General features: G+C 45.5%; 6 protein-coding genes and 1 pseudogene across 6 annotated transcripts; 4 read left to right on the top strand and 3 right to left on the bottom strand.

The window, feature by feature from the left end:
- Nucleotides 1-54,864: 54,864 nt before the first annotated feature.
- LOC120843284 lies at nucleotides 54,865-64,356 on the bottom strand. Its single transcript, XM_040214601.1, has 5 exons — nucleotides 64,258-64,356; nucleotides 62,359-62,519; nucleotides 59,893-59,978; nucleotides 57,384-57,464; nucleotides 54,865-55,013 (listed from the first exon to the last, which is right to left on the bottom strand). Exons 1-5 carry the CDS (start codon nucleotides 64,354-64,356, stop codon nucleotides 54,865-54,867), a joined length of 576 nt encoding a protein of 191 aa, XP_040070535.1.
- A 35,150-nt stretch (nucleotides 64,357-99,506) lies between these two features.
- Nucleotides 99,507-206,423, bottom strand: LOC8036606 (putative uncharacterized oxidoreductase C513.07). Its single transcript, XM_040214593.3, has 8 exons — nucleotides 206,352-206,423; nucleotides 118,041-118,245; nucleotides 116,423-116,604; nucleotides 115,076-115,231; nucleotides 113,032-113,126; nucleotides 110,822-111,023; nucleotides 108,426-108,677; nucleotides 99,507-103,198 (listed from the first exon to the last, which is right to left on the bottom strand). The coding sequence occupies exons 1-8, from the start codon at nucleotides 206,374-206,376 to the stop codon at nucleotides 102,867-102,869; spliced, it is 1,449 nt and encodes a 482-aa protein (XP_040070527.1). The 5' UTR covers nucleotides 206,377-206,423; the 3' UTR covers nucleotides 99,507-102,866.
- Nucleotides 206,424-206,614: 191 nt separating this feature from the next.
- LOC8036605 (ras-related GTP-binding protein A) lies at nucleotides 206,615-217,144 on the top strand. Its single transcript, XM_002411916.4, has 8 exons — nucleotides 206,615-206,796; nucleotides 207,615-207,714; nucleotides 210,105-210,235; nucleotides 210,461-210,619; nucleotides 212,554-212,649; nucleotides 214,111-214,233; nucleotides 215,156-215,363; nucleotides 216,653-217,144. Exons 1-8 carry the CDS (start codon nucleotides 206,764-206,766, stop codon nucleotides 216,751-216,753), a joined length of 951 nt encoding a protein of 316 aa, XP_002411961.3. The 5' UTR covers nucleotides 206,615-206,763; the 3' UTR covers nucleotides 216,754-217,144.
- Nucleotides 217,145-221,332: 4,188 nt separating this feature from the next.
- Nucleotides 221,333-235,732, bottom strand: LOC8036607 (ADP-ribose pyrophosphatase, mitochondrial). Its single transcript, XM_040214592.3, has 5 exons — nucleotides 235,533-235,732; nucleotides 231,022-231,204; nucleotides 228,264-228,375; nucleotides 223,872-224,013; nucleotides 221,333-221,674 (listed from the first exon to the last, which is right to left on the bottom strand). Exons 1-5 carry the CDS (start codon nucleotides 235,700-235,702, stop codon nucleotides 221,442-221,444), a joined length of 840 nt encoding a protein of 279 aa, XP_040070526.1. The 5' UTR covers nucleotides 235,703-235,732; the 3' UTR covers nucleotides 221,333-221,441.
- A 1,509-nt stretch (nucleotides 235,733-237,241) lies between these two features.
- Nucleotides 237,242-254,054, top strand: LOC8039143 (probable ATP-dependent RNA helicase DDX27). Its single transcript, XM_002413165.3, has 18 exons — nucleotides 237,242-237,385; nucleotides 237,680-237,823; nucleotides 238,877-238,940; nucleotides 239,077-239,147; nucleotides 239,233-239,316; nucleotides 239,754-239,859; nucleotides 240,573-240,746; nucleotides 241,426-241,576; nucleotides 242,011-242,110; nucleotides 243,550-243,691; nucleotides 245,855-246,090; nucleotides 247,081-247,163; nucleotides 247,401-247,495; nucleotides 250,724-250,930; nucleotides 251,755-251,825; nucleotides 252,150-252,279; nucleotides 253,673-253,763; nucleotides 253,908-254,054. The coding sequence occupies exons 1-18, from the start codon at nucleotides 237,338-237,340 to the stop codon at nucleotides 254,002-254,004; spliced, it is 2,094 nt and encodes a 697-aa protein (XP_002413210.3). The 5' UTR covers nucleotides 237,242-237,337; the 3' UTR covers nucleotides 254,005-254,054.
- Nucleotides 254,055-262,297: 8,243 nt separating this feature from the next.
- Nucleotides 262,298-266,033, top strand: LOC115317032 (annotated as a pseudogene).
- Nucleotides 266,034-281,174: 15,141 nt separating this feature from the next.
- LOC8039142 lies at nucleotides 281,175-284,941 on the top strand. Its single transcript, XM_029976606.2, has 3 exons — nucleotides 281,175-281,647; nucleotides 283,319-283,541; nucleotides 284,897-284,941. The coding sequence occupies exons 1-3, from the start codon at nucleotides 281,175-281,177 to the stop codon at nucleotides 284,939-284,941; spliced, it is 741 nt and encodes a 246-aa protein (XP_029832466.2).
- Nucleotides 284,942-288,358: the final 3,417 nt, after the last annotated feature.

Raw genomic sequence — 288,358 nt, 5'->3', positions numbered from 1 at the left:
GAACGCCGCAAGTTAGTGCATACAGTTCAAATTTAAGTGATGGCCTTTAACGTTTTTACAAACTGCAGCGTGTTATTGTTAAATATGTCGAGTGTTTCAGAAAAAGAAGAATTATAAGTATGCCCAAGTCTGGACACAGGATCGTGGAGGTTGAGTAGACGCCTGTTGCAGAAGGACGCATTTTGCCTTGTTGTTTTTAGAGGAATTTTTAAGAGTACTCTTGACGTCAATACCGTGCAATCAGTGACGGCGTGGACAAGTTTGTATAAAAATAAGATATCGGCAAGTTCTCTCCTACGAAGCAGGGTAGGTAGTGCCACGCTACGCTGAACAGGGACAGGGACATCAGTAGTGGTGGGCACAATGCGCGCTGAGCAACGATGTCTATAGATGGAAAGAAACTTGTTCTGAACCCGTTCTATTTTCGAGGAATTTGTGGCACAAATTCCATTCCATACAACAGAAGCGTATTCAAGCTGTGGTCGACACAATGCACTGTAGAGTATAAGAAATGTGCAGGGGTTAATAAACTCTTTAGTGATGCGGCACGCACTCCCGAGCGTGCGTGGAGCTGCGTTCACGATGTGATCCACATGACTGGAGAAGATTAAGGTGCTGTCAAACACTACGCCAAGATCTTTGATTCTGTTCATACGTTCCAAAAGGTCTGTCTGAATAACATATGGGAATACAATGTTATGTGTCTTACGAGTGTACGACACGACTTTCGTTTTAGAGCTATTTATCTTTAGGTCATTCCCCCGGCACCATTCTTCAAAAGCATCAACATCTCTCTGTAGCAAAACACAGTCTCGGTCTTCTCGTACCTCCATAAACATCTTAATATCATCTGCGTACTGAAGAAATGAAGAGTGACGAATCACAGTCGAAACATCATTAACAAAAACTGAAAACAGAAGAGGTCCGAGAACGGAGCCCTGAGGCACACCCGTTGTCGCCTCATAAGTAGCAGAAAAATTACTATTCGAGCTAACAAAGCACTTCCGGTCACGCAAATAACTTTCGAGCAATGAAAGCAATGAGTTGTGAATATCTAGCTTTGACAGTTTAGCCAGTAACATTTCATGATTAACAATGTCAAACGCTTTACTCAAGCCAAAGTAAATCACATCAAGCTGGCCTCTGTTAGCGACGGCGTGAGCAGCGGTTGACATAAAACAGGCGAGATTAGTTGTGGTCGAGCGACCCGCCATAAATCCATGTTGGTTAGGGATAAGATAACGCTTGAGATTGAATGACAATATTTTGTGTAGTGCCACTTCGAGGAGCTTCGAAAATGTGCAAAGAAGAGATATAGGTCTGTAGTTCGACACATTTGTTTTTGGACCGGACTTATGCACAGGTACAACAAGTGCCGTTTTCCACATGGCGGGAAAGACCTCATTCTTTAGGCAGTTGTTAAAAATCTGTACTAGAACAGGAATAAATATGGCACTGTATGCCTTCAAGAGGACTGACGGAATACCATCATGGCCAGAAGACACTGATGGTTTCATTTTTTTTACACACTCATGCAGTAGCTCCTCGTCAAAGAGTGCAATACAGGATGCATTCCCAGAGACAGCTGGCGCGGCAGTAGTTGAAGGGATTGGATGATGCTTAAAAACAGACTGGAAGTGGCGTGCAAAAATTTCACAAACATCTGTCGTCGAGTTTCCCTGTGAGTCCAGCAGGGTGATCTCTCCTCTACCTTTTTTCTGGGACCGAGAGCGAACATACTTCCAGAATTCTTTGGGATTTTTAGTTAGCTGCAACTCGACGGAATCAGTGTACGCCTGACGATCACGTTTAAAAACTTCCTTGCAGAGAGACCTAAAGTGCCCAAATTCTGATTTTAATTCGGGGGTATCGTTCTTTTTAAACTTTCGATGAGCGCGCAATTTCTTATTCATTAAAGTACGTAATTCCTGCGAGAACCAGAAGGGAAACTTTGAGCCTGATGTTTTACGAAGCGGGATGAATTGATCCATTCCTTCTCGGACGATTCGAGTGAAATCGCGAACCTGTCGATCAACGTCAGAACACAGGATAATTGAGGACCAGTCGTAATTGGAGAAATGATCGTACAAACTAACATAATCTCCAGCGCAAAAATTGTGTCTATTCCCTTCAGGATGTTTCCGTGAACAACGTCTCATGCCCTGTCGGACAGGTATACTAATCTCCAAAGGGGGGTGATATCCGTCGGGGGGAACCAAGCCTGACGCACCCTCAGTTACATCTATGCAGTCAAGATCCGAGAAGCAAAGATCAAGCATGTTGCCCTGGGTGTTCGGGATACAGTTATATTGTCTTAAGTTCGTAAATGATGCGAAATTAAGCAAAAGATGAGATTTTTGAATAATATAGTAATGATTTGAGGACGCAGAGGCTGTTTCCCAACCCTGTTGGAAAATCTCGATGATGGAAAGATGACGGAGAAGGCTCATACAAGCGTAACCGTAATATGGGACATCCTATACAAGCGAAAAGGCGGCTCCACTATAGTGGAATAAGGCGGAACGATACAGGTAGGCGGAACCATACAAGCGTGTCGTATTATGGGACATCCTATACCAGCGTAGTGGATTATGGCGGAACCATGTAGGCGGATGGAACCATACATGCATAACGTAATATGGGACATCCTATACCAGCGAAAAGGCGATAACAGCATGGTGGAGCCACATGGCTCCAGCATGTTAGTTTCGCCTTTTCACTGTTGTAGAGGGCGATTTAGTATTAAGCTTTACATATATGTTTAGAAAGGTCGTGAAAGCTAAATTAATGCGGTTTGTGCAGGCGAGTTATACGGCCAGGCGTACGTAGTATAGGGACCTAGTCGTAACGATCAGTCAGATAATTAAATACAATTTGTTAATTCACTTTTTAATTAGTGAAAATGAAAATATGGTTTCAATTAGAAACTTGCTGAGTCATTGAAAACCACAAAATAAACTTCTTTTAGAAGGATATAATGCAGGGGTAGCATTTTATGCGTTCTGTAAAAAGCTTTATTTGGACAGTTTCTAGGTTTCAGTTTCTTATCAGAGCACATCTCTTCGCCCACGGTCCTGTTCCCCAGGGGCTTAGACACGCAACACACCTGCGCCTTGCTTCCCTTCATCCTACGAGGGAGGCGAGGGGGCGGCTTCGCACTGCGGTCACCGGGCAGCTGGACCGCAGGTGCAAAGATGTGCCCTGGTAAGAAACCGAAGTCTGGAAACGCGTCCCCATTGACCATTTTTTTAGAACGCCATAAAACGGTGCTCTTGTCTGATATCTTTACAAAGAAAATTGATTTAGTGTGTTCTGATGATGCTTAGCAAGTTTCTAATTGGAACCATGGGTCTATTTTCACTGATTAAAATTTCACCAACATACTATACTTGGAGAGAAGCTGAAGCAGTTTTGTATTTGAGAAAACACTTAAATCTTCTTCATTTGACCTCCAGAATCTCAAATATCAAAATTATTTGGTAATTTAGTGAATTGAGGCTGCATAGTCATTTTTAAAGCGCTGTGAAGGCACTTTCCCGGAGAGCGACGCCACGAAAGCAGCTTTCGAAATCTTTGCTCACGCATCTTCAGCGCCTATCAAAGCTATGCACGCACATGTTATTTTTTAATAGGGCAGAAAAATGTGTCACGACTGGTGCCAATGCCGGAGAATATACCTAGAAAACTTGCGATTGGACGCGCGGCCCTTAAGCGACACACGCTTGGCGGCCGAAAGATCTTCTTACGATGTCACTACTGGTCGGATGTTTTTTTGTGTTTTCTCACGTTTAGTTATATCTTTGTGGAAAACGAACGGGATATTCAGATTCGCGGGATAAAACTACGCTAGAATGAACCTCCATCTAGTTTTCTGAAAGAAGTCTGGCACATCTCTGTAATAAGCCGACTGATCATTACAAATTAGCCTTTTATACTATGCCGCCCTGGCCATATAACTCACGTGCACAGACCGCGTAAATGTAGCTTTTACGGCTTTTTTTAAAAAATCTGTAAAACATACAAAAAAACACTCTGTAGGATGTCCCCCAATACGATACGATTGTACGGTTCCCTCCCCGCTTGCATTGTTCAAGAAAGACTTGTGGACATCCAGCGTTTCATTGGAATGCTGGATGTCAGCGAGTCTCTACATCAGTGAGTGGTTTCAAAGAAGCATGATGTTTGCACACCAGTAAGCTCTTATCCGAGGCTCACCAGGAGCATTAAGAGCAGAGGCGAAATGTCGTGACCTGGTAAATTTGGTTGCAGGTATTTATTTTTAGAAGAACTGCATGCAGCAAAGCTTAACTTTGCTCAAAACAAGATTATTAAAAATTCAATACTGAACAATGGTGTCCCTTGAGCTGTCAGACCAAACTCCCACTCTTGCCACTCAGGAGTTCCTAACTTGTGCGTAGAGGATCAGCACAACCCAGATTTGTGCTGCGAGCGCACCTGCAATATAAAAGTTGAATAAACATGAGATGAAATATGAGACATTTACAATTCTCTGTAACGTGAAATTAGAGCACAGATCTTGAAGAGGAGGATGGGAGGGTATGCCCCTCCTCCCCCTCCCATCCTCCTCCTCTGCTCCCTCCCATTTAGCAAGAAATTTTCTTGAATTTAGCGGGAAAATTTCCCGACTAAATTTAGCGCGGAAATTGATGTCACATGGGACCTCAACACAAATGCAGTTTTCCCGCTAAAAGTAGCAGGGAAAATGACGTCGCATGACTGTGTCACGTCATCGATAAAAAAATTCAGTTTCTCAGCTAGACTTAGCGGAAATATTAACGTCACATGACCGCAACATTAATTCAATTTCCTGCCAAGTTTAGTTGGGTGGTTACGCCGACAGCGACGCCACAAAACGCGGAAACGGGTGCTATGAGCTCCACTAAAAACTAAATGCATCAGGTGAAATAAAGTGAACATTAGAAATAAGAAAAAGAAAAGAGAATCTAAGATACCGTTCTCAAATCCTTCCTTTTGTTCGTTCTCAAATGTTTTGATTTCAAGAAATGTTTATATCTTTATTCATACCCAGAGAACCCCTCCCAGTTTCAGCATGAATGCAATAAATCAATGCAGACTAGACCTTGTAAACTATAATGCACATGAAAATGAATGTTCGCCACATAGTCATGTATGAGTCAGTGGCTCAGATCTCTAAATACATTTGTATTGAGGAACATTCTTGAATAAAACTTCTGGGCTTTGAATTCGACAGTTTGTACTTCCATAAGGAACACTCTATGGCACTGATTTTTTTTGTGACACATCAGAAACAGCAGTGTCATCCTTGCATACCTAACAAGAATTTGTATTTTTTTTTAGCATGGCATGTGCTATTTTAATGCTTATACAGCCTCCTTTAACAAAATTTCCTTTGTAGAGCTTTTTATTGGTTCTTACTTAACTCGCACGACAGATTCGGGACCTTGAATTCTCACTCGGCATCAACAGTTTTATATATTAATGTAATAGTGAAAGACAAGATTAATGGTCTTGAGTACGGCTCGACAAGCACAGATGTTGAGAAAAGTACTGAAAAAAACTCAAATGTCAAAATAAAAATAAGCTGGAATGTGGAAACAATTAAGGATATGGTCATGAATACAGTAGCAGATTCAATATGAAGAATACGTGTTAGACGCACACTCAAAGAAACCTGTTGCATCTATATTCATGCAAATTACTTCGCAGAACCCAGCGCTGCAGTCTCGGGTGCGAGTTCGCTGAATGAGTCCACTGAAAATGAGTGCAGACGGAAAAAAGCAGTTTGATCTGCGACAATGAGCATTACATAGGCAAGTGACATGTCATTGTTACTGTTACAGTGCCGAATGTTTCAAACTGCCAGTCGCATCACTTTGGAATTCCATCCGTATATTACAGGGTTTGGCTCTCTCGAATGCTTTGCGAGAAAAATTATGAACTGGAAATGTCTAGCGTAGTTCTATAAAACTACTTCCAGAATCCTATCTCAGCATCGTAAAGAATATAGAAAGTTTCTAGAGATAAGGTTAGTGCAGGAGTTGAATAAACTAAATACTTAGTTTTGTGAAACCTTCTTGCCGTAGTAAACGTATAAAGTTCCCCTAGGTAAAGCTAGTCATTACGGATGATTGTGCCCATTGCATACCATAAAAATTTAATTTGCGACCTACAATATTTACAGACTCAACCAACTCTCAATAAGTGGAACACTTGGCATTAAAGATTGGTCTCACCATGACTGTCTGCAAACATCCACATAATAATAAACCTATGCATTTCAAGAAAATATTTGGAGCGAGCTGTTTAAACTGCCTTAACACTTTTTAACACTAATAGAAAGCCTGTACTGGGCCACAACTTAAGCAGTTTTTACTTCATTATGAAGGGCAATAACAAATATGTGAAGCTTAAAACTAGGCCTGCACTGAATTGCTTTCTTAAGTTGAACGTGCAATGCTCGGGTTGAACGTGCTATGCTCGGTTCAATATATTATCTTTGCAGAGCTGACAATGTGCAAGTTCCCATTTTTTTATATTTCACATCTCCCGACTGCTGGATGGGGTAGGTACACAAGATTAATGACACCAACGTAACACAACGATTATTTTAAGAATTTGTTTGGGTATGGCACTAGCGAAGCCATCTGCGGGAAGTTATTTCTGTGACTCCGTCGAACCTACATCCGTGGGCTTTAAGTTCACATGTGAATCATGTCTGCAGACGCCTTTTTGGAATTGGAACTTCATCCAACCCGAGATTTGAATGTTTTTTGCATTTTAGGCTTAGTAGTGCTTTTGCTGTTTCACTTCAAGAATAGGTAAGAATGTTTATTTCGAGTAGCATACCTAACACTTGGTGGCATGAGGACTCCCTTGTCGTGATGCTAATCGAAAGTCACAGGCAGGGAGATACTGTGACGCTCTTGTTGCTGGGATTACCTCCCCCATGGTCCTGGCCGGACCACAGAAGAAGATTGAGTCCAAGCTTGTGGCCACTAGGATCTCCAGATATTGAGGCAACCAAGTAGCTGGAAATAAAAACAAATCACAATCAAGTACTTGGCAGAGCTACATTAGAATGGCTAGCATATTCTTTCATGATCAGCACATAGATCCTTTTGTTTTTATACTTTGTACTTGTACCTATTAAAAAACTGCTCCTTCACAGCCACAGTCATAGACACACCCCAGGACAAGGCCACACAGGCCTTGAAATGATGGGTACCGAATTAAGGCGAATAATCAAATGCATTCATTTAACCCTCTTTCACCCCAACCTGGAAGATTTCTGTCAAATATTCACATTTAACTCTAAAGACTATAAAAAAAACCTACTACTGCAATGCAGAGCCGTATAGTGGGAGAGTTTAGCCAGTGGGTGTGGTGACAAAGGTGCCAGAGAGGAGGAAAGGGAGGAGAGCGCCGAAGGAAAGAGAGAGAAGGCAGAAAAAAGGAGACGACCGCTATTTTGACGCAACGCTGTTGCCGCGGAGCACTGCTGAGGCTATGTGTCATCTGCTACTGGCTTAATTCATTTTTGCCTTTATAAAAGTTTGCGTTTAAACATGGAGAAACTTCTTTCTTTAGGTATTTAAGCCACCGAGGAATAACACTATATTATTTTATTGCCAGAGCCTGCCAAATAAAAGCAAAGGGCAGGTGTCTGGATAGAAAGAGTTTAGTTGGCGCACCAAGAGGCTAACCAATAAAAATGGGTACCACTCTGCGCAAAATGCCTAAAAAGCGTGCATCTCTACTTGACACTAACAGCGGCACACACTATCTATTTTACTGACTAAAGGGTACTAGATCATTATTTTCAGCTAACTAGTCAAAGTAGACTACGGCTAAAAAAAAAAGCAATGGCAAAACCAACAATCGAATTCGCCTGCTCTCCAGTAGCACGACATCTATAGAAGGCAGACCTGCAGAATGAACAAGCAGTCTAAAGAAGAGTATGTCCCATGTATAATTTGTTTCCATGCTGCAAAGCAAGTGCTGGAAAGAGGTTTCACGACATTAACAAAATTTCTTGCAATCAGTTGAGAACAAGTTAGAGCAGTGAACTTGTCCTTGCCCTTGGCATAACGTTGTTGCCCATGGAAACTCAAATAAATTTGTGAATAAAAACAAAAAAAGACTAACCTTCATAAAAAAAATCTAACTTTCGCAAAGAAAAGTTATCTTGAACAAAATATGCGGGATACAGTTGTACAGCATCCATTTTTGTGCTGAACCAATTTTGAGGCAAATCTGCGACAATGAAAAGAAAACGCCCGAGTACAATTAAGGGAAAGACAGAAAGGATGCATACCTACAACAAAAAAATTTAGAACGACCACGGGCAGGAACCTCTGGTGAGGCTCTCGGAGCGACTCCCTGCAATGGGCCTGCGCAGACCAGAGAACAAGATCGGTCAGAGCTTGCAGCCATAAGGTGCTTCATACCGTGAAGTTTCAGAAGTAGCTGCACTTGGAAGCAAAGTGCATTTCATTTCTCTGCAGAATGGAGAGTTTAATAGCTAGCATGCATTCATAAGGTGATACAGTCACGAATGCAGATTTTTCAATGCAGCACTATATCACCAAATTGTTAACCGTGCCGGGCAACACTAAAAACCGGGAGCATTATTCCAAACTATCTCAGTTTAAAGTTAACCACGGCAGAAGCTGCAAGCCATGTGACCTTCTAGTTGGATGCCATGGTATGTCGAGCTTATAATCATGTCTCACACTGTTTTTGCTGCAATGGCTTGTAGTGTCAAAAGTGGTCCAGCTTAAAAGAGATGCAAAGTATAGACGTTTGTGAGTGGGGCCCTGACCTAGTCTTCAGCTACATTGCGAGGTAGGACGTTCCAACCGGGATGTTTGCTGCCTGTAACCACACGACCAGCTTGTGCAGAGCGATTGCTCGAGCCGAGTACAAGTCCTCGACAGTGCCATTATTTGACAAGCAGTTTTATGAATGTTAAACATGACTGACTTGCAGAGAGACTGCATCTCAACGACTAATGACTTGGGATACCTAACTGAATACTGATATATTAACTGAATGCAAAACAAATTACCTGGCAGGCATTAAATTTATCAACAGGGTGGGTCGACTCCGCATTAAGTTGGAGTCGATGCGTCAGGCACGTAGCCAGGATTTTGTTTCAGGGGGGGCCCCCTCATAACAAAACGCTGTAAGAGGGGGAGGGGGGAGAGGAGGACCCATGCAAAATGGAAGATATCGGGGGGGGGGGGGCCTCATAAGCTTCCCCCTGGCTACGTGCCAGCGATGCGTAATAGGACAATACAAACAAAGATATGCCTTACAATTCCTTTTGCACCCCCAAAATGATGTGTTTTTGAAGGTAAGATACACAATGTTCTTGATTCAGAAAGTGCCCCAGCTGTACAAATGCATATGCAGTAAGGGCACTCGCCAAGCCTATTCTCCTCAGCTCTGTGCAGGTTAAGCTAAGTTAGAGTATAGAGGTACACGCTCACTGACTGCATGAGAAAGGCAGGGAGAAGTCTCCGTTGTTCCACCACCAGCCCGTCTGCTACCTTCGATGACGTTTCAGCGCCTCATGAGCCTGGAGCAAGCACATCTGTCCAAAGCGGGGTGAAAAGCACAACCACGTGCTGGAGGACGCCCAGCCATTCTCTTTTTGTCATCGGCTATTCTACATATTTTAGTATGACATATTTTTAAGTGAGAAAAAGTATTGCAAATATGCAGTCCAACTTTGACCATAATACAGAAGTCTGATAAAGATAACAGTTGCCATTCACCGTTTTCCAAATAAGTGCTCCCACCTATCGGAACATCTACACATGTGGTGCGTGAGTGGGTTCAGGACTGAGACGCTAGAAAACGAAGCGCTCACAAGGCTTGTCTGGCCCTTCCAACCATGCGAGTACATTCATCGCAAATCCCAGATTTTTAGACAAAATGACTTAGAATAAGCAAATCTTGTCTACGCCCGAGGTAGAACATTGAATTGTGATTCCCCCATATTGTGCCAACCATCCTTCAACCTGCGGTACCACCTGCAAATGAACTAACTATGTTGTGCTGCGGCACGCGTCCATGCTGCCTGCTTGAGAATGAAACCACTGCTCGTGTTGAAGACGACATCCCACAATGTACAGGCAACAATGTTTAACGAACTAAAACAAAATTGATATCATTCAATAGACACAGATAGGCTTACAAAGTGTCGACACCATGATTGTTGTTGTTGGTTTTACTCCTGCATACAAACATAAGTGACTTCCTCTTTCCTCCGATGTAGAGTAAAACCCCCTTATCTTCGTGGCCCCTATTTCTTCTCGAATCGGTCACAGAGGACATAATCGCAGCCACTGAATTCTGCAAAATTAAAGGCCGCGAAAATTAAAGGTTCGCCAACAATTAAGAGTTTACTGTTCTTCCGTGTGTCACATAATGTTAACATTTCAAGGAGGCTGAAGGTATTGGTTTAAGGAAAAATTGACCTATGAAAAAAAATGCCCTTCTCCAGGTTAGGCACGCGAGGTTCTTTTGCACTACCTATAAGGCGGCAAGTTTGTTTCGGCAGAGCTTTTGGTTAAACGGAGTCACAAAAGTAGCTACACTTGAGTCACCTATTTTGTGCTGCATTATAAAGCTAGAGTAAATTCCACTGTGCTTCTGCACAGCACTGTTTGTTGCGAGAACATATGTGGTTTAGTGTTGCATCCCATTTGCATGATCTAGAGAAACTAGCGCTGACAGAGTTAGAGCACTCAAAAAAAAAACAAAAAAAAAACAGCCGACTGTGGAAACACTGAGAGATGCACACATGCGAACTGTGCATTTCTTAAAAGTGGATTCGAGCAAAGGTAAAAACAATATTTATAATTACGGCGGCCATACTTGCCTTTCCCAAGCACGACCACTTTTCCCTCGGTAGCACCATCCAGTAAGCACCAGCAACACGCCCATGAGACGCCGCCGACTCCTGGATTGAATGACGACCCGCCTGAGGTCTTGGAAGGAGATCCGGAACACTGCTTTAGGCCAGATGATGTATCTGGAGGGGGCAGGGACTAAAAGTAAAAATTAACAAATTTATCTGATGCGCTACATTCCTATAGCACAAACTCTAGGATAGCAGTATTTTTTTTTTGAGGTCAGTGATGCATTTTAATTAAACACAAATGATTGGTTTATATGATGAACCAGCAGCCCCTATTTTCCTTAAGTGTAACGGAGTGTCTAACGTTACGTCCGACGGAACCCGAAATAAAAATTAAAGTTACGCCCAACGTAACTGTCAAGCATTCGAGTTGCGTCCGACGTAACCCAAAATAAAAATTAAATTTACCGTATTTACTCGAAAATAGGTCGAACCCTATTTATTGAATCCACCAAGAACAAAAAAAAAAAAAAAAGAATTGAAATTTAGGTCGATCTTTTTTTTTTATTTTTAAGAACAGGGGAAATTTTGGGCAAAAGAAAGAAAAAAACCTTTATTTGCATCACTCTCAGCTAAATCACGGGGCGATGCCAAAAACTTCATCACCGTCAGAACTTCTGGACATGTCATCGTCGTCCCAAGCTTCGTCAGCTGGGTAGACATCCTCGCAAATTCGCAGCAATACTTCACTGACACCTTTGTAAAATGACGACAAGAAACGAAAAAAGGTGCGAAGCGACGGAAGACCTACAAAGACGCAAGCAAAGCCGCCGTGTCGCCATGAGCAAGACGCGAGCCGAGCCGCCTCAAGCAACTAACAAAAATAACATCTGTTTTTTTTTAGTAATGCTATATGCACTGCGGAGTGCAGCTCGGCCGGAAATTGCTATATGCACTACGTTTTCTTTCTTTCATTAAACTTTCAAGTTGTATGATAAAGCCTCAAAGGCAATACAGTGTCTCTGTCAGTTACTTCAAAATATCTGTATTCCTTGGCAGTCCTGCATTTTCCGTGCGGATATTTCGAAAGTCTGACTGATTATTGAGTTTTCCAACCGGTGGCATAGCGTAGGGGTTAGCGTGTCTGCTTCGTACGCAAGTGGACGCAGGTTCGAATCGTGGTGATCGTACCTTTTTTTTTTCTTTCTTTTTTTTTTTCTTTTTTTCTTGAACGTTGTTTTGACGAGGCATTTGGCGATATTTATATTTCTTTTTTGCGATGAACACTAAAAAAAAAAAAAAAAAAAACACCGAATGTTGTCGACGAAACTTCGCAGACTTCGCAGATCCGGGACAGTGGGGCTTGGGTTGCCGGCTGGACGCCGCGAAGCGGCGTGTACTGGTTAACTTTTCTAATTAGCAGCCGCATACTGTCGCCGCGAAGCGGCGTGAACGCAGGCGGGGGGCTGGGTTAACGAGCTCCCCAGTGATACACGCGCAGTTCGAAAAAGGGTGGCCCGAGCGGCATGAGCTCTCAGCGTAGTGCATATAGCAATTTCCGTCCAAAGTGCACTACGTAGTGCATATAGCATCGCTCTTTTTTTTTTTTTTGTGCGCGTTTGCGAGGATGGAGGGTAAAGTGCATGGCGCATCGCGTTCCTCTCCTTACCCGTTGCCCAGCAAGGGGAACGCTAGAGGCGCGATTTCGAAATCCGACGCCCGACCGGCCACCGCGGGCGGCGAGCCATTTCGGCAACCAAAAGCTTTTCGAAACAAGAAGCGGCGCGGCTCTACGGCAACGCCGGCTCGGTGACTCGATAGCTTCATGCCTCCGGTAGGGTCGCAAAATTTGGTCGCGAATGTAGGTGTCGAAATTCTTTAGTCACAATTTCCAAAAAAAAGAAGAGAAAAAAAAAAAAAAAAAAGGTCGATTTATATTGAATAACCACGGCAGTCAGCCGCGCGACGAGACACACATTATGAAAGCGATTGGTGCGAGCGACCGAGGCGATGAGCGACGTTTTCTAGAAGCCCAAGAACCGAGCGGCGTAAGCAGCGAGAGTGAGAAATCTTCGGCGCTCGGCGCCGGCTCTCGTAGCTTCTCGCCGTCGCTCGTCTCGTTGATCGCTATATTGCTAACATGCCGTTCAGAAAGGCGCTCTAAGTGCTTACCATTGCATTGGGACCAGCCTCCCATCCAACCGTAACCAGTCTTTTTTTTTTTTAGCCGCCCAGGTAGAAGTTAACATCGTACATACACCGTTTTCAAGCATGGCTCCTCGTTCATTGCTCGATTTACATTTTCGGCAAATGACCGCAATGAAGCACAATTATTCTAGTTCAAAATTGTCACGAACACTTGGCACGCATGCTTATACTGTAGCGCACCTAACGTAATTTAAAAGTAGAACGAAAACGGGACGAGATTCGCTTACCGTTTCACGGATCCTAGGCCTAACGGTCGTACTTGGAAGTCGCCTGCGGTCCGGCGATCGGACGAGTCGAGCCGGCCTGACGCAGGCTGACCACGCCTGGTTGAACTATGAGAGGTGCTGTCCAGTTGAGAGCCAGAGACGCAGTAGAAACGGACCGCAAAACATCTGTCCCGTAACCGTAAACGAGACAACGACCCCCACACCGCTCTATCTTCGCCATGTCCGCGACGACCGGAAGTGGAAGCCGCGAAGTTATTAGAAAACCCGCGGCAGCGGAAGCCACTGGGCGGAAGCTTTAAGTTTCGGTTTCGCTTTTCTCCAACGCAGGCTACGGTCGCTACGGTTTCGGGCTGGTGGGTTTGTCATGTTTGTGGCTGGTTGCGACGACGCGAGGGGCCACGAAAAGACGCCAAGTTGGCCGAGTACGAGTCACGGCTCACGATACGAGCAACGGGCCGTTTGCCGCTGTCGACCGGCGATGAGGTATCCGCGGCTTGGTGTCACGATCGGTTTGTTGCCGTGCACGTTGACTCAAAGCTCGAAGTTATGCAGTTCCGTTCCGGCACCAGCCGCACCACGTTTTCCGGTGCATCGCACGTGGAGGCCTTTCGACGCATTCAGTGAACGTAAAGATCGTGCCCGCCGTCTTCGGTGCTGTGGAAGAAGTTGGGAGACGGAAGGCGTTTAGGACTCCAGGCCGGGCCGCCGGTTCACTCTGAACGAGAGGCGACGTGTGTGTGCACGCTTTGAGGAAGCCTCCGCGTTTCGCCGCGCTAGACCTCGCCGATCGCGACCGGACCAACCGGACCCCGAGTCCGAGAGGCTCTTGCGGAGTCAGGAACTGCACCGAGGTAGGAGCTGCTCGTTCTGCGCTACCATGCAGTGCTCTACAGTGCTCGGAGCTCTCGGTGTCATTCGTGCTTGCACTGAAGCCTTTGTGACCCCTTCGGACGCGCAAGTCGTACTTCGCAAAGGTTTGGACGGGGCCGCCCTCACCGAGCAGCTCCGCTATATTCCGCTTACTTATGATCGCAATAAAAGCTTGCGTTCTCGGGAAAAAAATTGCGGCACCGCTCTTCGCGCCGCCGACGAGGTTGGCCGCCGCCATGTTCTCAGCTGTTCACTCGCTCCCGCAGCGAGCGCCTTCCGATAATCCTCCCCGTTCCAAAATGCGATGCGCTTTGCGCATTATGCCGTTTACATGACCGCATATTGAATGCGGCAACTGGATTCAATGCGACTAAGTCGCATTCGTGTAAACGTGGCTTATGTTCTTTTTCGACATGTATGGTGTATGTAACGATAGCGGTGGTGAACGATGGACGTTTTTGTTGGAAGATGGCGGTCGTCTTTCTGCATGTGTGATTTGGTTATACCGGTGGTCCTGTGGTATAAGCGTTTTGTTGGAAAGACGGCAGTCGCCAACGTCATCGGACGCAAAATCATACCAGCCACACCGAATCATGTCGGCAAGCAAAGTGGCTGCCAGTATAGACAGACCCGGAGCCATAGCGGTGCCGGTATCTCCAGTTATGCAGAACGCCAAACCAAACTAGCTGCATGCGTAACACAAAGAAATTATGGTGGTGTCATACCAGAACTGTACAAGCAGCAGGTTTGTTTCTTCTACGTTTTTCCAATAGGGCTGCCACTGTCTCGTGCAACTGTCTTTTTTCTTTTCTCTTCCTCGTGACAATGTGCACTTCCGAATTCTTTTACTGCAGGGCCTGGTCCCAAAAGCCCATGCTGGCTTTGACCGGACCCGTAATTCCATTGTTGATTCTACATCAATGCGTTAGGCGTCCAGATCTCGAGACATCATTTGAGTCAGTGTGGGTAGAGGTACAATGCGCTAATGGCGAGCGTATCCTTCTCGGCTCTTATTACTTGCCCCCTGATACCTCTCCTGATGATTTTAGCCAATGTCTACTAGGCATTGAGCGCACAACCAACGCCCTTGAAAAATTTAAATTTATGGTTCTTGGCGATTTTAATGTCCCCAACATATGTTCCCTATTGGAAAAATGTACAAGAAACAAACCTGCTGCTTGTACAGTTCTGGTATGACACCACCATAATTTCTTTGTGTTACGCATGCAGCTAGTTTGGTTTGGCGTTCTGCATAACTGGAGATACCGGCACCGCTATGGCTCCGGGTCTGTCTATACTGACAGCCACTTTGCTTGCCGACATGATTCGGTGTGGCTGGTATGATTTTGCGTCCGATGACGTAGGCGACTGCCGTCTTTCCAACAAAACGCTTATACCACAGGACCACCGGTATAACCAAATCACACATGCAGAAAGACGACCGCCATCTTCCAACAAAAACGTCCATCGTTCACCACCGCTATCGTTACATACACCATACATGTCGAAAAAGAACATAAGCCACGTTTACACGAATGCGACTTAGTCGCATTGAATCCAGTTGCCGCATTCAATATGCGGTCATGTAAACGGCATAATGCGCAAAGCGCATCGCATTTTGGAACGGGGAGGATTATCGGAAGGCGCTCGCTGCGGGAGCGAGTGAACAGCTGAGAACATGGCGGCGGCCAACCTCGTCGGCGGCGCGAAGAGCGGTGCCGCAATTTTTTTCCCGAGAACGCAAGCTTTTATTGCGATCATAAGTAAGCGGAATATAGCGGAGCTGCTCGGTGAGGGCGGCCCCGTCCAAACCTTTGCGAAGTACGACTTGCGCGTCCGAAGGGGTCACAAAGGCTTCAGTGCAAGCACGAATGACACCGAGAGCTCCGAGCACTGTAGAGCACTGCATGGTAGCGCAGAACGAGCAGCTCCTACCTCGGTGCAGTTCCTGACTCCGCAAGAGCCTCTCGGACTCGGGGTCCGGTTGGTCCGGTCGCGATCGGCGAGGTCTAGCGCGGCGAAACGCGGAGGCTTCCTCAAAGCGTGCACACACACGTCGCCTCTCGTTCAGAGTGAACCGGCGGCCCGGCCTGGAGTCCTAAACGCCTTCCGTCTCCCAACTTCTTCCACAGCACCGAAGACGGCGGGCACGATCTTTACGTTCACTGAATGCGTCGAAAGGCCTCCACGTGCGATGCACCGGAAAACGTGGTGCGGCTGGTGCCGGAACGGAACTGCATAACTTCGAGCTTTGAGTCAACGTGCACGGCAACAAACCGATCGTGACACCAAGCCGCGGATACCTCATCGCCGGTCGACAGCGGCAAACGGCCCGTTGCTCGTATCGTGAGCCGTGACTCGTACTCGGCCAACTTGGCGTCTTTTCGTGGCCCCTCGCGTCGTCGCAACCAGCCACAAACCCGACAAACCCACCAGCCCGAAACCGTAGCGACCGTAGCCTGCGTTGGAGAAAAGCGAAACCGAAACTTAAAGCTTCCGCCCAGTGGCTTCCGCTGCCACGGGTTTTCTAATAACTTCGCGGCTTCCACTTCCGGTCGTCGCGGACATGGCGAAGATAGAGCGGTGTGGGGGTCGTTGTCTCGTTTACGGTTACGGGACAGATGTTTTGCGGTCCGTTTCTACTGCGTCTCTGGCTCTCAAATGGACGGCACCTCTCATAGTTCAACCAGGCGTGGTCAGCCTGCGTCAGGCCGGCTCGACTCGTCCGATCGCCGGACCGCAGGCGACTTCCAAGTACGACCGTTAGGCCTAGGATCCGTGAAACGGTAAGCGAATCTCGTCCCGTTTTCGTTCTACTTTTAAATTACGTTAGGTGCGCTACAGTATAAGCATGCGTGCCAAGTGTTCGTGACAATTTTGAACTAGAATAATTGTGCTTCATTGCGGTCATTTGCCGAAAATGTAAATCGAGCAATGAACGAGGAGCCATGCTTGAAAACGGTTTATGTACGATGTTAACTTCTACCTGGGCGGCTAAAAAAAAAAAAAGACTGGTTACGGTTGGATGGGAGGCTGGTCCCAATGCAATGGTAAGCACTTAGAGCGCCTTTCTGAACGGCATGTTAGCAATATAGCGATCAACGAGACGAGCGACGGCGAGAAGCTACGAGAGCCGGCGCCGAGCGCCGAAGATTTCTCACTCTCGCTGCTTACGCCGCTCGGTTCTTGGGCTTCTAGAAAACGTCGCTCATCGCCTCGGTCGCTCGCACCAATCGCTTTCATAATGTGTGTCTCGTCGCGCGGCTGACTGCCGTGTTTATTCAATATAAATCGACCTTTTTTTTTTTTTTTTTTTCGCTTTTTTTTTTCGGAAATTGTGACTAAAGAATTTTGACACCTACATTCGCGACGAAATTTTGCGACCCTACCGGAGGCATGAAGCTATCGAGTCACCGAGCCGGCGTTGCCGTAGAGCCGCGCCGCTTCTTGTTTCGAAAAGCTTTTGGTTGCCGAAATGGCTCGCCGCCCGCGGTGGCCGGTCGGGCGTCGGATTTCGACATCGCGCCTCTAGCGTTCCCCTTGCTGGGCAACGGGTAAGGAGAGGAACGCGATGCGCCATGCACTTTACCCTCCATCCTCGCAAACGCGCACAAAAAAAAAAAAAGAGCCATGCTATATGCACTACGTAGTGCACTTTGGACGGAAATTGCTATATGCACTACGCTGAGAGCTCATGCCGCTCGGGCCACCCTTTTTCGAACTGCGCGTGTATCACTGGGGAGCTCGTTAACCCAGCCCCCCGCCTGCGTTCACGCCGCTTCGCGGCGACAGTATGCGGCTGCTAATTAGAAAAGTTAACCAGTACACGCCGCTTCGCGGCGTCCAGCCGGCAACCCAAGCCCCACTGTCCCGGATCTGCGAAGTCTGCGAAGTTTCGTCGACAACATTCGGTGTTTTTTTGTTGTTTTTTTTTTTAGTGTTTATCGCAAAAAAGAAATATAAATATCGCCAAATGCCTCGTCAAAACAACGTTCAAGAAAAAAAAAAAAAAAAAGAAAAAAAAAAAAGTACGATCACCACGATTCGAACCTGCGTCCACTTGCGTACGAAGCAGACACGCTAACCCCTACGCTATGCCACTGGTTGGAAAACTCAATAATCAGTCAGACTTTCGAAATATCCGCACGGAAAATGCAGGACTCTGCCAAGGAATACAGATATTTTGAAGTAACTGACCGAGACACTGTATTGCCTTTGAGGCTTTATCATACAACTTGAAAGTTTAATGAAAGAAAGAAAACGTAGTGCATATAGCAATTTCCGGCCGAGCTGCACTCCGCAGTGCATATAGCATTACTAAAAAAAAACAGATGTTATTTTTGTTAGTTGCTTGAGGCGGCTCGGCTCGCGTCTTGCTCATGGCGACACGGCGGCTTTGCTTGCGTCTTTGTAGGTCTTCCGTCGCTTCGCACCTTTTTTCGTTTCTTGTCGTCATTTTACAAAGGTGTCAGTGAAGTATTGCTGCGAATTTGCGAGGATGTCTACCCAGCTGACGAAGCTTGGGACGACGATGACATGTCCAGAAGTTCTGACGGTGATGAAGTTTTTGGCATCGCCCCGTGATTTAGCTGAGAGTGATGCAAATAAAGGTTTTTTTCTTTCTTTTGCCCAAAATTTCCCCTGTTCTTAAAAATAAAAAAAAAAGATCGACCTAAATTTCAATTCTTTTTTTTTTTTTTTGTTCTTGGTGGATTCAATAAATAGGGTTCGACCTATTTTCGAGTAAATACGGTAAATTTAATTTTTATTTTGGGTTACGTCGGACGCAACTCGAATGCTTGACAGTTACGTTGGGCGTAACTTTAATTTTTATTTCGGGTTCCGTCGGACGTAACGTTAGACACTCCGTTACACTTAAGGAAAATAGGGGCTGCTGGTTCATCATATAAACCAATCATTTGTGTTTAATTAAAATGCATCACTGACCTCAAAAAAAAAATACTGCTATCCTAGAGTTTGTGCTATAGGAATGTAGCGCATCAGATAAATTTGTTAATTTTTACTTTTAGTCCCTGCCCCCTCCAGATACATCATCTGGCCTAAAGCAGTGTTCCGGATCTCCTTCCAAGACCTCAGGCGGGTCGTCATTCAATCCAGGAGTCGGCGGCGTCTCATGGGCGTGTTGCTGGTGCTTACTGGATGGTGCTACCGAGGGAAAAGTGGTCGTGCTTGGGAAAGGCAAGTATGGCCGCCGTAATTATAAATATTGTTTTTACCTTTGCTCGAATCCACTTTTAAGAAATGCACAGTTCGCATGTGTGCATCTCTCAGTGTTTCCACAGTCGGCTGTTTTTTTTTTGTTTTTTTTTTGAGTGCTCTAACTCTGTCAGCGCTAGTTTCTCTAGATCATGCAAATGGGATGCAACACTAAACCACATATGTTCTCGCAACAAACAGTGCTGTGCAGAAGCACAGTGGAATTTACTCTAGCTTTATAATGCAGCACAAAATAGGTGACTCAAGTGTAGCTACTTTTGTGACTCCGTTTAACCAAAAGCTCTGCCGAAACAAACTTGCCGCCTTATAGGTAGTGCAAAAGAACCTCGCGTGCCTAACCTGGAGAAGGGCATTTTTTTTCATAGGTCAATTTTTCCTTAAACCAATACCTTCAGCCTCCTTGAAATGTTAACATTATGTGACACACGGAAGAACAGTAAACTCTTAATTGTTGGCGAACCTTTAATTTTCGCGGCCTTTAATTTTGCAGAATTCAGTGGCTGCGATTATGTCCTCTGTGACCGATTCGAGAAGAAATAGGGGCCACGAAGATAAGGGGGTTTTACTCTACATCGGAGGAAAGAGGAAGTCACTTATGTTTGTATGCAGGAGTAAAACCAACAACAACAATCATGGTGTCGACACTTTGTAAGCCTATCTGTGTCTATTGAATGATATCAATTTTGTTTTAGTTCGTTAAACATTGTTGCCTGTACATTGTGGGATGTCGTCTTCAACACGAGCAGTGGTTTCATTCTCAAGCAGGCAGCATGGACGCGTGCCGCAGCACAACATAGTTAGTTCATTTGCAGGTGGTACCGCAGGTTGAAGGATGGTTGGCACAATATGGGGGAATCACAATTCAATGTTCTACCTCGGGCGTAGACAAGATTTGCTTATTCTAAGTCATTTTGTCTAAAAATCTGGGATTTGCGATGAATGTACTCGCATGGTTGGAAGGGCCAGACAAGCCTTGTGAGCGCTTCGTTTTCTAGCGTCTCAGTCCTGAACCCACTCACGCACCACATGTGTAGATGTTCCGATAGGTGGGAGCACTTATTTGGAAAACGGTGAATGGCAACTGTTATCTTTATCAGACTTCTGTATTATGGTCAAAGTTGGACTGCATATTTGCAATACTTTTTCTCACTTAAAAATATGTCATACTAAAATATGTAGAATAGCCGATGACAAAAAGAGAATGGCTGGGCGTCCTCCAGCACGTGGTTGTGCTTTTCACCCCGCTTTGGACAGATGTGCTTGCCCCAGGCTCATGAGGCGCTGAAACGTCTTCGAAGGTAGCAGACGGGCTGGTGGTGGAACAACGGAGACTTCTCCCTGCCTTTCTCATGCAGTCAGTGAGCGTGTACCTCTATACTCTAACTTAGCTTAACCTGCACAGAGCTGAGGAGAATAGGCTTGGCGAGTGCCCTTACTGCATATGCATTTGTACAGCTGGGGCACTTTCTGAATCAAGAACATTGTGTATCTTACCTTCAAAAACACATCATTTTGGGGGTGCAAAAGGAATTGTAAGGCATATCTTTGTTTGTATTGTCCTATTACGCATCGCTGGCACGTAGCCAGGGGGAAGCTTATGAGGCCCCCCCCCCCCGATATCTTCCATTTTGCATGGGTCCTCCTCTCCCCCCTCCCCCTCTTACAGCGTTTTGTTATGAGGGGGCCCCCCCTGAAACAAAATCCTGGCTACGTGCCTGACGCATCGACTCCAACTTAATGCGGAGTCGACCCACCCTGTTGATAAATTTAATGCCTGCCAGGTAATTTGTTTTGCATTCAGTTAATATATCAGTATTCAGTTAGGTATCCCAAGTCATTAGTCGTTGAGATGCAGTCTCTCTGCAAGTCAGTCATGTTTAACATTCATAAAACTGCTTGTCAAATAATGGCACTGTCGAGGACTTGTACTCGGCTCGAGCAATCGCTCTGCACAAGCTGGTCGTGTGGTTACAGGCAGCAAACATCCCGGTTGAAACGTCCTACCTCGCAATGTAGCTGAAGACTAGGTCAGGGCCCCACTCACAAACGTCTATACTTTGCATCTCTTTTAAGCTGGACCACTTTTGACACTACAAGCCATTGCAGCAAAAACAGTGTGAGACATGATTATAAGCTCGACATACCATGGCATCCAACTAGAAGGTCACATGGCTTGCAGCTTCTGCCGTGGTTAACTTTAAACTGAGATAGTTTGGAATAATGCTCCCGGTTTTTAGTGTTGCCCGGCACGGTTAACAATTTGGTGATATAGTGCTGCATTGAAAAATCTGCATTCGTGACTGTATCACCTTATGAATGCATGCTAGCTATTAAACTCTCCATTCTGCAGAGAAATGAAATGCACTTTGCTTCCAAGTGCAGCTACTTCTGAAACTTCACGGTATGAAGCACCTTATGGCTGCAAGCTCTGACCGATCTTGTTCTCTGGTCTGCGCAGGCCCATTGCAGGGAGTCGCTCCGAGAGCCTCACCAGAGGTTCCTGCCCGTGGTCGTTCTAAATTTTTTTGTTGTAGGTATGCATCCTTTCTGTCTTTCCCTTAATTGTACTCGGGCGTTTTCTTTTCATTGTCGCAGATTTGCCTCAAAATTGGTTCAGCACAAAAATGGATGCTGTACAACTGTATCCCGCATATTTTGTTCAAGATAACTTTTCTTTGCGAAAGTTAGATTTTTTTTTATGAAGGTTAGTCTTTTTTTGTTTTTATTCACAAATTTATTTGAGTTTCCATGGGCAACAACGTTATGCCAAGGGCAAGGACAAGTTCACTGCTCTAACTTGTTCTCAACTGATTGCAAGAAATTTTGTTAATGTCGTGAAACCTCTTTCCAGCACTTGCTTTGCAGCATGGAAACAAATTATACATGGGACATACTCTTCTTTAGACTGCTTGTTCATTCTGCAGGTCTGCCTTCTATAGATGTCGTGCTACTGGAGAGCAGGCGAATTCGATTGTTGGTTTTGCCATTGCTTTTTTTTTTAGCCGTAGTCTACTTTGACTAGTTAGCTGAAAATAATGATCTAGTACCCTTTAGTCAGTAAAGTAGATAGTGTGTGCCGCTGTTAGTGTCAAGTAGAGATGCACGCTTTTTAGGCATTTTGCGCAGAGTGGTACCCATTTTTATTGGTTAGCCTCTTGGTGCGCCAACTAAACTCTTTCTATCCAGACACCTGCCCTTTGCTTTTATTTGGCAGGCTCTGGCAATAAAATAATATAGTGTTATTCCTCGGTGGCTTAAATACCTAAAGAAAGAAGTTTCTCCATGTTTAAACGCAAACTTTTATAAAGGCAAAAATGAATTAAGCCAGTAGCAGATGACACATAGCCTCAGCAGTGCTCCGCGGCAACAGCGTTGCGTCAAAATAGCGGTCGTCTCCTTTTTTCTGCCTTCTCTCTCTTTCCTTCGGCGCTCTCCTCCCTTTCCTCCTCTCTGGCACCTTTGTCACCACACCCACTGGCTAAACTCTCCCACTATACCGCTCTGCATTGCAGTAGTAGGTTTTTTTTATAGTCTTTAGAGTTAAATGTGAATATTTGACAGAAATCTTCCAGGTTGGGGTGAAAGAGGGTTAAATGAATGCATTTGATTATTCGCCTTAATTCGGTACCCATCATTTCAAGGCCTGTGTGGCCTTGTCCTGGGGTGTGTCTATGACTGTGGCTGTGAAGGAGCAGTTTTTTAATAGGTACAAGTACAAAGTATAAAAACAAAAGGATCTATGAGCTGATCATGAAAGAATATGCTAGCCATTCTAATGTAGCTCTGCCAAGTACTTGATTGTGATTTGTTTTTATTTCCAGCTACTTGGTTGCCTCAATAACTGGAGATCCTAGTGGCCACAAGCTTGGACTCAATCTTCTTCTGTGGTCCGGCCAGGACCATGGGGGAGGTAATCCCAGCAACAAGAGCGTCACAGTATCTCCCTGCCTGTGACTTTCGATTAGCATCACGACAAGGGAGTCCTCATGCCACCAAGTGTTAGGTATGCTACTCGAAATAAGCATTCTTACCTATTCTTGAAGTGAAACAGCAAAAGCACTACTAAGCCTAAAATGCAAAAAACATTCAAATCTCGGGTTGGATGAAGTTCCAATTCCAAAAAGGCGTCTGCAGACATGATTCACATGTGAACTTAAAGCCCACGGATGTAGGTTCGACGGAGTCACAGAAATAACTTCCCGCAGATGGCTTCGCTAGTGCCATACCCAAACAAATTCTTAAAATAATCGTTGTGTTACGTTGGTGTCATTAATCTTGTGTACCTACCCCACCCAGCAGTCGGGAGATGTGAAATATAAAAAAATGGGAACTTGCACATTGTCAGCTCTGCAAAGATAATATATTGAACCTAGCATAGCACGTTCAACCCGAGCATTGCACGTTCAACTTAAGAAAGCAATTCAGTGCAGGCCTAGTTTTAAGCTTCACATATTTGTTATTGCCCTTCATAATGAAGTAAGAACTGCTTAAGTTGTGGCCCAGTACAGGCTTTCTATTAGTGTTAAAAAGTGTTAAGGCAGTTTAAACAGCTCGCTCCAAATATTTTCTTGAAATGCATAGGTTTATTATTATGTGGATGTTTGCAGACAGTCATGGTGAGACCAATCTTTAATGCCAAGTGTTCCACTTATTGAGAGTTGGTTGAGTCTGTAAATATTGTAGGTCGCAAATTAAATTTTTATGGTATGCAATGGGCACAATCATCCGTAATGACTAGCTTTACCTAGGGGAACTTTATACGTTTACTACGGCAAGATGGTTTCACAAAACTAAGTATTTAGTTTATTCAACTCCTGCACTAACCTTATCTCTAGAAACTTTTTATATTCTTTACGATGCTGAGTTAGGATTCTGGAAGTAGTTTTATAGAACTACGCTAGACATTTCCAGTTCATAATTTTTCTCGCAAAGCATTCGAGAGAGCCAAACCCTGTAATATATGGATGGAATTCCAAAATGATGCGACTGGCAGTTTGAAACATTCGGCACTGTAACAGTAACAATGACATGTCACTTGCCTATGTAATGCTCATTGTCGCAGATCAAACTGCTTTTTCCGTCTGCACTCATTTTCAGTGGACTCATTCAGCGAACTCGCACCCGAGACTGCAGCGCTGGGTTCTGCGAAGTAATTTGCATGAATATAGATGCAACAGGTTTCTTTGAGTGTGCGTCTAACACGTATTCTTCATATTGAATCTGCTACTGTATTCATGACCATATCCTTAATTGTTTCCACATTCCAGCTTATTTTTATTTTGACATTTGAGTTTTTTTCAGTACTTTTCTCAACATCTGTGCTTGTCGAGCCGTACTCAAGACCATTAATCTTGTCTTTCACTATTACATTAATATATAAAACTGTTGATGCCGAGTGAGAATTCAAGGTCCCGAATCTGTCGTGCGAGTTAAATAAGAACCAATAAAAAGCTCTACAAAGGAAATTTTGTTAAAGGAGGCTGTATAAGCATTAAAATAGCACATGCCATGCTAAAAAAAAAATACAAATTCTTGTTAGGTATGCAAGGATGACACTGCTGTTTCTGATGTGTCACAAAAAAAATCAGTGCCATAGGGTGTTCCTTATGGAAGTACAAACTGTCGAATTCAAAGCCCAGAAGTTTTATTCAAGAATGTTCCTCAATACAAATGTATTTAGAGATCTGAGCCACTGACTCATACATGACTATGTGGCGAACATTCATTTTCATGTGCATTATAGTTTACAAGGTCTAGTCTGCATTGATTTATTGCATTCATGCTGAAACTGGGAAGGGTTCTCTGGGTATGAATAAAGATATAAACATTTCTTGAAATCAAAACATTTGAGAACGAACAAAAGGAAGGATCTGAGAACGGTATCTTAGATTCTCTTTTCTTTTTCTTATTTCTAATGTTCACTTTATTTCACCTGATGCATTTAGTTTTTAGTGGAGCTCATAGCACCCGTTTCCGCGTTTTGTGGCGTCGCTGTCGGCGTAACCACCCAACTAAACTTGGCAGGAAATTGAATTAATGTTGCGGTCATGTGACGTTAATATTTCCGCTAAGTCTAGCTGAGAAACTGAATTTTTTTATCGATGACGTGACACAGTCATGCGACGTCATTTTCCCTGCTACTTTTAGCGGGAAAACTGCATTTGTGTTGAGGTCCCATGTGACATCAATTTCCGCGCTAAATTTAGTCGGGAAATTTTCCCGCTAAATTCAAGAAAATTTCTTGCTAAATGGGAGGGAGCAGAGGAGGAGGATGGGAGGGGGAGGAGGGGCATACCCTCCCATCCTCCTCTTCAAGATCTGTGCTCTAATTTCACGTTACAGAGAATTGTAAATGTCTCATATTTCATCTCATGTTTATTCAACTTTTATATTGCAGGTGCGCTCGCAGCACAAATCTGGGTTGTGCTGATCCTCTACGCACAAGCTAGGAACTCCTGAGTGGCAAGAGTGGGAGTTTGGTCTGACAGCTCAAGGGACACTATTGTTCAGTATTGAATTTTTAATAATCTTGTTTTGAGCAAAGTTAAGCTTTGCTGCATGCAGTTCTTCTAAAAATAAATACCTGCAACCAAATTTACCAGGTCACGACATTTCGCCTCTGCTCTTAATGCTCCTGGTGAGCCTCGGATAAGAGCTTACTGGTGTGCAAACATCATGCTTCTTTGAAACCACTCACTGATGTAGAGACTCGCTGACATCCAGCATTCCAATGAAACGCTGGATGTCCACAAGTCTTTCTTGAACAATGCAAGCGGGGAGGGAACCGTACAATCGTATCGTATTGGGGGACATCCTACAGAGTGTTTTTTTGTATGTTTTACAGATTTTTTAAAAAAAGCCGTAAAAGCTACATTTACGCGGTCTGTGCACGTGAGTTATATGGCCAGGGCGGCATAGTATAAAAGGCTAATTTGTAATGATCAGTCGGCTTATTACAGGGATGTGCCAGACTTCTTTCAGAAAACTAGATGGAGGTTCATTCTAGCGTAGTTTTATCCCGCGAATCTGAATATCCCGTTCGTTTTCCACAAAGATATAACTAAACGTGAGAAAACACAAAAAAACATCCGACCAGTAGTGACATCGTAAGAAGATCTTTCGGCCGCCAAGCATGTGTCGCTTAAGGGCCGCGAGTCCAATCGCAAGTTTTCTAGGTATATTCTCCGGCATTGGCACCAGTCGTGACACATTTTTCTGCCCTATTAAAAAATAACATGTGCGTGCATAGCTTTGATAGGCGCTGAAGATGCGTGAGCAAAGATTTCGAAAGCTGCTTTCGTGGCGTCGCTCTCCAGGAAAGTGCCTTCACAGCGCTTTAAAAATGACTATGCAGCCTCAATTCACTAAATTACCAAATAATTTTGATATTTGAGATTCTGGAGGACAAATGAAGAAGATTTAAGTGTTTTCTCAAATACAAAACTGCTTCAGCTTCTCTCCAAGTATAGTATGTTGGTGAAATTTTAATCAGTGAAAATAGACCCATGGTTCCAATTAGAAACTTGCTAAGCATCATCAGAACACACTAAATCAATTTTCTTTGTAAAGATATCAGACAAGAGCACCGTTTTATGGCGTTCTAAAAAAAATGGTCAATGGGGACGCGTTTCCAGACTTCGGTTTCTTACCAGGGCACATCTTTGCACCTGCGGTCCAGCTGCCCGGTGGCCGCAGTGCGAAGCCGCCCCCTCGCCTCCCTCGTAGGATGAAGGGAAGCAAGGCGCAGGTGTGTTGCGTGTCTAAGCCCCTGGGGAACAGGACCGTGGGCGAAGAGATGTGCTCTGATAAGAAACTGAAACCTAGAAACTGTCCAAATAAAGCTTTTTACAGAACGCATAAAATGCTACCCCTGCATTATATCCTTCTAAAAGAAGTTTATTTTGTGGTTTTCAATGACTCAGCAAGTTTCTAATTGAAACCATATTTTCATTTTCACTAATTAAAAAGTGAATTAACAAATTGTATTTAATTATCTGACTGATCGTTACGACTAGGTCCCTATACTACGTACGCCTGGCCGTATAACTCGCCTGCACAAACCGCATTAATTTAGCTTTCACGACCTTTCTAAACATATATGTAAAGCTTAATACTAAATCGCCCTCTACAACAGTGAAAAGGCGAAACCAACATGCTGGAGCCATATGGCTCCACCATGCTGTTATCGCCTTTTCGCTGGTATAGGATGTCCCATATTACGTTATGCATGTATGGTTCCATCCGCCTACATGGTTCCGCCATAATCCACTACGCTGGTATAGGATGTCCCATAATACGACACGCTTGTATGGTTCCGCCTACCTGTATCGTTCCGCCTTATTCCACTATAGTGGAGCCGCCTTTTCGCTTGTATAGGATGTCCCATATTACGGTTACGCTTGTATGAGCCTTTTCCGTCATCTTTCCATCATCGAGATTTTCCAACAGGGAGTGGCACAAGACAAAACAGAGGCACGAGATAAAAGGCATAGTTTCATGAATCCAAACCATCACATGTTGTAGGCTGAGCACTATGCACACGATGCGTTGACCCCGTTGTCTGAAGGATTGTAGCTCGAAGTGATCGAACGACGAGGGATCACTGACACTCATGGACACGAAAGCTTGCACATACCGTAGATTGTAACTGTGTCGCTGTTAAGGTGACATCGCACACACACACCAAAGTACCGAAGTAAAGTGAAAGAAAAAACAACCATGAGCACATGGAGACTATTGTCTATGTCCTTGATGGGTGCAGGCCTGTGTCAGACGTCTATTTTTGGTATTGATAGCCATCATAAAAGACAACATAGTACAAGGTGCCGGTCCATATCTGAAATTAGGGTTGTATTGGATGCGCGCTGGCCAAGAAGTATGGGGTCAAAATTTGATACCAATTCCGCGTGCTTTATATCATTGCATCGATACGGCCGAATACATCTTTCTCAAGCTTTTCGTCAATGTTTTGTTGGAAGTAATTGCCAAAACCGACTCAGGGATGCTATTGAAGACATTAGGCACATAGAATATACGCAAACTTTCACCATAATGGGTCCTTACATGAGGAATTTGGAAACGAAGATAATTTCTTAGGTCACGAGATGGTAAGGATGGTATAATAAACTCACTGTCCCAAAAATGTCTTCGTATTACAGTCTGAAGGAACAGGGAGTGAAACGTAGGCAATTCCAAGAACGAGAACAGGTTGACATTTTTTTAACATTCTGTGTTGTATGCAATGCTCTTTAGAGTATTTCGTAGAATTCTGTCAATTCTTGACTGCCATAGAAGGGGGCAATTAAAAAAAATAATGATGCCATACCTCAGGACACTGTAGGTAAGAGCATGCATTAAGCGCGAGACACATGCGCGAAAAAGCCATGCGATCCGACGTGCGAACCGCCGGAACGACGTCCGAGGGCGAGGGTTTTCGTCGCACCGGAGCGTCGGACGGGGGCTCCGTCCGGCGCCCGCATGCGTCCAACTTGCCAGATATCGCCGCACGCACGGTCCGATTTTCGGAAGGCCGCAGTGGCCGCAGCCAATGAGCACGGATGGCGAAGGTCATGTTGTCAAGTGACTTTCGGACCGATCGGGCGAGGAGGCGCAATGTGGTTCGGGGAAGCGGATGTGGCGGTGCGCGGTGCGTCACGCGCGGCGAGTCGTGGTTGTGAAGGAAACGGACGCCATCGAGTTTTCCCGCGCGCACAAAACGAGCCGCTGATTTCGAGCGCCAAAGCAAGCCTGCCTTCTGGGACCGATCGAGTCCGTCGAAACCCGAATATACTCCGTTTCACCTTACGATGGACAGCAGCGGACGCTACGAGCCATTCCAATGTCATGTGAGCTTCGGGAGAGACGCAGTTATGTGCGCGGTACGTAGTCACGTGATTTTTACGCTGTGCTCGTTTCTCTGGCATGGCTCTAAGGTCCGCTGCGGTCCTTCGCGATTAAGTGATTTTGAGCAGAAAAACAGCCTCACGGAAAATCTTCACACACGCACACTTTAATAGAAGGTAATAAAAATACTATGTTTGTTTTAAAGTCAGAAAAACCAAGAAGGGCGAGGGAAGTATTTTAGTGTTCTAGGCTAGGTGGCGCGAGCTACCGCCCGTTATAAATATAGCCATTAGCATCCATCCATCCATTTAGTAGAGGGACACCCGAAACTGGGCGGAGCTGAACGGAGCGACGCAACGACGCGTCGGAAACCATGTGTCGCGAACCGTCCTGTGCGGTGATTCGGAGCAGCCATCTTCCCGACAGTTCGCACGCCGGATCGGACAGTTTTGACGCGCATGTGTCTCGCGCTTTATACATTTTCTTATAGTTAGCGGCATATATGCCTTAATATGGTACATCATACAAGCGACTGTTCTCAGCCGTTGACATAGGTATGACATGTGAGTGTTCCAAGATAGGTCGCAATCGAAGTGAATGCCCAGGTACTTAATCGTGTTAACATAATGAACAGGCTCACAGGTAGAACATGAGCAGCATGAGTTATGAAGAAAGAGTGGGGCGGTTAAACTCACGCTTTTTAAAGGGTTGCGGAAACAAATAAGCTTTGTTTTGGTAGTATTTACTCGAAGTTTGTTTGCCTGGAACCAGTCCATTACCTTATTGGCATCTACTTGCAGCATGTTAACCGCATGGTGATATGAAATATGTTGAGACAATAAAACTTTGTCATCTGCAATAATAATAATAATAATAATAATAAGTAAAGTTTTCGCTCCGCCCTTTCGGGCATGCGATTTGTTATTATCGCGGCTGGCTCCACTTGCTTAGGCGAAGCTGGCCACGGGGGCCGGAAGGGCGGAGCGAGTACTTTACCGGCGCTCTTTTTCGTTTAGTTTTGGTTTAACGCCGTTTACCAAAGTGACATTTTTTGACTTCGTAGCACCTACTACAAAGTTTTTAACCAAAATTTGATGGCATGGCTAGATTATATTGAATCGAGCTTCAATTCTCTACATTCATTATGTGCCCTCAAGTGAAAAATTAGGAAGTTAGTTGAAATATTTCAGTTAATTAGCTAACTAATTACCTAATTCCCCCTTTTTTCACGAGGCCGCCATGGCCGTTAACAGTTCCCTAGGGCCTAAATTACTCCATCTCCCGTTCCGTGTTTTTGAAAATTTGGTGCGTCTAAAGAAAAAAAAACCTGTATACGACCTGTATCAAAAACTCTGCAAGCCTAAAAGTTTCTAACAACAAAACTTCAATAAAATATATCACTCCCATGTCAAGCGGAATCTTACATGATATAAATCAGACAAGAGCACTACAACTGCAGCCTCAGTGCGAACACTTCTCCGGTGGGTGAAAGCTTCACTGTTAAACGTTAACCGGACAATAGTTTCATTAATTCGTGAATTAAAATATATGCCTGTGTTAAAGAGAGACCATACGACGTTTAAGGCTATCATTATCTGTCCGCAACAAATGGTTAGTGTTTAAAAATAATAGACATATTTTATTCATATCAATGCCCCTGTTCTGTTGTTTTTCGTGCTCACCAACAGCTCAAAGGCTTTTGCGCTGTTAGCGTGGTGAAGCACGAAAACATATATAAATTCGTTACCTCTTCATACAAACAAAATGATATATACTTAATGAGCATATATGTAAAAAAGCTCGAATGCCAGTTCTGCTTTTATATCCAAAAACACAAAAACACAAACTTTTATATTGCATCGCAGACGCACTTAGCGAATCGCTCAACCGGTAGTGATCAGCTGGTTACAGTGTGTATGAACCCGGAATGTGTTTATAGGCTGGATTTTATGCGAAAGGTATCACGCTCAAGTGAGACGAAAGAGGTTTGCAAACATGCCAGGGTAACATGAAGCATACAAAATTCATAGTAGGATTCGCTTAAGATTCCAAAACGAAGGCAAACTGTAATTAATTAATCATTCGTACTCATAATGAGGCTTAATTAATCGTAACCTGCGGGATTTACCAAGAGGTCAAATACGAATAGAAAACTGGAACGTTCGATTCGCAGCTTGATGCTTCTGATGTGTACCAGGTCACAAGGTGAAGGTAAGTGTAAACAGCGGGACCATGTATGACCCACGAGAACCTGCGCGAAAAGGCGACCGCCTGTGCGCGCCGTTGACTCCCGACCTACTGAAGAAGCGTAGCTCCCCACTTGGTCCCATAACGTCACGGGAAAGATTTTAACCCACATACGGTTACCGCAGCGGGCGTCTGACGGTACACCTTACCACGGCAGCCAACAGATAGATTAGCGGGTGCGACAAAACGTTTCCCGTCCCGATTACTTCAGTTACTGCACGGGACTCAATTCTCGAAATCCAAGAGCACCAAAGACTCAAAGCACTACACGGACCCTCCGAAGATGCAGAACCCAAATACTTTCAAAGGATAATAAGTCAACTTCGCTCATTTGCACTAGAATGCGCCCATTTAGCGCCAAATTCGCCCCGAGTGGAATGCATGCGCATCGCCCTGTCGTCGCACTCGAGTTTCCGTGCTGAGCCGAGGGAGCGGGTTGCCGCCAGTGCACTAATAGCTAATTCCATTGGCCGCCTCCGCCAACGAGCCAGGTTATCCGCAGTGCTGCCAAAAATACGTCGCAATTGGCTTGCAGCCGGCGCGAGTGCAATTTTCAAGGGAAGACGTAGAAAACCCTCCACAGATCCGCTTCTACTATCTCGCCATCCATGAAATGACATGCGAGATGAACGAGAGTGGGAATCGCTGGAATCGTGGAGTACTCAGGTCTTCACCACCCGGACGTTGTAGTTGGATGTTGACCACGAAAGCGACGATGCGCAGCAGTTCTGAGTTTTCATGCTATACCTATTGCGCAGGCCAGTGAATCACAAATGTATTTCTAGCCTCCTTCGATGATAATCAGTGATTTGCTTTGGAGGGCTTCAGTTACAACTGACAATGAATAAAAGAAAATGGGTCGACGATAACGTTTTGTTGATAAATGTGCCACCCTTCCTCGTGTCGTATAATCATTTTGACCTGGGCTCAATCGGCACGGATTTGTCACGATATGCTCTACTAATGTACATCTTAAAACGAGCTCAAGATACCTTTGGGCTGCTGATCGAACGTTGCGCTAGAATCGCTGTCACGCGATTTCAAGACGCCGAATCGAAGCCAGTCGTTTCGATCCCTCGCAATTTTTGTAAATTTCAATCAATCAAACTTCGAACAACAAGAGGAGCACGTCTTCGGATGACGACGCGCTAAATCACTGTCCTTTCTCCCATTTTTAGACGGCAAAGTATTCGCCGCTCAAAGATTTATCATTCGCTCGCATTGAATCGACCAGGAGGGGGAGCGGCAGACGAATAGAGACGGGGAACGGGCCTCCGTGATTTGTGACACTCACGTCGCAGAAATGAATAAACAACCCACACCGCAATGTTTTTCTATCATAAAGGTAGCGATATCAGAACCGTAACTTTTTTTTCGATTGGGCGCCGCCATATTGAACTGTGAGCAAACCTGTCCATTTATGCGGTGCGGCGCCGTGCACCAGCCATGCCCACGCTTGCCATGCACTCCGCGAATGCAAGTAGCTCAGTGCGGCTGTCCGGGTAGCGTGCGCCTCAAAGGAAGATGCGATACCTCTCCGGTGCGCACAGGGTGCGCGCCCGTGGACCCATTGAAAGACGCTGTAAGATACCGGACTCGCCAAGACAGGAGAGACCGCTGCTTCGACTTTCTCAACGAGTTTACATTAGGGTACATTGGGGGCAGGTACCCTCCCATTTCAAAAGGGAAAACCTCAATGCTCTGCGCACCTATCCGTTACAATTACGTAAAAAGCTGTCGGCGTCAAGATCATTGTATTTGTCCGGATGTATCTTTTAGGAAAGCATTTGAAGTTTACCTGACATAAAAAATGTCAGGTAAACTTCCCATCAAAGCGTTCTTCTCACGAGCTCCAGTATTGAATAAATTTAAACTAGTCTTTACTGATATGAGAAACCCCGGTGAGCAAATGAGGGTGTCTTGTCTGCAACGCATCACAAACCACCAAAAGCTCCCCTTAACCAAGCATAACTAACCATAATTCGCGCATATTGCACGCAAGGCAGACTCTATGCTCCTCGGGTTTATCAGATTAATCGAGACAAGTTTTTGTTTTCATTATTTTCTGATTTGAATGTTTCTTTTTACACAACTTAACGGCTTGCTGCAAACATTCACGACGCGTTATTTTTAGGATTTTCCAGAAAATCAAGGGAACCGATCGAATTCGCAAATGAAGAGGACTGTTTTCACCAACAACCAAAATACGTCCATTGATAATGTCGGGGAGGTTGTTTTTAAGCATGTATGAAAATGTGAGGTCAAAAGATGACTGAAAAATGTCAGGCAAATGTCGATTCGAAATAGGAAAACAACAACAAATCTCAGTCACGCCAGACCTGACATTTTTCCGCTTTGGATTCGACATTTGTTCTTGCCCTTTCTTTGGAGCCATCGTCAATCCGTTAGTTTATATCCGGTTTAAGAATTCTCCGGGACGACCCGCAGAAAGCCTTTTCAGCTTCCGAGGTACATCGAGAGTCACTCAAATCTTATGAAGCGTGTGGAGCGATAATTATCGCTATGGGGGTCGTTACAAGTCTACGGAGCGATAATAAGGCTCCCGAGAGCATAATTATCGCTTTATAGCCTTGTAACATCACATTATTTCATACAGTTTTAACGATATATATGCAATAAAAAGATTTGTATCTAGATCAGGACAGCCCAATTATCATTTATTAATTTTTTTCAAAAGTTGTTGCAGACATATTTTTCACTAACCATACAGTCTAAAAAACATCAACTCGCCAAGAGGCTCTATGACAATCTGTTGAAGCCGAAATTGGCAGTGGCGAGCTGTTGGTTTTTCCCAAATTTGCTTTTAAATACCAATCTATGATGATTCCAGAAACCCAAAAGAACACATTTGTGGCTCGAATTTTTTGTTTCTTTTTATGTTAAAAACAAACGGTTGATAATCACGTCTTTGTCGCGTCAGATATACTGTAACTCTTTTTTTATGGTGATGTGATAGTGCACAGATGATGTAAAATACAGTAATACGCCCCATCTAATTTCCATGTTCACACATATAAGCATTAGATTTAGAAGAAAGTGAACTTTATAAACATTGAAACACCAAAAACGGAATCATTAAAAAAGAAAACAAAAACGTGGACTTTACAGTCGATGATTACTGCCCTAGATTATGACGTCATAATGCCTGCGGTGGTTCTTTGATTCCGGTTTGATTTTTTTACTAGTAAAAAGGTTACTCTGGAGTGAACTGAAATTTTTTGTTTTAAAGCGATATTATCTACACGTGCAGCACAACGTGCTTGAGCATCACCGGCAGTAAACCGGAACCCACGGCCTACAACAGAAATCCCCCCTCCCCCAGTTGCTGCCATCTTGCGTGTTCGCCACATTCGTGGTCAGGTGAAGTCAAGATGGCTGCACCCAGAGGTGGGACAGATCAGATTGGCCAGATCTCGGTCACCAGATTGGCCCACTGGGGCTGTGTTCCAATCTTACTCGAATGGATCCGAGTTTCTCCGGCGGATCGCGTCACGTGACAAGACAGATAAAGTAAATGGACGGGGTAGTTTTTCGAACGCCAAAGTACAGGATCTTTACCCCAAGGTGAGATCGAGCAAATTTTGGAATACCGCCCCACTCACCGTGATCTGGCCAATTTGATCATACCCATTTCTGGGCTCTGCCATCTTAACATCACGTGATCACTCATGTGGCAAACAGGCAAAATGGCGGCAACCGGAGTGGTGCCATTTTCGGCCGCCGGTTTACCGCTCTAAGGTTACTCGAGCTCGTTGCTGCAGCAGGCAATAGCCACGTAGAGAAGAAGACAACATCCCTTATCGATGTTATTTCAGCACACATCGTGCACACCTGAAAGAATTGTTTTTCCCCGGTATCTCCACTGCGCGTAGTACTTTTTTTATATTGTGAGCTTCCACTTAACCCAATACTCACTAATTTTTACAGGACCACAAGATAAACTTAATATAGTCACAACTCAACGTTATTGTTAATTTAATTATATTTAGCGAATTGAAAGGGCGAGCTAAATACATTTCAATGCCATATTGCGACAGTAAAGTTTGAGCTAGCTGATACACACCTCTAAATAGATCGGCTTGAAATTTAGAACTATTCTGACTTTTCCTCTCCTTTCTTCGTGTTTAACTAAAAATCTAACGTTCAAGCTGATCTATTTACACGGTATAAAATGTTGTCGCGAATCGTGGTAGGTCGCATAAAATACTCCCGATTAGTATAACTAGGTGTCGCAGTATTAAAAGTTAAATCGTGATTGTGTCCTTGAACTAAGGAAATAATAAGAGCACGTAAAATCATGAAACGGGCACCTCGTGGCCATACATATCTTGAAATATGGTTTATGAAATACATTTCACAATATATGTATAAGGACGAAACAACTGAGCTAAAAGCAATAAAATTTTCAAAATGTCACGAAAGTTTTCGGACAATCTCTTTCAGTTTACCTTTTGTAGAAGCACCGAGCTGCAATCGCAACGCTTGTTTTTGTAACAAAACATTTTTTACACTAAGTCCAAAATTACACTAAGCCCAAAATAGCGTTTGCCGAAATGAAAGTAAACATTTTCTTATACAGGATAGGCCGGCATAGCCTGCCTGTTGTGGTTTGTTCTTGACAAGATACCGGTCACATTAATTTGCAAATAAGTATCACACAAGCTAATTGATGGTTTTAACGCGGTAGCGTTAAGGAGCTCATGTCGCAGAAAAAGCCATGCCGGTGGCGTGACTGGAAAGTCCTGATTGGTCGATAAGGTCATGACGTCACAGCTACATGCGCTCGCGCAGATATTTCAAACAACCCACAATGCTCACGTGAAACGTGACATCACGCGTGGAATGAAGGTGATTAAAACATGACATGTAATGCGAATTCAACGTCGTCGTATGTCTCAAATGATTTCACTTTGTAAAGTAATTCCTTGCCTTAAAGATAAAAAATTAAGAATTCTAGGGGAGATTCCAACCCACGACCCTTCAGTTGCGAGTCAGACACGCTCCTGACTAGGCCACGCGAGGCAGGCTTGCACGGCGAATGAGAAGGCGATGCAAACGATAGCGTTCCACTTTTAAAGGCAAAGCTTAAGCGTCCTCCAAGATTATCTTTTGTTAATTAAAACGAAGTAGTATTTTATGTTCTAGTCGACATGGCAGCTACTTAATTGGACATTTTCTGACGGTTTCCGCGCGTAATCGTCATAGTTCCGACGCGCGCCCATGTGTACTTCGTTTTTGTCCAGACCACAGAGACATAAAAATTATGTTCATGACATAAAAGAGGCAATAACAGACTTCTATATGTTTGATAAATAATATGTGTGAAGTACACATAGTTATTTAAATTACCTTCAAGATCAAAAATGTGTGTTAGGCTGTCCCAAATCACTTACAACGTCCCTGTTGAGGATAAAAACGACGTAAAAGATTTGCAGAACCCCTTTCAGATCATTTTTTTTTGGGGGGGGGGGGGGGTGGTGGGGGGGGGGAGGGGCATTGCTTTGGGCGGTCGGCCTTTTATTTATGTTGTCAAATATTCACTTAGAAGTGATTAAATATATTTTTTAGAGTGATCAGTAAATTTTCCTGTATAAAGTTCGCATAACCACTTGAGACCGTCACGAAAGGACGATACTCGAAAGTGATGAGTCTGCGTAAACGTGTTTTTTTTTTTTCGCTGATCGGCAGTGTGAAATATCGGGTTGCAGGGCACGCCAAATTAGACTGTGTGCTCACATTATAGATCGAAAGGAAAACACACGAAATGTGCAGAAAGACAGAGATAGTTAATGGTATTTTTCGAAATAATCCCTTACAGAACGCCTTACTGCAAATAGATATGCATAAAGATTCATGAAATGAAAATCCTAATTTTACATAAATAGCGCGAAGGACAGACAAATACTCTTAATATCTTAATATAAATCACATTTCATCAGTTTGTATGAGCTTGAAACTTTGTGATATACTGCCTCGGGAGGCTAATGTTATATTCGGTTTTACCTGCACTTGTTTTGGGCCATCTCTTTACAACACTATGCTTCAATAGTCATGCGCTCTAACATTTCTCTAGGCTGCCGTATATCACCGCGAGACGGCTATAAATACTGCACAACTTTACAGTTAGGACATCTATGGCTAGTGTTGCGAACATCGCAATTCACCAGAAAGCTGAACTGTTTAACATGGAATGCACCTGACGTCATCACACTATGTGCTGGTGGTGCATGTGACTTTTTACGGGTAAAACAGCGCGAACAAGGACACAGGACAGAGAAGATGCACATCTCTGTGCCTTTTTTCTGTCCTGTGTCCTTGTTCGCGCTGTTTTACCCGTAAACATGCTTCACCTACTAGCCAAAATTTCAACAGTATTACGATCGTGATTTCTGCTTGCTCAGAAAATCAATTGCAATGGTGCAAAATTCACTCTGAAGGAGGTTCAAGCTCAGTAAAAGCCAAGTATTTAAAAGGTACGTCGTGCCAGGCGCTCCCGCCGTTCCTCACGACGATACACTAATAATATTAAGTGTATCGTCGTGAGGAACGGCGGGAGCGCCTGGCACGACAAAAAACCTGCTTTTTGGCAAGAGTGGTTTTGCAAACAAACTAGTTTCCGCGGCCATGCTTTTTGGCCTACGCCAAAGATGCGGGGAAGAGGACCCTTTTCAACACAAAATGTTATTAAAACACACACACACAATTCTTTTTTTTTTTTTTTTCTTTTGTGGCTGCTTAAGAAAATCTTTTGTATTCATGAGGACTTGCGTCCTCCGTTTGGGTGTGCTAATTCGACAATTTTATTTGTCACTCGTTAAGAGCAACCCTCCACTGCTTTTATTTTTCACCCCGATAAGTTTAAAGGGGTCATAAAACGATATCGGGTTGAAATGTTCATGACTTTTGAGAGGCGTATACCGGTCCTAGTTTTGCTCAAGTATACTCGCACAGGTCGCCACTGATTCAGAAGCTTCTATATCGCGGTAAAAGTGCGAAGATAAAATGAGACTATTTCTTTTAATCTTGCCTTCGCAAAGATTGATGTCGTAATTGTAGGATCAAAACCACCCGCATGACGACAGTTGAGCGTGGCTCATGGATTGGGAACGAGAACTGCGTGAGCACTGTACATCGGCTCATAACAATCAATGCCTCGGCGGACACTTGGGTCGTGGCTCATGTCCAACCACTGCGGTGCTAAGAATAGCCGAACTCTACTGATGCCTCGAGCTCAGCACGCGTTTTCTTTCTTTCCAACCCCAGCGCTGGGGTATGATTAACGCTGGCGGCATAGAATATGCACCAGGCCACGGAACCGCTTTTGGATCCGAGTTGAGGGGATGAACGACGCTCACATTTCTCTAATTTTCTTGGCGACTGCCATTGCCTAGAAAGAAGAGAAAAGTCAAGTTTGTTAAGTTGTTAACGTTAGAGAGTGATTCTAAGTAGTGTTTAGTGTATGTATAAAACCATTTCATGGTCTCTTTCCTTAAAATACAGACATGGTCGAAACTTGGGCCATAACTTGATAACTACGCTGGTGTGAGACTTAGAGCGACTGGCAACGTTCGGCTGTCCCTCTAAAGCCACTAGACTGTCCCTCTTAAGTGCCTCCGGCCCAAAGACTCCACCTTGTCTTCCAGAGGGCCAGTGCCGGGGTAACACCGACAATGTAAGACCAGAGGAAAATTGACGACTCCCTCGCCGGAGGGAAGAAGCAGGGGTGAAGTTTTTAGTTTTTTTGCCCGATGTCCCAAAGGTCTTCCTGGATATATCACACACCACCTGGTGGTAGTTACGAAATTGAAGAGGGTAAGCAAATTGGCGAAGGAAAGGAATCATACTTTTGGTTCTTACTTTCTAGGCTAGGCGGCGCAAGCTACCGCCAATTATAATGGGTACAGCTCTTAGCATCCACGCACTCATCAAGCGTCATTGGAAACACGAACGTAGCAGTTGTCTGCAGTTAACATAAGTATTAAATAAATGTTTACATAACATATATCTTGCGTCGTAATCTCGGTCGACGGGGCACCCCTTTAGATAAAGGCAGACTTCATTCGTTATTAAACATTTTGATTCAGGTAAAATATATGTCACTGGTAAACAAAGGGATCTTGAGTCATATGAACATGACGTTGTGGATGTTAATGTAGATTTTCTTCTACTGTTGCGTCGAAAATAAAAAACTGATTTTCATATTTTTGGTACCTGGAAACAAAAGTGAATTGCACAGACGATGAACGAAACTATTTACTTAATCGTTTCACGGCGTGAATAGTGTCTATTGCCAGATCAACGTGGAAAATATATTCTGAATTTAGCGATTCAAACCGGTTCGAACCGTTAATTTTTGCTCCCCGCAGCTGAACCGGAACCGAACCGAAAGCTGTGAACCCGAACCGGAACCGAACCGCTAACAATTTCGGTTCGACACTCTGAGGTCCGCGTCCCAGCAGCGGCGCTGGATGTGGCAAGCGCCTGTTGTGCTGAAGGTCGCCCTTCAGCTTGACAGTCGGCGGAAGCTTCGGAAGCCAGGAGTCGGGACGCCGCGACGACAGCGACACTCGCGTTTGCTCGAGCTTTTCACCAGAACTTCTACTACAAGCCGCCAGGATCGCAACATTCCGCAGCACAACACCCAGGCCTTTCTGGCATCATTTGTTACAAATCGAATCCAGTCGAATTCGGGGGTTCTTTACGCGCCAAACCAACGACGGGCATCGGACACGCTCCATCGGAGGACCGAAGATTAATTTCGACCACCTGGAGATCTTTTAACGTACAACCGAAAGCTCGGTTACACGACGCCCTCTCCGCAACAAGCCCCCGTCAGATTGCGGGCATCTCGCCGGAATTTGAACCCGCCACCTGGGGACTCTAAGCCGGCGCTTTGCCTGAAAGCCAACGAGGGGGTTATTTATATACCGTTGGAACCCCTCTCGATGCACGCGCTGAATAGGACGCTGAGCACACCAGGCCCCGTAGTTTAGAATAGCTCAAGCAATATTTGTTCTGTCACTGCTTCTACCAAACTCGAACTCGTTCGAACCAACTCGTAACCACACCTTTGATGACGGCTACCAACGCGCTTCCTCCGATTTCTTTTGTATTAACACGATACTTGCAGTAGCCCAGCATGCAGATAGTTTGTAATGCCTCAACCACACAAAATTACTATCACACATCGTCTTCTATGGGACCTCAAGAGTGCAGCTGTACCCGTTTTCGCTAATAAAACTTACTTGTCTTTGCAGCTGTGAAATATTTCTCAGGCAATTTTAATTATAATGATGCTTGTTGCATTCGTAGGTGAACATACTTATTAATAAAACAGTGTTGTCGGCATAGGACAAATTTGCAGTGTCTGATAAGGCATTGTCTTCCAATCCGTGTACGTTTACATTTGAAGCTGCGGTAAGTTGGAGAGAAAAAAAAAACACGTGGCAACAGTAACAGACATTTTGTTTGACAAACGTTTCGGAAAGAAACTTTCCTTCTTCGTGTGTAGAAGTATTGCACTTAGGTAAGGATTCGCCCGGTCCATCTAAGACCATCCCCAATCAAGCGGAATCATCTAGAACACATCTGTGGTGCAATTCACTATAATAAATAAGGAGAGGAAGCGTGTAATCCTGCTTCTCTTTACTGATCTGTATGAAGTATTAATATGTCCCTTTCCGTATTCAAATACAAAATGTTTAAGTGTAATCAACCGGTAGTCAGTACTAAAACAACGCTCGCATTGCGGATTGAATCAAATGTTTTATAAACGATTATAAAAACAGGCCATACGGCAAGATTTCTTTTGAGAAACACACACGAGGTTTTTTTTTTCTTTTTAACAGTTTCAGATTTATTTTGTAAGCTCCACTTAATGAAATCTAAACTGTAACCAGTTGGCCCCAAGCATAATATATGCTTCCAAACCAACTCCCTGACACATCGGATGGGATATTCTTCGTAGAGTTCCACGCGGATAAATTGAAACACTTTAAAGAGACGTTTAACGATATTGAGTTGGAATGTTTCTCGCTTTACGCCTGCTTACTGGCACTAGTGGAACTCGAGTTCACTCGCACGCAACTCCACTGATCAAGAACTTCCTTGGACGCGGTGTAATCTCAAGAAGAATAACGGACCTTTCGGGCATTTTTGTATTTTTCTTTTCAGTTTCGTTATGGTTATGATATTTGAGTGCGGCTCTTAGATTGTTCACGGGTACTGCGTCGAAATACTGACGATCAGTGTCTGGACTAGCAGCTCGTGTCCAGTCACTGAAATGGTGAGGATAGCTGAACCCTACCAATGTCTGAAACCGAGCGCGTACCCCGGACTTCACCAACCCTAGCGCGTGGCTATGATGAACATTGGTGGCCGTAAATTTTCCGGTGCAGATTTATAAGGGAAATCGGCAGATGTTTTTCGGCGTTTATTTGCTGTTGCTTTTCAAATGTCGCTGTATTTTGAGTATCTTTTTTTCGAACTAATGCTAAGAATGCTGATTACCAGTGAAAAATTTAAAAAGAAACCTGAGGGATCGGGTGTAATAGCCAAGGGTTTCGGCAAAAAAAGTCCTCGCTGGTGCAATAATTTGCAGAAACTGGTGTTTATCGGTTATTACCAATTGAGCAGTCTTGATATGAACAGATTATTATCTGTGTTTATTGATTTAATATATTTTCTATTTTTGACACCAAGGTATGTTGATTACGGTCTCTCCGTTAAAACTGGAAAGTCCACAAACTAAATACATTTTATCGACACCAGATCACGTTGTCGCTTGTTCCGACAGCTTGTTGATCGTGTGAATACTGCACATTTTTCTCGTAGCACTAGTGAAATTTGGCCGAGTTGGTAAGTAAGAAACTAAAAACAGTGTGAAGATGGATGAAGGGAAAGCATGCATGCGCAACCAAAGTGCTGACTGACAACGAATTTTTATTAGAATTTCACCAAAACGCCGTGATAATCCAGGCATGTCCTCAGCATAGATGACGTTGTAGATATGTTTAATAAAAATCAGTTATAATTGTCAGTCAGCACACTATTTGTGCACTTCTGTTCGTCCTTCGTACGTCTTTGCACTCTTTCTGTTTTATCGTTTTTCTTTTATTTGTTCTATGACTGCCCTTTCGCGGAGAAAACAAAATAACGCGCGTTTCATAGGTTTTGAATGTTAAGTGTTAATTCTAAGCGGTATTTTTTTTTTTGCAGAGACACTGTTATTGCACAGCTTCTTTAAACAATAAAAGGGCATTTCGTTTCTGTTGAGTCACCTATGAATTTTCTTTCCGATACTTCACCTCATAAACATTTCCGAAACTGTAGATTACAAAATTCCCACATAGTAATAATCGTGGATTCAGGCGTGAACTTTCAGTGGCCCTTCCATACATCCGCGTCTGTGCGAATAGAAGGGAAACGAAAACATTTCCCTTGTATTTGTAAAGAGGCAAACATGCCGCTGCACTTCCATTCGTACACCCGTTAATGTCGCTTTCGCAAGACTTCCTCGTAGCGTCTATCGAAATGTGATCCACGAGCCTACGAACCATATAGTTTAGAACCTCAAATATTCTACACAATACAAACTCTCCGCCGAAGAGTATGGTTATCAAATTCAAACAAGAACAAAAGAATGGCAAGTGTAATACCCACTGTTTTTAAAATTAAAGCAGTTGAACTTTAATAGATAGAAAACCTCACAACCCATCAACAGAAATGCCGGCGGAAGTGCTTCTCAACCGGAACACGCTTCAGAAGACGGCAAAGGGCTTCGAAAGTTTAAAGCGTAATACATAGATTTCATTCATTTTGGTATTGGACACCTGCCGATGATCCGGGTTTATTGTTCGCCTGTACGATGTTACCGGCCACAAAATAAGTCACATACGTCAGGCCGCTTTCTCCCTCGTACCGACTACCGGCATCTCTATGCAGGCGGCCAGTACCCCATGCCGGTGTCCTATAAGCTCCACGTGTCGGTTAAATTTACATAAAGAAAAAAACTTGTACTACAAGCTAATTCTTTTTTATTATGCATAAGCACAAATACAAAATTTTTCATTCTATATACAAAAAGTTGAAGAGAAATATGTCCAAAATCATATAAAGCATTAAACGCATTTTCTAAGCAGCGGTCGTTTACGTTTGCTGAGAAGCTATTTCAGAGTCGCTTGAGAGCAAAGAACAGAGTATTGTTGATTAATTGCCATGAACATCTACTACATCGCCATACACTTTAGCAAGTGTGGTGACTGTAGTGGGAGAGCTGGGACATGCACCTTTGCTGGTGCACGCATAAAGTCATGCAACTGGCGTAGAGGTACAAAACAGGGCTGCGGACAAAGTGGTTCTGGGTTCGATTGCCGGCGGGTGATGATTCAAAATTTAATTTGGGTGATTCATATTCCAAACCAATCAAAGGGATTTGGCACGTCCAAGCGAAGTACTGTGGATTAATTTCGATAACCTGGGGATCTTTTGAAGTGCCACCAAAATCTCGATTACACGGCGCCTACTCCGCGATGAGCCTTCGTCGGAATGCGGGAATCTCGATCGGAATTGAAAACTGCCACCTGAGGATCCGTATATGACTGATGACGTATGAGTATGTACTGGTCGAATTCTGAGTGCGTGTAACTAGCTGCATACATTCTTTATCTCGTGTTGCTGTGGTCACCAAACTGCTTGTGCTGTCATGCCCTGCCGTTGCGTATGCACGGATGAAAGAAGGGACGACCGGACGAAATTCTGGGAGTATGGGTTCAAGCATGAAATAACTCATTTCATGCCTTAACATCAATGTTGGTCTTTCCTCTGTTCTGCCCAAATGGCATAAAGAAATATCGTATATGGTGGTGATCAGCTTATTAGTGTTGGGATTACATTAGAGTCCAAGGGGTTGACCAGGCTGACCCGGCCTAAGAGCCGCAAACAAAACAACGAAACCTCCAAGAGGCGCATGCGGGAGGGGGGAGGGGAGAGAAGTTTTGTTTAGAGAAATAAACGAAACTTCAACTACTTTCAATCTATCCGAGTCAAAAGCAGTCCAACTGTACGTAAGGTACACTGTAAAAAATTGTTGCCCCATTTTACGGCAAAAGTTGCCGGTTCAGTATTGCCGACATGTTTTCCGTAATCCAGAATATGGACCGTCTGTAAAAACAAGACATATAATTTCGTGAAATGACGAAACGTCCGTAGCTCACTTTACGAACAGTTATTCATTTTCCATTTTACGGGAAGAGTTGCCGGTTCAATATTGCCGACATGGTTTCCGTAATCTAGAAACTGAAAACGTCCGTAAAAACAAGGCATATATTTCGTAAAATGACGGAACGTCTGTAGCCCACTTTACGGACAGCTATCCGTAGGAAATATAAAAGCTGTTCGCACTAAGTAACGAAGCACTATACCTTTCCCCCTTATATGAGGCCAAAGCTACGAGCCATTTGTACCACCTGCACCTCCGATACATCTGCAGACTCCCCTCGCAAAGCTCTAGCCCTGCCAGGGGTTTCACCTAATGTATCAAAGGTGCAGGACTGGTGCAGACAGTTCGTAGCTATGGCCCTCAAAAAGACAGAAAGGTAGAGTGCTTCATTACTTAGTGTGAACAGCTTCCATGTCCAAGTAAGCCGAAGTTACTCGAAGCTTTGGGGTACAGATTGGTATGGAGAATTCATAGCTCCGTCATTCAATATATGCACTTGTATATTTTTTCATCCTTAGACAAAACACACAAGATTTGATGTTTTGCAAAAGAAAAAGAGCACACAACCTGTACTACTCCTTGCCAGCATTATGTTGTGTGAGATCAGCTGTTCCTATAGGCAACAGCTGAACAAACAAAGCAATTAAGAAGTTTCGCCACAATACCTTTATTGGAAGAAGGCATGCCTTGCTTTAGGTTTGGAGAAATTTTACATTATAGTTGTCCTCGCGCTGGCCATCTAGATGCCCCTCCATGCTTGTGCTTATAGTTGTCCTTTGATTGAAGACTTCTTCAGTATCTTCATAGTGCATGTAAGGGCAGCTTGAAATAAAGAACAGTAGAGGATTCGAAATCAATAGACAATCACAACAAATTGTATATGACATACATGGTTAAAGTCGGCAAGCAACGTGCTTATCAACTATCCCAGCTACCCACCTTTCTACTGTACATGACATATAAAACAAACCTTTCATAAATTGAACCAAAATAAAAATTTGCATTGACTTGAATACCTAATACAAGTGTTTGAGAAATAAAACGAGCAAATTAAAATTGCACAACTATTCAGTGATATTCAGCACATTGAATTCAGCCGGATCTCCCTTAGTTTTCACAGTAGGCTCGCAATAATTCAAACTCAGATATTTAATACTCATGGTCAAACAAATTTCAAAAACTTGGCTTGCCCCGCTACGTTTTCAATGTATTCATAAGCCGCTTAACTCGAACGGCGCTTTCGTGCAATTCATACTTTTTGTTCTCGCGGCACCGTTGAGCGCACTTCTTTCTGAGCACTGGAGCACTGTGGAGAAGGTGTTGCTTTTCCGCAGTGCACCGGTGCTTGGTACGAAGTGCACTCAACGAGGCTAAAGCAGAGTAGAGCTGTATATAGACTGTTTTACTGAAAGAGGGGGAGAGGAAAGAGGAAAGGGCTACTGGCGTTTTCCCCCTTGCTGCAGCGTTTGAAAGAGTGAAAATCCCAGATGAGAGGCTTCGCCGGTGTTGGGCGTAGGCACTGCTCGCACTTTGTTTGCGCTTTCTTCTCTGTTTTAAATTCCCAAACTTAATTAAAGCCACGGGCTTTGATAGCGACAGTCATCGGGACATCATTGCTCGGTTATAGGCTGCACGAAGAACGACAGAAAGCGTCGAATTCTGCCGAGGACCTATGTAGCTTGCATGGAATCTGGCGAGTGCGGCTGCAATGTCTTTAAGCCCCATCTCTTTCCACATGACCCCAAAAAGACCTTTCCCCAACGCCATCCTCTCCATTGTGCTCGGAACATTTTGTGAATGGAGCGTGCACCGCACTTAATGCTGTACCGTCAATGAACATGGAGTACGCTCTCAAGGTGCATGCAAGTGTTCTCCTGATAATTGCTGTTTCAGCTTGTAAAATATTGTAACTGAGTTTATCTTAATATTGATATTTTGAAGTATTTACAATGATTTTATTTTATTATCTAGAGCACTTAGTTGAAGGCTGAATACCGCCGTTGGGTGTGGCTGGAAATTGTCAAAAAGTTAGTCCTATTGCTTTTGCCTGAATCGCGATCTCCTCCGCGATACCAGAGAGCCGTGAACCTCTGTTGACCGTCACAGCGCGACTAGATTATTTTTATTTTCAAAATTAGTACCTATTGTAGCTGGAAAGAAACCTTCAATTTATGTTGCTGAAAGTTGAAACATGCTCATGCATCGATGTTTATAAATGTAGAAACATGCTCCTTCATAGGTGTTTATAAACGTTTTATTTGAGGATCCCGTGGCGACAAGTGTGTCTTTTGTCGAGAACTGAAAACAGCAAATCCGAGAAGCGCCTATTGCCGGAGCGAGTCGATCAATGACTCAACGATTCGAAATTGATGCATGAGCATATTTAAACGTCAGCAACAGAAATTGAAGGTTTCTTTCCGGCTACATTATGTACTAATTTTGAAAACAAGAAGAATCCAGTCGCGTTGTGACGGTCTACGTGGGTTCACGGCTCTCTGGTATTGAGCAGGAGATAGCGATTCTGGAAAACTGATAGAGCTAACTTTTCGACAATTTCCAGCCACACCCGGCGGCGGAAATGAGCCTTCAACTAAGTGTTGTGGTCGATAAAACTGAGTCATTGTAAACACTTCAAAATATCAATATTAGAATAAATTCAGTTACAAAAAGTTACAAGCTGAAACAGTGATTATAAGGAGAAAACTTGCACGCACCTTGCGAGCGTACCCCATGTTCATCGATCGTACAGCGTTAAGTTCGGTGCGCACTCTATTCACAAAATGTTCTGAGCACAGTCAAGAGGATGGCATTGGGGAAAAGTATTTTCGGTTTACGGATGCAAACCACTGCTGCCGGAAATCGGGGTCACGTGGAAACAGCCGCACTCGCCTTGCCGAATTCCGTACAAGTACATAGGTCTCCAGAGAGTATTCAACGCTTTTTGACGTTATTCGTGCACCCTATAACCGACCAATGGTGTCCCGATGACAAGGGGACCGTCGCCATCGAAGCCCGTGGCTCTAATTAGGTTTGGGAGTTTAAAACAGAGAAGAAATGCAGGCACCCAACACCGGCCAAGCCTCTCATCCGGGACTCACTCTTTCTAACGCTTCAGCAAGGGGGAAAGTGCCGGTAGCCGTTTCCCTTTTTCTCTCTCGCTCTCAAAATGGCTCTACCCACGATGAAACTGTATACAGACATCTTGGTCAATGAAAGGAGCGTGCAGAGCCAGGGCACGCACCAGACGCATATAGAGGGCTTGAAAAGCTCTCTTTTGGCCAACCAGAAGCATAAAAGAATCTCCTAGCTATGGTAGCGAGAAACAGTTTTAATAAGTGTGTAAGTATTAAATGTAGTAACTCTTCATGGTTATGGTACACGCAATGTTTCGATTATGGCTATGCAAGAGGATGTAAGAAAGGAATGTGTCACTTGATCTCTGTTTTGGTCAAAAGAAGTCTGACCATTTCGACGGCAAATTCCTGGCACTCGGCGCCTGGCGTATGGATTATGTAAAATGTTCTGTTGGTCGCGCATGCTTTTTATATCTTCTATATCTTTATCTATCTTCTACGTGATGTTGCATGACGGTGATGGAAACATCATGTGCACCATATTTCCAGTGATCAAGTTACTTTGACACACTCATTAGTTGTGTTTCTCGCAACCACCACCAGGGCATTATGTGCAGCTTTTGGTTGGCCACAATGCATTTGTGAAAACGCTCTGGAACACGCCCAGCCCACCTTCAGCCAATGGTGCTTCCTTATTTGCCTCGTATAGATCCCAATGAATGGTTAAACTCTCTCTATGTACGTCTCTGAACCAGAGGACACATGAGCGACAAAATGGGGTGCTGCGCGGCAGTTTCCACAGCGATTTGCGCGGATGCTGTGATGAGGAGGCATGGCTTTGCGTCGCAGCGTTCATGCAAGTTGCTATAGAAACTGCAGCGCAATGCCCGTTTTCATTACTCATGGGTCCCCGCTTAATAGTCTATAACAGACAACTTTTCTTGCTGGTTAAACAGACTTAATTTTGTTTTGAGGTGTAATGTGCTGCCTAAACAGTCCCTGATAAACAACATTCTTGAGGGGTGAATACACTTGTGTCATAAATTTCACCATGTTTCATAGTGCCATTCCCGCTTATGATTAGTAGGCCTGTGTAGAGGAAATCATCAAATATCTGTTTTGTGTGTGTAGCCATTCATATAGCAAATCATAATTTATCGAGCAACATATTTAGGTGAACTTCTGACAATTCGTGCTTTTGATAATTCATGCAAAATTCGTGGCTTCCTGGAGTTCGAAATAATGAGAGTCTACTGTATGTCACATTCAAATTAATGGTTTAGCTTCTTGGGCTTAATGGGATCTGAACCCTTCTCTACTGGCAGTGCATTAAAAGCAAAATAGTACAGCAATGTATTTCTTCTAGTTTCGTGCACTGGCACAGGCTTGTGCAACTAAGTCAAACTAGCATCAAAGGGAAGCTGAAGCACTTTTTAGGAAATCTGAGTTAGGAGTGGACTTCCATAGCATTTTGTCCCATGAATTCAGTAATCGCACAACGGGGCATGCAGTGAGTCTCTTTTCCACCTGTAATCTGTCCAAAGCGTCGTGATGTCATTGTTGGCATCCCCAAGTCACCTTAATGGTGAGTAAGGGTTATCGGACCCTGACGATGACGTCACTTTCGCTAGTTTTTTTCTTTGTTTTCGCGCTCTGCTTTTTTCGGTGTGTCGCAACATGCAGGGCTACATGGAACTTTTAATTAACGATTACGACGCTCCTACTAACAATTATAAGATAACTTTAGACACCACTTTTAAGGTGCCCTCCCTAAACTTTTTTGTTTTGAATTCAAGGACTTTTTTAGTGTTTCTTTAAACATGGTGCCTATGAAGTACTTCATGAACTTGAAATACTATACCCGTTTTTACCTCAAGAACTGTAGTAAAACAAGATTTCCCACTCTATTGTTAAATTAAAACAATGAGAGCAAAGTTGTTTCGTTAAGAGGTGCTCACCTGATAGGCACCTGTGGAATCAGGCATTGACTCATTGCTCCCAGAACTGAAGAGCTGGCTCTGTAAAAAAAACTATTGTTCACCTTCCTGTGAATATTTTGTACAATTGAAAGAGACAAGAGATATTGTTAAAAATTAGCAATCCTTCTGGGCCCGTTTGCTCGAAGCGCTAACCGCGGCTAAAGTTAGCCGCAGTACCTAGGAGAGGGATTTTGAAATCACGTGACGGGCTCGGTAGGGATGCGGGGAAACATGGGCGGTGCCCCGGTGACTGAGCGCCGCTCGCTTTGGAACTAATATGTCGTTGTAGCTGCAATATCGGGCGCCTTAGTCAGCAACGAATGGTGCAGGAGGCTTTCGCTTTGCCTTACCTCACTTCGATTGCAAAGCAGGAGCAATGACCTCGCCGCATTTTTTAGATAGTCTTTCGATTCTCTCAATTCCTAAGCCTAATGAACGCGATAATTGTCGTCATGGCAACGTCTTTGGAAAGCGGATTGCCTTAACGGGTATTTATAGCACACAAAAGCAGACAGCGTCCCAATAGACCTTTTTCTAAATTACCCAAGCATCGAGGAGAACGCTGGAAGTGTAATTCTACGGTCTGCACGCGCTGGCCTCCCTCTTATAAAAGATTCAAAGTATATAATCATAATAAGGCTTTGACGAACGCACGTGCAAGGCAAAATTTGTTTTAGACTTTTTGCTTTTGAACAATTACTACTGCAGACGCCAGCACGTGCAACGTGTGTAACTACACTCGTAGCGTGCACCTCAGTGCTTGGGAAATTTAGAGAAAGGTTTATGGGACGCTGTCAGCTTTTGTGTGCTATCAATACCCGGCCGATTGAGTCAAGGCAATCCACTTTCCAAAGACGTTGCCATGCCGACAGTTACCGCGTTCATTTAGGCTTAGGAATGGCCAGAATCAAAAGACTATCTAAACAATGCGGCGAGGTCATTGCTCGTGCTTTGCGATTTAAGTGAGGTAAGGCAAATTGAAAGCTTCTTGCACCATTCATTGCTGACTAACGCGCCCGATATTGCAGCTACAGCGACATATTAGTTCCAAAGCGAGCGGCGCTCACTCACTGGGGCACCGCCCATGTTTCCCCGCATCCCTACCGAGCCCGTCAAGTGATTTCAAAATCCCTCTTCTAGGTGCTGCGGCTAACTTTAGCCGCGGTTAGCGCTTTCGAGCAAACGGGCCCAGATGTGCGAACTTTACTGTTCACGGCTGCTAGCAGCAGTTTATGACACTGGTGTTCAATAAAAACAATTAGAGAAAAGTTGTTTCTTTAAAGTAAAAACATTATTTAAAATTGGAAGTGACTTTTACCTTCAAAGTGCTATAACTAGGGGTGTGCGAATACCGAATAGTATTTTTGGAATCGAATACCGAATCGAATCAAGAAAAAAAAGCCTAATATCGAATCAAATATCGAATCGTGATTTTATTTGTAGGAATTTTTCAAAGTGTGCTGCAAATGAGACTATTATATGTGCAGAGTATGCGCCTGGTGTAGAATATGCATCTTGTACGGAACAAAGGCAAGAATGTAAAAAAAGTTCTGGTAAAAAAATAAAAGCAGTTGCTGTTGGACGTTGGCCACTAAAGATCCAATTTTATGGCGCAAACATAATCTATCTACCCTAAACGTCACAAAAGAAAAAGTTACAGCCACGCGTGCTTTTTTTTTTTTTTTTCTCGTTAAAAGCACAACCTAGCACCGCGACTTTTTAAAAAAAAAATATTTGTGTATCTCAGAAAAGGGGCATTTTGCGGTATTTGGTCTCCATTTTAAGGAAGAAAAAAGACAACGGGGGTTTTATTTCGCCTAAATAAACAGATAGGCGTTAAATCTGAGTAAACAGGCTTAAACAATATAATCTGAAGCAAGGAAACAAAACTTGGTTAGGTGGCGCAAGTCACCGTCCAACTGCCACTATGCATCCATTTTTCCGTCTATCTATCCTGTTTTAGAGAGCTTTGATTTAAAAGAGGGAGAAAGCGAAACTGAAATTACGAAGACTGCTCCAGCGCAGGTTGGTCGGAAGTGCGCATGTGTTGTGTTGTCGCGTGGAAAGAAGGCGAGCAAACAAAAGAGCGACGACGCCTGCCCTGCCAGCCCGATCCCCATCGACGCTTTCGTCTTTCTGTCACCTTCTCGCAGTTCGTAATTCAAACGCGGCTATTGAACGGTTGGAAACCCTCTCAAATCTAGGCACACTATTTTTCCGTTCCGTTTTGTTCCGAATCAGAATTTGCGGCTTGCGGCTCCAAAAGAATGACGACGATAACTCGGCTGGTTTCATCGGCGTGGTTAACGTAGTTTTCTTTGTGTGATCGTGCAGTCGCCGATTTCCGTGAATGCGGAAAGTGTGTTCTACATCGGCGCTCGTGAAAAAAAATTAGGCATGGCGCGGCGTAACGGGATGTTTCGGTTGTGATTCAAGGGAAGATTTTGTCACGATCGTGAGTAAATCTGCGTGCTACAAAGTTCGTGGCGTTCGTTAATTTTCTTTTTTCTAACCTGCGCGTTAGATTTTTGTGGAATGGTAGGAACAAGAGGTGTTTCTCGCATGGTCTGTCTAATATCACGGCGCTTACATCGGGAGAAAGAACGGCTTTTTTGTCAGCTCCGCGCCGACCGCGCGTCTTTGGCCAAATATATCGAATATTCGAGTGACCGAATACTAGGAATTCGATTCTCGAATCGAATTATTCGGGAACTTTCTATTTTATTCGAATTCGCATATTCGAGTATTCGCACACCCCTAGCTATAACATATGAAATGTAGTGTTTAAGAGGTTGGTTTTTTTTTTTATTTTAAACTGAATGTGTGTATAGGCCACATGACGTCAGATCAAGCGACATCAATTTAGTGATAACTCTCTAAAGATATGTGATGACCTTTGTGGAGAGGATAGCGTCTCTTGTGTCATTGATGTAGCTCCGTAGGCATTGTACTATGGGCTCAAGGTGCTAAATTGACAAAGGCAAAAACTACCTAAATCGGAGAGGATACGACAGACACGATAAAACAGCCATTAGACCCTGCTTTATAAATTTCTGGAAAGAGGAGAGTAAAGCGATCCGGGCTGTCGAACGATTATGCATGTTCCACTAGAGAAGCAAACATTTATTTTAAATTAAAGTTCAATTTCTTTTCTTGTTGTTGTTGTTGTTTTTTTTTTGTTTGTTTCATTTGGCGAGGGTAAGAGAGAAGGTGCTCACAAAAACCAATGACAGATAGCTATGGCATAGCACCATCTGTGTAAGGTTTCTGGTGCCAGAAGACTATGGTACTGAACGTGTCGGCTTGTTGATTATAAGGTCACTGCGGTTTCGAAGGGATTTGAGAGCAATAAACTTTTATGGTGCTGTGTTGCAGTATTTCGACATGAGATTATACATGTCTTTCACCTACATAACATGACGATGTCCAACACCGGTAACCGCCGTGCTGGTGGTTGAGTCGATGGCTATTCACAGCAAGAGTCATTGTAAATGGTGCAGCGCTCGGCTGTAGCAATCACTACGTATCGCGGCCATTGTTTCGTCGGCATGCCCAACGACAATGTAGCCGTCAATAAGAGAAAGTTCTAGTAGCTGGGAAGGGATGCGGCCCGGCATTACTGAGTTTGCGGGACGCATTTCATAGCGGCGAGCGATGGCACTTTTCTACCGCTGTTTACGGTCGTGCAAGCCTTTGCATCTGCTTTGCCCGTTCGTCCTGTTGATGCCCTTGGACTTTCATTTCATCACGCTGTTCAAGCGCGCATTTGGGGTTCTTTGCCAACTCAAGGCGAGAGTATTGCGGCACGAGCCAGGCCAGACACCGATCGGTCGGCGGCGGCTCCTTGAGCATGCCCACCGAGACAGCGCCGCCGGAGCATCTGCTTGTGCCGTCCGCGACACGGTAACCTTTGCAAGGAGTCAAAGAATGCAGGTCTGTCGGTTAGGAAATATCATAGTCGAAACCTGGATTATTTGTTTTTATTTTTTTCTTGTGGTTTAGATTGTGTCAGTAACATTCCATTGTTTACCACTATTTCGAATAAGCGTAATAATTTTACAAGCACCTCCTAGAGTCGTTCGTCAAACGCTTTGGCGCGCAGTGAAGCTTTTTTTTTTACGATACGATAGCCGTTCACGTTAAAACTTCATCGGCAGCATATCAAAACTGTGTGCTCATTGCGCAATCGCACCCAAGCCGAAAGATTGCGCGCGTGCTCTACGTCATCAAGATAAACCTCGACAAGTTTTTGTCTCCATTTCACGTGTAAAAAACTAGGTAAGTACCTTTGTTTAAAATATGGTGCATGTCAGCGCTTGTGCAGGCAGTTAGCGGCATCCTACGCCTTGGTAAGTACATCCGCGCGCTGTGAACTCAACCACGAGCATGGTGCCGCGCCCTGTCCTTCCCTACCGTGATGTCACTAGCAACGGATGTATTCAACGAGTTAATTGGCAAGAATGATGTGGGCAAACATCGATGGAATTATCAGTTTCTGAATATTTGGTGCAATGCGTGAACATATATACTTAGTGAACATATATGTTCACAAAGCTTAGGTTAACTTGATTTTACCAAAAACGCACTAATGCGGCCGCTGGTGATGTAGCGGCGTCCTCGTCCTCATTAATGGCATCATACCCACCGCTCTCGTCGTGTTGGTCGGCCATCGCACACTCGATGCAGCTCCGCCGCTCCGCCGGCTTCGCGATATGCTACAGCCCTCGGGTACTTCGACTAAGCGCAATTGTAAATCGCTGACACCTCCAAGTGGCAAAGCTTGTAACTACGGTACGCTTGGCCATTCATCGCATGATGACGCCAAGGCCGCGCTGGGTCTGCCGCATCTCACGAGATGCATCGCGCTCTTCGATGGCTGACTTTGAAACGCTCGCCGAAATAAAGGCATTTAGAACGAAAAACATGGCCATCCGCTTGAAGTACAACCACGCTATTATCAATTACAGGTACAGCTGATGCTAGAAGACTTATTTCTTAAATTTTTTGTTTATTCCCTAATTCGATTCAGCATATCTTCAATCCCTTGACAGCGATCGTGAATTTATTTTCATGACCCGCCTAGTTGCCAACTGTAATAGTGCTTGCAACTCTTGTGGTACTGTAGCTTCGTTTGGCCCCCGCACTTGTCATAGGCTTTTTTGCACCGCTTTGGAGGATCATTGTCTACTGTTGGAGCACCCATCCACAGCGTACAGCCTGAAAGAACAGAGAGAGAGAGAGAGAATCATCGATGTAAACAGTTATACGGAGCAGTCATTTTACGTAAAAGTTGCCAGAATGTGAGATGTAACCAGTGTCTAGGGAAGTGTACAATAATATCAGGCAGCATACAACGTGCAAGTGTTCGAGACTGAGACCGTCAACAAGACAACCACCACATCCCGGTCTTGCAACTCACAAACATACTTTCCATGCTGCACAAGGTACGCCTTAGCGGAGGGTTACAGCGCATTCACTGAGCGCGACTGGCTTAAACGATGATAGCAGAAACCCAGAAAGACGACGATCGCCGTGACGGTGCATTTTTGCAACCGCTTAATTGACAGACTCCGTCATATAATAGAATCGGCCGTGGTGCGACTTTAAATAAAAGCAAGTATATATCTTTTTATTTTTTACAAGAACCGTGCTATGCTGTGTTGATGTGCTACAATAGTTTATTTATTTTTCTTTTTTTTTTTTTTTGCAAATCGATTACGAATATACGACCTCTTCAAATCAGATACTGACATCACGAGCAATATTCGGGCGTAAACTAAATTCGTATTCATAAAACAATGAGCGGAGTGCATTTAAAATGTTCACAAAGGCGGTGCATTTATCGTACTCAAATTTTATGAGTGTAAGTATCTGGATAAAAACCTTTGAGCCTAAAATAAGCCGTTTATTTCTATGTAGAAAAAGGAAAACGGAAAAAAACTTTCTGGTTGACGCTGCTACTCACAGAAGGCGCCACAGACGTTCGGGTTTCGTGGATCTACTTTCGGAAATTCATCTTAAAGAAGCTCTCAGGTTTTTGCTTTATGTTACGCCATTTGTGAGTGCCAGCGTCAACCACACGGTTTTTTGCCGTTTACTTCCCTGTGCATAAAACAAATACGCTTTTGGACTTGGTCTTATACCCACACTTATTAAATCTGAGTATGCACCACCTAAAGACACCTTTGTGAAAAGTTTTAATGCACTCTGCTTGTTGCTTTAATTGTACGAACTTTTTTATACGCCCGAATAGCGCTCGAGAACACTCGGTAGATTGCGTTCCTACTGCCACGACCACGTTCCTGACACGCTGGCAATGTCTAAAAACTTAAGCCCCTTTATCCTGGAAAAAGTGGCGCCATTCATTGTTGTGCAAATGCTCGAGACACGTGCCTTGCGCCACCTCTGGGAAGAACATGGCTTCTGAAATCTAGCTTAGTGCTGCGCTGTGGCGCCACTATGTTCCCAAGAGCAGCACGATGCACGTGCCTAGTGAATCGACGCACCTTGAGCTACTTTTCCAACATGAAGGGGCTTTACTAACAACGATCGCACTGCTCCACCTTTACACCCTTTCACCTTATAGAATGGCCCACATAAGGCTGGCTCACACATTTGTGCCGCTTGCGTTCTCAGCAACTGAAACGACAGCAACAAAACGTCACCGAGACAAGTGTTCTCCGTACTCAACGTGGCCAGCAGTGCAAGACGTATAGTTTGGCGAAGCCATCATAAGTCACGATTGTCACGGTGTTCTTGTCGTTTCTGCCGTTTTGGTTGTTGTGAACGCAACTATCATAAACGTGCGAACCAGCAATTAAGAAGTACCTTCAAAATTTTCGATCACACTTCACAGGGCGTGATCACGGCTTCTGGAGTGCTAGTTCAATGACCGGTGCAGGCAGTAGCATTGCCAGGGGTGGTTCTTTAGGGTTTCAGCCCCCCCCCCCCCACACACCCCCTATTCACCTCCCTGGCTACGCAACTGGGAAAAGTTTGCCAGAACCCACACTGTCTACTTATTGTCGGCACAATCTGGGTGCTTAGTGTCAGGCTTCTAAACAGTAGTTTAGACCAAACCACGATATTGGTTAAAGCCTAGGTCAGCTGCTAAACTAACTTCTTTAGTGAGCTGACAGAAGGAAAAGAACATTAATAAGCGACGTAAGTCTCGATTTTATTTGCTTGTCTCAAAGTGTTACCATGGGATCGCCCAGCTACTAAAACGTCCCGGTAAGCACAAGACGGCAATCTCTGCTCAAACCCCTTCTTTTTATACTCATTTGGCTTCACCTGCCTCAAACATCATTTTTTCTTTTTCCCCTTCCATTCACTTGGATAAATCGTCAAGTGATACGCTCAACGATTTCTCACGACGTTTTCCATAAACGCGAACGAACCTTCGACAGATTTCTTCGTGGCTAGGTGGCGGCAAACTTTAGGGTGCAAGGAGCAGAGAATTACTAAGAGGCGATGGCTGTTGCTACATCGTGAACTCGCATCAATATTTATTTGGTATGCCTCGCGATGCTGCTGCTCCTCTCACGGAGGTTAGCGGTACCTCGGCTTTTCATTAGTCAAACTCACCTGGTCCGTTTCCTGTATTATAGGTTTTTGTAACTTGACACTGCTCGGATACGTTCATGTATATGAGTTTCCGTTTTTGTTCTGTTGGACGCAAAACAGAGTACATATATGACTTCTTTTCAAAATTCGTTCACAAGCATTACTTGCAACAGGATCAACTCTACACACGAACTGGTTACGAAACATCGTAATCAAAACCCGTGCTAATTATTTTAGTTATATGAGGGCTAATTATAGTTACTTACGGGACGCTGATAGGAAACAAGATGACAGTCACCAAATGCAATGGGAAAAGTTTTCAAGAATAAGAAAATTTCAGCAACTTTTTTAATACATTTGTGAAACATCAAACATGTCTGCAGTTTTGGATTGCAACCTTATTTTTATTACATTTTTGGGGGCCTTAGTGTAAGAAAATGGCTCCCTTTATTTTAGTCTGAAGACTTACTAAGCCCACCTGATCTATCCTATAACACTTACTTTTATCATGCCCAAAAATAAAACAAGTATGTACGTAACTAACCTTCCTGTAGTCACCTACTAATCTTGGCGCAAAGATATAGTCGCGCTGTGAGTCAAACCCCGGTTTAGAATGCACATAACGAACCTAGTCGACGTATCTTTGTGAAATCACATTTTAATGTCTTCGTATTTGATCAACATATCTTTTAGGTAGCTACATTGATTATCGCTAGGCAGCGTTTAAAATAACTTCGAGATATAACTACAGTTTATTTAAAAATACGCATACGTAAACGGGACGAATATACCGGGTGTTTTTAAGAAGACCTTCCAAATACCCTAAAACCAGTGCGTTTGAGAAAAAAGAAAACTCTTTTCATAAAAAAAAAAAAAAATCTTTGGGACCCCCGTCTGAATAAGTGTAATTATCTAACATCTTGTGTACAAATAAAACACATTTTGACTTTGACTTTTGACTTTATATCTATCTATATATATATGTGTGTGCGTGTGTGTGTCTGTGTGTGTGTGTGTGTCTGTTTTAAATGCGTTTAAATGTTTTAGAAAAAGAATGGTAAGGTCGTTGAAAAAAATCTCGACAGATTCTGACGACTCTCAGTTTCGCGCCTGCCGGCCTAGGCCTTGAAGCACTGAAAGGGGTGATCGCAGGCTATAGACCGACACGCTGTTTACAAACAAGCCGGCGTTTGCCCACACCTGGTGTGGGCACTGGGCATGCGCAGAAACCAGGTTCGCGTGAACTGAAGCGTCTGCGCATGGGCAGTACCGTCAACAGCGCCACCGCAGCTGCGTGACGTCAGGGCCGCGTGTTGGTCTATACGGAGGGCAAGTCGTCTGCTTCCTTTGCAGGGGTTGTGGTAGCGTCAGAACGCCGTGCTCTGATTGTTTCGAAATGAAGGATAGTGGGTAGACCTCAAGGCAGCTTGCTTTGTGGTCTACCCACTATCCTACTGTCACAACCAATCAGAGCTCGGCGTCTTTCTGACGTCACCGCAACTCCTGTGCCAGATGCAGACGACTTGCTCTCCGCAATGTCCATGACAGATTAAGACGTGCACGACGCGGCCTATTATGATCACGCTTTGTGCTCCATCCATCAAGTAGCACAAAAATGTATTCCGAACCTCCATGAAGCTTAGCTATTGGCGAGTGGAATAACCTTCCTGAAAGCGTGGTGTGCAGTCCTGTTAGCGTTTTTATTTAGAAATGCTTGCGAAGAACTATTTTGCTAATTTTGTTTGTATGCATGCAATTTAAATGAGTAGTTACTCTTTACTTTTTATAGTTTTGTGTAATCCCAATTTTTGATTTTTTGAGTCTCACGTATTTTGTGTAATACAATGTGTTTGCACTTTTTTCTCCCCCCTCATGTAATGCCCTCGGGCAATTTGAGGTAATTCAATGAATTATTGAATTCGGTCTTTGACGTCTTTTTTTTTTTTTTTTTTTTTATCGGCTCATATTCGCAATCTTATTGGATAAGAAAATGCTCCGGGCTCTACGCGCCTTGCATTTTGTAATCCCTCAGTGACTATAAACTACGCAGTTTTCTCATAAAATACGGTTACTCTGTAAAGAAGTATAATATTTCTGGAAAAAATGGGCATTTTAATTATGTAAATTCTTTAAGGTCGATTTCCTTACTTTAAATAGAATGACATGGATAACATTCTCTTACTTTCAAAAACTCCATTATACTGCTGCATTGCATGCAAAGTGGCTAGCTTGATTAAATATTGAACTTCCTTTTCTTATTTTACTTAACGAACATTTAAAGTGAAGGCAGCATTAGTACATTCATAGAATTTCTCAACAACGTTTTCGGCGAGAGTCAGAATGCCGCTTAGACCCTGAAAGATTCTACAATGATCCTCCACATTGAGAAACTGCAATCTAAGAATTAACGCGGCTCCAAATAAACTGCAAGATAATTGGTATTTGTAGTTCTTTGCATTTTGCATGGTTTCCAGCATGGGGAGAGCGAAAGGTTTGCAAAAAAGAAAAGCCCTTTGAGAAATCAACTTACGTTTTCTTGATTCTCCGTTATCATAGAAAAAAGCATTGCTTTCCTTTGCGTAGAAGCCTACGACAACATCGTCCTGCTTACCTAATCTAAAAAAAAGATTTAATAAAAAGTTAAGGGATGTATTGGCTTCCTACACACACAATACGTACCGGACGTTGGAAGACCTAGATTTCATTTCCTGGCTCCACTTTTATTTTGACTTTCGGCGGTTTCGTAAAACTTTGATTCCTTCGATCAAGTACGATTTATACAACGGCATATTTTCGAATATATTTTTTCTCTCTCTCTCTTTTTCTGTTTTATTTTTGTTTCATATCTATGTCTCCCCGCACTGTCTCACATAACTACAGCCAAGCGAGGCGGCGGCTCACTCCATCTGTGCGTAAATGAAACGTTTCAACAACATGGTACGCCGCCGCGATTAGGCCGACCATCCCCGTACAAAGATAGGTGCCAAGCGGGCCATTAAGGCACGTAGAAGCGCAAGGTGACACAAAGCTCTAGGAAATTAACTTCAGATAACAAAACAATCATTAGAAAACTGTACATTGCATAGACTAGCGTAGCGCTGAAGGAGGCGTAATAAAAACTTTCAGGAGATCGTCTGCTGATCTGATTAGGGCGATCCGTGCGGCGACACTTGGTGCGTATCTTGAGCGCCTGTAGGGGGTCGGAGTAGGTGCCCATCGCTGATGTCTTAACGTTCACGAAGTAGCTGAACGCATTTAAGGACTTGTAGGTTTTGAGTCGTTCTCAAGTAGATGGGTCAAGCTGGTTCGCAGCTGGTTGGTGAAGGTTCCCAAGATGGTTCGTGAAGGCTTGCCCAAAGTACCTTCGGTAGATTTGTCATTTTTTGAGGAACAGGTGCTCGTTCTTTTCATCCAATGAGAATAAGTGAATTTTTTTAGATGTCGCAGTCGCTCATCGGTGGTGAGACTATTAAAGGACGTGCTACTGACTATGGGTCCTCAAAAATAAGTATAAACAATGGCCAACCGGAAGCGACATACTCCCCCTTGAAGATGGTTTATTTGTTTGTTTTCTTCACAGTTGAACACCCTGTATAACATAAAACATACCTTCCCGAGAAAACTCGTTCGTTTCGCAAGAAACGAAAACTACCCTATTTCGCTTCCTTCACTGAGGAGTTATGTGATTGCACATACGATAGAGAGTCGTTTTTGATACCCTCAAATATAATAACGAATACAGAAACCAAAAAAGGACCACACGTTATTATAGGAAGAAAATCTAGAAATCATTATCGCCCTATCAATTATCTCCTAATCTTTTGATATTCTAAGCGCAGCGCCTGCAGCATGTTTTCTTTTGAGTGTTAAGGAACTGAAAAGAAATATTGTCTTTGGTCAAAACATGACAATTCATAAATTGCATTCTAGTGCAGATTGTGTATATCTGCTTTTATTTGTAATTTAGTTCTATTCTAATCCTAAGTGTGAATCCTAATCCCATAAGTTTTATCTTATATGATTTGTTTGTCCTTTACTCTTCGTGGGTTGTAAATGTCAAGCGAACGTATTTTATGCATTGCAAAGTTTTCTCGAAGTAACTCTCAAATGGTTTTCCTCCCGCGACGCCTTATCCCCGCAGAGGACTTTGAAGGCGCCCACTCTCTATGTTTAATACATGTGCTTTAGCAATATGTTTCAATAATATTGAACTAGATTACGTTTAAACCCCGACCTGTCATAGACGGTGCATGCACTTCCGAAGGGATCCTCTGTGAAGCTCTTGAGGAAGTGCACATCGGCCGCGGTGCTACCGCCGTCACCGAATTTAATGCGTGTTCCAGTAACTCTCTGGCATGACGAAGCATGCGGTTGCGTTCCACCATCATTGCTTTCACTTTGGGTTCGCAAACCCACCTTCTCCTGGGCATTGGTCTAATGTTTTCAAATAGTGGGATTTTTTTTTCTTCATATTTTCGGAGATACTCAAAGCTAAAAGGCGCAGGGAACGAAACGTGGCCTCTTCTTGAACTGCATGTGCGTAATTATGCGAAAAATAGGCTTACCTATATTACAAAAAAAGATGGAGAGTTTCTGGCAGGCCCCCATTCAAGTATGAATACTTATGTTTGTCGTACGCAAGCTCACTGCCGCAGAATAGTGCGAGAAATAACGGAAATGATAGACAGAATACTATAAATAGTTTATGACAGTCAAACATGACAGTCAAACACAATGTTCTTTCTTGAGCTGGAACTTTTGAAAGAGGCCGAATTATAAGAATGGCGGGAAGGGGGGGGGGGGCGCTTGAAATTTAGTCATGGTTTACGTGCGAAGGTCAGTTTTCGAAAATGACCTGCGGTAGTCTGGAACCTTCTTCAGGTAAAGACTTCGTTCTGATCAATGGTTAAACTCAAAAGTTTTATTCAATATTTACCCTTCAAGTTAATAAAAAAAACTGCAATTCATGCCCTGTAATTTTCAAATGCACACTTACGGGTCTCTGCTGTAATTTTCGAGCCTGTATAGGATTTTGATGGGATCCTCTTCCAGTTTGTCATCTCCTCCCCACCTTGACACACATGAGTAGTTGCCAAATAATCTATCATTGGTGTAATTACGATACTTCATGTAGTATGTGCCATTCGTAAGGAATGCCTGAAAACAAAAAGGCCGGAAAAGATTACCGAGGCACGTGGAAAAACATCGTTTTTAGGGGGGTGTTTTCTTAAGCCCATGTAAGGTTATGATTATTCCCCACCTCGCGATATATTTTTCTTTACCAGTCTAAAATATCACCAAATCACCACTTTTTTTTGTCTCTTATTTGTCTCTTTGTCTCTTTAACTACGAATACTGCATGTATTTACGTATTTTCATCAACACACCCGACCGGTATTCTGAATATCCCCAGTACGGTTTGCGCTCTACAACATATTGCTTTTCATAATTTCTGTACCTCAACAGGGATAATGTTCGTCTCTGCGAATCTAAAATGTTTAAATTAAGAAGACTGAAAAACAATGTTGAAAATTACTTCTATATGTCAGTGTATTTCATGCGTTTCTTTTCTGGTGATCAGATCGGAAGCGGGGGCGAATTTAAAGGGGGGCGGGGGGGGGGGGGGGGGGGGGGAGGGTAATCTTCCACACTCGCACACACTGAAGGTGAATTTTTTTATAAATAAAATCGCAAAGCCACTTTTGTTTTCACAAATTAATTACTCGTGAATGATAAAACGTTGGCCATCTCTGTTTGTGACATCACATCCGGCAGTAATCTTATATTTATCCATAGCTTCATTTCTTCACACACCCTGATCCCCCAAGCCTGACTCATAAATTCGTTTCTGTTCAAAAGTGGGAACCGGATGGAGACTATTTTATACTCTGCCTAGCAAACTACGGGAACGATACTGATGTTGTGGTTTTGACACTCGTAATTCCTTTGGGCCCGTATAGCGTTAACTTTATGACTAACCTTCCAACATATACAGCGTTTTCCCAACAACTGAGGATAAGGCTTTAAAAATATCACTTTAAATAAAGTATGTCATCGTAATAACGATATCGATGTCAATTTAGAAGTAGGTGTGAATTTAGTGGTGAAAGCTAATAATTAAAACTTTAATCATATAAAAGCTTCTAACTAATTTCTGAAATGTTTACCTTAACTGGGACACTTCAGATATTTGTTCGTCGTCATAATATGCATAGCAGTTGTTAGAAAGAAGCCCTAGAATGATTCGCTTAGTCAAAACTTTTAAGTTTGCTAATATCCTATTCACATACGCTAAACACGAATTTTGTTAATTTTTTTCTTTGTTCTACACCCCTTCTCATATCGCATGAAATGTAATTCGGTACGCAACTGCATGCTCGATGAATTGTTACAATTGCACTCTAGTAAATATATTTCATTAGCCTTTACTCTTCATTTTACTTACACGCTTTTGTTTACAGAAATATGAAAGATCAATGAAGTAGTATTCTAGAAATATGTAAACCAGTTCGCTTATTCTAATTTCTGGTGGCAATGCGAAACTGATGAGCACTTTTTTATGCGCTCTAGAATAAAGGTTTCAGGAAGCTCGCACCATAGTGAAAAACCTCGGAGACGATCGATGGGACACCAAGAAGTTTACAAACACAATACCGTTTCTTAGTTGTGTTTGTCCCCTTTTCTGTGTGTTTCGCCTCGTCTCCTCTTTTTTTTTTTCAGGAGGATTGTTTACTAGTTTTACAGCACAATCACCCTGAATTTAGCAAGCTCGCTTCCTATAGACGTAGAAGACATGGTTGAGCAGCAATATTAGATAAAAACAAGCAGCTACAGATATCAACGCTATATATCGACTGAAAACCGTTATTTTGAACGAAACTATAAGTCGGCTTACCTCAGTTGCATTATATCGTTGCCGTTTTACACTCGCTTCATGCGAACTGAAGATGGACCCCGCCAGAACAAAGCAAGAAACGAACAGTGATGTGCTCATCGTAGTTTTGGATTTAACCGCTCTCCGGTCAACTGACTTCGTAGTATACAAGGGAAGTACGCTATACATGTTAATGAAAAACACAGACTTTTATATTCCCGATTTTGAGTTCCTTGAACCAGGATCTCTGAGCAATGCAGCGTTACTAATACCGCCCACTCACTTGTAGACGTGTACCGTATTGCGTCGTGTATCTTGACGTAAGAAATATTGCGAAACTGTATGTTCTATAAGTCTTCCATTCTTCGTCTATTTTTTGTGGAACAATGATAGTTCACATTCCTAGAAAAAATTTCGTTTCTGCCCTTATAACGTCATGACGAGTAAAATAAAAGTCAGTTTCACAAGTGCTTACACGGGTATCGCTATTTCGTAAATATTCTATGTCAAAGCTTCCACAAGACAAATTTGACTTTCTTGACTTTATATTTGTGCACAACAAAACCTTCAGGCAACAATAAACCCTCTTTTTCTCGTTCTAACTTACCACATTTCCGCCATATGATTTACCTTCTGCCTAATATCGTTCAGGAAAAAAATTTCTGACCATCATATCATGCTGAAGAACAAGCACTATTTGCTGAAGTGCATAGTTGCTTTTCTGACTACTTAATAAAACGTTGCTATGTTCAATAAAATAAAAATAGGAAATCGTCTTTTTTTTTTTGTTACCTCGCCCTGAAATGATATAGAAAAATTTTAGCACAAAACTATGATAACTGTGGGTTTCGCTGTAAACAACCGAGGTTTGCGACTCGGAACATAGAGGAAACAACAAACAAACTGTACTTGTGAATACTCAGGCCCGGCGAAATGTTGCACAGGTGTAGAAGAGCACCGCCACGTCTACGACATCAGGCTGGATCCCATCAAGCCATTTTTTTAAATATTCATTATTTAGGAATACTGCCAATCTCACATGTAGATTCTGGCAGGTAGAATCACTGTAAAAAAAGTAACACAAATAGGAAAGAAAAACAATATAGGCAAAACATTATATGCAAAATTTATAAAAGGTAGACCAAGAAAGCATATAGATTCAAAACTGTTTATGCGCGCGATCCGCCAAGAACGCTTTTGCGAGGTGGTAAATTAGCATCTCAAAAAAACACCAAAACAGAAACGTGTCGCCCAGGCATATACAGCGTCCGATGAAAACTACGTAACGTTGAATAGGTGACGGCTAGATGAGCCATACGTTGCTTGAAAACTAGTAACTTCTAAAAATTCGGCATATGGGCAACATTCATACCATTCTGAATATAATTAAATGCAATTACGCCGTTGTGTAAGTTTTATAGACAGCCGTAAATCAAAACGTAATGTCTGTCAAAAAGAAAAGACGGACATGTGTGCCTTATGATAATGTTTACTTCGATAGATGCAAACTAAAATTAAAAACTGGAAAATAAGCTACTTTCAAAAAGTTCAGACATCATAAACACTCATTAAAGGAAAGAACAGAGAAAGTAATCCAGAGCCTCAAATGTATCTAGGTTTATTTTGCAGAGAACGTTACAAATGCTCGTGAGGAAGAAAGCATGGAGTTTAGAACAGAAACACACTCTGGCGTAGGTTCTTAACAGAACCTCTCTAGAAAGGTGGAAAACTTCATAACTGACACTACACCAAAGAAAGAAAATGAGTAACCAAGCACTCAATTATACAACGTCCCTCAAGTAAAACAGGCGAGGCCAACTCAAAAAGCTTTGTTTTTCTTTTGTTTTTTTCCTCTTAAAACAACTTTCCCCTATATTTTGCGAATGCGCAAAAAAAATTCAACATCTAGAAAAGTAACAAGGTTATTCACGAAAAGAAAACTTGCGCGTTCCATTAATACTGAAGACAGCTTTGACAGCGTTCTACCCCATGCAAATCGTTAAACGTGTTTTTATTCGCACAACAATTGGGGGTCTTTCCATAAAACAAAGCAGAAACACCACGATACATTATTTTGTTTCAATTTAGAATGGTGAAATTCTTTTTACGATCTTGCGGAGTATGGCAGAAAAGCATCCATGATATATTCCAGTATAATAAAAGGAATCAGGGAGCGTGCATCCCTGGTCCCCATTCACGGATGCATTTCAGTGTGTTTAATTTCATCCGTTTTTATATTCAAAACCAACGGTACAGATGCACTCAACTGGAAATTGGTAGTAAATATAACGCTCACACTGCCGTTTGCATCCAGAGTTTCTAAATTACACGAAATTCATAAAAGCTGGTATTTAGAATATGATTTCTTTCGGCAACGATCGCGTGGTTGTTTACCACTTCAAGAGCTGTTTGCCGAACTCGACTCAATAATACCAACTGCTTAGAGTTAAGTTCAACTGTAACCGGTTGACATAAACATATATCTGCTTTCTTAGCAAATACTCCACACAACGATTACAATATTTTTAATACAGCACTAACCAGATAAAATGACAGGATCATTTTTTTTTTCACATAATAAAAGTGCCCAGCATTTCAATTAAGATCTTTTTGCATCATTTTTTCCATGCTATCGTTTCAAACCTGAATATTTACCAACTGTAGACAAATATGTAACTCCGTATTAATTGTGGACTCAGACATAAACTTCAATTCCGGTGTCTCCACAACCATAAAGGTCTTAATTTTACTTGCGAAATACTCACACGTAAGATATGCAGGGTGTTTTTTTGTTTGTTTTTTGTTCTTTTTTTAGCTGCACCGAATTTTCAAAAAAAAGGGAACGTGAGATAGAGTAATCTAAGCCCCGAAAGAAGTGTCAATGGCCCTGGCGGCCTCTAGTAAAAAGGTGAACTTAGGAAATTAGTTAGCTGATTAACTAAAATGTTTGAACTAACTTTTTAATTTTTCACTTGAGGGCACATAATGCTGCCAGATATCGCCGCACCGTTGTCCGATTTTCGGAGTGCCGCAGCCAATGGCAGCACGGATGTCGCGAAGGTCGTGTTGCCACGTGACTTTCGGACCGATCGGGTGAGGAGGCGCTACGTGTCTCGGGGAAGCGGATGTGGCGGTGCGCGGTGCGTCACGCGACGCGAGTCGTGGTTGAGAAGGAAATAGACGCCATCGAGTTTTCCCGCGCGCACCAAACGAGCTGCTGATTTCGCGCGCCAAAGCATGCCGGCCTTCTGGGAACGATCGAGACCGTCAAAACCCGAATATACTCCGATTCACTTTACGATGGAGAGCAGCGGACGCTACGAGTCATTCCAATGTCATGTGAGTGTCACGTGAAGTTCGGGAGAGACGCAGCAATGCGCGCGGTACGTAGTCATGTGATTTGTACGCAGTGCTCGCTTCGCTGGGATGCCTCCTAAGGTCCGCTGCGGTCCATCGCGATTAAGGGACGTTGAGCGACACACACGCTGAGGTAGCATAGGGGATACATTTCAGAAAAGAGAAAGAGAGGCATCTATTAGTCTGTAATCCAGGCCAAGGTTACTAGACTTGGAGTGCAGTGGATGATAGAGGTAAATAAAAATTGATAGGAATGCATAAAAAAGACTCTGGAAGCACAATAATGCGCAGGGTAGAAAAACAAAAGGGTTCCAGTTTTCATTGACCACACAAGAGGGAGTAATTTTAGAGGGGGAGGAGGCAAAGGAATTTAGATGAACAATCGAGGCAACATTCGCAGAACTTGGAACGAACGAGATTGGAGAGAACACAAGCAGCAACACGGCGCATGACGAGAACGCTGTCGAGACGACTGAGACGACCACGGGGAGAATGGGACAGAACAGAAAGTAAAGTACCTGCTGGACCGGCGACAGACTCAGATAGCATAAGAATGAGATTAGTCAAGGCACTATGAACAAAAAGCAAATTAAAGGTAAGGCAGGCAACTGATAGAATAAAAATGGGGGGGGGGGGGGGGAGAGAGAGAGGTGCCCAATGACTGGAGACAAAGCAAGAATGAGATGACTATATAAAGGCAAGGCAAATAAGTATAGCATAACATCATACCGCCCAGTAACAGTAACCTCGGTCCTGTACAGACTAGCAATGCATGTGGTAAAAAGACGAACGGAAGAATGGGCCAAAACATTTAAGGTGATCTACAGAACGGGTTCTGATGAGATTGAAGGTTAGATGATAACTTATTTATCATCAGTCGATCTATAGAGGCGGAACGAATGAGTAAAAAACCGTTATGGACAGCATTTCTTGACATTAAAGAGGCGTACGGCAACGTGAGTCAGAAAAGAAAACTCAGTACAGCTGAGAGAGTATGATTTAGACGCACATTTGATTACGCTTTTACAGCAGGAATACAGAAATAATAAGGTTGTTATAACACGGAAAGCAGAAATACAGAACCGACAGAAATAAAAAGAGGACCGTATCACGTCTGCTTTTGATGATATACCTGAGTAAAATGAAAATAAATTAGAAGAGATAAGTTTAGGTTTTTATGTGCCATGTATGTAGAGAGGGGGAAAAGTAATATTTAAAAGGTTAAAACAGTTCGAACGACGAGGGACTAGAAGCAGAAGGACACATGCACAGCGCTTCTCGTACCTCGACACTTGCGTTGTTTTAACCTTTTATAGATGTCAGCTCAACTAGTCCAAGCTTCAACCTTAGCCGGGAAAGGAAAACCAAGTTATACCAGGAATGTTCTGAGCCGACTACATTGTACTGTAAGCAGATATCTGGGGGATAGGTTGCAGGAGCTGATTAAGATCCGTGGAGAGGAAGGAGATTCTCTGGGCCTGGAATGCAGTAGCGACAAGGTGGTAATAAAGGTTTATAACGAAGAGAAGGGAGCCTTCAGAACATTCAAAATGTTTAAATAGAACATCCAGAGAATCGTAAATACCTAGAAGTGCGACTGAATGAGGGAAAACAATGCTTAGAAGAAAATAAAATATGCTAAAAACCGAAAAAAGGAATGCAGCAATTATGAAGCCCAGGACACTATGGAATTGGAAAAGGACACGAAGTTGTTAGGGGAATATGGAAGGGAGTCACGGTGCCGTGGTTGTCTTCTGAAAATACGGTATTATGCATGAACTCTGAGGTCCAGTCGAGCTAGAGGCTCGGCAGAGCACTCTCAGAAAAAAAAAAAGGGTATATTCTCACACCCCTTTCCCATCTACTACACCCCAAAGCTTCATTTCGATGTACAGCGCGCTGACGTAGAACAGACGGCCCCAACTTTTACGAGGTGCTTGAGAGCGGTGAGATATACCTCATTAAACAGCGAAAGTGCGTATCAAAGACTACGCTAAAGAAACACTGAGGTTTTGCAGTAATACTATGGTGCCTGGAACGCGTCTCCGACTGGTGTGTTTACCCTCTCCAAAAAAGTGGTCCCACGATTTCCACCTTATGACGTCATAGAACTGTCATGCTGTCGCCGATCGCGATCCTGGCGGCGTCTCAACAGTTGTGGTGTATATGGCAGACGCCTGTTTTGCTGTAAGTCGCTCTCCACTATGACAGTCCACGGAAGTTACAACAGCGCGAAGTTGGCACGCCCGGGACGCCGGCACGACAGCGACACTCGCGTTCGCTCGTGCTTTTCGTCAGTATTTCTACGACCAACCGCCAGGATCGCTACAGGCAACAGCATGACACTCCGGCTTCTGTGACGTCATTTGTTGTCACTTTGGGACCACTTTTGATGTATGGGTGGGATAGGACGCTAAACACACCAGTTGAAGACGATCTCCAGGCAGCATATATATAGTAATACCAAGAAAACTCCGATTACTTTATTCTGTAGTCAATAACACGTACATTAGCTATTTCAGTAAGTTGTACCACTCGGCTATCAAGCCGCCTGTGAAAGTTGGGAACGGCGGTTCGACGTGAGCGCGCTGTACGACAAACTAGAGTTTTGGAGTGTCGTATTTGGGACAAGGGGTGTAAGAACACACCCTTTTTTTGAGAGTGAGGTGCGTGGGCAGACTGGCACTGGGGGCGCATGGGGAGGCACCAAATAACGGAGTGCAGGGAGACATGGGCTGGGCGTCTTTTGAGGCCAGAGAGGCGATTAGTAAGCTGAAATTCCAAAGAAGACTGGACACGATTGGGGGTATAGAATGGGCGAGAAAGGTATGTAAGCATTTATTCATAAAAAGTTTGAACACCCAATGAACAAACCGAACCCGAATACTAAAATTCAAATGCTGACAGTCAAGTGAGATGGCAGAATAGACTACCTCTGTGCAAAAGAAAGTAAAAGGAACCTAGAGAAAGATAGCGGGGGGGGGGGGGGGGGGGGGGGGGGGGGGAGAAGGCAGAGAAAATCAGTATCAACTATGGACAGGAAACGAAAACAAGAAATAATTGACGGGAGAGCTTGGTATTATTTGAGTCTAGAACAGGAGTGTTGAGGGCTAGGATATATAGGACAAAGTATAAGGAAATGAATACGCGGTGTGCTTGCTGTACGCCAATGGGAAGACGAGACAATAGAACACGTGGCGTTGAGGTGCACAGGCCTACCTCCCGCCTTCCCGTAGGGGTCGACGGATTTAGCCGGCGCTCTGGGGTTTGCCAACTAGAATGGAAGAATGGGTGATAAGTGCATTTTAATAACAAAAATGAGATTGGAAGACTGGTGATAATTATCTAGCAGGAATTGAATGACGTACAACTAACTGACACAGCTGGGGATAGTCGGGACAAAGGAAAATTGGGACTCCCTCCCACGTGGCTCTGGCCGGAAGACTCCACCCTGTCTTCCAGTGGCCCAGTGCCGGGGTAACACCGCGACTATGTATGACCAGAGGAAAATTGGCGACTCCCTCGCCGGAGGGAAGAAGCAGGACTGATGTTTTTAGTTTTTTTGCCCGATTTCCCAAATGTCTTCCTGGAGATATCACACACCACCTGGTGGTAGTTACGAAATTGAAGAGGATAACCAAATTGGCGAAGGAAACGAATCAAACTCTGGGTTCTTAATGTCTAGGCTATAGGTGGCGGAAACTACCCTCAAATATAAAGGGTACCAGCTGGTGGCATCCATCCATCCATCGAGCTTCATTGGAAACGCGAACGTAACAGTTGTCTGTAGTTAACATAAAGTATTAAATAATAGTTTACATAACATATATCTTGTGTCGTAATCTCGGTCGACAGCACCACTTTAGATAAAGCCAGACTTCATTCGTTATATGGCATTGAAGTGTATTTAGCTCGCCCTTTCAATTCGCTAAATATATTTAAATTCAAAATAACGTTCAGTGGTGACTATATTAATTTTATCTCGTGGTCATGTAAAAATGGATGAATATCAGGTTAAGTGGAAGCCCACAATATACAAAGTACTACACGCAGTGGAGATACCGGCGAAGATCAATTGTTTCAGGTGTGCACGATGTGTGTTGAACTAACATCGATAAGGGATGTCGTCTTCTGCTCTACGTGGCTCGTGCCTGCTGCAGCAACGAGTTTGAGTAACCTTAGAGCGGTAAACCAGAGGCCAAGAATGGGACACCTCCGGTTGCCGCCATTTTGCCCGTTTGCCACATTAGTGATCACGTGATGTTAAGATGGCAGAGCCTAGAAATGGGTCAGATCAAATTGGCCAGATCACGTACGGTGAGCGGGGCCCTATTCCAAAATTTGCTCCATCTAACTTTCGGGTAAAGATCCTGTACCTTGGCGTTCGAAAGCCTACCCACGTCCATTTACTTTAAGGTCTTGTCACGTGACCCTATCTACCGGAGAACAACTGATCCATTCGAGTATAATTGGAACGTAGCCCCAGTGGGCCAATCTTGTAACCGAGATCTATTCAATCTGATCTGTCCCACCTCTGGGTGCAGTCATCTGGACCTCACGTGATCACTAATGTGGCAAACACGCAAGATGGCGGCAACTGGGGGAGGGGGGGGCATTTCTGCTGTAGGCCGTGGGTTCCGGTTTACTGCTCTACGGCGATGCTCAAGCACGTGTATAAAATATCGCTTCAAAACAAAAATTTCATTTCACTCTAGAGTAACCTATTTACTATAAAAAAAAGTCAAACCGGAATCAAAAAACCACCACAGGCATTATGACGTCATAGTCTAGGGCAGTGGTCAGCCACTAAAGTCCGCGTTTTTTTTGTTTTTTTTTTTTTTAATCATTCAGTTTTTGGTGTTTCAATGTTTATAAAGGTCACGTTCTACTAAATCTTATACTTATATTTGGAAATATGCAAATTAGATGGCGTATTACCTTACTTTTGTATCATCTGTGCACTATCACATAACCATAAAAAAAGAGTTACAGCAGATCTGATGCGCCAAAGACCTGATCATCAACCGGTTGTTTTTGAGCAGAAAAAACACAAAAACTTTGAGGCACAAATGTGTTCTTTTGGGTTTCAGGAATCCTCGTAGATCGGTATTTAGGAACAAATTCGTGAAAAACCAACAGCTTGCTACTGCCAATTCCGGCTTCAACAGATCGTCATGGAGCTTCTTGGCGAGCTGATGTTTTTTATACTGGATGGTTAGTGAAAAATATGTCTGCAACAAGTTTTGAAAAAAATGATAATTGGACTGTCCTAATCTAGATGCAAATTTTTTTATTGAAGTTATATCGTTAAAATAGTATGAAATAGTGTGACGTTACAAGGCTACAAAGCGATAATTATGCTCTCGGGAGCCTAATTATCGCTCCGTAGCCTTGTAATGACCGTAGCGATATTATCGCTCCTCACGCTTCATAAGATTTGAGTGAGTCTAGATCTACCGCGGCAGCCGAAAAGGCTTTCTGCGGGGCGTCCCGGAGAATTGTTAAACCGGATATAAAGTTACGGATCGACGATAGCTCCAAAGAAAGGGCAAGAACAAATGTCGAATCCAAAGCGGAAAAATTTCAAGTCTGGCGTGACTGAGATTTGTTGTTGTTTTCGTGTTTTGCATTGGCATTTCCCTGACATTTTTCCGTCATGTTTTGACCTCACATTTTCACACATGCTCGAAAACAACATCCCCGACATTATCAATGGACGGATTTTGGTTGTTGGTGAAAACAGTCCTCTTCATTTGCGAATTCGACCGGTTCCCTTGATTTTCTGGAAAATCCTAAAAATAACGCGTCATGATTGTTTGCATCAAACCATCAAGTTGTGTAAAAAGAAACATTAAAATCAGAAAATAATGAAAACAAAAATTTATCTGGATTATTCTGCTGAACCCGGAGGAGCATAGAGTGTGCCTTGAGTGCATTATGCGCCAATTAAGGTTAGTTATGCTTGGTGGTTTGTGATGAGTTGCAGACAGGACACTCCCATGTGCTCACCGGGGTTTTTCAGATCAATGAAGACAAGTTTAAATTTATTCAACACTGGAGCGTGTGAGAAGAACGCTTTAATGGGAAGTTTACCTGACATTTTTATGACAAGTAAACTTCAAATGCTTTCCTAGAATATACATCCGGAAAAAAACAATGATCTTGACGCCGACAGCTTTTTACGTAATTGTAGCGGATAGGTGTGCAGAGCCTTGGGGTTTTCCCTTTTGAAATGGGAGTTTACCTGCCCCCATGTACCCTAATGCAAACTCGTTGGGAAAGTGGAACCAGTCATCTCTCCTGTCTTGGCGAATCCGGTATCTTACAGCGTCTTTCATTGGGCCCACGGGTGCGCACCCCGTGCGGACCGGAGAGGTATCGCATCTTCCATTGTGGCGCACGCTACCCGGACAGCCGCTCTGAGCTACTTGCATTCGCGGAGTTCACGGCAAGCGTGGGCATGGCTGGTGCACAGCGTCGCACCGGAAAAATGGCAGGTTTGCTCACAGTTCAATATGGCGGCGCCCAATCGAAAAAAGGGTTACGGTTCTGATATCGCAGACTTTACGATAGAAAAACCTTGCGGTGTGGGTCGTTTATCCATTTCTGCGACATGAGTGTCACGAGTTCATGGCGGCCCGTTCCCCGACTGGATTCGGCTGCTGCTCCTCCTCCTGCTCGATTCAATGCGAGCGAGTGAGAAATCTTTGAGCGGCGAATACTTTCCCGTCTAAAATCACGTGACGTCATACCATCAATGCATGCTTTCAAGTAATGTCACGTGACCCTGTAACATCGCGTGACTCACTGCATCAAATCGATTTAATTTGTGGAAGCCACTAGATGGTGTTAACCTTGTTGACAACGTGACGTTACATGACATCATGATTTTACACCGAGAGTCACGTGACACCGTGACTTAAGCGATTTTCATAACCCCGAGTCCAGTGTTCGGGTTAATGACAATCAGCATCGCCTAACATTCGCGTAACGGCTCATGTTCAATTAAATATGATAATAGCCCAACTCTAACAATATCTGACGCTCAGCCAAAGGTTTTGCTCTCCAAACCCTAGCGCAAGACTATGATGAACACTGACGGTATATAATTAGCGTCAGATCACGTGGCCGCTTGTTCAAATTGCGAGTTTAGGAGAGGATCGACAGATGTCTCTTTCCTATATTTTTTCCTCATTTGCTATTGCGCAGAGGGGAAAACTAATGGATGTTTTCGCAAGCTATCAACGTCAGGGGTTACTTCTTAACAGTATTTACTGAACGTACAAAAACAAATGTTGCACGACCAACCATCATTGAGGCACCCAAAGATTTTTTCGTTGTTGCTGAACTGCATATCCCGAGATGGCCCTGAGATGGCCCCGAGAATAGAAGTATTGAAATGACTAAATGCGACTTATTAATATGACGTTACATAGAACTACATGTGGGTACAAAAAAATGCATGAAAAAAAATCATAGTGGCTTTAGAGGGAGAGCCGAACGTTGGCAGTCGCTCCAAGTATCACACCAGCGTCGTTCTCGTTATTGCCCAAGTTTCGACCCCCTCAGTATTTTACTTAGGGGAACCATGAAATAATTTGATGCATTCACTAAACACTACTTAGAATCACTCACTAACGTTAATAACTGAATGAACTTGGCTTTGCTCTTCTTTCTAGGCAATGGCAGTCGCCAAAAAATTAAAGAAATGTGAGCGTCGTTCATCTCCTTAACTCAGATCCAGAAGGGGTTACGTGGCTTGGTGCCTATCCTATGCCGCCAACGTTATTCATACCCCCGAGCTGGGGTTGGAAAGAAAGAAAACGCGTGCTGAGCTTCAGGTATTATTAGAGTTCGGCTACTCTCATCGCCGCAGTGGTTGAACATGAGCCACTACCCAACTGTCGGCCGAGGCATTGAATGTTACGAGCCTGATGTACAGTGCTGACGCAGTTCTCGTTCCCAATCCATGAGCCGCGCTCAACTGTCGTCATGCGGGTGGTTTTGATCCTACAATTACGACATCAATATTTGCAAAAGCAAGACTAAAAGAAATAGTCTCATTTTATCCTCGCAATTTTGCCGCGACATAGAAGCTTCTGAATCAGTGGCGGCCTGTGCGACTATACTTGAGCCAGACTAGGGCCGGTATACGCCTCAGAAAAGTCATGAACATTTCAACCCGATATCGTTTTATGACGCCTTTAAACTTATCGGGCTGAAAAATGAAAGCAATGGAGGGTTGCTGTTCACGAGTGACAAATAAATATGTTGAATTAGCACTCCCAAACGGAGGAGGCAATACCTCGTTAATACAAAATATTCTCTGAAGGAACCAGTGAAGAAAAAAAAAGAATGGTGCGTGTGTGTGTGCGTGTGTGTGTGTGGGGGGGGGGGCGTAGTCTTAAAAACATCCTCTGTTGAAAAGGTTCCTCTTCCCCGCATCTTCGGCGCAGACCAAAAAGCGTGGCCCCGGAAACATCTTTGTTTGCAAAAACACTCTTGCCAAAAAGCAGGTTTTCGACGTGCCAGGCGCTCGCGCCGTTCCTCACGACGATGCACTAATAATATTAATACCTGTCTTTCAAATACTTGGCTTTCACTGAGCTTGAACCTCCTGCAGCGTGCATTTGGCACCATTGCATTTGATTTTCTCAACAAGTAGAAATCACAATCGTAATACTGTTGAAATTTCGGCTAGTAGGTGAAGCATGTTTACGGGTAAAACAGCGCGAACAAGACACAGGACAGAGAAAATGCACAGAGTTGTGCGTCTTCTCTGTCCTGTGTCCTTGTTCGCGCTCCTTTACCCTTAAAAAAATCCCATTCACTTCCAGCATATAGTGTGACGACGTCACGTGCATACAATGTTATACAGTTGAGCTTTCTGATGAATTGCGATGTTCGCAACACTAGCCATAGATGTCCTAACTGTAAAGTTGTGCAGTATTTATAGCCGTCTCGCGGTAATATATGGCAGCCTAGAGAAATGTTAGAGCGCATGACTTTTGAAGCATAGTGTTGTACAATGAGGGCCCAAAACAAGTGCTGGAAAAACCGAATCTAACATTAGCCTCCCGAGGCAGTATATTACGAAATTTCAAGCTCATGCAAGCTGATGAAATGTGATTTATATTAAAAGTTTTGGAATCTGTGTCTGTCCTTCGCGCTATTTTTGTAAAATTAGGAATTTCATTGCATGAATTGTTATGCATAATTTTTTGCAGTAAGGCGTTTGTTTTGTAAGAAATTATTTAGAAAAATACCATTAATTATCTCTCTGTTTTTGCAAACTTCGTGTATTTTCCTTTCGATCTATCATGAGAGCACAGAGCCCTTTTTGGCGTACCCTGCAACCATTTTACACTGCCAATCAGCGAACAAAAAACACGTTTACGCAGACTCAACACCTCGAGTAGTTTCGAGTATCGTCCTTCTGTGTCGGCCTCAAGCAGTTATGCGAACTTTATCAAGGAAAATTTACTGATCATTATAAAAATATATATAATTACTACTAAGTGAATATTTGACAACATAAATGAAGGGCCGACCAACATTCCTTCTTAGTGTGTGCAAGTATAGCACTTGTGTAATGATTCGCCCGGTCCATGTAAGACAATCCACAATTAAGCGGAATCATCTACAAAATTTATGTGATGCAATCCACTATAATCCGGAGAGGAGGCGTGTAATGCTGCTTCCTCTTACTGATCTGTATAAAGTTTTAATGCGTCTCTTTTCGTTTTTAAATACAAAATGTGTAAGTGTAATTCATCGGTAGTCAGTACTAAAACAACGCTCGCATTGCGGATTGAATCAAATGTATCATGACAGATTATGAAAGCAGGCCATACGGCCAAATTTCCTTTAAGAAACACACACAAGGTTTTGTTCTTTTCTTTTTAACAGTTTAAGATTTATTTTGCAAACTCTACTTAATAAAATCCAAACTGTAACCAGTTGGCCCCAATCATAATATGTGCTTCCTATACACCTTCCTGGCACATCGGACAGAATATTCTTTGCAGAGTTCCAAACGGATAAATTGTACACTTTAAGGAGTCTTGCAACGCTGTTGAGTTTATTTATTTGTTTATTCAAAATACCTCAAAGGCCCGGTGGGCGTTACATGAGGGGGGGGGGGGGGGTATTTTCCAACAAAGGCATATAGTACAACGCAAAAACATTGAAACAAAAGAATAACTGAAATTAGAACATACTGATGTGCGACAAATGACGACAATAAGCACAGGACAATAACTAAAAGTAGTTAAATCAGTCATGGTAAACCACTTTGGGATAAAATAACATAATACAATGCTAATAATAAGGGAGCACCGAAGAATGTCAGCTTGCATACTAGCCTGGGATGAGAAAGAAGTTAGTAAGTGCACTGCGAAACATTTTTGCATCAGATATGGTGACAATGTCGTCGGGAAGACCGTTCCAGTGTTTGATGGCTTGAGGAAGTGCTGAGTTATTAAATGCTAACGTTGAACCAAAAAGGCGTTTAAAGCTTTTGCTGTTATTTTGACGATGTGACACTCTATTCGGTGGTTCTAAAAGTGATGAGCTGGAAAGACCGGGGTTATAATGCAACCGATGAAGTAAGCAAAGAAGTGCGATTAGTCGACGAGTCTCGAGGGGATGAATAGAGTTATTTTGCTTAAGAAGGGAAACGCTGGCAAATCGGGAATAAGATGATGATATGAATCGGGCGGCACGGTTTTGGACAGATTCTAACTGGTTAATTAAGTACTTCTGATGAGGATTCCAGATAGGTGAAGCGTATTCTAGTTTTGGGCGTACGTAGGTATTATAGGCTAGATGGCGTAGATGCGCGGGTGCGGCTTTTAGGTTTCGCTTTAGGTACCCGAGAGTACGTGACGATTCAGCAGTTGTAATGTTAATGTGGGTAACCCAAGACAGATTCGAGGTCAGTTGCACGCCGAGGTACTTGTAAGATGAGACAGCAGGTAGAAAAGCGTTATTTAGGGCATAACAGAAAGATGAGACTGAGCGTTTCCTAGTCAATGAAACCAGGTTACATTTATTTACGTTTAGTTGCATTTCCCATTTTACACACCAGTCGAGGACCTTGTTAATATCACTTTGTAGGATGTCATGGTCAGTTTGGTTGTTAATTTTTCTATACAACACACAATCGTCAGCGAAAAGCCGGATTGTAGATGACACGGTGTTTGGAAGATCATTAATGTAAATCAAAAAAAGAAGGGGCCCAAGGACTGTGCCCTGTGGGACACCAGAGGTTACATCGGTAGTCGTAGAGTGAAAGTTGCCAACCACAGTAAATTGCTGTCTAAGGGTTAAAAAGTTACGTAACCAAAGAGAGCGTGAGGGAATCCAGGTTTAGAGCAGAAAGTTTGGATATTAGGCGACAGTGGGGTACCCGGTCAGATGCTTTAGTGAAGTCTAGGAAAGTAGCGTCGGTTTGAGAGCCGGAGTCCATGTAAGTATGAATATCGTGGGTGAACTCGAGCAGTTGTGCTTCGTATGAGTAGCCCTTCCGAAATCCATATTGGTACTTGTAAAAGAAGTTGTTGCTTTCAAGATGTCGTATGGAATGGGAAAATACTATATGTTCTAACAATTTTGACACGACACTGGTTAAGCATATGGGGTGATAGTTAGCTACAGATGATTTATTGCCAGACTTAAAGACTGGAACGATCTTCCCAATTTTCCAGTCCTCAGGAATGGAACAAGAAGACAAAGATTGTTGAAATAACAGGCACAGTAGCTGCGAAGAAATTTCACTGGTATTTTTCAGGATTTTAGAACAGATGTTATCAGCACCAGACGACGTGGATATATCAAGGTTACTTATAAGTTGACTAATACCGGAACTTGTGATAGAAATGGGATTCATGAATGGGTAATCAAAATCTGCCACAGGTGGAACGTTCGATTGGTCCTCTCTAGTAAATATTGATGCGAAGAATTCGTTAAAAACGGAGGGACAGAGAGCATCAGCTACAGGGTTCCCGGTATTATCGGATAAGGAAATAACCTGGTGAGATTCCTGCGGTGATATTATTTTCCAGAATTTTTTGGGGTTGTTAGTTAGAAGGGAGGGTAAGTCGGAGCCGTAATATTTTTCTTTGGCCAGGATAATAGTGGAGTCGTATTCTACCTCGCAATTTTTATAGTTTGCCCACGCCTCTGGAACATTTGACCGTTTAGCAAGGCGAAATAGTCTTTTCTTTTTTCGGCTTAGGATTTTAAGGGATTTATTGAACCATGGTTGGTTGCTATTGGAGTGAATGTGGACTAATGGGACAAATGCATCGATTAGTTCAGATATTTTAGTCTTAAACAGGTGCCAGTTTTCTTCAACAGCTCTATTTTGAAATCCATCAGCATAAAATGGAAAAAGAGAGAAAGTGCTTCGTTAATTGAGGGAAAGTCGGCTTTGTTATAATCACGAATTTGCTTAGTCACTGCTCGCTCTATATCGGTATGAAGATTAATGCTGACATTGATCAACTTATGATCACTGAAACCGGTAAAAAGCGACAATGAATGAACAGACTCGGGATTCGAGGTAAGAACTAAGTCCAAAATATTGTCGCCACGTGTCGGTTCATTCACAATTTGTACCAGGTTAAGGTTTTGACATACATCCAGGAAGTTTATTTCCTGCTGACCATGTGAAGTTTGAGTGGACCAATCAATAAGTGGAAAGTTGAAGTCACCAAATAAAAACAGGTTCGCGTTTGGAAAGGCCTGGTGTAGGGCATAAAGTTGATCATGAAGTATGTTGATAAATTCGGGGCCACTGTCAGCGGGACGATAACACACACCCAGGATGTTCTTTTGGAATGAGGAATAAAAGCTAACCCAGATTATCTCTAAACTACAATCATTTGGAATCTCGTATGAAGGAATCTGTTTTTTAACGGCAATTTTAACCACCTCGCCTGTCCGGTCTGTCTCGACGATAGAAGTTAAACTCAGAACCATTATTAAGGATTTCTTTATTTTTAGTATCAGGTTTCAGCCATGTCTCAGTAAGAATCGCGATGTCAGTATCAGTGTCGTAAAGATAGGAAGAGAATGCATCGCGTTTCGGTATCACACTTCGAATGTTTGTGAATGATACAGTAAGTGCAGGGGAGCTTATGACGGGGAGAGAATTCGTCGAAACAGCACGTCGTGAGATCGGTGGCTTATTTTTCCTAAGCTATCTTGGCATGAGTTCAAAGCAGTCTGAGTCAGGGTTGTACATATAGATAGTGTTATCAATTTTTAGTTTGTCAAATGATAGTCTAAAAGAAACGTTTCTATTCTTAGCGAATTCGATTAGTTTCCTCCTTGCGTGGCGGACTGAGATAGAAAAGTCTTCTCCAACAGAAAAGGGTGTTCCTTTCAACTTGAAACCTGAAGACAGGATGCGGTCTTTTTCTTTGAATCTGGAAAACTTTACAATGATAGGGCGTTTCTTCTCAGTGTTAAACTTTTCGATTCGGTGGGCTCTTTCGATACTATCTGGGTGGATGCTGATTTCAAAATGATGGGAATAAAAATCTATCACCTTCCCTTCGGACGAGGCCCATGTTTCATTTGCATCATCGATGATACCATAAAATAGCAGGTTAGACCGACGAAGCCGATTTTCAGTGTCATCGCATCTATATGCCACATCATGCAACTTTGAAGAAATGACAGTGAGTTCACCTTCGGAGGCAGGGGTATTCTGCGTGGCTGTGCATCTCGTCAGTTCGGCCTCCAATTCAGCAACTTTCGTAGTTAGTCTTCGTATCTGCCCGTCCGAGACTTTTTGTTGTTCCTTTAGGGTTTTTATTCCCGCGATAATTCCTGCCTGACCATCTTCTATTCTTTGAACGGTAGCCAATATTTTTTCCTGTATGCCCGGGCTGTCAGTGACAGGTCCGGGGTTATATTCTACATCGCCCGCCACTAGCAGCTGGGAGTGAGACAACAAGGAAGCAAAGAAAGATTCAAATAATGCATAAACACATTGAAGAAAGGCTAGGGTGTCGGTGGGGCATGACACAGCAATCAGACAGTAATTACTAGATCGGCAACAAAGACTGGTGGTCCGATAACTAACCTGCAACAGCAGAAACGATGAGCGCTCCATCTTGCGCGTGTCATGCCCCAAGAAGAATGCGTTCGGGGCGTTCTTCTATACGGCCCCGCCGGTGGCAGACCATCCAGGTTGCCTGCACAGTGTCGCCAAAGCATCCAGAACTGGGTTTGGTGTCGCCGTTGTGTTGAAGAAGTCGGTAGGGGATCTGGCCGTGTCGCGTAGTCCAGGCTTGGCGCCGCCGCACAGTGAATTCAGAAAGACGAGAACCTGCAACAGCAGAAACGGTGAGCGCTCCATCTTGCGCGTGTCATGCCCCTTCTTACTTCCTTACTTTACGCGTGTTTACTGGCACTAGTGGAACTCGAATTCACTCGCGCGCGACGCCACTGACCGAGAAGCTTCTTTGACGCGGTGTAATTTCAAGAAGAATAACGGACCTTTCGGGTCTTTTTGTATTTTTTCTTTTCAGTTTCTCTATGGTTACGATATTTGAGTGCGGCTCTTAGATTGTACACGGGTACAGCGTCGAGGTACTGACGATCAGTGTCTGAACTAGCAGCTCGTGTCCAGTCACTGAAATGGTGAGAATAGCTGAACCCTAACAATGTCTGAAACCGATCGCGTACCCTGGACTTTACCTACCCCAGCCCGTGGCTATGATGAACATTGGTGGCCGTAAATTTTTCGGTGCCTATCTATAAGGGAAATCGCAGATGTTTTTCAGTGTTTATTTGCAGTTGCTTTTCAAATATCGCTGTATTTCGAGTATATTGTTTTTTCGAACTAATGCTAAGAATGCTGATTACCAGTGAAAAATCTAAAAAGAAAACTGAGGGATCGGGAGTAAGAGCCAAGGGTTTCGGCAAAAAAAGTCCTCGCTGATGCAATAATTTACAGAAACTGGTGTTTTTCGGTTATTGCCAATTGAGCAGTCCTGATATCAACAGATTATTATTTGTTTTTATTGATTTAATAGATTTTGTATTTTTGACACCGACGTATGTTGATTGTGGTGTCCCAGTTAAAACCGGAAGTCCACGACCTAAATACATATTATCGACGCCAGATCACGTGGTCGCTGGTTCCGACAGCTTGTTGAGAGTGTGAATACTGCTCCTTTTTCTCGTTGCACTAGTGAAATTTGGCCCGAGTTGATAAATAATAAACTAAAAACAGCGTGAAGATGGATGAAGGGCAGGCATGCATGCACAACCAAAGCGCTGACTGAAAACAAATTTTTATTAGCATTACACAAGAAACGCCGTGATAATCCAGCAAGTCCACAGCATAGATGACGTTGTAGATATGTTTAATAAAACTCAGTCGTCATTGTAAGTCAGCACACTCTTTGTGCACTTCTGTTCGCCCTTCGCTCGTCTTTGCACTCTCTATTTTCTCGTTTTTCTTCTATTTCTTCTATGACTGCCCTTTCGCGGAGAAAACAAAATAACGCGCGTTCCATAGGTTATGAGTGTTAAGTGTTAATTCTAAGCGGTATTTTCTTTTTACAAAGAAACCTGTTATTGCACAGCCCCTTTAAACAATAAGAAGTCGTTCCGTTTCTGTTCAGTCATCTATGAATTTTCCTTCCCATATTTTCAGCGCACAAAACTTTACCAACTGTAGATTGCAAAATTACCACATAGTAATAATCGTGGATTCAGGCGTGAACTTTCTGTGGCCCTTCGAACATCCACATCTGTGCGGACAGAGGGGAAAGAAAACATTTTTTCCTTGTATTTGTAAAGAGGTAAACATGCCGGTGCACTTCCATTCATACACTCGTTAATGTCGCTTTCGCAACACTTCCTCGTAGCGTCTATCAAATGTCACCCACGAGCCTACGAACCGTATACTTTACAACCTCAAAGATTCTACGAAACACGCACTTTCCGCCGAAGAGTATTGTTATAAAATTAAAACAACAACAAAAGAATGGCACGTGCGATTCCCACTGTCTTCGAAATGAATGCAGTTGAACTTTAATAGATAGAAAACCTCACAGCATCAACAGAAATGCCGGCGGAAATGCTTCTCGACAGGAACACGCTTCAAAAGGCGGCAAAGGGCTTCAAACGTTTAAACACTAATACGTAGATTTCATTCGTTCTGGTATTGCACACCTACCGATGTTCCGGGTTTATTGTTCGCCTCTGCGATGTTACCGGCCACAAAAGAAATCACATGCGCCAGGCCACCTTCACCCTCGTACCGCCTACCGGCATCTTTATGCAGGCGGATAGTATCCCATGCCGGTGTCCTATAAGTTCCATGTGCCACTTAAATTTACACATAGAAAAAAACTTGTATTATACTATACGCTTTTTTTTTTATTATGACCATAAACACAAATTCAAAATTCTTCATTCTAAACACACAAATTTGTAGAGAAATACGTTCCGAGTGATATAAAGCATTAAACGCATTTTTTAAGGAGCGGTCGTTTACATTTGCTGAGAAGATATTGCCACGCGCGTCAGCGAGCAAGCGCTTGCGTTGACGAGCTGTTCCACTGCAGCATTAGAAAAACTCCAATGCGTACTGGGTTTCGCTAGTTGAGGAAATACGCGAGAATGCTAGTAAATGGAGTGGTCGGGAAATGTCCATTTTCACGCGCGCAACTGTGTGTAACATTGTTTTACTTGCGAAATTTTTGTATGTTCTTCAGGTTTTGGCGTGCTCTAGATTAAGAAGTTGCACCACGTGTTCGCTGTGTTTATTTGTCAGTCTGGATGTGAAAGTGTGCGTCGCTATAATTTGTTTTTTCGCGTTTGTAAGGGTGGACTGTCATTGTCTCACGTGTTTGTTAAGAAATTACTTTCGCGTTTTATGTTTCTTAGAGAGCAAACCAACCCCTTTCTTCGTGCTGTAATTCAGAACAGACTGCCAGAGCACCTACCTATGCATGTTGTTTCTCCGTATTGTGGCGAGCAACGCAGGCTTGGTAGTTTTCTTCGTGAGGTCATCGAGGCGTACCGTTTTCCATCCGCACGTTTGTCCCAGGGGTATTTGGCGAGTGTAACGCGAAAGCGTTTAACGCGTGATATTATTGATAGTGTCTTTTCTATGCCTGTGTACCGCGCTCTATTTCATGCAGGTCCCGGGCAAGACGTTTTGTCCAGAGTCAAATGATGTCAGTCGCACCGTGTATAAAAACTTTTTCTTTAAGTTACACAATCTGCCCTCCTGTGAAAGATTGGCTTGACCAAAGAAATATTTTTGTTCCATGTGGTGTTAACTGTTTTTGTGTAAAAGACCGGAAACTATTGAACACGTATTCCTAGAATGCTGGGACGCTTTACTGTTCTGGGACGTCCTCCAGCGGACTATCAAAAAAGATTTACCGTTAACACCACGTGGTATTAGGTTCCTTCCCGTGGAGGAAAATAACGAAATTCCTCCGAATCTTGTCATGCTCCTGGGTCTGCATGCAATATGGCGTAGCAGAATGGCGGTTAGGCATGCCGATGTGGACGTGCGCCCAGTAAGATTGTATTGTATAGAATCTGTCTGCAAAGTAAAATCTGTCTATTCCTCTTTAGAGTGCCCGCCTGACTCGATGCCAACTCTAGATGTACTGGTGAACTTAAAAAAATTTTAGTCCATGCACGCGTACTATCTACCGTGTATGTGATTTTAACATTGTGTGAAATTTTTGTTTTTTGTGAAAGCAGGCAATAACAAAACAAAAAGCGTGCGTGGCCGAGTGGTTACCGCGCTTGACTTTCGTGCGGAGGCCCAGTGTTCGATTTCTGGGAGTTCCGCGTATTTTATTTATACTTTCAGTTTAATGTTCTGGTGAACTCGAGAACATTGTTGTTTATTTTAGGCCCGCATGTACTGCGCGTCGAACCTTCTACGCCGATTATTCCAGAAGCCCACGGTGCACATCAGGGGCTTCGCGTGGCGAGCCAAAGTCAGTTTCGCCCCAGCGTTCGACTGTGCTGTCACGCCGACTTCAACGCCCGAGACGCTCTGCTGTTATCTTCTGTTTCCTTTTTATTTTTGGGCACAAGTTCGCCCCATTAAACGTTTAGTTTCTTCAGTTATTATCGCCTCATCAAGTGTTATTCGTGACAATATTTCAGAGTCGCTTGAGAGTAAAGAACAGCATACTGTTGATTAATTGCCATGAACATCTACAACATCGCCATGCACTATAGCAAGTGTGGTAACTGTGGTGGGAGACCTGGGACATGCACCTTTGCTGGTGCGCTCATAAAGTCATACAACTGTTGTATAGGTGCAAAACCGGGCTGCGGATAAAGCGGTCCTGCGTTCGATACCCGTTGGTGATGATTCAAAATTTAATTTAAGTGATTCATATTCCAAACCAATCAAAGGGATCTGGCACGTCCCAGCGAAAGACTGCGGAAAAATTTTGATCACCTGGGGATCTTTCGAAGTGCCACCGAAATCTCGATTACACGGCGCCTTCTCCACGATGAGCCTCCGTCGAAATGCGGGAATCTCGACCGGGATTCAAAGCTGCCACCTGAGGATCCGTAGATGACTGATGACGCATGAGTATGTACTGGTCGAATTCTGAGTACTAGTAAATAGCTGCATACATTCTTTATCTGGTGTTACTCTGGTCATCAAACTGCTTGTGCTGACATGCCCTGCCGTTGCGTATGCACGGCTGAAACAAGGGACGACTGGACGAATTTCTGGGAGTATATTTTAAAGGATAAAATAACTCATTCGATGCCTTAACATCAATTTTAGTCTTTCCACCTTTTTGTCCAAATGGCATAAAAAATATCGTATATGGTTGCGATGAGCTTGTTAGCGTTTGGAGTACATTGGGCCATGCTTCCTAAGCGTCCCCGGCGCGTGTGAGTGCAACGTTTCCATATCAAGAGAGCCCTTCATATCCGTGAATCACCCGCGGATCATCCGCGGATATACGCCGTTAACAGGTGAAAACGGATAAAAATTAACCTGATTTGTCGGATTTATGGTCGCAAGGCCACACTAGAAACCGACCATTGACCATTGATCTCAATAGCAAAGAAAAGCATTGGAGGCATGCCACCTCGGCTGCAGCGATTTTTTATTCGTCTGATGAAATACGAGTTTGACCTGTGCTATCTACCTGGAAAGAACTTGGTGCTAGCCGACACATTGCCTTGCGCACCAGTGAAAGAGACCAAGATGAAACTGGTATACTGGGATCATGTCGAAGTACACGCTGTCAACGTAGTCTCCACAACACTGTGTCAAGCGACAATTCAGAAACTGCAAGAGACCACCGAGAGTGATGACGAACTACAAGGAGTTATCGCACGCACCTACCAGGGTCAAGAACATTACAGCGACCTTAAGGGGTGCACATCGGAGTTGACTCTGGTCAACGGTGTCCTCTTAAATGGCTCAAGAGTAGTTGTTCCTAAAGCTAGCCGTGCAGACATAATGGCAAGACTGCATGAAGGACGTTTAGGCATGAGCAAATGCAAAGCTCGTGCTAGAACTTTAGTATTCTGGCCAAGAATGAATGCCGACATTGAGTCATACATATCAAAGTGTGCAGCTTGTCGAACATTTGCATACCAGCAACCTGCTGATCCACTCATCGTGAGAGAAGTAGCCAGTAAAGCGAGTGAGAGAGTTGGAGCTGATCTAGGCCAACATGCAGGATCGTCGATCGTACGTCGTGATATATCACGCCTACTCCAATTGCCCTGAAGTGGTGCACCTAACAAAGACTAGTGATGCTGCAGTGATAGACCATATGGGAAGTGTTTTCTCCAGGCATGGGATCCCCAAAGAAGTTTGTACCGACAATGGTCGACAATTTGCAAGCAGACGAAATTTCAGCGTTTGCAAGGAAGTGCGATTTCGAACGTATCACCTTGAGCCCAAGATTTCCAAGAGCGAATAGGCTCGCCGAAATAGGAATTCAAGCAGTCAAATAGATTCTAAAGAAAACTCAGTATGCCAAAAAAGATTTTTAGTTAGGATTGCTCAACTACAGGTGCACACAACCCCAGAATGTACGGTAACCTTGCAAGGTATCTATGGCACGACGAATGAGGTCTTGCCTACCAGACTTCTCAGATTCATACTTGGGTAGTCATCCGATTACAGTCATTGAATTACTGTAATTTAATTACTTTTCCTGGTACTTCGTAATTTTATTATTTTACTTTTGGCTAAACTTATTTTTTATTGTAATTTAATTACTTTATAGAGTCAGTAATTGCAAAATTTAAGGCACAATTATAATTATTTTTGCAAGATTTTGCGGAGTCGGCGCTGTTCCCCCCTGACCACGGAGACGACAGCAAAGCCAAAGCGACAGTGTAGAGGGTGCATCCCAACCTGCTCAAAAGGAGGAAAGGAGGAATGGGAAAGAGAGGCTCGGATCAGTGGCGGATTTAGTGGGGAAGGGGGGGGGGGGGAAGGGTCCGGATGTCCTGAACCCCCCTCTTGAATTCTGCATGTGTAAAAATTTAGGGCGTGGAGCGGGGGAGGGGAGGTTCCTAAACATATGGTACGCTGAACAACACCTGACCCCCCTCCTTGTCCCCTCTGTAAATTCCTGCATCCGCCCCTGGCCGGGAAAGAATGGAATGCACAGTTTTGTAGACTGTAAAACGATTTAATGAAAACTTCCAGAAGTAATTTGATAAATGAGGGCTATATTCGCGTCCATTTTCGTTTCCGTCGTAGTTGAATCTGTCTCTTCGTCTCGTTCGCTTCCTGTTGTTCGTGTTTCTAGGGTTCTTTCTTATTTCTCCTTCCCATCCGGGGGCATCGGGGGCCGAAGTCGAGCTAGTTGGACTCCGATCACATCATCCAGTCAAGGCGGGGAGGTTTGTTCGAGGTTCTCCTTACGCGTCCTCGCCGCTAGCATATTCGCTTACATATTTTAGTCAAGGTTATGAATTTTTATTGTCAATTAAATTATTCCCTTTACGAGTTTTTGACGTCCCTCTTCTCTAGCTCGTCTGTTGGTACCACTAACAGTAAGTTGTGCTACTCTAACATCGAGGCGAAGAAGCAGCAGGTATCGTTAACAAGACTTACCCTGCCTTACTTACAACCGTTGTTGCTACACTGCTCTTCCAACCGTTGTTGCTACAATCCTCGTCCACCGTTTTGTATAAATTTTCATTCTTTACTGTTTGCTCTAACCCCTAACCCTTTCAACCGTTTCTCAACCTGATTCGACGAAATTCCGAAACTCTACAAACCGCGGTTTTAGACTGTCAGGAGCTTGTTTGTTACATTTGTTTTTCAATAAAGCATTTCTTCTTCTTCTTTTTTTTTTTTATAGAGGGATTTTCACGAACGTGTTTGTCTTGGAGCGAACCGGCGTTATTAGCTTTTAAAGACGGGTTAAACAGCACCTAAATCCCCCTGTCCCATGGAGCGAACCCTGTAGTCTGTAGCAGTGAATTGGTGGTAAACTCCCATTGGCAGGCACGTGGCATAGTTCCAAGGAACGCCACACCACAAAGAAGCCCTCTCCGTGGCGCAGCGGCCGGGCCGCCGGTAAGAGAAAGAGGTGGCCGGCTCTGCAGAGCAACCGGCCGCAGAGCCCTCCGGGGCAGCCTCCGCAGAGGTCGCCTGAGAGCCGCTCAGCGCGGCGCGCTGCTCGTAGAAATACGCTATGTATACGAATGCTGTCGCACTCCGACATGTTAGCAATCTTAAGTGTCTTTGTAGTTTATTGTTGTTGTTTTTTTAATTCAATGTACATAATTTAGAATAACATGAAACGTTTGTAGGTGTATGTGGTCGAATTAGTCTGTGTCACCCGTAGTTTATATTACCACTAATAAAATATTAATGTATGACTAATTGTCACATTTTATTTGCCTGACTAACAAGTGTGTAAATACAAATTTACTTAGGGATCTGGCGTCTTCGAGTATGTAAAATATTTTTATTGAGAATATGAGAATGTAGGAGTTCATTATTCCAAACTATCAAGTTTTATAATTCATTTAACAAATTTCATAAAAGGTAACTACAATACGTGACATTTATACAGCGGCAATACTTATAACTCGTTTAAAGTTAAATGGCCCAAAGTGGGTGACTCTCAGAAAGAGTAATTGTAAAGTGATTGCATTACTTTTTGAAGTAATTTGTAATTGCAATGATTTACTCTTCACGTAGGGGTAATTGTAATTGTAGGTAAACTACTTTTGGACCAAAGTAATTGTAATTGTAATTAAATTACATTTTTAAAGTAATTTACCCATGTCCTAGCAGCACTAGGACGGAAAGTGGCAAAACACAAACAAAATGTCAGTGCTGGTAGGCATTTGAAGCCACTGGGCAGTGGACAGACGGTGCGTCTGAGAGATGACGGAAATGGAAAGTCAAAGCACAAGCCAAAGAGCAAGTGGCGCCAAGATCCTATGTGGTGCAAGCCGAAAATGGTGCTGTGTACAGACGAAACAGCCAGCATTTACTTGAGAGCAATAAAGCATTTGAAATAACCATCTCTTACATGGAGGTCATGGATGTTCCACCACAAGCGCTCAACGACGACAATGTGCAGCACCAAGAAACTCGTGACCGTGAAAGGGAAATAATGGATGGCCCTACAGACCATCCAGCGCCTGTGTTTATGCAACCTCCCACTAGAGTGACAAACCACAGAAAATGAAAGTGAAGCTCACTTATGATGAACACTTCAACCAGGCGTGTTAGTCACGTTGTAGTGTTTCAAGTTTGTTCTTTGTTTAGAAAGGAAGATGTATCGGATATGATGTTAATGCCCAGTTTCAGCCAGCCGTAAAGAGCAGTCTGGCAACCTCGATAAACCAGTTTCGTTACAAGGCAAACTCAGTGCCGTGTCTAATGACACGAAAAAACTATCAAGCTGCGACGGCAGACGCAGAAAATAAGAAACATTTGTTAATGCGGTAAGTGATTTGTAAAGAAGCATGTAGCATCTTTATTTATCAATATCTTGCGTGACGGTTGCCGTGCTGAAAACGCTATCTGAAAATGTAATTACGAAATTGCGTTTTTACGGAATTCGGTAGCCCGAACTGAATCACGCGCTTGAAAGCTCTGTCCGAAGTCCGTCACCCTGAGCCCGCTGTGCTGCTGGCCGTAGAGTGCCTTCATACACACACGCGCTTTTGCTTGAGTGGTGACATCTCAGCCAGTTTTCCGCCCAATCGTTTTTAATGCATTTTGAAGTGCGCGCAATCCAGTGTCACTCAGCTCGATCTGCATTTAGCTTTGGCTGAATGCAGAGACGCCAGTTTACCGCCCAAGTCACACCCCGAGTGCGCGAGAGCATCACGCGCTGGCACATTCATGGCAACAATGGATGTCTTCACCCTGAGACAGACAGACATGTAGACACCCTAGCTGGCCGGCATTAGTGGCGCCATCTCTGAATAAGCTGGGCAAACAGGGCCGTCGTTTCGATCCGACTCCGACAGCTGCCGCTCCACCATTGGAGAGTTAGGAGAATCCAGTTTTCGAATTATCATTTTAATTTTATTGGAAATAGAGAACTGAAATTTTAGTATGGTAGTTGGACCAGGGAGAGGCTTTTTTCAGAAAAGTTACCAGTTAATACACCTAGTCACTGATTTACGCAGCCCATTTTGGCGTGTAAATTTTATTGGGGACACGCGCCATACTTCGCTGCGGTGAGTGACCGCCTTTCCCCTCCCGATTTGTATTGCTTAACCTAAACAAACAGTCTTATTAGTATGTGCTTTGATAATTTGCATGTTTAGAAAGTACGCGTCTGCTTAAAATGAGTGCTAAAACAAAACAAAAATATTGAAATTTCCTTTTCTTTTCAGGCAGTATGGCAGATTCTCAGGACGATGTCATAACTACGATTAACTTTCCTGCAACGCGAAGTTATATCCGGAAAGATGATCGCGTATGATATCAATTCGATAAAACAGAGTACAATGAAGTTAATTTCACCGTATTCTGACAAGAAAAGCGTTTTGTACAAAGATGAGCAAACGGCTTACGAGTAGGTTTTCGCGTTTTCGGTGAATACCGATAAACCCCGAAAATTAACCTCCGAGCCGGTTTTTATCAAAATCGGGGAAAACCTAAAAACCACATATTGGAGCTTTCCTTCACTACGAAAAACCCAAGTTTGTCGGGTAAAAAAAAAATATATTTAACCACAATCCTATTTTGTGGTTATCTCGAACACAGCCAAACTAAACTCTCCCGCGAGGCTTTTTTTTTTTTTTTTTTAATTAGATTATTTATCTTGTTTCCTTCTTTTGTTGCTTCGGGACGTTTTCCAGGTATGCTTCTTCAACATAAGGCCCGATAAACACTGATTTCATATCCAACGGCAAAAATGGACACGTAAAGATACCAAATCTCTTGTAAAAATAAACCCCGAAATAACACCCCCGAATCCGAAGCAAGATAAACCCTGAAAACATGAGGCCCTACTTATTAAATATCAGCCAGAGGTTGTTGTTCTTCTTATTGCTGTTTTTGTTGTCGTCGTTGTTGTTGTTGCTGTTGTTGCTGTTACTAAACTGCTAATGTACTTATCAGAATACAAAAACAAAACTTTTAGCGGAACCAACAAATCCTTGGGTGTTTTCATGCAGCCCTTAATTCGTACATTAGCCATTTTAATAAGTTTTATCACTGGACTATGAAGCCGCTCGTGAAGGTTGGTATCGTCGGTATGACGTCAGTGGACTGAACGTCGAATTCTAGAATTTCAGGCGCTGTATATGGGGCAAGGGGTTACACCCCCTATTTCTGAGAGTGTAGGATTGCGCCAACAGAACAGATCATAAAGCCTGAATGCAAAATAAGCAACGCCTTTCTATAGTAAGTTACAGGTTAAGCTGATATATCCTTCCGCCAACTCCGCATCCAAGAGCGTCCCATTGCTTCCGTGACGTCGCGGCCAGGCGCCGGGACTTAGCATTGTGGAAGCTACGAGAGGGAGATTAGAGTTTTCCCCCTCCGATGGAAACCAATACGACTTTCGGGGATTAGCTTCCCCCTCCAATGAATACAAAGATCGCTTTCTTAAAAAGTTGGGGTCGAAGACAAGTTGGCAGCACTCTGTGGTCATTATCTATTTATTGAAGCGGAACAAGGAGCGTTTCCAGTGAACTCTTCTTTCGACTGCGGAGGGATTTGAAACGGGTGCATCACGCTTGTGGGAGGGGCTTCTCCTACCTTCTTGACTTGTAACCGACTATAGTGATGTTACACTCCGTTTTATTTTAGGACTGACCACCGCTCACGCAACGATCTGATGGATACAATCGAGCTGAGCCAAATTTGCTTCGTCACGGGGCTCTTAGCACATGTGTGCGTTTGCTATCACCGACATATCACGCACGGTAAATACGCCGATATTCTGCGCTTTTTGTAGCGTGAGCTACATTGGCCGAGGTTCAGCAGTTTCGCGTGGCTCGCATAATGAGCCGTGCTCCGTGCTGCGCAAGCGTGAGGAGCAGTTACGTCACACGGCGCACAGCTGGCGGGGTGGAGCCGCCGTCGCCGCGGGCTCCGCCGCCACGGCGCGCGCCTCGCCGGTCTGCGCGAGCGCGAGGTGCAGTGACGTCAGATGGCACACAGCTGGTGTGCCGGAGCCGCCGCCGCCACGGGCTCCACCGCCACTGCGCGCGCCTCGCCGGTCTTCGCATTCCAGAGGAGTGACGTCATAGCCGCGACAGACGCACTGGCGCCGCCGCGTGCCCAGCTGTGTGCCTCCGTTGCGCAGTAACCAAGTCTGACGCTGCATCGGAGCTGCTTGAAAGCGCCTGTCATTTTGTGCGCATATGCCCACGCTACGCATATCCTAGAATAGCCGAGCTAAGCCACCGCAATTTTTTTTCTCTCCGCGTGTTGTTTGTGCATGTGCGTGACCTGTTCTGCCACCAAGATCTTGAAATGCGCCAGCATGACACTCCGGCTTTTGTGACGTCATTTGTTTCCACTTCTGGACCACTTCGGACGCTTGGGCGGAGTAAGACGCTAAACCATGGAGATAGGAAGCTTCTGGAGGCGACATGGCGCTGTGGAGTGGGACTCGCACCCAAGAGACGCTATGGACGAAAATCAGAGCTGACTTGGCGCCAAACCCTTTTCCTCCAATAGCGTCTCTTGGTTTTGGTGATCGTTTGCGGGGGTGTCATTTTCCACAGCGTCATATTGCCTCCAGAATGGCTTGCTACATCCATCTGCTAAACAGTCTAGTCGAACACGAATTCCGGGCGGTCCAATTAGGATCTATCTATGTGTCTGGCTACAAGTATCACAAGATCATCAAAGGCCGCAAAAAGTAGACAGGCAGTCGCAACTGGAGGTGGTGGAGTAATACGTTTGTGAGTGTCCACTTTAGCCACCGCCCCAGAGGAAATCACACAACGAGATGTACGAAGGATTTACTGTCTCATAGTTGGAGGATCTGGAGGCAGCGCCCTGTTCTTTCACCGTTCCGTTGCCGATCATCCTCGAGCTCGCTGCTCCAGCTCTGCCTCGTGCCATCGTTGTCTTCTTCTCACCTGGTACCCGTGAGCCCATGTCCGGCCGTCTCGTGGCCACGATTCCCATACTGCCCCCCCCCCCCCCCAAAAAAAAAAAAAATTCAAACGTGGGACTTGGGGGGGGGGGGGGGGATTTTTCTGAGCCCGCGAACAGGAAGTCGCCGGGAAGCCGGCGCGTTCTCAACGGCCATTGGAGCAGCGACGCGACGGGCTAGAACGGGCCGGAAGCGGAAGCCAACGGGTGCTGTGCGGCGAGGGTTGTGGGCCGTGGACAGCGCGTGGTGGCGGCGTGGCCCCCAGAAGGCTGAATCAGGCCCCGGGCTTCGGGTACCAGCAGCTCGGGCCTGTCTCGTTCGAGAAGATGGACTGCGGCCCCCACGTCCGTAGTGGGAGACAGCGTCTAGCCGCTCCTGGTGCACGCCTCCAGTTTCGTGTGTCTCCGGGTGTACGAGGGGGACGTCGCACAGCCAGCAGCTGTTCCCCTGGTCCAGGAGGCTAGGCCAGAGGGGGTAGCGTATTCCCTCCGAAGGGCGGTGGGATGGTGTCGCCGGGCTGCCCTGCCTCTGGTTTCGGTTATTATTTCCATCGTCGTTGACAGACGAAGTTGACTGCCCCAATCTTTCGGACGCCGTCCTCGTGGCCACCGCGTTGCAGAGGAGCCTGCTCCAAGCTGGTCCCCCCGCCGCGGACGGGGTTGACCCGTTCTGCAGAAGGTTCGCTACGGCAGGGTCACATGAATTTGCTCCCGCCGGGCTCGCAAGGGGGCTCTGCCTATATCAACCGGCTACACTACCGTGCCTCCTCCGTAATGGCCGCCTCCATGGTTTGGCGCCCTGCGAGTCGGACCACGGGAATCCAGGATGTCCACCCTGGTTGACTGGGAAGGCCCTGTGGTCCACGCACTGCACAGGTTGGCTCCCCCTATGCACGGGCTGCCCATGAGTGGCGCACGTCGAGCTCCTCCCCGCCGGTCGTTTCGGGTGGCCATTCTCTGTGACAGAACGCTGCTATATGCCTGCAGAATCATTGCACTCTGCTCCACCCGCTTTTGCGAAGGCCCGACCTGACCACCGCGCTCGTGGCCGCGAGCAAGAGGTCGCTGGAGCAGGACGCTCCCCATCTCCTGGTCGCGAAGGAAAAGCTCCTTCAAATCGGCGACGTAAACGTGCCCAGACTCTTAGCCGAGTGAGTCCGTATAGGTAACACGCGGCAGTTGCGTCGTCAGCTCGGGGCCCTTCCCACTTTGAAGCCAGCGAGGTAGCGAAACCACAAGCCGCGCTGCTCAGTGCGCGGGTTCTTCGTAAGACCCCGTCCCCGGCATTGAATTCCAGGTGACGATGACTCTTATTGTCACACGCCGCCTGCTCGATCTTTGCGGTATCGGCATTGCGACCGGGGGCTTTGATGTTGTAGACAACCACCTTACACTGATAGTGACTCTTCATCGGCGGCACCAAACCCGGAGGCTTCCCGCCTCTCGGCTTCGCTTTTTGGTGAGCCGGCCATGCACGAGTGTACCTAAATACGCCCAGGCTCATTCCCGGCCAGGTCGCGGCGCGACATAGCTTATAAAACGTCTTGCTGCCTCTGCTATAACCAGCCAGTGCGGAGACGTGGAAGTACCCGATAGTAAATTGGGACCCTGAAGGGAGACTATTACCCTCCTTTACATCGATCGCCGGGATGCAGCGAAGCAACAAGCCGTTTTCGCCCAGCAGATATGAATCAAAGCTAGCACTTGGATTCATATCTGCTGAACGTATTCAGGTACATATGAGGTACACGACGTATTCTCATCTACTTTCTGGGCCTCGACAATCTTTTCCCTGCTTACCACTTCACCCCAAAACCCTGCTCTTTCGTGCAGCGCAGACTCCCGATCTGGGAGTCTGCGGTCTCTCTTGTCCACGCGCAGACGGGATCCAAGGTGTCCTCAGCTGGTGGAGGTGGGCTATGTGCGCATCCAGTTCCTGTAAGGAGTCGTGGAATTCCCGATACTCGCGAGAGCGGCTCGAACATTGCCGTCATATCGCGCATCAGCTCACCAACATCTCCCTCGCCCGCCGATAGAGCTGGAGTCCCAGGCTTCGACAGCATTCGGGAGCCCATGACACCGCTCACCAGAACACGTCCGGCGGCGACCGACCCCGCTGAGCCTCACTAGGAAACCTGTCCCTATTCGCAGTCATGCTGGACCTCCCATCGACGGGCAACGTTGTTTCTCACAATAACGAGCGTTCAGAGAGTTAGGTGCGTCATGCCCCCAAAATGATTGAGGAACGCGTCGAGTGTAACCTTAAAAGGACGACCGAAAGCGAGAACCAGGTGATCGGGCGCCACGTTCGAGCGCCAGATAATGTGGGTGTCCACCGTAGCAAAGGCCTGATCAGGCCCCGCCTCGACCGCACTGAAGGAGATATCACAACGTAAGGTACTATGGATCTACTAGTTTGACGATCTGGAGGAAGCGTCTTGTCCTTTCCCCGTTCGGTTGCCGACCATCCTCGATCTCGATGCCCGAGCTCTGCCCCGTTCCATCCTAGACTTCTTCTCACTTGGCCCCCACGGGCCTAAGTCCGGCCCCCTTGTGGCAACGATCCCCACAAGTTATAACCTGGTTTGAACGAGTACGAGGGAGTCAGTAGCTGAAACAATATTGTAAGTGTTTAGCTGAACCGGAACCGAACCGAAACAAAATACAATGCTACTAAATCAGGTGATGTGATTCAACAGCCTGAACTATTAAATCATATCACTTAACTAAGAATTGCCGTCATTTGGCTAAACAAACCTGAACCATATATCGATCTCTCCTAGAATGAGCTTCAAGAGAACGCCGACAGTATTGATAAATAAGTAATAACATTTAACAAAAACAATCTAGCTTATTTTTTTTCTATATCATAGGGCTGATGTTAAATGATTTGCAGAAATAGCAAAGGTTTGTCAAGCCTTAGAAACTAAAGTAGGAACAGTTTAGGAGGGTACGTTGTCTGGCTAGTTGGTTCATCTTAGTTAAACATATAAAATAGCGCAAAAAAAGACAAGGACAAGATGTATACAAGACAAGCGCCATCGTGGAAAAGACAAGGACCTGTATGTATACTTCTTGTGCTTTACCTTTTTTGCGCTATTTTATGTTTCACTAGAAACAGTTTTTTCGATGCGTGTAATCCCTGTTCTGCTGAAAAAAAAAAAAAATAAACAGTTCTAAAGTTTATCATCCTTCAAGTGACACAACAAAAACAAATTTTATGGCACACATTTTTCTTTTTATAATTATTCTTTACTCGACGTCATTCTCTTGCTGCGCTGGCGGCGAGGGCCGCGGCCGCCATCTTCGAGGTCTCTATGTCTCATACTGCGTAGCGTTCCGCCTGCCGTTCCGGTGTCAAATGAAAGCCGCGATTGCCACAAGTTTACTGGTTTCGAGATGTTTTACGATATTCAAGGTTCTGTTTCTATTTTAGTGCTTTTCTCTCACGTTTGGATTATTTCCTGCTTGTTTTTTGTTGCTAGCGCATCCAGCCACTACGGCGGTGCGACAGTGTACACTACCGTGCTCCTCCGTCGGCTCGCTGCCTTGCCCACGGTGGTCGTTTCTTTGCACAAATGCACGGCGCGGCTTCTCGTGTAAGCAGGGAATATTAATGCGGCTACGTGAATTAGCGGAGCGACTTTCTGGGCGAGAAAAAGATAATTATTTGAACAAAGTAGGGCGTTGCAGCGGCATCGACCTCCTCGCCCTACGAGACTATGACATGGCGCGTCAAATGCAGCCTGTTTCTGTATGTACAGTTTATTAACGTGAAGAATTACCTCGCTTATAGAACGTGCTTCCTGACAAAGCGCGATGTGATCCTTTTGTAATGAGCATCAGACTCTCCCTCGTCAATGGCCGCACCCGGATTGACGGAGCACCCACTCGGCCCTTCTCTTAGACGTTAATGCCGCTGTTTTCTCACACTGGCTAGTAACCACGTAGGGGATGAGGAAAAAGCTAACCTTCCTAAAATTTTCACCTGCAGGTGTTTTTCTTTTTTCTTTTTTTTTTTTCTGTGCGGTTAGAAGAAGTTTAACGCAACACGGTTAACAATCTCTCAAATTGATATGCGGTGCGAACTGTTCCTCCAGCGGCAGCAAAGAAAATTAAACGAGCCGCCGCCATAGGCATTTTTTTTATTTTATAATCAACGAAGTGACTTAAGATAAAAAAAAAAAATTGCATTAACGCGCGATTAACCACACGACCGCCCAGTCAAACCGCCAGGCTTCACCAGCCATAATATATTTTTAAATAAAACGCGCGCAAAAAAGTCAGGAACAAAGAGAGAAGCAAACAGGACGAGCGCTGCCCCTGTTTTTTTGTGCGCTGTTTTTAATTTATAAGTCATGAACCAACCCGCCCGCATTGCTACCTTCAGTTCACCAGCCAAATGAAAAAAAAACGTGAGACGCGATCTCAAAGATGGCGGTTCGACGGTGGCGATCCCTGGCAAAAACCAAACCTGCCAGCTCAGTGAAGATGATTGGCCGATTGAACCTGAACGGCTGAGTGTTGCATACGAACGAAGATGGCAGACCAATCATGGAATCGTGACGACTGGCCAATCCACTCCAACCAAGAACCACCGACAGCTCGAGAAACACCAGGTGGGGTCTCTTAAAATCAAGCTCTTCGCCTCGGATTCCTTCTTCAGTGCTCTTATCGTCTGATTCTGCACTCTTATTAGCCACGGAACGATAATTATATTTCCGGAGTCGCCACGTCTTTTGTTTCTTTAACTGTCAGGTACTATAGCAGTGTGGCGGGAATTTGAAAGCTCCTTCGAAGATATTAGAACACTCCTGGAAGGCACAGAGAAAGCAAGACCCGGCAGGGCAGTGGGAACAGCTGCCAGGAACTAAAAATCTGCCCTCACAATCACCGTTTTTTTTTTTTTTTTTCTTTAGCGTGTTTGCGTTTTTTGGCGGAAGAAATTCCGACGTCTTTCAATCACTTCCGGTCGTTTTACATCGTTTTTCAGCGAGCAGGGTTTCAGTAAATTTTTCTGTTGCTCTTGAAATCGGCTTATAACGAAGGTCATCGAAAATATTAGCCACGTGGCGAGCTCTTTGCGAAAGTTCGAAACCAGCCGGAATTGGCTGGAAGACGTCGTTTCTTGTCGCCTAAAAACGCGTGCACGCGGAGAGAGGGGGCAGGTATATGCGAGGGCAGTGGGGAGCTTACCTAGGTAGTTCTTCACTTTTTGTTTTTTTTTCTGAATCGGCCAATCAAACATTCTCCAATTCACGCAGGATAGGCAAGCAACATCACCGAGATCGGGCCAAAAAATCACGAAAGAAAAGCACAGACCGCAAGATTGCCTCTATTGTTTTTGTTCCTCGTTTATTAACAAGCATACAAATACACGAGTAGACGGCATACAGCTACTATAAGTATTTTTTTTCTTCTATGGAGCATACAAAGCTGAGCACACAGATTGCAGCGTAAAACAAATAGGGGAACAAATGAAAACGCTGCCGTGTAAATTCAGATAGCCTCACTTTGTTACTGTGGTAGTGGTAGTAGTAGTCGCAGTACAGAAGGGAGGCTGTCACATCCAACGACACACCCTGTACACAAAGATGCACATCTTTTTTTATCTCCTCCCTTTCTTGTTACTTTCCAATTCTTTTCTTTTTCGATTATTTTCTTCTGGCATCATACACGCACAATATAGGTGGCCTCATGAGCGTGTAAAAACCTGCAGCGTGAAGAATATACACATACATAAATATGAAACAGCGACTCCCGCTTGCATCTGGCGTAAACTCCTCTAGTGACTAGGTTGAATGGGCCTACGGTCGTTTTTTGCTGGGAGCTTGCTGCGAAAGGGTCTGACCGCTTTTTGCTACACGGGCTCCCAACTAAAGCTCAATTTCTAGCTCGTGGCGTTAGGAAAAGCATCACTAATAGGAAATTTATCTCTTCTCTACGGCTTCGTAGAAAAAGCCGATAGAAAGCAAACGCATTAGATGGCTGAATTGGATTTGGAGACTTTGACTTTGTGTTGACACTTTGCATACATCCGTCACCACACGAAGCAAGCCAGTTGAACCAGTGGCAAGCAAGAGCGAGGGAAAAGGACATGTTTCTTTGTTGTTGTTTTTTTCATGGCATCACATTTGGAGATGGATCGCGTTTCAGTTTTTATTTAATGCATCCGTTATTTCATGAGTATAACGCCTTAGTAAAAAAAAGAAAAAAAAAATAATTTTTCGAACAGCCAGACAGCGAGACGCTCCAGCAATATCTAAGAGAAGTTGCGTCTTCACGATAACAACTCTTAGAAAAGGATTCTAGTTTCAATTATTATCTGACGTAGGTATAACACGACTGTAATTACACCAGCTAATGCAGCACATTGACAATAGAAACATATGGCCAGCTGTGAGTTAACAAAAACATCAACGGCACTATCCACATGTCAGTCAGGAAGTACAACTTTAATTATCCGCATTTTTTTTTTTTTTTTTTACTACCCACGTCTGTAGGATCCGCCGCATATATTTTCTCTTCACAATTTAATCCCAGAAGAGCGTAGATGCAATGCATTTACACCTTCTTACATTCTGTCCTCATGTAATGAGTGTAAAATTTCAAAGATATGTCATGTGTCCGCATACACAGCTCGCACTTTCCTTCCGAACGGCACGTCGCCATTTCTTGGCCCCCAGGGTTGTGAACATACTACCTAAGTTAGCAATATCACAACACTTCTGAAAAGGTGTCCACTGGCAGATTGAACCCAATCATAGAGCTTGCCACTATGTAAAGTGGCATATCAAAAAGGAAGGTAGTTGGTATCAAAGCTTATCCTTGGTTACTCGCTAATGTTTGTTGATGAGACTTTGCAGTTTGAATACTATTGTATGAAAGTTACCTAGACAAGCGGAATACTCCCTATAAATTCATAAAAAAATTGAGCAGAGTTGAAAAAAGTTTGCACCAAGCGATATTACGAGAGACGCCATTAAATGCAATGTTTCGACTCGGAGATTTTTTGATGGGAGGCTTTCCTCACCTGCTAGTCAGAGAAACGAACAGAACTGCAAGTAACAATCTCGTTAGCACAAAAGTAACGTCTTTGGAATATAAAACCTTAATACTGAGAATTTCACTTGGGACGTCACGAGTATGAAAGTACGAACATAAATAAAAACCGTTATAATGGCTTCGACTACAAAAGTCTATAGGCTTAAAATGCTCCGCTAAGCTGGCACTGACATCATCATCTTTGGTGGAAATAGGTATAGGTAGCAAAGCATCTAGAATCGCTTGTTAGGTGCCAGGATTTTTCCCATAAAAAACCCCGTCACCCCTTTTTAAAAGTGTAGAAGTTGAGACAAAAAAAAAGAGGGACTCTGAAAATTTTGCGCTGACAAATTCACACACTGTCGGTGAGCACGTCATAAAGGCCATCCGCGTTTGTGTGTGTGTCGAGACGAGGGTTACAGGTGGCGAGAGAGAACATCCTCATTTTCAGAGTCTGAGATGGTCAGACAGTAAAAATGGCAGTAAACTTCACTACAGACGGTCGTTACACTACAATTATGGATGCGAAAATGTATGTATATAGCATGTATACACGAATAGCACTAGAGATAAAGCCAGTGCTGCTGACACACCGCGGTGCCAGTACGGAGTTAGAGGAGCAGCAACCGCATGACCATCGTCGCGGCGCCGGGCTCGAAAGCCAAGACACAGGGGAAAACTTATTTACATGGCGGGGAAAGCAAAAGCCTCGGTGCATGTACAATGCTCTTTTATTTCTGCGCCAAGCGACCTGTTCTTCGTTTCCTTTGACTCCAACGAAACCTGCAGAAGTCCGAAGAAATGATACCTCCTCGTTTCTTTTGACAATGAAGTGTGCATCTGGCAATGTACAGTTGGAAGTACTTCGTGGAATTACCAAAAATTTTGTAGAAAGGAGCGTTTGATAGGGTTGCCACTCTCTCCCCGCTATCTACAGACTAGAAGTGAAAGCTTGAGAACCAATTGTGAGTGCCGCAGCCAGTCGACCGAGGACTGCGGGCGCGGCGGGAGAAAAAAAAAAAAGCTGTAGCCTCTAAAAACTGGGAGCCTCGGACATGCGCACTTCCTACCTCTTTCCCTGCCTCTCATAAAGACGGGAGCACCATTCTAAAAAGAGAAACAAAGAAAATCATTTGTAGACTCAAACGGGCGACGTAACCAAGTGAGGCTGGAACGTCGGCAGTCCCATATTCAGGGATGGGAATGCGAAGGGGAGGGCAAGCACCGTACAAAGATTCGATGACTTTAGAAACGTGCAGTCAAGCACGCTTTCCCCTCCCTCCCGCCCCTCCCATGAGCAAAGCTCCCGCCAGGACGTGACCAAAATTCCTACCCCCCCATCCAACAAAGACTCTAATCTCTGTTCTTCCAGGAATAAGCGCGGTACCGCGGCCAAATGAGGGGAAAAAGCGCGCCGAGGCGGGTGTCTTCTTTTTCTTTCGGTGTTTGTGTGTGTATGTGTGTGTGTGCCCGGCTAAAACAAGGAATGAGAGATGCCTCTACTGTTTCGAAATAAAGACAACACATCTTCTGAGAGCAGAGATACAGATTCGTACAAATGACGACACTTCCCTCTCTGAGACAAAAAAAAAAGAACAAAGGGGAGTGGCCCCCTCGCCCCCGGAAGAGGGCCTGAGAGAGGGCCTTAGTTGGCGGCCACCTCCACCGCCTGAGACGGTGGCGGCGGTTCCGCCGCCTCTCCGTTGAGCTTCTCGACCTTGTCCTCGGGTTCCAGCTCCTTGGTCTTGTCTTCGACGGTCGTGATGACCTCGTCCACCTTTTTGCAGTTGGTGACTTCCACTTTCTTGGTGACTACCTCCACCTTTTTGGTGACCACTTCCACCTTCTGCTCGGTGACCTCTTCCGTGTTCGGGGCCGACTCCTTGTCCTTGGGCTCTTCCTCCTCGCCCTCCTTCTTTTTCTCCTTCTCGTCCTCCGCTTTGTCGCCGTTCACCTCGCCGTTCACTTGGCTCTCCCCTGCAGAGCCACGGATGAATGGATGGTAGATATTAACGGCTGTACTCTTTATAACAGGCGGTAGCTTGTGCCACCGAGCCTAGAAATTTAAAACATGTGGTTCCTGCCCTCTTCACTCAACGTGGCTCAACAACAGTTGTCAGAGCGAGCACATTCCACGCAGCTGTCTTTTAAGCATAACATACTCTTTTTGAAAAGCTGCTTCTACTCAAGCATGAGTAAACTGCCATGAATTCGGCAATTGAAATCTATCGATCCCAGTACATTATTCTCGACCTTAAAGTTAAAGTTTCTCACTCAACTCAAATGAAGATACCAGAAAATAACTCGTGAATCCTTTTTGGTTATTGGAACAGGTGTCAAAAGTATTCCTATATACAGGTATGGCAATTGCATGACCCCATATATGGATATCTTGGACAATTCCAGTGCAATCCGTGATTAATCCCCACGAAGTTCCTTAAACAAAACTTGCAGATTTATATACAATAGTGTGGTTTAATTTTCCCGTTATTATCTGTAGTTATGTCAAGGTCAGACCAGTTGGAGACAATATGCTCAGCATGCAAGAACTTAAATTTGTCTTATGGAACAATTCAAACTTCATCAATGCTAATGTACAAATGTTTTTTCTAGAAAAGCCTGAAATGCTACGACTCTAAAGGTTCTACCATAAAAGTAAAATAAAGTTCAGAAATAAAGTTAACTAGGAAGCATATTATTTTCAATAATAAAACATTGTTAAACCAGATAGCAAAACATCCAAGCAAAAAAACACACACAGTAAGCAACCAAGCCAGCTTGGTTAACCCTGTTAGCATTGAATCACTGTAATTAGTCAATGATAGTCTCGTTAGCAACATTTTACGTCGTACTATTGAAGACGTCTCACTCTTTGCTCTAGCTACTATTTTTGTTACCATACTCAGTTTGTATAAAATTTCATTCAAAAATCACAATAAGTTTTGCATCCCTTTTGCTAAAAGACTTCAATATCGAAGTTCATTGCTTTCGCCAATTCATGAGATCACGAAACTAAGTATAACTTTGTTGATAGGTTATCGGTCACATTTTTCCTGCTATTAAATTCATGTACGCTGGTTTCGTTGAACTTCCATATGAATATGTGCATTGATTCCTTGTCTGTTGCGTTTGTTTTTCCGCCTGTTGCGTCCAAAAACTGCCGTCCGACGCGGCTGACGCGGCAGGTTGAACAACCCAGTTGGGCGCGTCGTCTTCTCTCTGGTTCGCTCTATTAACGATAGCCATCTGTGCTTCTGACTCTTCTTTCGGGGGGGGGGGGGGGGGGGGGGGGGGGGGGAGCGGAGCGGAGGAAATGACGCTGAACTAGATTTGGAAGGAATTAAGGCTTTTGGAATCAACCGTTCACCTTTCTACTTCGTGGGCACGCGCTTCTGCACTTGCTTAGCGACAATCCCCAACGCTGTGCAAAGGTGCGCACGTCAAGCTTCCCTGCTTCCCACCGGCGTGCTAGGGGCAATTGCAGTCGCGAGGGAACACCTCAGGTGCTCGATGGTCTCAGAAACGTTGCTGGCACTTCTTAGATTAATATAACAAGTCGGCCCCTAACGGCAAGGAACAAAAAAAAATCCATTTACAATTGAATATAAATGGCAGTTCTCCACAGCCACTGAAATCCATGTAAAATAGATTGCTCGGTGTCAGATTTGCTTCTTGTCTCATCCATACGTTTCCGAAAGCATCATCGGTTGTCGCGTTTTTAGAGAGCAGCTCTTATGGTACGTTTAGACTTGCGGATCCGCCAGCGGATCCGCCCAGCTTTTGCCGCTGGGGCGAAACGCTCGGCGGAAAACGCGGCGGCGAGCCGTTTAGGTCCGGGATCTATTTCTGCCGCCGAACGAGGCGTTTCGCTGACCGGATGTGACATTCTTGCGCAGCGCGACGCTGCCTACGTCACGAGTACGCGTTCTTCCGGGAGCAGCAACGCCCGGGAGAGAGAGAGCCGAGGCGGGAACTCTCGCGCCTTCTCGTCATATTTGACGAGACGTTGCGGGAACCGCTGCCGCAGCCGGCGCTGCCGCCACTGCTCGAAGGAAATAGATGTAAACACAACCCGCTCGTCGCCGCCACCGCCGGGAGCGGATCCGCTCCCGCGGCAGCGGATTTCTTTCCAGGTGTAAACGTACCATTAGGCGCCCGTTTCCGGCTTGAGAGGCGTCGCCGTTGCCGTCGGTGTAACCGCGTGGTGCATTATGGGAATTATCCCATAATGCACAGCACGGGGAGAAGGAGGACGGAGCAGGGGGAGCAGGACGAGGGGGAGGGAAGAAGGAGGGGAGGAGGAGAAGGGAAGAGGAGAGGAGGAGGGATAAGGAGGAGGAGAGGAGGGAGGGGAGGAGAGGAGGGAGGAGGAGGAGAAGGAAAGGATGAGGAGGAGGAAGAAGAAGAGGAGGGAGGAGAAGTAGCAGGTAGGATGAGGAGGTGAGGACGAGCGAGGAGGGTTTACTCTCCTCCCGATACCCTTCCCTCCTCCTCGTCGAGCTGCGCTCTAATTCGGCGTTACAGGGCTTTCATTTTTTTCTGGTTCATGTTTTCTTTAGTTATTTTTTACAAAATCGTATTTCTTTTTATTAGCCGAAATGATTGAAAACGAGACCTAGACATTACCATCAAAGCGCGAAGCTTGGGAACTCAGTATTTGAGAAGTACAAAATCAAGCTCCCAAAGCCGAATTTGAAGTTCCCGCGCGATCTGCCCCAGTGCAGTGACATCAAAGTTTGAGTGTTCTTGCAACTCGAATTTCTCTCACGCCTCCGAGCAGTACTGACCGGAAGTGCCGTGGTCACCCGCGTACCGCGGTCAACCGCTCTTCTCCGTGCGTGCCGCCCATCGCTGTGAGCAGACGACGCTTCACTTTGGAGTTTAAAGTTATTTTAGGGATCCTTTCAGCGATCTCAAATTATTTTAAACGGAGTGAGGTCGAAGAGGACGCGCAGTGGACATTTGTGAGAGACGTGAGGATCCACGTCGCGCCTGTTCTGCGTAAAAGGCTGCTCCGGCAGAGTCAAAACCGAAACTACGGTACACAGACACCAAACCAAACCCAGTTGATTTGAACGTTTGACGATTTACTTTTCGAAGTCTGAGAGGTCGTCGGGCACCTAAAAAAGATGATTTCGTCCGATTCCCCGATTCATAAATCATGCGCAGTGCTACATGTGCCAAGCGCCACCGCGCCGCCATGTTTTCCGAGGGAGGATAAAAAGCTAGGATGCGATATCACTCTGGATTCCATTTTTCGTATTTCAAAAAGGAGGGTCACAGTGCGTTCGCAATGGAGTTAAAAAAATGTTTTACAAATGACGTTATCAAATATTAAGGAACGCCGCTTACAAAGCTACTAACTTTCATAACCGATTCTGTCACAAATAAAAATAAGCGAGGACGTTAGAAGAGGGAGAGAAGACCGTCAAAAAAGAAAAAGGCGCGCGAGGGCAATTTTTTTTATGCGTTGTGTTTTTTTTTTTTTTTTTTTTTTAGTGTTTATTACTACAACTTGCATCGTATTAGAGAACAAGAAAAAAGAATACGACGTTTAGGGTGTCACTGTCCCTTTAAAAATGCAGCAGTGATATTCTACACGTCTTGAAGCTTTGGTTGGCGAGCTAGTGTATTGAAAAAACTTCAAATCCATAAAGCAAAAAAACTAGAATTCGTTTTTTTTTTTCATTCTTTTGCATGTGCATAATCTAAGAATCCATAAGACTTAAATTTCACTTTTTGTTTTGACCAACTGTCTTCTTTAACAAATCAACATCCAAATGCAGACGACATTCCCAGTGCCATTAAAAAATTCGTAATATACACAGAAACACAAACTTAGAAGACTAATTTCTCAAGAATGAATAACTTGCTCAATCTGCAGCATGTAAACTAATGCTTCCAACACACTTTAGACAGTGGCAAAATTGGTTTCCTAGCGTATCGCGCTGCGATTTACTACAGAGGTGTCACTAGGTGGTGGAAGCATGGAGGAAAAATAATAACGGATGACATTTACCTTGTTCAATAAACAAAAAACAGAAACCTGTTTTGAGCTATCTATTTTGGGCATCCACAGACAAGGTCATGGTCGGACTGGCCTAGTTGAATGTGCTGCCAAAAGATGGCGCAACGTGAGACAGGAGAGTAATGCGGTACCTCGACCGATCATTTCCGTACCAAATATAGGGAGCCACGAGGGATTTAAATCCTTATTTTCTTATTAAGTTCATATAAATTATCGCACAATTAGATTTTAGCGTTAGCGAGACACGCGCTGGGAAGTTTGCGAAGATCGCCTGCTAAGCTCAGCGCCGACGCGATCGACAATTCCAACATCTGTCGGCGGCAGATTTAACTAGGTGAGCCCGGTCGTGACGTCGACTGCAAATTCCGCGGCAAGCAGGGTTCTTTTGTTTCTGTTGTCTTTTTTTGAGCAAGATAAGCTTATCCGTTGATATTTTATCCCCACGCTTTCACTGCTTGGTTGCAGCTCTGTGGTAAATCGCAACGCGACACGTTGAGAAGCCGATTTTTGAGGGCTATCTAGAGTGCCTTAGAAGCGTTAATTTACATGCTGTATAGGGGTTAAAAGCGCTAAAAACGACGGACGAGTAGGAGAGACACACACCACAGAGCGCTACTGGCAACTGGTTTATTATTGGAAAAACCACACGTACCGCGAAACCAACAAGACACACATCCGTTCCGCGAAACCAACAAGACACACATCCGGTACGTGTGGTTTTTCCCATAAGAAACCAGTTGCAAGTAGCGCTCTGTGGTGTGTGTCTCTCCTACTCGTCCGTCGTTTTTAGCGCTTTTAACCCCTAAACATGTTCAACCAACTAGCCCAAATCCAAACCCTTCTGTTACATGCTGTATTTCACTGAGTGCGAAACAGAATATCTGCATTAATACGACCTCAGAACTAAAATTCCTAAAACTGGACGTGCCACAAGAAAGTAAGGATGACATCATAATCGTGTAATCTGATGAAAGGGAAACAGATAAGCTGGTTCCCCACCGCCAGCTACTGTTTCATAGTCCCACTAACCCTTGCAGTTTATGTGGTTTCCTGGATATCTTCAGGTTATCCCTACATTTTATAGATTATGTCCTGCAGACGTTCATAAAACATCTGTGCTACTTGGGAACCGACGTCACCCAACCTCCCCATTCTCAGGGAAGAGGCGAGGCTCACCCTCAGTGGACATCTCCTGCTTCTTCATCTTCTTGGACTTCTTGACGATGCCCAGCTCGATCATGCTGTAGGCCGTGTCCAGGATGGACTGCTGCACGTCCCTGGGCTCAATCTCCAGCACCTCCCGCATCCGGCCGTTGTCGTAGGCGCTTGGCTTGTTCAGCTTGGACATGAGCAGCTTGGAGTTCTTGTCCACAAGGCTGTTCAGCCACATCAGGAAGAAGGGCGGCCCCGCCGTGGAGATGCTGTAGCCTGCGGGGGACGGAGCAGACGTTAGACCAGTCAGCACCTGTTGCCGCTACTATGGTCTCCGACAGTTTAAGAAACACAGGGCATGGCATGTTCAGACATAGCCTGCTTTATGAAGGAAAAGCCTGCGCCTTTCGCGCCAGAAAAATAAACTGCCGGGTCCCGGGAAGAGTGAGAGGAAAAGTACCAGGCCCGGGGGGACTATTTTGAAGGCAGCGCCACTCAGGAATCCTAGGGGAATTCTCAGGAACAACATTTCTTTTCTTCTTTTTCTCATTTGGAAGAACAAGTAAGTAAAGAAGAACCTGGCTTCCTCCATAGTACCTTTCTACAACTTAGCCTTCTCTCCTAGTGGGAACGGGAGCAAGTGAGAGGATGCGCCCTGGCACAGGAAAAATAAGGCAAGTCGTAGGTGGGGAGAGATATCAGACAAATGTTTTTTTTTTTTTTAAACAAAAACAGGAAAAGATGACAGTTTCGGAAAGTGCCTGTGAATTAGTGAGGGCACCACCCACCATATATCTTCTTTAGGTCATCTCTCGTTCTCTTACTCCCAGTTTTGTGACTGGATTTGGTGCAGAAGGCGCAGGCCTTCCCCCCATATAGGAGTCTACGATTCAGAGCACCTTATCATCGCTCCGCAACGATGATAATGATGCATTAGCCCGTAAGAACGCCAAGGAACAAACCGCACGCAAAAAGCAAGAACATAATAACTCGCGCCTTGCGTCTAGTGAATAGTGCAGAAATCTTAAGCTACATGAATATGTCCATCGAAATATCCGTAGTGGATATTTGGCGCGCAAATTGAGACATTGCAGCTACTACTGCATAAATATCTACTAACCTGCTGTGTTCGTTAAAATATTTTAAATTAATACCACATATCTTTGTCAAAAGATATACATCTATATTTAGTGTACTAACCTAAATGTTGCCACCACTTCTGCAGAAATTATAAGCCACCCGCATATGTTCGTTAAAGCATCCCTTGAGCATGCACACTCAAATCAGGCGCCTCACAGGAATATTTCGTCGCCCTATCCATATTGTATTAACTTAGAGGTAGTGCATGGTTCGATGACCAATGCCTAACGCATGGACTGTATTTGTCTGGGCTAAAACAATATCCAGCAGGAAGGAAGCAATCTATGTTTACAGATTCTATACCCAACTGCACCTGATGAATGCACCATGAGTAAAAGTACTACAGATTAGGACCGCAAGGATGACTTACGACCTCCAGATGACAGTGGAGATCTGATGTTTTTAATTATGCGTTAGCACTCTAATAGCTTTGATCAAAAACTTATCAGAGTAACCTGATGATAGCGTGCCTAAACTGAATGTATACGATGTTCAAAAGAAAATGTGTCGTGTTCAACCAGTCAGTAATATAGTCAATACGGGAGAACTGTGCTCCCTTCATCCCCTGATGCACAGGCAATGCCGATAGACAGTCTGCTGAGCACTGGAAAACAAGGGCACATGGCTGCAATTACTTAAAATAAGCAAGAAATAATATAAAATCAAGTTCATTTGTAAGCTGTTTCTTCTTTTTTTTACATCTTAGGCAAAATTTAGGGTAATTATGTGCTCATGCATGTAAGCCTCGCATATTTCTATATCGCACTAAAGAATAAAAAGTTTCACTTTTTCTATTGTTTTATAGACTTAACCGTCTAAAATACAAATTTCGATGTCAAGTTGATTTATTGCAGAGTTATTTACCGTATTCTCTTTACTATAGTAGGCACCCGGTCTATCATCCGCAAAAGCATATCTAGGTTGAAAAAAAATGTTTTTCCTTACGTAGTCTGCACCTGGAGCATAGTCTGCACACGAAAACCTCTGATACACGGCACACCTTAACACAAAGAAACTGCTTTGTATCATAGATAAATCATCAATAATGTACTCTGTGATCCATAAAATTTGCTATATCTCATCATAATAAACTACTTAGGAAAAGAAAATTCATGTATAGTCCGCCTTTCTATATAGACCGCACTAGATAAAATTTCAGCTTCTAAACATGTACATTTATTTTGCATACATCATTTTGAAAGATATGGTAATTTCACACTAATTTAGCAACATTTTTAGTCAATGATTTGACACTGCAAAGGTGTGGCTAAGGTACCAACCGTGGGGCTTGAATTCCTTGGCAAGAGCTGTGGCCATGTCCTTGACGGAGATGCACTGGTTGGTAACAATATGCCTGTTTTCAGCAGCAGCTGAAGCAGTCAGTGCTCGCACGTGGGCACGAGCCACGTCCCGCACATCTACCACGCTCAGTGTTGCCGGAGGGACCAGGGGGATCGACCGATCCATGAACCGCTTGATAACCTGCAAGACAAAGGCATCACTTAGGGCTACCCTTCTTCGTGTTTCTTCACACAGGAAATATCCTTGCATTCCTACAATTAACCAAAAAGTTTTTTTCGAGCAAATTGGTGCTCTGTGTTAAGTATACAGTCATGTATCGTTTACATGGGCCCCATTAATATGGATACCTCGCTGTCTGGTCAAGATCTTTATAGACCATCAGCGTAAATACGAGTTTGTTTTAAATCTCATTATTTTACATTTTTTTAGGAAAACGAATATTAACAAGACGTGACTTTATCTAAAAGTTTAATAGATACATTAGCTGGCAATACCTGGGCCCCTTTTCACCTAAACATGAAATGGTGGAGTGGGAAAGGATGTGAGTAGATTAGCATGCTGATGTGATCATTATAGAGGCAAAATTTTTAAGTTCTATATTTATTTTGGTAAAATTATGGTTGAGCTGCAATTAACAAATTAATCTAGACACTTTACACTGTCATTTTGTCAAAACTTGGTATAGGATATAAATCATCATCTGTTACATGAGCCAAATACATATTTATTCTTAGTATACTACTTGCATACCCTAATGAGCCAAAGGGAATGGGATTTCAACCTTCAACCCATAAGCATCAAGCAATTTTTCTCGGGATGACATTTTTTTCTATTTATGCAATATTTACCAGACTATCATTAAAAAACTTATAAATATCAAAACTGAAATAGTCCAACTGTATTCACTGAAAAGTGCAAGTACTTAACACAGAAATGTTGTTACAATATAAATCACAGATTCAGCATCCTATTGCAAGTTGTAGAACTCTAAATGAACAGCGTTAGAGATTATAATATGCTTCTACATTTAAAAGGCTTGTTAAGCAGTAGGTAATATCACTACTAAACTCGGGAATGCCAGCATTGACAGTACTGTCTGTTGCAATGTTAAACATATGCTTTTTAGAATTATGTTTTAAAAAGATTTTGACGAATAATTAACCGACCCCCCCCCCCCATCCCAACCCCTCCTTTATCCTAAATGTGAGTCCCAAAATTATAATGAATCATAAGTTCTTCAAATACAAAGAAATAAAATGTAACATATGTGTTATCTATTGAGTGTTCCATAATGTAAATAGAAAATCTAAGATCTCTTGACACTTTCGTGACCGTTACTAAGATCTCGACTGTCTCATGACCGTTACACAAAGTGCCATTGTGTGCCTACTGAAGGGTGACAAAAACAAGTATTATGCTGATGCAATTGTAGTAGCACATGGCACTCACACCTCTCACTCTCAGCTTCTTCCTAGTATGTTGCAAAAACAGAAGAGCTTATTGGCACCAACTCAAAACATCAGGCCTTGTATACTGCATGATACAAGAAAGTCAGAAAGCCGCAAAAGGCCATTTTAGAAAATGGTGCGGGATACCAAATTGAAAACCCTTTTTTTTTCTTGACAGATAGTCCCCAAACATTGACACATTTATCCCATGTCTTTAGCAGTGCCCGAACGCCTGTTGCGTAAAATACTTTAAGCTGCTGCCTCGGCCGCGTGCGTACCTGCCGCATTGTTGCTTCTAACGCACTCTCAACATGACGTCAACAACATTTCAGTGCCCTTGGGAAAATTTCTCAACCCAGTTGTGCACCGCTTCATTTACTTCTCAACGTAAACAGGAAAAATTTACTTGCGATTATCCTATGCAGGATACCCTTTTGCCCACAAAAAATGCACAACAGCACACTGCTCTTCTAGAGTGCACTCCTCGAGCACAGTTGCCATTTTTAGACTAAGCTGCGCATGCATGCTAATGTTACCTACTAGTTACTGCACAGTGTATATTATGAAGCTAGATTGTGCTGCCACCTTTTAACGTATTTGGAAACGAATCACAACTTATATCAGAGATTTTTTGTCAGTTTGTGACTTGCTTACTTTCCCTCGTATATGGCCAATTCTTTGCTGAGCCAAAGCAATGCATTGCACAGATTTACGAATTATTGTAAAGTAAGATTACCAACCAAAACACTAGTGGGAACTCCATGAGTTGTCTTCTGGAGCAGAGGTCCAATGCACAGTCCAGGGTTGATAACCACCAGCTCAAATTTCTTGTCATCTGAAAAAAGAACAAAGCGATAGTGATGAGATCATCATACCTCTCCTTCGAAACCCCGCAATAAAATAAAGCAACAAATGCCAAAACATGCTAAAAGGTCAAGAGAAAAACATTAGTCTGGCAGTGCACAAGAGATACCCCCCAAATTATGCCTGCAAAAACAGGCATAATTCGCAAATATAAAACACCCTCAACCTTAGAACCTTGCCTAGCCACATGCCATGACAACACATTAATCTTGATGACAAACAAATAAGCACTGCTAGTTATCTTGAGAAATCATTACAGCTGAAATGCTGACATACATCTTCAGTGGCACATTGCATGGCATCCCATGCCAGACTCATGCGGTGAAATAGGTGAATGCCCTAACACGCCTTTTGTAAGCCAAATGCAAATTTATACTACTACACCAGATAGGTCTGTTCAGAAATCCCTTAGGTGGCTTTCATACACATGTGCTTCAGCAAATGGGTGGTTGAGCTGTCAGCAGCTTTCTCTGCATTGTTAGTACAACTAGCAGTTTCTTGAACTCAATCCGCTCCTAAGACTGGTGTTAGTGTACCGTTCATCTGGTGCACTGGCTTGGCTCCTTGTAGATATGTATGGTTTATGGCATCACATAATGCACATAAAAAAACGGCATGCAACAAAGCAGCATGCATCAGAACAAGACAACGTCAGAAGACCACAACATAGAAACAGCAAAGCAGCGAATGAGCGTGTGTTTGAGTAACTCAAAAACAAAAGGTCGCCGGTGTGGTTGGTGCAGTATTTGGACAGCATTCATTGAAAGCAGCAGTTTTATCCTCCCAGCACAAATGCATTTTATTTTTAATGTGCACTGAAGCAGAAAGCATGTCAAGGCAATGGTATACTTACGGCAAGACAATTATGTATTAACTTTGGCATGCAGTTTTAGTTACATAACTTACAAAGTGCGGTTAATTTGAAACCATCTTTAGATTTTTTTAATGGCAATTGTCTCACATAGACAATACAGCAGTCTTTGCTTTGTGAATATCAATTTATTGCAGAACTTGAATGCTCCAAATGAACCTTAGACAATACCCCTGCCACTTCAAATAAAATTTAGTCATATACCTGATGAAGATTTGAGCTAGCAGAAAATCTGCATGCAATCCTGACTCTGCACATTTAATTTGGCATGTGCTGTTTGTCGGCCCTTGAAACTGCAACTTCGACCCGGCATTCGGTTTTTTTATGTGAAGATAATATTCGCAAGTTATTATGCAGATATCTAAACAAAAATGGTCAAAGTCAAGACTACTATATGTTGGCAGCAAAAATCACATATTGAAGAAAGTAATAAAAGAGGAAAAACAAACTTCCAAAGGTCTCTGACTACCCATCATTTTCAGCTATCTTTATTGTGTGAAAATTGTTGATATATGAAGAATTTAGACTGCAGTATATAAATCAATGAGAACCCGAGATGGCCATGTTAGAAAAAAAACTACCTCAGAGTTTTTCCATTCTGCCCAGGGTGAATACATCTCAGACGCTTGCTGGAAGTATTGCTTGCAAGTAATGTTGACATTTACATAGTGTCTGTGAAGTTTTGTGCCTAAAACACCATCCTCATTCCATATTATCTCTATTAATGGGCAAAAAGTAATACATAGTTTGAAAACTATACCTGTCTTGCAAAAAAAAAAAAGCTGCACGAAAAAGTTGGTGCAGAGTATACAGAAAGATATTTACTCCAGTAACATTCTCGGCAAGATGTGCATATTTTACTGACTAAGTACTATGTACGTATTTGGCAAAACTGCCATCGTCAACTGCCACATTTGCGCTGCATGCCAGACTGACAATCACGAGCGTTTAACTGGTGCAATTTAGTGCCATGTGAAAAACGGATGTCTGGGCATCGATAAAGCAGTTTGCAAGAGTAAAGGAGTAAAATCTTTTGTCTGGGCACTTACCTGAGAGTTCCTTGACAAAGTCCCAGGCGGCCTTCTCTTGAAGGGTTTTTGCCTTGCCATAGACGTCCATGGTTGCCGACTCTACATTGCTCCAGTCACTCTCTGTGAATGGCTTGCCCTCACGCTCGCTCAGGGCACTCGCTGGCTGAGACTGGTCTGCAAAGTATTAAGTGGAACGGCGTGAATTGGTTGGATGGACCTTAGTTCACAACAGCCCACACCTACCGTAAAATATCAAGAATGTGCCCCTGACACAATAAGTGTCCACCCACTATTTTTAAGTAGTCGAAAATTAAACAAGAAACATATATCGCGCGCAAAACCCCAAACTTCTGAACGTACAGAGCTAAAATGCTCCACCGCGCCAGCCTCTTCCACGAACACGCCAGGTTGCGACGCAGAAGCTCAACTTCAATTTTTTTTTCACGCGAGAAAAAACATTATTTTGATAAACCCTTTGCTTATGAAGGCAATAAACTCTCCCTCTAAAGTCGTTATTTTTCGTATTTTTCCTTAAATCATCTCAGGGTCGAGGAAACGGCTGCAGCAAAACTGACCTTTTCACAAATTTATAATATTTTTCTTCTGTGAAGTATTTTGTTTTATTGTTTTAAACCTTTTTATTTGTAATACATCCAGAGGGCTTCCAACAAAAAGAAATTAGAATTGTCAGGCGGAAATTGATAATTAAACAGAAAATTCAGAAAAGTGCAAAATGTTTTTCATTTTGTTGAAAAGTTTGAAAATATTTTAACAATAAAAATGTCCTAATCACCACAACATAGTAAAATAAAAGCCGTTTGAATTTAAAGAATAAAATGTGGGCTTCTCAAAAGAAAAGTGATTTTTACTCAATTATTGAACGATGCCTAGTTTCAGCTAAAAGCTAAAACCATGCTCACACAATTAAAAACAATTAGGCGAAACTATTTGAAGAAAAGGTTACAAAGTTTAGAAGAAAAAGTCATTAACATTCTTTTAAAAATCAGAAATGGTAAAACAAAAAATCTGGGATGTTTGGCGTGGGATGACCCATAAAGAACCGGGAACGCCAAAGTACCAAACGGGCAACTGCTAACATATTCCTATAGCTGCTGAATGGGGCCCTCCTTCGTAAATGTAGCGGCTCGAAAAATGTGTAAACAGAGCGTAAGGAGTGCCACCCTCGGTTTATATATTAAACATACTTTTCATCGTTTACTGGAAACTACCGAAGGACATCGTGGTTCATTGAAAGGTATCAATGGCTGTATTCTATAAATTTGTTGACATATCAAATATCTCCGTTGACTGTAGCGCTAAGTTTAACGATATGTATTGAGCCTAGGTGTGAATGTCCTCGCTAACCGGAGACTGCACTGATGGAGCTGGTGAGCACGACCCTCTTGACGGTGCCAGCGTCTGCACAGGCCTGAAGCACGGCCTTGGTGCCATCCACTGCCAGCTTGAGTGCATCCGTGTCCTTGGAGAGCGACGAGTGTGGTGTGGGACCAGCAACATGGACCACATATGTGCAGTCCTTCACAGCACTGTAACAAAAAATGTGAAGAGTGAATCTTAGATCATCCTTGGATTAATGTGAGGAGACAATAGTAAGACAAGGAACTATGGCAACTGTACCAGAGACCAGATGTTGTCCTCGTTGACAGTCGTCTATTGTTATGAAGAACAACCCTGCAGGTAATGTTACCTCTCGGCTATAGCCTATCAGGCAAGTAAGTACTACAAACCATTGGCGGTTTTAGTGGGAGATGAAGGGGGTCAAGATGCCCCGCCCCCCCCCCCCCCCTTGAATTATGGATGTAAAAATATTTAGGGCGGGAAAAAGAAAAATATTTAGGGCGGGAAAAAGGGGGAAGGCGTATTTTTTTAAAGCATCTTCTACGCTGATCCCCCACTCTCCTCCCCCCTCTGAAAGCACCGGCATCCAGACCTGCTACAAACTGCAATTAAGTGGTTGCTGAGATTTCAGGAGATGTGCCTTTAACATTCACGCAAGTTTATAAAGCCCTGTGACTTAACTCTATGAATGTGATAAACAATACCAAGAGAGTTTTAGTCAATAATTACTATGAGCAAATCCAGAAACCTGGAAAACATCTGAAAATACCGTCTATTAGTCCCGTGGTTCTCAATTTATCTACGCACACCCCTGCAATGACACCGTCATAAAAAAAGGAGAGTGATAAAGTGCTTCTATTCAAGAAAATGTAGTATACTTTCCTATATTGCAGATCTGCTTTAGAAAGTATATACAAATGTGCAGGTTTGAGTGCTAAAACAAGAGAAGTCATGTAAACGATTCGGCCAGAAAAAAAGATATTTACTTTTACACATCGCATAAATAAATAAAGTGGCAATATAAAACTTGTTTTCATACTTCGCATAAGGCCGACTGACACAGAGTGCATCCGGTGTTCATGTCGGCATCCCTAACATTTACCCAAAAAGACAAAGAGGTGAAACCGATCTAACCAGGTCGTAGCACGTTGTAAAATCCCACGCCGCAATCCACGTCAATCGGTATTATGCAAATTACTTGGCAATAGGGTTCTTTCTTCTTTTTTTTAATACCACTTTATAGTGCGCCGTGATGGCTGGGCGGTATAGTAAGCTAGGTCCATTGACAAGTTAACAAACGAGGGGCGTAGTTTACTACGTTCACACTCCTTACTTCGCAATTGGTCCTCTGTCCTCGCGTTTAGTTGTCGGTAACTACGCACACACAAGTCAGGGAGGGATTAACTGCGCCCGAGTATAAACGTTTGCAAGTACGGCCCCTGGGTGCCGCAATCCTGCTACTTCGTGGATAGATCATCTGATAGTCGATCATTGCTGCGGCGTTCCCACGGTGTCCAGACTGGCGCCCGAACAAAGCGTTTTTCATCCGCGGTGGTCAGACTAGCTCTCGAAGCGCGATTGCTTGCAAGCGTCTATACTACTAGGGCGGAATAAGTAACTCAACTCTTTCCAGGTGTCCTCCTTGAGCAGGTCTGCCTGCACCAGCTCGACGGGGTGCTTGGCGTCGGGCACCAGGTCCTTGAGGAACTTGACCTTGTCCTCCTGGTCGAGGCTGCGCACCACGGCACGCACCCGCAGCTGTCCATCCTCCAGCAGCAGCTTCACCACGTGGGAGCCCACGTAGCCCGTGGCTCCCGTCACCAGCACCACTGCAGAAAACAAAAAGAACGTTGAGGATATTCCGTCCTGTATTTCTAGATTGTCAGCAGGGATATTAATTATGGAATAAGTAATCTATGGCCGGAGAAAAAAACGAGACAATTATGATACAATTTTTTTTATTTTTATATCATGTAATATGTATAACATGCATGCATGTATTGCGATTTTCCTTACGTATGGGTTAAAAAAAATACGAAGTGCAACAAATACAATATACACTTATGCAAAATTAAATATATGCATAGAGCGTCATATTTCTCACATAAAAGCAAGCGTATGCATTTCATATTAATTATAATAGCTTATTTTTCGCCTGCGTAGGGGCTCTGTCGTTTTCCAGACGACATTGGTGATTTTCTTAAAGTAATCATGGTATTCCAGTTTGATTGTTAGCACATATACAAAATTGGAAGCCACAAGGGCAGGTGCAAATAGGGAATAAAGAACTACGAAAAAGAGAGGAAAGTATAGTCGTCAAGTGATTATTTTATTTGCATCAAAGAAGTTATTCAATTTGCCAACAGCTGTGGATCATTTCGTTCACTCGATTCAAAGCATATCAGTCATTGATGCACTACGCATCACATAAACTACGCACTTCCCTTCTTCCTGTCTTCTTCAGCTAACGTAAATATGCGAACATCAACAACAAAGTCCGTATAAAACATGCACATGAAAAACGCTTATTCGTTATTGAAAGAAACGGTCTAATAGAGCTACAGCGATGTTCCCAGAAGAAAAGAAGCGATACCGCCGGCACGTGCGACCCGACTCGCCAAACGCACACATGCATTCATAATCAGGCAATGGAGAGAAAAAGTGCATCTCCCCCTAAACCTACTTCCATTCATCACTCCAGGCCAGCGAGACGCCGCCGCCGCCCAAAGGAAGCATACGCCGAACGCACGCCCAGAAGAACCGGCGAAAGAAAACCGGCATCGCCCCTAGCACCACGTGACACCGCCATCCCTACTCCGAGAAGCGGTCGCCATGGCAACCCGCGGAGCACCGGGAGCGGCAGCCATGACCTTTGCGGGAGTTCACTGCTCGCATCGGGAGGCTTTGCCATGGCAACGGGAGGAGACGATACCACGTGACCCGGCGCTTCTGGTTCCCTTCCTTCCCGCACCTCTGATAACGATTAAACGTGAGCGACGGAGCTTCACTCCTCTACGGGATGCAGCCGCGGACGCCCGCGACGTTGGCCGCCAGGGAGGAGTGCGAACGTCTGCCGCCGCCCCCCCCCCCCCTCCCCCCCCCCCCCCCCCCCCTCCGTCTCATGAGCTAAACGTTTATCATCGGAATGGGAGGTTTTACGGCAGAATTAAGCCCGTAACGACGTCTTCGTTCACGGGTTTAAGACGAGAGTGTTTGCTCGGCACGAGCACACGGGTCAAAAATACCCTTTGGCTCAAGGAGCGCTCGACATCTTCACTGCGAGGGTTTGTGTCATCCAAGGGTGGCTGAGCACTGCACTAAAGAGAATCTTCGTAACAGCAAAAGGATGAAAGAGAAATAAAAAAACAAGCTGTAAAAATCTTAAACAACTATGCAAACGGTGTTCGGGCTGTGCTTCCTTTTCGTTTTTCTTTACTTTGCGTTTGGTAATTCTTCATATTAATTTTCACCTTAGAGTTGATTCACGCGAAAGATGAGAGGACATAGAGACGACGCGGCAGTTAGGCAACACCGAGGTACATCCGTTTAAATGTCACAATCTGGATAAGGTGCCATAGATGAACCGAAGGTAAGAAGAAAGCAAATATTAATTCCATTAGCTGGAAATGTCTAACGTGACCAAGCCAATTATTAGATGCGGCTAAGAAAGCTTGCGTCAACGTTTTCCCTTGCGGTGTAACAACTCGCGAATACTTAGGTTTGAGCTAGCTGCGTGTTTCCAACTGTTCAGATTATTTATATTTTACAAAGACTCACTTGAAATTTTGAAGTTATTTTATAATACTTTATTTTTAACAGCGCTTGATTTCTAAAGGACTTTGACGGATCTTTGTGCATGTGTCCTATTTCGCAAAAGCAGAACGCAAGAATAAAAAAAAAAAATACTTGTTTTTTTTTTATTTTGTTTCAGAGCCAACCGCTAATGGCTTCCCCTTTCTTTATTGTTGTCCCGCGATGATCAACACAAAACTGACTATTATCTGAAGCACGTTTTTATTACTATATATAATTTGACTCATAAAAGTAATTTTTATGATTACCGAATATCCTAAAACACATTGATGTAAGAAAGCTTGAACGCATAGTCCAGGGGAGTGAAACCACTGTATATTTTATGGAATGCTTATTTAACTACAGGCTAACAACCCCGACTCTAAGAAGGATCATTCACCCCACGACCAGGCGAGAGTTATTATCGAACTCGTCCCACCAACACGCATACAACATCCAAAAACTGAACAAACAAAAGCTCCCAAAGCATGCGAGGCCTACCTTCACCGCATAACACGGATGTCGAGCGGCGAAGACAGTGACGCCTAATCGCGCCATAAAAGCGGCTGCGGCGACCACGAAAGCCCCGAGGGCAAGGCGACACGCAGAGGCGACGAGCAGGGAACATCCATCCATCACCATTCTCTCAGCAGGAAGTCCTCTCTGCCCTCTCGAACAAAAGCGCGGAGCAAAACGAGCCACGATTGGTCGACAAAGCTTTCCGGCGCGCGACAAAAGGGAGTTCAGGTTCGATAACCCAACCAATAATCCCTCATCCCCTTCCCGACTCGGTCCCGTGTACGAGCAAAAAAGATGCAATCCTCCCCACCGGGCGGACTTAAGCCGCCATCTCACCGTGTGCCATGAATCAAAAGTTAACTCGGCGCAACTGTCGAGGCAACTTGTCCACGGGGATCGTCATTACTCGACAGAGCTGTATTAATAACCAAGTTCCGCTGACAACCCAAAATTGCGTCGCTGATCGTCGGAGTTAACGTGACAAACGATTACTCGGTGTAAATAAGGATCATGGGCACTGTTGTCGAACTGGAGGCTGAGGCAAAGAGTTCGTAGATTTGATCCCGGAAAAAAAAAAAAAAAAAAGCGCCCGGTCAAAGGCTGTATGTGTGTTACCTGCATCAAAACTCAAGCAAACGTGGCGGTTGTTTCCTCATTCGCGTTACAGCGGTCCATTTCTTCTAACAGTCAAAGCAAAGCCTAACTGTATTAGTCGATCGGTCACAAAGTCTGTAAGGCCTCTCAGGCCACGCCAGATAACGATTGCCATGTCTCTTTACCACTCAGCAAACGTCTTCCAACTGACCGACCATAAGGTCCACTAAGGTCCTCATGGACACGTAACGTTAAGAACTAAACCTAGCCACGGTTGTCTACAGACGTTGAGGTCCACTGAGGTCCTCACGAACGCATGTAGAAAAACATAACAAAAAATTAAAGACGTTTACAACGAATATGTCAGTTCCGATAAAACTCCATTGGCGCCGGCTTGTTCTATTGCTTCTTCAAATCGATGCATTTCAGTAAGGTCGACAAGTTTCGACAAAATCTACACGTGATACATTCCTTTCTCACGGCCCAAATAAGGTAATGTAAGGCGGCACTGGGTGCATAAATCGAAGTAGGTGTCTGTTTGTGTGTGCGTGCTTGGAGAGGAGGGGGGCGACGGCGTCGCATCTCTTGATCCGTCCATCCACACGCCGAACCGAGAAAGGCCTCGGGGAAGGTCGCGGGTGACTCATGGTATACCCCTCCCACAGGTGGTGAGTCAGCGCAGAATGCAGCAGCAGGTTGCGATCCCCTCTCGGAGCTCGCGTGTCCCGTACTCCGGTGAGGCAAGCCGCGATACCGATAGCAGAGTCAAGGACGCGTTCAGCCGAAGGGCCGTCCATCGAGCACGTCTGTCGTTCACGGCAACGTCATCCTCCGGCTTGCGCTGGTCACGTTGGGCTTTTATGAAAAGAGCAGCACGCTAAGAAGAAAGCGGCTGCCTGCTGGAGTTTATCGATAGCATCTGTTTCAGAGGCGCCGAGTGCTTTGAAACGGGCAGCTTCTAGCATGCAACTGGCGCGCGAGTGTTTGTCGATAAATAATGATATTTTAATCTCGCCTTTCTTGCCTTGTAGGAAATATTAAAAAAAAATAATTTCATTTATGTGTCGTCCTTTCACTAAAGGCACCGTACATTCTCGTTTCGAAAAATAAGACCGACGAACTGGTGGAAATTGTGGCGTATTAATAAAAGGAATAAAAGGCTGCTAGTGTGTACTGTCACGCTCATGATGAACGTAATAAAGCGACCTTTAATGTTAATTATGTATATACTTTGGACTTAAAGCTTCTAGAAAACATTGGGAGCGACATTTATCTCTAAAGTCCCGTTATGCACGAAGCGTAATATTTCAGGAGCGATCGTCTAGTTTTGTTTAGAACAGAATAAACATGATGTGGTACTAAAATATAAAGTCGTGGTGTCACGTACTTTACGGGCACGTCCTAGGGTACTTTACATCACGTGCAGTGGGGTAGCCAGGCACTGCTTGTTTGTTTTTAAAGGGGAAAGGGGGGGGGGGGGGGGGGGGGAGCACGCCACTGTTCCCTTGACGTCACCTGTCATTTGGGGGGGATGGGGAGGGGTGCGTCCGGACGAACAAATTTCTGTGATTAGGGGCGGTCTTTCATTGTATGGCCCGTTCCACGCTTTAAAATTCTTGCAATCATCGAACCTTTTCCACCTAACAAGCGCATAACATGCCAGTTTCGAGTACAAAAACATGAAAGTCCTGCTTACGACCTCCGACACGTCATTCGAGACACTCGACAGTGAGCAGCCCCACAAATTCGCCTAGCTGAGGACGCAACTTGCTCATCCGACACAGCATAAATCCAGTTGCATCCTCCAAACCTCCCTCCCCCCCCCTCACCATTTTGGGGTTTACGAAACAAGCCCAGTAGGGTCGGCAGGGCGCGGGCAATCGACAAGAGGGCCGCGTCCATTTTCCAGCTCGTCGACCGAGCAGCCGCGGCTATCAGCCCGGCGAGTCGTTTAGGTCTAAATGCCCTCACAAGGGCCGAGACAAACGCCGCGGAAACAATAAACGCCACCCGAGCGAAGCGGGCCGACCGGCCGCCGCCGACATCGCAACAGAGCCGTCCCAGGTTGTAAACGTCCGGTGCCACAACTAGGACCCCCACGGGCCGACCAAATCCCGTCGCATGGAAGAACATGGCCGCACTAATGATCTTTCGGTCCGGAACGCAGACAACTAACTCTTTGAGGGTCCTCCTCGTGAAACGGCCGGCGAATATACCGCGTTTCACCTCGCGATGGACCGCCACAGACGCTAAGCCGCGGTCGTATACAGACGACCGTCTGCAGAGACTGATGTACCAAAACAGCTGGACACCAAGACGCGGCTCTGACCGGGAGGGGGAACTATATCTCGTATCAACCTACGCTGGACTCTGGTTCGAGCTACGGGCCGTCAGCGAGCGCCAATACGCCCGTCTGAGCAATGTACCACGTGACTTCAAACTGGCTCGTAATTGGACATGACGGCCACTAGCTTTGACTGTGGCCCATCGTAAGATGAAACTAGAGCCGCAGCGTCAGCATTTTGTTCACTAATACAGAGCGGGCGTAATTGACCACAGTTCCGATTTCATAATGCGACTTCTTGAGGTTCCGATACGGGGTCAGCCAGGAAGCTCGAGCGATACCGTTTAGTCATGTAGATGACTGCCTTAACACTTCTGGAGGGTGGAAATACGTTTGCTGCGACTGAGGAGTTCATCCCCAATTCAATCGCGTACTTCGGATAACTGGCAACCATGATTTGAAGCACCAAGCTGGCTGAAGTGTATTTACTCTCAAGCGCACCCTATTTAGAGCTCTAGGTGAGACGAAGTATAGGTGCCGCTTCTGCCGCCTCGTCTGCGTTGTTCTGGGATGGCTTTCGCGTCGCCGGCATCGATTGGCCGCGTCTGCGGCACCGTCTGGCACGGGACGCCGCGGGCAGCGGCGCGTTCTTCCCGGGGTTCTCGCCACCCGCGACAGATGGCGCTGATATTAGCGGATCGGGAGAGCTGGGAGTTTCCTCGTATCGTCGGGCTGCTCTCGAACGAACGAAGGGAGTGCCCCGACCGACCTGACAGTGTTAGCCCAGTTCGGGTTGACGGGTTGTTGCCCCGGCACGCCCTCTGAAACGCAAAGCTGGTGTGGGATCTGACAGGCGGGGATCCACCTACGCGAAACTTGTACAGCCTTATGGGAAAGAGTACCACTGGACGAGGCTAGCGCCAGAACAAGTCTAGAGGTGGGTGGTCGCTCGGCGTAAGCCACATGTAACAGTGAAGCGAGCGGTATAACTTGACTTGTAGCCCTCTCTAGCAATTCGATCAACAGTGCGGGAGCGCATGTGCTCACCCGCCTCGAGCGCCGATTAATGTTGCGCACGCGCTCCTCATCCCTTCGAAAATGCTACAGAAAGCAGTGTCATTTTACACTTTAAAGGGGTAAAACTTAGATATTTTATAGATTAGTTTCACGGCTGTAACAAATGGCAAAAATATTGCAGAAAATTGTTTGAATCTTAGCAGATTATTCATTCGCTTTATAGCTGCCGGTTAATTTTATTAATTTTTAGGGGAGGAGGGAGTATTTGTGCTAGACTGAGACCCCCAAATGCATGCATAAGACTTGCTGACGGTTCAGTTGTCGTATAAATAACTTGACAATGAATAACAAAGAGTACAAATCTCCCAATATGGTATTAATATAATAAGAAATCCCGAGTTAATGAGCAATATATGAAAGAAGAGATACCACTTCCGTAAGATCGATATTCTTAGCAGACACGCGACCGCGGTTCAAACCACCATTCGGACAAGATGGCCACCGTCCACCCATTCTCAAAAGCCGAGCAAGCGGACGTTACGCACCCACAAATCGCAACCCTTTCGGGGGAACGGGAAAGTACACACATAGGGGACAAGTCACCGAAAGTGCCGAAGCCCGCCCTGAGAGATAAAAATGAACCATTTTCACGGCTCCCACCACCCATCGAGCAAATCGAACAGCGGTCTCTCGTACAGAACAGCCCAATCCACGCCGTAGAACAATCGAAACACAGGCTATTAGAGGGAGAGTGGGGAAAGGGGTGGGGAGAGATATACGAAAGTACCCTATTAATTCGGCGAAACGAGCTTCAGACACAATCCCACTCTCCCGAGAAAGAAAAAACAAAAAGATGTAAAGAGGCGATGGCTCATTCTGAATCGTCGAGACGGCTGCAAGCAGCGGGCGACACGCAGTCTAAATGGCGGCGGCGGCGGCGGCAAAAGGAGATGTCGTGCGCTCCATGAGGCAACGCGAGGGGCCAACCGTCGCTCCGCCGTCGTCGGAAGGGCGTTGATGGCGGAGAGCCGAACTTGCTTGGCCCTCCGGCGCGTGCATGCAGCTGCCTGCTGCTCCCGCCCGCCGCGACTCCCCGCTCCATCATCCCGCCCCTTCCATCTGCAGGACACCGAGAAAACCGAGAAACAATTGCTCGGCCGAAAACGGGGGCTTATGAAAATGGGAGCGGGCTTGTTCTTCCCGTGCGCAGCGGAGGCGGCGGGGGTGTGGGTAACGTACGTGGTGCTCGTGCAGCAGGGCTTGCTTCAGTGTGGACGAAATTTGGAACAAAAGGGTACGGAGTGGTCAGTCTTGGCAGTGGCGCGTTCTTGGAGTCGTACAATATTGCACGCCCGTAAGTGATGTGGGAAAGGGAACGGGTGTGCGATCGTGGCTGACTCCCGAATATATCTCTAGAGATGCGAGGAAACAGCGACGGCGATTCAAGACGTTAGTGAGAAAACGTGCTTCGCGTTGCTAATTTTGAGCTGGTGGTTAGTTCGCGCGAGGGTTTAGATTAGACGAGAACTCAAGGACAGCCCCCATCTATCAGGACGCAGTGTTATCTTAAAAACAAAAGCCTACATAGCCCGTTCCCCGTCCTGAGCGCTGTCTACACCTGTTTTTCTTTCAAATTGGCTTTTTCTCTACAAGTACATTTTGGTCAAATTGACCATCATTATTTAATTTATGTTGAATTAAAGCTGTTATGCAGGTGGCGCATGCGGACAAACATGTTTATTTTATTTTATATTTTTTGCTTGCTCTTAGAAACTGCCATTGTATTGAATGGCTGCGCTTTTAGAAGTGCGACATGTGATCAAGCGGGGACTGGCATAAATACGTTAAAACGGTCGGCGGAAGGGTGCTACATGTGACGCCGTCCCATGCGGCCCGTTATGACGCCGTCATACAGCGTAGCTCGTGCAATACAGTTCAAGGTATGAGGCGAGCTCTTTACATCGTGCTCTTTCAAGTACACCCGCTTCCCCACCGAGCGCCTGTAGCTTTATGGATGCCCCAGTATAGTTTAAATTGTTGATCTGGGCGTTGATAAGCGCGTATTACAGCTCGTTTGCCACTCTATTGCACCTTCGCTTGGCTACGGTAGCTTTATATTGAGGAAGACATATATTTCTCGTGTACAGACGTCTCCTCATCCTTCATTAACTTTCTGGAAGCTGGATTCGTGGCCCTTCTAAACTTCATCTTATGTCATATGCTAGTGGAGAAACTGAACAGGAGACCCCCTGCAGTCAGGAAGAGCGTTAAAGACCGACGACCAGTTCGCGCTTTCCACTTTTCCCCGCTCCCTCCTCTACCTTCTTCTACCCTGTTCACCATTACCTGTTTCCTTTTCTTCCATAGTAAGGAGGATCTTCTGCCTTGCAGAGTTTAGAGTCTGGTCGTCGGCCTTTAAGTCATGTAACCGTCTCCTCCCCGGGTGCATCGATCCGAGTGCCTCTTCACTATTTTCCATGGTGCTCGAGAAGATTTTAACAGACAAGCGGAACCGTACCATCCATACCATTTGTATTAACATCAATCAGACCAGGCACGTAGCCAGGATTTTGTTTCGGCGGGGGGCCGCCCATGACAAAATGCTGTATAAGGGGCAGGGGGGAAAGGAGGTCCCAGCAAAATGGAAGATTTCGGGGGGGGGGGGGGGGGGGGGGGGGGGGGGGGGAGCGGACCCCATGCCCCCCCCCCCCCCCCCCTACGTGCCTGAATCGGACGAAGAAAAACAAAAACCGGAAGTCTTCTCGCACCCAACACCAGCTTTTCTTGGACAAGCTCGATTCCTATCTTGTGAAACAAAAATCTCGGAGTGAGTCATTCCCATTTTTTCAACAGGGGCACCTTCCAAGATGGAAAGTCCAGCAGTCAAAAACATGTCAGCGGTCAAGCCGAACTCGCTCAGTCATCGAAAGAAAAAAAAATAATAAACGCTCCGTCATACACCGTTTGGACCGGAAACCTCGTCGGAAGAACGAGACACCATCTCCGTTTCTCGCAAAGACCAGCAGAACTGCCATCAAAGCCGACCAGCTGCCCCAAAGTCACAAACCAGACCGATCGAGGTCCGTGAGAGAAAAACAAAAGCGAAGAAAAGAACCTCAAAGTCCGTCAGTCAGCTTAAAGACGCCGTCTTTCATCGCGGCAATCGTCTCCCAAGACGACGAACCCCTAAAAACGCCACCGCCCGCTTCCCCTCAAGACCACCGGGCTCGAACCCGTAGTCCGTCCTGCCGGCGGCGTATCAACCCTCCCAGGTCCGGCAAGCCAGCCAGCAAAGACCATCGACTCACTGACAGACAGCAACGAGTCATTGACCGGCGCAGCGGCAGCAGCCAAGCCCCAGGGCGGATTGTTTCCGTTGGTGAGGGAAAGGGAATCCCTCCTGACGAAAGCCATACCACCAGCGGGGACAGCTAAACGCACCCCCACAGCAAAACAAAAAAAGAGATCCCTCCAAAAAAAATTCCACCACCAAAGAAGATACAAGCGATCCACCCACGCGGGGATACACCAGGCAGAGGCTTCTGCCGCGGCGTTTTCAATGTCGGGGTCTCCACACTGGGGGCTTAGGCCACGGAGCCCGCATTGCCAGGGCATCCCCGCTCCCTCTCCTGGTCCGTATTTAGAACCCGTTAGGCAGGGCGGGGGTCGGCTCCTCGTTTATTTATCGGGGTCGACGAGTGAGCCGGCCGGGCGACCCCGATGCTACTACTTCTTCTTGTTCGGTCGGATGCTCGCTATCCCCATTACGCCCTGCGGACGGCCCAAAGGAATAAAGCGACGGGCCGCCCTTGAACTCGGCCAAGCGTGTATATATATATATATATATGACGGCGGGGGATCGCCTTTCGGAGGCCTGTCGCGGTGCCGACGACGGAGACGCGGCAGACGGTCAGCGGGGCCTCCTGCCCGAAAAACTAAGAAGACGCTTTCGGTCAGCGGAGCGGTGATGGTTCGCGTCGCTGCTCGGTTCGAGTCGGGTCGCTCGCCGATTGGGCGCAGACTCTTTTTTACGCGTGGGACGAGACCCACGGCGGTCACTGGGACACCGTCATACCCAGTTTGAATTTCTTCTTTTCTTTTTTTCTTCGTCTCCCACAACTTACAAGATGATAGATACCCCTTTAAAAAAAAAAAAATGTGAAAGAAATAAAATCGGGGAGTCGAGGTTGCTCGTAGGGGATTTCCTGGTTCAATCCTCGTAGAACAAAGAGAAAAGAAAACAAGCCTTCGAAGAAATTTCGTGCGTCTAAAGTAACTGACAGCTTAAGAATCAGGTGCAGGTCGCAGCCAGCGTCGAGCATCTTCTTGTTGCTCCGCAAGCAATAAGATGACGGCACCAGCCGATGAGGACAGCGGGGAGCCAATCACAAATCAAGGAGCGCGATCACGAAGAGAGGCCACGGCCCGCGCTTCTGAAGACGCGGTCGCACTGCCTAAACGTCGTACAAAAGACGATCTGCAGGCCCTGCCTGAGGTTAGAGCTTCGGGTATTTATTAGAAGCGCTTTTCTAGGCGCAAAAACGAAACGCGGCTCGGAGACACCCGGGAATGTCGTTTGTGTTTTGTTCCAGGCCCGGACGTGAATCCGACGAACCTTGTTGACCCAAGGGAAAGGGGAAACAAAAAAGAAAAACAAAAAAACGTTTCCGGTTGAACACGCGCAGCTCGAGTTACGAGGGCTGTCTCAAACGCGAAAGAGCCTCCAAACATCGGCGGAGCTGTGTATTGTCATAGGGCCCACGGGTTCCGAAACTATACGCTGCCGAAAATTCCTTCGGGTCCCGTCGTCAGTTTGCGAGCACACTCCCGAGTCTGTCGAACAGGGATAAACCTACACGGGGAGAAACTAAGGGAGGAGGAGGAGGAGGAGATCAGAGAACGCGGGCAAACTTCACAGCGCCCAGCTCTGATTGGAAGGATCAGTGGGTCGACGCAAAGGTCAGTTGTCTATACATCTTTCATCGCTGTTCAAACGCGTTCAAACACCGAAAGTAGGCGTCCGGCGTTCGAACGCGAGGAGAAGACAACACTCTTGTCCGCTCCGATTGAAAGGGAGACAGTTCGTAGAGACAAAGGCAGGTAGCCCTTTGTGTCTACCCCCTATATTCATTCCAATTACAGCTCCGGGCTATGATGTCTACGCGCTCTCTCATGTCCTCCTCCCCTTCCGTTTCTCACCGTATAGAAATTTACCTGGGATTTGAGCTACAGGTTGTTCTAATTGTGGGGTAGTACTATAAGTTCAAGATTAAGATGCTATAGTATCTAGGGCACTCTATAGTCTCATCTAGATGCGACATCGGGACTAGACTGTACAGGTGCACACAAAAGGTATTCAATAAGAATAACCTGAAGGGATGGTTTTTGTTCGGCCTTTCGTCTCAGCTGCTTCGGAAGAGTGACTCATCTTAATACTGAATGACGATATCTTGAATAGGCGTCTTTAAACTTTTTAGGGCATTGCGTTCGAAGTGCTCAAGTTACAGTAAAATCTCTCAAAAACATCGAGATCCGGTAATTAAATCATGTAGTTTCGACCTTTTTATTATTACTAATTATGCTACAGTATTGAGATCTATACAAATATACTAAAATTTCTACAAAAATATAAGATAGAGCGATTGAGAGACAGAGATAATAAATTATTAGCTTGGAGGGTATACATAATCTGGCAACACTTTTTCCATGGCTTTTCTGCAGTTGTCCCACATGCTTTAGCTACATTTCCACATCTTTATACAACGAGTTTGCTGAAATATTAAACTTAATTTGCAATGCCGTCGCGATTGCTATGTAGAAAAAACATAGACGTGATCGATTTCGCGCCTTATTGCAAGTGCTTATATACATAATCATGCAAAGTAAACGCGCATACAACAAGTGAGCTAGGTGCTTCTATAAAAAATATGGTTTTCAAACGTTCATAAGAGGCCCATCTGGAACTGAACAGAGCTCATCATTAGACAACAACGACCACCAGTTCATGACGCAACCGATGAGCCAATAGCTAAGTCACACTCTAACTCAAGTTCGACGCCCCTAATTAAATCCCCCCCCCCCCCCCCCCCTTCTCTACACCACTGATAGGAGAGCAATTTTATAGAAAGGCCTCGGCTCCTAGGCAGCATGCAGATCCAACGGTGCAGCAAAAGGTTTCTCAATGCGGTCTCTCGCGTACCGAGGCTTCGCAGTGCGGGCTCGCGTTACGGTCAGGAAGACTACAATTACCGTAAAAGCCCCAGCGGCGACCGCACGAGGTAGCCTCCGATAAGAAACCATCGGGTTGAAGCCGGCACTCCGTGCACCGTTAAGCTGATGTGGCGGTCGAAGCTACGTCCTCGTCGTACCAGCTATATGCCTGTCTTTCACCACGTGATCACGCCCTCCCCGCGTGTACCCACGCGGAAAGAGCGGGGGTGAGGTGATGAAAGGGGACCGGTTGATTGGTACGCCGAGTGCGTAGCTCGATCCCCGCTGCACTGTCAGCTCGGGGGTGAACGGAGCATCGTGAGCGGCCGGCAGGGCTCACTGAACCGTGGTTATCAGCAGAGGCGCGGCTTCCCGGCTGCTGCGTGTGCGCCTTTCCCTCCAACATTGGTTTCCGAACGGGCCGCCGCGGGGCGCCACGGTACTTCCGGTGGCACCGGAACTCGGCGGACATTTCTCGAGCACGCTTTAATAGAGACTTTTTTTTTTTTTTTTTTTTTTGCGACGGCGCTGTGTTTTGTGGTCGCCTCTTCTTCAGGATGGGTGCTTTCATGTTCTTGCTTGCGTTTTCTTGCTTCTAGATATCATCCTGCGCTCTTTGAATTCGTGAAGCTATTTTGTTTCTTGTTTTCTTGGATTTGGGTTTTTTTTTTTTTTTTTTTTTTTTTTTTTTTTAACTCTTTCGATGGCCTTTCTGTTCCCGGAGTTTGGTCGAAATAAAGCGTAAGCAAAAGCAACCGCTGATATCATCTTTCTTTTTTTTTTATTATTATTATTTCCTGGACCGCTTTCTGATCGACCCAAGTTCCTTTTTTATTATTATTAATTTTCATGTAACAAAGCTCGCTATATTTTTATTTTTTGAGAGTGTACACGTAACAAAACAAAATCTCGCGAACGGAGTTGTAAGCGCTCATATTTAAAATTGAAATCGGGCTGGCTATTCTTTCTCTTTTGCGCTTTGTTTAGCCTCAAGATTTCTTTTGTTTCTACTTTTATTGCAGGTGCTGCAAGATTAGAGCAGAATTATTTCTAATCCTTCGGAGTAAGAAGCCACGACCGTTTCTTCCGGGTTGCTGCGCTTTATCCCTCGCACGCGATACGTCGTGAACTGAACGTGCATCTAATTGAACATGACAGGCGTCATGTCGCAGGTAAAGGGAAGTAGAACACCAATATATTCAGTCATCATCATTCAAACCGCCTTCATTCACCATCGGGTGGCCAACTAGCTCCGATTAATAGGAATCAAATATTAGTTACAACTAAATGCCAGACCCCCCCCCCCCCCCCCCCCCCCCAATTTTGTGCGCAAGTTCATGTATCGTAAAAGGTGTCAATGGTTACCGAGTCGGTGCATTAGTGCTGCGCTATCTCTTTATGCCGTTGCGAACGCAAGAACAGACGAAGTTTCCGAAAAATGTTTTAGCTTCAATGTCACGCGCTCGCCCGCCCAGACCAAAAATTAAAAAAAAAAAACGAATACGGTGGAAAGAAAAACCAAACTGTAGCGAACTTGCCCCAGTTTCGTCAACTCTCCAAGGCAAAAAAAAAAGACCGCTCCGGTAACTGTCTCGCACAGCGAAGTCTCTCGCTGGTCGTTGACGTGAGCCCTTTCCCGCACCTCCTTTCGCGTCCCTCGCTCAGGTTGGGCGCTCCTCATAATGCGCTCACACAAGGGCGGGTGTGACGAAACAGCAGCGAGGGCGACAGCGCTAGAAAACCGCCAAACGGCAGATTTGGCCTCGGCAGCCGATTTCACCGCGGTTCGAAACCAAGCCGCCGACTGTCGCAATGGCTTCCGAGTGCCTTGAGACTTCTGGTTGGTGTCTCATGAACCGACGACGTTATTTATAAAAATTCCTCTATTTTTTCTTTATTTTATTTTTCCCTGGCCAAGTAATGTTGATTTCCCCAGGGTATTTCACCGCAATGAGCGTTCCATTTGTCACTACTCCCCTCGACTTCCAAGTTCGACTGTACCCGACGCTACCATCCAATGCAGAGCCAGTCAATCATCGTCACGGCATTTCTTGTTTTTGTGTCTTTGCTATCACCACCTAAAGCGATCACGCGCAGGAAAGCTTGCCTACGGTGTATAGAAAATGTCTCGTTTTGTCACGTTTTCGACGGTGTTAGCTTCGCTGTTCCAAGATTTGTTTTTTCACGAACTTCCCTTAAATTTGGAACTAACGAAAACAGGGAGCTTATGTACGATAGAGATCGCTTTGCTCAGCTTGTCGGGATGGCGTAGCACGTCGATACGTTCCTTCATATTGACCCCTCAGAGCGCCCAACTCATTAGCGCTTCGATCGTTTTCATTTAGTTATTGTTATGCTAGATATTGCGTGTTCCGGCTTTGTCAGCACTAATCGCCAAGCGGTCAATGCCGTTCCAACTCTTTCAGCTTGATACATTCGTATCGCTATCGCAATTTTCGACGTGGTAATGGTGACACACAGTAATTGCTTCTCACCATTCTACCGGTATTCTGCCGGCGACAATAAATATTGCGCCGCAAATAAATCCATAGCCCTTTATACGTCGTTAACTAAGGCATTTTCTATTCACAAGCGCGCAATACAGATAAATGAATGAATAGATGAGCTCGCTCGCAGAGCACAAGCGTGGAAACTGCACTCATTGCGTGCTGGCATTTTTCTGCGTTACATCTCTTAAAGTGGGGAGCACCAACCTTGCGATCGAATCTACCAGATACAGCAGACAGACATTGAGACAAACGAATATTAACGCGAACGATTGCGGACACTTCTTCGAATTCCATGATTTGAAAAAGCTTCGCCTCCAAGTACAGCACCGCCACGGCAAAGACCTCTTCGGACATTCACCATGCGTTATTCCGCGCTGGAAGTATCGCCGACCTTGCTCATACAGCGCTGTCTTCGCGCTGTATTAGTGTTACAGCGATGCTAGAGTGTTACATGAGTGCCAAGTTTCGATCAAGTCAGCGCTGAATTAGATCTGTTCCTAGCATTGATCTACCGCTTCGATGAGTGTGTAAGTCGGTCTTGCGTGCTCGTGAATAGCCCTGAGACCCGCTACATTCAATACGCCAGTATTATATCAGTACACTCTATACTAAATAAGTATAATATGTATATCCAATTCGAAGCTCGCGTACTTTTCGAAAGAAACGCAGTGCCGGTGTGGACACAAACTCGATAGCAGAAAGTCGAAGCGTAAGGCATGTAACGCGCGCGCGGAAGGAGCCGGCCGTGACAGCAGTCAACAGCAATTCACGGCGCCCATAAAGGAACAATAACAACAAACGACCAAACACACGAGAGTGGATTCGGTGTCAAGGCCGACTGATCACTCTTTCCGCTGCCCCCCCTCGCGGACAGCTGCTAGTGACAGTGGCAGCGGCGACGACACAAAGCGCCTTTAATACACACGCCGTACTATATACCCGGGGTGCTCGTTCCAACATCAATAGCAGCGGACTGCGAAGGCCAAGATCGGGGCCCGGCGCGAAGAATGTTCCGAGGGCGAAAATGAATGGAGTTGGGCGGCGTGTCACGCGCCGGGCTTTGGCACGTTTTCTCGCGGAAAGTCCGCGGCGTCGACACACGCTGGGAGGAGGTGACATGGACTTATCAAGCGAAGCGAATCTGACACACGAATTGGACAAGAAGGGAAGTTGGTTTTGGCAGCAAAAGTCCGTCCGATATTGATGTCGTTGTTCTTCTTTTGTTTTAAAGCATGAAATGCTTTTTAACGCTACTTCCCAATCCCAAAATCTTTTCCGCGTCCGTCCTTCCTTCCGTGCATTTTCCGCTAAATCTAGTGTCAAAAGTGGCATCCCGTGACGTCACGTGACATATATGCCAATTCAGTTACCCGCTAAATTTAGAGGTAAAATTCACGTCTTGTGACATGCGCACTCCAATCCAGTTTTCCCGCGAAATTTAGTTGGGGGAAATTGGCGTCACCTGAGAAAACACGATTGCGCGTTTTTCTCACGTACAATACCAAGTCGCCCAGTAATCAGCCCGACGTCACCTGACCTATACGACCATTCAGTTTCCCCGCTAAATTTAGCGGTAAAATATACCTCACGCGAAACACCGATTCCTTGGTGAATCTGATGCGTAATATGGAAGTCTGAAGGTAAATTTCGCTATTAATTTTTGTTTTCTTGTTTTTTTTCTGCCAAGCACGATCGCAGGCAACCAAAACTTTCTTCAAACATTTTTAGAGTACTACGTCAGTGATAAATACACAAGCGGAGGGCGTGGCGACCGTTAAGCATCTAATTATCGCTTGTCAGCCAATCAAATAGCGGAATTATCCGGTAGGAAACGCCGTCGAACCCATGACGAAACGAAAACCGCAAATAAAAGAAGTCGCTCCGCGTGTTTCGTAAGCTTTTATTGACTGTAGTGCATAACGCGTTTCACGGATGCTACTGCAAGTACCAATGTGATGATGTGCGCTCTTGATAGGCAAAAAAAGTGAAGGGAGTCGGCTTCACCTTGGCGAGTGGTGTTCTAGCTACAGCGTATTTGTTGGAGAATACAAATATTTTCCGGAAGTGATATTCTTTCGCACAACTGGTTTCAAGGAATGCGTCGGTGTACGCGAGAACTGCATTCGTACACAGGCGGGAACTCGAAAATCTGTTCTTCCTGCTTTAGGTTTTCGCCGTATAAGGGGAACAATACTCGCGAACAACTTTCTGGGGAATTCCAGAGTGAAGAGTGCATGTGCCCAGCTTTGATGGGCGCGCAAGCTTCGCTCGTGCGTCCGTATACGCTTCGAAGCTTTGACCGTATATCCGCAGAAAGCTGTCCGCAAGTATACATTAATACGGCGAATTGCCGATATTCGCAGTCATCGGCGTTTGTTCAGAGAAGCACCCGACGGATAGAAACACTAAAGACAACCACGCGTCAATCATTACTCGAGTAATTATTGATGAGATGGTGTTAAACAAACTCGCAGCGCTCTTTTTTGTTCTCTCTCTCTCTCTCTCTTTGTGCAGTTTTAGTTGAATAATAAATCATCCGTAGGTTAAATTTTTGTCCCTGCCTCTTTCTTTTCGGACGTGCATCGTACTGTGAGTTGTTCGTGTAATACTAATTATTACTGCATCGTGCACCTCGAATACCCCACGTTAACAATGGTACTACACTGGCCAGAACGCCGACCTGCGGGGGCGACAGTAGTCGCCTGTTATAGGCAGACTAACCTACATAGAACGCATTTAATTTTTGGGTCAAGTAACAAAACAATTAAAGAAGAAAGAAAAAAACGCACTTTAAAATTAAGTTTCGTCGTTCGCGAAATCGTTGTTACCCCGAAACGTCAATATCGCCCACTTCTACGCTATTTTCAGTAACTTTGTCGGGAAAAGAAGCGAAAATCTTGGCTCTGCACTCAGAGTAGGGTAATGGACTCCCGCTCAAAACGAATTTCCCCTTGTAAAACATTGAGGTCACCAATATTAGCCAAAGACCCGTGCGCTATGGTTACTTTTTTTCATCGCAACAACTCCCCCCCCCCCCCCCCCCCAACCTCTCCATTTCTCCTTTAGTGTAACGGTAATGGACCTTCCCATGCCGGTGCCAGTAACTGCGTTCTAACGAACACTTGTGAATCGTACAGCGATGAGTCCTCCATTGGAACGGCCGATTGTTTCCAAAGCAATTATGCGAACCCCCTCCTAAATGCCTGCCGTACGTTTCTCTCTATTCAATCGCATACGGGACAGTCGTTCAAAGTTTGAGCATCTTCCTCAAAACCACACTAGCTGAAAACTACGCTCAACGTTGTTATTGTTTTTGTTGTTGTTGTTTTTTGACGAGTCATTTCTTTAGCTATGTAGGCTAGACGCACGCTTTAGCCTTTTCAGCGAATGGTAAGCGAGTTAACGGGTTCACTCGCTAATAGCCGCGTCAGACAAACTTTTCCTTACACGCATCATGAGGGTCAGAGGGTAAGGACGCCACGTGAACATCGGTTAAACGTTGCAGGCAATAAAGGTTTTCAAAAGGTGCCAAACCATTTGGACGGGTACACGGGTTCATACACAAACAAACAATCGTCTCAGCTCTTTCTTTTATATTTATATATTCACCCTAACCCAAATGTTCACTAACACAATACAAAATTGGTAGTGAAACTGTGTTCGCTACATATACAGCGGCTACAAACGATTGGCCAGACCAAAAAGAAAACAAAACCACAAAAAAAAAAAAAAAAAAAAAAAACGCACGAACTGTCTAGGAAGGAAGAGAAAAACCTCGCGGGTCGATCACCAGAAACGGTGTCACCGGCACAGTATGAGTGCGACGAAAAACAGATCCGTACCAGACGATGAAGACCGACAGCGCGCAAAATCAGCCCTCTCCGTTGTGCCCGCGGCCAAAAAGAGTCCCTCCACCAGAAAAAAAAAAAAAAAATCTATGTAGGTCGTTCTATCGGAAGTGGAAGACGAGGAACGAGGGAAAAGAAAGAGGAAGAAACAAAATTCGGATCGCGTACGAAACAGAAGTGAAACGAGCAGTCATGTAACGGCATGACACGGGCACGGCGGCGAGCGAGCGCTCTTGCCAGGCCGCCACCCCACGTTCAGCGGTCACGGCTAGTTTGGCTCCCGACAGACGTCCCCCGCCAGACAGAGCACGCAACAATAACAACGAGGGGACGCAAACGTACAAAATAAAATATAGTAGAACGCAACGTCTCGAGAGAGCACTATAGGATGCTCGCGTCCCAAGAAATAAAAAGTCGCTCTATTTCGGGAGTGATATGGGGCGGCCGGGAAGGCAGGAGTCGCGAATTCGAAGAAGCAAGCAGAGAAACTACGGCGAATGTATCGCGCAGACACACACACACACACACGCACGACCCGCGTGTCGTTTCTTCTTCTGCTCGGTCTTCGAACTCGTTTCTTCTTCGCGCCTCGCGCTCCGCGAACGCACGTACGTGACGACCCCTTGTCACGTGCGTGGGACCTCGCCGCCAAGGTTGCCTGCCGCTGCGCCTAGCTTCTTCTCTTTTGCATTCGTCCACTTCATGCCCGTTCTAATTCTGAACCGGGGCGACGGCGGGAGGGGACGACGGCCCCCACGTGGCTCGCACGTGCTAGCGATTCATCCGTGACACGCGCAATCATGTATGCATACGCACGAGGAGATGGGTCATCCTCAGTCTAGTAGCGACAGGAGGGCGTCAAACTCCTTCTTCGCTATACTTCTGGGAAACCGGGACACTTCAGTTTGTTGTAACGTGGAAACATGCAGGAGAGGCTCCCAGTCAAAATAAACGAAGCTCCGTTGAATTTGGTATCGAGCGCATTGGGCATTGTTAGGGTTGGGCATCGAATGCGTTGGGCATCGGGCTACCTGAACATCGAGATTAACGTGCCTCGGGGCACGAGGCCGAGCTTTGTTTTTTGGGCGCCAATCTTGAAAAAAAGGGCACTTTGCGTCGTGTCAGAAAAATGTTTAGTTGGTCCTGAGTCGGATAGTAACGTTTCTTGTTTGTTTGTTCGTTTGTTTTACTTTCTATCATTTGGGAATTTTTAAGAGAAATCTTTTTAGGTTTTTCCCGAAACTATTGACCCTCTTTGGATACACAGATAAATAAAAAAAAACAGTGTCGTTCGTTCGAGCAGAGCAAAAATATCGAAACGTGTAGCCAAAGAGCGTTGGGTAGTTGCCAGATATCTAGGAATGCTATAACACTGTGTGTGACCCTTAACGAATGCCCGAAAGCATGCGTTTAGGGTCCTGCTTTTTCATCAATAGAAGTTATCGCACCGAACGGAGAACTATATTGAAGGACAAGAAGAAGTACGCATAAAAGCCAATTCGCACAATAGCTTCATAGCATAACTAGTGTCACTCTACTTACGTCCAGTCATAACTAGGGTTCTGTGTCTCCAAATAAACCCGATAAAATCCAAAACAAAAATTGCCGGCAAATTTTTTTTTTCTAATTTGGGATTTATTTGAAAATCGCTGAATTTGAAGGTTACGACGGCCAAAAAAAAATTCAGTTTTCTACAAATAAGTTTGGTCAGAGCAGAGGTTCAGGGGCCATCAGGAGAGGCCTCCCCAGATTCCTCCAAGACCTCGTAGTATTGACCCAAAAAGGTTCACCGTTTACACCGTCAGGGTTCGTTCGGGGCAATGGGGCATCGTAGTTTTGGGTCACGACAGAAATCCCTGTTTTGGCTTAGGGATTCAGCTTCTTAGAGGAAGCTAGGGTTGTGGTCTGATAACCCTGACAGCTCTTTGATTTCATAGGAGGGACAGCCGAGGCTTCGATCTCACCCCTCCCCTTTCCCGCGCAGCCGCAGGGAGAGGCGGTAGAATAGGATGAAAAGAAAACGAGCCTTCAAGCGATTAGGTCAAGGAGTTCAATGATGTTAATCCGTATTTTTCAAGTTTTGTCGAGGGACAGTTAGTATTACTGATCTCAAGGGCGCCAATGTGACCTGGTACACGTGCGTTCTCATAAGTCTACGGCAGGGTTACAGCCGCCGGTTAATATACATCTTTATTTTCAATATTACAAATTTGGAGAGGTAGGAAAAATAAACTGCCTACTTCGGAGAATTGCGAATCTAGCAAAAATATACTCCGATTAACTCCGCAAAGTATAAACTCCGAAAAACGCCCTCCGAATTCAAGGAGAAATAAACTCCGAAAGCACGGAATCTTACTCGTAACGAAGAAGCGCTACAGTGCGAAAGGGTCTTTCTCGTCGTCGTCGTCCACTTCTTTGCATGCGGAGCGTATGAAACAGGCCCATTAGCGTTAAATCACCAATCCCCAGTGAGAACTCGAGAACCCGCTCCGACCACGGCCGGTAAGATTATTTCGTTTAAAGTAATATTATTTCAGAAATCCGCGCTCCTCCGCGTTACTTAAGCGTGCTCAAAAGCACCTTTTGTGGCGAGTCGCCCCGTATCATTCCGTTCAATCAAATTTAATTAGACGTATTTTACGAAAAATGTTCCTTTCAAAAACGTCCGGTGGAAAGGTCTTCAATCATTCGGGTCTCCAATAGGAGCAAAGCGGACAGTCCATACGAAGCTATACGAGCAGCTCTGTTAGGTCCAAGTGCGGACTGAATCTGCCTTGGACAATGCGTAGATTTATCCGGGCTGGTTTTCTTCGAGTTCTTTCCGCGCGGTTTCCGTAGCATCCGGCTTCAGCTGACGGACATTCTTGCGAATCGTATGACACCTCATCAGCCGCCGCCTGTGCATGTTCCACCTCCTTTGCACGATCATTATGCAAAACAAAGCATCTCACGCATAGAAAAAAGTAATGTTTTACAGTCGCATCGTTGCACTTGTTTCTTCATGCGAAAAATATATATACGTTGTTCTGCAACGTATACTTTCGTATAACCTTAAAGAACCCTTTTAACTAACGTGTGTGTCTGTGTGAATCGACACAGATTAGGAAGGCAAAAATAGAAGAAAACACCGCGTACGACAAAACAGCCTTGAAGTTCACGTCTCGCGACACCTCTCAGTTGTTTCCTTGTTGTTGTTGTTGTTGTTGTTGTTGTTGTTGTTGTTGTTTTGTTGTTTTTTTCTCCCTTTTAAGTTATCGGGACTTTATTATAACGGTGTCGTTTGCCGATAGAGTCATGAAAGAATATTAAACAAAATCTGGGCTCCGCTCTCGTCTCGCCAAATTTCACTTGCAAATGGGTACGAAAATAAAAGGAGCCGCATACTGAGCAGCAACTGTACGTGTTTGCGCAAAAGAGGCCCGGTACTAATGGGTACTCTACTAAAGCTTAAGCTGTACCGCATTCCATAGATTTCCAGACCCGTTATGCAAAACCCTCACTTTTATTTGATCCCCTTCAAGGCACCACAAAATTCAAAGCACCGATTTCGAGAAGAAAAAAAAATTGGGAACCCTAAACAGCGGTCGTTACTGTAGGCACGATATTTTGTTGACGCTCCTGTTTTCCGCGGCTTAATATGTACAAAAATCGATTTGAGCAGTGCCTCTCTTTTTTTTTTCTTCTTTTTTTTTTTGTGTGTGTCTGTTTGGATGGATAGGTCAAGGGCATTACTTCGAGGGTAAGCGCTTCGGAGCAGACGCAAGCACGTGCAATTGCAACCCAATTAGAGCTAACTTCAGATAATATGAGCTCTATACGTGCACACACGCACACACACACACACACATACACGCGGGGAAAATGGCCAAAACGTCGTATTTGCGGTTGCGCGTAGCATATATTTGAGACAGGAGGCGCAAACTACCAACATCGCCCAGCCAGAAGGCCGTAAACATTAAATCAAATCTATCAGGTCACGGCACTGCGCTTTATCTTAGGAGATTCTGGTTTGCGCAATTCCCACCAAGCGTGCTTGTTTGTAAACAGCCTAATGGTGCATAGTGACAATAGTAATCCCTGGAGAAGGGGGAAAAAGTAGAGTTCTCCACTGGAAATGGAGAGGTCTCTGGTTCCATACCATGGACCAAGTGGATTTTTTCGGTCGCGCACCAGTCACCTAGCTATGTACGGAGATTTCTGTTTGTCCTTTGTCCCGCTTGTTCCCCTTCTCCAAGGATTATTATTGCATTCTTGTCCAGCTCGCTTGCACCATTGCATTAATTGCATTATAATCATGGTGTATAGTGAGGGATCAAGTAAAGAGTAGACGAATTAAGGCGAGCGGGTTGTGATAATGAATACTTAAAATAGAAAGGATAAAAACACGAAGGACTTTCACAGAAACCACACGCTTTCTGAAAGGAGTGTGGTTGTCTGTGAAAGTCTTTCCTGCTTTTATTCTTTCTTGTTTTAAGCGAGTAAAGAGGTCAACGCGCTTCACAGATTTGACACGAGTGCTACGTCAGTGTTCGGCTCGAACTCGGGTCCAATCAGCAAGGATACGAGTCGAAGCCGAACGCTGACGCGGCACTCGCGGCCAATCGGTGTCCCGCGTTAGCCCCTTGTAGGTGACGTCACAAAGTCCAACACTACGGCCTTCTGCCAAGGTGATGTCCAAAAATATAAATACGCTTCAATCACGGCGACTACAAAAATATCTTCCAAAAAATTGGCGTTATATATGAAATTGGCGAAAGGAATTGATGTCACGTGACGTGTATTTCCCGCTAAATATAGCGGGTAACTGAATAAACGTGTAGGTCAGGTGAAGTGAAATTTCCCACTAAATTTAGCGGGGAGACTGAAATGATATTTTAGTCGTCACGTGCCGTAAGTTTCCCCAAGGTGTATTGGCCACGAGACGTAACGTGGCGCGACTTTCCCCGCTAAATTTAGCGGAGAATGCATGGGCGGACGGAAGGGAGGACGGACAAAATTTTGGGCTTGGGGGTGGTGCTAAAAAAGAAAAAAGCGTTTCACGCTTCACTATTGTTTTGGAGAGGCTTACAGCTAGGGGTGTCTGCTCGTCCAGTAGCCCTTCTATAGAGTGACGTTAAGCGAATACGTGAACCCCGTCGATTCCGCCTCAAATTCCGTCGTTTCATCGCTCATCGCGCTCCGCTCGCCGGACGTACATCGAAAAGGGTCGACCCCTATTTTCGACGCCATCATTCTTTCTCATTAAGCACGAGCGTTTATCATTTGGAGCGATTCGCCGCCATACTCCGTTTCACCTCACGATGGAACGCAGACGACGCCATGGGGCCATCCCAACCAATCCTGCGCTGTAAACTTTGATCACGTGACTAGGCGCCGCCGCTTCCCTCCCGAGAATCACGTGACACTCACGCGCGCATCGTATCGGCTTCAATAAATCGTGGAGTCTACTGTGGTCCATCGCAAGTTGAAACAAAATAAAGTACAGAAAAAAAAACACCCATAAACGTAGACAGTTCATGAACCCCTCAGCTTGAGATTTCTCGGAGTCGAATAAAGACTTGCCGATGGGAAAGGAATACGCACACTTTGATAAATGGGTCCGGCCAGTGCAACCCTTTTCCTTGCGAAACACCTCGCAGTGACTCGTATATACGCGGACAGGATCTAGCTTGCATCAATCCTCGTTAAATCCAGTCCGTCGCCAAAAATATCAACGGTCTAGAAATATTTGAACGCGGGCGACTCGCGGAGATGATTGAAACGACACCATGCAAACCCTCCCTGCGTACCTCGAGGCATCCCTGAGCTCCCTCTCTATTCCCATTAAGCGACATCCAATCGATATTACGAAAGCTTTTTGTGGTTGTTGTTGTTGTTTTTTAATTGCTTTTTTTTTTTGCAATGTCAGATTCAATTATAAAAGAGACGGATCGAGTTCTTCTTATAAAACTAATAAGTTGCTTTGATGAAAATTGAAACCGCTTGAAACAAAACAATGAAACCGACGAAACTGAAATCTCGACTACTCGAAAAATGAAATAGAGGCAACAACTCCTCTTTTCTCCCGAGTGAGGTTCTCAACAGAGTATCTTCGTTCTTGAAGAGACAGCTAGTCGAAGACGCATATAAAAAAAAAAATAACCTTCTTTTTGGAGGTATACATATATAGCCTAACCAAAAAGAAAAAAAAAAGTGCGTGCGAAAAGAGAACATGAAAGCACGGCCGCGCGAGTGCGTCACCATGACAACGTGCGCCCGCATGCATCCGCGCCGTTGAGACCGGAAACCTTGCTCCTCTTTCCATTAAAAAAGAAACGGTGCCTGTCGCAATAAACAGCAACGGGGCTCCATCCTCAAGAGACCCCCAAAAAGGGAGGCGGGCACCAAAAACAAAAACAAAACAATAAAAAAGAAGGGGGATACTTTTAATGAAGAGAAGAAAAGTGTCATTCAAAATGTGACGAAATAAAAAAAAAAGAGAGAGAGGGAGGGAACAAGAAGAATGTGTTCTGGGTGATGTCGCTCAAGATCGGGGCTTGAGTGCCTGTCTCTGACAGCTCGTGCTGTAGTAACGGGAAAAAACCCCAACATGGCGGCTTCGTAGCTCGGTTTTAAAGTTGGTGGCGCAGTATCAGCATCACGACTTCAAATGCTGCCGATTTCTGAGCCTCGTCAACCAGCTACGAAAGAACCATTTATTGAAAACAAGTGCTGCTCATTCAAATCGCTCGGGTCAAGGGTCAAATTTGTTTTATGTAGGCTTATACGCGAAATTTCTAAGTGACAACTGAAAATAAAAGAAACAATCGTATATATTTCTACCTGTACCGCCTGACGGCACCACCTGCTAAAATCTGCTTAGTTACAAGGTAAAAAAGTTATGTACCTAATGAGCCATCCGTGTATATATTTATCGGGAGGACCTTCATTCTTAATTTGGGTCTGAATCTTCAGAAAAGAATCAGCTTTGGGCAACTTTGATACTATTTTTTAGGAAACTTGGTTGCCTTATCGTTCTCAATAATTTCAAACGTTAACTATAAAAAAAATCAAGCCAAATAAGTTTTTTTTTTTTTATGTCTTCAAAGTCAACAGAGTTATCTGCTTTAAATGCTCACCGTGTTTCGTTTTGCGTTTGTTTACACCAGCAACACTAACACGAAAGACTGGCACATAGTACGAACTCTCGCGTAACACAAAAGAGCGACTTAGCAAAAAAGAAATTAAAATAATCGAGCTATACTATTCTAACCACTTCGATTTTTCATATATTTTTAAGTTACATCTAGTTCGGCTTCACTACAGAAATTTCAAAGAGCGCTCACGTGATCTAAAAGTTTGTTTGAAAAAATGTTACACCTGAGATATAGATGACGGTCACTAAGTATTACCGTCTTGGACGTTTGGCAAGAAAGGACTCAGTAGTGATTACGCACGCCGTTCTAGGATGCTAATCCAGATCAAAACAACCACTTTTTTTTTTTAAGCGCGGTCTTGATTGGTTTGTACAGTGCTGTATCTGCCGGGAACTTGGCAATCGCCAGTCGCCTGCCCCTTGCCCACCCGTCTTTAATCCTCAAATTAAAAATAAAGGTAACCGACGACCCTCCATCGATCGTTAGCAAAGAAAAGAGCCAGGGTAACAAGCCGAGCACAACGGCGTCCAAAAGACCCGACCAAACGCGGAAGCTAATGAAGCGTTTTGAAGTATTGCAATGCATCGCCCACCGTACGAAACAATGTTTTACATTCCTTGAACTCCATTGCCTAATTCCTTTTTATTGAGCGCATTCTGACAGTAAACGTGCATCCAACACCATGAACCGTGAAAGCAGCTGTTCTCGGCAGACGGTAACTTTGACGTCACTCTGAGCATGGGCAATGTATATCAACGTCCCCGTCGGTCGCCACGGTGGTGCTGGTGGTGGTGGCCTCGCTGCTGAGCGCGTAGGCGTACATCACACCGCCGAATTTGTTTTAGGGGCGAAGCTCCTTAGGGGCTAGCCATGTCCGTATGTCCGTCCGATGTCCGGCGTCGGGTGCTCGTGCTCACGAGCACGTGAGCACGTGCTCCGGTGCTCGTGTAGGGCAAAAAAAAAATCGCATCTCCACGTGGTGAATGATGTTGATTGGGGCGAAGCTCTGGTGGTGCTTGTCTGCGTAGACGGTGAGCCGCAGCCTACCGAACCTTTCGGTCGTTTTCGACCATGTCAGAAAGAGAATGTGGGGTATGGAACGTGGTTATATACGCATTTGAGCATTTGACCACAGCGTGGCATGCATGAAAACGAACCAAAGGCTCGGCATGCTGCGGCTCAGCGTCTACGCAGACAAGCACCACCAGAGCTTCGCCCCAATCAACATCATTCACCACGTGGAGATGCGGTTGTTGTTGTTTTGTTGTTTTTTTTTCTTTGCAAGGAGGTGTTAGGAGGACGGTCCGCAGTTCGCAACTAGCACCATGGTAAGCACAAGACGCGCCACTCTCGTTCCCCGCAGTGTGTCCCGCAGACGCCCATCTGCCTCTCGTACCCCAATCGACGTCGTCGGAGCGACGTCTTGATCGGCGAGAAAGACTGGCAGTCCGGATGTCGTATCGCCCAGAGAGGATCTAGTTCTCGTTTCCTCCGCCGATTGCGAGGCTTCCCGACTCAATCGGGATTGCCGTGGCTCGGCGCCGACTTTTAAAGCGGGATTCCGGAAACAATGGATTTCTGCGTTTCCCGTTGGAGCGAGGGAGACAGGAAACAAAAAACTACACTGACGTTATTTGATCCGCCCTGCTGGTGGCTTACGAGCATTAGCAATTGTTGCATTAGCAGTAAAGTATGAAGACACCGTAAATGGAATAAAAAGGGGTTACCCAGAAAAGTTATTCCTAGTTGGATTTGTTTTATATACTATAAGGAAAGGTGGAGTGGCAAATAAAACTTTCAGACTTTCCACTCTGGTGAAGAAGGAAGACCAGCAAAGCTGTACTATGGTGGGAATGAAGGAATGGCCGGTCGAAAGTCGGCAAGCCTGAGTGAAAATGCTCGAAAGGTTGCCGCCATCTATGAGCGACGGCGGCAACTAGACAACCGGCAAGCCGGTTGCCTGGTCGCTCATAGATGGAGGTAGCTGTCCAGAGTTCTGTGTTATCGGGTCATTTGAGGACGGACACCATCCTGGAGAAATTAGCCCTTTACAGCTCCGCTGTAGAAAGGAATAGAAAAGATTGCATCTGAATAGAAGAGTAAAGTAGTACTTGGAAGTTATTTTACTACATAGGAACTAGCCGCCGTAGCTGTATGCCTTACCGTTTGTGCTTGCTGAATGCGAGTTCATCTAACGCTTCCGCAAGAACACACGGTTCACATCATCGAGACCGAAAGTATTGGTGGACGACAGGTGAAAGCTAGTTCTGAGCATGCGCTATGGCTTCTGGCAGGTTCCAGGTCGTCAGGGTTCGTGCGCCTAGTGTATGCGCGGACTGCTCGCCTTCCAAAGCCAAGTACACGCGCGAGCTCGGCTGTGGTTACCGCTCCCCAAATTGTGCATAGGAGCGCTGCATACGTGGCTTGCACGTGACATCATCGCACCATTCGGGTGGCCATTCCCTGTTCTTGCCGAGAGAAACGAATTTAGCTGCGCTAAACGCGCACTGTCAAAGGTACGCGTTCGACAGCCAAGGCCACCACAATGGCCGCCGATGGGACGACGCCAATGCGAGCCAAGTGTATAGTTCCCGCTTCTTGTCGCCTATAGCCCATGAAGCGAGCGTCGATGGAGATGGCGGCGGAGAAGCATCGAGCCCTGGGCGGTGACGCAAAGCGGCGTCGCGGCGCCGTCCACAAAAGGCGGAAACCGGCCGGCAAAGCCGTCACAAGGCCGCCGCGGTCCTGATCAGGATGTTTCTGGAAACATCCGTCGGCCCGCTCGTTGCGATGCAGCCTGCCCAATGGAGCTGTCGGCGCCAGTGCGCCGCATCGACGGCTCATCCTCGGGGCCATTCCAGCCCTGAGCTCGGCTATCCTCCCGTCGCGTTCGAGACTCCCGTTTCGGGAAGCTCGAATGGAAAATCAAAATGTTCCCACGGGAGCCTCATCCCTGCAAGTTATCTATCAGATACAGTATTGGCGGTACTGCTGTTACTGGTAATGCTTCACGTTCTTTTTCTAACGTAGTAGCATACTCGCTGCATTTTTGATGCAGTAACGGAGAACGTATTTACGCTACTCATTACGAGCAAAGCTTTACGTAGGTACATTACTCGATACATTTATTACCGAAGGCATAAAAAAACAAATATAAAGCTTCAATTTGTTTCGTGTCATCAAGTTATGAATTCTTGTGGGGTTTTTTTTTCGTTTTCTTTTGCGTTTTTCTTCGCGTTTTTCCTCGTAAATATTCGGGTGAAACCGCCAAAAAATAAAAAAGGTAATTTTGTTAAGTTTCTGCATCGACATAACGTTCCTTGAAATATGGCGCTTATGCAACGTGGAAGGTCAAAACAGTGAAGCGTTTTAATTCGTAAATAAAAGATAACGCGAAAGTAAAATGCGTTACTTTTTATCGGTAACAATAGCGGTAACGCGACCCTTTATTTCGTCCTTTTACGTCGAAACGCGTTCATTTAAAATACGTAAAAGAGTAACGTGTTTCGTTACTAGTGACTAGTTTGCTTTCCGTAAGAAAATTCTTGTTCCAGATGTTGTACAGAAATGGCAGTTTTGGTTGGAAGTCAAAGGCATGTCCATTCACTCTACAACGTGTCTTTTAAAAAAAAAAATTACTGTGTTTAAAAAAAATACTGGAAGCGGTTTGTGCCGGGACATAATGTACACAAATATAGTTTTAAAAATGGCACGTATTTCACAGGAGCATCGGCCCAACCCTGCCACAAACACCGGTCACCAGGTGACTCTACCTGGCCAGAAGGTGGCTAGAAGATAAGTGGTTTCTCCTATTCTTAAGAATGTTAGTGTCATACAGATTAGAAAGGAATATGGCACATCTTTCTGAATGATCGAGCTGTTCTATGCTAAACGAGCGTGTTGCCACACTGCCTGCTAGTGAATCGTTTCTTTAATAACGACGACACAGATTTTCAAGGATTACCCCCCCGAGACAACATTTGTGCAAATGTCTACCACATGTTGCAATAACATATCATCCGGATCGTACAAAGCCACGAAAAAATAGAAACGGGCAATGACGCCGCATCCTCCCGGTCAATTATGAACAGTACAAGCATATCTGGTTCCGCTCCCGTCACAAAAAGTGCGACAATTCCTCGCTAGGTGAAAGCCAGCGCGCACGTGCGCACTTCTCTTCCAGAACGAGCTCCATTCCTGAAGAAATCTGCACCGTCTGATAGCTCTCCGAGAAACCGCATCGCCCGCAAATCTCTCGAGTCAGCGCCACGTCGGGAGCCGCGCATACCATCGCACAACCGAACAACACACTGGCAGTGAATTAACGCTCGTTCGCGCAGAAACCGCCCCCCCCCCCTCCCCCCCTTTTCACGCAATCTCGGCACGCATGCAGCGTGCGGGCCCATGCAGCACGCAACGCGAGCACATTACGAACATTACCCTCGCACGCGTTATTGCGCGCATCAGAAGCGGTACATACAACCTGCCCCATAGGTCGACGAAAACTGACGTCCGAGGAACGCGGGAAATAATAATTAAAAATGAAGACAGAAGCTCCCCTGCTCAAGTAAACGAGGGAAATACAGTCCGTCGTTTTCTTTTTTCCGCGTTCGCTTCCCGGCAGGGCACCGTTGCCATAGCGACGCTCGCCGCTTAGCAACGCCTAGCAACGAACGCTGGGCCGCAGGATTGTCAGATGGCGGTTAGATCCGTAGGCTCGCGCGACTAAGCCCTCCCTCGCACATACACACACACATGCACACACTCTCTCTCTTTCTCTCTCTCGGTAATATCATCCCGATTTCCTTTTCCCGTTCTCGCTCGTTATAATCTTTCGTTACTCTAATCTGCCACGGGGGCTGTTGCAGAATTCGAATCCCCCAGTTTCGTTTTGGGTTTTTTGAGGACGCCATCAATCAGTTCGGCAAATAGTCTTGGGCTCCTTCTAATCAAATCCGCTCGAGATCAAGCCGGCAAATTGATGAAATCCAGCACGCTCTCGGAGACTGGGCGGTTCGTCTCGAAGAGCGTGAGCGAGTCCTAATCATGGAGTCTCCTGGGGGCAGCGCGCTCGACACACTTATTGGACGAGAGGTTCGACCTCTCCTCTCACAGCGGCGAGAATCGGAACTATGCCTATAGTTTCTTCCCCAACTTGCAACCTAGCAAAGGCTACGAGCGTGAGATTTAGCCTTTCAAAGGCGTTGACCCTGAATGCTAAAAGATATTCGGTGGAATCCGTTTTTGTGCCCCCAGCATTTCTCTGGGTTACATAACATGTGAATACGACCCCCCTGCTGGCGCGAGCACCGATAATCATCTCAGGGCCAGTAGACAACGACTGATACATTGAAACACACGACCACGGTACCTTAGATTCGCACGGAGGAAGAAATTGAACCACTCGCGTTTCATTCGTGTCCACAAGAAACATATCGAAAGGGAGTTGCAACAAAAGTGCATGTTGCCTCCTATCCATCAAATGTTGTAGAATCACCTAGTGCGCTGCTGTTCATAACCTTAAATTATGGCCGTTTCAAATCAGAAGAAAAAAAAACGGTAACTTTTTGGAGACAGCGTTGTAATTCTATAGGCTATAGGTCAGTAGAGCAAAGACTCGTGCAAGAACCGGACAGCGATATTAACCCGAAAATACAAAACTTCCAGAGATATAAAATAATACGACTCCGTGGATTTTATAGCACACTTAAGTCATGCAAAAGAGAAACAAAACTATCCGAGCTGCGCACTCTTTGGTACACGGGCAGACACGGAATATGTCGATCTTAACCCAACCAAGCATAAAGGAGGCTTTTCTTTTTGTATGGAAAAGGGCTTGAAACGCTTGAACAATTTAGGTCGCACTTTCGAAACTAAAACTTTTTGCTGACCAAACCGCAACATTTCAAGGAACCGAAAACGTAGATGGAAGCTCAAGGTCGGGATTCTCCGTGGTGCGAAGGCCATTATAAACATTTAAGTACTACTTTTCTTTGGTAAATGGTTTTTAAAAAATGTGTCCAGCCTTCACAAATCTTCACCTTCACATGTTCCGACTAAATGCATGTAAATTTCGCCAAGAAAAAGAGCATGTCAAAAACTTCCCTAAGAACGCTCCGAGAGATTACGGGTGCCTTCAAACTTTCTTACATGTTTTGTTTATTATCTACCCGCTTGGAATTGTTCTGATGCATTTCCCTTCCACCGCTACGGTGAAAAAAAAAAGACTCATAGATAAGTTTGACGAGCACAAAAAATCGATTACGTCATCGCGTCAGGTAAGTGACGAGACAAAACTGTGATTAACAGAACAGCCAGCGCGACCAGTGTGCCATGTGCCGGTAAAGAAACTGATGAAACTTGAGTCCATCAGTGTACAATGAATTACACTTGAAAAGAACGCGTAGAATCCCGTTTTCCTTTCACTGACAGTGGAGGACTATTTCTTTATTTATACTTACAAAAAGCAAAAAAAAAAAATCAGTCCCCCCTTTCTTTATAATTGGAATAGTAATAAATCAAATTCCCCTTGAGCTGACAGAAAGAAAGCGAAAACAACCCGCCTTCCAGTCAAAACGTCAACGTCCTCTTAGGCGACGAAACCTCCCATTTTAGCTAAGCTGTCTTATAATATTCTGAAGGTCTTGCACGTCGACAGTCACGCCAAATATCCAAAGGTACCAAACAAGCACGCAAACAAAAAAACATCCTTTCTATTTATGTATTTCTTATATTTTACTGCGCACCACAAGACCCCTCTTCCCCCCACACACACCCCACAAGACCTCCCTCCTTCCCCAAACTCCCCCCCCCCCCCCCCCCCCCCCCCGCCATCCTCTTCCACGTCCACCCAAATCGGGCCCAACGAATGCACTCACCCCCTGCCCGAGGAGTCAGGAATGCCCTTCAACGCACCCCCCCCCCCCTCCCCTTTTTCCCCCAATAGTTCACCCCGCGTTACGCGCCAGAAACGGGAACCGATACACACAACACATTGCGCCAGTTCTTCATTTTCGGGCCGAAGAGGAGAGGCACCGAACCGGGGGATGGATTCAAATATAGCTTCGGGCCCAGAAGAAGAAAGGCAGCCCCGGGCCACGGACGCACCGTACGTGTAAACGTGGGACGCCGCACGTCACTCGCAGCACGCTGCGGAATTCAGGGGCACTGGCGCCTCGGGCACACCGCGAATACCGCCGCTGCCCCCCCCCCCCCCCCCCCCCGGGCAGCTTGTATCTCTTCCCCTCTACCAATTTCTCCCTCGGTCCCTTTCAATCTTCCTTTCCTTCTCTTCAATCTTTGTGTGTGCGCGTGTGTTTATGTGTGTGTGTACGTGTGTACGTGTGTGCCTGTGTGTGTGCGCGCGTGTTCATGTGTGTGTGTGTACTGCGTGCGTGTGTGCCTGTGTGTGTGTATATTTGAGCCTTCAGGCATACTAGACGTATACACAAAATATTTCTTGGTATCTCATTTTAGTTGTCTTCGTTCTTTTCTTGGTCAATGTCGTTTCTAATTGTTTCAATTCTTCGTTTTCTTCTCACCGCGTACTATTATAGCTGATTGTAATGCCCTTCCTCCTGAATTTTTTTCACGCTAATCACGTTAAAAAAGCTCTGGATGATCACTCATTCTAAATGCCATTTTGTTTCTGCTGTCCGGCTTTGTTTTGTTTTGTTTGTTGTTGCTTTGTTTTTGTGAATGCGTTTCGTGATTGACACGATGCAATGTGATTGACGAGCTCATGGTTGTTCATGGTTACAAGCTAATTACACTGTTCTTTGTTTGCGTATTTTTACGCGCGTGTTTACTTAAGAGTAAAATATTGGACGAAATGTTGTTTGTTTGTTTTTTATTGTTTTCCTCGTAGTTTTAGGTTTGCTGTTTCGTATTCCACAACTGCAGGGGCCTATTCAAAGGACTTGCAGTGTACACTAAATACATAAATCTCACACGATCGAAAACACGCTTTCTTTTTTTCTACCCTTGCTCTCTTCTTTGTTTTTAAAAGAGGATGAGGAGAGCCTTTTGTTTAGCGGATTTCCGCGAAAAAAAAAACCTCACCTTGGGGTTTTCTGGCACCCGTGGCTCGTAAAGTACGTCGAAAGTGCGAAACCAAACACACACGGGCGCACATACACAGACGCACACAAACAAGAGGGATTGAGTTCGCAAAGAACGCGCTATTTTCGGGGACTGACCAAACGCGAAGAAACAAACAAACAAAAATAAATATATATTTGCGTCGATACCGCAGCGCTTTCGAAGAGAGCCCGAAGTTTCGTCAAGGACCGAGACACAACTTCTGAACGCCTGCGCACACCCACTACTAAGTATCGGCGATTGGATAACAACGAACATATAAATGTGATCATCCGCGGTTACACGATCGACTGTTCCAACGCCCAGCGACAGCAATTTAAAGAGAAAAGGGGGGGGGGGGGGGGGGGGGGGGGAGTTTCGTAACGGTCTTCGGTAGCCTTCCGCGATGGCCCCCCCCCGTATTTCGTAACGGGCCGGAAGCTAACGATTCGAGGTGCTTAGAAAATGATCGGTAGCTTCGGTGCTATATCGTTCTCGAAAGAGCGAGAACGCACATATTCCTGTTGCTGTCCGTAAGAACATCTCAATCTTCGATCGTGCTTGATGTGCTCTTTGTTTCGAAGTGTTTCTCTATCTCGGTTTTCAATGCCTACCAAAGGATAAGGACACTTTCGAGGTTCGATTTGCGCGGAGTGTTGGCTAATAGGTACAAGGGATTGTATTTTTTCCTCACGAAATCTATGTCAGAATGTCAAGGTGCAATATGAGCGTAAGAGCACTCCGTGCTTTTTCGTCGTCATAGCTTGAAGTTTCTGAAGAAACTCTGAACCAGACTAGGACTGGAGCGCGAAGTTAAGGTCTCATTCCCTTAACCCCCTGGCAAATGGTAAGGCAACGAACGGAGGCTGCGAGGACCGCGGGCGAAGCAAAAACGTAGGATCGAATGTTGCATGCAGCTGACATTGTCCAGAGGGTATTTGAAAGTGAAACCAAATAGTGAGATCACTAAACATAAAATGAGTCAAGTTAAATAGATTTCTAAAATAATAAATCTCCCGAGAGCTACTCGAAATGTGCCTGTTGTTGCTAACAAAATTTGCGTCAACAGTTTATGTACAAGGGTTCCACCAAATTGGGGCTGAGGAGATCAACTTTTTTTTTACCGCGACGCATTACCGTGTTACTTTCGTGAGTAAAATTAGAATAGGCTGAAAACACGAATTGTTTTTTGTCTTTAATTTGAATACAATGTGAACAGAGCTAAACTAAACACGCCCACTACTGAGGCTTACAGAAGCACGGCAATCTTTAAGCGGTCGCTGAGTTCCACAATCCTCATCGCTTCCTTCCCCTTCTCTAGCTCACTGGCGGGCCCCTCCTCGCGATTAGATTTCCAAAGCCTCAAATGCCAGAATCAGCGTGCCTGAATAACATGCACCTGTTTGCGAATGCAGCATCTCATTACACGAGCTTAAAAAGCCTTTCATCAAACCCTTTTCTTGACGTTTGCGACAGAAACCACCCAAGCAAGCTGGCCCTTTCGCAATAGCCCATTACCTAAAAAAAAAATGATTACTTCGCCCGAGAGCCAACCGGCTCGATCAAAATCAACCCAAAACTACAGCAAAGTTGCCAACCTCTCACAAACAAAAAAGAAAAGGTAATAAAGATGGAAACATAGTGTCGCAGTTCACCGCGTGATAACTCATGCAGCAATCGCAACAAACTTTATTTCGCTGACATTTTTTCGAGATCGACAATCCGAAATGAGCCTCCCCCCCTTCTCCCGACGCTGTACCCTCGGGACCCTGGCAACAGCGGTTCGGGCGCCGCCCGTGTCGCCAGCCGGGCCCGGGCAAGGCTGTGCCGCCCCCCGCACCGGCAACGTTGAAACGCGACGGCCGGCGTCGGCGACGACGACGGGCGCCCAAGCGACGCGGCCGGCAGCGGTCAATACCTGGGCGCCGGCCACGCCACGCCACCAGGTGATCGCGCAAGACCCGAGCACGCACGCACACACGCACGCGCACACGCACGCGTGCGAGCAAGTTCAGTCCGAGTCATTACTTTCTATCTGTCGCAGACAGCTTCTCTTCGGAATCAAAAGAGAACCACCCGAATAAAAGCTCTTGCGAAAGATCGTGGCACACATGACGCAACTGCCGCAGTTGCCTTTTATCTTTTCGGTGTCGCTCTTTTTTTTTTTTTTTTTGCTCCTTTTATTTTTTAAAGGAAAGCTGAAAACGCTCCTTGAACTCGAGCAAACGGTAAAATTTGTAGACACCTTAAAAGTTATGGGTCTTAAGTTCTATTTCGATCTTATCAGAGGAGTGTCGAAATAGCCAATTAGAATTTCGACGCAGTCCCGCTTGTTTGCGCAGCGCCGACGGCAGGAAAGCGGAGAGAAGCACCAGCAAAAGCGACGGGATCAGCGGCGATGTATCTTCGCTCGCCACTAGGCTGGCTCGGGGATGTCGACGGCGACGTAACAATACTATGGACAGATAATAACAGGCGCCAGAGGGGATCGTAGCATGCCCGACCATTGCAAGTGGTTTTGTTTGTTTTTTTGTTTTTTTTTTCAAATAAATGCGATTTACGTTTATACTTCTAAGCGCGATAACCGAATTCACGGGACAAAAAGCTGTCGAAGTTCCCTCCTAACTCGAGTACCTCGAGAAGTGCTTCAGCTTCCCTTTAAAGACGGAGATTTAAGCGAGGGAGCAAGAGCAGCCGCGGAAAGCGCTCGCCATGAAGTGGTCGCGGACGACTCCAACTCGATTGGTCGCCATCTTTGTCGCCTCTCAAGAAGGAAAGCAGGCGGAGAGGCGAAAACGTTTGCAGATGGAGATGATCGACGCTTCTAGTCCCTGCTTGAAGCTTATACTGCAAACGCGACCCCTATCGAGTAGTTGGAGACACTGAAATCTAAACGCGCTAGCTTAAAGGTTTTCGTTTGAGGAAATGCGGTAACGCGGCGCTGAGTGACTGCTTGTTAGTTGCACGTCAGCTGTTTGTACCTAAAAGTGATAGGGTTTGAAATGCACTCCATAACGAAGTGACCCCCCCCCCCCCCCCCCCCGTGTACCACAAATGTAGGGAAACTTATTGAATGGCAGCAGAAATGGCGTATTTCGGTATTTGAAGACACGTTTAGTGGAAAGACATACCGAAGCTGGTCAAGGGAGGGCCCTTTTTTCACGAAAGCCTTCGCTGCCCTTCAAACTTTTCTCTACAATTATATGACTTTCTGTGGTGTGCAATGGTTCTGTAAGTACGTTCAGTCATGCGTGAACGGCTGTGATAACTTCGCGCGCGAACGTTTATCATCATAGGAAAATACGTTTCGACATTATGACGGTATAGCATAACGACAAAAACAAAATCCGTAGCGTTATTAAGCTTACAGTCCCGGATCCATCAGCATACAACGTAAGGACGACCATTTCGAACGGCTGTTTTCTCGGTGTCTTAACCGTTGACGTAACTTTGATGAGCTATTTGTTTGTTAAACTGTTGAAACTCGCAACACTTCTTTAATTTATCGTATAACTAACGTGAAAAGTAAAATGTTTTATCCGAAGATGGTCTTTAAAAAAAAAAAGAAAAAAAAGTCTACCCTGCTTTTTTGGTTCTCATTCTGCCCCCACTTTCAACGCGCGTGAAAACAAGAGTATGAGAAAACGGCTAGCCTTCAAAATCACCCTGACGTAAAAAGAATGAGCGAAATTAAAAAAAAAAAAAAAGATACAGCGGCGATCGAAAACGCCGCAAAGCGACGAAATGCATTAATTACATTAAAAAAAAATACAAAAATTCTCATTCAATGCGATTTTAGCGAACTTTCAATTTTCTTTTGCTTTAACCATTTGCGAACCAAATCTCCGCGGATAAAAAGAACGACTCTAAGTGGATCGTTAGGTTCGCCGAAATGCTCGCATCGGTTTCGAACAGGGGCTCGAACAATATATTACTCGCTTCTCTCGAAAACGCGCGCCATTAGCGAATGCAATGTTCGACGCAGCGTCATATAATCCGACGACACGTAGTTCGCTAAATATATCACCCACCCAGACGAAAAAAAAAAAAAAAAAAACTCTTTTGTGGCGACGTCGGCAGCGTCAGCAAAACAGAACCAAGAGTTTCATCCCGCCCGTTGGTCTGTTCTTGGAGCATAGACGTTTGCAAGCAGCCGCGCTTTGAGAGCTAGTCTGGCCACCGTGGGATGGAAAACTTTTTGTTTGGGCGCCAGTCTGGAAACCGTGGGTGCGCCTCAGCAATGCCTGGCTATCAGACAATCTACCCACGCCGGCAGCAAGATGGCGCCACCCAGGGGCCGTACTTGCAGACGTCTGTAGGCAGTGGCAATTTATTTCAGAAATGTAGTACGGGGAGAGTGTCCAGCATGTTATCGCTCCAGATATCCAACGAGACTGCGGCATTGAGCGATAAGGGCGCCGAAGAACAAATCACGAAGTAAGAAGTGTAAACATGTTGAGACAGGCCCGGCGTTTTTTCAGCTGTCGGCGATCGTACTTCGCTACCAGACTTGGTATTCATTTATAAGGTAATATAAATTATTTTGATTGCTTGTAATTAGTTCCTCATTACAAGCAATGAAATTACTCGTAATCGATTACCTTTTTAATTAATTTTACAGTCATTCTAATACATTTACTGGCAAGTAATCGCAAGAGTAACATGATTACCCATAGAAATACTAAAATTACTCGTAACCCATACTATGTTTCCCCCGCTCTTTTGAATGGAGCGCACTTTGTGTCGACAACTTTCCTACCGAAGAATCCCCGAACGAGGTCTCCGTCGGCAGGATGGGTTACCAGATTTCGGGGATGAAGAAGATGAGTAGGGGGCTTATAAATCCTAATCCAATAATACGGAGTTTTAGGGCCCCGTTTTTTAACATCCGGTACGGTACGATGGGCCCTTCGGTACGCAGTGCGCATGTGCGAGTCTTCCGGGGTAGCGCATGCGCAGTTCAAACCGGAGGGCCCATCGTACCGTATCGGGTGTGCAAAAACGGTTCCCTGAAACTCCCCAATAGGGAGTTTTAGCAGGTCGTTTCCACACGAACGGTTCGCCCTCGAACGCATCCGCGACGCCACTGCGCATGCGCGCGCGAGTCGTTCAGGGAGTCGGGAGGCTCTTCTCGTTCGTTTCTCCCATTCCGGCCGCTGGAGTCGTCACCGCAACGCAGCCAGCACCGTTCACGACTCGGGTAAAAAAAAGATGGCGGTCGGTTCGGCGACCGCCTTCGCCGACCCAGGCGAGCGTTAGGCTTAGGACAGCGGGAGGAAATTTGCCGTCCTCTTAGCCTGCTTCATCTGAGAGGTTGAACCAAATCATTTTGAGGACTGCTCACAATGGTAAGCGATCGTGAATGCTGTAAACGGCGCATGCTAGTAAATTTTTGCTATCAGCGGGTTGACTAGCTGCCGTGGCGACCGCGAGCAGACGAAATGATTTGGTTCGACGGCATACAACGTGAACGATCGTTCAAGTTCAAGATGACGGAGACACACCACATACCTTTACAGTCGTTCAGACACTTTTTACTCGATCTAGCTTCGCAGTTCTTAAAATTCCGACCGGCAAATGTTACGCCGGCCGTCTTGTTTACATCAGTCGTACGCCGGAAACACGAGCCGCCACGGATTTGCACGTTGCAGAATGTTTCACACGTGTGCTAGAAGATGGCGCCACCGTTAAGCATGATCATCATCATCGTTTGCACGGTCGCGGCCCTTTCACGATTCGCTAAAGTATGTCAAATTTGACGTACGGTGTCACGGAACGGACCAGCTGTACCGTTCGTGATTTCGGAACCGTGTGCTTGAAAAACGACTCGCTAAAACTCCCTAATGAACAGTACGAAAGAACCGTTTGCAAACCGGCAGAGAAGTCGGTTCTTTCTTAAAGGGGTAGTGAAACGAAATTTTAGCGCCGATCTTGTTGCATAAATATGGGCTAGGGACAGGCACCACCTCGGAAATATAAATATTGCGCTGTAAAACACAGGAGAACTAATTTTAAACATAATTAAACGATTTCAAATTCTCATCTGGTGGTTGGGGGGAAGTTCTCGTGACATCACTTGTTCCAAAATAGCAGCGCCGTTCTGCGGCAATACGGCGTGCCGGCAGAATTCGCCTAGGCCTGAACGCGTTTGCAGAGGCTTGGCGGAGAAAGCCAAAGCGTAGTTGGCCACAGTGAGCTCGTTCTCGTTGCGGCTCTTTGCTCGACACGGCCCGAGCATGCTTCTGGCACGGCCGGTATTAGTTGCTGCGAGTCGCGAGCTGCAAGCCGACGTTAAAAAGGATATGTTTGAACTACGAGGGTGTCAGCAAGAGCCACGCAAATGCCAAATACCTGTTCACACTCGGAGCGGACACGCGCGTTTGATCGAAGTGCTGGATTCGCTCTGTTAGACCGCGTTTCGGTAAGCGCTTCTGGACCGATCTTTTACGATTGCAACTCGATACTGACATGACACTCGGCAAAGAAAGGTTAGACCGACATCGCGTAGCTCCTACGAACTGCTATAGCTCGACACTGACGTAGCGTCGAGTCAGAATAAAAATGGCATACTAATAACAGAGTGTACATACCGAGTTGCCAAGGTAATCCGTATGGCGTTTATTTGAGCTCTATGTCACACAAAACAAGGAGATAGAATCAATGAGAGTCCCTTTTCGACGACAGCGTTCGTCACCGCTGTCTCGAAAAACAAGGAGATCGAGATGACAAGGGGAAAATATTGACCTCTGAAATTTAGTTCAGGGATCAAACTACTCATCCGGTAAGGGTCCACTAGGGTCGCGCGGGCATATTCCATTCAGCAGGCCAGCCGGTCATGGACAGACGGTCTTGGCCAAGGACCGCCGGAGCAACGGTACGCCGAGTCGATGTTGCTGCTAGGCCTACTATATTCTGCCGAGCTCGCTCGGTCGGCAGAATCGTGGCTGTTGTAGCTCTTCTCGTGTGTTTGTGGATCCTGCGTTCTTGATCGTCGTGGTCTGTTTTAAGTACTCCTTCCTTTTTTTCTTGCTGGTTGAAGTCGGGACGCACGAGAAGAGCACGAAGAAAAATAAATGTCCGTTGGTGGCCGATACCAAGTAACTGAGCGACGCTGTCGGCCTTGTTGATTTGATCGTAAAAAGTGCGTAAGACAACTTCGGAGCTGTCGTAGGATTCTGTCGTAACCTGCGCAAAGGTTACGACAATTTCGTTTCGAGAGCACGGGTTTTCTCTCAAATTTGTTGTACGCACTTTTTTCGTCGTGAATTCGCTTTGAGAATCCGGCCTCAGAGCTGGTTTTGTCAGTGCTGCCGTGGTTGCCGACTTGCCGTGGTCCCGTGGTGCAGCCGTGCAGCGTGCGTGCAGCCCTTGCACATCTCAAACGGCCACGTTGTCACAGGTCGTAAATCGTCGACGCGCCACCAAGTGGCAACGCTCGTAACCACAACATTCACGCCGTAGCCTTTCCCGACCGGCACAAGTGACGTCACGAATGCGCCCAATATCCCAAGACGCATCGCGCTCTCCGATGGCCGATTTTTGAGCGCGCGCCCAATCGGGCCCATCAGGGTGAAAAATATAGCCATCCGTTCAAAATACAAACGCGCGATTATGATTTATGAATATCATTGATCATATTGAACCTATTTCTGACCGTAATAGGTGTATTTCAAGTTTCGCTTCAGTATCCCTTTAAAGTTCGAAGCAATCGGAAAAGTAGCAGTTACTCTCTCGAGTAACGTAAAATTACTTTTCTTCTCAGGTAATCGAGTAATCTAATTGAATGCTTTCTTTAAGCGAAAATAACTGTAATTAATTACTTTTGATGAGTAGCGTACTGTTCGCTACCCTAACAGTTTGGGGGAAGCTGATGCCAAAAAAAAAAAAAAAAATTACCCTGCTTGAAAGAAATAAAAAATGCAGGCTCATAACGCACGGTCGGTCTTTCCTCCCTCGAGATGGCTGAGAGGAAAAAAAGCTCTAAGACCGGTGTTCCTAAGATGCGATCTTCGGAAGTACCGGAAACCGGAAGTGGATATCGGCCACCCACCAAGCGGGGAGACACGGTGGTTTGAGTAAACGAAAGTGACGGTAGGGCGACGGAGGAAATCAGGTTGTCAAGAGCGAGAAAGTCTGGACACAAACAAAAAAAGGGAAATAGAAATGGAAACATGAGCGGATATGCGCTTATGGATACCCCACAAAAAAGAAAATAACACTCTAAATTGCGCACAGACACCTAAAAAAAAGAAAACTCAATCACACAGACACTACAAACAGACATACGCACAAACATGCACAAAAGGGAGTGCCAAAGCCAGTATAGCTAGCTCTGTATGCTATATTCCGACGTACAATGAAAGGCAAATGCACTCATATCCAGGCCTCTTTCAGACACAAAAAAGCTCTCAAGCGAACACACGTCTGTACGAAGAAACACAGCGCTGCGGAGGTTTCGCGAGCGCAAATGAGATTCAAGCGTACTCGGCCGTCGGCTCGGGCCCTCGTGTGGAGAGAGCGGGAGCTAACAGGCAGCACAGCGCTTCATATGCAGACGCACGCACGCATATGCGCAAGGACCGGACATTCCGCCGCTAAAACGTGCGAAAATACATCACCACGCTCGCACGTCGACGACACGTATCAGAGCCGCCGTAAAATGACGCGCAGAAAAATGAGCGTAAATCAGAAACGTGGACGAGGGAAAACTCGGAATATACTATAATAGAGCCGAGTGGCGGGCGCAGGTGCGGGTATAAAACACCCGGGCACACAGACACACACACGCGGGCGCTCACGCACACAGACATGGGTACACACGCTTTGGGTGTAGTGAGCCCATTGTTGTCGATGCGACGTGAAAGACCCTTATAATCACCGACATTTTATTAGACGCGCCGAAACGTGCAAATATTCGAGCTCACAAAGCTATATGAATTCAACCAGGCTCACAGCAGCTACAGTCAACCCTAGCCGACGTAGGACCAGGGAGAAAGGGGTGTGCAGGCAGAGGAGGCCAGATTCAGTGAGAAGAAAGGATAGAGAAAGAGAAAAAGAGAGAAAGAGAGGAGAGATAGAAAAATGGTGAAGAAAGAGGGGGGAAACCCGTCCAGACGACGCCAAAAGCTAGGCTCCGTCCGATCGATGGAGCAGTCTGGCCGCCCCGCTGGCCCCGCTACCCGCTCCTCCCTCCGAACAAGCGACGACGGCGTCGCAGCAGGCGCGCGCGCGGCCGTCGCCCTTACGACGGCGGCGCAGTCGGGGACCGCGGTTAGGCCAGTACCACTCGGAAGACAAAGCCAGCCATGACGTCATCACCAGTGGAGCCACGCAGCGACGCGAGCACGCGGCAGACGTGTCCGCACGCGGCGACGCCCAACACGGAGGAACGCGTCTGCCGGTTTACGGAGTCTCTCAACGAGCTTCGACGCGTTTGCCGCTTGGGGAGGATCGGATATCCACTAACGATGACGACATGGCAGGCCTCGTCTTCTTGGCGGCGTTGGCTGGGCCCGACTCGGAGCGGAAAACCCGGAGGGAGCTGCGAACCCGGAGGCGATAGGCCGAACCCAAGAAACCGATGGGACGGACGCGCGCCGCTCCACACAAAAGAATCGATGCCCGACGCCACACAAACGCTCGGAGGGCTCGGAGCTGTACTACTCCGTTTCACCGTACGATGGACCGCAGAGAACGCGATCAGCCATCCGTCCCAGCCAATCAAATGTCCGCGTGAATGTCACGTGATCTTATTGTTCGTCAGCTGAAGGAGGGAGTGGAGAACGACGCTCAGTTAATAATGTTACACGAACGCATTTTTAACACCACCTCCTCTATAACGAAGTCGTACAGCTGAGTTTTCCGTGTCCTTCAAGGACGTGGGCCTTCTTTTAGTGACGCAGAAAATTCAGCTCTACGAACGTGTCATCTAGGATTGGAAAGCGCTGACGCCCGTCACTGTCGTTTGTGGAGGGTGTAGGCGCGTAGTCACGTGGTCCCTCCTCGGCGCGGGATTGGCTGGGATGGCTCGCAGGTTCCGCTATGGTCCATCGTAAGGTGGAACAGAACCTAGCCGAGGGAGGAGGAAAAGGGGCCGCTTGGTCCGCGGGAGAACCGCCCGTCCGTGAAAGCGGTCGGACAAGACAAGACGCTGCGAGGTGTGGTGTGTGTGTGTGTTCCGGACCGGAAGACGGCGTGTGCTATCGTCTCCTTCTCCGCTTCAATCCGGCCTCTTCCGTGCACGGACGCATTACATCATCGCGGTTTGGGCTGAGCAGGCGCGCCTGGCGAGTGGAGCAGACGACCGGACGCGCAGGGATACGCTGAATCTCGTTTGAAGCGGGGACGTACGTTTTCTTGGCTGCGTTCGTCGTTTACGTTTTATTTCTGAATCGCCGTCAAGAAAAAACCACGGCGTGGAGCTAGGAGTACGACCGAAATAAAATCACACCTTCCCCCCCCCCCCCCACCCCCACACACACTCACACATACACAGAAAAAAAACAAGATAAAACAAACAATAGAGACAGAAACCATTTGTTGCAATGCTTCGGGTGCAATGCACCATGAACTTCAAACTAAAAGCAAGGATACTAGATTTGACGAGACCGCCCAACTGGATTACATCATAATGTACGTCATGTTTTTTTTTTCTTTCTTTTTTTCTTCTTTTTTTTTCTGCATCAATCAGAGAATGAGTAATACTTGGAGTGAAGCGCTGTAAAACGATCGATCAAAATAATTTAAATTTTATATTCGATGTACAGAATTCGGATCCGGTACGGACGTCAAACGCGTCAAGTGCCCAAGGTTGCAGTCGCTCAGAATGGAAATATTGGATGCTGCAACAAAAACCTCAATCGCATCGTGGAGCACACATAACTTACCGAACTGCGCTAAAAAGCGAAATACTTTTTTTTTTCTGCACGAATTTTACCGAAATAAGTTTTAACGGACTCCATTCGCGGACCGAGGACACTGAGCTTGGCAGAGCATTCAATCCCACGACGCTGCTTTTTCATCTTCAATCCGACGACGATCCCCGAGTCGTGTTATTCGCCTAGTTGATCATGCAACGTTGTGAAACCTAAACTCATTGATAAGCAAACGCTAGCCTGGCAGAAGCTGGCTCACCGAAACCTTATAATAGCTTTCAAGGGCTTCGGGAACAACGCCATCCGTATACACATACTTCCCTCACCTCCTAAACCTAGGCACGTCAACAGCGACCTTTGTCCGCGATAATTCTCGGACCACGCAACTTCCAAAAACGCGCCGGAAGGAATTTATTTTTAACGCCCCTCCAAAGACGACCGCCGGAAAAGCCCTCGACCCGAAATAGAGACGATAAATGCCTGCGGTCAGGTCTAGAGGGCAGACTAAGCCCCCTGCCCCTTCCGTTCCCTCTCCGCCCCGCCCCCTGAAAGCGCATATGCACTCCACAATCAGTGTCCAGCAGATTAAAAACGTCGGTCCGAGCTATTTCGGCGAGAACGACCCATCGGTCAGCGTCCGAACGTCAACCTCGCGTCGGTGGTCCGGCGGCCGCGTGAGCTTCGAAAGTCCGTCGGGGAAATCACGTCCATGAGTCAACGCACTCACTCGCCCTACCGCGCTCGTACCGCCGGAGCACACGAAGTCTGCTTTCGACGACCGGGCGTCGCGAATGGCCGGCTAAGCATCGCCATTCGGTTATACGGCAGCGCATGGACGAGTAGCCCTTAACGAGTGGTGCGGATGAAGCTATCAGTACCCACACGCGTACCGTTACGCACTGGTGGCGAAAAGAGCAGCTTGATCGTTGCATCGCGTTCATTGATTGCTTTTTATTATCGGCGATATTTGTTTGATGGCGTTTGCATCGGCATATAACGGAGCTACGTAGATATTACAGTAAGTGACGATACTACTAACAGTTGTGCAACCTCAGAGAGGACAAGAAATTCCGCGCACGTTAAACGTTTATCGGTTTGGTGCCGCGGACCGCACGCTATGTCGTATCTATCAACAAAAACTAGACGAAGCTAACTGTAAATGGGGGCCAGCATAAACATACTCAGCCAAACTCTCCATGCATTGAGCTGTGAGTGGTGCAATTTATAGTTTCATTCCTTCATAAGTATCTTCTTTATATTATTGTTCTCAACATCAGGTACGAAAGCCATTAAACGAAACGCTTAAATAAAAAAGGAATACACCGCCCCCTTATCCTCAATTACATTTTTTACCTCTAGTTTTTACGTAATTTTGTTTAGATTTTTTTTTGTGTTTTTTTGTCGCGTGGCACCTCGCCCTTTTTTGCTATCTCCTCTCGGATTTCCGTCTCTTAAAAACAATAGTATTCCGTCCCTCCAATAGCTCCTTTAACTCTCATTAACAATTCAGCACCGTTGCTCTTACATTAAATTTCACTAACTAATCCCATAGTGACTTTATACTTTGATTTATAACATACTGCCAATCCGTACGAAAGAAAATTTGCCAAAATTAAAAACCAGCAACATCTCGCTAAACGACTGCATAAAAAAACGTGTACGGTATCAAAGCCTCAACGGTTGTTTCAAGTCTTCCACGAACTAAATTATTTATGACCGAATACAAGACCAAAAACAAAAAATAATAAACGATGAAAAAATAATTACCAGCGGATATTATGGCCGCCCAAAATTCGATTCCGCGCCAGAGCCGAGCCGACGGAACGAATCCGGACGCAAGATCTCCCACAGGGTTGCTTCCCCGCATTAATACTAATTATGTGGCGCAACCAGCTTCACAGGGGCAGAAAGGAGAGGCCACTGCGCGCCGCTCGCTTGCTCTTAGTTTCATCTCTCTCTTTCTCTATCTCTCTCTCTCTCTCTGTCTCTTTCTCTGTCTCTCTCTCCCTCTCTCTCTCTCTCTCTTCAGTTTTCGGTCGATTGGCTAATTTTTTGGGGAACGTCCAAAAGCGAGTTCTCGCTCGAATCTCTCGAAACAAGAGTCAGGCCTTGTTACGTCAAACCGGACAATGAACGACCACAACGGACGCCACCGCAACAAAACGCCTAAAACAAAAAATCTCCGCGTTTCCTTTTTTTTTTTAATTTTTTGTACGTCCTTACCGATTAAAAAAGACGAGGCAATATATAAACTAAAGATAATAGCGCGTTATAATACACGACGTGATATTAGACCGGGCTGGGTGTCACAAGAAAGCTGGATGCGAAGGGTATAAGGTACAAATTCTGAAATTAGCCATCTTGCAAGGTAAAAGATCCTTCAGAGTATAGAGGGGAAGGGGAGGGCGGTTGGCAGTAAATTTTTACTTTTTTCTCTACTTTAGTTTGTGGCGTCATGCCTCATAGTTACACAGCTGACATTTCTCGCGTGAATGCTGATGGGGAATCAAATAGCCGGCGCGGTTTTTCATTATGGCCGCCAATTTCTCAGAACATCATTCATCTCCTTTCTCCCACTCCATCTCTCTTTCTTTTTCTCTAGTATCGTTAGAGAATACTTCTATCGCGCAAGCTGTTGTACACAGGACGCAGTTTTTAAACAACACTCGCACTTTCAGACTCTGACGTATTCTTAGATAAAGAGTATATAGCTTAATTGTAGCTTAACTGCATATAAACTAAACTTCTAAAATTCTGCCTCATGGCCAACTAAGAGAGTGCAAGGTGGAGGCAGCGTTTTAGCGAGGTAATAATAAACAAACACGGGCGTCCTGATCGCACTATGCAAACAACAGAAACGAAAAGATTTCCCCAACGTCACGCGATTTTAAGCGACGTGACTTAAAACGGAATCGTTCCCACAACGCAGCCAAACAGCGGAAACATCGAGCCGACAGAAAATGTCTACCGGTTCGGCACGCCCGGCCAGGGTTAATTAAATCGGTACAGCGCCTTAATTAAGTCGTATCGTATACCGCCCACGATCGAGTTCTATCCTTTATTTGAATGTGTTGTTTGCGTTTCTCGTTACCGGCATTTCGCAATGTCGGCCTTCCGACGTTACGAAACTTTGGCTGGCTGTCTCTAGCGATGGATGGGAAGGGACGAGCGATAATTGAGGTGACGACGTGCGCGGCTGCGATTAAACGAAAAGTGTTACCTTTTTAAGGACATAATTAGTTCGTGAACGCGAATTATGCAAATTAAAAATATTTAATACAGGATCGACCACGTGTTCCGCCGCCGAAAGCCGATAACTGACCTTTAAAGGCTAAATATATCTCCGTAAACGGTTTTGGATTGCAGCTGCCTTGTCATTTTTGTTTTGTTTTTACGATGCAAAAAGAAAGGGAAAGAAGTTCGGTGATATTGGCAATTCAGCGCGACTTTAGATGTCACTTAATCTGAATAGTATTTTTCTTTAAAAACGTAACCTTCGTGCAATGTCCAATCGCTGCACAAATGTTGTTGATAACTTAAATTTAGCTGCTGGGGAGAAAAAGAAGAATAACGGTTACCTCCAAACATATTCCAAAACGTAGACGTTTTACCTCGAATTACTATAGTTATAAGCTCTTGATATCATATAAATGATCGTTAAACAAGCCCGAGAGCATTTTTATTTCAGTCTCGGGTTTGGAGTCGCAGGACGTAACATACGGCACTCTTCATTCTCGAAAGTGGGCCGCACCGCGCTCCAGAACCAATTATGGTGACCAGAAACTGGCTTTTACTTTCCCAAGAATTTTAAATAACCTTGAAAAAAGGAAACTTTCCCTGGTAAACACAAGCAAAAAGGAAATTTGTGGCCTATTTGAGTGATTCGTTGAATGGGTGTTGTCATGTTTTGAAGGTATAGAGACAGTTGCGCATACATTTTCAAAAGTCAATGTGCATTGTTGTGTGCTCATTACTAAACTCTCGGAGTGAACGAGCGTGTGCAACTCGGAATTATGTTTACCTCGTTTAACCTTTTGCACTGTATATAATTGACACCACTGTCCCGATTAAACACTCGATTACCTGTCTTTATATATGTTAAATTGCTCATTCACTCATATGTTGTCTTTCTTCTGCGGGTGTAAAGAGAGGCGGGGGCTTCGTCAAGTAGCGAGATGCTGCTTTTTTTTTCTCCCTGCCTTCCCCTTTCAGATGGAGAGGAGATATAATTGATCGAAATTGATTGAACCTAGTGAGCCTAACAAACTGAGCCGGACACTGCAGGCACACGGCGGATTCTAGCCGCCTCTAATTTAGCTCGCGACGGATTGGCTGTTCGTAATCGGTTTAGTCGCCGATAGAAAAGGCATAAAAACGTTGAACGCCGTGACGATGTATTTTTGGTACTCCTTGACTCTTATAAAGCCGTTCGGCATTCTTGATGCGAAAATTTTGGGGCGACTAGAACAAACAAAAAAAACACTCGAAGTGTACAGCTTCCACGTGTTATTGGAGTGAACGCATTCCCCAAAAAAACAAACAAAAAACAGCAAACAATCGACCACGAATATATAGCACCGGGCTCCGGGCACGTTCGCACTTGCTCATTGCCAAGATACGGCGCGAGCTGTCAAGTCGACTCGATCTCGTTTGGCGGTCGGCCAAGACGACGCCTGTTCCGAGTCGTATTTACGAGCTCGTAAAATGACGAGATCGGTCCAGTATTTACGACACCCGGAGACCCCCCCCCTAAGAAATACAGTCGACACCGTTTTCGTTTATAGTGCCTCCTCCGCCACCAAACTCACCATCGCGTCTTCGGTCGATCCGGTTATACAGAATTCGATTTACTTTTGTAAGCGAAATTAAGTTTCGGATATTGGCGCACTTCCCCCGTGTCTCCGCTTGGAAGGTGTTTACTATAGCCGGAGTGTACGACGAGTGCCGACGCCGGCCGCCTATAGCCGTTTGGCCTTAAAGGCCTCGGGCGATGGTCATTTCTAACAGCGCCATCTGTTGATGGGAAAACGAATCGTATATATACAACATCGCTCCAACCGCGCGGCCAGCGCCGGGGTACGAGTTTATTGGCTAACGAGTTATAAGACCCTGCTCAATATCTCGCGGCCGCAATATTAGCACCATTATGTGCCGCTAAAAATATAATTCGATAGCGGTCGCTATATTAAAGCGATAAACAATCAATGTTGGTAATTTCGTTGGAAACAAAAAGTTCTAGTATATTTTTAAACGCTTTAAAACATATAAAATAATGCGTTGTTGCTGTTCGTTATATTTTTTGCTTCAGTTATTACACGGAATACTGTTGAAAAACATTTTTTTTTTTTCAATTTAACAAATTCACGTTTGCTAGCAGCCAAACTGACAAACGGCTCCTTTTCTTGCGTAAGGAACAAACTACACGAGAGTTGAAACGCAAATGTTTCTATGTAAACCCAAATGGTCATAAAAAAAGAGAAATCGAGAAATCAAATTTGTTTATCGCACACAACACTAAATGCTGCCCCGCGTTTGAAATAATAATAATAAAAAAAAATAGAGAAACACATAGCTCAGAAAAAGCGGTATGTGCGTCCCACAATTAAGACTCAAGAAAGCTTTCCGAGAAAATTTCTCTGCGGCGGCGCCTTATGGCGCGTTTCAAGATACTCACTAAAAGTATTTAAGTTAAGTTACTGAGTACCACGAAAAATAGTAACTGAGTAGTTTGTAAAATGTGTAACGTAATTGAGTATAAAGTACAAAATACTCCAAAAAAGTAACTCGTTCCTTTCAAGCTACCTCTCAAGTAACAATTATCTCCGCAATTCATTGCCAAGCAAAACCAAAGTAAAAAAAAAAAAATCGCGTTTTTTTTGTTTTTGTTTTTTTGTTTTTTCTTTTTTTTTTTTTTTTTTTTTTTACGCTGTAGGGACGTAGGGACGGATTTTGACTTTCGAGGAGCTTGTAGGGACTTTCAGAATGGAAAACTTGAAAGGCTGCTACGGTCGCAACATGCGCGCTAACAACGCCACTCATTGGTGTTGTTTTTGTTTTCTTTTTGGTTGGGGGGTGCTGAGTGCAGGTGCACTTGAGCCCGAACGAGGGCCCTGGCCCAGGAGCATCGAGTTGCGCTTGTTGCGCTCGCTCGAGTTACGGTAATCCAAATGTTTGCCTCAGTGGAAGTGTTCATTGCAGGAGCGGCACTCGGCTCGCGAGGTCACCTATCGTCTTGATTATATCTGCCTCGTGCGACGTGCCATTGAGCTCGGCTTGGGAAATATACCTGTGCCATCAGATTGCGCCAACCAACCAATTGTGGAGCGGACCGTCCCTGAAAAAAGTGGGTCTATAGACCTTCCCATCGCTTATCACCAGGGTGAAAAATGCAAAGTCACTGAGCTGTGGACGCGTGCAAAGCGTGTTATATACCGCACAGTAGAGCAACAGCGCATGCTCACAAAGCGCTCCACAGCACAGCGGACAAAGATGGCAGCGTGCAGGCGATTGTTGCAAATGTCTGTTAACGTAAGGTCCTAATAACCAGGGTGATCTTACAAAAGGCTGTTCAAGTTTTAGTGACCGTTGTATGTTATGCAATAAACGCAAAAGTTCTTCATTTGTTCTACTGAATACCTGGACTAACTCGTATTTTTCCTAATTGTATTTTTCCTTTTACATATTCAATCTCGTGTTTGTAAAACAAGACATAGCTAATTAATCAGTTGTAACGCGCTCATAGAAAAATACAGAAGGTAGGCTCACTCGAATAAGAAAAATAAATAAAATACAACTATTTTCACCCTGTGGGGACAAACGGGTAGGGTCAAACAGGGACTTTTTGGCGCGGACGTGGGGACTTTCCGGTTCGGCCATGCGACTACACCGCCGTGGTGGGCGCCGGCGGTCATTCGTGCTACCGAAGACAATGCTGCGCTCGCCGCGCCCGATGAACCGCCGGATTGCAGCCCTGTAGTCGCGTCTTACGAGTTTTTTGTGCGAAGAGAGCCTAGTGGAAGGAACGAGCAATGTGTGACTGCGTACGGATGCAAAGGCATTTCTGAAGCTGGAAGGCTTTCTTTTATATGCTTCCACTCTATAACGTAGAAAAATAAACTCAAGTCTACTGTCGACTCTTACCAGACACTTGTAGAACTCACCCTCTCTTCGACACAAGTGCCCTCCCACTGGCTTGTAGGCTTGTACATATCTAATGATTTTACCCGCATGCCCTTCAGCTTCGGAATCTATGTTGTTCTTGGGCTTGGACACAAACAAATTGTAAGAAAATGTGCTCTGACGTTTTGCTCAGTTAGAAGACACGACACAAGTACACTCGGCTTGAGACTGCGACACCTGCTTCTCCGAGTCATCTCTTTCAGCAGAAGCACGCAAGTGCACTATATTAGCTGGCACGAAATGTATCTGCAATGGCAGGGCGCCTAGCCAAAATAACTGGAGTTCAATGTTTTCCAAGCTTCCCGCCTGTAAAGAAAATAAAAATAAAAAGTAACTTACAAGTAACTTTAAAATGAGTACAAGTTACTCGAAAAAAGTATTTAAGTTAGAGTACTAAATACTGACGTTCAAAATTGTTTGCAAGATACCAAGTTACAAAAGTATTTAAGATACAGTAACTTGAGTAGAGTATTTGAGTTACGTGCAAGTCTGGCGCGTTTACACTTGCGGATTCGCGGGCGGATCCGCGCAAGCGGAAAAAGTGGAGTTTGGTGCCGCGTGGCGAAACTAATTCCTTGCTGGTGGAAAATCTGGACTGATCCAGATTTTCCGCCAGCGAAGAGTCAATGTCGCCACCCGGCTCCAAAATCCACTTTCCGCCTGCGCGGATCCGCCCGCGAATCCGCAAGTCTAAACGCGCCGTTAAAGAGCCAAACCAGCAGCGACCGGCAATTCTTGCCTAAAATGACATCAACTCAAACCTGCTCAAAAAAAAAAAGGCATACACTTACTCGCGACGATCGGGCACGCTCTCGTATTTTGCATACCGAGCGCGCACTCCCTTTCCCACGCGACGACGCTCGGATCGGCGACACCTCAAACCCGCGGGGGAAGTAACTCAAACCAGCGCCGATGCCAAAGTCCGACTCGGAGCCGGCTGCGACAGCGACAGCAGCTCGCCGCTGTCCCCGTAGTCGACGGTCGCGTCGTGAGAAAGCGATGCCGCAGACAATGCAGCCCCGCGGGAGAATCTGTTTTCCGTCTCCTCTTCGCACCTGTCGCCCGGAATATTTCGCCCGCTACGATACACCTTCGACGAGTGCAGTGACGATTCCCCTTTTCGGTAGCCGCTGGATCGGGAGTTGGTAGCGTTGGTTTGCGGTAGGAAGGAGTCCGAAACGGGGTTTAAGGGATATCGCCAAGTTGCCATGGTTCGGGTTTGGCCTGGTTCGACCTTTTCCAAATTTAACGCAAATTTCCCCAAAAAGGTTTACTCTTGGGTTCCACCTTTGTTCGCAGGCCTGGGAACCGACACGAGTTGACATCATCTAGCAGAGGAGGGTGCAGTGTTTATCGGGTGTATTCTTTGATAATAAAAAATAAGAAAACTCTCTACGTCAATAAAAATGTACGTGTTCGCTTTTAAATTTGAATAGGAAAAAAAAAGTATAGAAGGTGGGGGCGTACACAAAGGTTTATTGTTTTAGGAGGAAATGTGCCTATTGTACTTCAGTCTTTCACTCCTGGTTAGGCTCCAACGGGCTGGCGGTATCAATAAATAAAAATAAAATTATTTCTTCTTCTCATGTATACTAAAAACACTTTGTGTTTAGGTAGGGCAACACTGTCCAAAAGAACAAGGCGAATCTCGGGTTTGAGAAAAGTTCGCGACATTCACACTCAAAAACGCGTTCTACGTGCATAAAACTGCTCAGTGATCGGCTTCTATGCATTGCCATTTTGCCTTGTGGGCCAGAAGGCAAAATGGCAACGCATAGAGGGCCATCACTGAGCAGTTTTATGCACGCTTCCAAGCAGCCATACTTCAAATGCTAGTTTGGCCACCGTGGGTGAAATGCGATTTGTTGGGGGAAGTGGGGGGGGGGGGGGGGGGGGGGGATCCAGTCTGGTAACCGTGGGCACGCATTGGCAAGGCGTGCACACGAATGGATAGAGGAATGATTGCGGTAACTAAGAGTAGATCGGAAGATTGGTGGAAAAGATCTAGGGAGGGGTGAAAATACAGATAAAAATAAGCAATGGGAATACTTTAAGGTTGTGTTAAGACCAAATTTATAAAAATTTTAAGAAAAAAACGGGTGACGAAATGTTAGGCTAGGTGGCGCAAGATGCCGCCCGTTACAAAGGGTATAGCCGTTACCATCTATTCATCCATCAAGACTTTTACTATCAAAAATCTACGCACACCGGGATCAAGATGGCGGCGCCCAGAGGTCGCACTTGCTAACGGCGGTCGCCATACGCGCAGTTTCATTTCCAGAAACTCCCCCAAAACTGTATCCTAAAAACTGATAGAGATATGGAGAAAGACGTAAAGCGAAATAAATCACGAGTGTGGCGAGGCAAACAAGGTTTTTAGGACACACTCTGGGAACTCATGTCTTCGCCAATTCGATTAATTCTAACTTTTTTTTTGTTTGCGACAATTTTTTTAGCGCGCACAACATTTACTCGGAAAGCAGCATGAAGACCTTCTTCGGAAATAATTGACTTCTATTCTTTGTTTTACTTTTTTTTTTTTTTTTTTTTTTTTAGACTGTAGCGCTACGTAGGGTGACTACCAGCCAAAAGGTCTCCTATGTCTCGGAAAAGGACCTAAAATACACATCGCCTCCGAGACTTCTGGCCCACCTCGCAGCGCCGCCCTTCTTTCTCGTTGACTCGAAGATCGATAGAGTGCAAGACCGCCTTGAGTGGTCTTCAGACCGGAAGACAAATTTACGCGGAACGAATCCTCCTCCCCGAAGAAAAGAAGCGCCGTGTCTGGAATTTCTTCTTCGACAGAGGAAAAAACTACATATATACAAAAAGGTCGCGTTCAGCGAAGATCGAGTATTCGGCCAGAAAGAAGAAATGTGCCACACATCTCAGAATTTAGATCTTGCGCAGCATCGTCTCTCCATCTGGACCCTAATAAAGTGATCTGACGGAAAGATGCTAAGAATTGACATATTTTTCCTCTCATTTTTTTTTTTTAGTGCCTCATTAAAAAAAAAAAAGAAGAGACAAAGAGATAGAGAGAAAGAAAGGAATAATATTAAAACAAATTTATACTAAATAGACGAGAAAACAATCTGTAGAAATATATAAAAATAATTTCTGATGAAATTCAGTTATAGTATTACTTTTTTTAGGGGGAAAACGTAAGTTACTAGAGCCAAGCGTTTATTATCGCTTTCAGGTGGCGTTCATGAACAGAGTGCACGCCCGGTAGCACGAGCCACTAAGACTCCCATAAAATCTCAAAAACGAATAGTGGCGTATTTCAGAAAGCCCGGGATTTCCCCGGATGAAAAAAAAGAAGCTACGACATCGCCTCTATCGACTGAAAGTTGTACACCACCGGGGAAGTCCAGGCGAACCTCGACAAAGCCAAACGCCGCGCCCGGCACGTCGCGTCAAACCGCATCACCGAAGTAGAGTTGCCGAGTTCTCGACACCTTTCCTTTTCTTTAGCCAGCAAGCTGCATGTAACCTTCCACATCGCGTTGCGCGTGCCGCTCGTTAAAAAGATGCGCCCTCCCTTAACGAGGCTCGAAAGCGCCACAAAGGGCTGGCCTTTTCATCGGCCACACTCGGCGTCCGTGAATACGCGGCGAGCACGCACTCACGCATGCGCAGAAGGACCAGCCCAAGGACGCCAGCGCCCCGCAGTTTCGAATCTCTCTCCACGCGGCCGCCAGAGACAAAAGAGGCGCTCCGAGGAACAAAGGGACGCGAGTTTATCGCGCGTTCAATTACGGAACGGCGCTGCTTCACGGAGCGCGACACAGAGACCGAGTTGTCGCTTGTCCTCCTTCTGCGCATGCGCAGGACGGAGCCTTACCTAAGGGCGTCGAATAGTGCGGTAGAGACTACGAGCGCGTTGCACTATAGTCATACGTCCATCTTTTACCACGTGATCGCGCTTCCGCCCATACCGACGCGCAGTAGAGGGCGGGGTCGGTCACGTGATGAGAGGGAGGCGGATCATTGGTCCGGGCAAGCGCCCATAGCTCCAGCCGTACTATCAGCTCAGAAGCAAGAACGCCTCGTACGATAACGGCGCAACAGAGCGGCAGCAGATGGTTAAACTCGTAAAGCTTTATGTATTGTAATCAACAAACGAAAGGCCCAACGAGCTCGGGCGATATTACAAGATCGTTATATCGTGTTTAACCTTCACAGCTGCGTCGGTGCTTGGTGACTTGATATGGCCAGGCGTGTGCTCTGTAAATGAGAGCATCAGAATATGATATTGAAGTATATGTACGACGTCTACCGCAGACATCGGTCGTTTCGTTCGAAGTAACAACTGACGTAGCCATTCGCGTTCGAGTGTACGGTCAACTTTAGCGCGAGAGCCGTGCTATATACTGACGCGTGATAAGATCTCGACGAAGCGTAGAAACACAGTTTGCGCGTCGTCTTCGGATGATTTAAAGTGTAGCAGCTCGTAAGATACTATGGGGCTCTGTATCCAACGCACACGTGACGCGCATTGAACACTCGGCCTCGCGATTCGCGCGCGTATCGTGTTGCATTTTGTGAATGTTGCGTTTTGTATGCATGGTAGAGTGGCCTTGGGGATCATCACAGTCGGCACAAAAACTAAACCCCGCGCGCGCATGTAGAGGCTGCCCTCGGGCGTGGTCAAGGTGATGCGCAGCGTTCGTCTATATTTTTCAGTTCCTTATTTTGTCAACACAAAAAACGCAACTACAAAAAAAAGCATTCGAAAAAGAAAAAAAAAAAAAACGCACGTGTGCTTGTGTGCAACAGCGCGGAGAAAGCGAGCGCGAGCAGTCATTAAAGTAGTTAAAAACTATAACTCGGGCGAGGCGGCGTCAGCGACTCGTGACTAATGGCAGAGACGATCGCCCAAAGATACGTTTACAGACAGCGGTAGTGAATTCAGCGGACAGAGATCAGAGACCAGACGAGACACGCCTGGCAAACGCGCACCCGCCCCCCCCCCCCCCCCCCCCCCTCCCCCAACCTCTCCGCCCTCCCACAACTCTCATTGCCCCCTTTAACGCAACAACAAACACGCCGACATTCTGTATTCCGTCTCACCTCACGGTGGACCATCGCGGACGCTAGGGGCCATCCCAGCCACTCCAGCGCTGTGAACCTGTCACGTGACTGCGCACCCTTCCCCAATGTGCCGCAACCTTCTCGCGGTAGATTCACGCGGTGCCGACGGCTCGTAGCACCCGCTGCGGTCCGGCGCGGGATAACGCGGAGAATAGGAGCCCAGTTTTGTTTTTTGTTTTTTGTTTTTTTAAGCCATGCGTTAAATTACGCTCAAATGCAAATTACATCAGGATCACACCGCACTAGTTGATTGACTCGAATAAGTTGAAACGTGAGCAATTCATTTGCTCGGCAAGAAAAGTAATTTCATTAAAAAAAAGTATGGACGTTTACTTTAAGGTTACCCGAACAGTCCAAGTTTATGCAGATATCCGCCAGGATTCGCTGGTTCCATTCTCTTTCACACGATTGAAAGGACCAACTCAGTTGGTGGTAAGAAAACCAAACTGCGGGAAGCTCTACTCGTGCGAAAAATAGGACGACACAAAAGGAATGTTATCATTCGGACTACGTTCCTGCGTATAGCCGCTATCAGTTAAATTTATGAGAGTATTCTTCTTTCGAAATTATTTCGTCATTAAAGCAGCCTTTAGAAAATATCTACATCGCGACAGTACGAACAGTTTTTATTTCTTATATTTTATTTGACATTTTACACAATATTTCATTATCAAAAACCCAAAAATAAGCCCTATTTTATTTAAGGTATGTCCGCGCAATGATCACAACCTAGAAATCGAATACTTCACTAAGAATCAACCCGTTATTTTGTATAAACGTACCGTGACCCATTATTCTTAAGGTCAAAATCATATTTTTTTATTATCTGAAACAATAAAAAATTATGCCTGGATATTACATTCAAAATTCGAAAATTGGCAACTCAGTATTTGTGAAGAAAAAAAAAAAAGCGATTTCCCAAAGCCGAATTCGAAGTTCCCGCGCGATCCGCGCCAGTGCACTCACGTCAAACATTGTGTCGTTCTGCAACTGGAGTTTTTCTCACGCCTCCGAACCGCCCCGACTTGGAAACGTCGTTTTTGCCCGCGTCCCGCGGTCAACCGCTCTTCTCCGTGCGTGCCGCCTATCGCTGTAAGCGGGCGACGCCTACTTCCAAGTGTGAAGTTGTTTTAGGGCCCTTTCAGCGATCTCGAATTCTTTGAAACGGTGTGAGGTCCAAGAGAACGCGCAGTGGACTTTTGTGAGCGACTTGAGAAAACCTGCCCAGGCGGAGTCACAACCGAAACTAAGGTACACAGACACCAAACCCTGTTGTTGTGACCGTTTAACGATTTCCTTTTCGAAGTCTGAGAGGTCGTTGGGCACCTAGAAAAGATAACTTCGTCCGATTCCCCGACTCGCCGATCACCCTCGGTGCTTCATGTGCCGAGCGCCACCGCGCCGCAGTGTTTTCCGAGGGAGGATAAAAAGCCAGGAGGTGACGTCAGTCCCGACTCCGATTTTAGGTATTTCAAAAAGAAGGGCCGCAGTGCGTTCGCAATTCCGTTATAAAACATGTTTTACGAATGCCGTTATTAAATATTATGCAAATGTCACTTACAAAGCTTCCAAGTTTCATCATTTTTGACATCATAAGTAAAAGGAAGCGAGGAGGTAAGAAGAAAGAGAGAAAAACACCAAAAACCAAAAACGCGCGCGTGAGTGGGAATTTGCTTCTTTTCTTTTTTCGCGTTGTGGTATCTTTTTTGTGTTTCTATGACTACAACTTGCATCGTCTTAGACAAAAAAAAAACGACCTTTGGGCTGTCACTGCTTCTTTAAAATGCAAACCAACTTGGCAACAACATGATTTAATCACTTTTATCGCTGCCTAATGTCACTTCCCACTAAGAATTCCCATCTGGCCGTCATAGTTCTCTAGGTTAACGCCAAGACGCCTGCTGAAGGTGACTTCTTCACGTCATAGGTTCTGTACCATCAGACCGGGTTCTTCTCAAAGGGGAATCGCCAGATTCACCCGCTTCTTGGGCGGTTATTCGAACACAAAGGCCCAACAGACCTTTCGCTGATGTTGGTCGCTTTTGTGGCGGCCGTCACGTTGAATTTTGATGACACCTGAGTTCTGGACAAATATCAAATCATTTTATTTATCGATTGGAAGGCGTTAGAATTCAAGGGGTTCGTGCCAATAATTCTACTTTTTTACTTGGCTATACTTTTTCTTAATCGTAGTTGTATGCTTAAGCTATATACTTTAGTTTTTGTCACCCAACTCAACTATACGTCATATTTCAACGTGGCAACCGTCTCACGCAAACTATCAATTAGGAGGTAAAACCTGCGCCTTCCGTGCCAGAATAACATATCGCCAAGTCGCGTTAAAAGATGCCGGATTAGCGGAAGACGAATGCGAAAACGTTCTGAAGCCAGCGCCAATATCGAAGCCTAGCGGTCGTTCGCCGAACCACACTTTTATATTTTTTTTTTTTTTTTATTTCGCAGGAGCAACAAAAACAACTGGGTAACGCACGTCGCTCCCAACACCCAGCGCAACCTAACCTGTCTTGGCAGCGCGTGCATGGGAAAAGAAAGGCGATCCTTCGCCATCCAAAGAATCGGCGGAAGCGACCGACGGCCCAGCAAGCGGCGACGCCGGTCGGTGCACGAAGACGCGCGCTCGACAGCCGACCCGATAGTGCCGGGAAGCTGACTCAAAAAAGAAACGAGGTCGTCCATGCTGCGATCATTCGGGAGTCGAGACAGTCAGTTCGAGTTCATTCTGGCCTCCACCATCGGTTGTGTGAAACCGCGATCACTCTGCAAATACACCGTGTACAAAAGGCAGTCTGCAGATTTTTTTGTTTTTCTCGAATGGCGGACACATTGGTCACACCAACTGCAGACATGTTGGAAACATATACACGGAAGCAAACATGCTCTAAACATGACTGCCGCCTGACCATAGAGAATTCTCTCGTCCCGTCTGCATCAAACTACGTGCTTTTTGTATGACGTGTGAGCAGTGCGATGATGATGCTGTAGAGCTTTTGACGCATGCTGTGCTCGCTCGTTGTTTACGCACGCTGGGGCAGTTGCCTGTCCGTCGGCGAGTCACGACTGCGGCGGCACGCCAGTGGCACCGGCTGCGTAACGGGGTATGCGCGTGTAATTATAAACAACGAGCTTGTTGTATATCGAAAAAAAACACAGCTTACAGTAGTCACTGACATTCTGATGCCAACGTCACTTTACGTGTTCAAAAAATACGAGCGTTACCATCGGCGTCTCTGAACGAGAGGTTAGTGAGAGTCACCGCAGCAGTGTCGGGAAGCGTCGAAACCGCGACAAAACAAAAAAGCACATTCGAAGCTTTTACCGAAACATTTCGGCGCCTTAAATTAAGGGGGAGGTTGGAAACAATCTCAACAACAAAGTGTTAATAAAAACACAAATTAATAAACCTGGTCTTCCAAATTTGGGTTTCTGAAATTCTGGTATATATACGTCCAAAGCCCCACTATAATTACAGAGAGTTAAATTTGAGCGTGCGTTACCTGCCATTACAATATTTTAAACTTCTTTCGATAACACAAGTTGCACCCAACTTTTAAGGAGACTAAGCAGACCACCACAAAAGTTTCTCAACCCTCTTCACTAAAAATATAAGTAAACAAAACATGTGACGTTCCTTATATAAATACCTCTCCCTTTTATTTAAAGCATAACTTTTCAAGCAAAAATGTGCTTTATCATAAACAAAGTATCTTGCCGGGAAAAAAAAAAAGACACGAACGAACTCTTTAGGGTGATTCCGAAATATATACGCTTTTTTTTTTTTTTTTACTTCCTGTTTTTTTTTTTTCTTCTCCCGGTTTCTATTTCTTCCATCCACTTCGCTTACCACTTTCAAAAGCTACTCTCGATAATGAGATGAAAGACCAAATTCATTAGTGCTCTCATTAATTTGTAAGCTATTAGTTATTAGGCACAGCAACAGTTACAGCTTTCGTTTCGGTGATTTGCAACCAATCTCATCCTTTCACGGGACAAATCACTGCCAAGTCCAGTCCGCGATCCCGAATCCCGATCCACGATCATTCTTCCACGGTTGACAGGCCGAGGAAGCGCGACCTCACCGACCACGCAATCGCAAGCACACTGGCATTCGACCCCCACATGGGGACTCCGGTCGAGTTACAACCCCGAGTTACCCCAGCCACCAAGTGACGCAAATGTCGCCGTGAGAAGAGACACAACCGCCAATAACATCATATCACAAGCAGTCTTCAGACGGTAAGACGAGTTTCTTCCTTGTATGGCCGGTCCTCACACGTTCACCACACAAAACATGTCCGCAAACATGTTATAGGCATTCCCACGTACGACGCAAACCTGCTTCCCTTATGTTTTAGGCGTGTCCGCAAATAACTTTGTTATCGTATAACGAATCGATCGAGATACACGTATACTATCGCAATCCTTATAATAATAATAATACGTTTATGCAGACTTTGCCTGAGGAAGCAAAAGGCAATCTAACGCCGCCTGACGAGGCTCCCTCAGCCATCACTCAGCAGACCTGAAACACCCGATGCGGCCTCATTGCAGCGTCTGCGGTCCCCTAGAGCTCTCTAATCTCTCAATTTGTCGACGAGTTCGAACTATGTGCGGACCTCGACTTCGCATTCCATTCCTGTAGTTCGGACAGGGTCTTTCTCGCGGAGCGGCAGGTATGCGTCAAAGGAGCACGAAGGACCGTTTCCAGCTCGTATTGAACGCGATAGCGTACGACGCCACTATACACTCTAGGAAATGCCTGCGCGTCTACTTACCCGCAAAACAATCAAAGAGTCAATCTCTGCATTCTACGAAATCAGCTCGGCGAATGAGGAGGCGGAACATCGGTTTAGACCTCAAAATTAAGTCTGCGCTGTAACATTACGCAATGCAAGCCTGACGCTTCGCATTCCGTAATGCTACAGTGCAGACTTCATTTTTAGGTCCAAGCGGATGTTCCGCCTCATCATTCGCTGAGCTGATTTCGTAGATCGCAGAGATTGGCTCTTCCGAGTGTTTTGCGGGCAGGTAGACGCACAGGCATTTGTTATAGAGTGTACGCGCCCATCTCGGGCACTATATAGGGCGCGAAGAATACCCGATGCCAAGCCAGTGCCAATCAAGCTTTCGTGACGAACGGCCGCTGCAACTAATCACTGCTGAGTCAGCGACCGACTGACGGCGGCATCAACGACGTCTCGCGTCTTCGACACGCGCCAAGGAAAGAGGTTACGTCTCCTCAGGGGCTGGAGAGAGAAAACGAGCGACGAGATACGAGACCGACCGATGAGGAAAGGAAGGAGGCGCCGAGTCACCAGGTTCTCGGAGCACGACCGCCGTGATTCAGAGTCTCGTGCTGGATGCTGCTGCTTGCTCGCCCATTCGACTCCCGCTGCTGAAGCGGTTGTTGGATACTCACTGATTAGCTTAACGGCGCGGACCGGTTAACCCCGTTCTTACTCGTCGTGGGAGGCGAGAGAACGGCATTTTATTTATCTATATATATATATTTATATTTTTGTCATCCTATGTGTCACTTGCGTGCGTCTGACAGGCGACAAACAAGACGAGATGAAGAAAGACGACACCCCGTGGATTTGAAGTGACTATACTAGAAAAAGAGAGAGACAGACAAATTGGAGAAGTGGAGCGAGTGATGTCTAAAGAAAATAAGGCAAGCGGATCTCACACGATTTTACAGCGACGCTGTTTATGGCTAAAACTCCGGTTTTTTTTATTTTTTTTTTTCGTGACTAAAAACTACGCTTGCATCGCCGTACGCGTCGCACGCGCACGCCTTCCCCGTATAAAAGATTCGAAGTAAATAACCATAATAAAGCGTGGACGAAACCGCGTGCAAAATGCCATTTGTTTGAAGCTTTTGCTTTAGAACAGTTAGCGCTGCAGTCGTCGGCACGTCCGGCGCGTGCAATAGCATTCCCTGCATACTGCTTGATGCTTAGGCAATTTAGCAATAGGTCTATTTTATTTCTCTCGTCGTAATGGGAAAGCAGCGTATGGTCCGGACTCCCGAAGAGCAACGCGCCTACGAAGAGCAACGGCGGGAACGGCAACGAGAATGTCAACGGCGGCGGCGGGCGGCAAACACCACCGATGAAGATGGTGCACAAAACGCCAAGTGCGCATGCGACAAACAAGGCGACGCAGGTCGCGGGGCGGAGAACGCATCAAAAAGACGCACCATGCTGCCAAATTGGACAACTTTCTAAATTCTGTGCCACGTCCGGATCGTGTGCTAAACAGCTTCGCTTCTTATGCACCTTCACAGAGTGGAATGGCTCATATTTTTTTTTTTTTTTTGTGTATCTCGTAATCTTAAAGACGGCGATTTAAGAAAAAGGCCCGACAATGCTCTTCGCCGCAGGATAGCGGCGAATCAACTATTTTTCTGGATTTTAGTAACTGTGCAAGACGATTAGTATATCGCATATTTCCATACTGCCAATAGATAAAACATGTCAGACCGTCAACGTTGAAATAAATTTATTTAAAAGTTAAAACTTCTTCTTTTTTTTCTTCTTTTTTTTGCTTTACTGGCCACCGATGAAGCAGGCTGCTACTGCAGGCTGCTTACTAGGCTGCACATTCTTTTTCGGATATATTCCTCAATCGCTTTCTTTCCCAGCAGAAGCAGCTCTCAAAGGCTAGCTATCGTTACGTAAACGTTTACTTTATTTTATTATTTCTCTCAAAACAACATCACAACATCCATGTAGCGTCTTCGTCACCATGCCCTTAACAATACTGAGGTACTTTATGATCCCAATATTTACCATGGAAAACACGGTTTTCCATTACAAGCCCTCCAATGGAAAACAAATGTTTACATTACGAGGCTCCGTTTAATATAGAACAAAGCTTTCCATTATACACAAAAGCCGCCTACAATGACCCGTTTTTTTTCCCCAGAAGCGGATTCTGCTGCATGCTCAGTGGCCCAGACGGCGCATTCCCGTTTTTGATGGCCAGAATGCGGAAGAGACCGATAGCGTAACGACGGTCCCGTATCGGTCACGTGTTCGCGACGCTCTATTCCTCGCGAACTGCTCGAAAACAAGGCGGACCTGTTGCGCCCGAGGCTGCAACCGAGACAAGGCATCCCCGGCATCCTGCGACAAACGGGAACCGCTATCGAAACGAGCCGGGGCAGAAGAAGCAAGTCTCTGCGCAGGAGGGGCGCCTATTCGACTGGCCCTTTCCCCGGCCAGTGTGCCTACACTTTGAGGGTGGTTCTAACTGCTCAATCGGGGGTCACGTGGTTTATCCACCGCGTTTGCAATGGACCCTTTCCGAAAGTCAATCTACCCACCCTGTGCAGAGCCAAACCCGACGCTCTAATGGCGGCGCTACACAACTTCTCCACACCAGAAAAAGCGAACGTCTTCGAAGGCGTTGTGCAGAAAGGGGAAAATATGTTGGTTTTTTGACGTCACCTTCGATTCACGAAATCAAGGGTGCTTGATTTAGCTGAGCATGATTTCCCCTAACCGCCATTAGAGCGGCAATATTGGAGCTTTCGAGACTGTCACAAGGTGACTCTGACTTTTGAAAAGGGTCTATTGCCAGCAGACTTGTATGTAAAGTGTTTCTTGTATCTAGTCGTTTTTTTTTTTTTTTTGCAACGAAGTAATTTTTTAGTTACTTTCGACAGGAACGAGTAACGAATGTTCGTTACTTTCTGGTGGAGTAACGAGTAATGGAATTAATTATTTCTGTAGAAGACACTATGCGACAAAAGTAACCAACCTAGTTCTTACCCCAGTTTGCTCCTCTAATTTGTAAAGTAAAAAAAAAAATATTTTCAGCAATTTTTTTTTTATATTTAATAATGTCTGAAATGCATTTTAGGGCATTGTGTCATGTGACGTCTATTTTCCCGCTAAATTTAGCGGGGAAGCTGAATGGTTGTACAGGCCACGTGACGTCAATTTCCGTTTAAATTTAGTGGGAAAACTGAATTGATGTTTTTCTTTGGCCACAAGACGTGAATTTTCCCGCTAAACTTCGCGGGGAAACTGACTCGACGGTGCCGTCAATTTCCATAAGGTATATAGGTCATCTGACATCACGTGACGCCACTTTCCCCGCTAAATTTAGCTGAATATGCACGGACGGAAAGACGGGCATACCAAACTCTGGGATTGGGGGTAGCATTAAAACGCATTTCATGCTTTAAAAGCTAGATAAATTACGAGAAGAAAAATGCGCACAAGACTTCACTATAGCCACTGCTATCCCCAAATAAACACGTAAAAAAATCTAGGAGTTATTAATAACGCCAAATATTGGAAGGCCTCTGCACTTTCGAACTGAATTAACGCGTTCCTTTTAAATCACAGTAACGAGTACTATGCTTAGTTACTTTTTGAGCGTGTAACGATTCACGATATTTAGTGACTTTATTTCAGTAACGTGTGCGTCTCCGAACACGAGCTGCGAGAAGGCGACGAAGGCGGTGATCGCCTTCGTCGCCGTCACCGTCTTCTCTCACCCCGCGCTCCTCCGCGCCAAATGACAGCGCAACGCTCTCCGTGGTTTGAGTTGCTTTCTCTCTTCAATCCAGGTTCTCCCCTCCCCCCCTTCCGCCTTCTGTTTTATCGGCGTTATCTCAGGGGGGCTGCGCGTTTCACCCCCCCCCCCCCCCCCCTGGACCTCGTCCGAAAAATTCTCCAGATTCCGACAGTGCACGGGGTGAGCCTACGACCACGCGGGCATCCGTTGCCGCTTTCGTCCAGTTACGGCCGGCCGGCTACCATCTCGACAGCCTCCTCCCACGCGAGATTTGGAAGAAGCAGTTCTTCCAAGCATCGAGAAATGCCCAGATAGACGAGGGACGGTTATCTTTTGTCTACGTAGAAGGCGGAACGCGTTTGGAGCGTGCGCAGTAACTCTCTTTCATAAAATATCATAGCCGACATGTCAGAACCGGCCATTTCATTACAAGTGAGTGGTCAAAATGAACGCGCACGGCCTACACTATAGACACACAACACGCGACGTGAAGTTAACCTGACATGAAAAGGGGAGCCTGGTCTTCCCGCTGTATTATGGGCATTTTTTCTCAGTGTACTACGACTGCTCAGCAGTGTTCCTCGCAGTAGTGTAAAAAAAGGGATTGAAGTCGGTGCAATGCCCGTCCCCATCGAAACCAGCAGGATAGCGATTCAAACTCCCTGTACAATTACGTAGACTGTGCAGTCTCTGACGATGTATCTTTCATCGACCTTCAAACTGGCATTGCTATAGTCGGCAACCGAGGTGCATCTTCTTTGTTCGAAATGAACGAATGGATGGATGGATACGGCTGAACCCTTTTAATAGGACGGCGGCTCGCGCCACCTACACCCGGAGCTTCTAATCTCGAGAATTAAATATTCGATTAAAGTCAGAATTAATGGAGGATGTTACGGAATTTCATATCGCTGCTAAGCACGAGCATTCATTTGACATTTTCCGCAACCGAAACTCCAAGTGGTGGTAAAAACGCAACCTCTGGAAGAAGGGGAGCTCGCGCCTGTCAAAAACGTGCAGTGGAAACTTCCGCGGCCTGGCGGCGAAAATGTGAAGCGGAGGAACCTAAAATAAGTGTGCACCGCTTGAGTAATAACGTTGGTGAAGCATCAGAAGAATCGCGGGCAGGTGTCGAAACGTTCACGACGGATCACTATAGGACAAGTAACGCCCCTGTGCTGACGTCACACCACGCTCGGGAACGCGACCAATTACGGCGAGGGAAGGCCGAGAGACAGAGGAGTGTGAACAAAACGTAAATATTTTAGAGGTGAGGCGAACGAGCTTTCTGGGAAAGAATTACAGCCGCGTGTAGGGAAGGTAAACATACCTCGCCTCTCGAGGCAAGCCAGAACAATCTTTGATCGAAACCGTCTGCCGCGATTACGCAATGTACCAGAAGTAGAGGAAAATAAGAAACAAAAAAACTCAAGGATTTATAGGAAAGCAGGTACATCGGGTAGCGACAAAAAAAAATTAAAGACGACCAAATAAATAAGCGCTTGAACACACGAGCATAAAGAGATATAAATAAAGAAGTAAAAAAAAAAAACGAGACATGCAAGAACAGTTGAGCTCGCAGCTGTTGGCTATAAACCTTCTGAGGCAAACCCTCGTGAGCATTATATCTATTGCCATGCCGAGTTATTTATTTACAGCTCTTTATATAGGAGATGAGGGCAGGCTATGGGGCAGCGGGAGTGTCGGAATAATAAATACATTCTCCGAAGTTTTTTTTGTTTTTCTTCAAGTTGGTGCGTTCAAACGCAAGTTTTGATAGCGAAATTCCTATCCCTCTCCCTCCCCCATCCTAATTTTCTCAAATTGCTACGATCCCGTACCGACAAGAGTTTCGAAAAGCTAGTCTACCGACATTTAAAATAAGAATAATAAAAAAACACGATTACGTAAGACGTCGTTCTTGTTACTCTTCAAATGCAACTTCGCAAGAACCGGAAACACCGCGATTCTTTCATTTTGGACCGAAACCGCATCTGTGCAGTAACGTTTCTGATTGTGTCATAGTATGTGTATGTCAGTCGCCATATGCATGTGCACGACGAACGACAAATACAAGCAAACACTTCGAAGAAGCAATCGTATCAATGTTTCATCTTGTTCACTTTGGAGGGTATGCATGCCTATGCTGGTTGGTGATTCGTTGTATAAGATAAAATCGCTAAAAAGACGTCGGACCAGTAAAAAGGACGACGAACACCACAGATCGCTACTTGCAACCGAAGTTTACTAATAAAAAAAACAACATATAAATCGCAATATCATAAAGACATACGTGACCTCAGAGTGTTTCCTTCATCTACATCTTATCACACTAACGTTCACCGCTCAGGCGATTTCAAATGTGCCAACTCAGAGCCAAACAAGGTTATCGAGGTGGCACTCAAGCCCCTCATCGCACTGCGTCATAAAATAAAAAATTTCATTTTTTTTTTTTGTTTGGCGTAGGATGATTTTCTTGTCAAATTTTGGGACACAGTCACACCGGCTGCAGTTTGCCGCCGCCACAGATTACCTGATGGCGACGGCCTCACAGTTGCACGCAGCGCTCTGTGGTGTTCGTCGTCCTCTTAACCTGTGCGTCGTCTTTTTAACATTTTTATATTATACAATTGCTGACCTCATTTTTTCCCCGCGCTCTCTTGCGAGCGTAAAAATAAAAACAAAAGCCTAAACGTGACCTAACCGCAAATTGTCTGCCGAGTATAGCGCACTTTGTTTCAACGCAGGTTACTGCAGGATATGCCAGAGGCTGAGCCGTATCTACCGACACGCTGTCTATGAACAAGCCTTCGTTTGCCCACACCGGGCGTAGGCACTACGCGTGCGCGGAAACCAGATTCGCCCGAAGTGAAGCATCTGCGCATGCGCAGTGCCGTGACGTCAGAGAACGCGGGGCATGGCGAGTCCCGACCACCTCATTATCCCTCAGCGATAGACCCTTTTCGAAATGTCGAAATGATGCGTAGATTATGTGCGGCCGCCATTAGATGGTCACGCACTGTGAGCACGCATAATTGAACGCGAGCGCTTCGTCGGCGTTGGGACTGTACTCGGATAATCGAAACGCATTCGACGCGAAGGCCCCCTGCCTTTGTCCGTACTCGCTTTTCGAACGCACAACGCCGGCGTTCGAACGGGATACGAGGAGCAGACAACGCTTGTCTTCGCTCTGGTTTGAGGGAAACGGTGCGGGTAGGGACAAAGGCAGCAACTTTTCCGCCTACCCACTGAACCGTCCAATCAGATGCTCGGCTTTTATAACACACCGCACACTCTCCTCTCCACCTCTCCCTCGGGTTCTCTCCCTATAGATAGTAATGGCGGACTTTATTTCGAGCAAGCAACAGCCAGGTGTTCACAGGAAAGAGAGAGAGAAAGTGGAAAGGAAATGCGAGCGCCGTTCGTTTTGTCCATTCCTCCAAACCCCGTGAGCTACGCAAGCCGGCACGAGTCACGACCGAGCCACATATTCGACTGCTTGAGGGGCTGTTGAGACGCAATGCCGGTGGAAATACATTTAAAGAAAAACGGCAAAACGTACGGCCTCACGGCAGGCAGGGTCAAACGAGCCGAGCCCAGGCGAATTAGGAGCGTGCCAAGCCAACACCGGCCGCAACATACCAACCGACTCTAGTCATCAAGGTGCTGAAGAACGTAGAGGCCAGCGATAGTCAGGCGTGATGTCCGAACACCTGCCATTCCTCGGAACGCCGAGTTTTCCTGGCCCGACATATATCCCGGGGTTGATTATGGCTTCTACGTTTATGTTCGCCGTTATTTCGCCTCTTTTCCCTCTTCTCATTTATATACATACACATATAGCCGTGTTGTTTATGTTTGCGTGTTCAAAGCGTGCGCTTGCGTCATCCCCTTCCATACGTGTGAGTCACGCAGCATACTGGCGCCTCGGTTGCGTTCGTTACTCACGATTTATGTAAGCTTCCGCTCCGCAACAACTTGGTCGTCCCGGGCTCCGAGCTTTTGTCGTTTCTGAACCGATCCGTCAACTTTCTAAAGGCGCCCGGTCGCACGGCCCATACATCATATAAAAATGAGACACGGCGTTTTGCTGCAGACACGATGTCAGAATTACCTGCTGTAAAGCATCTTCGAAGCATGCGCGCTTCGTATGCCTTTAAACATTCCTTTGATACATCGTGCAATGCCTTTAAAATGCCTTCAATCGCACAAAAGCATGTCTGTAAACAGTTTCTGTACAGTTAATATGACAGCACCGTCATACGAGAATGACAGGTGCCTCCGACCGTCTATTTTTTTTTTCTTTCTTTAAATACTGCCAGTCCCAAGAGGGACTTTAGCAGGAAAGGACAGAAAGTGCGAGAAAATTGCACGCATCATCAGTGGCACTTCAAGGTCGAAGCATACACATAAAATAAAATTGGGTTGTGGGTATGTTTATACAGCCTGAACTTAGTCTGTATGCCTCAACGGGCGACTCGTCTCTCAGCTGTAGATAAGCAATTTAGCCAGTGCGGTACAGCCACTATCCTGGGGTCTTTAACATGCACCACGCAAGATAGTGAACATGCAGATAGAAACGCTATTGAACAGTGCCTAATAAAGGAACAAATCAGAATTGATATATATAAAAACATAGCAGGCCAGCCCTGGTCATATACAATACAAAACAAAACCAAGATAGGTACAATCTTACATCGCTCATCCCTGTGTGACGAAGCATCTAGATGTTCTAGGAATTGGGTTGTTGTGTGGCGCTCCTCGTGATGAAATGATTAAGTTCGTTTCATTCTCTAGTGATTAAGTGAGAGATAAAAAAAAAGTACCGAAACTAGTCGTTTTTATAAAGGAACATTCAGACAAGGTTGTACTGTGTTTATGCCTGTTTACTATAGTATTAGGAAACGAAACCTACTTGGATTTACGAATTTTAGAGGCATTTTGAAGGAAGAACAAGAATTACTTTACAAGTACAAAGTACTGTCTTTTGAATGATGTATTAGTGGCAGGTTGACCGCAGTTTTAGGGTGTCTGCCTTTTCGTGTGTGGGCCAGAACGCGCTGATTTGGTTGTACTGTCGAAGCCAGGCCGTCCGACGTGTCGGTGTTCGGGAATCACGCTGCTTTACGTAATGTAAAACTTTTTTTTATGCCAGGACTTATTGAAGCCTAAAAATAACTCTTCAAAATTAAAGAAAACAAATAAACTCGAAACTTCCTCCGATAATGTTGTTCGCTGTTGAAAGAAGCGACAGCGGGAAGCTTTCGCTATAATCTGCGCATTATTATACTATAACGAATAATCGCTCCCCAAAAGGCTAATTACAATTGCTGCCTACCCGCCATTTTTCGCGAGACAATGAGTCACTACAATCTCACATTATGTTTGTGCCCCTCCCAAATCCAGCTAATTATTTTTAATGTTCATTTATTTATTTACCATCGAGCTACGCAGCTTGATAGTAAAAAAACAAAACTGATTTTGTTATTACTTTTTTTTAGACATGCTCAATCCGCTTACCTTGTTAGTCACCCGTTTTCTAGTATATGTGCTTCCTTTCGAAGCCACCAAACAACTACAAACAAACAAACTTGATAAACTTGTTCGCGAACGAGCGGTAATGCAAAACATTAGTGCGTTTGCTATAGGCTACTCCCCCTTTACGCCAAAAAAAAAAAAAAAACGCACATTGAAATCCACCAACCAAAATATTGCCACATACGTACGCAAACATAGTGTTCTGTGGGTCGTTCATACCCATCAAACCTAAACAGGCCTGCCAACAGGGTACACGTGTCGTGTCCTCCATAGCATCGTCTGTTATCTATCGCCTCAGTCGGGACAAGGATATTATACGAAGAAAAACCCGAGCTGTCAAAAGAGAACCAACGAAATGACGCGTATAATCGCGGACCTCATCTGAGGAAGTCAAGCTCGAGTTTGAGGAGGAACTTCCCATCGACGCCGCCGACGGCTGATGAACTGACACGGGGGGGGGAAGAAAGAGCGCCGGGCAACAAAGGCTTCGCTCGCGGAACCCGTCTCCACTTCCTCGATAGCGCGCGAGACGGACGGCCGGGATTGCGCGCCACGCCGAAGAAGACAAGCGACAACATCCAGCTCAAGGAGGAAGCGGCCGAACCGACGGCGACTCGATGAAAATAAAAAAATCAGCAGAGACGGGAGACCACGCTGAACCGCGTTGCAAACTTCTGCTGCTCGCCGGGCGTCTCTCGAAAGAACAAAAGTCGGACGCAGCGCACACGCATACAAAACAGAACAAGCAAAAGAAAGTGACGGTTGCAAGAAAGATGCAAGCGTGCTAAAGAATCGGTACATGAAGCGAGAGAAAACCTCCCAATGGTGAGGGGAAAATAGCCCGACTTCGTCGACGTCAATCTCCGACTGCCCCCGTGTCTTTTTGGAATATATATGTTCCATCGAACTTGGCGGGCGTGGCTTATGATGTTCACGCTTCCTCGTGATTGGTTCTTGGATGTTTCCATCGGCTTATGCCACAATCTCATCGGCCGCGGAGAGATAAAGAGATCCTTGGGACACGCCCCCCGCTTGTTAAACTGTCAACGACCGTAGCTGTATAGCAGCACTTTCCTCTAAAATTGCTTCAAAAACAAACTCCCCGTAAAAGATTTATTTATTTGTACGAAAACTCTCGATTTTCTAATCGACAGCCAATAGACGATATAAGCGGATATATCGAGTTATGTGTAAGAAGTATTCATGGTGAAAGGTAGATTGTGCCCCTTCCTTAGCACTACAGATTTCTCTATCAAACTACTTAAGAAAAGTTATAAGTAATCGAGAGGAGACAAAAAGACTGCACTATTCCATCAGCAACCCACCCTCCATAAAAAGCCGTCGGTGAGACGCGTTATCACGCCTCTTAGAGGGAGGAGGGCACCAGCCCAAATCTCGTCGGAGCGTTGAAAAGGGGTAAGGTGCAACCAAGCAACCAGGGAAGGGCGTCCTCCCACACCGAGCCACGCACGCTGCATGTAGCTGCAGCTTCGAGGGACGTCGACGACGACGACGACAAATTCCGAGGAGGCAGCGGACCCCGAAAGACCTCGTCAAGAAACCCGTCGATATCGACCTGCGCTTCCTCCAGACACGCTGCCATGCTCATCCGCGACCGACTGCGACTCTTCAAGCCCCTTTCCTCCAGCGCCTCTCGGCCGAGGTTTGTGGCCGAACGGGGAACAGGTAACAGAGGCGCGGATTAACCCACATAGCTGGATGCGCTCGAAGAGACGGGGGGCCCACTGTCTTTTTTGCTTGTACGAGCGTGTTTGGTTGGTTGTTTTTCGTGCTAGAACGGTACACTCGGTTGTAAAAGATGGTTCTTATCGTCTAACGGGTGCTTCGCTGAACATTGCCGAAAAATAAATAAAGGCTCTCGTTGCTTTCGTTTCTCGTAAAAGTGAGCTGGTGGCGGTGGTGCGTGTCGTAAATATATAGGGAACGGTGATTGGTTTAGTCCCCTGTCTGTTTTATTCTTTCTACTAGTCGAGTCCACTCTCGATGCTCTAAACTGGTTCATCCGAGAAATTAAAAAAAAAGAAAAAAGTTGTCGGTCTCTTTGTGCTCTTTAGATGCAGTGCATTTATAGGCGTTCCGTCACGTCACCACGTGACGTCAGTGTGTCCCGTGACCACACTCTAAGAAATGCCTGTGCGTCTACTTACCCGCCAAACACTCGAAGAGCCAATCTCTGCGATCTACGAAATCAGCTCAGCGAATGATGAGGCGGAACATCCGCTTAGACCTAAAAATGAAATCTGCGCTGTGTCATTACGCAATGCACGCATGACGCTTTGCATTGCGTAATGCCACAGCGCACAATTCATTTTTAGCTCTAAACAGATGTTCCGCCTCATCATTCGCTGAGCTGATTTCGTAGATCGCAGAGATTTGCTCTTCGAGTGTTTCGCGGGTAAGTAGACGCACAGGCATTTCTTAGAGTGCACCGTCACGCCTGATGCATCCTTCTTATTTCCATTAATGAAAGTAGAATTCATCATCTTCAAAGCGTTCTATAGCAAGCGTTTGGCCAATCCTGACACAGTGACGCTTTTGGTCGCGCACGCGACCATTTTAAAATAAGCAACACAGTTATGAGATGCTTCGTCCTGACGTCACTACGAGTGCATCAAAGGTAGACATTGCGTTTTCATTTTGACCAATCATCGGCGTGGAGGTTCGGTTCTGACATGTTGTCTGCGCCCATTTAAACTGTTATGCCAACGCCCTTGAGTAACCGTCGAAAAAAAATTTTTAAATCATTCGCAACGTGGTACAACCAACTCCAGAGGCCGACCCATCGTCAGCAAATCAGACACCGAGAGAGACACGCGTGCATATCTTCTCGACTCGTGATTGCTTACCTACCGTATAGCTACTGCTTGAAAAGAGCGCCATACTTAGGTGCTCTGAAAGCTTGCCGCAGGCACGCGCGCTCCAAGAGCGGACTCGGCTATGGCCGCCTGTCACTGCCATTATCATTTTCGGTGACTGCGAAGGCAACCGACGCGGGTCTGCCTTAATCTGCCGATTCCGTCCAAAACAACGCGCCCCCACACTCGAGGGTTCTGCCGATCACGTGCGGCGCCCTTCGAATCACGCGCCTTTTAGCAACGAGGTCACCGATAGCCGTATCGCACTTTTAAAACCCCCTCGAAACAAATATGGCGATAAAGGCTGAGTCGCCGAGGGTATAGGCGTCGAGACGCTTCCGGTGGAAAGACGGACCTAGCAGTTCAATCGGCCTGGGCTCCCACAGAACCGATATGAGCCTCCCATTCCCAAAAGACACACTCATTGTTTCTGAAGATCAGAGTGTTTGTCCAGATGAGCTGTAAGCCCATGTGGACTGACAGCCCAAGTGGCTGTGAGTCCACGTGGGCTCAGAGCCACAGAAAACAGACTTATTGCGCATGCTTGGGATGCAGTCCACAGCCCAGTGAACAAAGATGGTGGCTCTGCAGAAGGCCAGCGGCCATAGCTAATTATGTTCGAGCGTCTTGCTTTCTGATTGGTTCTTCAGCGCTCTTATCGGCTAGTGCTGCAATCCCATCATTGGCTGCTGGGCGATAATGAGATCCACCAATGTCTGCGCATGTTCTTAAAATGAAAGGTGACGAAATTAGGGTACTCGTTGCTCGCTCAAATTGGAACTGAATACGTCGCTCCTCTCAACAACAACGACAAAAAAAAAAGACGATTTTTGGTTATTTTGAAAGTGTACGGCCGTCCATTATCAAGACTTCTGGGAATGAAGCCAAGACGTGGTGCCGGAAAGCGCGTTCACCGCCCCAGATGGGCACGGGCCACTAGTTTCTGTATCTGGAGGCCAAGGGCGAGGCGACCATGTCCAGCTCGCCAAGTCGGCCACTGATATCCAGGGTATATAATTATACCAGCCGAACGCGTTCGCGTGTAGGATGGGAAAGGTCTCAGTGTCCGTCCGTGTGCAACTGTCTGGGCAAGTATTTCCGACATCGCTACACGGGTGCAGTATACACTACCTCGCTGGTTGTGCGTAGCGCCACCAAAACGCCGCATGCGGCCGAGGTACATAACTTATTTTGCGCAAACACTCGCATTCCCATAGCTTCAGTCGCCTGCCCGGCTCGTCGGGAAGTTCTCCCTGCCTCAAACCCGAAAGGATGACGGCGCCAAGAGGCAAAAGGCAGCCGGAAGACGATAACAGACAATGCTCAGTTCCTACCTCCTACGCGTCTTTTTGGCACTGCTGTTCTTTCTAGTTAGGCCATATATCAACTAGCCCAACACTATACACTCTCTTGCCATCCTTAACGACGACGCAGACCCTCTGTTAATGCACCGTAATAAAGACAGCCTACAGAAGGTGTAATTTTCCCCTGCATGACGGTGACATGATCATAGAAAAACTGTCGCTCGAAACGTACATTTGTATGAAGCAAACATGGTTGAGGTGCGTGCGCAGATAACTACGTCACCATGTCATATACAGAGAAACACCGCGTCTTTTGTATACAATGTAGGAACAGTTTAACTAGGACTCTACGATTCGCTTCGTCAAGGGTCTCTCCCTAAGAGAGACTCGGTTGACGCGGGGATCTAACAGTCTTGGACCCAATAAAGTCTACCTCACCTCACCTCACTCGACAGTCAAGCGCTCGGGCCTGTTTACCTCTCCTCTCGTCCATCGCCGCCTTTCGCCACCCAGGCGCGTGTTTCTTGTGGAAGGGAAGCTTGGCATTCTTTCATTGGGAAGGGAGCGAAGCGCGCCAGGTATGCGTCGTCAGGTCGAGCTGGACGGAATCGAGAATTTTCACGGCTGAGGAGAAGGACGGGGCATTCGGCTCGAGCGAGGCGGCGTGCTCGGGCGCCGCTCGACCCCCGTTTCTACGCTTTTCTTTTCGTTCGGCGAGTCGTGTTGCGTCGCCGCAGCAGACACTATTCACGCGAGCAGTCTCGAAAGAAAAGGGATCTTTTCCGCACGCAACAGGTGTACAAGTGGTCGGAAGCATGCAAGCGGCCGACCTTTTTTTTTTTCTGTGCCTGGATTACGAAGTCGTTCTTTTTGTCTTGTCCAGCTGGGGATGCCAAGAACTGTGGCCGAAAATGAAGTTTGACGTGGCTCGGCGAGTCATCCACGAAACATTTGAAATTTGGGGAAATATTATTTATTAAATACCTTATATTTGACGAACTCGACGAAGTTCGGCCTGCTAAACAGTCTTGCACGACTGCAACAAAACAAAAATTGGGTAAACATAAAAGTGGTCCCCTATATATATATATATATATATATATATATATATATATATATATATATATATATATGAAGAGCGGTCCCCCGCTCGAAACGTCGTAATAAACTTCGAATTAGTAACTCCGACAGTACGCATCTTTGACTTATATATATATATATTAATATCCTACAAGTTGAAAAGAATAATTACCATTGATTCCAAAAAAAAAACATAACATTTTATTGAGGTAGTCCGTTCCTTAAAATGTTGCACCCTTTCTCCGCCAGACGGTGCTAGATCGTCTTTAGTTAACGCGCATGTGCAGAATAGTCGAACTCCTGTCAAACTTCGAGTTGAAAGTTCGAAAAGTCCAAACTGGTCGATCTCGAGCCTCGGCAGGGGCGCGACGTCTTTACTTTTTGATTTGTCTGTCTGTCTGTGTGTGCGTGTGTGTGTGTGCGTGTGTGTGTGTGTGCGTGTGTGTGCGTGTGTGCGTGTGTGTGTGTGTGCGTGTGTGTGCGTGTGTGCGTGTGTGTGTGCGTGTGTGTGTGTGTGTGTCTGCGTGTGTGTGTGGGGGTGTGTGCGTTGTAGGTATCCCAGAAAGGACGTAACGTAACGTAACAGTAAAGAGTGACGCCTCGGGGATCGTCTGTGAACTACAAATAAAGGGCAGCCCAACATGCCGACGCCCGTCAGACCACATTGGCATCGTTCCGTTGCGTCGGTTTTCATTGCTTTTCATGCTCCATACTAGACCCTTTTCGAAATGATGCATAGATTATGTGCGGCTGCCATTAGTTGGTCATACACTGTGAGCACGGATTGGACTCGAGCGCTTCGTCAGCATTCGGACTGCACTCGGATCAAAACGCATTCCACGTGGGTGCTGTGTCAGTGCTCGGCGCAAACTCGGAACCAATCACGGGCTACACACCGGAATTGATGAGACCAATTAATGGCGGCTGCGGATAATCTATGCACCATTTCACAATTTGAAAAGGGAACTCACCAATGCTTTAAAAAAATCAGAAACGACAAAATACGATCAAAGATAGGTGCTGAATATGTTGGTCATGCCCATAGGAAATGGCGACAGCGAAAATCAGGGCCGGAAAGAGGGTGTACGGACGCGCAGAGGCTTACTGGAAATAGCTCCATTGGCGGACTTCCACACGCTACATTGAGATGCCCCAAAGACACCGGCAGATTATGTACGTTCTGCCAGAGTGTAGGGTGTCTTCTGCAAGTGCACTGTCTTCTTTCGTGAGACCAGACAGCAGTGCATAGCGCGAAATTCGAGAATGGTTCGTGCGTATCTCGTGATAACAGCAACGGAAACGACGGAAACGTTAGCGTCATTCACCACAATATCGGCCCAGGAAATGAGACAGCTCGAGCTTGTTCGTCGAACGAGTGACTCTCGGTACTCCACTAGGACACAAAGGGCAGCTAATGCATCGCTCTTTTCTTTTCCAATTTTCGGGGGCTGCAACGGTTCGAGTTAGTTATTGCTACAACGATAGGGGACCGGTCGGAGCACGTGGAGCGAAAGCTAGAGCCGAAAAACCCAGGGATCCTAGGCCCAATCCCTTTGCCCGTTTTGGTATAGATGAGCACCGTACCGGCCTGGCGGTGGTGTGAGCCCTACTGCGTGACGCACGTCAAAGACCCATTAGTCCTACTGCACTGGCGGGTTTGCGTTGCTTACAGCGCGCTACAATGTGGCAGGCTAACCTCACGCTGCCTAAACGTGTAACCACAAATTTGATGTTGGGCAATCTTCGTAACTAGTACGGGTGCGCGCGTACCGACTCTTCCAACAACGTCATACGAACGCCCAAATATTTACTCCACATCCCGTCACAACAAGCGAGCGGCGAAAGCAAACAGACTTTGCCCGGCCGACGCCGCTCGGCGTTTTTTTTTTTTTTTTTTGCCTCCAAGCTCGGTCGAAAGGAACGCAACAACAGCCGCCTCAGCAGCACCACCAGCAGCAGGAGCAGCAGCAGCAGCGCAGCAGTACAAGAGAGCCCAGCAGTCCGTTAGAAAAAAACAGCTCGGTGGAAATCGACCAAGCCCGAACCTCCCAGCCCTCCATTTGCCTCACTTCAGCGAGTTTTGTCCACTGCACCGTAGCCCCTTCACCACTCTTATATGGTGTTTATACATGCTACGTTGTTCCTCTGATACCACATCCAAGCCTACGCCGAATTTTGTTGGTTTGCTCTTCGAATAGCCGTATTGCTGCTTCTTCGACGTGCACCGTACTGGGCTGTGTTTTAGTATGGTCCTTCCTCTATCCGTAAATTCTACTCGTCGGAGGTAGATCGTTTCCGCTGTTTTTCGAAGATAGCCCTTCTGCGATGTGGGCTTTTACCTTTTTTTTCTTCTTACTTATGTTTTTACGGTGACGTTGATATCCTGCGAAACTCCGATGCGCGGCTGTCATGAGAGCGCTAACGCGGAAACACGCAAAAAGAATTCAAAACTCAATTCTCGAAAGCCAACCGACTGATGCGGAAGGCACCCAGCCGCGTTCCCCTTCCAACAAGGTTTACGAAGCAGCGAGAAAGAGAGGGAGATTGAAAAGAAGGCGCCGCGCCTTTCTGGGCCCTCAAGACGCGTCGTTGCGCGTGGTCGCCTTGGAAATCGAATCGCGTTTAAGATTCTGGAATTCGGATCGTGCCATATCTTCCGGGGGCCGCTGTTTTTCCACCGAGCGCCAGAACTCACTCGTCGCAGCTGGTGTTCATCCGCGAATTCGGTTGAGACTAGCGAGAGACAAGCAGGGGTGTGCAGGTATACTACCGCGAAAAAGGGATCACCGGTTCTCTCGGTTTTTCTCCCAAAATTTGGGGACTCTCACCGAAACTACAAGAGTGGTAGAAGGTGCGCGCTTGGTGCACTAACGAGGGTGGTAAAATTTGGTATCTGATGAAAACATTTTTAAAAAAATTAGAAAATACAGCGATTGGCAATGTGGGTGACCAAAAGTGTCGCTGTGGTCGCCATTCGTGAATGGCCAAACGCTCACCATGACGTTTTTATTTGGATAAGTTTTCCTTCCATCGTCGAAAATAAGAAGAATGTCGGACTGTCAGAGTTTGGCGGTGTTGGTTGAAGAGTATACGATAACTCCGAGCTTCCATCGTGCTTTTGACTCGTACCATCGAACTCTTAGTTCGCAACTGATTATGACATGCCGGGATCACGACTCGTGACGTAACGGCAAGGCAAATCGTGGTCGTGACGCATGAAACGGACACCATATATATGAGAGCGCCACCGAAACGTCTCGGCGCCATTAGTCACTGACAGGATTCGAACGGCAAGGCGTCTCGTTGCATAGCCTCCTCTATACTCACAAAGCCTGGCAGTTCGACGACGGAGAAATACAGTGCCCGGTCGCAGATTTGGAGCGCGAGGATCACGTAGCACAGAGCATCAAAGAGCCATTTCTCGGGAAACCTGGACGTCAGCTCACAGCTTTTGCAGCAGCAAGGACCCGAAACACACTCGTTCGCTCGGGAGAAGTGTGTTTCGGCGTCTCGCCGCAGCGGGGCGCCAGTCACGTGACTCTCCTCTCATCCGTTGTCTGCCGCTCCACTTTTTCCATAACAGCGGCCGCTTCTCGTGGCGATCTGCCAGGCTTTGTAAATTGTCAGTATATAGGAGGCTAAGCTCGCTGTCTTCCGTTGTGCTGGGCTGCGCGCGCACGCTTGAGGCCCACAAAACGCCGAAACGTCGTCAAAAATAAAAAGCCCCCGCTGGAGGCAGGCCGACTGAGGATGCTCCGACTTCCTCTGCTGGTGCAAGCACGTGCAAATGCCAGGGTTCTATCCGCTATGAAGATTAACGCACGACCACATGGGTCCTGCTCACTACCCATAGTGAGGAGAATCGAAACGCCCCTGACGAGTTCCTCACTGCGAACGGTAAAATCGACTTTTTTGATAACGCTCAACGGGAAAGCTCAACCAAAATGGCCGCGCTCCTCCGACGTCGCGCAGGAGCGATGACGCTGCGTACAGCACCACGCAGGCGCCATCGCTTCTTCAGCTCGCGTAATGACGGTTGCTGCCCACGCGCCCTGCCTACAGCTTGGTGTGGCAAGCGTGCAAAGCGCGTTGAGTCTTGCAAACAACCTTTTGGTCGATGTATAGTCTCCGCTCTTTAAAGGGGACACTGACACCCCCCCTAAGAATGCTATTTTTTTATTTTTTGCCAAGCCATTTAACATGGTGTCAGAAGATTACCCAATCAGTATTTTGCTACAGCGTCAGGCATATTTTTAATAAAGTAAAAAAGACGCAACTGCTCGAAACAAAAACTGGACTGGAGAGGAAGAAGAAATATAGAGGAGGAGAGGGTTGCCAAAAATCACGTAGCTGTGAAACTTCTTTTTTTTTTTTTTTAATAAACGCATTTGCAGTTTTTTTTTTTTTTTTTTTGAGTGCACAAAAAAATGGGTATCATGTTTTCTCTCTATTTTTATTATTGAGTGTGTGGCTTCGATGAACCACATCCATGGGCGTACCAACCGGGCGGGGGGGGGGGGGGGGGCAAAGGGGGCGCATGCCCCGCTCCCCCCCCCCCTAGTTCTCAGAGTGGGGGGGCAAGGCATGTGTGTTGTCCCCCCCCCCCCCCCCCCCCCCGAAACAACCGCCACTGGGCAGGGCAAACACTGGCCGGCGGCGACCAAGGAATACCAAGGGCACCACCCCTGGGGAAGGGGGGGGGTCTTGTTTGCCCACCCCCCCCCCCCCCACTCAAAAACAAGTTGGTACGCCACTGCCCATGTCTTTGATTATCGTTGGTGGTTGTCTCGAAACCACAGAAAACGGCATGTGACCACGGAGAAGAAAGTGAGCGCGACTCCAACCGGCCAGTTTTCGATCGGAGGTTTTCGAGAGGGAAGAAAACGAATTTCGAGCGGCAAATCGTGTTCTGGGCAGTTGGGCTCTCATGCGTCATGTACAAATAAGAATCTTGGCGAGAATAAATACCATGTCAGTGTCCCCTTTAAAGGCCGATCAACGGAATCGTCTTGTGCCGGGGAAAAAAGCCGGATCCCAGATTCCTTCTTTCTATTACCTCTCGCACTCCTTTCCCCACAGGAGTGAGTCTCAGTGCTCTGAGCACCTGAGCTATTCCTCGCAGGAAGGAGGGAGGTCTCGCTCTTTCTCGAAAGGAATGAAGGAATTGAGAGAGAGAGAGTTATGAAAGTGATGCACGTCATAAAAATCTTACCTCTCTGCGTCTCACCTCTTCCGAAGCCCGGGCGGGCCATGCATGGGCCACATTTCCAGGAACCGTAAACCGAGGCGCGCGAGAGACACCGAAGCCTAGATCGTGTCCGGAAGCCGCCAATCCCAATCGCGGTGTTCCAAAGGGCTGTCAGCTTCCGGTCTCGATTATCATTTGGCACCTCAACACAACATGGCGCAGCTCTATTTCTAGACGGTCTGCTGCACCCAGATTTGATAAGGGAAATCCTTCCCTGTATTTGTAAACAAGAGAGCATGTGCGGCGTCTCGTGTTAGATCTATGCAAGTACCGGAGCTGTAAACGTTACTTTATAACATGTACCTGTACCTAAGATACCGTAACAATTAATCTTGCTACAATGTACCTAAGGTACGTATTTAGATACTATCTGTAATATTTACTTACATACAAATACAATTCATCAAAATGTGCTTTTTTAACTTTATCACCGTTTTCATACACGAATAGAACAATTTTAAGTAGCAGAGATAGCGAGACACCGAAATTTCTTTGTCATGCGTTTACACATTTGAGGAACTAATTCGAGTAATATATATGGCAAGCCAAACTTAAAAGTTAACAAAGTGTGTATTCAGCGGCGTGCCAACTTGTTTTTGAGTGGGGGGGGGGGGGGGGGGGGGCAAACCAGATCCCCCCCCCCCAGGGCCGGGGGGGGGGGGGGGTGCCCTTGGAATTTCTTTGGCTCTGCCGGCCAGTGTTTGCACTGCCCAGTGGCGGCTGTTTCAAGGGGGGGGGGGGGGAAGATGCCTTGCCCCCACTTTGAGATCTGGGGTGGGGAGGGGGGGGGGGGCAAGCGCTCCCCTTGACCCCCCCCCCCCCCCCCCGGGCTGGTACGCCCATGTGTGTATTTGCAAACAATGTTCGTAATATCTAGGGTTGGTGCCTGATAAAGTAAGATTTGAGATATGATCCTTGTAACTTGTCCCTTTTGCGGCAACTGCATTCTGACTCTCTCTGCACCTTGCTTGGGATGAAGCGCTTATGTTATGAAAGGACTGAACCCTCGCTTCCTTGGATGAGACCTCTTGTGTTGGTAAAGGCCCTTCCTCATCTCCGCGGAGATTCTAGAAAAGTAACTTGTCGTAGTTACAACTTACTTGAAATGGCACCCATGATACGGTTACATTTACCAGGAAACACAAGCACATATTTTTACATCAAGCACATAGAAGGTAAGGCCCTAGTTGTCGATTTCCAGTAGCTTGTATTTATTTACCCCGTGTCACTAGTTGCGTGCAGTGCAGGCGAAGGCAACGTCAGGCGAAGAGAGGCGTTCGAGCACTAGGAATGCGGGACTAGAGAGGGGGGCAATGGAGGGCGAGGGGAGAAAGTGAAAGCACTAGGAACGTTAGGGTCTTTCTAGTCTTTCTAATGTTTGCCCTCACCTCGCCTGCAGCGTTGCCTTCGCCTGTACTGCACGCTACTAGTGACACGGAGTATCGGTACTTACTCAATGCAAAACTAAGCGCACGTATCAATTTTAATCTGGCGTTTATAGGCAGGAGTGTGTGCTCGCGCATGTTTAAAAAAACATTAATGTGTGGACACATATAGAATGGGCTTGAGCATGGTGTGGTTTCAGGTTTGTGTTCGGGCGCTTGTATGCACGTGCATGTTTCAACGAGACGTTGTAAACAATTAAAGAAACAACAGAAGAAAAAAAAAAAAAACGCGAGCCCATCGCTTAACAACACCCTCTTCCCCAGAATTTAAAAAAAAAAAGTGGTAACAAAGCTTTAACCAGTAAAGAAAACAACAGACGTCAACCGGTTCTTCGCCGCAGGTTGTTACGCAGAAGAAGGGAAACATACATACAAGGGCGGACGGAACCAAAATTATAATCATCGAGGCACAAAAAACAACAAAAAAAAAAAACTGCCTTCGCGACAACGCGTAACACAAACACAGGCACGTACTCTTAGTGGGTGGGAAAGAAGCAAAACGAAGTGCTGAACCCATAAACACCGAATGGGAAAAAAAACAAAGCAAAACAAATAATCCAGAGTAAGCGCCAAGCTGTCACGATGCAGTCGAGAGAAAGCTGGTACGCACAGAGGGACGACCCCGTCTTGGTCGACTCCACCCGGAGAGAAAAACGATACACGACAGCTCGTGGAGGGGGAGGACGCGGAGGAGAGAGCGGGCTTTTCGAAACGTCCCCAGCGAACTGACTTGCACTCCGTTTCTTCATCTTACAATGGACCGCAGAAGACGCTACGAGCCGATTCGCACCAATCCTATGCCTTGTGAGTGTCACGTGATCCTCGAAAGGGGCACAGCCACCATAGGCGGCAGCAGCAACGCGCGTAGTCACGTGGTGCACTCAGACTGGCTCGTAGCGTCCGCTGTGGTCCATCGTAAGGTTGAAACGGAGTATACAACACCCCCGCTAGTGAAACCGTAAAAGACGTAAAGGCAGAGATGAAGGGAAAGCGGAAAATGAACGAACGTGGCTCATCGAGAGAGCCACGCTAGCTCTAGCTATCCGGCAAGCAGACAGGCAAGACAACTTTTCGAGAAATAATACATATATATAAAACCACTAAATAATATGGACTAATCAAAAAAAATTCAGAAAAGGAGAGAGAAAAAGAGAGATGCCAGTGCTTCTCAACGTAATAACGCCCTCTCTCCCCGAGATACGGATACCACTCGACGCCTCTTTCTGTGTAGAGCAGCCGACGCCGACGCCAGCACCCCGCTCGACTTCCGGTGGCGTCGGAAAAGACATCAATTCTCGGCGGGTGATGGAAGGAAGGAAAAGAAGAGAGAGATGAGGTGGAAAGGGTGGCTTTTTCCCTCTCTCGCACACTTAAATACTTTCCCTGCAGTTAAGTGCGAATAACAGTAACAGAGACAGTACAAAAACAAAATCCGTACGCTTTGCGCCATTACCGCATTTAACGCTGCGCTGCTGTAATGTCCACGGAAGTGCGCAGTCCATGCATATTTGAGCGACTAAGGGAGACGCGGATGGAAAGAAGAGGGATGAAAAACGAAAGTCGTGCAAACGCGCGCGAGATCGCGTTAATTTAACAGAGTGCTCTCGTTTCTCTTTTGCGTTTTGTCTTTCCAAGTTTGTCGGGAAAAACTAGAATAGTTACCTCGCCGGAAGTGAACCGAAAGATCATCAGCTCGTTGGAGTCATCCAAATGTGTCTAGTGCGAAGCCTGTACAAACAGGTTAATATTGGTTTATTCATTGGAAGAAATTCTCAACTCGTAATCCCTCTTTAATAGCAAGTTTGCGAGTGAACTATAACTACGTTTACAACGTAATACGAACAATAAAAAGCAAAAAGATGTGCCACGTTGGATGGCAGGTGATGGAAAGCGAGAAGTGTGTTCAACATAACGGTAGAAGAGCAACAACCTAAAGGGTAAAAATGAGGAGCAGGACAAGCACGAAAGCTCAAGCAAAACAGTGTGTAGATTCAGCCATGACTGGACTCTGACTAACGCTGTCCCCAGCCTTAACTCATGGTGGGTATGATTCATTGTCGCGATTGCAACACGATACGACCAGTTCTTGTGAAAGTCTAGACTGGATGAGAAAGACCCGAGTTCTTTTTTTCTTCTTTTCGTTTTCTTTACGTTAACGTACACAACGAGAAAAGACACATCCTTCGCGTATATCGGGACGGGCTATCTCTATTTCTAAATCTCCGACGTACAAACAAGAGGAGGGGTGGCACCGAAAAATTCTTCGACTCGTGGACTTCGCTTCCCTCTCCGATGGCGAACTGACCTCACCCAATGACGTCATCTTCGTCCAATGCAAAAAGCAAAAAAAAAAGAGCGATACGCCCGTCACCGGATAGTGGGAACAAAAAATGTCAAAATGACCCGACTAAGCTTATCATACGTCTCACAAAGCACAGCAAGTGTGCGGTCGAGCCGCAGTGAATGTTGACCACGTAGAAAGTTACCCCCGAGACTATGGTTAAAAGCCTCGGGTAATTTTAAACATGGTCAATCGTACAAAAGACAGTCTGCAGACACCACCTTAGGCGTGTTTATTCCTCCTTGTCCTTTCACCGATTGTAGATGGCGCAAGCCGCCGCCCGATGCAAAGGGCTTCAGCGTCATTCATCCATCCATCTATAATCTTTTTAAATATTCTGCTAAACTTGATATGAATAAATAAAAAACGGAGACAGCGATGTTGTGCCAACTGGGATCTAAGTTGTACAATTCGATTCTGTTTCGAAAGCGGGAGTTTAGTCTGAAAGAGTGCGGCGACGTTGTTAGCCACCGTAGATGAGAAATTTAGCCAGTGCCAGTACGATTGCTTGACTGGGGTCTTTAGAGTGCATCGCGCAGTAAATTATCCGCGACCGGACGCCGGTATGGTGCTCGTTCAGATCGAAACGGGTTACTAGTAGAACTTTCCTGCGGGTGCAACCTGTTACAGTGGAACAAAAAAAAATAAAAAAAATATTTTGCCAGGAGCACACACAAAAAAAGCAAAGAAACACACAGCCGTATTTTTTATATGCCCACAAATGAAAATAGGGGATTTCAAAATAAATGTGGCGTCTTTGAATCTCCGACGAACAGCAGAATTGAGAAACGAAAATCTAAGTACCCACGGAAAAAGAAGAAACAAAATAGAGTCCGTCGCGCACAAAAAAAGAAAACCATTTCGGCAACCCATTTTCTTTCCCCAAACATCCTTTCCCGTCCCTAACACGGCCCAAGTCCCATATTCGACCGCACCCCCTCAAAGTGCCAAAAGGAATCTTGGAAGCCATCGCCGCCGCGATTGCGGGAGTCGAAGGAGTTTCCGATCGGTCAAACAAAACAAACAAAAAAAAAAAAAAAAAAAAGGACAAAGAAAGAAACGAGGCGCCTCAGATGGGGAAGAACAAAGGAGAAAATCACCGTTCCCTCATTTCTCATCCAGCATTTCAAAGATAACGGTCTTGCTGCTTTCAAAAATTATTCCCATTCACCCGTCGTTCTATGGTTTGCTTGTTTTTTTCTATGCTGGTGAATGGGGCAGTTTGGTATCCGTTCTTGTTTTCGCTCAATCCGGTCCCTTTTTAACCCGCTACCTTTTTTTTTTCTTTTTTTTTCTCCTCATCGTCGGCTATTCAACTTCGCCCGCGAGCCAACCAACTGAAAAAAAGACGCCTCAAAAACGCAACGCTGCAACAAAATAAACCCAACTACGCAACAAAGGGACGAGGAAAGCAAATCTTCAAAACGAAGGCGACGTAAACCAAGAAAACAGAACTAAACTAAATTACGAAGAGAAAAAAAAAGGAAAAGGAGAACCACGAAAAGAGGTTGGCATTTGAGCGCTACCAAGCCAAGTAGGCACGCACAAATTCTTCCTCACGGCAAACTTCTTTATCCCGTTACTTTCCTTTTTCTTCTCATTCCATTTCATTTGTATTTTGTTTTACTATTTCTTTTTCTTCGCGCAGGATCGATCCAATGGCCGCTCAGGCGTCATCCTCTTCCCAGGGAGCTCCGATCCTCCTTCCTTCCCCTCTCCCTCGTCTGCCGACTCCGGCCAAAGCACCGCCACCACCACGCCGGCGGCCGAAATGTCCGACGGAGGCACAATACGCTGGTAGGGCGTGGCCCCCGACAAAAACCGCCGGCAATTTCAATCGCGCGCTCTCTCCTCTAATCGGAGAAGCAGACGATCCCACCTTGCGGTGCGTTTCGGTTTCGATTTTGCTGGAAAAGCCATAACGGTAACGCTCTTCCCAAGATCAAAACAGCTCGCCGACTTTTTCCGTCATTTCTTTTCTGGTTTCCACTAGCTATACTACGCATGCATATCTTCAAAAGACCGGACCTTAAACTTTTTTTTTTTTTTTTCGGGGTCTGGAAGCCGGCGCGATTATGTAAGCCGGCCCGGGTATGCGCGCGTTTTGAATACAACTGTTTTAAGAATACGAACACAAACAGTAATTAAGACTGCCTACAACAGCGCAAAGCTGATATTCTCTTTCACCACATCGTAGCGAGCATAACGATCCGTACGGAAGAATCTGACACTTGAAGGCGCGTGAATCAGAGCTGTCACCGGTGCGCGCAACTGGAAGTGCGCGCCGGTAGTTACAGTTTCGGTTTCGAAATCATGCGGTCGTTATGCATGCGGTTCTTGACTGAAGGCCCTCACGAGCTGCAAATGAAATGTGATTGACAGAGAATAAAAAATGAAATGCATTCGCCACTCACGCGGTGTATCGTGACCTGTCGCCATAGTTGGAGCAGAAGACGCCTAGCCTCGAGCACTCACTCCAACGCTTTTATACAGGCGTCTACTCTCGCACCAGAGTCAACCAAACAATCGTTGCAGATGTTACTACCAATTTCACCGGTTTCAGTCTCCAAAAATATTTTTACGGAATAGTAATTTCTGAACATTTTATCCCGCGTTATTTTATTTAAACTATAAATGTAGAAAACGGCTTTTTTTAAATAAGTGTTTGAATCGGTCGCCGTTAGGGGGAGCGACGGCTCCGGCCGTCAGTCACAAGACGTCTGGTCGCTTGATAATAAACGACCAGGGAGTTTTTGCGGGGCTTTTTTCGCCATCAACGCGGCACCGTTAGGTTTTTATTCCCTCGCAGGATCACCTAAAGCTCGGATGCAAAATAGATCAAGCGCGATGAAGAAGAAGGTACCCTGTTTTCCCTTCAAATCTGTGCAAACACCGCGCTTCGGAGACTCAAAACCTAGACACGAAGGAGGGAGCCCAATTCGCGAAAACACGAGAACCACAGACCTACAAGCGTTCACTTGTATTGTCAGTTATTCGTTGTAACGATTAATCCTTATTGTTTTAACGAAAGCCAGAGACAGATTGTAACTTCAGCGCATGACAGCTTACACGAGACACCGACGGAAACTTGGAAAGACACGCCTTCCGAGATAAGTCGTTCAACCTTCGAAACGTCGAGCTTCACGAGTGTTCGGCGCGAGACAGAAATAATTCATTCAGTTGTTCGTACAAGCAACGAACAAGTGCTCATTGCAGTGCTCGATTAAGTCACTCGAAAACCATTAACTGTGCACGTAGTCCAAAGTTTACGTCTCCGCAAACCTTTGCTCCGTTCTTCAATCTTATCGTCGCACGCAAATATACTGACCTTTTTTGGAATGGTTCTTCTTGGACAATGAATCATGCCATGTGTCATCCAGGCGACCGCAATTTATGAGCACGGCTGCTGACGTCCCTGGGCAAAAACTGTTCAAAACATGTGGTCCTTCTCCCAAACGTCAGCTATTTGTTTGGCGCAGTATGGCCCTCGTTGCTTTTTCGCCATTAAATGCCTAAACACCATCACCCAAAAGTCAGCAGCTGAGCACTGAAAAGTGTTTGTTCTCCTATGAGTTCTTTCACGGTTGTTTTTGTATGTGATCGCTTTGCGAGTGTTCGAAAGATGCCGCTGCAGTGCATGTCCTGACAGCTGTGAATTTCTCCCCCGTTATGTCTAGGTCCTGCTTATGGGAAAAAGCGGGTCAGGCAAAACAAGCATGCGATCCATCATATTTGCCAACTACATTGCAAGGGACACAAGGAGGCTGGGTGCCACAAGTAAGACGTTTTCTGCCTAGCACGTTTGTTACAGCTTCCCTGCTTCCAAACGTTGCAGTGTTGAAGAAACTGAGGTTCTGGGACGCTGTGACAATTGGGCTCTTGACGCGAAGGTGTTTGCTCAGCGGTAACTGCTGTCCGAGACGTTTCACCAGTGTTGGCAAACCTGTGGTTCTTTAACTGCAAGCAGAGCCTAATAAAGGAATGTGAGGGGAATCTGGTTAAGGTGCATTATTTGATTTCAAAGTTAGTTGTCTTGTTTGCCTACTCTTTATAGACTACATTGGCTCGTAAACAAGAGTGCAAAGCAGTATTGTACTGTCGAGTTTTATCCGAATTGGACGCCAAGACAGTCCCTGGTTGTAATAAAAACAACCCTTCTGCGTGATATGGTGAAGTGGTGATATTTTAAAGGGGTACGGAAACAAACTGATGTAACTGCAGACTCTATCTTTCGCTTTAAAGTCGACCAGCGAGAAGCACAGTGCGTATTGCACTCGTGACGTCAAGAGTTTCTGCACGGCCAAGGTTTCTACTTGCGAGCATTGCCGCTTGGTGGTGTCAACGCATAAGAATCATGCCTAGTAGCAATATCTGAGGACTGTATGCCCTATGGCCTATACATAGCTTGTGCCCATGCCTTGCTATGTATAGCAAGGCATGGCAAAACACATGCCTTGCGCCCTCACTCTGAGAGCTGGGGGCGCCCCCCCTGGCCCCCCTGGTTGGTATGCCCATGTGCGTCGTATCTCGTGGGGACGAAGTTTCACAGTTTTTCACCTCGCCAATGTTTTGTGGGGCAGCGACAACGATGGACCCGTGCCGTACGACGCGCGAAATTTGGTCTCCCGATCACGTCTGCCACTGTGTCGGCACAGCTGACATATTCTACACTGCCGCTTTGCGCTATGCGTTTGTTTTCATACCAGTAACGCCTACATATCTCAGCTCGAACTGAGATGCCATCCCACACTCGCGGGTATGCAGTGCGAATTTCGTTGAAGGAATGCCCTCCAAGGAAGTTTCGTCCCCATCGTACAGGTCAATGATATTTCCGGACCATTATGGCACGCAGTCTGTACTTCATGAAGAAAAATTCGGACGGTACAAAAAGTGACAAATATGAATCTAAGGAAAACTATAATGAAACTTGGAATCACTGGACAATCGATGTTTGAGTATGGAAGTTTATGTGGTGTGCTTTCTTTTTTGATCAGCCTCCTTTTGGCTGTGGAAACGCTGACACCCCGAGTCTTGTAAACAACAATTTTTTTTTCGCCTTTAGAGCCACCTATTGCAAAGTTGTTCAAACTGGAAGTACCATCCACTGGTCCCTTCCTACTTGTAAAGTGTGCACCACCTGGCCATGATGAGTGGTACTCTCTTGACAGCCTTTGACGGTCAAAACCGGTTCCCATTTAGTTACGCTGCCCAAAAATATTTCAGCCTGGTTAAACTGTGCCACCTCTTTTAGGTATAATAAGTGTTTTGTCAAGTTACGGTAGTCCAAGTACCTGCGTGCCGAAAATCAGCACCTCGCACAACCAGATTGCTACACAACAGCTGACCGCAAAAGCCTTTGACGGCCAAACCGTGTGTTGGCCAGCAACTTAATTTCCTCGGCTTTGAAGCCACCTTTCGTAAAGTTGTTTCAATTGGAAGTAGAATGCACTAGTCCCTTTGGTAATATAGCAAGAATAAATTATGTTATTAACTAACTTTTAAGTTATTTAACGTGTCGCCGAGTCGCGGGAAAGATATGCGCGAACGGCGCGTGCCGCGGCGCACGCGAGCTCGTCCAGAGTGGTGAGCGAGGCTCTCGGAATCTTGGTTACCGGGGCGTCACCTAGCGCCCCTTTAATCGCTCAGGAGCGCATCGCGTTGAAGCGAGCGAACGAGTGGGCCAGCAGATAAGAAAGGACGCGCGTGTGCATTGTGCGGGTCTTGGCACCAGGCGACGCGCCGTCAGGGAGCGCGGCCATGCAATTCGGTCAGCGCTCCCGTGTTGTCCAGACTTTTGCTCACGACAGTACCACAAAGGATGCCAAAGGCACCAGGATACATTTTTTCGGCAGGTTCCTACATATTGAAAGGCTCCTAATATGACGGAGCATTCCTTTGCAGAAAAAAAATGGTTGCTTTGGTGCAATGACTGCTTTTGGACAACTACTGTTTGTTAATGAGCCAGCATCTACTTTAAATGTCAGAGTTGGGGAAAGTTCTCGGTTCTCGTCTTCGGGCTCAAATTCTTTTTGCCCCCTTGGCTCGTTGCAGCACGTATTGAAACGCTCGGATGTCAACACTACTGAAAGAAGAGAGGTTAATAAGGCACATCTGTTCTGGTCTTACACTCGAGTAAGCTCGGCCACATCATTTTTTTTTCCTCGCAGTCGATGTGGAGCACTCGCACGTGCGCTTCTTGGGCAACCTGGTACTCAACCTGTGGGACTGCGGAGGCCAGGAAGCCTTCATGGAGAACTACTTCGCCAGTCAGAAGGATACCATCTTCAGGAACGTCGAGGTGCGTTCGACCTTCCCTTTCTCTCGAGGTTGAGAGAATGGTGCCATAGCTCGTGTAATGCATTCTCAGTTGCAAACAATCTTAACATCCAGTAAGAGATGAGCATGCACTATTTTTGCAGTAGGAGAACCAAGCTACCAGATAACTGCATTAAGATAGAGATTTGAATAGACGTGAACGGTGGCTTCATGTCAGCTGTGTGTTGCGTTCCCCTCCCTACGGCAGGTGCTCATCTATGTGTTTGACGTGGAGTCTCGCGAGCTGGAGAAGGACCTGCACTACTACCAGTCCTGCCTGGAGGCCATCCTGCAGAACTCTGCAGAGGCCAAGATCTTCTGCCTCGTCCACAAGATGGACCTCGTGCCCGAGGAGGAGAGGGAGCGGGTGAGGAAGATACTATTCCAGCAGCTTCAAAATGCTTCGAAGCATTGAAGATTGGAAGGAGATGGAAACAGAGAGATGTATGCTACCTCCATATGTGCATAGTCTGTTTCACCTTCCAATGTGCCGTGCCAAACGCTATGAGCCATAGTAGCCGGTCCAGTGCTCCATGCATAGCACGTGCCTTCAAGCTTTGCGCCTCTCTCTGCCCACCCCGAAGGGCATGTGACACGCTCGCAGCCGTGGACTGGCTGCGGTTTCTTGTTATGTTTGTTGCGGTGCATTGTAATCGAAATGAAGTGTAGCAGACTCACCGGGCAATGAAGTTTGGTTTGACAAGTGGCGCCATCTTATTTTCGCAACTCTCGAGACGGCCCGTGGCTGCGGTCATTGGTCCCCATCTCGAGCTCGAATCTCCGAGCACCATTCCAAACTGTGACGCAGCACTTGTGTCAAATCTCTCGATGACATGGCCTCCCCAAAGTTGCCCTTTTTGGCCACCAGTCGTGCTGACTAGCAGCCGACCAAGGTACCTCCTGTTCACTGCCCTGGAAATTTAGAGCGAGCAGCTTTTTCAATGAGTATTGACGTGAAGGCCTCTCGCATGTTGGGAATTCGAAACATGCCGTGAATACACGCATTTGCGAGCATTTTATCCTGGTGAAGTGAGGTCGATGTGAGTTGTCGCAAATTAGGGAGAGGGTCTTCCCCTAACCATTTCGGGGCTCTATTGTAGACAAAAAAATTTTCCAATGTCCTAGCTCTGGGAGGGGGTGTGGTCAGAGAGCAGCGTCACTGTACTCTGTTTAGCCCAAACTGAAACATAAATGCCGTAAATGTTCGCCCTTGAGTCACGCAGCTGGCTCAAGGGCGAACATACAGTAACCACACACATGGCCATTCGTGGTCACTGTTGGGAAGAGTCGGTAATTCCTGCTGATATAGAGTTTCAAGCTCCCCGCACTATTGCTGATTGGAGAGTTGAATCTTTCATTTTAGAGCACAGCTCTTGGGCGCTTTTCACTGGGTTGAGCGGCGTTGACGTAACCGCACGCATTGCATTATGGGACGTCACTGTTTCCCCCTCTAAATTTGGGGGGAAACTGAATTGGTGATGAGGTCGTGCGACATTAATTTTTCTGCTAAATTTAGCCTGAAAATTTTTAACTGAAAACTTAGCAGAAAATTTAGTGAACATCCCTGCTAAATTTCCCACAAAATTTAGCAGGGATATTTTCACTAAATTTCCTGCTAAATATAACGAGAAATTTAGCGAAAATCTTCTGCGAAATAGGAGGGGAGGTTACCCTCCCCTCCTCTTCCTCAAGAGCCGCACTCTAATTTCACATTACAGAGAATTGTAAATGTCTTTTTCGGTGTCTTGGCAATTCTCTTTATTATAAGAAGGCTACTGCTCCACACAGCTCAGCCCGCATTCTCTTGTCTGCAACCACGGGCCATGATTTCCGATTTCCGAATAGCACCTTGCAGGAAGTGAGACCTAGGGGATGTTGCAGGAATGACATTCACAACAGAAATAATACTTAAAAAACAAGCGAGCTGATGATGATTCATGGTAATAAAACCCGAGACTCAGGAACACACAAGGGGACGAACACAACACAACGTCTCAATAATACACAGCTGAACGTTTATTTTTCAGACACTCGTTTAAAAAGGCGAGCCCCACTGTTGACGTTGTGTTGTGTTCGTCCCCTTCTGTGTTCCTGAGTCTCGGGTTTTATCACCATGATTCACAACAGGCCTTTACTTATTTTTACTTTGTGTTTTTGAGGAACAAGGACCACTTGCATTTGAGCTCTTATGCTGGGAATATACACCTGTATTCCTGAATCAGACAGCGCTGAAGTTGCGTGTTGCAACATCTTGATCTTGTTGGTGCTGTGTGTAAGCCGCCTTCTTTCGTCTCCCATTAGATTTTTCAGCTTAGGCAAGAGGATCTCAACAAGCTTTCCAAGCCCCTGGAGTGTACGTGCTTCAAGACGTCTATATGGGACGAGACTCTCTATAAGGTGGGTTTCACTGTAGTACCCTTGTTAGCTGGGAATGTCCAATATACTAGGTAATATTAGTTAATGTAGATCTTAATTAGTTAATGTAGATCTTTGACACTCCAAAATGAGAAGTGTGCAAATCTTTTTAATTCTGATCAGTTCGGTTTCACTCTCGAACGTTCTGCCTGGAAATATTGTTCTTTTTCGTTTTTCAAACCCCATGATATTCATGTGCCCCCCTTCCCCAGCACCCCAACTCATGGACATCCCAGCCACCTCGGCCACCCTCAAAAACTATTCCTGGCTACGCCACTGACTCAAGCAGACAAAACATGCGTGCACTGCAAACGCAGTCCTAAGCAGCATTACACCGAACAAAAATTAAGGCCAAACAAAGAAAAAGAAAAATGTCGCCGATTTCACGTTCTCCGCTTGCGAAAACGACAACTGGGTGATTTACTCGCAGCTCCGCCCAAATCCCAAACCAGAAACACAAACGCACGAAAAAAAAATCCGCGTGCACGCCGAAACTTTGAACACAATTAACAGAAACAGGGTCCTGCAAGAAGTCTGTCGCTATGCGCTAGCACAAAATGACCTTGTGTCTGAAATTACTATGAAAAGTTTCTCACAGATGGCGCACTATACTCCTTGTCACTAGTCGTGTGCAGTTCAGGCGAAGGGAGGGGAGAGCACTAAGAAGGTGGGACAGGAAGGGAGTGCAAAGGAGAGCAATGGGAGAAAGGGAGAGCACTAGGAACATTGGAGAGAAGAGGTTTTTCTCCTCCTCCCCAGCCTTCCTAGTGCTTGCCCTTTCTCCCCTCTCATGGCGTTGCCTTTGCCTGTACTGCAGGCAACTAATGGTACGGACTATAGATAGCCAATAAATTTCTTCGGGGGGAGAAAACAATTTTCAGGCTTTCATCAAAGTGCAAACTTGATCCTCCTACTTCCCTGTTGAAATAAATGGAATGAAGATCTTGACTGAGATACTTTAAAAAAGGAAATTACTTTGTGCAACACTTCAGGAAACGTGTTAGTGGCTCTGTTTTCTTCAAAAGTGCTTATGAATGAAAGGTCGATTCAAGGGATTCAAGCTCTCGTAGAAAATATCTAGCCCCAAAACAAGAAAATGTGCAAACGCGCCGCTAATTACCGTAAAATACCGCAGAACACCACTTTGTTCGAGCGCCCACTATAGACATTTCCGAAACTCAGGAATTCCGCAAATGATGCATTAAATGCCCGAACTTCTCAGACAACAGCCCATGTCTAGATTACCCCAGTTTTTGGTGAAAGCGGGGTGGGCACACCCCCAGGATCCTACGGTAGTTTTTTTACTATATTTTTTATAAAACCATCCCGAAGTCTATCCGTCAGGTGGTTGCTGAGCAGTCTGACCCAAAAGTTGCCATTGGAAATGCATAGGGCCTGGGAAGCTGTGATGCAGGGTTGCCTGACCCGTCTTTGTTTTCCTAGGCATGGTCCTCCATTGTGTACACGCTGGTGCCCAATGTCCAGCAGCTGGAGACCAACCTCCAACAGTTCACCAACATCATAGACGCTAACGAGGTCCTACTCTTCGAGAAGGCCACCTTTCTCGTGAGTCCGCACCCCTTTCGCCCTCGTTTCGGCAGGAGCTGGTCCCGGAGCGATGGCTTTTGTCTCTTGGAGTCCGTTGCAAGCACCGTCCACAAACTCCTCGTTACAATGGGACTTCATCATTTTTTACCACAAAGTGCCAAGGCGCATGCCCTCGGCCAGGACCCCGCGCTGTTCCCGACCATGCTGGCGACATGGTCTCGCAGCTCGCGTCCGATCTTTAGTTATGCGTGATGTGCAAATAGACCACAACGTAAAACTGGCAACGCCTGCACTCTTCTCACTTTAGCAAAGCAAATGTCAGAGAAGTTGAAACCGCCAATTGTGGCGAGCATAGGGTCCTGTCCCACCACTCTAGTCCTGCAACAAAATGATAGCAATGGCTAGGCGGATGGAGAAAACTAAATTGCGACGGGTTTCTCGCCTCCGTGCCATTGTTTGGCCGAAGCCTCTGGAACTAATTGTCCCTCTTGTAAGCTTTATTGCTTTCTTTTGATTATGGCCGCGTCGTTTACGGTAGTTTGCGAGACGCGGCCTTTGAGACCGACAGGCAGCGGGTCGCGCGATCAGTTGGGTCTTTGGATCAGTTGAAGTGGTCCACGGAAGCTTAGCCAGCTGGGAGTTGGAATGCCTGACCGACCGTGACGACGGCGACACTCCCGTTTGCTCGTGGTTTTTGCGGAACTTCTGTGGCCGATTAGCGGTATCGCAACATCGGACAGCATAAGCTTTCCCAACGTCATTCATTGCCACTTTGGGCGCACTTTCGATGTGCCGGCCGGGGACACGTTTGAGGCACCGTAACCAAAGTGGCTACACCGAATTTCGCGAAGCGTCTAGTGTGTCGTCGTAAATTATGCTCACTCTTAATCTTTGCTTCGAGAGAAATAAGGGGCGGCCGTCGCTTCTTCTTTTGCCACAGATCATCAGCCACTGCCAGCGCAAGCAGCACCATGACGTGCACCGCTTCGAGAAGGTCTCCAACATCATCAAGCAGTTCAAGCTGAGCTGCAGCAAGCTGGCCGCCCAGTTCCATAGCATGGAGGTGCGCAACGGCAACTTCGCCGCCTTCATCGACGCCTTCACCCCAAACACCTACATCATGGTCATCATGGCCGACCCCAGCATGCGTGAGTCCCTCCAGTCCGTCTGCCCGCGTCGCTGCGCTTCCTGCCGACCTCGCGCGCTTGCAGAGGCTTACGACCGTGAACCTCGGAACCTCTCGGAGACTCTCGCAACGAGAGAACACGCTAACGGGTAGCTGTGCAACACTTTCAGTTTCTGCACATTTTCCATTTTTTTAGCGCTTCGTTCTTTCTTTCTGCACTCAAAAATCTTTCTGCGATGTTATAGACGACCATTTCTCGTAGATGGCGCATACGTTTGATCACACAAATGCCGCAGAACCTTCGCACTAGTGAAATGCAGTTCCAGAGTTGCCCCATAGAAGGCACCAGCATCCCAGTGCGTTTTCTCGCAGTGAGAGATCTCGAGAGCTCAGTCCTAAGCAAATGCAAGTTTATGAACGGGCATTTAGAACTGAAAGTTAAATTCTTCACATATTTGCTATTAACGCGGAATATGTTTTAGGGCTGGGTCAACACCAATTAGAATAATCGAAGCGTGCGCACTGCAATTTTGATGTCACAACGGCGAGATCGAGCAAAGACGCAAATTGAATGCGAGCGTTGTGCCAGCATTGGGGGCCTTGTGTCCAAGCAACACGTCGAAGGACGCTCAAGTCCAATTGCCAAGTTGGTGCGACCCAACTGCGACAACGTTCTAGGGAGGAAGAGGAAGATGCTTGCGGGCCTCGTTTATTCTAGCTGGTGTTGGCTCAGTTCCGAGCTTAGGGCGTCTCGAAAGGTTGCGCAACAGAAACATAACAACGCAGCTAGTTGTCTTTGCAAGACCATGTCCCTCTGCGGCAATCGAACCACTGGCCTTTTGCTGAGTATAGATCTCCTGCACTGGCGTAGAGGCTCAGGTTAAGCGTGGCTCTAGGTAGTTGTACGTACATCTGTAGCACAAAAATGTTTCAGCTAATGCCGTAATCTAGTGTTTTGCTTTTAAAAAATTTTTATTTTTGGGGGGGGGGGGGGGGGGGGGGGTGTTGTCGATGTTTTTAAAAAAATTGCAGAGGACGAGGGGTCTACGAATATTTGAATATGAGACGAATGACATCCGGTGTTCAGTTTTGCGTATCTACTAGTTGACGTTATTTTAATTTTTAATAGTACCTCGAGAAATGTTTGGGAAGTACGACTAGACCTTTGATCGTAGCCACTCGCAGGTTATTGAAAAGTGTATAGACCGTATTGTTACAAGCCCATTTTTACGAGTCGGTTGCTAAGTGCGCAGTGGCAACGGCACAGCAAAAGCAACCTTCATTTTAATGCCACGTCCTCTTTGTATGCAGCATCAGCAGCAACGCTGATCAACATCAAGAATGCCCGGAAACATTTTGAGAAACTGGAAGGCGCCAAGAGCCCCAATTCCCAGTCCCTGGTTCGGAGATAACGGCCTTGCTGTAGTTCCGACCTTCCCCCAACTCCTTCAAAATTTCCTTTGTTCTTGCAGCGATTCTTTGAATGTATAAAGAAAAACTGAGTAATTTATGCCAAGCAACATTCATAAATTTGCATAGCCCGCCAATAGCATATGGCCCCTCCTGATAGAACCTTTATTTTTTTAACCCCATATTCTTTGAGAACTGTTGGTGCAGTGTCTTGCGAACAAGTGCACGTGCAAATCGAGCATTTTACCATGTTGTTTTTTCTCTCTGCTCTGAAGAAGGAAAGTACATGCTTGAATTTGACCCGATTTTTTCTTCCGCGTTCCACGTGTATAAAAAAATAGGAGATATCTGTATACTGTACAAATTAATAAAGCAATTTTCTTGTACATTGCATCAGGGTATATTCCGTCTGTCTCGCTTCATCTTTGGAGGATGATAAACCAATGGCTTCCCTGAAAAGGCTGCAGCGAGCTTACATATTACGCAGCAAAGCGTTCCAACAAAAAAGCTCCAGTTTCGCTTCTCTGAAGACTTGGCACAATGGAGCACTTTTACAAGTGGTGAATCTTGCAACTGTGCACACACTACTACCACTTGTTGCTTGTACTGCTGTATCTAGAAAAAGACTTTTATGGTAATGATTTTCAGGTTTTTTTTCACATTTTAATAGGCATGTGCAACTAGTGGATCTTGAGTTAGAAGCAAAAATAGTGGTTTCAAATCAAATCAAATCAAATCAAATTTATTCGTTGTCACATTTGACATGACAACAGGGACTGGGGCAAAAAGCTGCTAAAGAGCAGCTTGACAAGGGTCCCAGCCCCCGTACAGTTTGCGACAGCTTCAAACAATTTAACGACTAAAATTTAGTATACAACTACACAGTGTACAGAGACTAGTACACACCAATGCAGAAACTTGATTTATACAATACTAAATTTGTTGAAAACATATAGACGTAAAACACACAGGCCAGTGAAAGAAGAACTCGAATAATTAAAGCAATGATACAATCGTACATGAAATAATACATCCAGTTCATAACGAAAAATATCAGCAGTATTCAAAAATCGCCTAGAAAAGTAAGTTCTTTTAATTCCCTATGTGATAGTGATTCAAAATGGCGACCTTTTCTGTACAAACTATTTAACATGGTGGACAATCTGAAATGGAGCGTCTGATTTAGGTAATTTGTACGCGTTGGGCGAATCATCCAGGGTTCATTTTGTCTTAGGTTGCGTAGGATGACGCGATGTTTTAGGTTGACTAGTTTAATAAAATGAACATTATTGTGTTGAAGAGCCCTGCGATACGTTGACAGAAGCTTGTAAGGATACATTTGCTCAACGGTTTTGACATTTAGGGATTTAAATAGTGATTTAGTTGGATGAAGAAATGGAGTTCCTGAAATTGCACGTACGGCCTTCTTTTGTAATAGATGCAACTTATTCAGATTACTTTTTGTTGTGGTGCCCCATATCAGGTTACAGTAATTTAAGTGAGAAGAAATTAATGTATTATATATAGTTAATTTAATTCGAGTAGGAAGTAAACTTTTAAATCTTGTAAGCAGGCCTACATTTTTAGATATTTTTGCTTGCATGTAGTCTATGTGTGCATTCCAGCTCATATCATAAGAAAACAACACACCCAAAGTTTTAATACAATCCACAAACTCAATTTCTTCATTGTTTATTGTAAGATGAGGTAGGTTATTTATTTTCCTATTTTTGGGCCTAAACAAAATAGCTTTGGTCTTTTTACAGTTTAATTTTAGTTTGTTGTTAAGCGTCCAGGCGGCGATTTTTTTTAGCACTTCGTGCACTGTAGCAATAGAAGTAGAAAGATTGTTATGGGAGAAAAAAATACTTGTATCATCAGCGTAAATTATCAGCTTTACATCATCGCTTTTGGCCACATGCACAATGTCGTTTATGTATAGTATAAATAGCAATGGGCCTAAAATGCTACCCTGAGGAACACCCGATTTGATAGAAAGCCTGTCCGAATGAAAATTCAGAAAAGACACGTATTGATTCCTATTTTCTAAGTATGATTTTATGAGATCGAGTGCTACGCCTCTTATTCCAAAAAATGGTAATTTGGCAAGTAAAATATCATGATCGATGGAATCAAAGGCTTTAGGGGTCAAGTATTGTGTTATCTTTGTACTTAATCCATTTCGGAAGATCGGAAGGGCTTACTCACACTGGTAAAAGAAAATAAAATGAATGTTTAATTCTTAGTACAGTTGGGATGACCACACAGGCTTAGGTTCCGTTTGTGGTCGCCATACAGCCTTACGAGCTCGGCAGATTCACACGCACCATGCCCCGGCCGCAAAGGGAACCTAGGCTTGTGTGACCACCTTAACCGTACTAAGAATGAAAAGTTCATTTGATTTTCTTTTACCAATGTGAGTAAGACCTTTCGATTTTCCGACACGGATTAAGTACAAAGATAAAATCTGAAAAGTGGGATCTGGATCTACGACTGCCCCAAAAGAACTGAGCTTCATGTTGCTTGACTAAGCCTAGTCGAGGCCGGACAAGGACAAGCTTCCAAACGCGACCAGCTCGGCCGAAGCCGCCGATCAAAGTTGTCAAAGTACGAGAAGTTTTAAACGTGATTATGGAGAAAGATCGTCCCCTGGAGAACTTATTGGACGCCTGATTTCAACAACAATGACGTCAGTGGCGGCGGAATCGCACGGCGTGACAACATTCCAAGTAATGCCCGACTTGCGTAAGTCCTTTCGATCTTCTGACATGGATTAAGCACAAAGATAACAGCTGTGGTACCAAGTATCAACTAGTTTCTCTGAGCCTTCCACTACTGCAACATGCTTAAACGAGAACAGACCTTAACTTGTGAAGGTTGTTGACAAGCTTCCACTTGTCCATTTCCAAGTTAATTTTAATCTACCTATGTTTATTGACTGTGGCCTCTAAAAGTCCAGTGCCTAAATTGAGATGGCAAGTAAATGATGCATTTGACATAAAATTAAACCCATAAAGTCGCTCAGGCATACTTGATCAAGGGGACTTATAAATATTCTTGCTGTATACAAATATGTACGATTAGCACAAGTTGTCGGGGCATCTCTGCTTAGCATATGCCCATGCATGCCAGTTCAACTTTGAAAATTTTACTACAATGTAGATATTGTGAGGGAGCTCATAGACAACATCCACTTCATCTTCAAATGGTCATCATCACTATCGTCCTCAATTATTTTATAACCACTACTTCTTATCCGCTGTTCTTATACTTTCCCGTGAGCAGGTGCTCAATAAATCCGTCCCTGGATGAGCCCGCCTTGTCCTCACAATATACATTTACAAAGTTTGAAAAAAATGTTTAAATAGACCAGGCGCACACATGCATTATCCTGCTTTGGAAACCAACTTTCCTCCTAAGCACGTGGCTGCAATATTATTTGTAACCGGGTTAGCCTTGTTGAGTTCGCTCCTAACCAAGCAATGGTGCGCTGCGGAGAAGTCTCACCCGCGGAAGTGAGCTCCGCGGGTGTTGCTTCTCCGCAGGACACTGATGCTCGGCGAGAACCACACTCAACAGGGATAACCTGTCACAGTCAACACTTATAAAAATCTGAATATTACAGCTCATCTCGAAGCGAACATCGAATGGCATATTATTTGAAAATACTAGTACTACAGTGCAATTCACTTATAACAAACGATGTACTACTTATAACGATTGGTTTCTAGAGTTTCTAGACAAAAAATGATGAGTTTCTAGTCCAGATACAAAGGTAATCGGTTATAACGATCGAAATTTTGGGTTTTCTTATCGTTATAACTGGGTTGCACTGTATTCAAAAATCCAAATATTCACGCAACACTAAAGGCTTGCAATAACATTACATGCAAGCATTATGAAAGCATAAATGCTCGTAGCACATGAAAATAAACATCTATTATTGCAGAGGATGAAATGATATGGATGGAGGGCACAAAGTGAGTGAAATGATAAATTGCAAGTTAACATTTTCAACAATATTTTTGGTTCTAATGTTGGCAATGTGGAATCTGCCAACATTTCGTGGTAGGAGTGAATGCGAAAACATTGGTGAATGAAACGACATTGAGCACATTCTGCCAGATTTCCTGCCACATGACACTTGTCCCTGCCTTGTGTACAAACCCATCTACGGATTAACATGAACTGCAGAACATGCTATGGTATTAAAGCTCAATTTCACAGACTTCGGGAAAAACACCTTTTTCTGAAAAGAAATGAAACAAAGAATAGAAGAGAGCTTTCCTCCCCTTTATTCCAAATTAAAAGAAAACATTTACAAGTACTGTTTTTGTTCCTTCATGCAACTATAATGCAATTCCTCACTCATGCACGCAGGCTCAAACAAAATTGTGGTTATGGCATTTAGCTCAGTTGCTAACTGTCCCACTCAAAGCCATCTGGCTCCAGACTCGGCATCAACTTTTAGATGTGAAGTTACTACAACGCTGTCGAAACTACTTGCACGAGGCTTTCTTTGGCAGCCTCTTGTAGCAAGTGTGTGTGCAAATAAGATGCAAAACAGTCTCGTACACGGCACTGTGGAAACTAAGCCAGCCTCCAGAATGGCGCACAAAAATGTTGACGTCGGGTATAAAACATGACGCAACAATGTTGTATACGTCGCACCCGGCAATCTGATCCGTCGTCACCAGTGTGCGCCGAGGCAGTCGGCCACCTTTTGTAGCAGATCAGAGTGGCTTGCGTACAGGCGCAGCTCCTTGCCAACGTCGGTCCACCTGACCTTAGCAGCGTCGTCCCCTGCCTCCAGGGAGAACTTCCCCACTGTGTTGCCGGCATCATCGTGGAAGTTGTACGCCACAGTCTCCATCCACGCGTTGTCCGTGTTGCGGGGGTCGTCCACGTACCCCTTGTACACCTAGTGCATGCAAAGACCGGCATTGAGCAAGCGTCGGTATTCGCGGTGGATGGATGTACGCATACAGGCGACTGGAGCCGTCTAGCTTATGTTTCGAATGCAAATCAGGGGTTTTCGAGCCAACTACCCGTAGAGACCGCCGCAGTGGACAGCTTTTTTGTTTGCGTTTCTCTGCCCAGCTGGCACGCTGAGTGCGGCGAAAAAGAAAAATGTGGAACTCATCGGGGATATATTGCATATAGTATCTCAATGTTCCAACCGGGCCATTACCGATGGTATATTCGGCTGGTCGTTTTCCAGCGCTCCAGTGCTCCGAATTGGATCTATGAGGTTCGAGAGCGCTTCCAAATCCAAAACTAGGGGTACGGCGCACCAGCCGAATGCTAGGCTTCCAAGCGGCCTGAGTGCCGACACTGAACACAACACCGAAGGCAACTTCTGCAACCGCTCCACTGCCGTGGCGCAAGCTACTGCCCAATACAAAGGGTTCAGCCGATATATTTCATCCATCCGGCACCCCCACCACATGTCCACATGCTTCGAAAAAGAAATGGCTGCCATCAATGTGAACGCTGGCTTTCGCTGCGATCTCCCATCAAGCGCTGAACACCTCCTGTACTCGCTGCACAGCACAGCGGGATCGATGTGGTATCCAAACGTGGCGGTGTCTGATGCTAAGCCTCTTGGCCGTATCGGCTTCATTCTCTTTCAACTCAACAGCGGAAATGGCTGGAGTCAGGCGACTGGTCCTCCAGCACATGCTCGCACCGCTTTCACTTCTAAGTCGGAGCGCCTCGCAGCACTACGAGTCAGCTGGGGACGGCGCGATCCGAAAATCTGAGAGCGCTATCAAAATTAAGAACCAGTTGAATATACTCAGTGCCCGACTTTGAAAAGCCGAACGGGAATCGCCCTTTCACAGCACTCCAAGAGGCTGGAAATCGACCAGCTGAACATACCACGACACTGTGTGTGCTCACTTCCCAAAGTCATACCATTATGCAGGATAAAAGAAGAGACACTCCGAATGCATAAGGATCTCTGTAACACTGCATTCCAATGCAGCAAGCTGTTTTGCCTGCATGAAACCCCCCTCGCTTCATCTTCGAATTAAAAGTCTGTCTTTTCTTCACTTGCGGCATCATTTTATAACCAGTGTCACAACTTGAATTCGCTGTAGATGCTGGAACAGTTAGAACAGCTTTGCTTTTGGATTCGTCGGCTTACAGAAATGGTGGATGGAAGGGACGCTTTGCCTCAGCGAAGCCACATCCTACAGTCACCGGAAAGTGAAAACAGTAAACCTTGGCAAACACTCCACTTCAAAGCCCAGCTGAGGTTTACAAAGTCAGAAGAACTACATTTTCGCCCTCTTCAGCAATAGGCTCCGGATGGGAACTAATCTGAGCTGCACAAATTATATGTCAAAGGTCTATGACAATGAGTCTTCAGCAGCTCTTTCAGTAGACCAGCACAATTTGGTTGACAACATACAAATGCTCCAAAATGCTTGAAGCAGGGTGTCTGCCCAAATTACTTTCAAATTCCCTGACTTTTCCAGGCTCTCCTTAACTATTTCGATCAAATTCCCCGACCATTACAAAAGGAGAATCTGAAAACTAATCCATGTTGCCAATGCCTGGATTGAGAAAACACTTTGACAGTGGCATCATCATTCATACATTTTTTTCATTTAAAAAATACAGCCGCAAAAAACTTAACACAAAAACAAGCACACATCGCACACATGAATGGCCTTACAAGTTTGAAGCTAGTGTAGGTCTGTCGTGCTTGCAGAGGATAGAGTTAGAGGCTGTTCCTATTAAGTTAGGTTAATCGGGGGGGGGGGGGGGGGGGCGGGGCTGGCTTGAGTTGTTTAGTGATGTTTCGGGAAACAATACCTCCAACACAACATATTAAAATATGGACAATTTCACCACCACCCATGTCACTGCACGTCACATCCTTGTGCTACGCTGTGCATCACCACACCACTCTCATCTGTCACTTTCCCTGACTTAGCAGACTTTTTGACAATTTCTCTGACCATTCCCCAACTTTTCCAGGTGCTTTGAAATTCCTGACAATTACAGGTTTTCCAGGTTATTAGACACACTGCGAAGAGTGCGAAGAGACACTGGCAACTTCCAAGCTCAATTGGCACCAGCAACACAAAGGAAGCTGGCAGACCACTTACACCAGTGCCCCTACTGAAAAACTCCCCCATGGAGTCCTCTAGCTTGCACCGGTCTTCTCCGTCCCGAGCCAGGCTGTTCATGGCCTCTTCACAGAACTCCCGCTTCAGAGTGGCAGTCACGAGCTCACCCGGGTCAACCATGCCCTAGGTATAAAAGACAGGATGCAGAATTTTCCACAGAACTCGAAAACATGGCAAAGCATTACCGCAGTCATTTGCATGTCTAATTCAATTGTTGGATAGCAGGGATGGGCAGTATTTCAAATACAAGTATTTGAAATACGTATTTCAAATACTTTGTGTATTTTGCATTTGTATTTAATTACAAATTGGGTAATGTATTTGACGTGTGCATTTAAATACTAAATCATGGGTATTTCAAATAAAATTGTAATGAAATACAATTTTGTGGGCGAAAATACATCCCTCAAATTTATTGTCATGACTCATTTTGCTCATCCTAAGACGTGTCCAGAGCAGTGTTGCGGAGTTGCCACTCCGGAGTTGGAATGATTCCGGAATCATTCCGCATTTTCACGACCCCGGAATGGAATGGGAATGGAATGGCGGCAACGTTGAGGGGAATGGAATGGGAATGGAATTAGGTGCCTTTTGCCCGGAATGGAATGGGAATAAAATAAACACAATTCTTCTTTTCTTTTTCTTTTTTTTAGTGTTTACGGTCAGCTAAACCGAGCCAGTCAGCAAGTCAGTTGCTCAGAAATAAAATGAGCGGGAAACAGCTAGCCCGCGTTGAGCCCTAATGGACTTATACGCCAAAAAAATGCAATACAAAAAACAAACGTCAAAGCAAAGAGCAAAGGGGGAAAGGGGGGTAACATGGCGCCTTTCACGGATGCGCAGGCGTCGGGCTTCGATGGCGTTACACGAGAGCGAAACAAGAAACCAAGCACAAAGCAAAAGAAAAGGGAGCGGCAAAGAAAGCAACCACCATGCACAACTCCTCATCGTCCTTCTTGTCATGCTTTTTTTTGTTGTTGCGACGGTTTGTAGAATGCACGCGCGTGCACAGACATATCTGGGAGCGGAAGCGACTCCTAACTCGCAGAGCTCTGATAACTCGTTGACTCAGGCGCCGTCTAAAGATGATCAGGTATTGTTTTCTTATAGTTCGAGGTGCGTTGTTTAGCAGGCAGCCAACCCTGCTGCCTTCCACGTTCATTCGTGCGCACTCCTTTGAAGTGCGAAATGTGAGTTTGCTTCAGAATTAAAACAAAGCGAGATTCACTTCCCTCTTCTCCTCTTGCACTTTGCTCCGAGGCTTGTTTTTTTATACTGCATTTGTAGTGTAAGTCCGCCTATTACTTGGTCTTTGTTCCGATGCTTGTTTTCTGTGTTATATATTTTAGTGGGTTGGGGTTACAAGCAAGCTAGCGGATTCCCGCTCATTTCCTCTGACTTTAGTCTCTGCGTACTTCGTTTCACCTTGCGATGGACCGCTGCGGACGCTACGAGTCACCCTAGGCAATTCAGCACCGTGAGCGGGACTGCATGCAGGGTCACGCGACACTCAGAAAGCATTTTCGATGGCTCTCGTGCTGTCTTTGAGGTCCATCGTAAGGTGAAGTAGACTATCTCACCGCTCTTGGTGTGACCGAACTGACTAGACCTGCAGAAAGATCGTCCCGCGCCAGACGAGGCGCGACCGTTGCTGTGAGGGCAACTGAGAAGGAGAGCTGGGTGATAGCTGCCACTGAGGTGTTGGCTTCCCCGCGTCTCAGGCTGTCCGGTCTGCATTCGTGCTCCTTGTCCTGGACCCTATTTGAGGCGGTGAGAAGTCAGTTGGACGGTGTTGTTGAGGAAACATGGGGAATGTCAATTCGAACGGTGCGGTATTACCCCGTTAATTGTATCTTGAGGTGAAGAGCTTTGTCAATGCTGACTTCCCGACTCGTCGCCACAACGCGAACAACCGACACCGAGGTAGAAGAATGAATTGGTTGGTACCGTCTGCTGCCTGAACCCGCCACTCAATCAGCGCGAAGAGGAACATCACAATTCGGACGAGAAGACAAGATAAATACAAATCGAGTCATGGCATCGTAGAAGACATTTTTCTACATTAGTCGCCAAGAAAATAAACAAGCTGCACGCTGAAAGTTGTGCAACGAAACTATACACGGTGCAGTCGGCGTATATCATGGAACTTTATTCGCCATCTGAAGAGGAAACACGAGAATGAGTATGCGAAGGGTGGAAAAGGGCAGGCGAACCAGCCAAAAAATTTATGATAGGAAATATCGAGATTCGTAAAGCAAGCGTGAACTTATGCGTTTTAAAACAGGTTTCGTGACATGGTCCATACGGTCCCTCGTGCTGCGCCGCAGAGGTTGCATTTTGTCAGAGGATGTGTTCCTGCCGCTGTGCATGGGGTCGCTTCCAGCGGTGTACTAGCCGTGTTGTTGTGCAGGTATTTAAAGAATACAGTAATATAGCTTATTTTTGCACCACGCACGAACTGGATATTTTTATGTTCTTATCAAACAAACACGCTGGCCGTACGTGTATGTTCTAGAAGACAAATGCCAAAAAGTTTGCCAAAAAAAATTAGTGTATTTAAGTTTTGCTGTTTGTTACGAGCCACGTGGTTGCAAGACTGATGTCTTAAACAAGCATCGACATATCAAGGGGCTTTCTCGATGTTTGCAGTACATTTTAAATAAACACTTTCTGCCACCAGTCGTCCGCTTAGTAAAAATCAATGCTTTTTTGAGGAATTTAGCTTTTTTTTTTTTGCAGCTGTCTTTGCATTTGATAATGTCAGCTTTATGCTGGTTATGCCGGCCACAAAATGTAGCTGTCAAGAGCCAAGTTTTACGCTTAGGAATTAAAGGAATGGAATGGAACGATTTAGCCATTCCAGGAGTGGGAATTGGCTCAGTGTCTCCATTCCTAGGAATTGAAAGGAATTGAATTATTGAAAACTCTAGTTCCCCGGAATGGAATTGGAATGGAATGGGGGTGCCCATTCCGCAACACGGGTCCAGAGCAGGAAGAAAACTATGTTCTGCACCGAATGCAGTGTCTCTCAATCAAACACAAGCGTTTAGCGACTGTGATTACGGTGCTAGTCCAGGGCAAGAACAGTGGCAAAATGGACGTTCACAGGCAGACTGACTAAATAAGTGCCTGTGACAACTTGTGATGCTTTCCAGCCTGATTTCCATCCACATTTTTGCCTGGAACATTCTAGGTGCGGGGGTCGTCCAGATTTTCGGAACTGGTGCTAGTTGCAACAATAGAAAATGCTCTAGCTAGTGCTGCGCGTCTTGGTCGTCTCGGTTCTTTGTTGGTCTATACCAAAATGTAATCGACAAAAAAAAAAAAGCTGCTTGAAGCTCTGTACTTTTTTCACCTATTACGTCCAAGCTGATTACAGTTTTTTGTGATTATATTTCTATTACGTTACTAGAGCCTCGCACACTAACTCCGGAGAGTGCGATGCAAAATTAAAATGAGATACCCAGAAACCCGTTGCAGGTGCCCTGAAGTTGCTGACGCAAATTTTGAGGAATGTATTTGGAAAAGTATTTGGAGGAGACCAAATACATTTGGTTGTATTTGTATCTTGTACTTAAATGCTTTTCTGAAAATGTAATTAGATTTGTAATTAATTACATTTCTGACGAAGTATTTTGTATTTGTATTTCGATACATATTTGCGTGTATTTTGCCCATCCCTGTTGGATAGCTATTCTGATTATGACTGGTAGTCGTGGCCTCATTATTAGATGAGGCCGCAAGGCAACATGTCATGCATATTCTACTCACGCAACCATAGGGCTGCTTTTTAAATAAGAATGCTATGTCTGCACTTCAAAAGAAGTGAACTTTGTAATCCTGGTAGGCTTGTCGCCAGCTGTCCGCAAGTTGCAAAAATTTTCTGCGAGTCATTTGTAGTGTGGTGCATCGGCGTCATGAAGCAAAGCTGGCACGTCACGGCATTTTCAAACAGTGATTCTGCAACTTCATTCACTATGGAAGAACTGCTTGAGTGCAACCAGTGTTAGAAAGAATCACAAGAAACCGACTAAAATCACACCTGACCCAGATAAAACAAAAAAGCTTTTTCTTAATGGCAGGATGTTTCAGACCTTGTGAAATGGGGTGAACTCTCCCTTGATGCATGTGAGGACTGATTCTTGCGGGCTTCTTTGTGTCTACAATTAAATTAGTACTACGCATATTAAAATCTAGCTTCGTAACAGCCTTCTGTGTCAACCTTCGTCCGTTTTCTTTATTTATTTTAATTAAAACCGAGATTTCCTATTGTGACTGTCAACCAGCTAAGCCACAACACCTTTTCGGCTTCCAGGCCTAACCTAGGTAAGAAATTGAGAATGCAGTCAGGCATCAGGTACAAAGGTGGTTACCCCTGGAATGGCCCATTCTCCCGAATCCCTGCGAGCGATTGCCACAAACTGCAGGACCGGCCGCTGGGTGGTGTTATTCACGACCACATTTCCGTCGGCGTCCCTTTTCCACCTGCAAAAAGGTCATTATTCTGAACACGTTACAAACTAACACAACTACCACAGCTCGGAGTTGTACAATGAAGGGCATCCAAAGGTGCACATCTGCTTATTGCATGCCATCCCACGAGTGGATGCTAGTATATGTTCATCACCATCAGGGTCGGGCAGTATCGCGATACAAATGTATCGCGATAGTATTTCAGAAATACATTTCGTATCTCTATTTCTGTATTGCGATACATTTTTTTCACCGGTATCTGTATTCCTGTATAGAAATACATTTTGAATGTTCCTTTGTATCGCGATACAATCAGGGTGAAATGTATTTCGTTACATTTCTTGCGAAATACTCCCCCCTCCCCCCCCCCACCTTCCCAAAAAAAAAATCCAAATCCAAAAACATTTTTTTTTTTTTTTGTCTTTTACTTTTGAGGGCACCAGGGTCAAGGAGATGCTGGATCACTGTTACCATGCTGACCAATGTTCCTTCCGATTCTCAAAACTAGTTTTCTATGCGTCCTGTTCTCTCTTCTAAGAAGTGTTGCGTAGTCGAGGACTCGAACCAGGTGGCGTGCCAGGGCCCAGGAGTGGAGTCGGAGCATCTTGTGCCGCAGGTCCGTAGGTAGGGGTTTCCTGAGTCATTGTTTGCTGGTATCCAATGCCCGCAGCTAACCGTCCTTCTTGCCTTAGCGTACACAGTACACCCAGCCAGCAAAGCTGAGTCACAGTCCGTTGCAGCACGAGCTTGGCGGCGGCTGACCTGACATAGTAGGCTGACTCACGCAGTAAAGTTCAACACATATTCGAATGTGTCTGAGGCTGCGCCCGTAATATTTCACGGCTCAAGGGTACGTCATCAGCCAACGTGAAAGGGACCCGCTGCTCTGGTGATCCAAAACCCAAGGAGGTCAGACGTGGCCTCGCTGTGCCGACCCCGAGTTCGTACACCTGCGCTGTGACTCGTCTCGAGCGCGCTGTTTCTCGGAGAGCTCGCACCTGTACTGGCAATATCAGGTCGCAATCCACGAGGTCTCTATTTGGAGTATGCAAGGCGAAACTTGAGGACTGCAATTCATGCGTCGGTGGCGGAGGGTCGGCAGAAAGGGCCTTCACAACAGGGATGCCACCATATAGTTTTTTTCAACCGTAACAGAAGATAAGACATGTGTTCCAGGATGCTTCAGGTGGTCCACTATTCTCGAAAATTCCAAATGACACTGCCTGCATGATCTTCAATGAGGTAAGCTACAACGAAAGTATGTATTGTCCTTTCATACAGCAGCGCAGTAAAGTTTCATGTTCAAGGCAACACCTACAGATAAAGAATACCAGTTCATTCCACAGTCACGTCATGTGATAAATGTTGACAGGGGCGTCCTTATCAGACAGGGGTGTGGTGACGTTTTGATGCGATTTAGGATGACATAAAATTTATTTAGAAGTCGAAGTCTTTTCGCATCCTTTGTCAGACAGACAGGATGTCAGGGAAGGGACCGCAATCCGTCCTTGATGGAACGTTTTTTTTTTTTTTGAGCCCATTGAAGACTCCTCGTCATCCAAAATCACTACCTTCAAGGCAAAGTGCCAAGCCTACAGGAAAGTAATTCCAGGATCAAAAGCTTCCAACTTCAAGCTTCATATCATTGGGCATCTCAAACAAATGTGAAAAATGTATTGCAGTATCAATCAGTATTTACGTATTTGTATTTCTGCTCTCCATAAAATGTATTCCAGTATTTGTATTTCCAAATACTTTTTTGCCTCTATTTAAAATGTATTTCCGATACGTATTGCGATACACTTTTACAGATGTATTTCAGTATCAGTATTTTAGCTATTATTTTAATGTATCCCAGTATTTGTATTTCCAAATACATTTTTGAGTATTTCTGCCCAACCCTGATCACCATCAACAGATGTAAGGGCAGATTACGAAGTTCTTCAGCATAATGAAGACTTTCTTCAGCCTCCCCAAATGTGGAGACTGAAAAGAATAAGCTTCAGCCTCATAAATAACAAATTTAACACTATCTCATCCAATGCAATAGTATAGAATGACCAGCAAATTTATGTATAGCCAATAACTGCTGATCATAGCCTCAGTGCTAAGCAAGCCATCAAAGTAGAGCAATCTTTCAAAAGCTATACAGATAAGTACCGGTTACAAATTGATCCTTCCGAATAGATGATTTGCCATATCACCCAAGCACTTGCGAGAATGGTAGGAATGTATGCTATACACCGTGATGTCTCGTTAATATGGAAACCTTTGTTCCTGCAAAAAATAGTCCACGATGTAAGTTGTCCAAATAATGAGACAAAAGTGCCTGTATTTTTCCAGCCTCTCCCCAAAAATGGTGTCTTTATAAAAGGTATTCATGTTAGTGGGCTCCATATTACCGAGATATAACTGTATGCTGCACAGATTCACGTTATCTAGCTGAAAGATTTGAAGTGCTACAATAAGGTGATGACGAGTGTTACCTTAGAAAAGTTATGTTGCACATGTTAGCAGATGCGACACGTGTAGCTACGCCTGCAGGATGCCCCATGGTGTTTGGATAATTTTGTGCCCTGCATGTAACACTTAGCACAACATGGAATGGCCACCATCAATCTATCCTGCGGTAGTCTGCAGACCGTCGGAGGGCATCACCTGGTGACCACAGGGTCTGCTGCATGATTGGGTCCCCAGCGTCCCAGCCGGCCCCTGCCCAGAAGCCCAGTCCTCCCGTGGGGATTTTGGGGTGCGCCCTCTGCCAGCGTGTACGCTCCTTCGTGGCTCCTCCGGTCCACCTTCCCGTCCAGGCTGTTCCAGGCAGGCCGGAATGCAGGGTCGCTGAACAGAACGAAGCAAACACCTAACAACGGTACGATTTCCACAAAACACCAAGAGCTCTTCCAAAACCAGAAGACGAATGCTTTGCACTGTCAAAACAGAAGGACAAGACTTGTATGTAAAGCAGTACAAGTGACATCTCATTGTAGTTACTTTTTACTTTTATTGTATAAAAAGTAACAACCTAGTTATCTTTTAAGAGAAGGACTGAGGAACATATTTTTCGTTGATCTTTTGACAAAGTAAGGAGCAACAAAATTTCAATTACTCTTAGAGGGGAACGTGTACAACACAAGCACCCAATCTACTGGGTGTATCAAGGAGTGGCCAGGCTCTTTAAATCGACCGCTAAATTCGGTTTCTTAACGTATCACGTTCTGATTTTGTACAGCGTTGGCCACAGATGGAGCCTTTTTTCTATAAAATTCGCAAAGAGCAAACTTACCTGAGGAAAAAGTAAAAAAAAAAAAAAGGCTTAACTCCTATGGAAACACAGCGAAGCCACCGGTCTTCAAACCATGGGGCGACCTATGGTTTGAAGAGCGGTGGCTTCGCTGCGTTTCCATAGGAGTTAAGCCTTTTTCTTTTTTTACTTTTTCCACAGGTGAGCTCGCTCTTTGCGAATTTTATAGAAAAAAGGCACCACCTATGGCCAACGCTGTACAAAATCGGAACGCGATGGGTTAAGAAACCAAATTTTGCGGTCGATTTAAAGAGCCTGGCCACTCCTTGATACACCCAGTAGTTCTCGCGCGTGCAATTTGCAAGATGAGAAAATGCTAGATAGACCATAAAAATATGAGCAGGTGGTATATTGGCATAGCCAGATATCCATGAATGAACGTGTTAAAACGCACAATATTATTAACAACGACAAATATTGGAAGTGGTTACTTTTTCATAAACACGACAGATTCGGAGTAACGAGAAAATAATGCATTACTTTTAAACAGAGGTAATGTGTTCCTTTTTAACTTTTCGAGTAACAAACGAAAGTTACTTTATTTCAGTAATGTGTACGTGTCTGGGAAGAGCTTGCTCGACCTGGAACTTTTATGGGTGTTCAAAAGCTGCCTCGATGGCTCGGAGGTAAAAGTGCTGCCATACAAATTCCCAGTCATCTATAATGAATTGCTCTATCGCTCCATTTGTTCGCTCGTTGCATCCACTTTCCCTCTTACGTAGGAAGAAAAGGGTCTTCTCATACACTTCCGATGACACGCCGCTGTTGACGCGCACTCTTCTTATGATGCGGCGCAGGCACATGGTTTTGTTTCCTCAGCATGCACAATATGCGCAATAATGTAAAACCAAGACACAGCGATGACGCCGTTTGCATGAAACCGCCAACACCCAAGAGGAAAGACGGGCATTTCGAAGACAACAGTATGTGGACCATAGGTGGCGATCGAGGGTGGCTGTGTCCAAAACCACCTACGCCCGGGAGAACAGACTGGCTCTACGAAGACAACAGTATGCGAACCGTCGCGAGGTTGGAATTCCCGTCTTTCGCCGAGTCGGAACCGCGGCACTAAATGCTAGCGCACTTCGTCGAGAATCAGCGTAGCCACAGCAGCGATTTCGCCTTCATTTTTTCTTGGGTTATGGAAAGTGCTTCTTGGCGTATGCTGGCTTTGTATCCCGAGTATAAGTTTGAATAAGTTGAATGGGGGATAAAAATGCAACGGGGCTTATTTGTATGGTGTATGTAGCCATATAGTGCTGCCTGTACGTCTAGACGTTTATGTAATGGCTATACTCCATTCACCCCTAAGCTGAGACTGTGGCGAAAGCTGCGATCAGCCACCTCCCTTTCATTAACCGACCCAGACTTGCGCGTGACTAAGGGCGCGAGCCTGATCACGTGTCGAAAGAGAGGCGTACGACTCATCCAATGAAAACGTGGCTTCTATCGCAGTCTCAGTTTAGGAATGAACGATGTACAGTCAAGACCAGTTATAATGAAGTTAACGGGAATCGGAAATCACTTTATTATATCCGTTATTTCGTTATAACCGACTTCGGTTGTAACGAAGTGCAACAGGGAATGAGAAATCGTGATCGCTTCGCTGTAGCCGCTATTTCATTATAACCGACTTCGTTATAACCGGTCTTGACAGTATAGAAACAATGTCATGAGCTGCTACAAGTTTTGTTCTGCTCAATGGTATGTGCTCATTCTTTTCTTTGTACTTTGCTTGGTCTTGGATGCTGTTCATGATACATAACTGCTCACAATACTCTGCTTATGTTTCACATTTGTGCACATTTAAATTAAGTGCCCAACAAAGTTTTATTTTTTTTTTATTTTCTACCTTTAAATTGTACATTTCCGGTGAAATTTTACACTGAAGTTTTACTGACCTACCCATATATGCACGCTATAGTCAGTAACAGGCTAGGAATGCAGAAAAAGCACTGTCTTCAGCATGCAGTGTTTACTTGCACCAAGCTTTGGCTGCGTGTACGACGAAGTGTTACCAAAGGCAGAAAGGTTGCACTAGAAGCAGAGCAGCTACAGACGTGATGTCATTGCACCGTGCTGGTGCTCATTCCTGCTTGTTCTTGCCGAAAAAAGAAACGAATTGGGTGAAGGCACATATGCTCACGCTCATTGACAAGGTCATCACAATGGGAGCTGTTGTGACGTCAGTGCAAGCCATGAATAGTTTGTGTATTAAAACGTCCTCTTCTTTTTTTTCTTTTTTTCTTGCAGAGTTTTGACTGCCTATGTTGGTGACGAGATGTTTTGGTGGTGCCACCTCGCGGGCGCTCTCCTGTGACGTAGCTGGTAGGATGAGAGCAGACGACACGCTACGTCAAAGCACAAAGTGCCTATGTTAGTTCGCATCTGTGCCGATTAAGAACGGTTTAATTATTATAGAAACGCATATAATATTTTTGCGACTGATCTTTCAAATAAATAACAGCGTCTCAAAGTTGTTTTTCGTACTAGGAAAACTAAAAGAATGTTCAAAAACAAGCCCGGAGCTTCACATTACAGCTTGCACAGCGTACGTTCGGCTATTCCCAGCCCTCTGATTCTTCTTTTTTTGGTATGTGTAAAGGCTGCTGTAGAAAAAGGTTTTGCATTCACCAGAGTGAATTATGTGCAGTCTTCTTAGCTGTGCACGCGAGCATAGTTGTGTTGCGAAATGCTGCACACTTGTTTTAGCTACAAATTGAGCTTGCCGGTACCAATGCTTCTACCCAAGTGGGACTCTCATCAGCAACTGACACCTTTCTCCTCCCAAATCGAATATGTGACAAAGGAGATTGTAACATCTCAACTTCTGCTCGAAAGAAAAGCAGACACTTCCATCAATTCTTAAATTGTTGGCCATAGTCCGGAAAATTCAGGCGATTGATTAATTTGTTCCACCCTATTTTTACTAAGAATTGTTTACAAATTTAAAATTGCTCGCTGAGAAGCGCATCACACATTTTGCACAATGGGGTGCGCAAAAATTAAACATACAAACGGTAATAATTCATGGCAGGCTTATTCCTCATTTTTTGGGACGCTGAAGTGTCACCGACTAACTAGACTCAAGACTTTGATCGCGAGAGTGTCTCGCGCGTTTCGCGTCGACCAGGTGAATAAGCAAGGATTTAGTTGTAATGACTCCGGAAGCCAGCCACCACTTCTTCCCGCCAGTTATTTTAAGGAAATGTTTGTTTACTGGTTTACAAAAATTAAAAAAGGAATAAACTTGGAACTAATAAGAGACCAGCACTCATAGAACACATTGGACGCAACAGGATACACGGAGTCGCTTTCACTGAAGTGTTTACCACATGCGAGAAGTTCTCGAATTCGCTTCCTTATTTTTATTTTGATGAGACATTCTTTTCTTAGTTTTATTTTGTCCGAGTCATAATAAAAAATACACCCTATTCGCCTAAGTAGATGTTGCAGTGGAATAAAGCGCCGGACATTCTATTTTTGTCATCCAGCTTTTTGTACTGGGTAGAGAACAACACACCAGCATTCGAGCGCACAGACACTTCAGCACCAGAAGTGTTTGTTGGCAAGACTACACGTGCCACGTGCGGCTTCAAACTTTGGTAAAATGTCCTACTACAGATATCACTTCACCAAATTAACAGAATGCGTGAAACGCCTTGCTGCGCATTACCCCAACAGCGCATCAAGCGAGCCAGCGAGCCGAGGGATCCAGGATCTGCACAGTCTGTCCCAGTCTGTCCTATCCGTGACGTCACAAACGATGATGACGATACCTAAAGAACTGCCCCCTGTAGTTCGCACACACCGCAAGCAAATGTTTAGTGAAGTAGATCAAAGGTTTCTGCAAGTGGTGTTTTACCTCAGCTCTGGGTCTGCCCAAGGCTTGGACTTAAGGCCGAGTATGCTGAAAGACGGAGGCCTGTAGTCTGGCCAGTCCACGGACCAATCGACCTTGTCGTCAGGGACGTGGAAACGTTCTACACTTGTTGCGGGGTACGCTGCATTTCGGCACTTGAAGTGGACACGCATAGCTGAACAAGTAAATGTTTGGGACAAGATCTGAAAAGAAAAGTTACAGGAGGACACTCAAGACTGCTTACGTGTAGTGTAAAGAGAAAAGTTTTCGAGTAATGTTTCTACATGTATTAAAGTATAAGACAACGTAGAAAACAACGTCGAGGACGTCGTCCTAGAGATTAATGCCAAGTATGGCGTCTAGGACGACCTCTAGGACAATGTCGAGGACGATGTCAAGGACGGCGTCTACGACAACGCTGAGGACGATCTTTCGGACAACCTCAAGGGTGACGTCTAGGACGACGTCAAGGATGACGACGTGACAAACTATGTTTAGCACGACCTCTAGGACGTCTGGAAAGACACCTATAGGATGACGCTTAAGGAGGCTGTGGCGTATTTGCGTGGACGGCCACGTTTGTCTGCGGAAGCCGCCGTAGATGTAGACGCTGCTGCCGATGTCGAGGCCGTAGATGTAGACGCGGACGCCTCACACTCCATCGCACGAAGCACGCAAAGAGCACAAATAAGTCTGAAGTGCACCTATAGGCTCCTTGCACATGACGTCATTTCCGATACCCTCCAGAGAAGAGGGGGAGAAGGAGCTCCCCTCTTATCAGGACCCTCCTTTGTGCCTTCCGGATTTGCACAGGCGTCGCTATTCTCCTCCCAGAAGATTATAGAAGATTAACCCGTCACTCAAAATTCTTACAAAAGCAGCTTCCCTCTCCTCCTTTTACTTGGTGTGCAAATGTGTGCGATGTGACGTCAATGCAAGGAGCCTATTGCACACGCCGCCCCGGCGGTGACATCACGGTCCCGTACTTGAGCGTGTGCGGCGCATGCGTGATGACGTACTTTATGGCCATCTTTCGAGCACGACGCCGCCTTTTCGCGTAATGGGGCAAGTAAGGTTGTCCTAGAGGTCTAGGACGATCTCTAGGACGACCTCAAGGACGACGCCAAGAACAGCGTCGTCCTTGAGCATACGATTGAGCGGCGCGTGCCGCTCAATCGTATTTTTATGGCCATATACGCCGCTTTTTCGCTCAACTGGACAAGTAAGGCTTTCGCCTCAAAACAATACATCAAAACAGTTGTTAATGGCGCACTATACGTTAACAGCGTTGTCACACGTAGTGCGAGGCAAGTGAGGAAAGCATCTCAAAAATTTAAAATGCAAAAAAAAAAAAAAAATCGTGAAATTATTTTGACACGATATTTACAAAACCGAAACCGATTTCAACAAGTCCAGTCTTACAACGGAGGATCGGAAGATGCTCATCAGGTTATTTGCCGCCATCAATGCGATTTTAGAAAATAACTGCTGACAATGGGTACGCAGTGTTTGCTTATCACCGGCCCCGTAAGATTTTAAGGAATTGATCACCGAGTCATTTCACATACCTACCGCCTTCCCTAATCCCAAACAAACTTTGTCCAATGTTTGGAACTTAAATTTTCAGAGAGATAGGTTGGAGCCATTTTTGGCCACCTGCGCAAAATGAAAGAACGATGATAATGATGCCATTTAGGCGCCACCAGCGCCACCGCATTCCGTCACGGCGTTTGTCTGGTTTGTCTGCACGTGTGTGGTTACTGCATGGTCTATGATTCTGTAGGTCACTTTGTTTTGAAGGTATAATAATGACCACAGAACCAGATTTGTCCGATGAAAATGACAGCGACGAAGAGGTGAATATGTTTCCTCTTGTCCGCATGCCAAATCGGTGGAGTTTTGCGTTTAAAACCGTCCAAATACATCGCACTCTTGCTGATCCTCACGTAGTAACTGTAATTCAGTTTTGTGAGTGGGATCTAACACCGAACTTCGGTGTGCATAATATTCGAATCCCCTGAAGGGTGTGTCTGTCAGTGTTCTACGTAATTTATTTTGTATTGAGAAGAATATCAGAACAAGTGCACTGTCTCACGCAATCTTAAAACGATCACGCTTGTTGACGCTGAGCTCTCGATTTCTTCGCACAGTTCGAATTCTCCCCAAAGTTCAGTTTCGTGGACAACGCATCTGAGTATTTCCGCGACACCTGGAGCGACCTGACGAAGTTAGTCAAAAAGAAGAAAAGCGTCAAGATTGACGAAAAAATATCAAAGGCCATCGAGAAGAGAGCTGTAAGTTACCCTTGTAGCCTACAATCTGAAAGCTGCGGTCTTTAGCCTGTAGTCAAGGCATGTTACCTTACATTTTGACGCAACTCGAGACTGGGGAATACGAAAGGTGACACCAAGAGAAGGAGAACATCTCAAATGCAGCTAAAATTTGATTGCAGACTAAACTGTCAAGCTTCTGTCTGCAATAAAATTTTAGCTGTGTTTGAGACGTTCTTCTTCTCTTGGTCGTCACCTTTCGTATTCCTCTGTCTCGGGTTGCTTCAAAATGTTCAGTATACAACAGCTCACTCGCACCCTTGCATTCTGTTTCCATGTTACCTTTTCAGGGCTGTAGTAATTAGAGACGTTATGTGATGTAATCGAACAGAGACAGTTAGCACGAACAATTGATCACCTGTTTTCTCTTCTAATTGAAAGGCTTTGGTCAAAACTAATATGGTGGCTAATGCTCATGTCTAAGATGTGAATTTAATGCTCTTCAGTCCCCTGTCTGAGTAAAGTAAGGGTAAGTGACTGTGTCATGTTTGTGCTAACTGTACATTGGATAATCTGGTGACACCTTCCAATTTTGGACTATCTATGGTCACTGACCAAGGGAGAACGACCGGGAGGAACTTGAGTTGTTCAACATCACCCACATCCGGCACGAGCTTTCGACCTTCTACAACTTTTCAGCGTTTCGTCCACCTCGAGTGCATGCTGGAGTGTAAGCGTTCACAAGACACGCCTCGCCGTTCTCACTCAATCAGTGACTATAGTGCACGGATATCAGCAAATTTTTATCGCTTGTCAGTCATTAATTGTAGGTTGCTGCTGAGCGTACGTTGACAAAAAGAAGTTGAGAAGCAGCTGTGCAAACCGTGGCATTCTAAGTCTTCAAGAGACATGTTGGTATATCACTTCCTCTCTGCTCTGCTCCTCTTGCTGTCATAGACCTTGAGAAGGCAAAGCATGGTGACTCCTAAGGCCGCTTATACTTTCCTTTCTTGAGAGGCCGATCTTGGGAGCAACTTAAATATTTAGGTATACATGTCTGTTTTTTACACATTTCAGGGGAAGAACCACCAAGAAGTGAAGCTTGACAAAAACCTGCAAGATGAGACACAGGACATCAGAGGTAAAACGGCCGTGTCATTTGGAAGCCTGGAGTGCTTTCGTTATGAAGTATTCTGCGACATCTGTCTACATCCGGTGGATTCATTTGATAAACTGTAGAGCTAGTAATAAGTACTGACAAATGTATTCTCCGACAGACACACTCAAGACTAAAAAGAAGAAAACAAAGGGTTCCAAAAGGAAACAAAAGGCTGCAGGAGAGGCAGAGGTATGACCCGCATCTTTGATTGAGAGCAGGACGAACTGTAAGTGCCTGCTGTCGCTGCATTCCAATGGTACCCCACTCCTTGCAGGATGAAGAAGACGTCACGAGTGCCTTTTTTGGGGACGAGGACACCTCTTTCCAACAAATGAACCTGTCGAGGCCTTTACTAAAAGTAAGGGATCACTTGTTTCTTGGCAAGCTTAGAGTAGCAAACCTTTTTTCAGAATCTGGCAGTCTGGCAGCCCTAATTGACCTTTAGACATCACTCTAAATAACTTGACAAAGCGTAGTCATTTGGGTATGTTGATTCTGGCTTCGAGCTTCTAAGCTTAGATTTGCTGCCAAGATAAAATTTGACATCATATATGTTTCTAGATGAAACAGTTTGCCCTCTGCTGCTTAGAAAGGTCTATTCTATTATGGACTACAACACCTTTCAGAATTAAGAAACAGCTATCTTTCATCAAAGTTTGCCCAACTATTTGTTTGGGAACTACTTTTCTGATAAATACATTTCCAGAAAAGAAAAATTATATATACTAGTGTGAAGCTAGGTCATCATTGATCTCGATAATCTCCCAATTCACACCACCCTCTTACTTTTCACAGGCCCTCACAGCAATGAACTTTGTGTACCCGACACCGATCCAGGCTTCCACCATACCCATGGGACTTCTCGGCCGCGACATTTATGCATGTGCAGCCACGGGAACAGGTCAGCCCTCAAATCCACACGGGAGCTTTCTGTCCCAATCTCCTCAATACACCGTGAGGCAGAGCCATAACAATGCCACCTTTTGGTGTCACCAGAGTTACTGAATGCCCCCAGGGTACCGCACAACACGGTATCCGCTTGAGCTGGAGAATCGAGTTAGTCGAGCTTTCTGATTGGCCAGTGTTGGCCATCTTAAGGCCTGAGAACACAAAAAGTGGAAAATACACTTAAAACATTTATGCCCTGGCTCTAAACAGCAGGCAAGCTCACGACCAGTTGGAAGGCGACAAACACGTCAGTTTTTGCCAGTGGGCAAGTTGCCTTTATAATCTAGTCTGCGCAAGAAGAATGTTGGCTGTTTGCCTGGTAGTGTGCGGGCACTGCCAAGTTGTCCGCCCTGCTTTGGGCGCCAATTTGGGGCCATCAATTCTAGTGCTGCGAAGGGGATTCTGTAACAAAGTGTAGGGGGTTGTGCTACTCTGTGAACATTCAGTGGCTCTATAGTCTTTTGCAGATTAATAAGAGCAGGATGAGCTCACTCTTTCCACTTTTGCAGAGTTACCACTGGAGAGGGGGAAACTACCAATTATGGCGTGCAGAGAGCTTTGTGGGAGAGGCTTGTCTTGCTTTTTATAACCTGCAGCAGGCTATAGATGTTGCGTTTTAGAGAGAGGTAGTGTACAGCGGCGACTATAATGGTGCAATGCTTTCAGGCAAGACAGCCGCATTTATGCTGCCTGTGCTGGAACGCCTGCTGTTCAAGCCCAAGCAGGAGCTGGTGACGCGGGTGCTGGTGGTGGTGCCCACCCGGGAGCTAGCGGTGCAGGTGTACCAAGTCAGCCTGCAGCTGGCACAGTTCACCAACGTCATGATCGCGCTCTCGGCGGGTGAGTGGGGTCGCTCACCCTTGCCCTCTTGACCAAGTCCCTGTCGTGTGCAGTCATTTGGCTTTTTCTTAGGAGTTGAGAAGTGTGGTTTTGGAGATCGTAGCCCAACTGTTTTACAGTAGGAACCGGGTTTAACCTTCATTTTGGAACCGCTTCTGCTACTCGACTAGTTTGTGATATCGGGTTTTGCCGTGAATCTAGGGACCCTAATCGTATGCTGGATCTCGTGGTGTTTTCTGGCACTTAGACCATGTTGGAAGAGTCAAAGTGCGCTTTCAAAGGTATTTTAGTGCTCAAATGACACCCCACGGATGTGCCATTCTTGTCTTCCTTGTCTCCATGTTGCTTGATCTTGTTTGACTTTGTTTTTCTTTGTTTTTTTGGTCCTATATTTCATATGCGTGAATAACAAGTGTCTACTCCAGTTTCCATGGCAAAAGGACACGTCAGTTTTCAAAGAATCCCTCGACAGATGCAGAATTGATTTTTAGATACAAAGGTGCTTGGGAGCCTCATGTTGAAAAACGAGAGAGTGACAGTTGAAAGTTGTAACTGGGGTTAGACTTGGCTACATTCACTTCAGCTCTTGTGGCGCTTGTGCACAGACAGGACTCTAGCCTAGTGGTAACTTTGTGTGGAACCAGTGTGACAACTTGTGGCCCCTCCTCCGTCCATTCAGGTGGCCTGGATCTGAAGGCCCAGGAGGCAGCACTTCGCAGGGTGCCCGACATCATCATCGCCACCCCGGGCCGTCTCATCGACCACCTGCAGAACACACCCGGCTTCGACCTGCACAACATTGAGGTTCTCATACTGGACGAGGCAGACAAGTACGGCTAAGGCCCTTTGAAGGAATCTTTGCTTTGGCTAACTAGGGTCCACAATGAGCACTTTACATTCGTAAAATATGAAATAGGAATTTTTTTTTTTTTTAACGTCCTAATTTTTTAAAAAAGGACTCTTATGAAGCTTTGATATCTTTTCCTACTGCCCATAAACCTCTGCAACAGAAAGACATAAAAAAAAACAAAAAAGACTGCTGCAGTTTAGAACTTGACACATCGCACAAAAGGCCCACTGCCATCCTGACAAGATAATTGGGCGTTGGAGGTGAAGGTCATCTGGTTTTTTGTCACCAGCCTCTGTTTCACTGTTTCTTTAAGCTTGATAATTGTGAGGCTTAAAGTTTGTCTCCGATACTGGCGTGTTTTACGAGTTCTGGAATTGTCCACTCAAGAATGTTGGAACTTCCTCTTTCTTTCAGAATGTTGGACGACACGTTTGCGGAGCAAATGAAGGAGATCATTCGGCAGTGCGCCCCAACGAGGCAGACAATGCTGTTCTCGGCAACAATGACTGAGGAGGTCAGTTTCTTCCTTGACTAATTGATTGCCATAAAGTTCTGAGAGAATGTTTCCCCCCGAGAGATCGCCCATCTCGTTTTTCTGGCTAAATATCTGTAACATAAAAATTCCGAAACATTGCCCACTTCTCGATTCCTGTCGAATGTTACGCGACGTCTGACAAGAATCGCATCAACCGTGCAATTTGCTGTACCGGCACGTCTGACAAGTGAGTTCATAGCGGGTTCCCACATTTTTGTCCGCGACCTGCGCACGTGATATTATGGGCCCCATAACACGCAAGTTCTTCCCGTGTGTATGTTGCATTGTGCGAATCTGCTGCGTCCGCAATCTGCGGTATCCTTTTCCGTGACATCATGTTTATAGCAGATTCCTGCGTTTTTGTCCACAATCCGCTCGCGATCTCGATTCTACACGAGTTGGTCCCATCTGTATATTGCATCGTGAAATATGATTCTGCCGTTGTCGCGATCTGTGGTATTAGTTCCCGTAAAATATGAGTTGGTAGTGGATTTTCGCGTTTTTGTTCGCAATCTGCACGCGTGATATCAGTTCTTGTGACAGGCATGTTTGTAACGGGTTCCCACGTGTTTATTGCACCATAAAACTTGAATCTGCTGCTTCCGCGATTTGCATTATTCGTTCCCATGAGATGCGAATTCTTAGCGGGTTTATGCAAGACTTTCGCACCGTAAAATCTGCTGCATCCGCAACCTGCAGTATCCTTTCCCGTGACACAGGAGTTTGTTGCGAATTCCCGCGTTTTCATCGCATTGTGAAACGCAAATTTGCGGTGTCCGCGGTCTGCGGTATCAGTTCCCGCGTCATGTGGTTTGTAGCTAGTGCCAGGGTGTTTATCAATAATTTTTGATAAAGTTTTACTGTGGCATCCCCAAAGATAGCTCACCCCACCATTTATCACCATTTATCTCTTCATTTTGGGTGGGCATTCTTTCTAAACTTTACAGTAATTCATCAAATTGTAAGCTTACGAAATCCTTCTACTAGCTATCTGGTGATTAACATACAGTTCTATATTTAAGAAAAGATTATTTTCATACAAACCTTTTAGCTGGTGTAAAAACAAAAGCACAACATTCAATGTCACAAACTAAGGATTTAGGATTTCTGTGATATGTCGATTACTACCAGACTTGCTTTAACGGGAGATAACAGTGAACAAACGGCATAGACAGCCAAACAATGTCCTGCCTAGTAAAGACTTAAATTAGGTGGGAACGTTTTGAGCCGCGCTCTTGAGCTACCATCACTGTCGCTCGCCGGCACCAGTGAGACTACCAGGAGCAATGCTGCAAACCTCGTCCCCTTTGGGCATCAGCCCGAGTGCCGTCACTAGCTCACGAAAAAAGTTATCAGGTGCAGATAGCATGGTAGATGTGAATAGTGGGCATTCCAATAAAGGTGGTGGCAATTTTCAGGTCAAAGACCTCGCGGCAGTTTCGTTGCAAAAGCCGGTCAAGCTGTTCCTCAACAACAACACAGACGTGGCACTCAACCTGAGGCAAGAGTTCATCCGCGTCAGGCCGCAGAGGGAAGGCGACCGGGAGGCCATCTTGGCAGGTGTGCACTCGGGTTTTTTGACAAGCTCGGTATTTTTATAGTTTAAGAGTTACAGATTTATTGTTCCTGCTGTAGTCACTCACAAGGTGAGAATGGTAGAGGGGCTTCAGTTCTCCTGCCTCCAACGCAAGTTTTCTATCTTCTACAAGACTCCAACGTCTTGTGCATCTCAAGCGTGCGTGTGCAGCGAAAGGGCACATGGTGCGTGCTGGAGGCCAGGCGTTGGAATGACATGCTCTGCAGTTTTCATTCTGTAAGTGACTATAGTGGAGTCACCCAAAGCGAGATGCAAAAGTGCACCAACTTGTTTCGATGTGATCGCCTCATTTGTACCTCGCATCCTTGGTGATGTTACCAGTTTAAATGGTTACATGTGTATCGACCAGGAGAGTACAAATATTGCTTCGTATCGAATAGGGCCGCAACACTCCTGGCTTCAACGGTGAAAAAAAGAAAAAAAAGACAATATTAGTGGCTTTTTTTTTTACACCGGAAAGGCTACAAATAACGTGGCTCAATTTGATTTGAATCGCTATTTGCACACCCCTGCTATCATTGAGAGCAAGCATAGTATGACAGAAACGAAAGGGAAAGGTGTAAGTTGATGTGAGCTTTTTGTGCTGTGTACTCTATATCTGGCTGAATGACACTCACAGGGGTGGAACGGCTGCGCCATTTGCGCCATTTTGCGCCAGACGCATTTGTCTGCGCCATTCTGCGCCATGTTTCGGAAACTGCGCCACAGTCAATACCTCGCGCCATTATGCACCAAATTGGAAAGCGTGCGCCAAAAAAATTGTATTTTGTCTTGGTTTCGGTTTCTATCGACTCGATTGGCAACAATGATCGCGTTTAGCGTGGTCGGCCTTGCAATCCTTTTTTTCTCTTTATTCTCCCTGTGTATCCCGAGTAGGAAGTGTGCGAAAAAAACTCTGGGTTCGGATTCCAAGCGCTACACCACCTGCCTCTGGATTGTTATTCTTGAACCATAAGCGGTTAAACAAGTCGGTCGAGGTAAGGTCGAGTCGTTAAGCGTCAGATTGCCTGAGGCTCCGAAGCCCGGGATCCGGACGTCAGTCAGTTGAAAACAAAGGAGCAAAAGATTCCTTTGAGCACTTCATCGTTAGAAGTTGGAACCGCATTCCTGCAAGATAAATCGTGATTTGATAGATCTGAAACGCAGTCCGATCCGAAACCTTGCCGGCCAGCAGCTCTCACGCGAGCGGTAGATCTGCTCGGCATACGTTAACCTTGCTCCTGCTTATCGCTTCAAATACGATAACTCCGTTAATCGTAGTCTGCTGCTTCGATATTGAGTTGCACAATAGGATAAACTCGAATTTTGTTGCGATATTGTGTTGCGCAATATGAGAAACTCGAAATTTGTTTCCCTGTTCTTCCCCGCAACTGCACGTTCGTTGCTTACGCACGTCACGTGGTTCGCACATAAAATCACTCTGTCGAGGACGTGCGGACTGTGCGATAAGCGGTGCTGGTTTGCATTTTGAGCAGCTGAAAGCCACTCAGAAATTACCAAGGCTCACAAAGTTCCAAGTTTTCGCATCTGTTACACTGTTATCCCATCTGCCTAGGTCCCTAACCGCTCATGTTTATCTGGGCTGCTAAGCACAACTGAAATTGCCCCCGTGCTTGTCTAAGACAGAAGCTGGAGTGCAATGAAAACTGATCTGAGCTGCTCCTAGCCTGCTCCAGAGTGTAGTTTTAGCTGCTCCCAACCTGCTCCAAAACAGCTGTTTTAGCTGCTCCCGTGGCTGCTCCCAAGCACATTTCATGAGTTCCACCCCTGCACTCATTAAAGCACCTACAAGCCGGCTTACGAGCGAATGATTCGTTCGATGCTCGGGCTCGGGCTGCCCGAAAATTCAATCGTTATAACTGATTATCATTGTATCTGGGACTAGAAACAGCATTTCTAGTCTAAAGTTTTTAGAAACTGATTGTTATAAGCAGGACATCGTTATATGTGATATCGTTCTAAGTGGATTACACTGTATTCTAAGAAAGAGAACCAAGAAAAATTAGGAGTTGCTCGTTCATGCTATCTCCGTCATGCTCTGTGCTCTGGTACTGTCAAGTATTTACTGTGGCAATTCAAGTGAGCACGTCGTTGCCCTTTCCCATCCACTTCCTCCCTCTGCCCAGCGCTGGTCTGCCGGACGTTCCACGACCACACGATTGTGTTTGTGCAAACCAAAAAGCTGGCCCACCGGCTGCGCGTGCTGCTGGGACTCCTGGGCGTGCGTGCGGACGAGCTGCACGGAAACCTGAACCAGGCCCAGCGGCTGGAGGCCCTGCACCGCTTCAAGGAGCTTGAGGTGGACGTCCTTGTCACCACCGACCTGGTTGCGCGCGGCCTCGACATCAAGGACGTCAAGACCGTGAGTGCCTCTCTCAGGTGCCAGACGGTTTGGCTTGGGTCTAAATTGGTGTTTCTGTTCCCGGTGCCATTGTGGGAGAAGCTTATTGTCGAGGGGAAGAAAGATGGCCGAGCGTGTTGACGCATCATGGCTTTGAGTGTGTGGAGCCATAGCTCATGCCACAAAACTTGAAAATCCTAGATTCAGTCCCCACCTGTGCCCGGTTCGATCTACACAAGCATCGTACTGGTGTGTTGTCGTGTATCATTACTGCTCGGTGCACGTTAAAGTCCCCAGATTAGCGGGGGTACTGCACTGGCTAAAGTTCTCATCTACAGCGGGGACATCAGATGCCTATTTGGGCTAACTTCCTGCTGTATAAACATACACACAACACAATTACTTCTTTGTCCCAAAAGATACTCTTGGTGTACTCGTGGGCCACACTTAGTGTTCCCTGCTATTCAAATAACTCGAGCGTAGGCTTTTAGAAACTCACACGCTTGGCAGACCAGCGCACTCTGCACATCTTGCCAATGTGTCATTTGCTAGGTTCACATGTAATTACATTTAAATCTAAAAATTCTCCTCGCAAATATTGTAAATTAATTAACTTTTGTGGGCTCAATGTTTCGCAAATATTTCCAGTTACGGGATTAGGGAATTTTGTGAGAAAATATTTTCACGATTGGAAGTGGTATGGGCCCTATATTTGTTGCTGGAAGGTGGTGTAATCGCACAATTCATTTTTTGATAAGATTTTTAAGCCTCAAAACTAGTGAATATTAGGTTTTCGTGAAAAATCAAGTCCTATAAAATACCAGTCATTACCCATGAAATGCCCCGTGTGCACTTCCCTTTTCTAGCACTCAGTTGTTGCATGTTTTTAATTTGATGCAATTTTTTTTTTTTTTAGTGTCAAATTAGTAATGTTTGCAAGATTCGTATCAAGCTTTATTGGAAAACATATGTTGATGATTGCTCTCATCCACTTTCGTTTGTCTTTCGCAGGTGATCAACTTCACACTGCCTCATACGGTACAGCACTACGTGCACCGTGTGGGTCGTACGGCACGTGCTGGCAAAAGTGGAAGGTATGTTCATGCATGCTTCTCGTTCAGTATTTTTGGCAACTCTTTGAGTCCTTTTGTTGCCTGGTTAAAACTCCTCTGGTTTGCAAACTTTAACAGCACTTTCTTTTGTGTTTCACCTTCATATCTTGGTGCATTTTATTAATTTTGTTCTTTGTGTTGTCCTAATCATGTTCAGAGCTACCTTCCATTTCTTTTTGAACAGGTGAGCTGAATGCATCTTCATGTCTCCCCTTGCAGGTCGGTCTCTATGGTTGGTGAACAGGAGAGGAAGCTGCTCAAGGAAATCGTCAAGCAAGCCAAGACTGCTGTCAAGCAGCGAATACTGCCTCAGGGTAAATCTGAAGCAGCTTATCGTATACTCTGCGTAGTAATCGTTTTTTGTGCCACATTGTCAAGGCAAGCGAATATTATGTTTTAGAGCGCAGCTTTTAGGCGCTGATTTCCACATACAGTCGACTCATTAATTAAAACTCAAGGAACCCGCAAACTTTAGTTTGAAATATGAGAAGTTTGAATTATCAGAAATTTATCTAAGTATGATGTGAGGCAAAGTAGCAATTGGCTGCAGGAATAGCTACACATACCAAGCATATTTTTTACGCTTTCCTCTACACATGTCTATTTATAAGCAGGCACACACATAAAACACTAATGAAGTTAGAGGTGAATAGTGGTTTTGGCCGAATAGTTTCTAATCGATTATCAAATAGTTTCTCCAAGCCTTTTACTGCCGTTGTATCATGCTTAACTCTTTCCTGACCGTGCCCATAGGCCATCGATCACCGGTTATCAATGCTTTCCAAACGCCGTCAAGATATTAAATTTAGTCTGGAGAATTACGTTCCGAAATCTCGTGGATAGCGAAAGAACTGTAGTTTCAATTTCAACGTAGGTTTGAGCTTGATCACAAGCTGGTGGGCTGTCAAAAATAGTCTTGGGAACGGTGGTTGCACTTGTCTAACACAACTAACTGCTTCCATCAGTCTTCGTAACAAAGATGTCATTATTTACATAATTCAACCGTATTGTGGCATATTTTTTAGACCTCAAGAGCTCTGGAGACACTTTAAATTATGTTATAGGCGTCACTTAACAGATGGCTGTCGGTAAGCATCACTATAATTTTGAATGCTGTCCTGAGCCGGCGTGCACATTTTATCTTCTTAACAAGGCGTACAAGAATACTAAATATGAAGGAACATCAAGGCCAACCAAGGTAGAACACAAAGAAAGCATTCTGCTTGGGATGTGAGGTCCACTATCTGTGTTTCACCAATATAAGCATTCCTTCATTGAAAAGCGTAGGTGTTGCAGAAGCTAACTCTCCGACGAACCAAAAATAGACGTCAGTTAGATTACAGTAACTTTCAGAAGTAATAGCCGTGGGTGTGGGGAACATTTTGTATATTCTGAATTTTTCTTTGATTTGTCGTTTAATTTGAATAGCTGTAGAAGTGTCGGCACTTACATGGCTTCCACACATACACTCGGCATCAAGCCTGTACGAAATATCACGAATGAATTATTGCGAGTTCACTGTAGTGGCGTCACCGTCTGCATAATTGCTATATGTGGGGACGGGTGCCTAAGAGTAACGGTTAGGACAAACAGCTGTTTGTCCTCTCGTGTCTTTTCTTTTTTTTGTGCTCAAGTTTAATTCTAAAGTTCGAGCTGATATGTTTACAAGCTTAAGAGTCCCATAATGCAACACTGCGTGCATTGCATTATGGTACGTCATAGTGGGGGAGACGTGTGAGCGGCACAGAGGTTAATTATAGTGATGCTTACCGACACATTTTTCCGCTAAATTTAGCAAAACAATTGAAAAATTTCCGCTATATTTAGCAGGAAAATTGGAGTCACGTGACCTCAAAACCAATTCAGTTTTCCCGCTCAATTTAGCGGGAAAATATTAGCTAAATTTAGCTCCAAAATTTTCGCTAAATTTAGCGGGAAATCGAGGGAAAATTTCTTACTTAATGGGAGGGCAGCAGGCAAGGAGGAGATGCATATCCTCCCCTCCGTACCCCCCCCCCCCCCCCCCCCCCCCTTCTCGAGCTGTGCTATAATTCTGCATTACAGAGGATTGTCTTTAAACGTCTTTAATTTTTTTTTAAACACCAAAAGACAGCTATTTGAGGTCGCCTTTGGCCCTGGCCAAAGGTGACCTCAAAAACGGTGTTACTTAACCACTGCGGGAGATAAGCGAACACTGCTGACTGGGAAGGACAGCTGTTTTTGGTTCATCGCCCCTTCCTGCGATCACAAGTCTTGAGGATCACAAAATCTAAAACTAACATTTTTTTTGTTTTCTTTTTCTTTTCTTTTTTTTTTTTTCTTTTTTGGCACACCAAAAGTTAAAAAAATTTTATTTTTATCTCATTTGCTATTGCTTTTAGGTGGGCTATCTCCTGGGATATTATGGTATACATATATTTCTCTTTCAAATTCTTTACCACAGTATATTGTCACAAATAAAAACTTGGATTAATGAAACTTGAAATGAATCAAGCAAAAAGCGCCGAAAAAATACAGGGACACAGACAAGGCGCCTTGTCCTGTTTCCCTTCGTCTGTGTCCCTGTATTTTTTCGGCGCTTTTTGCTTGCAATGAACCAACTGGCCCGAATCTCCACTTTATTGAAATGAATGTTTAATGCAGTGAGCTTGTACCGAGAAACATAAAGTAATCAAGACTGTACTTCGACGGAAGGACGACTGTTTCGAGCAGTCGTGCAATGCTCCTTTTGTAAGCGCGTGGGTATTTAGAAGCTTCCAAGCTTGAACAAACAAGGTTCTCGAGTCATCTGGTACATTCCAGTCATGCAAACAAAAGAGAAATAAAAAAGACGAGCGCCGGCGTGGATTAAACCCCAGCCAGCGGCGTGGGAGTCGAGCCTGCTGCTGACTCGACTTTTCGCACGCGGCAATATCGCAAAATCAAAATATCTTGAGAGCTGCGCTCTATTTTCGCATTACAGAGAAGTGTAGACATTTTTTTTAACTCAAACATTTTGGCATCGAGGTTGTTTTTGAGTAAATTTCCAAGGCATCAGGTTTTAGGAGCACAGAAAATAAACAAATGAATGAATGTATAGTAGACTCCACAGTTCTGCAGCCCCTTCCTACTGCGCAAGCACATGGCTTCGTCTTGCATCTCATTCGCACGCGCTCGTGCAAATGACTTGACAGCAAGCATAAGAACTTCTGATACCATATGGAGTTGCTGGTTTCTGCACTCCTGCGGCTGAGGACCATGTCACGAGTGCTGCGTCAGCGTTCAACTGGAACTCTTCGAGTGCTGACGAAGTTATTGGGACAGTGATAGTAGGTAGGACATATCAGCAAATGTGTAAGCACTCTTAAGATCAAGCACATAGGAGATAGTCACGTCCTGCTCGTTCAAGGTATGACGTACCGCATTCCTGTTTTCTTTTGTGGCTAACCAATAACACTCGCTCTGTTTCACGATTAATTTGGTACCTAAATATTTCAGGTAGAGCATGAAAGTGTCGGGATAAGCTGAATGTGGTTTTGACCTTGTTGTTTGCGTGCGCGCAGAGGTGATTGCACACTACCGCGAGAAGATAGCCTCCCTGGAAGAAGAGGTGGAGAACATTTTGAAGGAAGAGAAGGCAGAGAAGGAGCTGGGCAACATTGAGAAGGACGTGGAGAAGGCCACCGAACTAATCAACAAGAAAGCAGCCGACCTGAAGGAGCCCAAGAGGAGCTGGTTCCAGACCCCCAAGGAGAAGTTCAGGGAGCAAGGTACCATAGAAAGACTCCCTGCGTGACTTTACACTGTTGTGTACACAGGGAGGCGCAGTTAGCATTAGAGCCACTGAATATGAATACGCTTAGAGTGTTGACACACCATTCCCCGATTATCTCGCGGGCGCCACCATTTTGTTGACTGGTGCAAAGCAGACGCAATTGGCGACAGTTGCGACTGGAAAATGCGACTTCCCGAGTCGCATTTTCCAGTCGCAACCGTCGGGAGATGTTGTTTTGCTCCATTGTGAACTGTTCTAACATTTCTGGAGGGTGGAAAAGCGTTTCCTGCGATTTCAGATAAAGCCTCAGGCAACTGGCAACAATGATTTCGAGCACCAAGATGGCCGAAGCGTCGTTCTTCTGATGCGTACGTTATCAAGTGTCTCCGATTAGTATGAAGAAGCAGTTGGGGGTTCTCCCTGTCCCCTCTCATAACTGAAAGATTGTACTATAACCTACCACTCTGGTCAATTGCGCCTGTCTCGAACACAAATTAGGGCAGTAAAATCTGATGCTCATGACTATGCCATCGAATAATTTGCAAAAACGTTGTGCTGTCCTGTCCGTGTTAGCCGTGTAAAGCATTGTACATTGTATGTTGTTTGCACCCCTGCTCAACATAAAGGACTCCATGGCTTTGTGGTCGGTATATTACTGAGATGGGTGTATTTCTTTTCTGAACATTCTTGTACCGCATGAAAATGAAGAGATATCTCCAGAGGTATCTCCAACGGTGACTCGAACGCAGGATTGACAGCATATGAAAATAAATAGCTACAAAGTTTAGTAAACTGTGGCTTCCATTTTTCTCTTTGCAGTTCGTCTCAAGCTTGGGGAACACAGCAAGCAGTCTCTCAAGAAAATTAAGATTCCTGCCAGGGCGCAAAACGTGAGAAACAGTCATCCCTTTTTTTAAGTGCTTGAGCAGCTGTCTACTGGAGGTAGTTGCCGTAGTTGCTGCAGTGGCTGTCACACTAAGTAAAGAGTTTTGCTGTATTCACTTTAGGCAACTTAGCCCTTGACTTCTGGCTCCTCGATGGACACATCACTCTTCAATCTGCCACAGAAAGGGGGCGATGTCTTTTAGGCACGTCTCTATTAAAGAGCACTTCATGAGATTGCTGAAATGCACGAACCTTAATATCTTTACTACTATGTTTCTAATTCTCTGGCATTGTGATGAGAGAAATGGTTTTGGAATTTGCCTGTACAGGCTGAGGACCGAGTGTCGAGGGAGCTCGAGAAGACTGCCCAGTTCCAGGCACGGCAGGCCAAGAGGGCCAAGAAGCCCAAGCGGATACGAGCGATCACCGAAGACGACGGCAATAGGAAAGCCCTTCCGTGTGAGCATCTTATTGGAACTTCCTCCTACTCCCTAATGAGATGTCAAATATAGGAGCCTTTCTCTGAATATTTTATGTACCAATGCAAAGAGAGGAAGAAATATGTCGGTGCTTTACAATTAAGTTTGGTCAGCCCACAGGGTCAATGGTCCTGAGGAAATGCCACCCCAGTTTTCTTTCAAATCTCGGACCATTGACAGAAGGGGTCTTTCCACTTAGCCCATCAAGGTTCATTTAGGACAACAGGTCATTGTACTTTCGGATCACGACAAAAGTCGGTGTTCCGTTTTCCAGTTTGGGCCTTACTCTTTGTGCTTTTTAGAGAAAGGACTGTTTGTGTTTTTGTGATAGTGAAAGCTATGGAAGGGTGAAGAGGTGGTGGGCAGTTGAAGCTTCTCTATTGCACCCTTTGCCACTCCACCATCGCACAGTTGGGACGTAGTTTGGTGGATAGGGTGGGATGAATACTAGCTTCCTAGCAAATACCTTCAGGAGTTTATTGGTTTTAAGGTTTTCATGTTTATCGAAGCAACACTTGTTTGCAACTGTTGTTTTGGCTTTAGTAAATTAGTATTGCGAGTGGCGATGGCACCAATGCTGAATCCAGTTGAATGAAAATCGATTGATACAAGTGCATTCTTTTGAATCTAGCACATGTTTACACCCGTATATTATTTATTTTTATTGTTGAAAAAGAGAAAACACTAAAATTAAGCTCTGAATTTTTTTTAATTCGGAATCGAACTAAAGTAAACTTTGATCAACTCTAAATTTTCGGAAAAAAGTAGACTCCAATAAACACTCTCGGAATTTGGCGAAAAATAAACTCCGAAAACTGGAATCCTATTTATAATTGATACTATTGTTAGAAGCAGGCGGCTAAAAAATTTTGAACTCAATTTCAGCTTTACCTTTGCAGCAAGTACCATTGTGAGAAAGTCAGCATTGCATGCTGTGAGCAAAAACATTTGGAGAAAGTGGGCTGCATTCGTGGCAGCAGCGACATAGCAAGCTGGCCTCGCTTCAGGGTACTTTATACGAGGGGGGGGATGCCGGGCAGCACTGAACTGTGTGAATTGGATCTCGAGCTCCGTCTCAAGTGTTCATCACCTTCCTGCAGTCTCAGCTCTTCGTCCATGTTGACAAAATTTCTTGAGCATGTGAGTGAAACTGTGAGGATAGAACAATGAAGGAAAAGATGTCTGCAAAGTTTTAATTGGACACTGAGCATTGGTGCCGCCGCTCAACTTGTTTGGCCATTCCTTGTGCAACAGCTTGCCAAAAAATGAATTCAGTGTCGTTCTCAATAAAGATAGAAGAAAACATCAGCGGGGTTAGTTCATGAACAGGCTGTATTGCTTCAGTCATCTTTACAAATGTGTCTTTATTTCAGCCAAAGGAAAGAAAGGAGCCAACAAACGGAAGAGCTTCGACGCAGAGTTGGCGGACACGAGCCAAAAGGCGATCAAGAAACTCAGATATGGGTGCGTAATTTATCCAATGGCACAAAATTCACCCTTAACTTTTTTTTTTTTTTTTTTTTTGGGGGGGGGGGGGGGTGGCGGGGGCTACACAATTCCCTGCTTTCCCAGCAAAACTAATAGAATAAGTCTTTTTCACTGTCCCAGGCCGTCGTACAAGGAGAAAGTCCAGATGGGCCTGGCCAAGAAGAGCAAGGGCCCAGTCAAGAAGTTCAAGTCCAAGAGCAGATACAGGAGAAAGTAGGCCCATGAGGCACGCTCTTGTAATAAACACTTGTGAATACCAACAACGAATTTGTGTTGTGTCCAACAACTTGTATGCAATCATTCAGAAGGCACAGGTCCAAGGACAGGGTTGGATAAGCATGCACACCTGCAAGACACTTTGATAAGCATAGTTTGTGTGCAATTTGCGAGCTAGAAAAGTGACCTGCAATAAATTCTCCAATTAATTCATTCCGTGTAGGAATATCGTATCTAACCACATGTCTCCCTGGTTTAATGTAACTCTTAAACGCCTTGCTAATAAGAAAAAACGCCTTTTCCGCACTGCAAAGTTGTCTGGCCTCGCTGAGCGCTGGGAGCTTTATAAATCTGTTGTCAATGCTTATAAGGCAGCTATCAAGCAAGCAAAACTGACTTTTTTTAATGTTACCCTTCCTTCAATCTTAGCAAATAGCCCTAAACAATTTTGGAGTGTTATGAACGGGCCTAAAGGAATGGCTGTATCGCTCACTGATGTTGAGGGTATTGACATTCCGAATGCTCAATGTGCACCCATTCTGAACGACGTCTTTGTCAAGGTGTTTACTAATAATGATGGTTTAGATCATCCTATTTTTTCAGATTATGCATTCTTTCCCATGGATCCCCTTGCTTTTGATTACGACGGGATTGTAAAGTTGATCGATAATTTGAAAGTTTCTTCCTCGTGTGGTGTTGACAATATTACCTCTAAATTTCTTAAGAACACAACATTACATGTAAATTTTTCTTACAAAAATTTTTGAGCAGTCCCTTGGTGTCTTACCGGATGATTGGAAAAAAGGAAAGGTGGTTCCACTTCACAAGTCAGGTAACAAACAATCCTCTTAATTACAGACCCATTTCGTTAACCAGCACCCCGTGTAAACTTTTAGAGCACATTATTTATTCTCATTTAGTTAATTTCTTAGATTCAAACTCTTTCTTTTAACCCTCACCAACATGGTTTTCGCAAATCTCTCTCTTCTGAGACTCAGCTTTTGCCTTTCACTAATGACCTACTTTCCGTTCTTGACCGTGAGTCCCAGGTTGACTGTGTGTTTCTTGATTTCGCCAAAGCTTTTGACAAAGTTTCTCATAAATTCTTACTTTTTAAACTTTGCAAACTTAACATTGATCCTAATGTTTTGTCGTGGGTTAAATGTTTCCTAACTAATCGGTCTCAATATGTTTGTGCGAATGAAACTAATTCTTCCCTTAGTCCTGTTACCTCTGGTGTCCCACAAGGTTCCGTTTCAGGACCTCTTTTGTTCCTTATTTATATAAATGACCACTGTGTGTATCATCCTCAGTAAGTTTTTTTGCCGATGACGGTAATTTATCGTGAAATAACTAACGATTCTGACGCAACACTACAATGTGACCTGTGTGCTGTATCCGAATGGTGTAACTTATGGAAAATGACTCTTAACACTAACAAATGCAAATCCATGAGGGTTTCCCGTCGGAACACGTCCCTATCACCACACTCAATTTCTAACAACCTACTGGAATCTGTGACGTCTTACAAATATCTTGGTGTTCACATTACTTCTAACGTTTCATGGAAATTACATACTGATCATATTATCGCTAACTCTATGTGCTTGGATATCTGAAAAGAAACTTCTTTTTAGCCCCAATATCATTAAAATTGCTTCTGTACAAAACTCTAGTTCGATCAAAATTAGAGTACGGCTCATCAATCTGGGACCCCGGGCATACAACGCTTGTGACTAACGTTGAAGCTGTTCAAGGTGACTAACGTTGAAGCTGTTGAAGGTGATACACCGCAAGTGTATCACCTATGAAAACCTCATTGTCCCTGCCTCTTCTTTCCTTACGGCGAAAAATATCTCGTCTATGCCTTTTCTCCAAAATTTATCGCTTCAACGCTTCACTAAAAGATAAGTTATTCCTTAACCCCGCATATATCTCTTCACGCATTGATCATTGTTTCAAGGTCGGCATTCCTCACTGTGAGACATCAGCATACAACGACTCCTTCATACCAAGAACGTCTTCTGAGTGGAACCACCTTCAAGCATCTTTAGCAGTTATCCCATCACTTGATTTATTTAAAGACGCGCTTACTAATCACTTTTGTTAATATTTTGTCGAATTGATTGTGTTTTAATCACTGCCTTTTACGTTTGTATTTTCTTTTGAGTGAATTCTTATATGCCCGCCCCCTCTGTAATGCCCAATGGGCCCTGAGGGTATTGAAATAAATAAATGAAGAACGATGACTCACCAGGAAATGTTTGCGTTTTTGGTTCATGGTCAGAACTTTGGCCTGTTATATTCTTTTTTTTTTTAACTTATATGTCAATATAACTTTTTTTTTTTCTGTTGTGTTTTTTTTTTATATATAAGAATTCGCTGTATTAGGTTGTATGTGATGAACATGGTTGTTAATCTCCTGAGGGCTGAGGCTATGGGTTTTTATTTGTACAGATTAATTAAACTGCCGCTCGGGTTATTTATGCCGCAATAATGCCAACAATATAGAGATGGAGTTATGGAAGCTTGCACCAGGAGAAAGCATGTTCTTCATTATTTACGATAGTGGAATGAAATGTTCACAGTTTATAGCTCTTGATCGCTTTCCTACGAGATGATGAAGAAATTTATTTAAATTTCCCGTGTTTTAATATAACTTTTTTTATGTTCCCAATAAAATGTTCTTGCATGCATATGGGGCATGGCAACACACTTTAGAGCACATAGTAAAATGAAACTATTCGACTCAATATTGCACTGAATTCATTGAAGAACAATAAAAAGTAAAGCCTCATTAAAAAATTAAGAATGCCTTTTTTAAAGGGTTCCAAAGTTTTCACAAAAAATATTTTTTTATTTAAAATTTAAATAAAAATTAAATATAAAACATACATTCTAACCTCATTTACACAGGTTACATTCTACATATACTGAAGCATATGCATGCTAAATTGTGTTGTGATTGGACAGTATTAACAATCAAAATTATAATAAGAAGATATAATCTGGTAGAGCGCTCCACTTGTAATGGAGAGGTCCCGGGTTCGATACCCGGACCAGGCGGATTTTTTCGGTCGCTCACCAGTCACCTAGCTGTGTTTGGAGATTTATGTTTGTCCCTTGTCCCTCTTGTTCCCCTTCTCCAGGGATTATTTTCATCATTATTGTCGAGCTCGCTTGCCCCTTAGCATTTAATTGCATTATAATTATAACATGAAATTGCAAGCTTCACCCTTGTTGGTGTTAGACTGGTGGCAGCTGATAAAACCCGTTTGCTCTACTGACGTCTAACCCCTGGTTAGCTCAGTTGGTAGAGCGCTCCACTTGTAATGGAGAGGTCCCGGGTTCGATACCCGGACCAGGCGGATTTTTTCGGTCGCTCACCAGTCACCTAGCTGTGTTTGGAGATTTATGTTTGTCCCTTGTCCCTCTTGTTCCCCTTCTCCAGGGATTATTTTCATCATTATTGTCCAGCTCGCTTGCCCCTTAGCATTTAATTGCATTATAAATATAATCATATCGGTTGCCTTTCTGCAGCACCGCGGTAAGGCAACAGCCCGCGTACCATGGAGCCTCATGGTGCCGCGTCTAATGAACGTAATAATGCGATGAGCATACGCATGCAAGGTGACGACGAGACGATGGCAGTCCGACTTGCAGGTGTCCAGATTTTGCTGAGGCGGGTCAGCAGCGAGCCAAGGGGATTAGGGGATCCTGCCGTTTGGTCAGTGCACGTAGAACAGAGGAGCCCCAGGAGTGTGGCGGTGCTGTTATATGGCGCTTATGAAAATAAAAGACCCGGTCGAATATTACCATAGATGTGTAACGACATTCTTTCGCGGTGTTTTTTTAATGTTTTTATTTAATGAATGTATTATGACAAATTGAAGCTACAGAAGAATGCGATGGAAAGGAGACGGCTAGGCCTACTTTTCAAGATAAGTCTGATGGCGAACGACGTCTCAATTTAAAGAACCGCGCACTTGAAAATTACTCAAATGCGTGTTTGACTAATTTCGCGATCGTATCCGGTCCTAATTTGTATATGTATGTATGTATATATATATATATATATATATATATATATATATATATATATATATATATATATATATATATATGCATGCTAAATTGAGTTGTGATTGGACAATATTAACAATCAAAATTATAATAAGAAGATATAATCATATCGGTTGCCTTTCTGCAGCACCGTGGATATATATATATATATATATATACAGGGTGTCACAAAAGAAAATTTACACGGTCTTTTTTACCGCAAAAATAAACTAGGCATCGCCGAACGCTCATTCTCCGCCCAAAGGTAGCGCTAGAGGTCACAACCAGATGCCAAAGTTTCAGCCCGATCCGATTTCTTAATCAAAAGTTATAAGTGATTTTCCGAGAATTTCAATGGGAAAATGGCGGCCGACGGAGTTTTCAAACACATGGGGCTCTATGGCACCAGAAACCGAAAACAGGCAAAAAGGGGCTCCATTTTCCCATTGAACTTTTCAGAAAATCGCTTATAACGTTTGAATAAGGTATCGGATCGGGCTGAAACTTTGGCATCTGGTTGTGACCTCTAGCTCTACCTTTGGGCGGAGAATGAGCGTTCGGCGATGCCTAGTTTATTTTTGCGGTAAAAAAAACCGTGTAAATTTTCTTTTGTGACACCCTGTATATATATATATATATATATATATAATTAAAAAAATGAAATAACCTTTTTTTTAATATTGCTATTTTTTGACCCGCATCATAGGTCAACATAGGTTTCCCATTACTGCTACAAACTTCTTTGATGTTTTTTTTTTTTCCTTGTTTGCCTTGTGAGCTCTCCAAAAATTTTAATTATGGCTTTTAGCATAGGCTTATGAACTTGGCAGGCGAATATTAGATGAAATGTAAAGGCTACGTTTCTTTGCATGTTAAAAAATACATTATGCATTCATTAGTACCTTGACATTTGGGTTTTAAGAAGTACTATTGCTCTCAACATGCTTGAAGTCAAAGCCGCCCTTGTGGTTGTTGTCGAAGAAGTACGACCGACCATGTCCGGTGACCATTTTTAATTTTTACGAAAAAAAAAAGTATTTTGTAGACCCGATACCCATCAAAACAAAACTGAAACTTGTTTTGCGAAAAAAAAAAAAAAAAACTGTTGTCTTTGCGGAAAAAGATAAGAAGCCCACCCTCAGTGCTAAGCGCTTCCCGCTAATTGCAGGAAGTTGGCATTTCGGGCATTTCTCCCAAAAGATGTATCATGGCTACCGGGTCCAGAAATATTTACTCACAAACAGTGGCGTACCAACTTGTCTTAAAATGAAGGGGGGGAGGGGGCAAACAAGCCCCCCCCCCCCCCCCCCCCCCCCCACGGCCGGGGGCGGTGCCCTTGGTATCCCTTGGCCGCAGCCGGCCAGTGTTTGCCCTGCCCAGTGGCGGCTGTTTCAGAGGGGGGGAGGGGGGGACAAAACACATGCCTTGCCCCCCCCCCCCCCACACTTTGAGGACTGGGGGGGAGGGTCAAGCGCCACCCTTGTCTTCCCCCCCCCCCCCCCCCCCCCCTGGGTTGGTACGCCCATGCTCACAAACTATGTATAAGGAGGATTGACTCAAAATATTTATCATTAAGTGTCGACATTGTTAGTTTCTAGAAAAAAATCGCAAACATGGCAGATTCCGCAAAAAATACTTACATTTTATTAATTTTGTTTCGCCGCATTTACATATACCAAAACGTTGCAAACTTTGCCAGCGTGTTATCCTGTATCTTGTAAATATTGGCGCTAAATATGGTTGTCCTGGACAGCGAAATAAATTTATGAGTAACCAGTGGCGCCAGGATTTAATTTCGGGGGGGGGGGGGGGGGGTTCAACGGCATTCCCCCCTCCCGCCCATGACGCAGGGTGAGCTTGGAGGCACGGACGCTCAGGCAAAAATTAGAGACCCACTGTTAAAAAGCCCATGAAAAGTGAAATTAAGTCTGGTTGTGACACGCGTGTCAAAAAATAAATTTTACGCAAAAAAAATATTTTTAGAGCAATACTGACGAGGGGAGATTTATTTGAAATTCTACGCGCCTAGTGAGGACAGTGGCCAACCGCAAGCACGGACTCAAAAAGCAGGACTCCCTCAGACTGATGCAAGCCTTGGTGGCCAGCAGGATCACATATGGAGCTCCGTACCTGGGGCTTCAAAAAAGCGAAAAGAAGACTATCAACGGGCTTATGAGAAAGACCTACAAGCTGGCCTTGGGGCTATCTCTAACAACCTCGACGGAGAGGGTCATGCAACTTGGGATCTACAATTTGTGGGAGGAAATGGTAGAGGCCCACAGAACAAGCCAACTGGAAGGACTCAAACTCACGGCCGCGGGCAGAGCCACGCTGCAAAGATTAAGGTACCGGACCGAGGGAGAGACTCAAGGCAAACAAAGGACCCCGTTGGACCTGAGAAACAAGATAAGGGTGGCACCCATCCCGTCGGACGTCCGTGGAAGGTGCGAATATCATGTGCCTGAAGCCCACAGAAGTCCATAGAACGTACACCGGACATCCGTTTCTGTATATCCGAATCGGAGATATGTTGGATATCCTGGGGATGTCCAAATCAGATTTTCAACGGATGTCCGCCGAACTTCCATTTATAGACGTACGCGGGACATCCATTTTTGTACATCCAAATCGGAGATGTACCGGATGTCGTACGGATGTCCACATCAGACTTTCAACGGATTGGAACTTTGGCGGTTCTCGATCTTCATGTACTTCGGTAATACCAGGCGTTCCGCAAGGTTCCGTTCTTGGACCTCTCTTATTCCTGATTTTCATTAATGGCATTACTCGTAATATTTCTGTGAAATTACGCTTGTTTGCGATGATGTCATATTGTACACTCAAGTCCGTAATGTAAATGACCAAGTTCAACTTAATACTTTCCTTCGCAAAATTCAGGCATGGTGCTCGACCTGGCAAATGTCATTAAACCCCATAAAAAGTGTCTACATGCACATTACTCGCCAACGCAACCTTCTAACGTATCAATACGCATTGGAGAGTCATATCCTTTCAGAAGTCTCGTCTTATAAGTACATTGGAGTTTTGATTGGTAACAATTTACGTTAGAATACTCATGTTAACTACATAGTGCGTAAGGCACTGTCGAAACTATAGCACTTGCGTCGAAATTTCAAACAAGTAAGCGTGGATGTCTTATAAGCGGAACTGACCGCTTATAAGCCATTTATTTGTTCTACTCTCGAATATGCTGCAGTCGTATGGGATCCCTACACTGCGCAGGATATTTCCTTACTTGGAAATTTACAAAAAAAGAGTACTGCGTTTTATTTTTAACAAATATGGTCGTCTTGGCTCAGTCTCAGACTTTTATGAGCAGGCAGGCTTGCCTACATTGCAGCATAGACGTAAGGTGGACAGACTGAAGTTTATGTTCAGTCTAAGTTCCGCTCATGTAAACATGAATAAATCTTCTTACGTAACACCACTTGGGGTCCCAAGATATCCTTCCAGAAATCGAAATAGCAGAGCCTTCGCCGAGTTTAGCTGCAGAATAAATGCTTTTAAGTAGTCTTTTTTTTTTTTTTCCGCGACCAGTTAATCAGTGGGACAAGTTACCCGAGGAAATTGTTCATTCTTGCAGCTTGCCAGAATTTGTTCATCGCTTTTTTTTCGTTTGCTCAGTGTGTATTATTTTTGTGAGCTGTGGCTGTGATATTTAGGGCGTATTCTATTGTTTCTTTCTTGTGTACCTTTCTGTTCTATTATATGAATTGGCGTGGTTGACCTTTATATTTATGCTTCGAGGTGTATTTACATGAGAGCCCATTGTTCATTTTTAGGCACTGTCGGCTGTTGGACTGTTGTTTTCTGTATATCTGAGGTGGTTTTTCACCCCTACCAGGTCTCCAAATCGGAATATGTAGTATTTATAAATAAATAAATAAATAAATAAATAAATAAATAAATAAATAAATAAATAAATAAAAAGATCCCCAGAACTTCTTTCCGTGGACGTCCACAGGACGTATACATTTCTGTACATGCAAATCAAAGATGTACCAGATGTCCTAGGGATGTTCACATTATACTTTCAACGGATATTCGCAGAAATTCAATCCGTGTACGTCAACAGTGTAGCGCAGCGTCACTAGCTGATACCAGATCAGCCTTGTCATCGTCAGCCTTGTCATCGGCACAGCAGCTGCGCCGCTAGGGCATACTGTATATAAGGGCTCACGGTGCGTGCAATAAACGTTGTTGAACTCGCTACTTGCGTACGAGCCACATGGTGTCAGAAGTGCTTTATCGCCCGAGCGCCGCGGATCAATGAAGCAGCCACCGAGCGACGGAAAGTAGGCGACAGCCACACCACCCGGACGATGGCGTCTCCGCAGCAGGCCATCGTGCTGCCCTGTACAACGCTGCTGCAGCCCCCAAAACCCCTGGACACGACGGGAGACCTGTGGCGGAACTGGACAACTTGGAAATGTGAGTTTCAACTGTTTTCTACGGCCACCCTGCTCAGCCATCAACCGAAAGAAGTCCAGGCGGCGACCTTGTTAATGATAATCGGGGAAGATGCAAGGAAGTCGTTCAGTACATTTACGTTTGTAAACCAAAAAGAAAGGCAAGACGTGACGACTATCATTGAGAAGTTTGATAGCTTCTACAAGCCGGCTACAAACCTAACTTACAACGAGTTTGTGTTTGGTACGAGGGACCAGAAAGATGGGGAACCTTTCAACGAATGGTTGACTGACATTCGTATTTTGGCAAACAACTGCGAGTTTGGGGATATTGAAGAACGTCTACTTAGAAGTAGAATCATTCTGGGCGTTCGGGACAAGAAACTTCAGCAAAAGCTCATATCCGACAACCCGTCCTACACCAAAGCGGTGGAAAGATGCAGAGCCTGGGAACAGGGCGAAGAACGATGCAATACAATACAAAGCGGAGCAAAGGAACGCGAAAAAGAAGTCAACTTAGTTCAAGAAATCGGATCATCGTGCCAAAAGTGTGGGTTTACGAAGCACAGAACTAAGGTTTGCCCCGCAGCCGGAAAGAAATGCAACAAGTGCGGAAGCCTTAATCACTTCGCTAAAGTTTGCAAGTCAGGGCGGAAAAGGGCCCCCGTACAGCAAGTACACGAGGTTGTGGCTAGCGATGACGAGACATACTTCTTGGAAGCGCTAACTGTCGGTGCTGTATCTCGCGAGGATCTATGGACGGCTACGGTGACACTAGAAGGCGTTCCCGTTCATTGCAAAATAGATACCGGAGCCAATTGTTGTGTCATCTCCAGGGCCGCACTAGGCCAAGTTACGACGAAGCCAACAGTAAAGTGCGACGTCACCCTAAACACGTTCTTCGGTCATGCAGAAAAGGCACCAGAAAGAATTTGCCTCGATATACGCAATCAAGACAAAAAATGTCACGCTGGGTTTTTGTTGTACGCCAAGAGGTTCCAGTCACCTTGAGTGGCAGTGTAGCAGAACGCCTCGGACTGATTACTCGCGTTGCAGGTGTGAGCACCGCAGAGCTATACGGTGCAGCACGACCTTTTGAAGCAGTTTTTCAAGGGCTCGGCCAGCTGAAGGGTGTGGTCTACGATATGAAGCTACAACCAGGATCCAAGGGCACCGTCAAGGCAGCAAGACGAATACCTGTGGCTCTCCAGGATAGAGTCAAGGCAGAGTTGGACCGCATGGAAGCGGATCAAGTCGTCACGAAGGTAAACGAACCAACAGAATGGTCGAGTCACATGGTGGTCGTCGTAAAGAAAGATAAGGTCAGAATTTGCTTAGACCCATCTGATCTTAACAAACGTCTATTACGCGAACATTATCCCATGCCGACGCTAGAAGATGTAGCTCCACATCTGCACGGCGCCAAGTTTTTTTCGACATTGGATGCGTCATCGGGCTTTTGGCAAATAAAGTTGTCTGAGGCAAGTTCGCACATTTGTACCATGAGCACCCCTTATGGCAGATACAGGTTTCTGCGCATGCCGTTCGGAATTTCCACAGCCCCAGAAGTATGGACGACATTTTAGTTTGGGGAACCACGATACAAGAACATGACGCGAACCTGAAAAACTTACTGGAACGCTGCGAGAGACACGATCTCAAGTTGAACCTAAAAAAGTGTCATTTTCTGCAGGACCGAGTACGGTACCTAGGTCACATTTTGACGACTGAAGGTCTGAGCCTAGACCCAGAACGAGTCGAGGACATCCTTGCTGTTCCGGAGCCCAGAGACCGTAAGGAATTACAAATATTTCTTGGCATGACGAACTTTGTCGGAAGATTCATACCAAATATGTCTGCCCTCTCAGCACCATTACGCGAGCTGTTGAAAAAAGATATCGCTTGGGTTTGGACTGAGCGCCAACAAAGCAGTTTTAAAACGCTCAGAGAGTCGCTTATCAAGGCGCCGGTACTTACGTATTTTGAGCAGGGTAAACCAGTCACGTTGTCAGTAGACGCAAGCCAGACCGGCGTCGGGGCGGTGATGATTCAGAACGGACATCCTATCGCCTACTCATCACGCTCCCTCACCGAGACTCAGCAAAAATACGCCCAGATTGAAAAAGAGGCACTCGCTATAGTACACGGATGCAACAAGTTTAAAGATTATATTTTAGGGCACTCATCTGTGACTGTAGAGTCGGATCATAAGCCACTGGAAGCAATATTCAGGAAACCCCTTTGTGACTGCCCGCTCCGCCTACAAAGGATGAGGCTAGTGCTTCAGCGATACCCCATTACCGTGCAGTACAGGCCAGGGAAGGAACTTTTTCTAGCGGACGCGTTGTCAAGGTTCCCAACCAAAACTATGCTAAAAGACGAAAGCGACCAGTTTCAAGTCAACATTGTTTCTACGCTATCAGTTTCAGATGCACGGCTCCACGACATCCTCCAGGCGACAGAAAACGACGCGGCTTTCATCCAGCTCCGAGAGTATGCATCAGCATCCTGGCCAGCTGAGAAACGAGACGTCCCGGAGGAACTTCGAACGTACTGGAACTACAGAGATGAGATGCACGTGGAAGATGGGCTGGTCTTCAGGAGTAAAAAAGTGGTAATTCCAAAAGCCAAGAGGACGGAGATTTTGAAACTTTTGCATGCCGCGCACGGGGGTGAAGCAAAAATGAAGATGCGCGCCAGGGAAGTGATGTATTGGCCGACCATGTCATGCGACATTGAAGCTCTTGCAAAGTCATGTGGGGTCTGCACGAAGCATAAGCCCAGAAACGCAAGATTACCATTACTGAGCCATGAACTACCCAACCTACCATGGCAGCTGGTGGGGCTAGACTTGTTCTACCACAACAATCGGACTTTTTTGATAATTGTTGACTTCTACTCTTTCTTTTTCGAGATCAAGGAACTGCGACAGTCCACGGCATCTTCAGTGGTATCCGCCTGTGCAGAAGTCTTCGCTACTCATGGGATACCAGCCAAGTTGTGCAGTGACAATGGGCCCCCCTTCAATAGTTACAACTTCAAGGACTTAGTGAGTAAGTTTCGAATCATTCACGTCACGTCAAGCCCTCACCACCCTCGCTCCAACGGAATGGCTGAGCGAGCCGTACAAGAGGCAAAGAAACTGCTAACGAGGTGCTCCTACGTCTGCAGCGCCCTCCTGGAATGGCGCAACAGCCCAAGGGATAACCTGCTCAAGTCACCAGTACAGAGGCTAATGGGTCGTCAGACACGCACACTGCTTCCGGTTCCCGACTGCTGCCTGGAACCAGCCATCGTACCGCCCAAAGAGGTGCACAAACGACTACAAGAGATCCGCAGCAAGCAGCGGACCTTCTACAACAGAACAAAGGCCCTTCCGGAACTACAAGATGGTCAGCAAGTGTCTGCATTTGACACCATTTCACACACGTGGTCTCCGGCAGTCGTCATGAGGCGTGCGGGGCCTCCGCGCTCCTTTGTGATCGAAACTGGTGACGGACGTGTGCTACGCAGAACGAGAGAGCACCTGCGCGTGTTGCCGCCTCGGCAACAGCAACTTGTCACCACTGCGGCTGCTGAATCCACTGGCCGCCAGGTGAGGGAAGAACCCTCAACGGGAGCCGCCCCACCATCACAAGACCCTCCGACCCAGGAGCTCAGGAGGAGTTCAAGACAACGGCGGAGCCCCGTCAGATACCCAAGACCAGAACTTTAAGCGTGATCCTGCAAGCGTACTATTTTCTATTCCTTAATTTTTTGTATATTGTTTTTCTCTTGGTTGTTTTGTTTTGTTTGAAAGAGGGAAGATGTAGCGCAGCGTCACTAGCTGATACCAGATCAGCCTTGTCATCGTCAGCCTTGTCATCGGCACAGCAGCTGCGCCGCTAGGGCATACTGTATATAAGGGCTCACGGTGCGTGCAATAAACGTTGTTGAACTCGCTACTTGCGTACGAGCCACAAACAGGACATCCGTCTCTGTACATTCAAACCAAAGATGTACTGGATATCCTAGGGATGTCTACATTAGACTTTCAGCGGATATCCGGAGAACTTCCATTCATAGGTGTACACAGGACATCCATTTCTGTACATCCAAATCGGAGATGTACTGGATGTCCTAAGGATGTCTATATCAGAGTTCCAACAGATACGTGAAAAACATACACAAATGTCAGTTTATATATGGCCCCGCCTGGGGACAAACTTTAACAAATCACTTTTATCTAAAGACGTCTGAATTATGCATGGTTCTCTATTTCTGAAAGCATATGTAATGCAAGACGTTTTAGAATTATAACTTTATCACAATTTAGGGAATATAAATTTGTTTAAAGACTCTGTTCAAAATATAGTGTATACAAAGGACTGCTCCAGTTACTAGTAGTGTTTTTTTTATAATTTGCCATACCGAAGCGGTTCCAACAAAGATAAGAAACCAAAGCAGTAGACGACTTTCGGGGGTAAACAAGCTACTCTTTGATTGCCTGCGAGGGAACATTAACCACCAGCAGGTATTTTTTTCAGATTGAAATTAATTGTTTAAAAAAAACATTGTAGTTAAGCCAGGAACACATTCTTCAAAAGATTGTAAAAGTTAGCTTATTCAAGGTATGTTCACTCATTACGGGAACTAGTCAACACCTTTGAATGAGCAGATTCCATCAGAGCGCGGAAAGTTGCTAACAAAAGTTGCTATCAAAATAAATAAAAAATATTTTATATTTAGTTGTAAAATAAATTGTTATAAATAGCTAATATCTGGAAATATCAGGAAAAAGCTTCATATCTATTTACTGCAGAATTCTCCTAGCCAATGGCGCCTTTTTCGGCCCGCCGGTATCGCCGCTGTCTCTGCTGTTACCCTGCTACCGCGCTCGCTTCCTCTTTTCGCGATTGTTATTTTCACTTTTAAAATTCAAAGATCAAAAGCGAGCGGACACGGATGAGCCGCTCTCAAGTCTGGGCAAGCAAGCAAGTGCGAGTCTCGATTTAGGACCGGTGATTGACAGCCTCCGGTTCGCCACTATTCTCCATTTCATCGAGCACGGCTACAAGGGAATCGGAAAATGAGTGACCTTTTGGAAGTTAGGCGTTGGGCTGTTCTCAGGGACAGTGGACAATTGTGTTTTTGACGCTTGAGAACGTGAGGGCGGTGGAGCTGCTGTGTCGTCGGTGTGGGCCTGACGCCAGTCGTTTCCCCAGAAATTGAAATTAGGAGGGTGTCTAATTTAGAATAGAGGAGTCGTGAATTAAGGGGTTGCCTTTGGAAAAAAACAAGTGCGTGTGTGTGTGTGTTGGGGGGGGGGGGGGGAGGGGAGGGGAGGGGAGGGGAGGGGAGGGGGGAAGGGAAGGGGGAGGGAGTACCCCTCCCCCCCCACACACACACACACGCACACTAAATGACTGCCTGACGGCCGCGCCGCCCAGCCCGGATACGGTGCCAGAGGGCTGCTTGGCCTAATGAAGATCTCTCGGGGGCAAGCGAGTGCGGCTAGAACTCCAGCTATGTTTGGGGCCTTGTGTGTTTTTCCCCTTCAATGTGTTTCTCAGTCTCAGGATTTTTCAATTATAAAGTAGACCGAAGGATTTGCTCTCCAAAATTTTATCGACATTTTTTTTTTTGTTTTTTGTTTATATGAAGGGCTGTGATCGAAACTACTAATGTTTGTTTCACTTCGTGTGCAAGCAAATTCGAAGCTGCTAGCACGAGCATGTTCCCCTGAACTTTGCTTGCACTGCACGCTCGCGCGTACCTGGCAGGGGCGCTGAAAGCCTCGCGTTTAGAATGAAATAGGGTGCCTTCATGTGCGCTTTGCTTAGGGTGGAGACATCTGGCCATTTTGTTCCCACTTTTACATTTATTTTTTGTTCAGAAGCGCGTGAAAGAGCGTGTCCCTGCACGCGTCTGTGGCGCTGACTGTGCTATGGCGACATTTTGTTTTCGTCAATTTTTTTGTATTTTCCCGTGAGCGCGTGCTGTCGGCATCGGGTACTACAAAGGGTGGCATCACTCTAAACAGAAGGTCATTGAGGCACCCTAGAATGAAATGGATCATGATGGGTCAATGTGTGCTTGCATGGGACATAATCTGGTGCTCGACTCGATTCTGCAGAGGCAAAATGCGAAAGAGCACCTATACCATATTTGCTTTCTCAAAGTGGATTTCAAGTAGGCCCCTAGTGTGCAGTGTTTAGCACAGTAAAATTAAAGTTTCTCAATTAATCAGATATATGTTGTTGTTAACATATTTTACACAAACTATGATGTCGATTATATACTATCTGCACACACATGGAGGCACACCATCATGTCTGCACTTTTCTTTGGCAGTTTAGTGATTAACATCGATATATATATCCTACCTCTGAAAAGTGCATGCACTTCTACCCTCTCGCAGAGCACGTTGTAGTCCAATCACTGTGATCTGCGCAGTGCGCCCAGAGGATTATGGCGCTTACAGTGTGATGCAATTCATGGACGGAATTTCAACATGAATGTGTTCGATTTCCTTGCGCGGCTCACTTTCTTAGTGGCTCGTCGTTCACTGGATACACTCCATAAATGGCAGGAAATGGCTTACTATGGATTTGTGGTAAAGAATTTGTGCAAGCGCATTTAATGCTGTTTTTATTTTTATTTTATTTAAGTGGCACTCCACTTTTAGTAACAAATTTATTTTTGACTTCATTTTGAACCCCTTTTTTTGTATTTTCAGTAAAGGCCAGTGAGCAGGCATTAACGAAGCCAATGCACCATAAAAATGCCCCTGGTAATTTCTACAACGAAATGTGCTATCCTTTTTTATTACCAATCAAGTCGTGTACAAGGCAAGTTTTAACAGTGTTATGTGTGCCTGTTTGTTTCCAGAGCTGTGAAACAACATTTTTTGGTAATTAGCCACAGAATTACAGTTCAAAGGCTTGTTTTTTGTGCATATATTTTTAAGAATGGAACCAGTGTTGTATAGGCATCTTTAGTATTCACATCAAGATCAAACTGTGTGGCAAATATGGTAAAAGTTTCTTAATGAAAGTTGCCTGCACTCATCCCTTCAAATTGTTTTGTTAGGGTCACGAGATGTAGGAATGAGCTCCCCACGGCAAAGACTACACTCGGCTTCACCCTAACTTGGCAAATGGTGAAAGCTATGGCCTCCGTGAGCCAATTAAAGTGACAGAGGAAAGTACATGAGGGCACACCACGGGAGGAATGCACGAAGTGCTAGATTGTCATGCGACTCGCTCTGTCTTGCGGTGCTGCAGCGTTTGCTCTTTGCCTTGTTATGGTAAAACTGTTAGTACCTTGCACTATGCTAGTCAGCTACTGAAAGGTTCCAAATGTGTCGTGAAATTTGTCTGCACTCATAAATTCTTCAACTTGTTTTGTTAGGGACATGCGGTGTTGCAAGGGCTGCCCTTCACACCAGGGAGTAGCGCTTTAGACCATGCCACTCAGCTACAGGTACGTTCCTATTCTAGTGTGAAAGTTGCATGCACTCATATCTTCTTCATCTTGGTGCAGAAATGACCTTGCCATGCCAGGGACGAACAACTTATACTACACTACTCAGCAACACTTGAAGCCGGTATCGGTATACCGATACCGCCTCCGCCTCCTGCACCGTATGGACGTAACAAAACAAGTTGGAGGCGGTATCGGTATACCGATACCCCCTCCAACTTGTTTTGTTAGGGCCATACGGTGCAGGGAGAACCTGCCCACGCCGGGGATCGTCACCTTACAGTATGCCACACAATTACGGGTACGTTCCGGATGTACTATGAAATTTCCTGCACTAATACATTCTTTGACTTTTTGTTAGGGCCATGAAAAGACAGCTGCAAGATGACACAGGCCAAGATGGTTTCCCAGTGCGTAAAGATTAAACACCAACCTCCGAGATGCATCAGAAGAGTAGGGCCATTAGAGGCACATATATGGATAGGACACGAGTGTAGTAATAAGGCCATATTGCCAATATAAATTGGCTCAGGGTTGTTCTTTGGGTGGTTTGCAACATCTAGGTGAGAGTAGAATGAATATTTGCACACCTTCCAAATATCCAAAGTAGGTCTGCCAAAGTATCTTCCTGAATATGAGGAAGGGACAAGGGACGGACAACAATGATGAGGGACGGACAGCAACTTGTTGTTGATTGGGGTGTATGTCGAAACAACCCATTCTTACTTGAACCCTTCTCGTTTGAACCCATTCGCAAAGCGCCCTTCTCGTTTTAACCTTTCGCGTTTCGACCCTTTCTTATTTATACCCGTCTCATTTGAACCCATTCTCATTTGAACCCTTCTCGTCTGAACCCATTCGCAAAACACCCTTCGCGTTTTAACCTTTCGCATTTCGACCCTTTCTCATTTGAACCCGTTGTCATTTGAACACCGTAGTGAGGTATAGAAAGAAGGAAAAACAGTGGAGGATGAAGGTTGAAGTTTTTGCGAAGCGGCACCATCTCTTGCATAGCACATGAAACAATTTTCCTTATGCCTGCGTGCCACCCCGAGTCTGTTGACGTAGCTACGTGGTCACATGGTGACGTGGTTTCGAAAGTGCTAGCGCAGATTCGGTACTTCATTTCTCTTCTGTCGCTGCATGTTGTTAAGATGTCGTCGTTTGGAGCGGATGGATCATTGTGCTAGTCGTGTGTTATTGCTTTTAATGGCCAATTCGGATGGTCATTTTCCCTGAAAAAAAGTTTTCCCATATCTTCGGCAAGGGCGTTCGCATGGTCAAAGGCTGGCGGGTGCAAGCTTTTCGGGTTGCGCTTCTCAGGCGTGTACCGGCAATTTACCAGCAGAAGTTTTCCCGAGCTCCAAGAGGTCGGGCAGCTTGTCTGCCAGACTGTATCCGATATCGTCACATCCGAATCGGGATAGGGAACCAAACGAAACAACGCTCGCTGAGGCGGCTAATAGCGGGTTCGAGTGGCAAATGAAGCCATATCGAGACAGGCACCCTTTTGTGCTCTGAGACAAGATAGCAAAAACAACGAAGAGAAAGATAATTTATGTTTCAAAGAAAGTCAACATTTTTGGAAGAATTTATCCAGCCTGAGCGAGGTATGTTTGCTCTGAGACACGGGCTGCATCATACATCACTTTATTTTACAACTCTGTAATAACAAGGTATTACACCGCTGAAAAAAAAAATTATGCATAGTGATGCAATTTGAAACTTGAACACGCATTACAATTTCAAGGAGGGTGGGTGCAATGAGAAGACTGAGGAATCCAAAAAAAGGTACTAGAGAGTTTTAGTAGATCGTTCCGATACCCCCGATAACGATACTATGCATGCGCAAGGGAGGCGGTGGCGGAGTATCGGGTGTCGTTATCGGAGTCATGGGAACGATCTACAAAAACTCTTTACTAACAGTAAACAGAATATGGAAAGCGACGCTGGCAAGCCTCCGTGGCAACAGTTAATCGAAAATCCAAACGATGTTTATTGAAATTTGACGCGCGTGCGGGCAGCACCACACTGATTTATACATCTTCCCTTTCATTGATTTTATATTTTAATATTTTGTCAGCTGTACGCACTGTGTTAATGCCAATATTTTGAAAAGTTTTGCGAAGCTGCTTCTGTTTACACACATCTCAAAGAGTCGTAATTTATGTTGTTGGCGTTTGCAGCGTGCTCATGGTACCATAGAATGGTCGAAGAGGAAGTTAACAGAGCTCACTCGCGACCCAGTCAAATAAAAACGCCAGTTCATTGTGCTTTGCATTCGGGTGGAGACGTGATGCGCCGCTGGCGCGTTTTTGGTCGCCGGTGCCACAGGCAAGGGCTCGAAGGCAATTAATTACCCGAATTCGCCATAAATACCGCGGAAAGATTGCGAGATCATGATGTTAGATTAATTTGGGTTCGAAATGAGACAGGTTAAAATGAGAAGAGTCTTTCTGACAATGGTCAAAACCAGAAAGTATGTTTTGAGAAAATTTGAAGTGAGAAAGGTTAAAATGAGAAAAGTCGTTTTGAGAAGGGTCAAAACCCGAAAGTTTGTTTTGAGAACGGTTTAAATGAGAAAGGGAGAAACGCGAAAGTTGTTTTGCGCTGGGTTGAAATGAGAAGGTAAAAACGAAAAGGTAAAAATGCGAACGGGTTCAAATGAGAACCACCCGTTGAGGGTCCCTTGTCCCTTTCTCATATTCAGTACCCTTAACAACACGCTCGTCCATTACGTACAAAGTAGCTTATTACGGATGTTCGATAGATCTGAAGCGGATCTCCATCGAACGTTTGCAGGATATCCGAAAGTATCATGCCAAAATAGAAATTGGCTCAGAGTCGTCCTTTGCTGGTTTACAACATATCCAGGCAAGAGTAGAACGGATTCAGGCATGCCATCCGAATATCCGAAATTGGCCTGCACAGAAATCCCGTTTCAGATGTCCGACGGACGTGCAATTTTGCTCGCTTTGGCGCTCTGTCGGATGTCTTGGGGATGTTCGATGGACGTATACGGATGTCCCATAGATGTTCGATATATCTTAATCGGATCTTTATCGAATGTTCACGGGGTATCCGAAGATATACTGCCCAGTAGAAATTGGCTCAGCTTAGTGCTTTGATTGGTTTACAACATATCTGGGCTCGGGTAGCACGAAATCGGGCATGCCATTGGAATATCCGTAATTGGCCATGGAGAGGGATCCCATTACGGATGTCCGGCGGACATGCAAAATGCAAATTTGTCAGCTTTGGCGCTCGGACGGATATGTCCTGGGGACGTCCGTCGGACGACTACGGATCTCCTGGGGACGTCCGTCGGACGACTACGGATCTCCTGGGGACGTCCGAATATCTTGAGTGGATATCTATCGGCTGTCCGACGAACAACCAGGGGTTTGTTGGGATCCGGAGCACCACAGGGAGCGGAGGAGAGCCAGGGTGGAAGCTCTCACATCGGTGTATCTTACAGAAGAGTCTGTAAGATACACCGATGCAGCCAAGTATGCAGGGAAAGGAGCATATACAGTCTGCGCGGTGGATGGCAGCGGAAAGGAGGTGGTAGCAGCGACAGTCACGACCCAAGAGATAGACGCAGCGGAAGAGACGGCCATCGCTTTGGCGGTTACGACGAGCAGGGAACGCCTCACAATAATCACGGACTCACAGGCTGCATGCAGACATTTCCAGAGGAGGAGAGTGGCTGCAGCGGCCCTCAAGATTATGACAGAAAACCGAGTTTCCAGAAGTCCAGCTAGTCTGGACACCGAGGCACGAGGACCTGGCGGGAAATAAGGCGGCCCACGCCGTGGCTCGAGATTATACCCTCTGGGCCTTCCTGCCGGTCGATTGAGCTCTGTTGAGCCCGGATGAAGGCGTCCCCAAAAGAAGTGCAGATATATTAGAACATTATCGACTTGGAAGAAGGGTCTATCCACCACCCCACCCGAAGCTATCCAGGGAAGAGGCAGTCTCTTGAAGACAACTGCAAACCAACACCTACCCACATCGTACACTCTACCACCTGAGATACCCAGCTTGCCAGGAATATGACTGCAAGGCCTGCAAGGTGCCCAACAACCTCTACCGCATGGTGGGGGGATGCCAGGGCAGCATGATGATAGAACCCATAGGGAGACCTACGAGAGAGAGACTGAGTTGATCGACATGTCGGGCCCGGCGGGCAGTCAAGGACCATGGACTGAGTAGACCACCCACCACGAGAAGAAGACAGTGTCTGCTCCTGATCAGTAAAAGTTTATTCTCTCTCTCCCTCTGCGCACCAGGTCCATGGCGTCATGGAATGGTCATTCGCTCTTTCGACCTTAACGTGAAGGCTTCGCTTTCACGTTGAGGTGGCCCTTTAAAGGGCTCTGAAAAGAAAATAAATTTTTGAACAGTCTAGTTGGGACACGCGTGGCAAAAAAATTAACTTTACGCAAAAAAAAAAACAAAAAAAACAATGTTTAGAGCAATATTGACGGCGCGAGACGCAACTTAGTCGGTAGTCACCTCCTTCGCACTTGTTTTCTCTCTCGGCATTTCGGGCGCGTGGAGGAGAGGTGGATCGACTTCGCCTTTACGTTGAGGTGGGAACAGCGAATGCTCGAATGACCATCTCGTTGACCGAATGACCATTCCGTGACGTCATTGACTTCGCGCGCAGAATTTCAAATAACTCTCTCGCCATCAATATTGCACTAATTTTTTTTTTCGCGTAAAGGTATTTCTTGACATGCGTGTCCCACCCAGACTGTTAAAAAAAAAACTCGTTTTTTTTAAGGGCTTTTAGAATAAAACGGGTAAAACTGCATTGCCATTTTTCAAAACGGAGCAGGCTTCATTTACAGGAATACGGGCGTGGTGGCTCACTGTTCTACTGTCGTCGTACTTGCGGCCCGCCAACTTTAAAAGCTTCCTCACAACACACAACTCCCTCCGCTTTTTGAGATAGCACTGCATTGCCAACGGATGAAGGCCAGACAAAACACAAGGATAGCTTGCTGGGCAACTTGGGGATTCAAAGCATTTGGCCCAGGTTGCCCCTCCAACACGGTGGAAGAAACACATTTAGATGATGCCACTGGCCGCTCTTCCTGCGAGAGCGAGCGAACAGATTGTGTTCGGAGCTACCTCAAACCAGGGTAGTTTGTTCCGCGCCGCCGCGGAGGGCGCTGCTGTATAGGGTCCCTTCTCGGCGGCTCGCCTTTTTCGCGGTGTGGTGGTGTGGTTGTAGTTTGTGGAGCCAGTGACTGGCCTCATGTTTTTCTTTAGTGCCTTGTAGTAAAAAATAATAATAAAAAGGAAGGGATTTTTCAAACACATCTACAGCTAATTTATAAAGATACAATCTGAGCTTTCAATCACAGAAGAGTAGATTGTTGGGCTAGTTGGTTTTGGAACTTGGAATACATTTTAGCGCTCAAAAACAAGGACAAAAAGACGAGAATCAGACACCACAGTGCGCTACTCAGCGCACTGTGGTGTCTGATCAGTTGTTAGTAGCGCACTGTGGTGCCTGATTCTCGTCTTTTTGTCCTTGTTTTTGAGCGCTAAAATATATTCCAAGTTTCAATCACAACTTCCTTAAATAATGACATAAATACTTAACAGGTAATTAAAGCACTTAAGAAATGCATATCTCCGTTAATATTAATATACCACTATTTCCTCCTCCAACCCTCTTAAATAATAAAAAAAATCTAATAGTTGAATACAAGTAAATCCTTCACCACATACCATAGGAAAGCCATTATACACTAAATAATAATTTATACACAATATTTTTCTTTTAAAAATAAACATCATGAACTCAATCCTCTGTGGCCATCGTCCACCAGCTAGGACACACGAAGTCTCCTAGTTATAGATACCTATCAATAATTTTCTTTTTATAAGTAAACGCCCGCACTGATTCTTTTCAGGTCCATTCCAATAACCGTGGCTTCGTAGTATCACCTGTTTGTCTTTGCGGATTGGCTTTTCAATCAAAATTTTCTTTTTGGTCATATTAAGCCCTATTTATTTATTTTTAATTGCTTTAAACCTGATATACCGTTTGGTGGTGCAGGTAGAGAGACACATTTTATTTTTATTCGTTTTAGCTCTCACTTAGAAAAATGTAAAATGTGTCGAGTACAGGTGCCACCATCGTGCACGAAGGTAAGCCTTAACCCGAAGAAGAAGAAGCCATGCTATAAGGATGGGAAAGAAGTGCTTCGTTCCCAAATGTGATTCGGGGTACCGGAACTGTGCAGAGCGAGTGCCCTTGTTTAAAGCTCTATCGAATGACGCTCGCCTGGAGCAGTAGTGGAAGAAAGACGCTCTGGGAGGGACCCCATACTTGGGCGCCATCTATCCCCGTGCGAGTGAAGTCTGGAGCAAGGTGGAAGAAACACGGTTGAACTCTAATGAATTCGTTATCTATGGTATCTATCTACCCGCTCCATTCACGGTGCTGCGGTAGCCTCAATCTGGTTATATTTCTAGCTTTATAAATTCAATATACAAATATAACGCAACATTTTACAGATTATCTTAGTACGTATCAGTGGCCTTAATGTGGGAGAGTTTAAAAAAAAATCGAAGATGACCTTTTCTTTTTAATAATTGAGTTTCAAAATAACTCGTAATCATTAAAATCACCTCACTTGAGCGTTTCAACCATATTTATCGCCAATATTAACAAGATACAGGATAACACGCCGGCAAAGTTTGAAAGTTCTGATATTTATAGATGCGGAGAAAAAAAAGAACAAATAAAGTGTAAGTATTTTTGCGGAATGTGCTATGTTTGCGATTTTTTCAAGAATTTAACAACGTCGATGCTTAATTATAAATATGCTGAGTCAATCCTACTTATACGTAGTTTTTCAGTAAGTATTTCTACACCAGCAGGTACAACAGTTTGTTGGGGAAAGGTGCCTCAAATGCCAACTTCGCGCAATTCGCAGAAAGCGCTTCGCACTGTCAGCGTGCTTCTAATTTTTTTTTTTTTTTTTTTCTGCCACGACAATTTTTTTTTCGCAGAACTTATTTTGGTTTTGTTCTGATGCGCATTGAGTCTACAAAATATTTTTTTTCGCAAAAAAATAAAATTGTCATTGCACATGGTCGGCAGAATTTATCTGAAAACACCCTATAGTTTTACGCGGAGCGTAGGATTTTCCACCGTTTATTCTAAGGGAAATCGGCGATTGCCATCATGTGCATTTGTTGTCTAAGTATCGGTGATCTCCTTCGGTGATAACTTTAAAAGCGGTGATTATCGCAGAGAAAATGTCATGAAAAACTAACTAGAAGTCTATGAGGGGAGTGTTTTGACCAGAACAGCCCTGGTTAAAGTAAACATATCCTGAAATGTGTCTTCCAGTTTTAACCGATTTTCTATTTTTCTTTTTAATGCCGACGGATGTTTATCAGTATTTCTCCGTTAAAAACGGAAAGTCTACGGTTCAGTTATGCATAATTGTTGCAAAGTCCCATATACGTAAAAAATGCCTTACGTCATTTAAAGAGCCATAAAGTCGAATACCGATCATTTAAAACAGGATAAAATTCAAATGTCATTGATCGCGTCTGCTACGAAAATGTCGCTGCCCCGAAGGGGGATACATTTGCGAACGGGGTTGCAACCTCAGTTCTGCTCGCCGCAAGCGTGTCGAATCTGTGTTATCCATTTTCAAGCGTGGACTGCTCTTGCCGTCATCCTCTGAGAATGGTAACAAAACGAAGTGCAAATAAATCTACCAGGCTACAATAAATCACGCCACCCTGCACCTAATGGCTCTTGGAATCCCGTTATGACGCCCTTTATGCAACGCCGGCGCTGTAAACAATTCGAATACACCGGATCAGCGAAGAAAAGAGCGTCACTTGATCCCGTGGGCACACTTCCCCAAATGGCTCCCTTGCGAAGTGGGGAAGCACTTCGACGAAGCGCAAAAGCTGCATTCCTTTTTCTTTTTTTCATTTTGTTTAGCGATTGGTGTTTTTCTTTTGTGTGTGTGTGTGTGTGTGTGTGTTCTTTTACGCGTGCATAGCTCGAGGACGTACACATTTGAGTGCTCACAGAGCTAACGTGGACATGGCGCCATTTATAAGATACGGAGTTTTCTTATCCCAACACCTGCGCTGCGGATTATTACTCAATATGTTAAATATATACCTCGTTTCAGCAACGAAATCAGAGCGACAGAACGAAGCACGTGACAATAGACCCTCTTCAAAAGTCTATTAAACAACAATAAAAACCGCTTTTTTTTTTTTTTGGAGGGGGGGGGGGGGGGGGGGGTCTGTTTTTAGCGCAAGCGTGTGATTTGATCCGAACTGAATCCGAGCGCTGACACAATACTCGTATCAAATTGACACAGCATCCTCTGGAGGGTAAGAGTGCCTACATGCCTGTCTGTCTCAGGGTGAAGACATCCTCTTTAGCACTGAGTGGACCAGCGCTTGACTTGTGCGCTAAAAATGGCGCCACACCAGATGCGCGCACACCAAAAGTCGTAAAAAAACAAAAAAAAAAAACAAAAAGGAAAAAAAAAACGCCTGGGCAGAAAATTGGTTGAGTTGGAATGTTCATGACTTAAATTTACAGAGGTGTACCGGTCGTAGCCTGGCTCAAGTATATTTGCACGAACCGCCACTGATTCGGAATCATCTTGGTCGCGCTGAAATTGCGAGGTAAAAGGGGGACTATTTCTTTCAGTCTTGCCTTCCCAAAACTTGATGACGTAATTGTCGGATCAAAATCACCCGCCTGATGACAGTCGAGCTGGTCGAGCGCGGCTCATGGATTGGGCGCAAGAACTGAGCGAGCACTCGACTTCGGCTCGTAAAAATCGATGCCTCGGCGGACACTCGTGCAGTGGCTCGTGTCCCACCACTGCGGTGATGATAATAGCCGAACTCTAACAATGCCTGGAGCTCAGCACGCGTTTTCTGCTTTGCCGACTCCAGCGCGGGGGTGTGATTAACGTTGTAGGCATAAGATAGGCAGCAGGCAACGTGGCCGCTTGTTCTGGCTCCGAGTTGAGGGGATAAACGATGATCACTATTCTCAATTCTTTTTTCTTTTTTTTTTTCAGCGACTGTTATTGTTTAGAAAGCAAAACTAAGACAAGTTTATTCGGTTATTAACGCTAGGGAGTGATTCTGGGTGGTATTTAGAGAAAGTAGAAAAATTGCTTCATGTTTAAAGGGCAACTCCGCTTCGTTTTTGTTTTTAGAGAAGCAATGCAGTCCTCTTTAGTATGACCTAGGAAGACCACAGGTCAAATATTACGAGCTATGCGGAGACCAAGTCGTCTGCTTCGTGCGCAGCAGTTGTGTTAACGTCAAAATAGGCGCCGAGCTCTGATTGGCTCTGATTGGAAGGATGGAGGGTAGACCTCAATGCTAGATGCCTTCGGGTCTACCCACTAGTCTTCATTCAGAACCAATCAGAGCTCAGGGTTCTGATGTCACCACAACCCAGGCACGTAGCCAGGATTTTGATTCGGGAAGGGGGGGGGGGGGGGGGGGGGGGCGCCCATGACAAAGTTTTGTGTGAGGGGAGGGCGGAGATGAGGCCCCAGCAAAATGAAAGATTTCGGGAAGAATCTCACCAAGCGTTCGGCGCATGCGTGAAACCGCCATAACTTTAGTTCACAAGAGGCAGGCGGCAGTGCTGGAGACGCCTCGTGCGGTCTGGTGCTCTGCACGAGCAGAGCTCCAGCGAGGTTGGGGCACGTGTAGAAATACTAAAGTTTCCTCGATGCACTGAGGACAGCGATGGCGTGGCCAAACTAGTGTTTTTTTGGGTTATGGGGATATTTATACAAACTAGTGTTCCTGTATAGGCTCCCTACGGGAGCCAGAGTTCCGCGTCTGTTTTCCACGTGCCGCCAGCGCACCGCGCCGCTATTCGCCGAGATCCGATCGCGTGAGGAGCCGGATCAAGTGCCGTGCAGGAAAGTAGACGTTGCACGTGCCCCGCCGTGCGTTTCCATGCTTTTGAGCGCGCCGCGCGCCTCGAATGCGCGGCGCCGCTATTCGCCGAAGTCAGTCACGTGAGGAGTGGGATCAAGATGCCGTGCAGGAACGACGGCGCTACGGAGATGAACGCGCAACTCTGGCTCCCGTAGGGAGCCTATACAGGAACTCTAGGCCAAACTGGCTAGTGAAATTTGTCTATTAGGTATCCTTTTTTTTTTATAACTCGCTAGGGTAAGTTTTCACACAAAATATGATTGCACGATTCAAACTCTGGATAGTTGAGCTCGTTGGTACTTGTTGTACATAATTAGGCCACACAGCGCTGTAACCCCTATAAAACAACGACAAAGAGAAGGAACATGTAAGCTGGATGGCGCTTAGCTGCTCTCGGAGCCCGGCGCAAGTGAAGCCACCGGAAGTTCGGTGCTTGTCCCGGAAGTCGGGCGTGCGCTTGTCTTCCTAGTGCATTCAGTCGATATTTTGGACCATGCTTTTTTGTGTCTTTCATTGGGTTTTAATACTCCCATTCTGGATTAAATCCCGAGAATGAGGCATTTGAACTTGGGACATATTCACAATTTGATCAACTAGAATCTCAAAATGTTTACATTGCATGGCTTCCCATGATACTTCTCGGGTTCGCATGCGCCCTTACTGCGCAACAACCAGGCTCTCTTGAGGGAACAAGCGAAAATCCAGCGCCCTCGACGCTTTTCGAACCAGCACTCGGAAGGGTTACAAAACCTGCCAAGGGCTCACTTCCGGGACAAGCATCTCACTTCCGGTGGCTTCATACCTGTTTGCTCAATGCGCCATCCAGCCCCCTCTAGTGGAGATCAGTGTGTACGACAGGACAAGCGCGGACTCACAACTTTAACCAGGAGAAAGAAAATATACGACAAGACAGGCGTTACGAGTCTGCACCTGCCCTGTCGTGTATGTTCCTTCTCTTTGTCATTGTTTTATAGTTATAGTGGTTACAGCGCTGTGTGGCCGAATTATGTACAACTGCCAACAAGGTCAACTATCCAGGGATTGAATCGTGCAATCATATTTTCTGGGAAGGTACTCTAAGCCAAAAAGATTTCATAAACATGATTTTTGAACAATAAAAAAATTTCGTTAATTTTTCGTTTATTTATTTATTTATTTATTTTTTTGTTTATCGCGGTTCTAATTGCATGACGTACTCTGCTCACCAGACTCGCCAAAGAGGAGGACGAAGTTAGCGATGGGCCTGCGCCAGTCTCAGCAAGGGCAGGAAGCGGAGGAAGAAGACGAAGGCTCCAGTGCCGTCGCCACCGGTGTGAACCGTGGTCTGAGGAACAACAGTCACAACAGCGGCAGTCCCCACAAGCAGCGAGCCGTGATGCAGCCGAAGTTGGACGCCAGCAAGACATCCCGGATGTCCCTACCAGAGGTGGACATGGACGACGCTGTGAAGATCTGGTGCAGCCAGAGCCAGCCCAGCCAGCAGCAGTGCACGGGCCCCAGCGCTTGGATGGTGGCCGACCAGGAACACTCGTCGCCGGCGTCTAGCGTGTACGACGACGACCAAGAACTGAGCAGTGAGACGACGAGCGACTCGTCGTCGGAGACCACGTCCACCACAACCATTTCGTCTGGCATGCTTCGGCAGTGGAGGTGCATCCGCAAGCGCTACGCCGACAACCCCGATGTCCTCGGGGAGATTCTGGTCTACAGGTGTGGTGTGGTCCCCGTTTGTACCACGTTCGAAACGTTTCTTTTATTGTGAAATACGTTGAAAATAATGGCTTTAGTCAAGGACGTATTTTGATCGGTGATTTTTTATGGTGAAATTTTAGAACGTTTAACCTATTTCTGCGGCATACAATAGTGAAGAGTGCGCGTGCACAGCTTGCAGCGACGCTCAAGGTGCGCGGGCGCACGGGGTCTCGTAACGTCGACTTCATTGCCACAGAATGCTGCCCTCGAGTATTGGCGACGTGCGCAACCAGAAGCGTCCTTGTGGCCGACCTTCCACAATTGGCCAGACGCTGACTATGACGCCTCGAGTAAAATGAATTCTTCGTGTTAGTGGGAATGAGAGGAACGTCAAACCGTCATCTTCGAAGGTGTTGGTTCCACGACGCGGTGACTCTAAGCTTCCACAGCGATTTCTACGTGCACCGTCGAAAGTGTCGTTGGCAATTGATGATCCCGCTCGTAACGTCACGGATACGAACCATAAAAGAGAGACACCAAAATATCTAATCGAGGTCAGGGGTTGAAAAATATCTGGTTGCAGAGCAGTTTTACAAGAAAGACATGGTCCTTTAAGTGCCAGTGACTTATTTTTTTTTTCTAATATATATATTGTTTAAAGTTAAAAAAGAAAACTATTTTTTCAAGGTCTAAAGAATTAGTTTACTCTGTGTAATTAGGGTTTTTCGTTTTCGAGTCATATTTTTCAAAAACCGGGGGTCAAAATCGGGTACTATTTTCCAGACCCATAATATTAATGGTGATGTTTATTTCCACCATAAGATGATGGCGATCAGGGAAAAAAGCTGTCAGTTACAGCTTGACGGGTCCCTGACCGCCTAAAGAAAGCAGCAACGGAGCCGGGAAAACAGTAATCAACAAAAAATTGTACAAAAAGTTTTGCTATCACAACATTTTAAGCACGAATTTTAGATTTTTTTTTTTTTTATTGAGGCATGACGGGACAGGGCAGTCGGGAAGAAATCGGCTTTTTTCGGAAACCAATTCGGATTTTATAGGGTCCTATTTATTAAGGAGAAATACAATAAATAGTTTTCTACTCGATCAAACGTCAACAAAGTCTATATGATATAGGTATGATTTTTGAGCGCGCATGATCGTTTTACCTTCTGACCCATTCTGAAGCGAATCTATGCCGAGGTTACGAAAATTAAAGAAGCTCTTGAGAATCAAAAGAGTGACAGAGGCGACAAATTTGAAACAGATCCAGAATCGTTTTTTCTTTCCATAAAGTCACATGATTTCAAGGCTGATTTTCGAAAAGAAATCAGGTTTAACCCAATTTTTATAAAACTGGATCGGGGGGAAACGTCGGGTAATATCGGGTTTTACCAGAAAACGGAGAGGCCCTCTGCATAATATACTGTTTGTCGAATTACCTCTGAAATCGTACCTACAAGTTACTCATCTGAGGAAGTAAGAACGAAAATTCAACATGGAGAGGGTTGTAAAAGCTATTCTAGAACAAATTTATTGCAGTGAAATCTGCCAGAAATCTGTCAAAATGTAACGAACACTAATAAAACGTCCAAAAGAAAGTCATAGATGGATTTGAACCGCAGTCGATCGGAGACCCAAGTCCCCTTTTTATGGTCCCCTTTTCACAGCGGGATGTGTCCCTTGTTCCAGGGTGCTGACGTACATGGGCCACCCGCACTGGCGCAAAAGCGTGCGGCCGCAGGGCACCAGCCCCAGCCTGACGACGGTGCTGCAGGCCACCATGGCGCTACGACTGGAGGAACTGCGCCAGAAGCGGCTCCAGATGGACGCCGCCTGGCAGATGCTCAAGGTCAACTCACCCCTCAGCCGCTTCGTGCTCGAGTCCAAGCGCCAGGCCGTGGCCGAGCTCGAGGCAAGCGTAATAATAGATACCATGAACCATTCCATCCCTCCGGCTTCCATCTTTGTCCTGGGCCATGGTCCCGCTTGAGTCGACTGTAGTAATATATTAGTATGGGCCATCCCCATAACCGTCCTCCGATTGTTGTTATCTTCGTCTGCTGGGCTATGGTCCAACTGGAGGCAAGCGTTGTAATCAGATACTGGGCCATTCCATCTTTCTGAACGTTTCCATCTTTGTCTACTGGGCCAGGGTCCAGCTTGAGCCAGGCGTAGTAATAGACATAGACCCTTTTGGTATTCGCCTTCAGCGTCCTGCAATTTTTGTCGAGTCTACTGGATTGTGGGCAGCGTTCGGGTTGTTTGCGATGGCTCTCCATTTAGAAATATCGCACGCCGCGCGAGGCTCACAGACCGGTGATTGCGCGAATTTCACCTGGATAATAACCATGAAATGAACTTAAAGACGCCTTGTTTTTCTTTCAACGGGCTTCGTCGTGCGTGTGTTGGGCCCACATAGGCCTTGGGCTACCGATTGGCGGGACACGACAAGGGAAGAAGGCTGCTACGGAGTTGGAGGGGCAGGAAATGCTGCTTAACTAATGGTTCAAAGGCTAGAGAATAACGGCGGTTTGCGTGACGTCACGTTCTCACCTCCTCCTCGCTCAAGGAGCTGGTGGCGTGTGCTGAAAGAGGGTCTAGTAATTCCTTTTCTTGCAGTAGTTTCTTCGACATGTGGCCTTGTTTGACGTTCGACTCACACAAGTAATGATGGTATTGCCAGAATTTAAAAAAAAAATGTTTTCAGTCTTTCTTTAAGATATAATTAATAACCGACATGCCCCTGTATTCAAGATGGCATCCGCGAGACCGTGACCAGAAATATGTCAACTTTTTTGTGCGACGTTATCGAGGCTAGCGTAGATTCCACGGTGCTGCAGGCTGCCATTGAAAAGACAGTGTGTGACTTTGTCTTGCGTTTCATTCGCACGCGCTTTCGTGAGAACGAAACGCCCAACCGCACGCCTATATCCAAACGAAAGCCACGCACTCGTGCAAGTAACTTTGACAGCGATGGAGCACTTTGTAAACTGCGGCTAGCCTTGACAACCTGTCACCAAAAACGTTTACAAATAAGCCCGCGTTCGCGTGCGCATAGAAGCCAGATTCGCAAGAAGTGAGGCGTCTGGCAACGCGCTGTGACAACAGCAGCGCCACCGCAGCGGCGTGACGTCACAGCCGCGTGTTGATGTATAATTTGGGGCGGCTCATATTTAACTATATTGCATTTTCCAAATCGTATTTTACCTTATTGCAAAAGTATCTAGCCGGGGTAGCACATTTCAGTCACGATTCGTTTCCTTGCAGAAAGAGCTGCTTTCCATTCGCGTGGATAATGTGAAGGTTCGATGACCCGGATCCAGAGACACTCTTCGATAAATACACTACTGGAGTGAGCTTCGCAATCCATGGTCATCTCTCTCCTCGAGCAGTTTTGGCTGGCGCGCGTCCCTTTGCACAACAGTCGATAGTGCGTGAAAGCGTCCGGAATAAAGTGGGGTTTCGTTTCCCATCAACGGTTTTGTTGCATCCTTGAAAGTGATGTAGTGCATAGCGGGTATTCACTGAACGCCATATTTTAGTGCGCTGTTCACCAACGTTACTAGTTGCTGTTCTCTGCGCATGCCGCGAACGAAATCACATTTATAGGTTGCTAAGACCGACAACCTTGATGCTGTGGAATGCACGTTGAAAGAGAACCATGGAAGCTTGCCGTCAGCCACGCGCTCGGCAGCCGCGGTCTCAGTTATGGCCGCCAGTGAATACTCCATATGCGCCGTGAAACTGTGGGAGAGGAGGAGACGAGAACGCGAGGGGACTTCAGAAAGTCGAGCTCTGGTTGGAATGATTGGTTGGGAGACCTAAAGCTAGCTTTCTTTGTCTCCACTGCCGTAGCCTCCTCAACGAAACTCACAAAGCCTGGCAGTTCGACTACGAAACCATAGTGTGCCCGGTCGCAAATTTGGAGCGCGAGGATCTGGTAGCCCAGAGCATTAAAGATCCATTTTTCGGGGAACCTGGACGTCAGCTTTTGCACAGCTTTTGCGCAGCTTTTGCAGCGGCGAGGACCCGAAACGCACTCGTTCGCTCGGGAGAAGTTGCTTTGGCGTCTCGCCGCAGCGGGGCGCCAGTCACGTGGCTCTCCTCTGATCTGTCGTGTGCCGCTCCACCTTTCCCGTTTCGGCGGCCGCTTCTTGTGGCAATTTGCCAGGCTTTGTCAGTAAATAGGAGGCCATGCCTTTGCACTCGTTAAACGCGTTAGAAGGCGGAACGCCGGCGTCTGGCTTTTGGCTTTTGCATTCAGACGCGTTCGACGAGTGCAGTGGAAACTACCACCACTGTATAATGCTCGGGAGCATTATACAGTGGCGCTAGTGGAGAAAAATTCAGCTAGCCCTAGGTCTACCCACTAATCCCTCGAACCAGCGTTCTTACGTCCCTCAGTTCTCATCGCATACTTTGTTTCACCTGCGACCGTATACGAGTCAACAGGACCCATCAAAGAGTGTTAAAGGGGCAGCGTCATGGTGTTCGTCATCTTTCCGCGTGTCTTCTATCATCGTTAAACAAATCATGTAAAGGATACGTCTAGCGGCTTGCGCTTAGAGCATGTGTGTTCGCAGTTGCATGTTCGTGCCTTTGACACCGGCTGGACATAAGGTCACACGGTTACTGCGGTACTTTCTGCAGTGCGCTACACTTCTGGAGTATGCATTCTAGGTGACATGCGCGACCAAAAGCGTCGCTGTGATCGGTGTTCCACGACTGGCTAAACGCCCGCAATGACGTCTTGAGTATGACGAATTCTCCTTTAATTAATGTAAATAAGAGCAACGTACTATACTGTCAACTTGGACGGTGTTGGTTTACGAACGCGACAACTTCAAGTTTCCGCTGTGACTTTTACGCACACCTTTGAAATTGTCGCTGTCAATCGATGATCCCGGTTGTGACATCAAATAGAGGAACCTCCTCTTGAACAGGTTGGCATACGCCCTCTCCTCTGTAGCTTTGGCTGCACTCCACGGTTTTAGTGATACTATGGAAACGGGGTTGCGGCTTGCGGCACCTCTTTCCACATTAGCGGAGCGAATGCTGGAGAAGAGTTCCCCTCCTCTCCAGCGCTCGCTTTGCTAATGGGGAAAGAGGTGGGAGGAGCTTCCCCTAAACTCTTACGAGGTTCGAATGCCACGCGCGCCGCGGTGGTGGGTGGAACTAATCGTCGATTTACCGCACATTCGGCTATTTGGTACAGCAAGACCACGTAGCTCGTTCTAAGAGTGATATCAAAAATGAAAATTTGAGTGCTAAGAAAACGCCCTTGCGTTATGAAACTTGGCGGTATAACTGGACGATGTGGTTTCTTTCGGTCATATGCGATGACTGGAAAATCGCGTTCACGGACAGCAACCTCATTTGCGTACCTCCATCAGACGAATTTAATGGTTATACCCGGCGGAAGTGGTAAGCCAAATTGTAAAAGTGTTCCGTCGTAATCAAACTGCTGGCGACCCTGGGACGCATTTTTTTTTATCTGGTTTCACAGCTTCCTTTCTTTGCTGCAAGGGCTCTCAACTTTAGGTGCTGTAAAATATACGCGATTTCACAAAACGTTGCAAAATGGGCAATTGGGCGAGTTGGTAAGAGTTCATAATTACTTACAGCGCGACTGGGACAAGGACAGACAGAGGAGAAACACAGAAACACAGGGCAAGCGCTGAACTGGGCGTTGCCTCAACATAAGACTAAGAGAACACCACAGTTCTATGAAAGGAACCGCTCACACGCATCTCGCGATGCATTGCCGGGATTGCGGATGCCAACCCCTGTTTAACAAGACTACAGTGATGTTCCGACACAACCACAAACTACCCCGAGAAATGATGGAGACGTACCACATAACAAAAACCGGATCCTTGTGTGTGAGCCAGCCCACAGTGACTTTGATGAAGAGCGAGATCGGCTTTTTGGATCTCGGATAACTTGGCCGGTTTCGCATTGAGTGAAAGAAGAAGCGCCAGGGCCACGGAGGGGCATGCCTGCACGAGGAGCAGCAGCATCACATGTATTTTCAATAGAATCAGTTGCTAGTTCAGCGCTTGTCCTGTGTTTCTGTGTTTCTCCTCTGTCTGTCATTGTCCCAGTCGCGCTGTAAGTAATTATGATCACAAAACGTTGTTATGGCTGCTGTCATTCTTGATGTTTCTGCGTTTGGCGTGGGCTTACCCGCTTGCAAAGGTTGCAAGCTCACGCCACTAAACTATACGAATATTTATCGCGAGGTGAACTCTTACCTTTTGTGAACAGCGGAATTGTGTACGCGTCAGCTAAATGAATCCCCAGTAGCTGTTGGTCAAAACATAGAGCTGTTGAGGACAGTTTGTAACTTCACCAGTAGTGGCTCCATATGCACGAATTATCGTTCACATCGACGAGGTGCCGGGGGGAGGGAGATGTTAGCGTTTGCGGTCCAGTTTAGCGGCTTCCACTCTTTACATCGCCGCAGATCACTTTAGAGATTTAACACCAAAAGGTTTGAAGGCAAAATATCGTTACAAACAAACTGATCCCCTGCCGAACCGGGACTGTTTGTACCGCCCGAACACACCTTCCTCTTTCCGCCACGGAGTTCACGTCACAGCGTCATATCGCAAAAGCCTGACGTTTTTGTTGAACAATGCGCACACCGGCGAGAAAATCCCCAAGATTTCTCCCTCATGTGAATACCGCTTTAAAGACGCTGCTGTTAAATGGAAACATTGATTGACT

The sequence above is a fragment of the Ixodes scapularis genome, unplaced genomic scaffold (assembly GCF_016920785.2).
Source record: "Ixodes scapularis isolate PalLabHiFi unplaced genomic scaffold, ASM1692078v2 PGA_scaffold5__190_contigs__length_132052651, whole genome shotgun sequence".
NCBI classification, from domain to species: domain Eukaryota; kingdom Metazoa; phylum Arthropoda; class Arachnida; order Ixodida; family Ixodidae; genus Ixodes; species Ixodes scapularis.
The sequence above is the reverse complement of the archived record's forward strand: the minus strand, read 5'-3'. Positions and strand labels throughout refer to the sequence as shown.

Bases quoted from the DNA above. Each gene is read 5' to 3' on its own strand.
- LOC120843284 (XM_040214601.1), bottom strand. From the start codon at position 64,356: ATGAGCACATCACTGTTCGTTTCTTGCTTTGTTCTGGCGGGGTCCATC. The intron at 62,520-64,257 runs GTAAGCCGACTT...TTTTGTTTTCAG, and splicing joins AACGATATAATGCAACTGAG to GCATTCCTTACGAATGGCAC. The intron at 57,465-59,892 runs GTAAGTTGATTT...TGCGTCCAACAG, and splicing joins TAACGGAGAATCAAGAAAAC to AACAAAAACGGAAACTCATA.
- LOC8036606 (XM_040214593.3), bottom strand. From the start codon at position 206,376: ATGGCGACAGGTCACGATACACCGC. The intron at 116,605-118,040 runs GTTGAGTTACTT...TTTTTGTTACAG, and splicing joins AAGGAGGACACCTGGAAAGA to TGCTGTGAAGGACTGCACAT. The intron at 108,678-110,821 runs GTTGGTACCTTA...CGTCCCCCGCAG, and splicing joins CAAGGAATTCAAGCCCCACG to GCTACAGCATCTCCACGGCG.
- LOC8036605 (XM_002411916.4), top strand. From the start codon at position 206,764: ATGCAAAATAGATCAAGCGCGATGAAGAAGAAG. The intron at 210,236-210,460 runs GTGCGTTCGACC...TCCCTACGGCAG, and splicing joins CCATCTTCAGGAACGTCGAG to GTGCTCATCTATGTGTTTGA. The intron at 210,620-212,553 runs GTGAGGAAGATA...GTCTCCCATTAG, and splicing joins CCGAGGAGGAGAGGGAGCGG to ATTTTTCAGCTTAGGCAAGA.
- LOC8036607 (XM_040214592.3), bottom strand. From the start codon at position 235,702: ATGCGTGTCCACTTCAAGTGCCGAAATGCAGCGTACCCCGCAACAAGT. The intron at 231,205-235,532 runs GTAAAACACCAC...CGTTCTGTTCAG, and splicing joins TGGGCAGACCCAGAGCTGAG to CGACCCTGCATTCCGGCCTG. The intron at 228,376-231,021 runs GTGATGCCCTCC...ACCTTTTTGCAG, and splicing joins GCAGACCCTGTGGTCACCAG to GTGGAAAAGGGACGCCGACG.
- LOC8039143 (XM_002413165.3), top strand. From the start codon at position 237,338: ATGACCACAGAACCAGATTTGTCCGATGAAAATGACAGCGACGAAGAG. The intron at 239,860-240,572 runs GTCAGCCCTCAA...CAATGCTTTCAG, and splicing joins ATGTGCAGCCACGGGAACAG to GCAAGACAGCCGCATTTATG. The intron at 247,164-247,400 runs GTATGTTCATGC...CTCCCCTTGCAG, and splicing joins CGTGCTGGCAAAAGTGGAAG to GTCGGTCTCTATGGTTGGTG.
- LOC8039142 (XM_029976606.2), top strand. From the start codon at position 281,175: ATGGGCCTGCGCCAGTCTCAGCAAGGGCAGGAAGCGGAGGAAGAAGAC. The intron at 281,648-283,318 runs GTGTGGTGTGGT...CCCTTGTTCCAG, and splicing joins GGGGAGATTCTGGTCTACAG to GGTGCTGACGTACATGGGCC. The intron at 283,542-284,896 runs GCAAGCGTAATA...GTTTCCTTGCAG, and splicing joins AGGCCGTGGCCGAGCTCGAG to AAAGAGCTGCTTTCCATTCG.